Consider the following 286,904-nt stretch of genomic DNA (forward strand, 5'->3'; position numbering starts at 1 on the left):
GGCCCTCACTGGAAAAAAGAGATTCAAACAGCAGAAACAATCTCCTGCTGGCCTTAAAGAAGAGGACATTCATAGTGTGACTAGCCTATAGAGAGAGTTGGCTTCTAGGAGCTGACTGCCTCAGTCCCACAACCACAAGGAATTGAGCAGAGAACCTCTTCACAGTCTCCATGACAAAGCCCTACAGACTTCCCTACTGTTAGTAAAGAATCCTCCTGCAATGCAGGAGACCCTGGTTCTATTCTTGGGTAAGGAAGATCCCCTGGAAGAAGGGAAAGGCTATCCACTTCAGTATTCTGGCCTAGAGAATTCCATGGACTGTATAATTCATGCAGTGGCAGAGTCAGCTTTCACTTTCACAGACTTCCCAGGACAGTTTCCCTACATCCTAGACTCTAGACCCCCCTGGGCTAGTAATTACCTACTCCTATTACCCTATTCCAGCTTCATCCTTTTCTTTCTGCCCAGACTTCTGACCTACACAACTGTAAGCAAATAAATGCATGTTGTTTAGAACTGCTAAGTTTGTGGTATTTGATTACACAGCAATATATCACTGATCTAAGGGATCTTGAGTCAGCAATGTAGCATCAAAGAAATGTGTGCAGGGTGAGCTTCTATAGAGTCTTTTTCATAAAGAAGACTCCACAGAGAAGAATAACTACAGCTCTCCTAGTTCAAAACATCCCCAAGGGCAGAGACCACGTCTCCTGCCACCCGTGGATCCTTTCTGCGAACCCCACTGCCTTACCTCCAGGGCCCTACATTTCTCAGGTATTACAAAACTGTCAATTGGTGGAGGTTTTCAAGGCTCTCCTCTCAAGAGAACAGGCACTGGAAACAACCCAAGGGTCTCTCTTTAGAGGATTTGTTAAATAAATTATGTTATATCCACATAAGGAAGTACTATGAAGCTATTAAAGTGGGGTGGGGGAGGAAGCTATCTTTAGAGCTATGGGGAAGATCTTCTGGCTATATTGTTAGGTGAAAAAAGAGAGGGGTAGAACAGTAAACACCAGTGTCTAAGAAAAAGTGAGAGTCGCTCAGTCATGTCCGACTCTTTGAGACCCCATGGACTATATAGTCCATGGAATTCTCCAGGCCAGAATACTGGAGTGGGTAGCCTATCCCTTCTCCAGGGGATCTTCCCAACGGAGGGATCAAACCCAGGTCTCCCACATTACAGGCGGGTTCTTTACCAGCTGAGCCACAAGGGAAGCTGTCTAAGAAAAGAAGACTGTAAACGCATGCATTTGTATGGGCTTGTGAAGGCACTGGAAAGCAAACTAATCCAGTTCCCTATAAGAGATGGAATGGGGGGCGGGGTGGAGAGCAGGGATGATGAAGATGGTAAAAATGAGACTCCTCTATACATTCCTTTGTGTTTCATTCTTTAAACCTTTGAATCTATTTAAAATAAATTATTTAAAGGTACTGAGGAAGGAAAAAATATTTTTTTCTACTTCCTTAATGCTGTATCTATATGAGACGATGGATGTTCACTGGAACTCTTGTGGTAACCATTTCGCCATGTACATAAGTCAAATCATTATGCTGTACACCTTAAACTTATACAGCTCTGTACGTCAATTATATCTCAACAAAACTGTGAAACAAATGAATAAATAAAGGTACTGAATCATTTTGAGGGGAAGAGATTCCTAGAGGACCAAACAAACTGAAGAGCTGTGATTCTGTGACAGGTGCCTCCAAACTGAACAGAAAGACTAGCCAGATATGATTTTGCAACCAGGAAGGTGATATTCCTGTGTGCTAGGTTATATTAACTAGGATCTGTGTGACCAGGTACTTCTGTGAGGTCCTGAATGTGTCAGAGTAAAGTGAGGGAGGTGTTAGGATGTGTTTGTGGGGCTGTGTGTGGGAATGTTACAGGGTCCAGTCTAGGGCAACCTAGATAACCCTAATTTGGCAAGATTTGGTGGTAGACTGGGCTGGACAAGGAGGGTGGTAAGAGCTAGATTGTGTTCTCCAAAATCCATGTTTGAGGGTCCTCAGAATGTGACTATATATGGAAATTAGGTCTTTGAAGAAGCAAATAGGACTGCCCTGGTTATCCAGTGGTTAAGAGTCCACTTGCCAGTGCAGGAGACACAGGTTCAATCCCTAGTCCAGGAAGAGTCCACGTGCTTCAGGGCAGCTACTTAAGCCTGCCCCTAGTGCCCAAGCTATGCAGCAAGAGAAGCCTCTGCAATGAGAAGCCAGAGCCCTGCGACTGCACAGTAGTCCTGGATGTAACCACAGAGAGCCAGGAAGACCCCGTGTAGCCAAAAATATATTCTAGTAAATATGTAATTAAATTTAAACAAGATCTTTATGTGAAAGTGAAGTTGCTCAGTCGTGTCCAACTCTTTGCTTCTCTGGTGGCTCAGAGGTTAAAGCATCTGCCTCCAATGCGGGAGACCCGGGTGTGATCCCTGGGTCAGGAAGATCCCCTGGAGAAGGAAATGGCAACCCACTCCAGTATTCTCGCCTGGAGAATCCCATGGACTGAGGAGCCTGGTGGGCTGCAGTCCACGGGGTCACAAAGAGTCGGACACGACTGCGTGACTTTACTTACTTACCATCTGAGCCACCAGGGAAGATCCTTATGGTTGGCCCTAATCCAACACGGCCGGTGTCCTTATTTGAAGAGATTAGAACACACACAAGCACTAAGGAAAACCCTAGGATGGCCCCGGGAACAAAAAGGAGAGCTGCCTCAGAAGAAACCAGTCTTGCTGACACACTGATTTGGGACTTCTAGCCTCCAGAGCTAGGAAGAAATGTTTACACCACCCGGTCTGTGGCAGCCACTGCAAACTGGTACAGAAGGGAACTGGCCTGCGGGCAGGGAGGACAGCTTTGCTAAGGGGTGAGCTCAGAAGAGAAGCAGGGGCAAGGGGGTGAGGGGGGATGGTGCTGAGGGCGTCACAACTCTGGGGGGTCCTGGGAGAGGGGGTCCTGGGAGAGAAGCAAGAGGGGCAGAGCACTGAGGAGAGGAAGGAGAAGCCCTGCGATTCTGTGTGTGTTTGCGGGGTGGTGGGCAGTGAGCGGAAGGCACAGTCTCTCATTTCTCTCTCTTAAAATCCCATTTTCCCCGGAGCCAGCCCTTCCCCAGGGCCACACTCTCAATGTCCCTCTGTTCTGCTCGGGGAGCAGAAGGTTTGGCTCCGAGGAGGGCCCAGTGCAGAGCCGCCCGCCCCTCCCCGCCATCTGACTGCCCATTGTGCCCACGCAGCTTGAAGGAGTGACTCTGAGGGGCACCTTCCCCCGGCCCGGGAAGGTCTCTGGCTCCCAGGGCTCCCCCGGTGCCGTTGGGAGCAGAGGGGACCGGCTGGCGGGATGGGGCGGGGACGGCGGGCGGGGGCTGGGCAGCCAGGGATTGATTGCAGCCTCAGCTGGCGCGGTCCCCTCCCGCCACCTCCGCCCCTCGCCCCGCGGCAGCTGGGCGCGCGCCCTCTCCTTTCTCCAGGTCTTTGTGGCTCCAGTTTATTTTCCAGTTAATGAAGTGGGGAGGAGGCTGCGTGCTGGCTGCTGCCCCTGGAGACGCCGGAGTTCTGAAGGCATCTCTTCCCCGCGGCTGCAGCCTGCGCCCCCACCCCCTCCGCGCCCGCCCCCGCCCCAGGCGGCCTGCGGGTCCCACCTGCCGAGCGTCCGCCGCCCGCGGCCTCACCCCGCCCACCCGGGGCCAAGGCCATGGCCAAGGCCGGTGTCGCGGGCTGTCGGAGCGTAGGGAGAAGCATGCGGCCAAAGCCGATCTCTCCTGCCTTCGGTCGGCTGTGTGTCTTCCAGCTTTATACTCAGCCGCTCTGAGTGTAAGGCGAGCGGTGGAGTCTGGGAACTTAATTCTCCACTCTGGGGCCAGGAGAGGTGAGGGAACCAGAGCTCAGATCAGCGAATACAGGAAATAAGTTTCTGTGTTGGACCCAGGCTTTGCAGCCTCCCAACTGAGCAACTTGGGGCAGGTTGCTTTACAGCTCTGGGACTTTAGTTCCTTCATCTGTAAAATGGAGAAAACAAGTAGTTTCCAATGGGGGAAACAAGTTGTTACTGAGAGGAGTAAATGAGATAATTTCACAGTAAAGCACTTAGAATAATTCGGGCACATAATAAACTTTAGGAAAAGTGTCGCCATTCAGCATTGTCTTAATAAAATAACAATGCTGTAGAAATAGATGGATCCTATTTTATGGGGTCCGGAGGTTGATGCTGTTTTGCTTTCTTTGGGGGGTGGGGGCTTCATTAATAAAGGAGAAGAATACAAAATTATAAATGCAAAAGTAGGTAAGAAGTGAACATTTGCTTTAAAAATGAATAAAGGATTCATAACGTTACAACTTTTAAAAAGTTGGCAAATCAAAATCATTAAAATCCAGAAAAAAACATAATCATTTTTATTCATTAACTGCCTGACACACCCATTAATAGTTTTTGCTACTTTTTTGGCTGCATACCCTTTGATTGATTCCCCATAATGATTCTGTAATGTTTTTATAGAGAGAGCAGAAGGATAATTCGGTTTTCTTCTGGCATGGTTGATCAAAATTTATCTTTTTTTTATCAATAGTCTTTAAAAACGTCTTTCAACTTTAAAATTGCTGTATTAATGTATGCATGCATGCTAAGTTGCTTCAGTCATGTCCAACTCTTTTCCACTTCATGAACTGTACCTACTAGCCTCCTCTGTCCATAGGATTCTCCAGACAGGAATACTGGAGTGGGTTTCCATGCCCTCCTCCAGAAGATCTTCCCCACCCAGGGACTAAACCCACATCTCTTAAGTCTCCTACACTGGCAGGTGGGTTCTTTACCACTAGCAGCCCCTGGGAAGACCATTATATTGATAATACCATTTATAATTTTAGAATTGTTATTTTTGGAAGACAAAAAATCTGTACACTTTTTAAAAAAATAATTGAGCTGTAAGATATAAGGACAGTTTGAGTTTTTTAATGTTGTTGTTCAGTGGACTATCTCCTGTCCAGTGCTTTGCAACCCATGGACTGCAGCACGCCAGGCTTTTCTGTCCTTCACTATCTCCGGGAGTTTGCTGAAACACATGACCATTGAGTCAGCAATGCCATCCAACCATCTCATGTCTCACCCTTCTCCTCTTGCCCTCAATCTTTCCTAGCATCAGGATCTTTTCCAGTAAGTCAGCTCTTCACATCAAGTCGCCAAAGTATTATAACTAATCTTAAGTATTTGTTATAAAGTACACCAGTCATTATTAACCAGCTTGTCCTCACTGTAGTGATCTGTTATGTTATCTTTATCAAATCACCAAGAAATTGAAAACTTTCTCCACTGTAGTCGTATGTGTTACCCTCTTTATTAATTGGGATATTGAAGAATCCCAGAGCCTTTAGAAAACTATTCTCTTCCTCTTAGTGCAATATCTCTTTGGGGATAAACTGAGTTTTGTGTTACAATTCTCTTCCTAATGTCAGAATAATTTCTATCTGATCATTTCGTATAAAATACACAGGAAACAGTTTTGTATGGCACATTTATAATTTATACGCTACATCGTTAGGCATATTCCTGACAGGAAAGAACTTCCATTTTGACAGAGCGTCAGTGAGAACCGAACCCCTCATTTGCCACGTTACGTGTGAGGTGATTAGAAAAATTTTCCGTGGACTAGCTTCTGCTTTCTGCGCCTCCAGGTCTGGGTACTAGAGAACACGTTCTCGCCACCACGACCCTCTTGTTCTGCAGCTACACGTCCCAATGCTGCCTGAGTCAGCTTGGTGACCGAAGGAGCATTCCTAGAATCCCCCCTTATAACAGAGAGGGGGATAACCATACATGCAAGTGATTATGAGCTGTATTGTGTAAACACTTTCATCCAACCCAAATGGACTTCCTACTCAATCTCCCCTTAGCCAGGCCCACAGAATGTCCATGACTCCTCCACCTCCTGACCTGAGGGAAAGTGGAGTGGAGGAAAAGTGAAAGTGTAGTCGCTCAGTCGTGTCCGTCTCTCTGCGACCCCATAGACTGTAGCCCACCAGGCTCCTCCATCCATGGGATTCTCCAGGCAAGAATACTGGAGTGGGTTGCCATTTCCTTCTCCAGGGGATCTTCCCAACCCAGGGATCGAACCCAGGTCTCCCGTGTTGTAGGCAGACGCTTTACTGTCTGAGCCACCAGGGGATGGAAAGGGTGGAGGAAAGTAATGAAAAGAAAACAGCAGACTTAATCAACTGTGATTACAGTATCTTACTCTTCCATTTTTTATGCAGAACCACATGAAAGCACTGGAGCATAGACAGGATGCCACCCAGGGCCTTGGAAGGTCCTGAGCTTCATTAACTTCACGGGAATTTTCCCTCTGCTTGTAGACTATTGAGTAAGTTGTCATTTCATGGGCTCTAGAAGGTTTCTCTGTAGTACCCCCCAAATGCGTCTTTACCAAGTATACACTGTCAGACATACCTTTTCTTGGTTAAAACATTGCCCCAGGAACTGCCCTGGTGGTCCAGTGGTTACAATTTATATATATTATATAATATCTGGGGTATCAGGGGGAGGATATGGAGTCCTTCACATTTTAGCATAAGCTCATTCACCAGGGAAAGTTTAGAGCAGAAAGAGAACTCTCAAGATTGTGAAATAATGCTTCAAGAAAGATACTGGATCATCAAAGACAAACTTCTTTCACTTCACACTTTGTGTGAGGAATGAATGTGCTGGATTCTGCAGCCAAATATGGGATTGCAAATAGCCTATGTGAGAAGGTGGAGCTGGGGGAAACACTTATAGGAACTCAGCATCATTTGTAATCACTTTTCAATTCTGAGCAATGATAGAAGGATAAGAATTATTTGTAATATTAATAGAAATTTTTTAGCAAAATCACTTTGCTTGGTAAATATTTTTTATTTTGTTCAGTGCCTTAAGCCATATGCTGGTGACCTAGCTGAGCATGAGTTGGGAAGACACATACTTTTTCTGATCTGCTCTGGCTTGCTTCCCCCACGATCACCTGCCCACACTTCCTGGTCTCTGCTTGCCTGAGGTCATGACTCAGATCCCAGCCTATCTGAACTACACCGCCAACACCCTACTCCCCACCTACCTTGCGTAACTTCTAGTTCCTACTTTCCCTGAGGTAAACATTTGATGGTTTGTTTGGGAGAAAGAGAATCTCAGTTCACCATTGCTTTTCTTTCCTTTATTTATTTATTTATTTATTTATTTTGGCCCTTCTGCTCAGAATGCGGGATCTTAATTCCCACCCTGAGATCAAGCCCATGACCCCTGCATTGGAAGCATAGTCTTAACCTCTGGACCCCCAGGAATGTCCCTCTTTCCATTTAGACTCTGAATAGAGGTGGTGGTAAAATCATCCAAGAAGATCCAGAAGCAGAGGAGGGGAGATGCAGAGGAAAGCCAGGGTCCTGGGCAGTGGGTGGTTTGGCTGCCAGGTGACTGCTTATCTCACAGTCTCTCCCTGACTCTTAGTTTTCCTTCCCCCACGTAAATGAGGTAGGGGAGGGGTAGGTCCCCAGGACACAAAAAGGCCCTGGGGCTTCTTCTTTCAAAGCAGTGATTTCCTGGCAAGCCCCCTCAAAAGAACACTTCATTTGGTGGTCCAGTAGTTAAGAATCTGCCTCCCAACGCAGGGGACACAGCTTCGATCCCTGCTATAGGAACTAAGATCCCACATGCCAAGAGGCAACTAAGCCCCAGTGCAGCAACTAGAGAGGCCATAAGCAACAAGTCTCAACTAGAGAAAGCCTGTGTGTGGAAATGAAGACTCAATGCAGCCCCCCAAAACACAAACTTCATTCTGATGACTCCAGCACTTGAGTAAGCGATCCTGTAACCAGTTGTGAAGATGCAGGTTATTAGCTGGCTGTGTGCAGTGCTTTTAAGAAGAGAATGCATATCCTGGAATAGTAGATAGAAACCAGACTATAGACCAGACAGCCCAAGGTCTCCAGGAATAGGAAAAACATGGTAGATTTTGACATACTGATTGAGAATCCTATGGTCACGCTTACTTGCTGTATACCTTGGGTAAGCTACTTTACCTCTCTCTGCCTCAACCATCTTACACAGAAGAGGGGATGCTAACACCTTCCTAGTCATGTGAGGATTGAAAATTGTGCCAGTAGAGCTTCTAACTGGACATGGCTGTAGATGTTCAAGGGGGACTAGGTTCACAGAAGGAATAGATACTTGATAGAACAAACATTCTCTGTTTCTGCCATGTGGCAGGACCTGGAGCAGACCTTGAGAAAGGAACTAAGATGTGTGGGGCGGGGATTCACCATTGGAGTTGGAAACAAGACGTGTCAGGGTGCACGTTTATCATGGTGAACAGGTGACCTCAAGGAGCAGAGGATGCAGAGTGAGCGGTGTTGGGAGGAGAGAACCGAATGGAAAGAATCTTGCACTGGGCATCTCAGTGAAAATGGTGCATCTACGTTGGGCCTAATAAAGGCACAGTTTTGACTGGAGATTTATAGTAGAAAAACAACACATGGAGGGGAAAGCATGAGCAAATATATGGAGAGATGAACACCTAGGAGCTATTTGGGGAAACTCAATGAAGACTGGGGACCACATGGCAAATGTGAATAAAGCTGTGCTGTGCTCAGTCGCGTTCAACTCTTTGTGACCCCATGGACTATAGTCCGCCAGGCTTCTCTGTCCATGGGATTCTCCAGGCAAGAATACTAGAGTGGGTTGCCATGCCCTCCTCCATGGGTTTTTCCCCACCCAGGGCCATATATGGATCCCAAAGATAAGCAAAGGCCAAGGCAGCTTTGCATGTCTTAAGTGTCCACAGTTCATCAGTAAATGGGGAACTGCAGCAGATTTTTGAATGCATGGTTTTAGAGAGAACTCTCCATGCCTCAGTGCCTCCAGGACCCCCAAAGCAGGGGCCTGGCCCAGCCATCCTGTTTCATGAGAAAAACAGAACTTTGGCCACCATTGAACAGGAGGACGAGGGAGGGCAGGCAGGCAGGGAGAAGTACTAGTGAGTTACACCGTTATAAATACACTTTAGGGCCGTGTGACTTGCCCATAAATCGCCGCACTGTGCTCAGGTGATGTCACTCGACGCTCGGCTGTATTTATAGCTTTGTTCACTGCTCCCTGGGTTGTTTTTTTTTTTTTGCACATCCGAGGTAATATGTGTCTACCACACACACACTCACTCTGAACAAGAGAAGATAAACTAACATGCCATTTTTGCTCTTCTTCTGGTACCTTGCATGGATGATTTCCTGGAACTTGCTAAATGCCTACTTAGTGGGGAAGTTCCTCCTGGAGTCTAACTGCTAGCCCTCTGGCTCTACTTTGTTATGTGGACACTAGCCTCCTCTCTACTCCAAAAAATCCTTTCCAGTATTCAAAATAGGGAACATATCTCTTTCTCAGTCCTAACAGCCTACTATGTGCCAGACACTATGGTGGCAGCAGTGAACGGTCCTGGCAGGCTCCACCTGTACAGGGCTTAGGATCCAACAGGGGAAACAGACTCTGAATACCTAATTACAAGTGTGATTAATGCTGCCAGTGAAAATAGAGGGTGCTTGAGGGCAATAATGAGCTGATCTAACCTGTTTGGAGGAATTAGAGAGGCTTCCATGGAGAAGTGACATTCAGTGTGAGGCCTGAGAGACGAGCAGGACTTAGTCTAGGGGATGAGGTAGGGGCAAGGGCCAGGGTGGACAAAACATTGCAGGCAAGGGAACAGGGCGTTTGGAGGCCCTGATGATGACCCGTATGTGGCCAGTTTCCAAAACTCGGAGAAGCCTGTCAGTATAAGGGGTAAGAGGGAGTGTCAGAAGCAGTGAGGGTGGGAGGCAAGGCAGAGCCATCCTAGGCAGGATCTGGTAGCTGATGAGAAGATTCTGGGTCTGATCCATGGTGCTGTAGAGTCACCAGTGAGTTTTAAGCAGGAGAATGAGGTGATCCAGTTTAAGCTTGAGTAAGACCACTGGGGCTGCAGACATATAGAACTGCAGAGAATAGAACTGAGCAGACACCGAGAGGCTGTTGCTAGTGGTCCAGGCAGGAGAGGACCAAGGCAGTGACAGTGGAGGTGGAAGGAACTGGGTATAACTTATAGCAGCCCGCGGGAACTGGAGACTGAGCGGGGGTGGATGGGGAGAAAGAAGAAACAGTCAAGTGCAGCAGGTCTTTGGTTTAAACAACAGGATGAAAAAAAAAAAACAAAAAACGGATGGAAGCTGGTGCCCGTCCTTTTCCTTTTTTAATCACATTATTGAAGGATGATTAACATACCAAAAGCTACACACATTTAATGCATACAACTTATTGAGTTTGCAAATAAGTATACACCCAGGAAACCATCACTGTATCTGCACCATAAACATATCCATCACCTCCAAAATTTCCTTCTGCCTCTGTCTTTTAAAAAACATTAACTAATTTGACTATGCCAGGTCTTAGCTGTGGTCCGGGGATCTTCAGTCTTCATAGCGACATTCAGGATCTTTAGTCACGGCATGTGAACCCTCAGTTGTTCTGCGGGATCTAGTTCCCTGACTGTGGTATGAACCCAGGCTGCCTGCATTGGGAGTGCAGACTCTCAGCCACTGGACCACCGGGGAAGTTCCCTTCTGCCTCTTTTTATGTATTATTATTGTTTTGAGATAAGAACACTTAACATAAGATTTACTCTCCTAGCAAATGCTTGAGTACAGTGTTAGCATTGTTAACTCTAGGTACTAAGCTGTACAGCAGCTCTTTAGGATCACCTCCTCTTGTATCTGAAGCTTTGTACCTTTTGACTAATGCCTCTCCTTTCCCCATCCTCATCCCCTGAAAACAGCATCCTGCTCTCAGGTGGTACCTCTTGAAGCATCACTAACGGAAGAGCCAGGTTTCTGTTGCTTTGTTCTTTTTCATCGGTGGCAAACTTTTCACGGGGATTTGCTTTCCCCTAGACCGTGGGGCTTCCCGGGTGGGTCAGTGGTGAAGAATCTGCCTGCAATGCGGGAGACTCAGGTTTGATCCTTAGGTCGGGAACATCCCCTGGAGGTGGAAATAGCAACCCACTCCAATATCCTTGCCTGGGAAATCCCATGGACAGAGGAGCCTTGCAGGCTACAGTGCAAAGGATCATAAAAGAGTCAGCCACAATTTAGCAACTCAACAGCAACAACAAAAGACCTATTCCCAGAGCCTGGACTCAGGCTCTGTGTTGAGAGGACTTGGGGATGGGGCTGGAGGAAGCTGGAGGCCCAGGGATGAAGGCTGTTGGAGGAGGGGCACTGCCATGCCTGCCAGAGGAGGACTAGGTGCCAAGGCCTTATTGCTGGCTGTGTCTGGGAAGCGGGAATAGAGGCACTGGAGGGACATTAAATCAACATTCTCCATCTGTCCGTTTAGGAAATACCACCAAAACCAGCAGCCAGACGCTGCCTGGCAGTCACTGCTAGGCCTGTTCATTGGCATAGAAGCTGGGAAGCTAGTGGGATCAGGGAGGAATACTTTGGCCTGGAGCATGGCTGTCTCACCTAGGAAGGCACACTGTGCTGTATGCAGGGAGTTAGGAGATGGGTCCCTGACCCTGGATCTCAGGAGGAATAGAAGCAGTTCTCAAACAGGGAGCATTTCTAGAACAACTTTATAGATATCCCGATGGAACCTCTGAGCAGGCACCTCTAGGGAACAGCCTTTGCCTCCTTAGTATAAACAAACATTTAACTGTACTGCAGGGCTCTCAGAGCTACAGAACATGAGGCCCAGAGAGGGGATCTATCTTATTTAAGGCCCTGTTTCAGACTTTGAAGATCCTAATTCTCAACTCTAGGAAACTTTACTTGACATCTCCAAGCTAACTTCAATAATTCATGCTTTGCACTCTTAAGGAAATGGGCATATTTCTATCTCTGCATCTCCCAACTCAGTTGTAGTTATCTGTTGGTCTTTCTCACTAGACTGTGGCTCCAACAAGGGGTGCATTTTACTCATCTTTGTGTCCTAAGTGTTTAGCCTAGTACCTGGGCATAGAGTAAGCTTTTAATACATGTTTGTGAGATGAAGAGATGGATGAATGGGTGAACAAACTAATTACTAAATAATTAATCTTAACCCAAACCCTTTGCAAGCCTCTACTGGGGTTATGAGGAGGGCTGGAGTGACTTTTTTTTTTTTTAGTGTTTTAAAATTTGTATTAGTTAAGATTAAATTGTTTAGTGCTATTAATTTTCCCTTTACGCACAGCTTTGGCTACATCCTGTAAGGTTGTTTGTTTTTTTTTTTTTTGGCTGTGTTTGGTCTTTGTTGCTTTGCTCAGGTTTTCTCTAGTTGCAGCAAGTGGGTCCTCATTGTGGTGAGCGGGCTTGTCAGTGTGGTGGTTTCTCTTGTTATGGAACACAGGTTCCAGGGCACTTGGGCTTCAGAGGTTGTGGCACACAGGCTCATCATTTTCAGCTCTTGGGTTCTAGAGCTCGGGCTCAGTAGTTGTAGTGTATGGACTTAGTTGCTCCAAGGCATGTGGAATCTTCCCTGACCAGGGATGTCCCCTACATTACCAGATGGCTTCTTACCCACTATGCTACCAGGAAAGTCCAACTTTGTTTTCTTTTTTAATTGAAGTATAGTTTATACACAATGTTGTGTCAATTTCTGCTATACAGCAAAGTGATTCAGTTATACATATTTTATATATATATATACACACACACTCTTTTTCATATTCTTTTCCATTCTGCTTTATTACAGGGTATTGAATACAGTTCCCTGTGCCACACAGTAGGATCTTGTTGTTTATCCATTCTATATGTAATAGTTTGAGTCAGCTAATCTCCAACTCCTAATCCTTCCTTCCTAGAGTGACATAGTTAAGGGTTGTGCTTAAAAGTAATAACTCCTCTTGTAATAAAGGTAGGGCTTTCCTGATAGCTCAGTTGGTAAAGACTCTGCCTGCAATGCTGGGTTCGATCCCTGGGTTGGGAAGATCCCCTGGAGAAGGGAACAGCTACCCATTCCAGTATTCTGGCCTGAAGAATTCCATGGACTGTATAGCCCTGGGGTTGCAAATAGTCAGACATGACTGAGTGACATTCACACACACATAATAAGGGCCAGGGCTTCCCTGTGACTCAGATGGTAAAGAATCCACCTACAATGCGGGAGACCTGGGTTAGATTCCTGCAGGCTACCGTCCATGGCGTCACAAAGAGTTGGATATGACTGAGTGACTAAGCACATAATGAGAGTTAAGTAAGCCTAACTGTATATTTCCACTCGTGTGAACCTTATTCAACTTCACTCTTAAACCTACTATATTGTTCAGTGACCTTAATATAACTTCTGACCATAATCTTAGCTGCCAGCTTGATCTCATTGTCTAGCTTGAATGTAAACATAAACCATAATTCTCACAGCCAGGCTTGATACTAAATAGATCTAATGATGAGAAGTTTTAGGTCTTTGAAGAAGCACCAAGGAATGCTAAAAATCTGGAGACTGTGAACTAGGGGACAGGATCCAAGGAACTAAAAGCAAGGGCCAAAGGTAGATGAGAGAGACACTTCCTTTCTCCTTCATAACTCCCTCTTCTGCTTAGTTGAGTCCCTAATTTTCAGATACCTACAGGAGACCAGAGCTACGGAGCTATGATCAGAGCTCTTTGGAGTTATGGGTTGACTTTGCTGATAAAAGCACTTGCAATGGGTCTGGAGTGCAGGGATGGGGAGCTGAAGTTAACAAGATATGCACGCAAGTGAATCCTGGCCTGAAAGGCAAGAGGCTTGGGTTCTGATCCGTCTTACCTTACTCTACTATAATTTGCTTTGTCATTTCACCATTTCAAGGGAGAAGGGGCCTCATGTGTTTTGAGGCTTCATATAGTTCTGGAGCTTGACATCTGAGTCATTAGTTGACATTTCTTTCCATTTTTTCCTAATTAAATCTATTCCCCACTCTCCCCTCCTCAAACCCACACCCCCACCTCTGTGCTCCTGCCCAGGGCCCCTGAGCCATGGCTCTCTCCTCTTTCTCTGAGCTGATCTCCTCAACTGGGCTGCTCATTTGAAGCAGGAATCTTCCAATCCCTGTGAGCTGAGGCAATGAAATCCTCATTAAACCTAATAAGAGATAACTGGTCCATTTAGCACAAATTGTCTCCCCATGTTGGAGCTGGGAATGTGATGCAGTGAGAAAGAGGGGGCTGAAATGGGTGGGAAGGAACGGATCACAGTTGCTCACAGGCAAGGCTGGTGCGTGGTAAACACACCCTGGGAGCCTGTCTTTGCCAAGGTCATTCTTTCTATGTCCCTGCCTGAGAGCAGCTTCAGCCTATCCAAATCTCTCCTTAAATATTTTGGACACTCCTCAGTAGGTGGTCCTTTCTGAAGGCTAGTCTTTAGCCCTTTGCTTCCATAGCAGCAGTGCCCCCTCCGATAACCTCTGACACCCATGCCTCATCCAAGGAGCCCGATTCCTTGGTGCACCCTCCCCCAAGGGACCGCTAAGGGTTGGTCAGAGCACTTCAGCTGCTGTTGCTCTTCCTCACACCCCCCGGCCCCCTCCCCCATCCCTCACAGTGCAGATCTGAATCTCTCCCCATCACCATTAAGCCTGTCCTCTATCTCTGCTCCAATTTTCAAACATCTCAAAGCCGGGTGACTGCAGCCATGAAATTAAAAGACGCTTGCTCCTTGGAAGAAAAGCTATGACCAATCTAGACAGTATTTTAAAAAGCAGAGACATTACTTTGCAGACAAAGGTCCATCTAGCCAAAGCTATGGTTTCTCCAGTAGTCATGGATGGATGTGAGAGTTGGACCATAAAGAAAGCTGAGCACCGAAAAATTGATGCTTTTGAACTCTCGTGTTGGAGAAGACTCTTGAGAGTCCCTTGGATTTCAAGGAGAAACAACCAGTCCATCCTAAAGGAAATAAGTTCTGAATATTCATTGGAAGGCCTGATGCTGAAGCTGAAGCTCTAATACTTTGGCCACCTTATGCAAAGAGCCAACTCATTGGAAAAGACCCCGATGCTGGGAAAGACTGAAGGCAGGAGCAGAAGGGGACAACAGAACATGAGATGATTGGATGGCATCATCGACTCGATAGACGTGAGTTTGAGCAAGCTCTGGGAGATGGTGATGGACAGGGAAGCCTGGCATGCTGCAGTCCATGGAGTTGCAGAGTTGGACACGACTGAGAGACTGAACTGAACAAGGCTGGGCGTCTTAAGGAAAAGGAGAACAAGAGAAAGACTGGTATAGCAGCAGGAAAGCCCAAGGCCTGACATCTGGAAGAACTTACACTATTACCTGGGTTCTAAGACACAGAACTGGAGCAGGAATGAAAGCGAGCCCCTTTGCTGGAGGTGCTTTGGCAGAAGGGGTGCTCCTCTCACTCTTCTGGGCTGCAGTCGCTATAGCAGTGGGAGAGACACGGTGACCTCCAGCAGCTCCTCACTCTCGGGGACTCAGGGTTTCCTTTATGGTCAGGATTATTTTCCAGGCTGAAAATCAGAATCTTGGCCTTTCCCTTTTGAGTTTCTGGTGAGCAGCAGGAACACAATCCTCCACCCACTCTGGGGGGAAAGAACACAATTTATAGAATTGTTCTGCTGTTCTTAGCCCTCATTGAGACAAAGAATTCATTTCCGTCTCTCAGGGTGGCTTCTGCTGCTGATGGTCATAATTTGCCTTCCTCTCACTCCCTGACCTCTTGATCTCTTTGCTTTTGCGCTCAAAAAATTATTAACATTTCACTTAACACCATATACAACCTCTGGCTGCTTCTCTCCTTTTTTTTCAGGGTGAAGGAGCATCCTTAGGGATTACTTCCTCTACCTCCACACCAGCACACTTCTCTGTGGGCAGGGCCCTGGGCATGGGGATCAAGACTAATCCAGCAGGAGAAAGACTGGAAAGGTCCCTGCTTTGGGGACCTCCCAAACTGAAATTAATCACAGCTAGCATGCTGCGATTCATGGGGTCGCAAAGAGTCGGACATGACTGAGCGACTGAACGGAACTGAACTGAGCACTTACTTCTCACTGGGTGCTCTGTACTGTTGTAAGAGCTATGTGGATATTGACCCATTTAATCCTCCTAACCACTCCATAAAGTAAGTACTATTATTATCTCTGCTTTCAGATGAAGAAATCAAGGATTAGAAAGGGGAGGTAAATAAGCTACCCAAGGTAGCTTAGCGGAAAGTAAGGGGCAGAACCTGGATTAGGATCACGTTGGGTGGTTTCTATGCTCATGTGTCTTGCTTTCAAATATTCTGCTGCATCTGCTGTGGAGAGGGGTTCCCAGCCTCTTCCTTGCCCCCAGGGAGCTCCAGACTGAGAGGACATGCTTAGGTCTTGCCCCAAAGGCCCCAAGTTTGATGAGGAGGCAGATATCCTGACCTGGGGAGGTTATGTCTAGTCTGATGGAAAAGACACAGGCTTTGCTTCCAGGACCATCCATCAGATACTGGCAGCCCCATGATGTCCCCAGCTTGACAAAAGTTATGTGATTAAATTCCAGTAGACTCAGTTAATCCAATTAGAATTGTGAACATTACCATGTGAGACCGTGAGAGAGATTCAGTTCAGTTCAGTTCAGTCGCTCAGTCGTGTCTGACTCTTTGCGATTCTATGAATTGCAGCACGCCAGGCCTCCCTGTCTATCACCAACTCCTGGAGTTCACTCAGACTCATGTCCATCAAGTCAGTGATGCCATCCAGTCATCTCATCCTCTGTCATCCCCCTTTCCTCCTGTCATCAATCCCTCCCACATCAGAGTCTTTTCCAATGCGTCAACTCTTCACATGAGGTGGCCAAAGTACTGGAGTTTCAGCTTTAGCATCATTCCTTCCAAAGAACACCCAGGGCTGATCTCCTTTAGAATAGACTGGTTGGATCTCCTCGCAGTCCAAAGGGCTCTCAAGAGTCTTCTCCAACACCACAGTTGAATGGAGGAAAGTTGTGAGAGCTTGACTGGGGTCCTCCCTACAAGGAGGGGAGGAAGAAGCAGGATTAGCAGGAAGCAGAACTGCTGGTGGAGGGAAGAGGGCACAGCACCCCATGGTGTGTGGTCTTGCTGAGGTCAACGCCTGGAAAGCAGGGGTTTGCTTCCTGGTTCTCAACCCTGGCTGCCCATCAGAATTACCTAGGGAGGTTAAATCCCGATGCTTGGGGATTCACTATAGAACAATTAATTTTGGGGAGTGAGGCCAAAGCACTGGTGTTTTTTAAAGGCCCCTCAGGAGATCTAATACACAGTTGGTGTTGAGGACCCCTGGCTGGAGATAGGGTCTTAAACTCTGGCATCTGGAATGTTGACTGGCTTTTGTAGAGGGGAGTCTGGAGAATTGTGTTTGCTGTGAACAGAGCTGGTAAGAATCGGAGATTAAAGGGAGCAGGCAGGGTGGGAAGTTAAGGGACCAGGAGAGGGGAGTAAGATCACTACTTTGGCTGTTAAGAATCTAGAGAAATTTGGCTTCTCTGTTGCTGGGGTTTCGAGGTGAGATATAAGGCCAAGGGAAAGGGAAAGCTCTGATAACCCAGTCCCTCGTCACATTGAGAATCACCATCAAACTTGAATAGCAGAAGGTAGACAGGAAGCACTCACTAAGCTAAGAATATTCTCTTCCTTGAGCCTGGATTTTTTTCTTCAAAATTTTTCCTAAATCGTATCACCACGGGCCTCCTTTCCATGCAGAATAAAAAGGAGAAAAGGCCATCTCACCGATATTCCAAGAACATCCTTTCCTCAGGGCCCTTCTATTAACTTGCTGTTTCTACCTACCTGCTACAGTCTCCCCTTAGACCTTACCTGTGTCTCTCAATTTCTTCAGGTATCTGCTTAAATGTTATTTTAGCAGAGCAACTTTCCCTCACTCTGGAAAGAGTAGCAATTTCTCCTTTCCTTCCACTCCCTAGTCATTGTATCCTGTATCATAGCATTTACTACAACCTTGTGTTCTCTATTATTTTTCTACTGCCTCTTCCTGCTCTCCAGTATAGAATACTCTGAAGGAGGGACTTTGTTAAGAAAAAAAAAATTTTTTTTTGTTTGTTTTTTCATTGTTATGGCTCCAGGGCCTAAAATTATGACTGGAACATAAGCAAACATTGAAGAATGCAAGATGGAAGAATATCTGCAAAATGCAAGATTAATGAGTAAATTAAAAGCCCTTATGTGTCTGCATGGTGGTGTGTGGCTGTTTGTATGTATTTGTGATTATATTTATTCCTATTTCTCTGGGTTAGGTATACTCTTTATTTTTAAACTGTGTGTTTGGCCGTACACATGTGTTTTAGAACATATGAAGGACCCTCTGGTCTGGGCATAGAATGCTTCTGAATGTGAGTTGGTGTTTCTGTGTCCTCCTATGTGGATGTGCCTGGACCATTCAGCCTAGTGTCAGTTATCTGTGGAAGAAAGAGGCATCATAACTGCCTCAAACCAGCAGAGGGCACCAAAGAGCCATGAACCTTGACTCCGGGGGCTGAAATCGGGAATCTTGGCGGGTAATGAGGGACCCAGGAGACTTAAAATCTGGGAGGAAAGAAGTGGAGACCTTTCTAGACCAATTTTGTTAAGTTGTGCAATTCATGTGCGATTTCTGTTATGTATCCTCAACTCATTGCCTAGGACCCAGAGGTTCAGGCACCCCCAGTCCTGTGAGCAGAAGCATCTAGGTAGGGGTTGGGAGAGAGGCTGGTTGTTAAGAAAGAGTAGACCCCCATTGAATGCCTTCATCAGTCTCACCAGGAATTCCTTCTCCCCAGCACCCAGAACCCTCAACCCCAAAGGATCTCAAACTCTGTGCTTGGTGATCCTCCTGTGGCTGCCCTCCTCTTCGCTATTTGAAGCCCTCCAGTTGAGTACTTCTCTTTCCGGAGGGGAAGAGAAGATGAACAAAGGAAGGAGTTATTTACTCCTGTCCTCCACCAGCTGAGGACTCCAACACAGCCTGGCCCCACTGTGTGCTGGGTGAGGCCCCCTGGCGGGGGCCTCAGGCCAGTACAGGAAACAGCTGGAATTCTCCAGCTTTGCCTTTAGTAGGTGGGAAGTGGAGTGATTCCTTCCCCACCTCCAGCATTCATTAGTCAGTTGAGAATTCCCAATTTGAGAATCCAGAGGTTAGATTCTGGGTGTGGAATTAACAAGAGAGAGAGGGGGGAAAAAAGAAAAGAAAAAAGGATTTTAAGCTTTTTGATTCCATGAACCACCGCCTGCCCACCCCCTCCTCTCCCAAACACGCTTACACACACCCAAACACAGACAAACACTCACACACCCTTCCCCACCACAGTCATCCCCTGGGCTAAAGCTGGTCCTCAGCCCATGCCCCGCCTCCCCAATCCACTGCCTAGTTCGGTAGCCTGGGACCAGCGCTGTGTATATAGATGGGAGGGAGGTGCGGGTGGGCCGGGGTCCCGCCGTCTCTGCCCCAGCGCCTGCGACTCTCACGCTGTTACCCGCTTTGCCCTCCACCGCTTTCTCTCTTGGCGCTCTGTCCATCTCAGTTGCAGCGAGGGGTGTGAGTGTGAGTGCGCGCGCACTGGGGGGGCAAGGGGAGGGCTGTGGAGGGAGGCGCCGTCGGAGGGAGAATAGACGTCAGGAGGAGGGACGGAGGGAGAGAGGGAAGGAAGACAAGGGGGGAGAAAGGGAGAGCAGAGAGCGAAAGAGACCCGGAGAGATAAAGCTCGAGGCGAGAAATAATAAAAGGGCGAGGGGGAAGAAAGGGGGGCGAGGGAGAGAGAGAGAGAGAGAGAGAGAGAGAGAGAGAGAGAGACGGGACCGCGAGGAAGGAGAGATAAAAGAGAAGCGGAGGGAAGGGAAGTGAGTTTGTGCGCGCGAGTGAGTGTGCGTGTGAGTGTGCAGGGGCGGGCGCGGGCGGGCGCGGGCGGGCGGGGGGCGGGCTCCCGGGCTCCCCTCCTCCCCAGCCCGCTCCTCTCGCTCCCTCGCCAACTCCGGGCCCCAGCCGCGGGCGGGCGCACGGCGGAAGGACAGCATGCTGAGCCTCCTCGTCTGGATCCTCACTCTCTCCGACACTTTCTCCCAAGGTAAGCTCCCCAGCCCCCTGCTCCGCCCGCTCCTGCCCTTGCTCCCCCTCGCGCTTCCCCCCCGGGGGCCGGAGTGTGCGCCCCGACCCGGGGAACGCCGAGGGGCTCGGCCGCCGGCGGCGGGTCCCCGGGGGTCGGGACGCCACGAGGTGGGGGCTGGGTCCCCGCGCGGAGTAACGGGGGCTGGCGAGGAGGAGTTTTCCGTTGATTTGCCCAAGTTGTTTCCTCTGGCTGCGCGGGAGAACGGAGAATTGGGGCCGCAAGGGCCGGGGGTCGGGGTGAAAAAGGGATCCGACCGCTCAAAGTCTCTTCCGGAGCCTCTGGCAGCTCTACTCACCTCCACCCTCCGAGACCCGGAGTCCGGACGCCTGGGTCCCGGCGGGGGGAAGGCTGGGAAGAGGGTGGGATCTCAGATTCGGGGGGCCGAGGTGCGCGGAAAGCGGGGGACCCAGGCTCCCGAAGATGTAGCTGAGGGAATCCCGGCCCTCCTTCAGCCCAGCCCCTGGCGTGGCTGAGTCTGAGCCGCGGCTCCAGACTGCCTGGGGCTGCCCCCTCCAGAGGAAGGGAGGGGTGCCTCGGGGCCTCTGGTGGGGATTTGAACCCTTGCCCGCGGAGGCTCCCAGTCGGGAGTGGAGTTCCAAAGGCAGCTTCGGGCCCGCTGGGTATGGAAGTGGCCATTCGCGGGGGCGGCGGGACTGGGGGCGGCTAACACCCTTGGGTCAGAAAAGTACCGATGTCGGGGTTTATTTGGGACTGGCTGGGAAGAGCCTGGGAGATGGAGGAGAGGTTGAGAGATGCGGGAGAGGTTGAAAGAGATGAGGATGTTAGTGTTTCCAAGGCTGGGCTGGGGGGCGGCAGGGGAACTGAAGAAACCGAGGGTCCAGACTTCAGCCCCTACTGGGGTCTGTTTCTTGTCTCTTGGATCTGACTCTAAGGAAGACTTAACCCTGCTGAACTAGCCGCCCCCCCCCAACTCCACCCCCACCCCCACCCCCAAGATGGAGCTGACACACAGAGATTGACATACAAACACCAAAAACCAGCCCTAGACACTGAGACAGACTATTCACCTACTGAGACAGACATACCCGCGAGCATTCCCCACACGGAGACAGACACATATACACAAAGACACTGACACATCCGAGGAAGACAGATTCCTCCCCCGTATCGGCGTATTCATGCACCCAAACACACCACAACTCACAGACACAGTACATGTATGCAGTCGGGCATTTGCGAGGACACGACATATACCCACACACAGAAACCCTTCTGTGAATCCCAACCCTCCAGGAAACAAAGAAACTTGAACAGGCATTCCTATAGGCAGATACCTATGGAGATGTTCAGGCAACAAAATGGAGGAGGTGGTCTCCTCTTGGGTGGTTTTGGGAGGGTGGATCTGGGAAGAGGAAAGTTATGGGCACAGAGCACCCTCAGGCGCGGCCCTGCTATCGGTTCCCTTCCTGGCCTGGTGGGTGTGTGTTAAGGGGTGGGATGTTGTATTGGACCCCTCCCCTCTCACCCTGGCGGGCCCTCCCTGGCTCTGAAGGCTGATCCTGGCTGAGTTGGTGGGGGCGGGCCTCCAATCATGTCCCCTAAGGCTCCCACCTCCCTGCGTCACACACATGCATACTTAGCATTTGGGTAGGGCCCACGTTCATAGTGTGAGTAGGGTGGAAGTGGTGCTGGGGGAAAAGGAGGCCTGGTCCTGGGGTTGGCAGGCCAAGCCAGCCACTTGGCAGAAAGTTGGGAGGATGACTTAAGTTCTGACTTTGTTCAGCCAGGCTGCTAGTGGAGGGGGAGGGGAGGAGGGCCCACCGCGGTGGGGGAGGGGTCAGCTGGGTCAGTACTGGTATGTGCTGGGGGCCAGCGTCTGTCTGCCCCTTTCCTGCAGCCTTAATGTGTCAGCAACATGGATACGAACAAGCTTCAAGGAACAAAAGCTGCAGTTCGCAAACAGGAGAGTCATGTGGACTGAGGCAGGATGGAAGGGTCTGAGAGAAGAGTGTTGGTTGCCTTTCTGTCTTGGCGGGGGAGGGGTCAGAGGTTAGCTGAGCTTCCATCACCCATCCTCCTGCAGGGGTGAAAGCAAGACCTGATGAAAGTGTACAAAAGTAGTTGGGGGTAGGAGGGGGGATACCAAAGGGAGCGAAAGGGAGAGGATAGAGCAGAGGGGAGAGGAAGTCACTCCTGAGTGTTCCTGGGAGACTGAGCAGAGACTGGAGGGGAGGCAAGGTTGGAAGGAGTAGGGACCTGGGGAGACAGGGATGCTCACGGGACAGGGCGGGAGAGGAGGGAGGTGGTGACAGGACCTCTCTCCTCAGCCTTCATCCTTAGAAAGAAGGAGTTGTAGGCAGGGACTGGGGCTGTGAGGGGAGAAACTGAGGGGGGTCACCAGACATTTGGGGGAGGGTGATGGGCAAGTGTTGAGAAGGTGGGAGGAGAAGGCAGTTGAATTGAGGGGAGCGGAGAGGAGAGAGGAAAGGAACGTTCGGCCTAGGCAGAGAAATAAAAATCGCGTTTTAAAGAATTTCAATGGGCTTCATCAATCTTCATTTTTCACTAAATAATTTTCTGTATCTTATCTAAATGAAAACCATTATCCTTCCCCCCGTTTCCATCATGCGCTGGCTCCTCAGACTGATTGCGCTGAAAATTGAAATATTTATTCATTTTCTGGGAGATTTTCTCGCTCCCCAGTCTCAGGGAGGAGAAATTGAAAAAGAAAGATTATAGCTAATCAGAGCAATGTGGGATGACAGGCCGGCTCGGGGTGGGAGCTGCCTCCAGGGGAGGGTGGAGGTGGGGGTAGGGGGAAAATGTGTCCCTCCAGCTCCTAGATGTCCCCTGGGCATCCCTGCCACCACTTGGCAAGGTGGTGAGGAGTAAAGGGAAGAGGCCCCAGGGCCTCCTAAATTCCCAGTAATCAACTGCCTGAGTACAGCTACACCCAGACAGAGAACAAGAGTCTGGAAAGAAGAGTAGCTGGGAATGGACTCCCTTCTCACCGTGCCCCTTCCTCCCCACCGCCCTGCCCCCCCCCCTCCCCCCCACACCACACACACACTTCAGATGGCCCACATTTCTAACCCAAAGCAGGATCTTGAGGCTGGGAAAGAGCAGGGGGAGACATGGCAGAAATCAGGATACCTGGTCCCTCTCCTTGACCTTGGTTGGACTTCTGCTCAGACCCCAGAAGGGTGTAAACCCAGTTTTCAGGGCCTAGCATTACCTCCAGCTATTGCTCTGGACCCCAGAAGATCCTGGATCAGGAAGAGGAGGAGAACGTGTCTCGGCCTCCCACCTTCTGCTGGCTCCCATGGTTTCATGGTTGGTTGTCTCCTCTGCCCTTGGCTCTCTGGTGGGTAGGAATGAAGCAGCCCAGCTTTGTCCCTGGCTCTCGCCCCATCTTGACCTGAGAACCAAGTGCTCTGATGGAAGCTCCTGTAGAGCTTTATATCCTTGGGAACTAAGTCTTCATTTCTCTTTTATCCTTTCACTTTCTGACACAATGCTAAGTGTGCAATAAGTGCCCTTAAATATCTGATCAATTGATTGACTCGGTGAGAGCGCTACGATGTTGGAAGGTGGCAGTATTAAACGGTGGTTAAATCACAGACTCCTGTCCAGCTCCCTGGCTAAACCCCTTTCCTCCCAGGCCACTGGATAGTTGTGTCAGTGTGAACAAGCTGTGTGCTTTCTCTGTGACTCAGTTTGCTCGTCTATACAGTCAGGATAGAAATAACATTTCATAGGGTGGCAATGGCGTGTTAATCCACATAAGGGGCTTGGAGCAGGGTCTAGAAAGACATGCCCTGCCAGTGCTTCTGTTAGGACTTTGTGGCTGGACACGGGCAGCCCAGTTGCTTGCTGCCTTTCCAGCTCCTCCTCCTCTTTTTGTTTTCTCTCTCCAGCTGCCCAGATTCTTGGTCCTGGGCTCCAGCATCTCTGCTTTGTATCTCTTGTGGAGAGAACTGGGTTGTGGAGGACCCAGAAGGGGAGGCTAACCAGCATTGCTTGGTTGGCAACCTCAGGAAGGGTTTGGGGAAGAAGAGGACCAAATGGAAGAGGTTGGCATTCTAGTGAGAAGGAGCCAAAGCTCTTATGAGAAATGAGGAACACTAGCCCCGAGGTGGCAGCATTTCAGAGTCTGGAAATCATACGGATCATTTATGGAGCCCTTGTGCTAACTACTTTATTTGCATTATCTAATTTAATCTGTACAACAGGCCCCTGAGATCGGCTCTGTAATTATCCCCATTTCATGGCTGAGAAATCGAGGTTTAGACAGGTTGGGTATCTTGACGGTATTAATGGTTGGGGTACCAGCTCCCCTCAAGTACTGCCCCCACCTTTCTTTGACTGGGATCCCACATGCCAGCAGGGACAGATGCTGAGCCAGGACAGGGTCCTTCCTGATCCAGAGCTGAAGGAGAACTCAGAGGGAAAAGGAGAGAGTGCTCATAAATGGAAATTCATTCAAATTCCTAAAACCATCCTCTGTTCTGAGATTCTGTCCTACATTTTTGGGTGTTGAACAGGTTTTTCTTTGGTAATATAACAGTGCCCATAAATGTCTTTTAATTTTTTGTTTGCTTATATTTTTGTATTTATTTGATTGCTGCAGGGTCTTAGTTGCAACAAGTAGGGTCTAGTTCCTTGATCTGGGATTGAACTTGGGTCCCTTTCATTGGGAGCATGAAGCCTTAGTCACTGGACCGCCAGGGAAGTCCCGTATAAAGGGCTTTACTTGGCCAATGGAAAGGTTTGCAGTTGCGAATTACATACAGCCTTTACAGGTCCATGAGCTGCAAACTTGGGAACTACCCCTGCAACATGCAAGATTGACTTGTGGACAGTCATGCAGGGGGTGGGGTGCTGAGTAGGGGCCTGGGGAGAAAACCAAGACAGTCAGCTTCTAACTCAGCTCAGTCCCTAGCAGACACAGAGGCTGGGGTCTGGTGTTCTCATCTGCTTTGGCAGGCCCTGCCTGCCCTAGGGTAGGGAAAAGTGACTGTAGGAGAGGTGGTCTCCCAACCAAAGCCTCAAAGTGACTTCTTGTCGAATCCCTACTGTGCGCTCTTCACACTCGTTGTTGTTTATTCCTTATAACAACACCCTTGTGAAGGAAATGTTACCCCCATTTTAAGGATGAGGAAGCCAAAGCCAATTTTAATTAACTTGCTCAGGGCCATCCCTGGAGTATTAGATCTCAGATTCAAACTCTTTGTTTTACTACAAAGCCCATGGTCCCCTGGGCACCCTCCACGGCAGAGGCACCTGTGCAGTGGCCTCCCTTCAGTTGAGGTGGCTCTGGAGGAGAAAAGAGGGCGTCTTCCTGCTCTTCTTCCCCACGGTGACCCCGTGCTCCTCCTGGTGCCTGGCTCAGCCTGCTCCCCCAGGGCTCAGCCGGGACACCTGGCCCACCTGCATCTTGTTGTCTTGCTTGGATGACCATCTGTCTTATTTAGTGGGGAAGGGAACTCCTTGTCTGTCAGGAGCAGGAGGTTTACAAGGCCGCAGATCTCTTCTTCCCACTTGTAGAGTCTTTTTAACTTTGTATTGTTTAGTCACTGGGTTGCATTGGATACTTTTGTGACTCCATGGACTGTGAGCTGCCAGGCTCCTCTGTCCATGGGATTTCCCAAGCAAGAATCCTGGAGTGGGCAGCCATTTCCTTCTCCAGGGGATCTTCCCCACCCAGGGTTCAAAGCTGCATCTACTGCGTTGGCAGGCAGATTTTTTTTTTTTTTTTTTTTTTTTTTAGCCACTGAGCCACCAGGGAAGTCCTGTATTTATATAGTGCGTTCCAATTTTAGCAACTTTTTCACATGTGCAATCTCATTTGGTAGATATATTACAACTGTCCTATGATATGGGCAGTGTAGTTATTATTTCCCCCATTTAATACATAATAAAACAGTCTTAGAGAGTTGAAATGACTTGCTAAGGGGAGGTTGGGCTGGAGGGAGGGGATAGGGGGCAAATGCCTCCATCATCCCAATTTTGGGGATGGTTTCCAACCAAGGATAGGGACATTCCTGTCCATGCATCCAGAACTGGGAAGGCTATGTCCCCTCCCCACCTACCAGCTCCTGCCTGGTTTCTTCTCAAGGCCTCCAGGCCACTTTACTTGGCCCTGTCCTGGAAGATGCTTTGACCTGGAAAGGGCTGGGATTGGGGGCAGGGGAGCAGCAGGCAGTGGTCAGCAGGAAAGAAGAAAGAGGCTGCCATGTCCTCAATTCTGAAATGTAATGTCAAAGAGAAGCTGTCTCAGGAGTCAGGAAAGAAAATTAGTCCATTCTAAGTGAGAGAGAAGGTGGTTCTCTTCTGTGGAGAGCCTGCTTTGTATTTTGCTTGCATTAGTAACTCGTTTAATACCAACAGTAAGGACTTGCCAGGCAGTCTAGGGGTTAAGACACTGTGCTCCCAATACAGGGGGCATGAGTTCAATCCCTGATCGGGGAACTGGGATCCCACATGCCTCCCAGCCAAAAATAAAAAATAATTTTAAAAATTTCTTTCAAGTACCAACAGTAACCTGTTAGGAGTAGGAGTTATCCCCATTTTGTGAGTGGACGAAGGAAAACAAAGAAAGAAGTTAAGCAGATTGGCCAACGTGATCTATTTAAGTAGTGACAGAGCCAGGACCAGATCCCAAGCAGGGAAGTTGGAGTGGGAGGCAGGAATGATTCCAGAGAGAAGCCCCTGAAGACCGATGGGCACACCCACCCGTTCCACACTGCCGCCGCACGCAGCTCTCACTCTGCAGTGTGTGTGTCCACATGCACACGTGTAGATTCCCTCGTGGTCTCCTGTACACTTGCATACACAGCCGCTTCTCACCCCCACACACCTATGAACAGGTCTCTCTCCCTTTCCCCCGGCCCATCCATTCACCAGAGAATACAGCCGTGTTCTGTGTCCCATTCCCTTGCCAGCCATGGCAGCCATCCTTTGAAGAGTCTTTGAAGGCACCAGCTTGTGTCTTGTCTTGCTCTGAAGATGCACACACTACAAGGTTAAGAAAGTTAGAAACCTCAGGTTCCCCATTGTGTGATTCTGGTTTCTCTCTATCCTGCAGCCCCAGCTCTTACACCTTCCCACCCACTGATTCACAGACAGTGCAACCTGACCGAGTTCTTTGAGCTCCCGGGATGAAAGCTGACTTTCTTTTTTGCTGAAGATCGCATTTTTCTTTTTCTATCCTGCTCTCCCCCACCCTGTATCAACTCTCTCCAAGCTCCCAATTTCTCCCCCTCCACATTTAATTTCTCCAGCAACTTTTATTAACCTCTGTAGTCTCAGGGAGCTGAAGCCTCATTCCTCTCTGCCCTCCTTGAGTCCATTTAACAAAATTGGGATCATATTGAAATAAATGGGCCTTGTAGCCAGCCAGCTTCTTCAGGATTCAGGGTCTTAAATCCAGGGTGGAACTCTGTAGTACTCCCTAGCAAATCCCATTAGTTTCCCAGGAGATGCTGCTGCTGCTTCATTCCTCCAGGGGCCTGACTCTGGGAAGGTGATGGAAGAATCTCCCAGAAGGCCATGGGGAGTGGGTTTGAGGCAGCAAGGGACAGCAGGTATCAGTGCTCTGTGCTGGCAGGGCTGTTCCCGTAGCCTGCCCCGCTCCAGGCCAGATTAGGAGTCACACATCCCTCTTCCCAACTGGCCATGTGATGCTTTTCTTCTCTGCCTCTTCTTTCCTTCTGAAGCAGTTGCAGAAGTCTATCCTCACTGTGTGGGAAGAGAGTCTGGACTTGGTTCCTTTATCCCACAGAAATGTGTTTTGTGCTTATACTGTGTTCCAGGCACTAGTGTTGCCAAAAGAATAAAATACTACCTTTGCCTTTAAGGGTCTCACTTTGTGATTTAGATGCAAATTACTTAGCTTCCGGAGGTGTCAGTTTACTCTTCCATAAAATGGGGAGAATTAGTTTTTTTCCAAGTCAGCAAATGTATATTACTATATACGAAACCTACATTATGTAGGCATTATGGGGAATTTAAAAAAAAAAACCCACAATATCATATGGTCCCTTCCCTTTAAGAAACTAAGATGTACAAATATATGCAAAGGTTCCAGGTAATGCTAAGTGAAGTCGCTCAGTCGTGTCTAACTCTTTGCGACCCCATGGACTGTAGCCTACTAGGCTCCTCTGTCCATGGGATTTTCCAGGCAAGAGTACTGGAGTGGTTTGCCATTTTCTTCTACAGGGGATCTTCCCAAGGTAATGCTAGGCTGGGTGCATTTGGTGCCAGGAGAGCAATGTGCGCAGTCAGAGCTGGGGAGCTTGCTGTGGGCTGAAGAGGCCAGGAAAGGCTTCATGGAGGAAGCCGGTCTAAGGATGGACAGGATGTGGATGTGGCAGGAAGAGGGAGAGCATTACCAGGCCGCTGAACTTCCCGAATCAAGGTGTGGCTGCCGGAATGCGCAAGGTCCATGGAGGCTGGTGGCAGCTGAGGATTTGGGTTAGGGAGAAATAATGAAGGTGATCCAGAACAGTAGTCTGGGGCCTGACCAAAAAAAGCCTGGAAATGCCAGGCCTGAGACCCTCCTGTAAGAAGGAAGAGACAGGGATTTCTGTTTTTAAAGCAAAGAGAAAGAGAAGTTGCTCAATCGTGTCCAACTCTTTGCAACCCCATGGACTGTTGCCCACCAGGCTCCTTGGTCCATGGGATTTTCCAGGCATGAATACTGGAGTGGGTTACCATTTCCTTCTCCAGGGGAACTTCCTGACCCAGGGATTGAACCCAGGTCTCCGGAATTGCAGGCAGACGCTTTACCATCTGAGCCACCAGGGAAGCCCTTTTAAAGCAAAGGAAGTGTTAAAAACTTTGTGATCCCTACTTCATTCTTCACCCAACCCTCCTCTCCTCTTAAACTCCTCATCTGTTGGAGCCACTATAGAGGTTTGTGTGCCTGTATGCTCAGTCCCTCAGTGATGTCCAACTCTTTGTGACCCCCATGGACTGTAGCCCGCCAGGCTCCTCTGTCCATGGAATTCTCCAGGCAAGAATACTGGAGTGAGTTGCCATGCCCTCCTTCAGGGGCTCTTCCCGATCCAGGGCTCAAACACCCATCACTTGCGTCTCCTGCAAGGGCAGGCGGATTCTTTACCACTAGTGCCACCTGGGAAGACCACTGTTGAGATTTACAGCCCCTTAAGTTGGCAAAAAAAATGAAATGGGCAGATGGTCGGGTTTGACTGGGTAGAAATGAGCAGAAAAACTTAAAATCAGTTCGCCTTGGGAAGTCTCAGATCTGTGACCAGAGTTGGGGAGGCTTGAAATGATGAGATCTTTTTTCTCTTTGAATCCTCAGGTCTAATAAGATAAAGAGGCAGAGTTCAGTGGTGAGCGCTGCAGCTTGGTGGATACCTAGGTTCTTTGTCCTATGTTCTTTGGGAGCCTGGGCTGGGTCTGCACTGCCCAGAGTCTAGGGGAACCAGCTGGTTTCATCAGAGGGCCAATCTGGATTTATTTAGTCCCTGCAGGGTCAATCCTGGGCCATTTCCTCTGGTCAGTGGCCAGAGATGTGTGTGCATTTGGGGGCTGAGCCTAGGAGATTCTTCAAACCTCTTCAAGGAAGCCGGCTCTGGCTTTTCAAATGGAAACCTTTGAAGATTCCCACCATGGGAGTGAGCTATAGGGGTGAGTGCCAGTGTCCCACTAAGCTGGTGTGTTTTTAATGGCTGGGCTGGGCTGGGTATGCATGTAGGCACCAGAAATCCAAGGTAAGTGAGATTTGGTCCTTGTCCTTGAGCTACTCTGGGGCGGGTGTGGGAGATGGATGTATAAACACATATTGACAATACTATAAGATAAACGCTGGAAGAGAGGTATGTGAAAAATGCTGAAGTCTAGCTATCGGAGAGTGGGGAGTGGAAGAGGCCGCCTGGCAGGGGGAGGGCACAGCCACAGATGTGAGGCCGGGGCTGCGGCTGGAGCCTCTGGAATGCAGCGCTGTTCAAGATATCCCGGCTCGGACAATCCCTGATTGTGCCCCCTGCTCCGGATGGAAGGAGCTGAGGAATCCGAAGGAGTGAGCGAGGTCCCTCCCGAGGATTATGATTTCCAGGAACAAAGGCAGTTTATATAAAGCGTGCTTTCCCCAGATCTCCCAACCTCTTGTGTCCAGTTCCCTCTTCCCTATCCCTACTCCCACCCTACTGAGCTGATTTCTAAATTAACTTTGTCCTTGGTTGAGTCCCCCCCGCCCCCCTTTCCTGAATTCTCCCAGGAACAGCCTGGGGCCCTGCTCGCTCCATTACCCAGCATTGTCAAGCCATGAGGTGCTTTTAACTGCTTCTTCCCATTCGATTCACTTAACTGGGAGGTTATTAAAAGGAAAGAAGCTGAGATGGGCAGATGGGGGCAGAGAGAGAGAGAGACAAGGGAGCGGGAGCAAGCAGACTGGTTAGGTGAAGCCCCAGAGAGAAGTTGGGGTTTTCTTCATTGTGATTCCCTAGTCGTCCAGTGGACTCCTGGGTTTTAATCCCAGACCCTGAGCAATTGACCTCAAACCCTGTGTGCTGCTCTGAGCCTCAGCCCCTACCTCCTTGGAAATCTATCTGCTTGACCGCACTGTGGGGATGGTTTGAGGGGACTCCCAGAAGCCCCTGAAGCCCGCTCCATCTTTGTCCACCACCTCTCCCATAATCCTGTTGCCAGCGCTGCCGGCTCTCCAGCCTCCATCCCCAGTCGGCTACTGCCTGGATGATGTTTGATTCTACACTGATGTGCCTATCACCCTGCACACATCTGGGACTTCTTCCCTTACCAGGCCGTTGGTGAAGTGAGAATACAAATTCATTTTAATGTCAGTTTGAGCCAAATATAATTAGAAGGGAAAATATGACTTGGCAAAAAAAAAAAAAAAAAAATTTAATGCATTGCAAAGCAAGTTGAAATGACTTCTGGATTATCTGCACTGCTGCTGCTCTCCATTTGTGCAGAAAATTGAGAGAGGAGCCCATAGAGCCTGTAAAGCCCGTATCTAAGGGATTTGGTTTGTGCATGTTGCATTTGGTTTCATACCAGGGTCGTGTCCTAAGCCTGGTCTCTTTCAACACACCCTTGGAATTGGATAACGCCTCAAGTGCCCTGGGACCTCCTGACCAGAGGGCCTATGGGAAAGGCAGAGAGGCTGCCACCCGCGTGAGCAGGACCAAGTCATTTCACTAGAGCCTTAGTTTTCTCATCTATAAAATGGAGACATAAGACCTACCTTAGAAGGTTGCTGTGAGGACTGAATGAAGGAATCGATGTTAAGGAACAGTATTTGGAACACAGTCAGTTTTCAGTAAATCATATTGCACAGTGCCTGTTTTTTTATAGCTCATAGTCCAAGGCAGATCGGTAGGATGAGTGAAGAACAAATAATGGTGCAAATACAGATAAGTCAGCGTGAACCAAGCCAGTGATGTTGGTAATCCCTGAATTTATGGTCTCTGGAGTGCCATGCAGTGGGAGCTTTGAGATGGCAGCAAACAGAAAACACCTTGCTTTAGAATTAGGTCTGATCCTGGCTCTGAAATTTCAGTGGGCTCTTCATTTTTGTGCGCCTTAGTTTCCTCATCTGTTAAATGGAGTGATAGCAACCATTTACCTCTACTTTAAGCCCTGGGAAAGCACTCCTTGGGCAATGTACAGTAAGCAGGACCAGAAGGTTTAGGTTTAAATCCCTATCTCTCCACAAGGTTTCAACTCAGTATGTTAGAACAGTGATTCTCAAACTTGAACATGCTTGTGAAGCACCTGGGGAATCTGGTTAAAAAGTGCAGATTCTGATTCGAAAGATCTGGGGTCAGGCGGGATTTCTGTGTTGGCACCAGGCTCCCAGGTGATGCCAATGCTGCTGGTCCTTGGACCACACTCTGAAGTGTTAAGAGGATGTGTTTCCTCTAGGGAAATAGAGCTTCAGCTTTCTAATGGGAAGCAAGGAAAAATAGAACTCATTTACCTGAATTCACTTTTGGTTGTATAACGGAGCCTGGATGGGTCATTGATTCAGGACCATCGATATGTTTGTTTTAGAGAGGCAAGCTGTGCGACAGGAGAAGGGGCAGTGCGTGCTGGCCTGCCCATCTTCAGCCCCAAGCCTAACCTACCCAGCCTTATTCCCACTACCTCCCACACTCCCAGCTACCTCTGTTTCACCCCTCCAAGTGTTCACCAGCTGCTGGCTGCAAAGTTGAAAAGCAACTAGCCAGTATGTTGGTGGAGACATGCCTCCTCCATGCCCGAGCCAGTCAGTCCTCAGTCAGCCTTCTCCCTTCTTTTTTTAAATGAGAAGAGTGACTCCTCAATAACCCAGCTCTCATTTGGTGCGGTTTTAGGGGGAAAAACATTTTGACTGAGCTGCTAGCCAGGGCCCAGGCTTTGTTGGCTTTGGCTTGAAGGTTTGATCATGAGCAAAGTGAGATCTGGGAAAGAAGGTGGATTGTAGACCTACTTGGGGTCATGGTTTTCAGGGAGGAATGGAGGACCACCCCTGGGCAGGTCATTTTCTCACACTCATGTAGGCCTAATGGTTGTTCAGGCAACATGATGAGCTGACTCCCTCCCTCCCTTGGTGATCTGGGTGCAGAGCCTCAGGCTGTCGAGACAGGTCCACGGGCCAGAGAAGAGCGCCTCTGCCCTCAGAGTTTTCTGATATAATGGGACAAGTTTGCTCCGTATATCTAGGGAATCCTGCCCACTAGGGGAAAGAAGAACCTCCAGAAAACTGACTATACTTTCAGCCACCTCCAAGTGCAAACTACACACATCCATCCTGAGGAGTTTCAGAGTAAACAAAGAAGGAGGTAGGGTCAGTCAGACCAGGCTTCCTAGAACATAGATCCTAGGGTCAGGAGTGAAGGTGGAGGGATGATTCTGCAAGAATCTGAACACCTCTGGACTCTCAAGATCTCTCTCTTTAGGCAGGACCAATCTGAATCAACCTGGATGCATCCGTGTTTGTCCTTTTTCTGAAGAGAAGGGAATTTCGTTTGCTCTCTCTGCCTGCTCACCTTCATATCAATTAATCCCTGGCAAGCAGAAAGTTCTTTGTGTCTAACCCCAACCCTTCCTGCTCTTCCATGGAAAAAAAAAAGCTGTCTTATTTGAGACTATAATTGAGTAAGAGTCCAGTATTCTTTATGCCTGGAAAAATAACATTTCCCCTTTTTCTCTCAGTGCAAGCCTAGAGAGGCCAGAGGTGACACTGTCTTTGAGGCCTCAGTTGAGGTTGAGCAGCTTGTCTCTAGGGAGCAGGTCTACTTCCCAAAAAACCGCCAAGGCTCTCTATCTTGCCAGTGTCCCCAGTCAGGGCCAGAGCAGTAGTGTTCCCAGGAACCCGGCTGAGCCACCATGCCATTCCTTGTCCAGTTTCCCATTCTCGGTGGCTCAGAGCAGCTGGAGGCTGTTGTCCTTTACTGAGCCACTGTCTCTGGTGGATGGCTTGAGGGACCTTCCTCCCCTCTCCTCGGGGGCCAGGCTGAGAGAAGCTCTGGCATCTGGGGCAGCACCGGGTACCTGGAGGAGACTGGGGCCAGCAGGGGAGATGGCAGAGGTGAGCCTAGGCCACAGTCAGGACCTGATCTAGCTTCAGAGCAGGAATATCTTCCTTTTGGAATCCCATATTGTGTGTGTGTGTGCATGCTAAGTTGCTTCAGTCGTGTCCGACTCTTTACGACACTATGGACTGTAACCATGAGGCTCCCCTGTCCATGGGATTCTCCAGGAAAGAACACTGGAATGGGTTGCCATGCCCTCCTCCAGGGCATTTCCTGACTCGGGGATCGAACTCGTGTCTCCTGCATTGCAGGCAGATTCTTTACCACTGAGCTGCCAGGAAAGCCACACAGGGATGTCCTCAACCAAGCCATCCATGCCTGGGTGGACAGGGTGGATCCCAAGTGGCATCAGTGTGGGCAGAGAAAGAAAGGGATAGGGTGTCTGCCTTTGGAGATCTACTAATCTGATGGAGTGTGGACTAGGATACCAGACTGTATTGCTGCTGCTGCTGCTAAGTCGCTTCAGTCGTGTCCGACTCTTTGCGACCCCATGGACTGCAGCCCTCCAGGCACCTCCATCCATGGGACTTTCCAGGCAAGAGTACTGGAGTGGGGTGCCATTGCCTTCTCCGACCAGACTGTATTAGATCAGTGCAAACTCTTAGCCCTAAGCTTGAACTTGAGGGCGGAGGCTTGGTTTCTGCTGTCAGATAGTTAGTTGTCATAGAGGAGACAGGTTGCCATCTTCCTCAGGGTCTAAACACACACAGATCATCTAAATTAGGGGGGCATTTTGAACCCTGTTGTACATTTGCACAGGAGAAGATGGAAAGAGATACTGGAGCTGTAGGATTGGTCAGGGAAGGTTTCCTGGAGGGGACAAGAAAGGAAAACGGACCCCAGTGGGAAGGACTGGTAGGGCAGGACCCAGTGGGAAAGAAGAGACTGTTCTTACCGGAGGGTTGGGTGGGAGAAGAGTGGGAGCCGGGTCGGGGAGCGCTATGAAGCTAGGGCCCTGTGGGCTGCTGGCTCCGGGAGCCACGAGCTGCGGTGTCGCCTTGTCAAGTCGTGGCCCCTGCAGCATTCGCACCGGCCGCGTGACATACTCCCACATGCCAAGGCTGGGAGAGGAATGGGGTTACAGCAGCTCCTGGTCCCTTGAGGACAGGGGAGAATGTGAGTCCTCGAAGAGGAGGAGCTGACACGTCTGTGGGGAGACAGACGTGACCCTCTGGTCCTTCTGGAGGAGACAGTGGGGGTGTTCCGAGTTGGCTCTGCTGTGGAGCCTGCCTGGGGGGCAGCCTGTCTTTGTCAGGGGTTGCTACCCTGTTTCAAGGGTAGCCACAGCCCGAGGGCCTGGAAGTGCTGCCCGGTGGCCTGGCACGGGACAATCTGTCCACCAGCACAGACGCGCGCTCCACTGCGCCGGGTCTCTCCCTGCCCCCAGCTGGATGCTCCCTGGACCCCTTCCTCCCGCTGTCCTTCCCTGTCTGTCGGTCTGTCACTCGGCAGGAGTGAAATGTGCCCTACTCCTAGAGCATTTGGTGCTTGATAATTTGTGGATTATAGCTAACTCTCGATAAAGATTCCCCTAATTGCTTGGCTCACCTCAGGTTCTATCATCAAAGCAAAGCCGTGAGGCCCCCCTCTCGCCCTCCTTTTCTTTTTATTATCTCTTAATTAATCACTCTGGCTTTCACACTTAGCAGATAATTACAGTCTCCTGGGCACGCAGCTCATTTTCATAACCTCCTGCTCCAAGCCCGAAGCAGAGGGGGGAGGGGAGGAAGCGGGAGAGAAGGGGAGAGTGGGAACAGAGATGCTGGAGGGAGGTGGGGGCAGCTGGCTGCGGGTGCTGAGACCAAGGGAGGGGAAGAAAGGGACGTCAGGCAGCAGCACTGAGCGGGCGCGTGGATTGCTGAGCGGAGCACCGGCCCAGAACCCCTGGTCAGCCCAGCAGGCTGGTGGAGGCTCTGCTGCTGGTGGTCAGGGATATGGTCAGGCTCCCTGGGGGAGGCTCCACCTGGTCCATCAGAGCTGCTGCAGCCAGAGCTGCACGTCGCTGGCTGCCTTGGCCTCCCTGGTTGTGTGGGGGGATGAGGTAGGGTGGGATACAGCAGGAGGTGGTGTAGGCTGGTGACCAGAACACTCGATGAGGAGCAAGAGATGGTCCCAGTGAAGTTCATCGACCCTATGCGGGGAAGTGAAGTCTGCAGCGGTGAGAAAGGATGACAGGGAAAGACAGGGCAGGGCCACCACCCAGTTAGGACCCACGACTTGGCCTGGGAACATTTTCTGGGGAGAGCAGGACACACATTCTGGGGCTGAATCCCAGGGCCATGTGCGCTAAGTTGCTTCAGTTGTGTCCAGCTCTTTGCAGCCCTATGGGCCATAGCCCGTGAGGCTCATCTGTCCATGGGATTCTCCAGGCGAGAGTACTGGAGTGGGTTGCTATGCCCTCCCCCAGGGGATCTTCCCCACCCAGGGATCGAACCTGCCTCCCTTAAGTCTCCCGGGCTAGCACGTGGGTTCTTTACCAATAGCGCCACCTGGGAAGCCCACTCAGGGAATAACCACTCCATAATGGTGATTGGATGAAGAAAGGGAAGGCCTAGCTCTTAGACTCACACCTTGCAGGTGCTGTGCCAGGAGCTGACAACATGCTCCATCTCACAGATGAGGAAAACTGTGACCCAGGAAGAAGAGGTAAGGGAGGGAGAGAGCACTGTTCCTGCTGGGCCCTCAGCCCTGGCATAACCACAAACCTTGGGGCTTTCCTTGGGCTTCCAACCTGAAGATAAACAGCAAGGAGGATGTCCAGATGATGCATTTGAGAAGACTGAGAGATAGTCGAGTTTACTCAGAGGGTTAGACGCAGAGCGGGACTGGAACCCAAAGTTCTGGCAACTCACCACTGTTCCCCACTGCTGTTCATCTCGTCTCTGAGGGCAGGGCTCCTGGTCTGCAGGACGTGGTGGAGAATGGGGGGTGTCCACTCTTTCGCTCTCCGTATGGAATTTTCTTTCTTCACCCTAGCACAATGCTTGGTCTTGAGAAAGAAAAGAATTGGGTCCTATCAACCTTTTTGCCATTAACTAGCCATGAGACCTTGGAATTGTCATATATCTGAGTCTCAGGTTCTCCGTTGGTCAATGGGAACCTTGGAAAGACTGCAGACGGTATATGTAAACAGAGTTCCTGGCATGTGACAGGTGCTTAACAAATGGGAGCTGTGACTGCTATTGCTATTCCTATTGTTATCACCACATGGAAGCACCTAGCCCATGACCTTAGAAACCACATCAAACAAGTTAATTTTTTAGAAAGCTGATGAAGGAGAGAGAGTGCTTTGTTCACCTTCCTCAGTAAGGGAGGGCACAAAATTTCTACACTGTGCCACTTCTGGGATGTACTGTTAAGCAGTGACAACCCAGGTCACTCTGTCCCAGTGCAATTTTTCTTTTCACAAAGAAGTTGTCTGTTTCGACCAGGGCTACTTCCAGCTCACAGCTTATTGGCATCCAGCTCCAGGTAGGGTTGACATCCTCCCTTTGCTGACCTCTACACCTCAGACTGCCCACTGGACCTGCAGCAGCTGTGCCAGAGGGTTAAATGTGTCCAGTCTCACTCAGACGGTTTGTAGCGTCTGTCTTGGCTCCTGGTTTCCCAGGCTCTACCGTAGGAAAGTCTCATTCAGGAGGCAATATGGAAGGAGCACTGGGTTGCGAGTCTAGCGGTGAATTTTAGCTCCATTTGTGGTTGTCGGGACGTGTGCCTTATGCAGTGACCTGAGCCTGTTTTCTTATCATAAAATGAGAAGGGTAATAATCTCCAAGATTCTGGCTGCACCGTTTTCTGACTGTTTGCCATCCGGGGGGAGTTCACATAAAGGACTGCTTCTTCCTGAATGAGGCCCTGGATCTCTCTGATTTGGTTTTTGAGCCAAAACCAGAGGGATTGATTTCAGAGAGCCAGCGTTGGGGTGCCCCTGGAGAAGCATGGTTTGTTTAGGAACCAGGGTGGAAGCAAAGTTTTTATACATTTTTCAGATCTGATCTGGACTCTGGGTAAGGACAGCAGAAGTACCCTTCTCCCTGCAAACACACACACACAGGCACACACACACACACACAGAGTCTGCTGTCCTGGGAATGGAGATGATCCAGCCTGCTCTGGGAAGGTTGGGGACCCTGAATCAAGGATGTGGGTGCTCGTGTATGCCTGTTGATAAGAGTTTGTTTCTTAAGAAACGTGCTCTGATCTCACCCTCAACTTTAGCTTTGGTCTGTGAAAAGGTTTCGCAGAGTCTTGTGGGAACATAAACATTTGGCAGATTTCTTTCCCTGAAAGCTATTTCTTCTTTCTTTTTCTGGGAACTTTCGCCAGCAAGATCAAGGCCCCTCCACCCTCCCCTCCTCCCTCCCTTCTGCCTGAGACACCCTACCCCCTCTCTCCTCCTCCCCGCAATGAAAACAAAGTCATCTGGTGGGTACTGGGGATCATCGCAGAGCAAACTCAGCCAGAAGAAAAGAGTGAGGCAAACAGATAGCTCTCCCAAGAGAAGAAATTATAAGAAGGGAGGGGAGAGAGAGAAAATAAGCAAATGGCATCAGTGGTGAAAAGTGAATTCCAGGCATTTAAAATTCTTTTGGTTTTAATCATCTCAGAGGCCGACCAGAGCTGAGCTGTTGGGGGGAAGGGAAAAAATGAAAACCAGGGCCCTCTCCTAGGAGCAAGAGCCCAGGAATTTCAGTCTGTAAAGACCTAAGGCCTGCGCTATGTAAGCTTCTCCATCCTCACCCTCCACCTCCCGCATCTGATTCTCAAAAGGGTTACCTCCTCCAAGGGCCTTTTCTGACTAACCTTCCCTTTATCTCATTTCACAGGCTTAGTTTATACTCAGTTTTAAAGCACTGACCTTTCAGTTTTCTACCAGATTGCAAGTTCCCCAAGGCCCTGGATTCTGTTTTGTTCAAAACAAACAAAAATAACAAACAAACCCCAGCCTCTTTCATAAGTCATGCCCGGGCCTTCTCAGTGAGGGTCAGGGCCCCCAGAGAAGCTTCTGGGCCTGTTTTCCTCATTTGTAAAATGGATTTGAAGAGAGGAGCTGAGCCTGGAAGAATCTCTAGGTGGAATTGGGAAGCTGGGAGGGAGCCTGGCAGGTCCCGGCACCTCCTGTGTGCTGAGTTCTGTGTTGGCTGCTTCGGTCTCAAGGCCTGTCCTTTCTTCTTGCCCCCCTCCCTTAAGGCTGGGGCTGGTTGTTAGGAAAAGCGGCAAGTGAAGCCCCTGGACACTGGGGTTGGGGATTTGGGGGGTGGGTCACAGATTCTAAGTTCTTCTCGTTCCCTGGCCAGAGGGACAGGGTTGTTTAAAAGGTCTGGATATCTTGACAGCCTAGTCAGCTGATAGGTGGCGAGGCATGGAGAGGAGCCCACCCGAGGTTTCAGAAAAGTGTTAGTTGCTCAGTAGTGTTTGACTCTTTGCGACCCCATGGATCGTAGCCTGCCAGGTTTCCCTGGCCATAGGATTTTCCAAGCAAGAATACTGGAGTGGGTACCCATTCCCTTCTCCAGGGAGTCTTCCTGACCCAGGGATTGAACCCAGGTCTCCTGCACTGTAGGCAGATTCTTCACCCTCTGAGCCGCCACGGCCTCCTTCTCTCCTAGCCTGGCCCCTCCCTGTGTGCTCAGCATCTTGCTTCTTTCTGAGCGCCCTCCCTCTCCTCCCCCTCCTCCGCTATCTCCTTCACCATCTGGAGGCGGCTCTTTCCTTTCTCCTGACCACTAGGTGTTTCTCCCACTTTTCCATGTCCTCTTTCCCTTTCCCTTTCCGACTTTGTTTCTTATAATGCACCTCCCACTGTCTTCCCCCAACAGGACTATAGACATTGAGAGCTCGAGGGTATATTTGAGCTGATCTTAGATTGAGTGACCTGGATTTTCATCCTGACTCTTCTTGGGCAAGTGATATGCTATTTTGGAGCCTTGGTTTTTTCATCTATAAAACAAGGAGTCACTAGCTTCCCAGGTGGTACTAGTGGTAAAGAACCCGCCTGTCAATGCAGGAGACATAAGAGACACGGGTTCAATCCCTGGGTCAGGAAGATCCCCTGGAGGAGGGCATGGCAACCCACTCCAGTATTCTTGCCTGGAGAATCCCTATGGACAGAGGAGCCTGGCAGGTTACAGCCCATAGTGTTGCAAAGAGAGTTGGACATGACTGAAGTGACTTGGCACTCACAGATGATGCCCTGGAAGTATGCTTGAGCTTCTGAGCAAAAGGGCAGGATCTGGAGTTAGCTTGGGTTCAGATCCAGAACCTGCTGCCATCATGACCCTGTGCAGGTCCCTCTACTTTGGTATAGAAGAATAACAGCATCTGCTTCGTAGAGTGGTGATAAAGATTGAATTAAATAATCCGTGTAGAATGCTTCGAAGAGGTATCTGAGGTACTTTAAGTGGTTTGTGATAGCTCCTATTGCTGAATTGAATCCTAATATTTTGTGGTATGGAGTGATGAGAAGAGCCCTTGGATTTGTAGTCTGAAGACCTGGGTTCAGATTCCAGCTTCCTTCCCGATTTTCTGTGTGACCTTGTGCAATTTCATTTCGAGTTGTGAAGATAAGTTAATGAAAAGTCTCTGGGGACAAGGGGACCTTCTCTCTTGATCTTGCACCTGCTCCACCCTCTGTGCCTAGAAAGATGCCTGACATGGGCACTCAGGAAATGTGTGTGACCTAAATCATTGAGTATAAGATACTAATCTATGAACGAGGACATTGAGGCTCTGAATGGGGAAATGAATTGATTGAGATAGATACAGCTAATGTTTGGTGTGTTTGCATGTGTGAGTGCATGCAGGGAGAGGGGGTGCTGTTGTGTACTGTGGGATGTCTAGCAGCGTCCCTGGCTTCTACTCACTAGAGCCAGTAGCAACACTCTCCATTCACTGGTGTGACAATAAAAGATGTCTCTTTACATTTCCAAGTGCCCCCGGGATAAAATCACCCTAGAAAAAGTGAAAGCGAAAGCTGCTCAGTCATGTCCGACTCTTTGTGTCCCCATGGATTGTAGCCTTCCAGGCTCCTCTGTCCATGAAATTCTCCAGGCCAGAAGATGAATGGGTAGCCGTTCCCTTCTCCAGGGGTTCTTCCCAACCCATGGATTGAACCCATGTCTCCTGAATTGCAGGCAGATTCTTTAGCATCTCAGCCACTGGGGAAACCCAAGAATACTGGAGTGGGTAGCCTATCCCTTCTCCAAGGGATCTTCCTAACTCAGAAATTGAACCGGGGTCTCCTGCATTGCAGGTAGATTCTTTGCCAGCTGAGCTACCAGGGAAGCCCTGGAAATCAAGTCTTCTGACCCCCAAGCCATAGCTTTCTCTAAAATGGCAGATTGTTGTTTATTTCTCCCTTTACGCAAGTATTTAACCTTGACCTGTATCATACAATTAAGAGAGAATGGTTTATGTTGTTGAGGAGTAAGTAGAATATTTCAATCTCTAGACCATTTTAGGAATGATTAAGTCTCCACTTAGACCATAACTTACCAACAGAGGGGCCAGGGAATGACCGGGTAGCTGGCAAAGACAGCCACTTGGACAGTCCGTTCATGGGGAGTGAGTGGAGGCCCTGACTTTCTTTAGAAACATGTGATGAGGATTTCTGGGAGGTCTACCCCACCTCTGCCTTGAGCAGATAAAAGCAGACCCCTGTGGTGCCAGACCGTAGGACTAGCTCTTTTGGGTCTCAGGCACCTGATTGACCTCCCACTTCCCTCAAATACCCCCCTCCTCAACCTGGCCCCTACCCCCAACAGCTATAGCTGCTGAGACTTCTCTGATGTCCTCGGGCACCTTAAAGTACAGAAAAATCAAAGATTTAATCCAGCCCTTGAAAGTTGCCAATGAAAACCAAGACTCAGGAGTATAGGTGACTCACTGCCCCAGAGCAGATACTAGAAGTTCCGCCTTCACCCTGCCCTGCCCCCCATGCACAACACACACACACACACACACACACACACACACACACACACACACAGGCCACCCAGCAGTTTGGAAAACTACTGCTTTACCTCCACAGACCTCCCTGTCTTCCTCCCCCACCATTCCCAATTGCACAGATTAAGAAGTCCTTTCTTGGTGCCTGGGGGGTGAGGGGATGGGGAATAGATAAGGAATCTATTGCCCATTAATTGCTAGAAGAGTTGAGGCCCATAGAGGAAGGTGGTGGTCCCCAGAGAATCTTGGGTAACACTGGTCCTGGGATTACCAACAGATCACCTCCCCGCCACCCGCCGCCACCACCTCCCCCCCCCCCCCACCACCAACTTCCCTTATCCTTCGACCTCTGCCCCTGTCTCTCCTAAAGGGCCTTGTCTTGCTGTCATGGCAACCAGGGGATTAGGGCCATCTAGGAAGCCCAGTGACAGGGGAGAGGGCTTAGAGGAGAGGCAGGTGAAAGGAGGAAAGGAGAGAATGAGGTGATGATAAGGAAACTGAGTCGGGTGGGGGGAGAGCAGGGCAGAGAGGAAGGTGAAAGGAAGGGAGGGGATGAGAGAAACCTCATCCATCCTAAGAGAGAGAAGGAGGGAGGGGCGGGGAGGGAAGAGAGAGAGAGAAACCTCAACTTTTATTTAAAATCAGAGAGCAGTTGTACGCCTGGAGTCGTTGCCATGGCAACGGCAAAGAAAAGGAGATAGAGAGCTTGTGAAGCCGTGAAAACCCAATAGGGGTAAATGTTTAAAGCCAGGAACAAAAACCATTCAGAGATAATTAAGTAACAGGCTGCAGGTTCCAGACTCCTGCCCATTGTCAGGGGACTTGGCCTGAGATGCCAGCTTGCTCTACCTCTCCTTCTCCCCTGCCTTTATCCTTGTCCTCACTCACCAAGAGGATTTCCAAGCAGCAGCTAGGGAGCCCCAACCCTCCTTCCAACCTTATTCCCTTTAACTGGGGACTGCCCCTCTCACTCCAGTGCCAGCTCCCTGGACCAAGGCTGGACAAGCTTTCTGTCCTCCACTATTAGGAAAAATACAGTCTTTGTAGGGAAAAAAACGCTTTGGTCAGATAGAAGAACTTGTGGATGCTAAATTGCTAGATGGACAGTTAAGTTGCGGACTTTCTTCCCTTGGAGGACTTCGAGGTTAAGGGGTGCAGATGTCGCAAGCAGGCTGACCTCTGTGCTGACTGTCACCCTCTGGGTCTCTGAAATGCTGGGACGCCTGGACTCTTCCTTCAGAGGTGGAAGTCTGGGAGCTTTGCTGGGGCTGTTTAACTGTGTTTAATTCTACCTCTAATTCCTCTTTGAATGCTCCTTAGGATTTTTTTTCCCAGCAGGCTTAATCTCCCCAAGCTTCAAGATGGCCAAAAGCTAAGCTGATATTTTGAGGGTTAGGTATACTCGGCAGAAATAAAAAAGAAAGAAAATGCCAAAGTACTTTTTTGTATTTTAAATGAGTCTCACTCAGTCACCTCACTCCCACCCTAGACATCACAACAACTGGCTGGACCCTTGCCCTGTCTCCTCAGGGAAATAATCTTTTGAGTTCTGCCTCCCCCTACCTTCAGATGCCTCCCAAGAAATCCTGGATATCAGAGAAGGCTGTGATGTTCTTTCCTTCCTCTCATCTCGGGATGCAGTTCTGAACTGAAGGCCAAAATAGCTAAGTTGCAAGAGTCCTGTTTTATATCTATAGCCTTCCCCCACCCTGCCACCCACTGTTATCACCCACCTCCAGTCCATTCCTCCAGATACTCTCAATTTTATCCTTAGACTAAGCCAGCTGGTCAGAGAGTGGCAAACCGAGAATGAATGGTTTGGGCCCCTCGAAGAATTGCTTTTACTGAGCTGAGCCTTTGGCACTGTGCCATCAGCCTGCACTGAGGAATGTTCTAAGGGGCAGCCCTGTGCAATTCCTTATTTTATTTATGGTAGGGACGTTACGTTACCCAGGACATGGTTCTACACAACACAGTGAACCTTGTATGGGGATCCACAGAAGAAAGTTCTGTAGTGGTACTTTTCCTAAGGTACCGGTTAGTGTTTATTTTACGGGTACTGTAAATTGCATCACTAATTCTGAATTTTTTCCTCTGCACATGCTGCTTGGAAGCTAAAGGCTAATCTTGCAGTCCTCTCTGATGAGGACTGAGGATCTTGTGGCAAATATTTAGTATATAACTTTACCTGTCCCTCAGTTTATTTCTCCAGTGCTTACTCTCTTTCCCTATTTGCCTAAGCATCACCATCTGCGCAGTGTCTCATGTCATCTCTTCATTTTACTGTTTTTTTAAAAGAAATATTTACTTATTATTTGGCTGCACCGGATCTTAGTTGCAGTTGGGGGCACTTGGAAATGTAAAGAGACATCAGTGGGAACTCTTAGTTGCGGCATGTGGGATCTAGTTCCCTGACCAGGGATCGAACCTGGGGCCCCTGCATTGGGAATGCTGAGTGTTAGCCACTGGACCACCGGGGAAGTCCCAATTTATTGTTTACATAATTGACCCTGTGTGTGCTGCCTCGAGTCTTTTTTGTAATGAATAAATGAAATGAGTTAAAATATATAAAACGTATAGCATAGTGCCTGGCACACAATAAGCTAGCAGCTACTGAAATGTCAGCTACTATTTTAAGTAACAAATAATATAAGTTGTCTGTAATCTTCCTTTTAGAGGTGCTATAAAGATGGAGCAGAGGCTGTGGAGAGCTGAGTCCCCCAGATTAAAGTCCGTCTGTAAATACAGTTAACTCCCAATTGACCCAGTAGCGGGAGAGCCTTGACAGAGATAACACTCAGCCACTGTTTCTTTTTAAGCTTTTTTTATTTTTTTAACTTTGGGATGCATCATGGTGGTGCTCATGATGATAATAATCAGATTTACTTTGCTTATTAGAGTTGACTTGGATGGCTATTTAAATGGGTTTCTAATTCCCTGCTCACACCAAGACTGACAACCGAGACATTCTGGGTGGCAAAAGGAATCAACCTGCCTGGGATTAAGATTTTTCCATGGATAATTCCCAGAGTGCGAAGCCTATATGTGAGTAATGGAGAGCTGATAGCGTTTCGTTGGATGCGTGACGCCCAGCCAGAAGAGGTGAGAACTAAGCCCAGGGAAGGTAGTAGGGTGAGACAAGGAGAGGTTGACAAAACGTGACCTCTGCTTCCGAGCTTGGCGCGACCTGATCTCTATCATGTGAGGCTGGCCCTTTTTTTCCCAGTCAACCTTTCATTGAGTCCTGGAGGAAGAAGAAAGCACAGACGCAAGCAACAAAAAACAGTCACCCATAACCAGCTTGTTTTGTTCAGCCCTGCATTTACTGAGCATTTACTATATGCTGGGCATTGCAAAGTACGCGGTATGCCAGGAGAGGAGAGTTCTCTTTATGGCCTCAGGGTGGGCTTCTGGTCTTTCTGTTGGAGAAACTGTCCAGTGAGTTCACAGTCCTGAAATGAGCACCTCCAGTCACTCGTCATATTCCTCCTTTCCCCCTTCTGCGTGTGCATTGCTTAAGTCCCTTTTAAGCTCTTCTTTCTCAGGTTCCTCTCCAGCCCTCCCTCCTTTTCTATTACCGTTCCAGGGTCCTTTTCTCTTCAAAGTTCTTTTCACACTTTTCAAGATCTTTCTCTTTTGTTTCTATTAAAATAATTATTTTAAGAAAGAAAATAGCTTTGTATTGTTTTCTTCCTCTACCTTCTCTTCTTTAAAAAAAAAACAAAAACCTCTTTCCCAATTACTTACAAGAGGAAAAAACAAAAACAAAAAAAAAACCCCAGCAGCCCTCCCAGTCTCTCAGTTCTTTTGCTCAAAAGACAAAAGATCCTTCAGAATTAGAAAGGGGGGAAAGAAAAAAAAAAAAAGGATTCCAGTTAAAAATCTTCGTCAGGGTCAAAAACCTGACAGAAAAGCTTTGTTTGAAGGGAATGTGAAGGGGGGGAGGAGGGAACTGGCAACTAGCAACTCTCAACCTCAAAAGGCAAATATCTTGAGGGTTGAAGGGAATCTGGAGATAGTGAGCATTCCCACTGAAGTATTGGAATAGCTTTGATTTCCTTTTTAACCAGAGAGTCTTCTCTTTCTGAGGCTACTAGAATATGCTGAGAAGAACTCAGCATATTGGGAAGGAAAGAGAAGATGGAAACTACCGTTTTAATGTCATCTGGTTGAGAATTGTCAAGAGTCAGAGTTGGGATGAATGGAAAGAAAATCCAGGCCTTGAAATCTCAGGCTCCAAAGGGCTACACTGCTGTTCCTGGATTAATACTTTCTGAGAGCGAGAACAGGGAGGGAGTAAGCAGGGTATAGGCGCTGGGGGGGACCAGGGGAACTTACACCGTGAAACCCTAGGAGAGATCTGTGGGCAGGGGGGCGGCCACAGGGCAGGGTTGTTCTGCAGCTAGGATGGAGAGAGACGGCTGCCCACCTGGGAATGAAACCTGAGAGGGTGTGTGCTATATGGAAAGAGATGGAGGTGGGGAAACAAAGTTCCAACTGATCATAGCTTCTCCAGGACTTACAGGCATTAAAGATTCAGAAATGTCCTTTGGACTGAGGAACAGTGAAAGCAAGGTGACATGGGGCATTACTGAAGGAGTGTCACGAATGAGAAGACTAGAATGAGGAAGAAACCATAAAGCTGGACACCTAGACAAAAACGAAGTGCAGAAAGAGGACAGGATCCCATATAAATGCCTACCTTCCCAGGAGGCCATGCTGATGCTGGTAGATGGGGCAGCTTGAGAACTATTTGTAGCCAGTGTTTAAATCCCAGGCTGCTTTTGCCCCAGCACCTGGTATCCAGCCATCGATTGATGTGTGACAAGGGAATATAAACCCATTTTAATGTTAGCCTGAACAAAACATGATTAGGAAGAGAAATTTGCTTCAGCAGTTCTGGCTGCTGCAGCAAAGAAGTTACATAAGGTTTACATAAATGACTTGAGACCATCTTCCCCATCCCATTCCCAGGTCTCTGACTTGAACAAAGAAGTAGAGGCCCAAGAGCCTCCACCCTTGCCTTCTGAAAGTTCCAGAGACAGACACGCTGCCTGGGAGCAGAGCTAAGACCTTCAGCCTATAAAAGGACATTGAACAAGGGCACAGATCAAATAATTCAGTACATAATGACATACACGCAAAGGGGAAAAGGGGGAGAGGAGGGCAGGGAGGGGCAGATTGGAAGGGGAAGGAAAAATTGCTGAGGCAAAGTGTGGCTCCTGACTCCTCTCCTGTGATGGGGGAAAGCAAAAAAAAAAAAAAAAAAAAAGGAGCAGAGTTACCCTGGGACAGTTGCCGAAGAATAGGATGGATTTAGGAAGGAATTAACTCTATGTGTCCTGTGTTATTATGGCTACAATTTAAGGTGGGCCAAGGAAAGGAGGCGGAACATCTTGGCAGGGACTCTTTAGGTGATTGGGAAGGACTGAGGGAGTCGGTGGCAATGGGGGTGACTCTCGGGATGACGTTCCTGTGGTACGGAGATGTCCCAGACTGAGCTCCACGTGGCCCCCTTAGAGCAAGCTCTTCAATCAGGGTACTTCATCTGGGTGGAGGAAGGCAGGAGTGGAAACTCCAGGCCTAATTGCTAGGTCTCTCTCAGCTCTTCCAGGGAGCACAGGGCAGGAAATTCCTCAAATTCCAGGCTTGTAGGATCATTGCTGAGCGTAACCGCAGAGCGAGGGAAAGAGGCAGAGAGGCAGAGAGGGCGTCCTCTCCATCTTTTTTCCTCCCCAGTTTTAAAGCAGCAGCAAATTAGAAGGATTTAGCGGGGCTGATAGCTAACAGAGAGGTCCCAAACATAACAGTCTCCTGTAAGCAAAGTTCCAGGTCTGGGAGTCCCAGAGAAGCTAGACCTGGATTGAGTAAGTCTGAGGTTGAAAATAGATTGCTGTGGACTGGGAGAGGAATTTTTCCCAGGGTGATTTTTTTTTTTTAATTTTCTTTTTAAAGCTCTAAGGAGTAACTAGTGGAAAGGAACTTGCTTTAGTAGGGCATGAGCAAGAACTATCTTGTTGAAATAAATGATGGTGGAGCAGGGAGAACATTGAAAGAGATCTTGGGGGTTTGCAGAATTTTGTTCTGCTCAAAGGAGGAGATCAGTCAGGTCTCCCACAGCACTGGGTGGGGAGGGGAGAACCAGTGCTGTTCCTCACGCTGTTCCCTGCACTGCTCATACATCTCCTCAGCCTCCATGCTCATTCAGACCAGTGACCCCTCTTCCCACCCCAGGCCCTCTGAAATCTGGATTTGCCTCCAAGATGTACTTTTAGTGCCTCTCTCTTAAGTAGTCTTCTCTGCTCCCTCCAAAAATCTGTTCTTTCCTGGGAGCTTCTAAAGCAAATTGCTTGAATTTCTTGATTTGGCAGTTATATTCTGCCTTAATCATAGTGAGTTGTTTACCTCTGCCTGTCTCACCAGACTGGAGGATAGAATGTGTCTTGTTCCTATTTGTAATTTCCCTCTTCTCCCCAGCACCAGAGTGCCTCCTGCACAAGTCCACACACACACATACACACGCACACACACACACACACACAGCTGTTGAATGAATATTCTGGTCATTGGCAGGTCCCCATAATGAAATTTTAATTCAAAATCTGGTTCCTCTTCCAGCTAACCACTTCTGTTCCTCCCTATCACTTAATATGTGCTCAGAGAATGCAAACACTTTTTTAATATTATCTTCAGTAGAACATAATTAGGTGCCACTAAAAATTCATTATCATGCTTTCCAAAGCCAAAAAGAAATGACTTTTCATTATCCACACCACCGGTCTTCCTCAGTGGTACCAATAACTGAGATGCGAGTGTTTATACCAGCACTGATGGTGGGACCCCAGCGGAGGGCAGTGGCGCTCACTGGGGTGGAGGGGGCAGGGGCATGACCCTCGGCCTCTGTATGCCTTGCTTCTCAGTGGCTGTGCATTCTGGGATCTGTCCAGGGCAATTAGTGTTGGTACTCTTCCCTCAGCAGCAACCTAAAAATGGCCAGAGTGGGCTGGCATCAAGGAAGTAGCTCCACCAAAACCTCAAAAATTCAGTCCAAAGTGTTGTACCCTGGGTTTCATTCTAGGGCTGCTGCAGTCTTTCTTGGGACAGAAATAAGGAGCCTTTTTGGTTCTTCAGACCCACACGTCCCCTTTTGTTATCAGATCTCTTTCCTGGGCAGCAAGTGCAGACTTTTCACTGCTCTTGAGTGTGGGTTCTCCACCAAACAGTTCAGCTGGCTGCATGGTGTCAAAATGACCCCTTGGTTTGGATACTTCGTTCAGCTGGCGAAAGGATCGCAGTGCACAAGACATTGTCTTGGTCTCCTTCCTGATTACTGAATGAGCTGTGTGACTTTGAACAAGTTGCTTAACCTCCCTGGGTCTCAGTCTCCCCTAGTGAGGAAGCTGGGCTAGGTGAAAGCAGAGGCTCTTTTTAGCTGTTGCTTTCATGTCTATATATAAAGTTATTATGTTTTTAACTTTCTTCCCTTACCTGTGGGAAGACTGAGAGAGGGGTCTTTATGAAGGGAGTTTTCTTTAGTCCTTTCTGTGCCGTTGTCAGGCTTCAGGGGTAAATTATACCTCTACTCACCAGGAGATATATATATATATATAAGAAACTACAGATAAATATAACGTAACCTGAGGCGTTAAATACTGAAGGGACTGCACGTAATGCTGGCTGTGGTTATAGACGGTGTGGTTTGGCCAACCTTCCTTAAAAAGGTAAGTCTGGAGCAGGGCGCAGAAGGAAGAGACACGGCTCGGATTGCAAGGCAAGAAAGAAATCCAGTCCAGGTGTGTGGGCGGGGGCGTTGGGGGTGGGTCTTGGTGGGCAGCTATTAAGGCCTTGTGCACCTGGATTCTCATAGGCAGCTATTGTGGGTTCTTGAGAAGTGGGTCAAGATAATGAAGTTTGAGAAGCTGCAGTCAGATCTCTGGGCGAATGGAAGTGGGGAAAGTCAGAAGCAGGGAGGATGCTGAAGGGGCCATTATCATCCAAATGAGATCAGTGGGATGCCAGCAGTGTGGAAACCTTTGTAAGGATCTGGAGGAAGGGAGTCTCAGAATTATGTCGGTTCAGTCATTTAGCTTGTGGTAAACACCTCCATGTGTTCTGGCATGTCAGTTCTGGAGGTGCCTAGTCCGTGGATGAGGATACTGAAGATCAGATAAGGGATGGGGCTAGTCCAGTGCCACGAAGCTGATTCTGCTGAAACCAGGGCTGGAAATCTCACATGCTGATTCCCATTCCAGTGCTCTTTCTATGACAGCTAAGTACCACCCAAATTCCTTGAACTCAGTTTCCCTGTTAACTTTGAGATAGCTTCTGAGGAGTTCCTCTGAATTTAGACTATGTGACCTTAACACACCCAGGGAGCTCTGCAAACGATGGGCTGTCCCCAACAGTCAAAAGTCAGGACTTGCCCCAGATGCTTTGCCAGCTGCCAGAATCCCAGGCTCTGAGATTTAAACTCCCCACACAGCTTCCAGCACCGATTGCCCAATAACTTGATCGGAAGGGAGGAAGGGGATCCAAGTGTTCAGGCAAGTACTGCTCCGCCGGGCTCCTCTCCTGCCTGTCCACATCTGTACCCTTTGAAGAAAGTGAGAGCATCCGCGAGCCTTCTGCTGAAGTGCCGCGGGCCCTGTTTCCAGGCTGCTGCTTCCTTCTGTGGATTCTAATCCGGGTGTGCCCAGTGCGGGTGCAAGTGAGGGGAGACCTAGGACTTGGTCCAGGAGGATCCAGCAGTGACCGCCCTAGATGATGCTAGGGTCCACAGGTGTCTTCTGGAGTTCTTTTTTGGAGCCCTGTGTGGCTCCCACAATTTCCTCTCCACAGCTTTGGCCTGCAGCCATGAAGTGGGCCGAGCAATTGCTAAGTTCCTGGCCTGGAAGTCCACGCCTTCCTCTTTTGGCCTCAGAAAACAGTAGAAGGTGCAAGTTGTACCCCTAAGTGATTGTTTTACATCCCCATTGTCTTTTGTGAGTGATAGGGAGTGACAGGAGGGGGCTGACCCCAAATGGACATGGCTGTGCTTTATCATCTTTGTCAACAAAAACCTCCATCATCTTACTGAGGGTGAGGGCTCCGCTGCTTCAGAGGGTCAATAGTGTGTTTTCATTTCAGTTAGTTTCAGTTCGTCAAGCAATTATTGAGTGCCAGGCACTGTTTGGTGCTGAGGAAACAGAGATAAATACAGTATGGTTGCTTGCCTTCAAGGCACACAGTTGAGTCAATTTTTATTTAAGACCAACAACACATCGGAGAAGGCAGTGGCACCCCACTCCAGTACTCTTGCCTGGAAAATCCCATGGACGGAGGAGCCTGGTAGGCTGCAGTCCATGGGGTCGCGAAGAGTCAGACACGGCTAAGCGACTTCACTTTCACTTTTAACTTTCATACATTGGAGAAGGAAATGGCAACCCCCTCCAGTGTTCTTGCCTGGAGAATGCCAGGGACGGCGGAGCCTGGTGGGCTGCCATCCATGGGGTCGCACAGAGTCGGACACGACTGAAGTGACTTAGCAGCTTAGCAGCAACAACACATATCTCAGACAGAGCAGAGACTGACTACAGGGAAAGGTATTTGGGGATAGAGAACAAGGGACAGTTATGGAAATCCCCTGCTAGCAGACCAGGCCAGCTATTCTGCCTTCTCTGAGGGGACGGCAGCTTCAGGACAGTGGAAGAGCACAAGAGGAGGAGTTGGGAAACGTGGGCGTCTTCTCCTTGCATTGCCATACTGTATGCACCAGGCAAATCATGTAACTGCTCTGGCACTGTGTCCTCATTCTAAATTGTGTGTGTGTATTAAGTCTCTTCAGTCATATCAGATTCTGTTCAACCCTATGGGCTGTAGCCCACCAGGCTCCTCTGTCCATTGGATTCTCCAGGCAAGAATACTGGGGTGGGTTGCCATTTCCTCCTCCAGGGGATCTTCCCAATCCAGGGATCAAACCCATGTCTTTTGTCTCCTGCATTGGCATGTGAGTTCTTTACCAATTCTAAACTGAAGGGCAATTAAATAATTTCTTAGATAGCTTCCATCTTTAAGAGTCAATCCAGGAAGACTTCCTGGAAGAAGTGCAATGTCTCTGTTTGAAAAATGGGGGAGGGGGGAGGAATATTAAGTTACTGTTCTGGAAAAGGTATCCATGCTGTGTAGTATCATCTGGAAAAAATAGATGGGAAAGGGTGGAGGGGGGGAGAGAATGGAGACAACAGATTTTTTTTTTTAATATATCTTTTTAAAATATTTATTTATTTGGCTGCACAAGAGACTTAGTTGTGGCATGCAAGATCTTCAGTTGAGGCATGTGGGATCTAGTTCCCTGGCCAGGGATTGAACCTGGTCCCCCTGCATTGGGAGTGCAGAATCTGAGCCACTGGACCATCGGGCAAGTCCTGAGACAACGTGTTTTGAAAAGATACTGTGAATAAGTAGCAAGGGAACTGGCAGATCTGGAGGATGGGTGTGGAAAGGCTTTTGGACCCAGTGCTTAGATCATACGGGTTTGTAGAGAGAAACTTGAAACAGACATAGCAGTTGCAATCCGGATGTTTTCCTTAAGCAAGTATCCCCTCCAAGGCTCTGCAGGGTCCGCCCTGACCCCAGAATAAAGGCAGCTCACCACCAGCTGTATTTTTAGGAGAGATGGCGGTGTGGCGAAAACTATGACAGTGATTCCTCAAAGGCTGGAATGGCTTGCCCTCAGCTGAGGAAACAAGACCAAGAAAAAGCGGTCCTCCCAGCAGCTGTGGGCAGCCCAGGTGTGGCTGGCCGATACCCTGTCACCAAGGCGGCCATGGCAACTGCTCCAGAAAGCCCCTTTGTATCTGCCTCCTCTGGGTGGAGAAGCCATCGTGGTTTCTTCTCCATGGTCCTGACTCCACAAGCTCTTTCCTGCCACTGTGTTTCATGTTGGGAACTCACTAGTGGGTTGTGAATGGAACAGAGCACTTAGGATGAGACAGGTCATGAGTGTCCTCCCCCAAGAATCCCCCCATTCTCTCCTGCCCACCAGAAAAAGGACAGAACGTATACAAATTCCTCAAAACGCACCTTTCTTTCAGTGTGGTGGATGCACTGAGTGGGAGAGAGTGAGAGCCAGAATGGAGGGGACACAGTAAGAAAAGGCGAAAGAGAGAAATAGGAGAAGTGGACCGAGAAAGAAAACATGGGTTTCCTTGGTGGTTCAATGGCTAAGACCCTGGACTCCCAAAGCAGGGGTTCCAGGTTTGGTCCCTAGTCAGGGAACTAGGTCCCTCATGCTGCAATGAAGATCAAAGATTCCGAGTACCCCAGCTAAGACCCGAGGCAGCCAGATAAAGAAAAGAAAAGAAAGCAGAAGAAAGAAATGGAGCAAAAGCACAAGTGAAGTGAAGTTAAAGTCGCTCAGTTGTGTCCAACTCTTTGTGACCCCCATGGACTACACAGTCCATAGAATTCTCCAGGCAGAATACTGGAGTGGGTTGCTATGCCCTCCCTCCTCTAGGGGATCTTCTCAACCCAGGGATCGAACCCAGGTCTCCCTCATTGTAGGAGAATTCTTTACCAGCTGAGCCACCAGGGAAGCCCCAAAGAACAAAAGAGGCAAGGAAATAAGGCTTCTGAGGTTGAGCCTGTAGCAGGAAGGGCAGGTGGCCCAGAGAAATTGGCTGAGACTGGAAGCTGGGAGGCCAGAATCAAGAGAAGATGGTCTTGGGGGATGGGAGGAAGGAAAGGTCCGGGGGCAAAATAGGCAAAGAAAGAAGAGAAACAGTGAGATGAGGAGGAAGAGGTACAGCCAAGAGTGGTGCAGAAGAGAAAAAGGAGCAAAAAGGTTAATGAAGAGGGGAGGCCAGAGGGGTGAGGGGACCGAAGAGGGAACCAGGAGCAGAGAGGAGAGGGCAGGGAGGGAGTGGAGTCACTGAAGAGGCACACCTGACTGGGTTAATGAGCCACTCTGCCTCTCCCACTCCCCAGGAGAAGTGCACTAATTATGCCTCCATCCTCCCAGATGGGAGGAGGTTGGAAATGCCCTCACCCAGCTGAATGGCTGGTGGAGTGAAGGGTGGGAGGAGGCCAGGCTGGGGTCAGGGGCAGGATGGCAGATGGCGCCCCTGCCCTGGATTAATCAGGCCTCCCCCGGGCTGGTGGTGGGCAGGCACATTGCCAGACGCGGGTGGTGCAGGAGGAGGAGGCACACCTATCTCAATTGGCCTTGTGGACTGCTGTCCTCTTGGGAGTGTGCTAAGAAAGCCAAAGAGCTCATGAGAAGCGGGGAGGAAGGAACTGTGGGCAGGGGTTTCTTCTCCCCGGCATGGGATATTTTCCCCTGCCCAGGATCACTGCTGGTACTGATGCTCTGCCTCAAATCTCAAAGGCACTAAAGTGAATCAGAGGCAGGTGAAACTCTAGCCTCAGGCTGCCCCAGTGTACCCCCTACACTGTTGTGCTGGATATCAGAGGAGCCGAGTTTCACATAATAACACCTGGACTCACTTATCTGCACTCGTGTATCATACACCCTCTAGGTGCCGTGGAGGATGAGGGGCAAATGGGGGCCTACCAATGTCCCATGAGTGGTTTATAACCTAAACCAGGGAGAGATGGGGACAGTATACTTAGGGAAATCCAAGGGAGTGAAGCACTCTATGGAATTCCAGCTGTGTAGCTTTTAAGGTCTTGAGCAAATTTCCGAGCATCCGTTCCCTTGTGCATGAACCATGTGCCAGGCACCTTTCTGAGCAACATTAGTACATTTATGCATTAACGATCTTTGGTTGTCCAGGTATTTTTCATCCCCATTGGACTGAAGAGGATTCTGAGGCACAGAGAAGTTAAGTGACTTGTCCAAAGTCTCACAGCTAAGACATGACAGAGCAGCTGCGATTGCAGTCTGTCTGGCCTGAAGGTCCTGCTGCCAACTACCTGCCCTGCTCTAAGGCCTTTCTCTGAGATGGAGATAATGAACTGAGTGCAGGGCTGCGGGGAGGAGTGGATCAGTTGGAAGCATCTAGCACATACTAGGTTTTTGATACCTTTGTGTCCTATTGGAGCAGGGCAGTAGATGCTATATTGCCCTGTGAGTAGCAGAGCCAGAAAGCTCAGACCAAGGACAGCTGACTTCGTTTTAGGGTGCTCTGGGAAAGCTTGACCATCAAAGAGAATTAATAGCTCAATTGTAGGGGCAGGGCAGGGGTAGCCCCCAGGGAAGAAATGATAATCCAGAGACCACTTCAAAAAGGGCCAATACTCCTGCCTTCTCACTCCACCCCCTTGCTGGTTTTACTAATTCAATTTCTTCCGACTCCCCTACACAACCCCACCCCCAACCATTGCCAAGTCCGTAACAGAAGGCCGGCTCACTCTTGTCTCTAGGCTTGGAACAACCCACCGTTATCACTACCTGGAATGCCCTCCCTCACTCTACTGCCTACCCTTGACCTTCACTGCGTGCAAAACCAGCCCCAGCACTCCAGGAAGAACTGTGACTTAATTTGTCTGCTGATCGGAGTCTCTCCCGCCTGGGCCCCTCAGAGTGTCTGCACTAGTCGGTTTATTGTATTGTATTGTATTTATTTATTTATTTGGCTGTGTCAGCTCTTCATTGTGTCGTGTGAGACCCTTCATGTGGTGAACAGATTGTTTAGTTGGGGTGCGTGGGCTCAGTTGCTCTGAGGCATGTGGGATCTTAGTTCCCCGACCAGGGATTGAACCAGCATCCCCTGCATTGCAAGGTGGGTTCCCAGCCACTGGACCACCAGCAAAGTCCGCTAGTTGGTCTATTGCTTGAACAATCCCTCCCTAACACTGGGGAATGTGTAGATAACCGTGTGTATGTATGTCCCATCCAGAATGAGTAGAAATGGGTTGTTGTTGGTAGTTTAGTCTCTAAGTCATGTCCGGCTTTTGCGACCCACCCCATGGACTGTAGCCCAATGCAGCTTAAATGAATTGAGGGTTAATTTGGGCTATTTCTTTTAGCTGTTGCAAAGGTGGGTAAAAGTCCAACTTATCATTCTAGCAACTAGCTATCGCAAAGATCTCTGGTGTATTCCATTTGCCAGTAATGTGCCAGGCCTTCAGCCAGCACAGGGAAGCCAGTGAACAAGAGGGTTTCCATCGCTGGGGGGCAGAAAGCACGGGAGGCGTTTTCCCCTGAGAAACCTCAGGGTCAGCTCAGATGACATGTTTTTCATTAATTTTTCTCTCTTTCTTCCTAAATAGCAGATACATAACACCTTTTGGTTTACTGTTTGACAAACCCTTCTTTCCGTTTTCATTACAGACCCATGAAGTAGGTATCATCTCCATTTTATAGGTGGACAAACTGTTACCAAGAGAGGATATTTACCTTCTCCGGAGCCAGGTAGAGCCAGGATGCAGACGGTGCTCTCTTTCCAGGTACTAGCACATGTTCCCCTGCACAGCACCGTGTCATAAAAATTACCCTACCTGGAGGCTTCATTTCTCCTTAAGTTAGAATAAATAACCTTTATCTCTGTGGTCATCTGCTCAAACCTTTATGAAGCACATAATTGTGTCTGGCTCGGAGTGGATGCAGTACAAAGGGATACGTATGGCCCAGCCTCTGCCCTGTGGGGCCTGCAGTCTCAGCCAAGGCACTGACATGGATAAGCCTGTACAGGGCATGTAGGCAGCAGAATAAAAACAATAACCTAACATGAATCGACAGCAAAGTATTTAAAGACTGTGCGAGGCAAGGGTGAGTACGTTTTAGGGGTGGGACAGGATGAACAACTCTTGCCAAGCTGCCTGGGCAGTACTCCACAGTGCCAGACCATGGGAGTGCCTTTTCAATCCCCATCCTAATTCTCTCTCCTCTTGCTATAACAAAGTGTGTGTGTGTGTGTGTGTGTGTGTGTGTGTGTGTGTGTGTCTGCACATGTATAATTCTTCAGGCTGCCAGTGCACAATTTGGGTTGGTTGTAAGGCAAGTAGTTATGGGAGTCCTATATTTAGATAATGATGGGGAAACTTTTAGCCCTCCTGTAGCAGTATAGTAAAATTTACTCTCCTTCAATATACATCAAGTTTATCTCTTAACACGGGCGCTTTTATGAGATGGAGTGAGCACCTGTAATGTAGGGAACAGAGAGAGAGAGAGAGAGAGGGAGGGAAGGAGGGAAACTGAAATCAGAAAGATATGAATTTTAATCCTCAACCTGCTAATATTTAGTCACATTCATGACACTGGGCAATTTATCTGAGCTGGCTGAGCCTCAGTTGCCTTGTGTGCAATTGGGAAAATTATCTCTGCCTCGCAGGGCTGTGGAAAGAAATAAGTGACATTGTGTGTATAAAGCACTCTATAACCTGAAGGCCAAAAGTATTTTTGTTAAATTTTTTAATATGTTTTTAGCAGATAATGCACATGGCACAACATTTTTTTCGTGTGAGAAGGTAAACTGAAAATCTCTTTCCCATTGCTGCCTTCTAGCCACCATTTCCCTTTTCCTTGTGTAGTTTGATCCTCAAAATTTCTGTATAGTTGGCAGGACAGGGTTTTTTATCCCTATTTTTTAGGAATGGAAACTGAAGCCCAGAGAGGTTAAACAGTTTGAAAACGGTGGAATTAGAACCCAGGTCCTCCTGTTAATAACCCAGCTTGTTGTTCTCTGTATGTCACACCAGAAGGCTTGGTCAGAGATGCCCCTGCAAGGTCTTGACCCTTGTGATTTTGGCTCAGAGACTTTCAAGAATCTTATGAAAGTTGTTGACTTCCCCTGCAATGCCATTCAGATTCTCCCATATAATTTTATGTGATTTCTGTAGAAGCCCTCCCCATAATGCCTTCCTTATATCCTCAACAAGGTGTTAGCTTCATGGGACTTCTCTGGAGAGCGATGGCACATGCCCAGTAACCTGCAAGCAGAGACTGCTCCCCATGAAGCCCAGGGTTCTGGTCTTGGAAGATCTGGGTTCAACTCCTGGCCATGTATGCCTTAATGATCTTAGACAAGTTTGTTAATTTCTCTGAGCCTCACTCTCCTCAACTATTAAATGAGGTTGGTATTCTCTGCTCCCAGTGAGTTGGTTACTAACACTTATAAAGTCATTTTGAAAACTGTGAAATTATACACAAATGTAAGTATTATTTCTCCTCGCAAAGCCTGGAGGAACTGCCACAACCAAAAAGTAGAGTCATACTTGGAACTTCACCCACTGGCTTGGAAAGTGCCCGTTCTGCTTGGTGGAGGGCTATACTGCCCTCTCTGGAGTTGGCACTCAGAATCGAGGTCCTCAGAACTAGGTGTGAGTGCTGACTCATGTAGCTCTGAGCATCCCATTATCAAATTTCAGCTCCATCTGCTTGTCCTGGTCCAGAATGAGTGATAATCCCACTGTTGAGATATCTGTAAGATGGAGCCGCAAACAGCCTGGTAGACACAAGGCTGCTGCCTAGGAAAGCTTCCCCTCCCCTCCCCCATTCATTAATGATTACGGGAGGTTTTATTCCCCCCAACAAAAGTGTTAATTAGATATCATTCTGAACAGGGATATTACACAAATGAATTAAACTCAAACCAATCAACAAGCCAGTTCTGTGCTTCAGGTCTCCTGAATGCAAAGGGAATTGAAGGCAGTAATGGGAAACAAACAGTAGGATATCTCCCGTAATATAATATGTAGGAAGGTTCCCTTTGCTTCCAGCGCCACACCTTTGACAGCAGAAACTTTTCCTCCTGCTTCTTTTGCCTTCATATTCCTTCCTCTTTATTCCTTTCTTTCTCCTCCACTCGATGTGCGCGCACACACACACACACACACACACCGTCCTGGACTGCCCAGTGGACCGTGGTACTTCCCAGGTAGCCTAGTCTTTAGGCTTGGGGCCAGGGTGGGGATGAGGAGAGACTCTACCTGACCCCAATCCTAATCCTTTCTGTCACTCAGCATGTTTCAATGTGGATTAGTTGATAAATCTTTTAGAGCCATTAGTTTTCTTATTAGAAGATAGAGTACAGAATATTTGAGTCCCATGGGTATGCAGTAGGTACTCAATAAATAGTCTGTTGAGTCGAAAGGACTCAACGCCTGGAAGCATTTTGTGGCCCTGCAGTGGTTACTGGTTATTGGTTACTCCCTGTGGGCAGAGAGGAAAGAACTGGAGGGGAGAGTCCCATTTTGAGGGCTCCCGTTTGATTGGGCCTCCCTGGTATCTCAGATGGTAAAGAATCTGCCTGAAATGCTGGAGACCTGGGTTCGAGCCCTCGGCTGGGAAGATCCCCTGGAGAAGGGAATGGCAACCCACTCCAGTATTCTTGCATGGAGAATTCCATGGACAGAGGAGCCTGGCAGGCTACAGTCCACGGAGTCACAAACAGTCGAATATGACTGAATGACTTAACACTGTTTGATTGGAAGAATGATTAGAGAAGCCTGAAAAGTCTTAAGAACATGCAAATGAGAACAAGACAGGGTAAAAGTGAGTATTAAATACTTGGCTTGGAGTGGCAGCTGGGGAACTAGGGTAGGAAGGAGAAGTCAGGGGAGGGGGCAGGTTTTTTTCGCCATGGGAAGAAAGCCCATTACACAAGCCTGGAGAGGATGGGGTGGAGGCTGGGTCTGTGTGGCTGAAGAAGGAAGTGGGGACCAGGAACAGCGAGATGAGGTTGGTATAGCCAGGGGGCTGGTTGTGTAATGGAGGCTCTCTGAGGGCACCATTGACTTTCCCCTAGCACCCCAGTGCCTGATGAATAGTAGGTACTCGAATGAGTGTATGAAGTTGGATTTGGTGTGATGAACTGTTAGGGGATTAGGACTCCACCCATTATTCTCTGGGATCAGTAGGAATCAGAAGGGTACTGAAGACAGAATTTTTAAATTGCTTTCCTTAGGAATGGGATGCAAAGGATGGAGTGTGGAAAAGGAAGTCCATTCAGAGCCTTCCCATCATGTCTGAGGAGAGATGAACTCTGGCTGTCCCTTTCTCTTTTTTCCCTCCAATATTTATTTATTTATTTGGCTCCTCTGGGTATTAGTGTGGGATCTGTAGTTGCAGCATAAAATAAGAAAGTGAAAGTGTTCGTTGCTTAGCCCTGTCCGACTCTTTGCAACTCATGGCCTATAGGCCCCCAGGCTCCTCTGTCCATGAAATTCTCCAGGCAAGAATACTGGAGTGGGTTGCCATTCCCTTCTTGGGGGATCTTTCCGACCCAGGGATTGAACCCAGGTTTCCTGTATTGCAGGTGTCTGAGCCACCAGGGAAGTCCAGCATGCAAATTCTTAATTGTGGCAATGAGATCTAGTTCCCTGACCAGAGGTTGAACCCAGGCCCCCTGCATTGGGAGCACAGTCTTAGCCACTGGACCACCAGGGAAGTCCCTGGATATCCCTTTAACTCCAGATCCATCTGCTCTACCAAGTGCAAGGGCCCCCCAGCCCCGACCAAGCACCCTTTCACTGGTTGTCCACAATCTCTTTACAAATCATCCCAGGCAAGGATAGGAGGTTGGGGGAGGGGGGTTCTCTGCTCCCTTTTTGGAGTGCCCCATCCCTGTTCCTATAACTCCGCTTTACAGGAAGCATCATGGTTCTTTCTGAGTGGTCACCGGCCTTCTTCTCTCACATCACCCCCCGGTTCCAGGTCAGATGGTGAGCTTTTTGGTCTCATTATTCCACCGTACCTTCTCTTTCTTGCTTTGCAGCTCACTTTATTGCTGATCCCTACCACCACCCCAATCAGCAAGTTGTTTGATCGTTGTCTCAAAGCCTGCTGTTGCAGAAAGAATCCATTTTCTCTTGTTTGGCCCTTGAAAAATGGTCACTAGGACTGTGGAGCTGATGCTCCAGGGACAGAATATAAAGTTTTTCTTCATCCTTCTCTTCTCTGTTTCTTGGAGCCTCAGATTCCCATAGGTTTTTCCTCTCCCAATTTCCATTCTATTTCATAGCCAAGTGGTTGGCATTCTTCATGTCCGTGAACCCCCGGGGCTCTAATAGGATCCTGAGCAATGCCTCAAATAGAAGAGTTGTTGTCAGATCTCTGTTACCTAGCTACTTGGATGTTTTGCATTGTGGTACACGTGTGTAAGCATGTAAGTGTTATGAGTGCATAACTTGGGAGTCAGGATATGTGGGTTCAAATTCATAGTCTCCTCTTACTAACTGTAAGACCTCGGGGCATCACCTTGAGCCTCAGCTTCCCAGGGCTGAGTTTTTGTGATTCAAAAGTAAAAAGAAAGTGATTTATGAATTATAAAGCTGTTCATCAAATGGAATGGATTTTTATTTCTTGGTAACTTTATGTTAGTCCCATTGCCCCTTATCCAGTCCATAGGGGTCAAGAGACTAGAGGCCTTTATGGATCATCCATAAGTTGGGTAGTTAAAGAGTAGACATGTTTTAGATAATGTGGGGCTGCTTAGTTATTACTGCAGATCACCCATTTGTTTCTCATGCTACCAGATATAAATGAGTCTAATTTTTCATTGAAGAAATTGAGGCATGTTAGGGTAAGTCAACATTAGATTCTGTGTTTTCTACCTAGCGAACATTTATATTGAACTGTGTGTGTTTTGTATTTAATTTTGCCTTTGTGTTGTTTTTCTTGCATCCTTTCCTTCTATCCCTTCTTAGAATCTATGAACTGTGGCCATCACCCCTGCCTCTTGGCTAGGTAGCTATTCAGGCGCCCTCCCTACCTCTTGTAAGGGATCAATTACTTACTATCCAGCAGTTTCTTTTTTTTTATGGAAGGAAATCTGTTTAGAGCAGCCCCCTTGAGCCAGGAGCCCCGGGCAGTGTGTGTCACAGAGAAGGGAGGTCTGTGTGGCCGATGTCCCATTTGTGACTTCACCCACACATGCTTAACTGCAGGGGGTTTGGCCCCCACCTCTGACATCCCTCTTCCATCAGTGGAGGGCCAAGGATATCAGGAGGGAGACCAGAAGACCCTGACCTTCACCCTAGGTGGGTAGATACAGAGGAAGCAAGGGAATCAGAAAGAGAGAATGAATACATAATGAGTACCTACTCTGCACTAGACAATCTGCTAAATATTCTGCTTACCCATTTCATTTAATTCTCATGGAACCCTGTTAAGTAACTTTGTTTTCTGGGTGAGGTGGTAAGGCCCAGTTAGGTGAGAGTGGAGCTGGAATTCAAACCCAGACCTATCTGAGCCCAGGGTTCCTAGTTCTTTTGAACTGGTCCATCCTCTCTCAGGGCTTCTCTGATGAAGGAGACAGGTCCTGTCCCTGCTAGATGGAGACTGGCTGATAACTGGGATGGGGGTATTTGGATGCTTTAGCCACAATCTGTATCCTGAAGCAATAGTGCTAATAATTTGGTAAGAACACACTTCTAGCCCTCAAAAAGACATTTTACTACCCCAGTGTCCCAGGAATCTACAGAGCCCTACAGAACCACACACCGCCAAGGAGATCTGGTTTCCAGGGATAGATTTATGCTTTGACAGAGTGTACACATGCAGAAACACACACTGCCAGCCTGCACAAAAATTTCAGAGACCCAAGGTGTCAGGAGGTACTTCCCTGAAAGTGCTAGTTGCTCAGTCATGTCTGTAACAGCTAACAGGACTATAACCCCCCCAGGCTCCTCTGTCCATGGAATGGCCAAGAATACTGGAGTGGGTAGGCATTCCTCTTTTCTAAGGGAACTTTCTGACCCAGGGATCAAACCCAGATCTCCTACATTTCAGGTGGATTCTTTACCTTCGGAGCCAACAGGGAAGCCCCTTCTCTGTATAACCAAGTATAACCAAGGGATACTGGGATAATCCAAAAATGTTGTGGTTGGTTTGTTTGTTTTTATTGAAGTATACAGATGATTTATAGTGTATTAGTTTCAGGATTATAGCAAAGTAATTCAGATATATTTATATATTCTTTTTCAGATTCGAAGTTTGTTGGGTTTTTTTGTTTGATAGAGAAGAAATCTTGGGCCTTGACACTGCAAGACAAGGGGCACCAATAACATAGACTGCAATGCAAAGGGCTCCCCCTGGAGCACAGAATTGGAGTGCAGAATGTCAAAATATGTGTTCATTCACTCATGAATCATTGTTCCAGACTTCTTTTCTGGTTTGACTCACTGAGGCGGATGCAGTGTTGAACTTGTAGTGCTGAGTGTACATATCAGCTGGGGGTGTTGAGAGGCAGTGGCAGATAGTTTAGGCGGTTTAAGGAGTCGCGTTAGGATGGAAAACGCACAGCTCCCTTGCAGACCTGGGCATGATGAAACATGCTTCATGCTTAGGTAACAAGGTCATCTGTTGGGTAACCCGTACTTAAAAATGGTGAAGGGGTATAATAGTGTGCTAGAGATGCCGTAATAAAATACCTCCGACTGGGTGGCTTTCACAAGAGAAATTCATTTTCTCACAGTCGTGGAGGCTGGGAGTCCAAGGTCAAGGTGTCAGCAGGGTGGGTTTCTCTGCCTGGCTTGCCGAAGGCTGCCTCCTTGCTATGTCCTCACATGGTCCTTCCTTGTGAGCACATCCCTGGCATAGCTTTTGCATATCCAAATTCCCTCTTCTCATGGGGACACCACTCAGATTGGATCAAAGCCCACCTTCATGGTCTCATTTTAACTTCATTACCCTTTTAAAGGCCCTGTCTTCAGCAGCAGTCACATGCTGAGGTCCTATTAGGGCTTCAACAGGAAATGTTGCTGTTGTTCAGTCGCTCAGTCATGTCTGAGTCTTTGCAACCCCATGGACTGCAGCACGCCAGGCTTCCCTGTTCTTCACCATCTGCCGGGCTTTGCTCAAACTCATGTCCATTGAGCCAGTGGTGCTATCCAACCATCTCACCTGTCGCCTCCTTCCCTTCTTGCCCTCAATCTTTTCCAGCATCAGGGTCTTTTCCAATGAGTCGGCTCTTCCCATCAGGTGGGGAAATTCGGGGGATATAATTCAGCCGATAACAGGGGCACAGAGAATGGAAACTTGCAAGAAAGAAAGGGGGTGCATGGAGCAGCAAATGGTAAGTTCTCCCACGGGAAGTGCAGCTTGTGTGAAGGAGATGAGTTCCTGGAGCCTGGTGTAAACTTGGTCGGCCTGCAAGGGCAGATGTCCTCCAGGTCCAGTGAGGGCTTTGTCTCATGATGCCAAGGACTCCTTCCTGATGGCTTACATGTGCCCTGGTCTAAGGCTGAAAGGGGAAGAGAGAGGGCAATTTGAGGTGGAGAGCAGGCTGACTGGACGAGAAAGACTGGAAGAGCAGACCCATGAAGGAGTCAAACAAGCGCAAGGACGCCGGGAGTGAGAGTGGTGAAGGCCCCCAGGCTAGATGGTGTGGCTTTGATCTGTCTTGCGTCTGAGGAGCCTTGGCAGGTCTGCAGGGGACCTCTGTGAGCACTGGACATTAATGGGTCCTGGGGAGGTACAGTCTCAGTTCTGCCCTTGAGAGTTGGCTTTCCTATGATAGAAAAGTCCCAAAAGATGCTGCAGGGCCACTGAAGCATAAGAGACCCCCTGGGGCCGTGAAGCCTACTAATGACTTGGGCCCTTCTGGTGACGTGAGGTCTTCTGATGACAAGAAGCAATGAATTCACATTTGAAGTCCCTGACACCTGGGTTCAAATTCTGGTTGGCCCTTAGCCAAGTTACTTCATCTCTCTAAGCTCTGTTTCTCCACTTGCGAAAGGAGTTAATCGTATCTCCTTCTCAGGGTGGTGTGAGCCCTAAGTGAATCGGTGCCTATAAAGTGGTTAGCAGAGTGCCCGGCATACGTCAGTGTTAAATTGGACATTAGCTTAAACTGTTAGCTGTCAAGCCCCTTTGCTCCTTCCTCGTTTGCAGTACTCCTCCTCCAGGAAGGGCTCTCTGACTAGGTGCACAGGACTCATGTGCTCTTGCAGGCTGAACCTGGGAACTTTGGCTTCCCAGGTAGCTGTTGGCTTGTTGTCCTAAGTGTCCTAGAAACATGGTCTCCAGAGCAAGGGCCTAGCTCCTCTTCTCCCCACCCCTCTCTTCGAGGCCCAGAGCAGATTCCTGCCTGCGGGATGCAGGGCTGAGCCTGGGGGTGCCTGACTGATTGGCCCCCTGTGACTCACTCCCATTTCCTCTCCAGGAAATCATCCCAAGCTCTGTGTCAGCTAGACGCCAGGTCGGACCATCAAGCCAGCCGCTGGCAGCTCTGCTTGAATTGGGGGCTGACTCTGTGGCTGCAGACCTTCCTGGGAGGCTCTCCTGGGGCTGGCCTCTCCTCTGCCTGGCTGACTGGATGGGAGGCCGCTGTTTCTTCCTCAGGAAGGTGATGCTGCCTGAGGGGGTAGAGATCTGGGCATGAGTCTCTGCTGAGTGCCTGGTGCTATTCTGGGCCTTGGTGATCAGCAGTGATGAGGTGAGTGAGGCTCCGCCCTGGTGTGTCTGGAATGAGCTGGTTCATGGCTTGAGAGTGAGTCCAATAAGTAAATTAACAAGAACATATCAACTAATAATAAACATCATGATGAAGAAAATTAATAGGGTGACATGAAAAAGGCTGACATCTTCTAGTCCTTTTCTGACATTCCTCATTCAAGGAGTGCTTCTTGTGTAATAGGAGAAACTGTTCTCTTTCTTTTTTTTTTTTTTTTTGGCTGTAAGTGGCCTGTAGGATCTTAGTTCCCTGACCAGGGATCGAACCACATGCCCTTTGGTGGAAGCATGGAGGCCTAACTGCTAGACTCCCAAGGAATTCCCAGGAGAAATTGCTCTTAGCTCTCAGAGAACTCACAAACTGAAAATTGAACACAAATAGGGTTCCACAGGGTCTGAGGAGAAGGGAAAAATCCTGTGTCACGTGGAGCAAACAGTTCACTGGCTCACTTGATTTAAATACTCCAAGGAACTTTGTTTCCTTCGTTGCTTTAGCGTCACAGTCTAGAGACGTAGGATGCAAGGGGTTCTCAGGAAACACTGTCTGCCCTTCAGGGGGCTGAGCCGGGATTTATGGAAGCGGACATTACAGGGAGGAAGAGCTTCATGTTCAGTTGCAATGTCATGTCTGACTCTGCGACCCCGTAAGCTGCAGCCAGGCTTCACTTTACTGTCTCCCAGAGTTTGCTCAAACTCACATCCATTGAGTCAGTGATGCCCATCTCGTCCTCTGTCATCCCCTTGTCCTCCTGCCCTCAATCTTCCCCAGCATCAGGGGCTTTTCCAATGAGTCAGCTCTTTGCATCAGGTGGCCAAACAGTTGGAGCTTCAGCATCAGTCCTTCCAATGAATATTCAGGGTTGACTTCCTTTAGGATTGACTGGCTTGATCTTGCTGTCCAAAGAACTCTCAAGAGTCTTCTCTAGCACCACAGTTAGAAAGAGCTTCATAGGCTGTTTTTTTAAAAAAGAGTTTATGGCCAGAGCTGTCCAGCAAACAAAAAAAGGGCTGCTTCAGGAGGCAGAGAGCCCCACAGCCCAGGAGGGTTCAGGATGAGCCAGGCTGACCACACGCTGGGCACACCAGACTGGGAACTTTGGACTGAGAAGAGGGGGGTGGGGGGGGTGGGGGGGGGGCAGAGCGACCTCCACTGTCCCAGCACCGAGACTCTGCCATGCTGTCACCACCTCTCTCCAGGCCCAGCCTGCCCTGTCGTGCATCGTAAATGTTTGGACTGTGGTGACAATGCCTGTGCCTTGCTTGCAGTGGATTTGCCCACAAAGAGGAGCCCTGCCTGCTCCACATGACGAGGGAAAATCTCCTGAAAATAGACTTCCCTTCCCTGACCCTGCGGCTCGGTCCCTGTTTTATTTTTTCTGCATCAAACTGCCAGCAGTAAAATTGCTGGACGCACGGCATGTGCTGTTTGCTTCCTTTATGGCTTCTCATTGCCACCAGTTGGCCAGTGGAGAAAACAATTAGCGGCGTTGGCCCGAGACACTGGCTGCAGGACAGGAGAGCAGCCAGTGCTGAGCGGGCTGCGGGAGCCAGCCAGGCTGGGGAGGTGAGGGTGGGACGAGCGTGCACTCACGTCGCCATATGCCTACAACCGTCCATCCTGTGCCCACACCAAGTCATCAAGCTGCTTTTCCTCCAACCACTCCGATTGTTCCTGAGCCCGCTGTCTTTGTGCTTGTGCCTGAGCGCCGTGCTCCCCTGCCTCCCCGCTCCTTCACGTCTCCTAATGGGCCAGTGATGTAAATACAGTCTGGCTATGTATGATTTTCTATTTCTAGGCCTCCTTTCCAAATGGCCTAGATGTTGCTACCTGTGTTGGTGTGTTGGTCTCAGAGGGAGGTCCCAGAAGGCAATGGATGTGTCTGTCTTTATCCTTTATAGGGAGCCGTGCTTGTCACCTCTGGGTGTTGTTGTTATGTTTTTTGGTTTGTTTTGATGTGTTTGGCGCTTTGTTTTTTGGCAACCATGCCATCTCCTTGAGAGCTGATGAGTCGCTCATAGAGCAGAACTCCGAAGAGAGGAGGCAGGTGATGCACAAGGGGCTCTCCTGCTCAGAGCATGAGAATGGGTGTCCCTCGTGTTGCTCGTACCCTGGACAGTTCCTCCATGGCTACTCCTGCCTGGGGGAGTGATGTAATCCTCAGCTCATTCATTCATTCACTTACTTACTTCTTCAGTTAGCCATGTTAATGAAGATCTAGGAAACCACTCCTGGGCTGGCAGAGAGTGAATGTAAATGTAAGACCCCACCTCTAACTGGATGTCTAGAGGGAGAGACAGAATTGTAGGCAGAGTATGCTATAAAGCATAGGACGGAGACCCCGCAGCAGAAGTCAGAGGTGGTGGTATGGAGAGGACCAGAGACGGGGAATCAGACCTTGGCTCCAGCGTTTGCTGGTTTTCTGACCTTCTTGAGCCCATGTTCAGTGAAGTGATAGTGTCTACTCTCTAAGATTGTTGTGAGGGAGAATTAAGCTGGATAAAGAATCTGCCTGCCAATGCAGGAGACATGGGTTCGAACTTCTGGAGAAGGAAGGGAAGATCTCCTAAAACGGCAACCCACGCCAGTATTCCTGCCTGGAGAAGCCCATGGACGGAGGAGCCCAGCAGACTACAATCCATGGAGGAGCAAAAGAGCTGGGCATGGCTGAGTAACTAAACAACAAACAAACAAATATGTAGTCAGCACCCTGTCTTTAGGGACCCCTCTTTTCCATGTCTGGGGAGAATATAAAAGGAGTGTCTCGCTTTGCCTGGGAAGTTAGGAGAGCTTCACAGAGGACGTGGTTATTGAGCTTGATCTTACAGCACAGAGAGCAGTTGCCCAGGTGGAGATGGAGGGGAAGAACATTCTAGAAGTGGGAACTGCCATTTCCTTAACTAAAGGAAAAGGCCTGGGGAATTCCCTGGCCATCCAGTGGTTAGGATTCTGCGCTTTTAGTGCCAAGGGCCCACGTTCAGGCCCTGGTCTGAGAGCTAAGATCCCACGAGCTGTGTGGCATACCCCCTTCTCCCCCTGCCCCCCAAACAAATAAAGGCCTGGCCTCTTCAAAGATGGAGGGCCAGAGTGTGCTGTGGGATCATGGCAGAGATAAGATGGGGAGGAGAAGAGGGATCTGGTTTTGGATGGCCCTGGGTGTCCAGCAAAAGATTTTGGATTATATTGCAAAGAGCAGGGACATGATGGAGGTATTTAAGCAATACATGAATCAATTTCGTGTCTAGGGTAATAAACTTTAGAGGGCAGTATGGAAGTGGGGTGAGTGTGGGCCTGGGAGAGAATACAGAATATATTAATAGTCATTCAACGAACATTTCCTGAGCAGCTGTTATGTGCCAGGCATTCTATGAGCACTGGGATACAAAGGTAGAGAGATTCCTGAAGGTGACAAGTAGATGGTAACACACATTGTGTTGTGTGGTGTGGTGTGGTGTTGTAAGTTGTGGTGAGGGTTTTGCTGGAGAGCAGCCCTGGCCCTGTGGAGGCCTGAAGGAGGGACAGCTAATCCGAAAGGCTGTGGACAAGGCCCCTCATTCACCCGCACGGATGTGGCACAGTGCCCAGGGGTGTCATGTGCACAGACAACCACACCAGGGGTCCTGGTATTGAGCTTGTCCACGAGAGTGAGAATATGAGTTAGAACCAAGGGAGTAACAGCTCAGGAAAGGAGGCCTTTACCTCCAAAACAGTGTTCTGAAGTTGGAATTGACCATCAAATTGAGGTAAGGATTGAGGGACAGGGAGGAACCCAGCCTCTCTAGCCTCTCTCGAGGCTCCAATCTAAGGGGCAGGAAGGGTGGTAGAGCCCCTGGTGGGAGTGACTAGAGGAGACTCCCCTTGGGCAGGAGCTGCAGTGTCGGGGCTGACCCTGGGGAATGGAGGCTGACTGCTCTCTACCTCCCTCTCCTTCCTCTTCAGATTCCTCATGTTAATCCTCTCCCAGAAGAACCAGATTGCCTAACCATGTGCAGGACAGCCAACAAGTCAACCTCCTACTGTGCTTTTTGTACATTATGAAGCCCTAGGCTGGTGTTAGGATTTTAGCCATCATCCTTGTGGGCAGCAGACTGAATGGATGGTTGGAGGGATTGGGTTTGGAGAGCTGGAGATGGGATGGTTTAGGCAGTCAGTTTCAGAGCTTCTTTCAGGGGAAGGAAAGTGAGAACAAAGTTCAAGGGCCTTCACAGAAGCTCAGAGAATTTGCTGTGCTACCCAGCACTCCCAGAGCTCCGGCTGCCAGCAGGGTGGCGTGGGATGAGGACCAGGAAGAGGAAGAAAGCTCTTCAGAAACCAGAGACCAGAGGCAAGCCCAGGGCTGCGAGCGGATGTGTGATGGTGTGGCCCTTCCCTAACGGACAAGTGTGTGTGTGTGTGTGTGTGTGTGTGTGTGAACATGAAAAAATAAAAATAGTGAGTAGGGAGGGATAAATTGGGAGATCGAGATTGACATATACCCACTATATAAAACTGGTAACTGATAAGGACCTACTGAATAGCACAGGGAACTCTACTCAGTACTCTGTAATGGACTGTATGAGAAAAGAATCTTAAAGAAGAGCAGATATATGTATAAGTGACTCATTTTGCGGTACACCTGAAACTAACAACATTGTAAGTCAATTACACTATACTCCAAAAGGATTTCTAAATAAATCAATTAAATGGGGACACAACTGCAAGGTGTCCTAGTAATCAACTGGCATCTCATCTACCCTCTCGTAGCAGGAGGAAGAGGAATACTGTCTCCAGGCCAGCACTCCCCCACTCCATGCTCCTGTTTACCTCCACCCTTTGCTTGGCCCCTTCTGCACTCCTCCCTTCCCCCAACCTGTGGCCTCCACCCCAGCCGGGATCAGATATGGCCTTTGTCTTTCTGCCTGGCTGCTCCCTTTCAGGGCATAAAGGCCTCTGTGTCTGCGATCTGGGAACACCGATAGTTCAGGGGAGCCCGATGGGGCAGCTTTGGGAAGTCAGACGGGGCTCCCCAAATACACGCCTCCTCTCTCCACCCACTGCCCCATCTCCTCATGCTCTTTGCCTGGCCTGGATACCCCATGGCTGTGCTGTTCCCAAAGCTGTGGAGGAGGCTTCCGCTTTCCTGGGTCCCTGCTTAGGGAGGGGGGAGAGGGGGAAACAGAGCAGAAAATGTGTCTTCTGGAGAGCACTGAGGAGCTGGGGCTGGGAGCCACAGTACGGAGCGGAGGCGTCTCCCCCTGCACCCCCCCCCCCCCCCCGCCCATACTTCTGCCAGTACCAGCTCTGGGGGCACCTAGGGGGCTGGGGCTTCTGGCAGCCCATGCTTGTTGGCCAGTGGGGGCTTCCTGTGAGGACACCTTGTAGTCACTCCCAGGTAAGGGAAGGTGCCCATGACTAACTAGCTTAAGGTGAATGGAGAGCCATGGTGTGGATGACAAAAGGGCTAAGGCAACTTCACATCACTGTAGAGTCCTAATTGTTACTCATAGCTACCATCTACATAGCAGTTGTATGGTTAAGCTCTTTACATATTTTCAGTTCCTCTAATCTTTGCAGTCGTATTTTGCAGATAAAAGAAACTGAGATTCAGAGGGTGGCTTCACTTGTTTACAGTTACACAATCACTGAGGCAGTATAGCACTGAGGTTGGGCTCCTTGCCCTTTGATGCCAAAAAGAGCCAGTGTTTAAGTTTATTTTTCCATTCTAGCACTGCAGATTCCTAGACAAGTTAGGAATTAGACAAGTTACTCAAGTTCTCTTAGACTCCACATTTCTGTCTGTAAAATGGGGTTAATAATATGTTTCATAATGGTGACCGTTGAGGATTCAGTGAGACAATCCCCGCAAAATAACACGCTCGATGTCTTGAATATTCATTCGTTCATTTAGCAGATGTGAACTGGGTGCCAGTCTGATGCCAGGGATGTGCTACATGCTCGACTTATAAAAGTGAGCACAGTGGCCATGGACCCTGGCTTTTTGGAAACAAGCAAAGTCTGCAAGGCCTGATAAGTGCCGTATAGAGGAAGCATGATGTAAAAGGCAGGTATAAAAAAAAGTGGCAGAATAGGAGGTAAACCCACTTCTGCCTGCCTTGAAAGGCAGGGAGGTAATACCCCAGCCTACTGCTTCAGGGCTTACTGTCACATCTTCCGTGGAGGAGGGGACAGTCCTCTGCATGCACTGGGAAGTCCATGCCAGAAGAGCTTCCATCCTTTCTGGACACCCACTTAGTAGGAAGTGGACATACTGGGCTTCCCTAAGGGACAGTGGTAAAGCTAGAAGTCATAACAGATTCATTTATCCATTCAGTGTTTTTTAAAGTACCAAGCACTTTTTCTAAAGGGTGAGGATACAGCAATGAACACAGCAGAGGCAAAAATTCCTGTCTTCAGGGCTTTTATAAGGTTCATGTAGGAAGAAAGACAATAAATAAGTTAGTAGGTAAAATACATTGTAAGTTAGATATTGATATGTGCTATGGGGATAATAAAGCAAGAGAAAGGGAATCCAGAATGTGCTGGGCTAGTGGTGCAAATTTAAGTAGAATTTTAACGGAAGAACTTACTCAGAAGGTGATAATTGAGACAGATCTAAAAGAAGTGATAGAACGCCCATACTTTTGACCAACTGGCTATAAATTCAGGGGTCCCCACAGCTCCTTCAGTTTCAATAATTTGATAGAGCTCACAGAATTCAAGAAAGTGCCATACTTAGTTAGAGTTTGGGGTTTTGTTTATTGGCCACAGCAGGTAGGTGCTTAGTTCCCAGACAAGGGATCAAACCTGCAGCCCCTGCAGTGGACCTGTGGAGTCTTAACTACTGGACCACCAGGGAAGTCCCCAGTTTTATTTTTAAAGGATACAAATCAGGGCCAACCAAAGGAAGAGACACACTGGGCAAGGCCTGAGAGGGTCCCAGGTGCAGACCTGTGTCTTCCAGCTGTGGAATGAGGCCATCAACCTCCTGGCAGAAGATAGGACACCCTCCCATCAAGGTATTCCCCAACCAGGAAGCTCCCCAGTGCCCAGAGTTGTTTGTTTGTTTGTTTGTTTACTATTGCTCCAGTCTCCAGCCTCACCCTCTCCTTGGAGGTGAGCAGGTCAGGTTTGGCTGATATCAGTGGCCCAAAGCCCCAGCCCAAAGCCCCACATGGTTGGTCTTTCCAGCAAGACCAGCCCCATCCAGAATCAGTCACTTCATCAGCATAAAGCCAGGTAGGGTCCAAATGCCCACTATGAATAACAAAGACTCTCCTATCATTTGGGGAAATCCCAAGAATTTAGAATCCCTGTCCCAGGAACCCAAGACAAAGACCAGACAGGTTATTACAGGACAAAAACCTTGAAGGAATCCCAAGGATTTGGGTTCTTACTTTGAATAAGATGGAAAGTCAGTGGCAGGTTTTGGGCTGAAGTGACATGATATAATTTCTGTTTCAACAGGGTCACTATGTGAGGAGTGGAGAAGGAAATGGCAATCCACTCCAGTATATTGCCTGGAAAATCCCATGGACAGAGGAGCCTGGAAGGCTACAGTCTGCGGGGTCGCAAAGAGTCGGACACGACTGAGCGACTTCACTTCTTCACTATGTGAGGAAAGGGTGGAGGCAGGAGACCCTTCAGGAGGCTATCGCAGTAATCCAGACACAAGATGATGGCTTGGGCAACTGTGGTACCAGCGGAGGCCTCGTGGAGTGGCCCTTCTCTGGAATTAGCAGGATTCGTGGCTGGATTGGGTGCAGGGGGAGAGAGAAGGAGCAGAGTTCAGGGTGACTCTGAAGTTTGTCTTGAGAACCCAGAGGAATGAAGTTGTCATTTACTGAGAGGATCGGGTTTGGGAGTGGAAGATCAGGAGCTCAGTCTTGGACATGTGAAGTCTGAGATGCCAATTACACATCCAGCTGGAGATGTTAAATAAGCAGATTTGACAGGTGTGGCTGGAGTGTGAAGGAGAGATCAGAGCTGGGCAGAACTGCTAGAATACCAGTGTAGAGATGGTATTTTAAATTATATAACTGGATTAATTCACTGAGGGAGGTGAATGGAGCAGGAAGACAGCCAAGGACACACCCGTGGGACCTTTGGTGACTCCCAGTGAGAGATGAGGAGTTACTAGCCAAGGAGGCTATGGATGGGGCCAGGGAACAGGAAGGGAACCAGGAGAGTGTGGGGTTCTGCAAGCTAAGGGCAGGATTGCTGACTGTAATAATTGCTGCTGATCCATCAAGCAAGATAAGGGCTAAGAGGAAGATAAATGTTGGATGTAGCAACTTGGAGGTTGCTGGTGACCTTGACCAGAACAGTTCTGATGTGAGTTTGTGACAGAGTGGGAAAAGTGTGCATTACAGGTACCCTAAAGGAGAGCAGAAAAAGAGAGCTGGGTGTGGGATCCAAAGAGTTTTAAAAGGGCAGAAAATGTAGCCCATTTGTATGCTGATGCCCGTGGAGAGGAAACAGCAGTTTAAGAAACTGGGGATGTTTGGTCCTGAGAAGAGGAGACTCTGGAGCATGTCATAACTCTTCACGTGCTTAAAGGACTGTCATATGGAAGAGAATCAGATTCGTTTTATGTGACTCCAGAGAGAAGAGCTGAGGGTTAGAAGCTGCAGAGAGGATTGTAGCATAGCCTCAATAAGAATTCTGTGTCCCCATTTATTTACTCATTCAAGAAATCAATGTTGAGCCTATAAGGGAAGTAAATTCAAAAAAGAGAGGATATACGTATATCTGATATAGGTATAGCTGATTTACTTTGCTGTACAGCAAAGTAAACATTTTACTTTGTAACATTGTAAAGCAACTATACTCCAATAAAAATTTTAAAAATTAAAAAATCTGAAAAAAGAAAATCAGGGTTGAATGCTTGCTTTGTGACAGGCCCTGGCGTAGGCACCAGGGAGGGTATGAGGAAGACTCAGCTCCTTTGGCCTGTGGATGAGAACAACACAGGCTGACAGCTGTAATAATATGTGCAGAAAGTGCTGACAAGGGCCCCTGTACCTGACTGGGGAGGGGTCTGGGGAAGGGAATGGGGGTTCAGGGAAAGGTCAGGCTGGGCAGAGGAGTCGTAAATGTTCGCCGAGGATCTTCTGTCTCCTGATAACTGAGAACCTATTTGGCCTAAATAAATGAGGCTTAAAAAGGTACTTGAGCCTCAGTTATCAGGTACATTTTCTGGATGACTAGGCCATGTAGATACAGCCTTAATAAAAATGATGGCTGATAGGTGGGTGGTGCTTTATCATTTACAGAGCACATTTAATCCTCAAAACAGCTCTGCCAACATCGTTCTGTTATCCCTGTTTTATCGTCAGGCTGACTGAGGCTCAGAGATGTGAGCCTTGCCTCAGGTTGCATAATTATTCTAAGAATGGAGTTGGGGCCAGAACCAAGTTCACAAGTCCCCTGTCCAGTGTGCACACCCTTCCCAGGGCTGCCAAAGGCTCAGCCATGCTGATTATAACCTGCTCTGACCCACGCAGGGAAGGGCTCTGGTGCCAGAGTTTGGGTCTCTTGTGAAATGTCTCATAATCCATGTCTCCTCCCCTTATTTCTTGGCGCTTTCCACAGCCTGTTTCCCACAGAAAATAATCTGCTCTGGTTACGCCAGTGTCCTGGCCTGTGCCCAGGACTTTCTCTCCTGCTGCTCCCCTCTGGCCCTGACCCGTCCCCTTTTCATCATTCTCTTACTTCCAGGAGATCTCTGGAACTCAAGAGTTTGGCTTAAAGCAAGGTTCTTTTGACTTCCTGGATCAGCAGTCCTTGGGTTCCTCTGGTGTTGATGAGACCTATAGCATCCAACTCAATGGACTTGAACTTGGGCAAATTCCAGGAGGTAGTAAGGGACTGTTGTGCTGCAGTCCATGGGGTCACAAAGAGCTGGACACGACTTAGCAAATGAACAACACTAACAATAGCATCCAAACAATTAAAGAGGGTGAGATATCCAAAAAAATGTTGGGATGGAAGGAAGAAGGATAGGGTAAGGATAATAGAAATAACGGTGATGATGATGATAATAACAACAGCTTACCTTGGGCTTACTACCTATGAGGAAGTACTAATATTATCTCTGTTTTACAAGTGGGGAAACTGAGGCACAGAGAAGGCAAGCCAGCTGCCCAGGTTAAGCAGCAGAGTCCATTACTGAGCCAACATGTTGAGCAAATGTGCCATACTGCCTCCCTTAACAGGAAAAAGGAGGAGAAAAACAAAGACCCAAGGATGCTTTCATTCAGCAGGATTTTTTTGAGCCTTCATGGTGCTGAAGCTATGGGGGAAGAAATAGATCTAGTTCCTGCCTTCAGTGAACTCACAGCTCCAGCATCACAGAGCTTCAAAGTGGGGAGGATCTCAGAGATGCTGTCCAAACTGGGACACGGGGAGGTGAAGTAAAACACCTCCGAAGGAAAAGGGAACATGCACCTTTGCCCACATACAAAAATAACATAAAACATACAAGTTGGCAGTTCAACACAGGCCCTTGACAACTGCAGCCAAGTACCTGTTGTCGGAAATTTGTGGCCAGGTGCTGCCACAGGCAGGGCTCAGTGTCCTTGCCACCCTCAGCTGGAGGGGAGTTGCAAGGCTAAGAAATAGTATGATGTTGGCCAAGAGCGTGTAAAGTGTTAAACTGTGAGGAAGAACAAGCAGTCCAGCTTGGAAGGGGTAGAGCTTACTTTTAAGGGAGAAGTAGAAGGTAAGGGAAAGATGTTAAAGGGTGTGGCCCAAGCTGAGTTCCGAGATACCAAGAGAAGCAAAGCAGTCAGGTGGGACTCCTCCAGAAAGGCTTCCTAGAGGAGGGGACCTTCGGGTTGCACTTGAGAGGAAGAAACACTTGGATTAGCAAGGGATGGGGAAGAATGAATAAAATATTTGTAGGACAGGGTGGTGTGGGGAGTGGAAAGGGAGAAGAAACTTACCTTTTGAATTTAACAGCTGTTAGTTGAGCATCTGAGAGCCAGACTTCCATGATCATAGTTAGGATGAACTAAAAAACACAGCATCCTTGGACTTCCCTGGTGGTTAAGTGGTTAAGAATCTACTGGCTGATGCAGGGGATATGGGTTCGATCCCTGGTCCGGGAAGATCTCACATGCTGCGGAGCAAGCCCACAGGCTCTAGGGCTCTGCTCTGTAACAAGAGAAGCCATCCCAATGAGAAGCCCATGCACCACAATTAGAGAGTAGCCCCCACTCTCCAAAGCTAGAAAAAAGCCCACACACAGCAACGAAGACTCAGCACAGTCAAAAATAAAGTAAATAAATAAATACAGCAGAGAAGATCTGAAAGATAACATCAACCACCCCAAAGAAACTGACAATTATAAAACAGTACACCTAATAACTGAAGAATAAAAGTTCATTAAAATAAATAAAAATACAGTATCCTCAAGGAGCTTATACTTCAGTGCTTCATGGAGTCATATGATGCACAAGCAATATGGGAGCTCGGGGTGGGGTCTAGGCCCAGGCTGAGGAGTTAGAGTAAGTTCCTGGGGGCATGAAGCCTGAACTGCCTCCTGAAGGTTGCCGAAGAGTGAGGCAAGTGGTGTAGGGGAGGGAGTGTGCAAAGGTGGAGGGCTGGAGTGGGAGGCAGCTCAATGTGCAGAAACCTCTGACATCTGAGATTTCTAGAAAGTAAAGTGCACATTGGAGAGAGCAGGAGATGAGGCTAAAGTAAATAGCAGCTAGGTCAGGCAGGACCTAACCTAATTTGAACTTCATCTGAAGTCACTGGGGAGTCACTGAAGGGGTTTACACAGGGTGATGATACCAGATTTGTCTTCTGGAAAGATCATTCTAGCAACTGTGTGGAGAACGGATTTAAGGGGAGCAAGCTGGAAGCAGAGGAGCCAATTAGGAGGTTATTGCAATAGTCCTGGGGAGCAAAGACAAAGACTTCAACCAAGGGAGCTGGCATGGAGAGGGAGGGATCGGATTGAGACCTAAGCAGGTGGAGTGTTCACGGTACCTGTTATGAGCTAAGAGAGAAGAAAATGCCTGGGATGAGTGCCTGGGGAAATTGCAGGGTCGGTGAGCAGAAGGCCTAAGGAGATGAGGCTGATGATGCCGAGATCACAGCATTCACTGCTCGCTCGTGACCCAGGGTCGGAGTTCACGGCTTATGTGGACTGAACCGGTCTCAAGTGCCGGTGAATAATTCCTAGAAATCCCTGGATGAAGACCAAGGGCTTGGCGGTTTTTCAGGTTTAAAGCCACAAATCAGTGTCTGGAGGTGGATATTGGGTGGGGGGACTGTCTGTGTGTGTGAATGGTTGGAGAGTGTTTCTAGAACATTCGACCAGGGATTCCTGAGTTTTAAGGACTTCTGCACCGCTCATGTGTTTCTGCACCTCAGGCTGTAGCACTGCCCTCCAAGGCACTGGCAGCCTCCTGGTGAGAACGGAGGGTCAGTCCCAGCTCCCTCCATCCCAGGCTTTTGCCAGAGGTCAGAAATACCAGATAGAGGACTTGGAGGCCCACAGAAATACAGAAGAATATTGCTTATGAAAGCAAGGACTCACTTAAATCTTGAGAGGCCACTCAGCACTGCAGTACAGAGTGTTCAGTGCTCAAGGAATCTTTATGGTGGCAGGGAACTGGGGAGGGTAGAGGTGGAGACGGCACCTGATTAGGAGTCTAGAGAGACCGGAATTTATGTCCTGGCTTTGCTGTTGACTTTGGAGGATTCACTTCACTTCTTCGGGTCTTAGGTTTTTCATCTGTGAAATAAGAGGATTGGATTAGATCAGCTCATATGGGTTTTTTTCCAGCTCTAAAATTCTGTGATTCTGAAGAATGCAGTCAGATAACTGCGCCCATTTGATCCCTCCCCAGTCTCACTAGCTACACTTTTTCCAAAATCTTGCCTTTTCTTGATTCTTGAAAACTCAAGAGCAGGAAGCCCTTCGTCATGTCTGCCCTCCGTTTCTCCTGCTTCAGCATAAACCTTGTTGGGGAGAATGAACATCTTCTCGCTGTTGCTCAGAACAAAGGCTCCCTCCTCTCAGCCTTCAGTGTTGGCTGAAGAGTGTCCTCATCTATTCTGCTGATGGAAGGCTCTGGTGAGTGGAGAGCAAGGAGCACGTGGGTAGCCCCTGGCAGCTGTAAAGTTCGCTCACACACTAAGTGCTTTCTCGATCCTTCCACCCCGTGCCTGTGCTTATTCTGTTTTCTCCCCTTCCCGCGGCCTTTCCTGAAGCCAGGGGAGATGTGAGAACCTGGCTTTCAGCTCCTGTTTTCAGCTCTGGTCATCTACGGTCACAGACGATGAGCTTCTACTATTATTCGTTCATGGCCACTCAACAAATATCCATGGATGACAGAGCTGATGTTAACGGAATAACAACGACTAATATTTTAAAGTATTTACTGTGTGTATACTTCATACAGGGGCTTCCCTGGTGGATCAGCAGTAAAGAATCTGCCTGCAGTGCAGAAGACACAGGTTTGATCTGGGTCAGGAAGGTCCTCTAGAGGAGGGCATGGCAACCTGCTCCAGTATTCTTGCCTAGAGAATCCCAAGGACAGAAAAGCTTGGGGGGCTATAGTCCAAAGGGTCATAAAGAGTCAGACATGACTGAAGCGACTGAGCACGCATGCATACCTCGTATAATCCTCACAACTATTGACACTACCAATAAACAAATCGTAGCCGCAATAATGCCAACAACTAGGGTGACTGTCGCTCCACGTGACTTCTGCTCATCTCCTCTTTGAAGGGACATAGAGTAGAGGCTGACTCTCTTCTCCATCCCTTCTCCTAACTCAATCTCCTCTCTTGCTTACTTTTCCCCTGGAGTGGATACAGGAGTCACTTCCCTAAAATCTACCCTTCAGTGGCTCCCCATCATCAACAGGGTCAGATTCATTCTCCTTAGAATGACCTTGGAGGGCTGCCAGGCTATCCCCACCACCACCACCAGGATTCCCATAATTGCCCTCACTTGCTGTCTGGTTCCCCAAGCTGACCATGGTTTCCCTTCCCCTTCCTTAGTTACCACATTTTCCCAACCATTAAGTCCTGTTGATGCTAGCTCCTCCCTGTATTCCATGTACTTCCAATCTATTCCATTTCTCTTTATCCACTGTCTTGGTTTTACATCCTTATAATTTCTCTCCAGGAACAGGGCTGCAGCTCCCTGCTGTGCCACCCTCCCCTATGACTGGCAGAGTATTTTATCTAATTCTTCATTTGCTCCTCTCAACCACTGTGTTAAAATCCAAAGTCTTGGTCCCCCAGGTAAATCTCTTTATGATCTGGCCCCAGCCTGCCTCCCTTGCCCCATTTCTCTTTCTCTCTTTGTCTCCCTTCCTCATCAGAACCACTTGCAGAGGGACTTCCCTAGTGGTCCAGTGGTTAAGAGTCCATGTTTCCACTGCAGGGGGGCATGGGTTCAATCCCTGGTCAGGGAACTAAGATCCTTCAGTCATGCAGTGTGGTCAAAAAGAAAAAAAGGACCACTTGCAGATCAGAGTTCACCAAAAATCCTTGCCTCTGAGCCCTTGCTCACCTTTACATTCTGCCTGGAGGAATTCCTCCACCCTCACCCTAGTGCCCCTCTTATCTACTTTTCAGGGAAAGTCACTTAGTTGTGTCCGACTCTTTGTGACCCCGTGCACTATACAGTCCATGAAATTCTCCAGGCCCAGAATACTGGAGTGAGTAGCCTTTCCCTTCTCCAAGGAGTCTTCCCAACCCATGGATCGAACCCGGGTCTCCCACACTGCAGGTGGGTTCTTTACCAGCTGAGCCACAAGAGAACCCGTGAATACTGGAGTGGGCAGCCTATCCCTTCTCCAGCGGATCTTTCGGATCTGCTTGTAAACACCTCCCATTTTCAAATCTAAGTGATATCTAAGTAATCTCACCTCTGATAGTATTCCTGATCACCAACCTTGTAAACATGTCCCATTTTTCAAATCTTGTAAACACCTTCCATTTTTCAAATCTAAGTGATATCTATCTAAGTGATATCGCCTCTGATAGTATTCCTGATCACCAACCTCCACCCCTCATCCAGTCATGTCCAGCTCTTTGTGACCCCATGGACTGTCAAAGTGTTGGGAATGGATTGGAGCTGAGCGTGAGTGAGGGTGAAACCAGGGGCAGACAGCTTCAAGTTGACAGAAATTCTTCCACGGAAGTTATCAGCAGGATTTCTCACCAACAAGTTGCCCGTGGATGCCTTTGGAAACATCATTATTGCTATTATATAATTTTTGCTTATTCCAAACTGCATGCTGAGTGCTGAGCAATGTGCCAATGGCCAACCCAGGCCCATGCCAGGAGCTCCTCGTGACATTTCCTTAAGGTGGCTCTCGAGCCCACTCCCCATCCTCCTACCATCTCAGGGTTGGAGGTCTTTTCACGGATCTTCTGTCCAACACCTGCTCTTTGTAGATGAGGATTTGGGGGCCTGGACAGGAGTGCTGGCTCCACCACCATCTCCCTGGTTGTAAACGGCAGAGCTGGAGTTCAAGCCAGTTCTTCTGATTTCCAGCTGATGCACTTTTTGCTACTCCCTCTTCTAAAACCTGCTCCCACCAAACTGCTATGAGAGTTCCTCATTCATCTATCTTCCTCCATTCTGTTCAATTCAACAAATATTTATTTTATTGAATTTCCACTCCTGCAGAGCAGACCGTGCCAGGGAATATTGAAACGAGAGAGAGAGAGAGAGCGATGGGGAAGATGAAGTTCCTCGTGCTGACAAGTTTACTGCCTAAACGGTGGGTGGAGGTGGGGTGTGAGGGAGGCGGATATACAGAGGGAGCTTCCTGCTGCCCCCTTTCCTGGTCCATCCACTATCCCTGTTTGACCACTGATGAAACAGGGGCTCTGAGCTGGCACTTGGTGCAACCAAAGCCCCAAGGACTTGCCACCGTGCCGTCTGCCTTTCCCTCTGATGAATGAGAAGGAGGGAGGGGGAAGAGGCTGGGAGTCTCTTGCTGGCCCACCTGAAGAAGCAGGGAGCTGAGGAACGGACCACACTCAGGGAGGGAGGGAACCGTTCCTGAACTGTGAGAGCCTGACATTTGCTGTCATCCCCAGCAGCTGTTCACAGCACTGCAGCGCCTCTCGCCTCACCCCCTCAGGCACTGTCCACTTCCTTCTGGAAGAAACACAACTTAAATCCTTTACGTTTGCGGGCCTAACAGAGCTGGGGGCGGGGGGGGGAGGGGTGGCGGTCCAAGAGAGAGAAACTGGCCAGTCTGGGGGACCTGAAGAGTGGTCAACTTTGACGAAGGACCGAGGAGGGGGTCTGTGTCAGCAACTTCAGCTCCTCCAACCTCCTTGGCAGGAGCGGCAGCCCCTCCCGGTGCCCTGGCCGTCCAAGCACTGTCTTGGGAATGCCAACATGCCATTAATTTGTGTGCCCTGCAAAGACTTTATTGGCATATCATGGTGTTGAAAGTCATGTAATTATGAGCAGAATTTATATGTCGCCAGGGCTGCCTGGGCACCCTCCCTTTGTCTCCTTCCAGGCACTGCAAATATTGAAGGCTGCCTTAGAAAAGAATCAACCCCACCTGCCTTTATATCTTTGCACCCCGTAGATAAGGTTTTAATTGAAAATCGGTTTGTCTGTTCCCCGTGCCTAATGACGAGGCTCATGCATGGCTAATGGAGCACACGGGCAGGAGCCCAGCACCCTCAAGGAAGACCGGGGTGGGTCCTGGGATGGGGGAATGGCAGTCACTCTGACATCTTCTCCCCTCCCACACTCACTTTGGGAGGTCCTCTGGTTTCTTACTGATGAGGAGGTGCTGGTCTTTGCAGTCAGGATTCCCCTCCTCCCCCTCCTCCCTCCCCATGTCATGGCCCGTGATTCTCCAATAAGGACAGGATGCAGCTCCCTGCCTGCTTCCTCCCTTCTGCCCAGGACACACTCCTCCCACCCCTCATCCTGCCCACTCCTTTCCTTCCAGCCCAACTGGGCGAAACACCTCCCTGTTTGTCATCACGGCTCTCTTTTTCACCTCTGGGACTGCCGGGAGGCCTCTCACCCCACCCAGGACACTCGTCCTAAACTCCTCCTCGCACTCCTTCCCCCACCTGCCCTGAGCCCTCTTGTTCCATGAAGCCCCTGCAGTGGTGACTTAGGGCCCGTCATCCTTCTAGATCTGCCCCTGTGTGTCCATCCTGAGTACTTGCCTCATCATCGGACTGGAGCATCCTCCACCCTCTGTAACCCCTCCTGCACCTGAGGAGGTGCTCAGCATGTCCTGGGGTGAGGGGCTGGGTCACAGGCTCTGCCTTCTGCCAGGGACTCCTGGCAGAGTGGTTGATCTGAAAGGTTGATCAAGTGGGAGAGGGAAGGGTCAGCTTGATTGCCTTGCCTGGGGTAGAGTGTTTAGTTTGAGGCTCCAGGTGGAAGAAGAGCCCCCAGGACCTGCTGGGCATGGGCGCCCATGGCCTCGACCCCCCACTGCCCTCTCTTGGCCCCTAGTCACATGTCACTGCTGTCACATTTGACTCCAAAGATCATTCCCCTGCCAGAGACCAGGAAGAAGAATTCATTTCCCAGCTTCAGCCAGGCGACTGTGAAATATGATTTCTAAAGTGTTAATAATGCATCACGTTTAGATAGCACTTTACATCTTGCAGAACGGCTGGCTGGGCAGGGGGGCTGGCAGCCTGGGCTTGGGGCTGTGGGGCTGGCTGCTGGCTTTCATTTCAGGACTTCTCATCTGGAACGCATGTCTACTCCTTGGGTGCCTTAGTTTCTCTTTCTAAAAGAGTCTTGGCCTTCTTCAAGGGTGTGGAGGTGCCCTCGCCTTGCCACACCCCACCCCCTGCTTCCAGACCTTTGTCTATCTTCTCATCAAAAGCCCCCAGCACTTCTTTCTTCGTCCATCAAACCCTGGTTAAATGACTGTTGTGTGCCCTGTCTGGGGATGAAGAGATGTTGCAGTCCCCAGGGCTCTTGGGATTGGATGGGATAGACGTGTGAGTCCCCCAACCCCAGCACTGTGGCCTACAGTGAAGGCAACCGAGGGTTTGACACCCACCCACCCTTCTGCTGGATTTTAGGGTTGAGGGAAGTGTGGGGTGCTCTCTACAGACAGCCAGGGCTTCCAGCTTCCAGGGGAGCCCAGCTAGCTCACCACTATGGACTTGGAGGGGAAACCCTGCCTTGTCTTTGGTGGTCTGCTCAGAGCCAATAAACTTCCAGGGTCCTTGACCTCCTAAGGGCTGGAACCGTTCTGAGCTCTCACACGTCAGCCCCTGTGCCTTTCACATGTGTCTAAGTACGCTCATCTTTTCATTCCTTTCCAAGGCATTGTATAGACCTCGAATATTCCCCTCTATCTATGTCACTAAACCCTTTTGTACCTATCACTGCAAGGGTTTGAGAAATCTCCAATTCCCAGCCCACACCCATAGCCACTGCTTCCAGGAAGACTTCCTAGAATGATCTGAGGAGAAGAGAGGCATATAATCGTTATGATGGGTTGCCCCAAGTTCCCCCATGGCTCCCATCTCAAAAGCCTTTCCCTTGACACACTGGAGTCCCAGGGTGCTGCCCTCTCTGTAGCAGTTGGCCTTGGGAAAGTATACGGAGATTCTATTTTTATAGAATCATATTTATTTTTTGGAGACTCGGATCTCTCATTTCAAGGAGTCCTGCCCAGCCACCAACTGTCTCTGCAACCTCTTTGGACCTCCGTGTCCTCATCTGAAAAATGAGGGGAAGAGGGTCACCAGGGCTTTCACCAGCAGTGTCTTTGATGGCAGTCCTACTTCAAACAATTCCTTAGTGAATTATTAGGTAAAGAGAAGGAGCCCTTTGATAAGTGTGTAATTGCCTTCCAGCTGATTGGCTTCAGAAATTAAGCTGGGGGCTGTGTTTTCCTGGAGGGTGGCTTGCCTGCCCTCTGCAGTGACATCATAGACTGCTCCTGTCCTCAGCCCTGGCTGTGATCCATGGGTCTGGCCCAGGGTGGAAGCTCCCTGAGGGCCAGGCCTGGGGCTTTGTGACTGTTTGCCCTTCACCCTGTACCACTGCACTGGCTGGATGCTAACTCAAAGCTCTGTACGGCCGGGGATGAGGAGGATGCTTCTCGCCCTCAGCCCTTGTGACTCCTCCACTTCCCAGGAACACAATTCCTCACAAAGTTTTCCCAACGGGTTGTGCTGCCACTGCTGTTGAGCTGACACCATAGCTGACGAGTTATTAAAAATCCTTCATTATTATTCTGTACCATCGCTCTCCCTCCTCCCTGCCTGCCCTGCCCCAGGCTTCCAAGGCCCATGGCTGTCACTGAGAAATGCCTGGAGGCCCCAGCCGTGCAGAGCCAGGCTTTTCCACTCCCTCCCTCAAAGTGGCCCCCGCAGAGGCGGCAGCTGGCCGGAGGCACTGAGTCTCACCCAGGGCCGGGGATTCTCGCACCGGAGTTCCCCACCTGGCTTTCGGCAGAGCCCAGGGAGCTGGGGCAGGTGTCTCAGTCAGAGGTCTTTCTGTCAAGAAGTGGTTGGAGACCGATCTCCCAGGAATCTTGGTTAGGGAGACATCTCAGAGGTGTGCACGTCCCAGACGCCATCAGGGACTGATGCTTCATCCCCTGGGGAGAATGACAGGCTAACTGCATCCTCCCACTCCCTGAGCTGGAGGGTCCAAACCCAGCTCATCCATCACACTTCCCCATAATCAGGTTTGGCTGCAACAAGAGCAGAGTACTCAGCTCCTCTCCCAGGCACTGCGATCACGGGTCCTGAGAGATGGAGGAAGCCTTGCTCCTTGGAGGAAGGATAGACCAGAGGGACCTGTTCCCTGTTCCAGAGTCAGGGGGCCAATAGGCAAAGTCTCTGGAGCATCCTGGCACCCTCCCAGCACCTTCCCTGCTGTGAGGCTTCCCATAGACACCCCATGAAGGCTTCCTGTGCCCTGTGTCCTGGCAAGTGACCCCAGGGTCGGAGCTGTGAGCAGGAAATAGATGTAGGGTCTCTGCTTCCTAACCTGGAGCCCATTCACTTATTCTCTGTCATATTTGTCTCTGCTCACGCTGCCTCTTCAGATCTGACTCACTCTTCCTGGGGTCTCAAGCATTAGGCTCCTTTGGCTAGAACCTCACAGTTGTGTTCCATCCCACTTTGTAGGACCCTGGGGCAGAAAGTTCCAAGCAGAGAAGAAAACATCCACGATTAACCTGAGAATTCAGGGCTACCTTCCCGCCTTGTTTTGGCCTCCAGGTGGAGTTGTTGTCTTTTATTTGTCTCTACCCTTGATTCCCCAGATGAATTTGAACCACCTACCCAGAGGTGGAGGGAGATAAAAAAAGAAAGCAGATTATAGTTAATGAATGAAGTGAAATTGTAGGTAAGAACATGGCCTTTAGGATTGTGGTAGGAAGAGAGTGAGAGCTGGGGCCTGGAGTAGACCAGTGCACAGCAGGGCACTGGGGTAGGCAGGAGGGGTCAGGCTTGAAACAGGGGCGACTGTTAAGGGCGAGGGTAAAGATTTGGTTTCTGTGTTCCTATATTCAATAAACATCTGTTGATCACTTCTGCTGACCAGACCCTGAGGGAATCTGAGATGCGTTACCTTCTAAAAGCTCATGTTCTAGTTCAGATATGGGGTTAGAATGATTGTTAGGACAGGTTCAGATTGGTATGAATGTTCGGGTTGATGCTGGGTAGGGGTTCCTGCTTGAGGTTAGTGTGGAAGGAGGACTCAGGAGGGTTGATGTGGGTAGATGTGTAATCGGTACAAGTCGGTGTGGGGCTTCCTCCAAGGCTCTGCTCCTTGATTCCCCCCTCCCACTGCTTACCCGAGCCTGTCTCTGCTGTCTAAGGCATCCTGGACTTACTGGAATCCGTTTAATGACAGCAACCATCTGCTCTCCCTCCTGGCGATCAGCCCCTTCCTCCTTCCTCTTCGGCACCTCCTTCCGCCTCTCCTGGCAGGTGTCCTGCATCCTGCCTGATACTCCTGTCCCCTCGCAGCTCATGTCCTGGGCATCTTTGTCCTTTGCCCTGCCTTCTCCATCTCCCCGCCACATGCGCCCACCCCACTCCTTTCCCCTGCACACGGCCCACCTAGCTCAGGCTCCCTCACTTCTGTGGGCATGTGTTTGGGGCCTTCTGTCTCCAGCAGGGTTCTCCTGGTTCTCTGGCCTCCCCTCGTTCCCCCTCTTACCCTGAAGCAATATTTCCTCATGACTCCCCTCCCCGCTTCTCTTTTGATCCATTTTCTGGGGTCCTGTCAGAAGTCCCCTGCGGCTCTGATTTCAGCCTGCCCGTCCTTCTCCGTAGATTCCTTTCAGAGAATCTCCCACCCCATCCTTCCAACTCACTGCCTCTTGGGCTGGAGAAATTTCTTTTCATCTCCCCTCATCAGTCATGTGGGGCAGATCTCAGCCGGGAGCAAATTATTTTGTTCAGGAAAGTCATTTCCATGGGACACAAGGGGTTGAGGAATGCTGGAGTGGGGGGCCTGGGGTCCAGAAGTGATTCTTCGTCCCTTGTTTCATTCCAAGGTGAAATAGAGTGACTCCAGGGCATCCTTTTCCTCCTTCCATTAGCCCCACACCAAGATCTAGAGGGTGGCTGGATGAAATGCCAGGGTCTCAGGCGTGGCTTAGGAAGAAAGTTCCAGAATCATCTGAGTCAAGGTCACACCACTCCCATCCCCATCTCAGAGAAGCTGCACATAAGCTGCTGAGAGCCAGGTTTCCAGAGGCTTCTATTTATTCCCCATCATCCTCGTTGTCTTTTTCTTGCTCTTGGAGCTCTCCTGTGCTCCCATGGGAACCTTCTCCCACCCCACCCTTCCATCCTTCTTTCCAGAGCTGTGAGCTTGATTGACTCTGATACCCGGGCAAGGCATAAGCTACTCGTTGGAATGCACGGCACCCTGTCCCCCTCACAGGGAGATAATCGAGGAGGAATATTGGCTCGTCCAGGAAACGAGGTGCTAAATTTGTTGTGAGATTGGTGTCACAAGCAATCAAAGGGCGCCTCTCCCCATCGAGGGCTAGGCAGCTAAATGAGAAATCATTAGGTTATTGCAGAGACCGGGGACAACAGAGGTGGAGGAAGGAGAGGACTCCCCCCGCTTCCAACTCTCCATTTCCCTGGGGGGCAACACAGGGAGATCAAAAAGGGAAAGAAAGAATCAGAGATGCAGAGAGAAAGCATGAAGGGAGAGGCAGGCTGCTTTCTCCAGGGTTTCTCCTGTATCTGAATGGAGGTCTGTGCATCCGTCAGGCATGTTCCTGGCTTCTCCTCTGGCATCTGGGCTGTCCTGAGGCCAACACAGAACGCAGGACAGAGAGACAAGTGAGCAGGGCTGGGTGTCTCCAGGTCAGTGAAATTCTTGTAGAAATTTTGTAGCAGAAAAGTTGAAAAGGGCACGAGCACATGGGAGAAGCTGATGAGGGCACAGGCCAGAGGGGCTGGTTTGGAAAGGATGAGAGCGGAAGATCAATACTTTCTTCATAACCCCTCTGGGAAGACTGCCTGGAGAATAGGAATTTGAAAGATTTGTAGCAGACACTGAATGGGAGCAGGTGTTGACCTGCTAGATGTTGGGGTGGCTGCACATGTAGGGTGCTCTCCCCTTTCTGCTAAATTCCTGCCTCCTTCATGGGAATAAGACCAAAGAGCTGCTCTGGCTTCCACATGCTTTGGGGAGCAGTCCCCGGTGATCATGGCCTAGAAGAGAAGATCTCTCCATGGAGTCTTGCCTCGGTCGTCAGCACCAGGTCTTCCCATCAACATTCTGTAAACTTCCAACAGTTGTTGGATGAATGATTTGGTTTTCCTGGGTTTCTCTGTTCTTGGGGCATTTGTGTTTCCTTTGGCAGGCAAACTGAGTCAGGCAGAACAAGAAAGATCAGGAGCAGACAGAGAGACCAGTGTTCATCAGCACTGAAGACCTACCTGCGGGTGCTCCCTCCCCTGTGCTGGCTGCTGCAATTGGATGCCACCATATTGAGACCTGCTCCTCCAGCTGTTAATTACAGAGCCTCCACTGCTGGGCTCCCTCAGCTCCCCGCAGCAAATTAACATTCTGTGCCCCTTGCACGTGTAGAATGAACCAAGTTAGATAGATCGATTGAGCTGCCGGTTGGAGCTGCTTTTACTTTATGCAGGATTGATTCAGATGACCCCAACTTGGGGCCTCTAGAAGCGCCTTTGCGGGAAATCTTTTTAATGGAGATTAATTGGAAAAGCCCCGAATGTCCTAGTTATAGGCAGAAAGTGCCCCATTCTCCGTTTGGGTGGCTACGTACCAACACTTGTATGTAGATGTGCACTAACACACACAAGCTCACTAGACACGTGAATGCAATCAAGGACACACCGAGCACACAGTCTCACACACACCATCCACCTTCAAATAGCCACCTTGGTCCTTTGGATCCTTCTAAGCCCATCCCCAAATCTTACCAGGTAGACACAGGGTGAGTCTGTGCAGCCTGGATCAGCCCCAACTTCCACTTCTGTCTTCCTGAATCTAGACCTCTTTCTATGTCATGCCCCTAGTCTTTCTCAACAGCCTAGAAGTTTCTGGAGGGCAGAGACAGGAATGCCCAGAAGGAGAAACTGTTTAATTTTTAAAGAGATATGACCTTGGTTCTAATTTCTTTATCTGCTTAAATTCCCGCCACTTCCAACTGCTTGCTGGTCTTTTATGTCTCCATGACTTGGCTCATGCTGTTCCTTTTGTCTGGAATGCCCTTCCCCCAGCTCTCTGGCTGTTGAAATCCATCTTGTCCTCAAGACTTAAGGCAGTTCTAATCAGTAAATGAGTGTTTACTGGATACTTACCGTGTGCCAAGCAAGGTCTACAATGTTTAACCAATACGATGCAGAAAGGACTGAGAACTAACAAAGGGCAACAAGACAGGGGTCTCAGCCCAAGGGCAGACCGGGGTGGAAGTCAGACATGGGGAGCATTCACTGATGTAGTGCTCTTTCCTTGACGTCCCTCCATCAGGGCCCTCATCGTGCCATCTTGCCCGGATATTCGAGTAGAAGCTAGGCGGTGGCAGGAACAGGCCTGTCGTCTTGTTCCCTTTGCATCCCAGAGCCCAGGGCCGGTTGGTAGTAGACACTCCTAAAATGCTTGCTACATGAATGAATGAATGTCGAGTTGAGTTGACGTCCTCTGGGTGCAGGTGCTTTATCCATTACTTCAGGTAATCATATGGTAAACATTTATTGAGCACCTATTGTTTGCAAAGCACATTCTGGGACAAACACAACCAACATCATATGTGTCACTTTAAGGAGTTTGCAATCTCTTCATGTGAAAAAGGAGCGAGTAAAATACAATATAGTTAGTTACAGAATAAACTGCAGGTCTCAAGCTACACGAAACATTGAAGTTTCATGGTTATTTGCCATGGGACCAAAGTCTTGCTTAATCCTTGACTGCCAGCCTAGATGGTTTTTTTGAACTTTTTTTTTTTTTTTTTTATCCCCCTGCAAATGGCTCTGTTTAGAATTCCTTCTTTTAAACTTCAGTTCTGCGAATCATTTAAGTCCACCTTGATTGAACTGTTACAAATTGAGTATTTGATAGGTGTGTGTCCAAGGTAAGATATGAGGTGTGTGAATAGAATCATAAAGAACCAGAATTGAAAGGGATCTTAAATATTATCCAGAGTCCTCTGGAACATTGCTGTCTGGTAGTCATCCACCCTTATCTTGAATACTTCTAGTGACAAGGAGCTCATTGCCAAGTGCTACTAGAAAGTTCTTATGTGAATTAAAAAAATCTGCTCCCCTGGGAGCCACAGTCATTAATGTCCATTCTAGGGGTTTGTAAGGAAAGTTCAGTGATGGAGCCTGGGGGTGCGCCTTTGTTATGGGTGTAATGCATGTCTGCCAAGGCAGCCTTTCTCAGAGGCACTAGTACAGAGCCAGAGCCAAGGTCAAGGCCACTCATCAGAGCCCCATGCTCTCCCAGGTTAGTTGCTCACCTGGCTCTCAGAGTCAGGTAGTCCGTCTGGAAGTGCTGGAGAATCTGCAGAGTCCCCTGTGCTGAAGGGTTCCTGATTAAGGTCTAACACCTGGATCTGACCTGCTGCTGTTTCTTTCTTTTTCATTCTTTAATTTTGAGGTGGGTGGAGTATGAGTTGATGCAAAAATATAACAAAGGTCGTTAAACTTAGCAGTGGAGAAGTGTCTGCAAGAGGTCCTGTCTGGTGTCTGTGCTGTGCTTAGTCACTCAGTCTTTGCGACCCCCTGTAGCCCGCCAGGCTCCTCTGTACGTAGGGTTTCTCCAGGCAAGAATACTGGAGTGGGTTGCCATGCCTTCCTTCCTCCAGGGGATCTTCCCTACCCAGGGATCAAACCCAGGTCTCCCACATTGCAGGCGGATTCTTTACCATCCGAGCCACAAGGGAACCCATCAATACTGGAGTGGGTAGCCTATCCCTTCTCCAGGAGATCTTTCCAACCCAGGAATTGAACTGGGTCTCAGAAGACCCATATTTCCTTCTGGCTCTTTTGGTTTCCAGTTAAAGAGGAGAATGCCCTCCTTTCTGCTGCCCCAGCCCTCACGTTTCTGGATTTCTCAGAGTTAGGGCTATTTATTCTGGCAACTTGTTGGCTCAGATGGTAAAGAATCTGCCTGCAATGCAGGAGACCTGGGTTTGATCCCTTGGTCAGGAAGATCCCCTAAAGAACGGCATGGCAGCTCATTCTAGTATTCTTGTCTGGAGAATCCCATGGAACCTGGGATGCTACAGTCCATGGTGGTCACAGTCCATGGTGGTCGCAACGAGTCGGACGCAACTGAGTGACTAACACTTTCACTTCCATTCTGGCGACTGTTCCTACAAGTGCCGGGAGACTTCTATGGAGTCTGTCTGGGGGCTAGCCTGCATTTCTTCCTGGGCTTCAAGCTGGCCAGGGGGCCTCAGGGGCACAATCCTCGCTACTCTCAGATTGTATTCTGAAGCCGTATTCATAACATGGTAACTAAAAATGTTAAAGCAAGCCAGGGCGCTTTCAGAGTGGAACTTGTAGGGGCCCCTGTGCCTCCCTGCCTGAGAGGGGAGCCAGAGGGAAGTGGTTCATGGTGGGAGGAGGGAATGGGGTCAGACCCCAGGATGGACTTCTTGTTTCCCCGGGGTTGGTAGGTGGCTGACAGGAGACACGCTGACTTCCCTCCTGGTGGGCACACTGCTGCCCAGGACAAGTATGCACTAGCCCCCTGGGGGCTCCTATGGGTGGGGGAGCACTGACTCGGGCCCCCTTTGGTTTGTGGGTAGACACCAGGGCCTTCTGTGAGCTGCCTTAGGAATTACCTCAGATCCAGCCCACCTCATCCTCTCCTCCTCCCCGACCTTGGCTAATCCTTTCCAAAATCCCTTCCATTTCTCAAGGATTTCACTCCTTTACTTTGACCTAAATGCTCAAGACCTTCAGTTGAGGCCAGAGGGTGGTAATCCGCCCCAGATCTCCCCGCCCATCTGCCTGCATAGCCCCCAGGGGCCTCTGCTGCCCCCGCCCCTTCTCCGATTTCCTATCTCCATCCCCGACTTCCTCTCCCAGAGGGTCCATTCCACCTTTCCTGACTCTCACTCCCCGCTTACAAATGGTGTTTTCCCAGCTTCTCCAGTTTCTCCCCTGCTGCTTCCCCAACTTCCTTTAGGGAAGGCAGGGTGCCCAGGTAAAGATTCCTGACCACCCCCTTCCCCCCCCCCCGCCATCTTGCCCCCATCATCATCGCAGGATGAGGAGATTTGGGGCTGCACCCTGACCCTGGGGAGAGGAGCCCTCTGTAACTTGGAGGCTGCCACCAAAAGTTTGGGGGGCATGCTTCCCCCAGATACCTTTTTCCTTTTACCAACCCCAAGCTTCTTCAAACTAAAGGTTCTGAACTGGTGATTAAGGTCCTTTCCAGCACCAGCCTTCAGATTCTCTTTCTAATTTAACATTCTCTTTCTCTGTTCTGTCTCTTTGTCTTGTCCTCTGTCCCTTCTCTGACTTTGTGACTGTCCTCTTCGGCTCTCTCTTCTGCTTCCCTCTCTCTCCCTGCCTTTTGCTGTCTTTCTCCATCTTGCCCTCCGTCTTCTCTCTGAGCGAAGTCCTTGTCGGCCACCTGCCTCCTCTCTCCTGCACTGCCCTTCCCTCGCCCACTGAAGCCAGATTGAAATTCAGTTTTTCAGTAGACCATCCACCACCCTGCCACCCTCCCCACTTGCTCCTCCCGCCTGTCATACCTGCTCCAGCCAACCCCACTTGGGCTTGCAACGCTGTTGTCCTTCCCATAGAACATTCTCAGGGTCTCCTGCCAGGGCGTATTTGCATAAAGTTGTCAGATCAGGTCTGGCCCAGGTGCCTCAGGCTGGCAGGGCAGAGGGGGCTGGTCAGCCAAATACAGCAGGGTTGGGGGAGTGTTCCCCGCCGCACCTGCCCGTCTTTTTTAGTTCAGGAGCTCAACATCCTTGTGAGTGGGTCTGGGCTGGCAGGTCACTTTGGAGACCCAGGATTGCCTGCCCTCTTATCCTTTCTTTTTCTTTTCCCACCATGAACCTGCTGGCAGGGAAGGGAACCAAAGACTGGCCTTTCTCAGCTGCTGTCTTGATGTCATAAACTTGCAGCCTTCCTTCCACATGCCTGCTGGACGGAAAGGCCAGGATGGCCCCAGGTGTGCCGACTCTCACAGTCCGGAGCACTGGGCTGAGTCCTTAGAAATGTCAGCAAGGTCCACCTGAGGCCCCAGAAGAGCAGGGGATGCAGTAGAATCTTAGAACCTCAGAGCAAGAGAGGTCCTTCAGAGCCTAGTACTTTACCCCCTGCTCGTTACAAAGAGCTGAGACCCAGAGAAGGGAAGTGACCCCTCCTCCCCACCCCGCAAAGTCCTGCTGCTGGGTGGGGTGGAGTCAAGCCCGGAAAGCCCCTGCCTCCTGACTTGTGGCCCATTGTACGCTGTCCCTCCCGGCAGGCAGCGCTGGGCCAGTTCCCCTGGCCTCTTTCAAGGTTCTATTCTTGCCTCTTGCAGTGACTAACATGCTGGCCCAGACCAATAAACTCCTGTGTCCTGTCGCCATGAATACCAGCCCTGCGGCCAGTCTCTCTGGTCTGTTCAATGCAAGGAAACCAGGCCAGATTGCGGCCACTTGTAAAAGCCCATCTGGTCCCTGGAAAGATTCCCCTTCAGCTGTCCCTACCAAATCCCAGCCTTGGAGATAGACATCAGGGTGGCTTGGCCAAGCTGGTTGAAGGGAGGGAAGGGAAACTGGTTCTTCTGCCTCTGGCTTTGACCTTGTGGGGTGAGAAAGGACCAAACATGGGAAGAGGGTGAAGTTGGAGTTGAGGCGTCTGTTCCTCAGGCCTGTGCTGCCCACTGGGTCTTTTCCACTCCAAACCGTGAAGTGCAGGCAAAGTACTTTGGTATGGTAAATGCTGGTGGGCAGCAGGGTCAGGGCGATGATAGTCTTTGAATGCTTAGTAACTTGTCATGGGGCATCCTTCTGATATCTATATCACCAGACCTCTACTCACAGCCAAGCCCGAGATTATCTGCTGGAAGCAAGTCAGTGCAGCTTTCTGACCCCTGACCCCTGACTTATCCAAGAAGGGGCTTATAGTCACTGGGTCACATCACATTTGGACACTTGGATTCTAGGCTGGGCCCTGTATAAGGCAGAGTCTACAGACCCACACCCCTCATGCCAGTCAGCTAGATGGCGTGGTACTTCCCTCCTGGCAACTTCTCTTCCAAGGGTCCTGAACCTGCTTCTCTCTCTGCCTCTACGTCTCCACTGTGGGGCAGCCAGGATCTCTGTCTTTTCTGCTAGGTTCCATGTCTTTGCCCCGCCAGCGCTTGCTCTTGCTTGCATTTTCTCTCTCCGCAACCCCCCTTCCTCCCTTCTCCCCCCTGCCTTCTCGCCTCTATCAAAAGTGCAAATCTCTCTTTCTTCTCTCCTCTCCCTTTTGCTGGCCTAGCCCAGAGAATCGCAATCCTCTTTTCTCCATGAGAGAATCCAACCAAGGGGAGGGGCCCTCTCTGGCTGTTGTATTTTTCATAGAGAGGGAGAGGGGATGGCTGGGGAGGGGGAGAGAACCTGAGGGAGGAGGGGAGAGCAAAGATGTGAGGGCAGAGGGAGGGTGGCCGGAGGAAGAGTGGAGTGTGGAGAGATTTAGTTCCATCTGAAAGCTGTCGGTGCGAATCAAAGGCTTCCCTTTGAACCAGCAGCGATCTGGAGTGGTGAGCATGGGGACTGCTCCGGCCCAGGGGGTTCATTACTGCTCGTTTGATAAATCCGGGGAGACAGGGCTTGGCCTCCGCCACCCCCATCTCCTGCAGCCCGGCTTCCTTGGAGGCTCCTGTGCTTGGCCCCAACTCCCTCTCTGGTTCCCAGCTGGCCTGGCGGGCAAGGCTCCAGGAGCATGACCACCAAGGTCCATGTGCCAAGACATGAGTGCAGAAAGGCACCCGTGCAGTGTACTTGAATGCAGAGGTGCAAGAAGGTGTGTGTGTGTGTGTGTGTGTGTGTGAGCACCAGTGAACATATGTACCTGTTTGTACATGTGTGCACAAGAAGTACACAACTGTGTCTGAGAATCTGTCAGCATTTCCAGCCTCTCTGCAGTAGATGTAGAGGTCACTTCCTAGTTTGCAGTCAAAAATGGGATTCAGGGACTTTCCTGGTGATCCAGTGGCTAAGACCCCGAGCTCCCAGTGCAGGGGGCCTGGGCTCGACCCCTGGTCAGGGAACTAGATCTCACCAGTGCAGACAAACAAATATAGATATTTTTAAAATGGGATTCAAGGACTTCTCCAGTGGTTCAGACTCCTCGCTCCCAAGGCAGGGGGCACAGAGTTAGATCCTTGGCCAGGCAACCGAGATCTCACATGCCACATGGGGTGGCCAAAAAGAAAATTTTTTTTAAAGGGATAGAAATCTCACTGTCTTCTCCAGGCCTTTGTGGAAGCCTGGTCCCCAGTCCTGGGAACACACCCAGTGGGAGCAAATGTGTTCACACGCAGAGGTAGGGACACGTGGCCTCTTCTGTGCTGTGCGGAGGAGGGAGGTGGAGAGCCAGCTGGGCTGGACAGCAGTGTCGCCCCAGGATGCTCAGGGTGGGGATGGAGGGGTGGCGTGGTGCTGAGAGACAGGAGAGGGTGTCCTAGTGAGGGGACCCTGCCAAGGGGAGACGGAGAGGCCCCAGTCTGCACAGTGGCCAGAGTCTGAGCTGAGAGGCCCAGGGGATAGTGAGAGACCAGGGTGGAAAGACGGCATTCTAAGGGAGCCGGGTGTCCTGGCCCCTCACTGTGCTTGCTGGCCCAGACTCTTCCCAGCTGTGTGCCTGGAAGGAAGTTGCTTATCTCTTTGAAGCTTGTGCCCTTGTTAGGCTAATAATGGTTCCTACCACATGAAGTTGTCAGGGGCATTGAGTAAACTAGTCTCAGAGTGGTGCCTGGTACAGTGACTGGCACGCCATAAGCAGGGTCTGTATGAGCCCCACGACTCCTACTGCAGGGTGTTGGCGGCTTAATGGATGGAGTTTTGTGATCGACTGAAACCTCTAGGTGCTGGTAATGGGCCTGCCAGGCTTTGGACCCACTCTCTGTTCACGTAGGAACACTTACACCAAGCCTTCTCTGATGGATGGTGGCTGCAAGTGGGGCAAAGCCTGAGTGGTTACAGAGTACAGGCCAGATCTGAGGAGGGGGCATTGCCCTTCCGGGAGGTAAACACAGTTAAGATGCAGGTCTGAGTGTAGAGTGGAGATCAGAATAGTACATGAGTGTAGAGGTCGGGGGCACCAGAATTTCTCTGGGGTGGTTGTGGTGGGTGGGTGGGGGGGGTGGCATGAGTCCCATACATTCAGGAAATGCTTCTTGGATATTTTTGTGGCACAGCATGGTACCAAGAGCAGGGTGTATGTGTGTTAGTCATTCAGTCTTGTCCGACTCTTTGCAATCCCATGGACTGTAGCCCACCAGGCTCCTCTGTCCATGGAATTCTCCAGGCAAGAGTACTGGAGTAGGTTGCCATTCTCTTCTCCAGGGGATCTTCCTGACCCTGGGATTGAACCAGGGTCTGCACATTGCAGGCAGATCCTTTACCATCTGAACCACCAGGGAAGCCCCAGGGAGTATACTGCCTAAAAGTCCTGAGTTCATCCTCATCTCTGCCGCTTCCTTATTTCCCTTTACTCTAACATGGAGACCATAACCTTCATTGTGCTGGGAACAGTGTCTCTGAGGCATGTGCAGCGGCGCCCAGTACATAGAGTCTTCTAATCGGGAGTTGGCATTACTAAGGAACGTTGCTAGCTCTGAAGGCACAAGAAAGGAAAATTCAAGCATCTCTGTTCTCCAGGGGCTCCCAGGAGAGTGGCAGAGGCAGAAACGCACACACATGAGTAACTTTTAATCCAAAGCAGGCTGTGATAAGTGCTAAAACGAGAAGCTCAAACAATGGGGAGGAAGAAGAGGGGAGGAATCATCCCAAGATGAAGGCCAGGGGTGCTTTGAGCTGTGGGGTAGGGTGGTGAGGCCCAGGGTTAACTCAGAAGGAAGGAGGGCTGGGGGGACATCAGGGAGGAGCCCAGCGGCCTCTGCCCTATGGCACCCCTCTTTTGCTCTTCTCATTTCTCCCCAAGGTCCCTCTGTGCTCCCCTTGCCCTCCCCATACTGTTCAGCTCTTCACCTGCCTGCAATCCCTGCCTGAGCCTCCTTGGAATCTCCTGTCCTAGTGACAATGCTGGGGCAGGGGCACCTGGAGTCTGAGATGCCCCAGCCTCGTGGGAACATGTTTAAAGGATGGAACCAGTCTGGAGATGAGGCCCTGGCCCCCTGTGACCACACTCACCATCGCCTCCCTGCCCTGCTGTCCTTGTCTTTCCCTGCGTCCCCATCTGCCTGACATCCTCAGCCTGCCTGCTCTCCTGCCTTGGGTTTCTGTGGCTCCCTGGGTCTTTGTATCACTAGATCTTTGCTGGTGCTTGTCTCTCTGCGACTCTGCCCTGGACGCGTGTCTTCTTTTTTCCTGGGCTTTTTCCAACCAAGATCTCTTCTTCTTCTCTTCCTGCTTCTCCTCCATTCTCCTTTCTCTCTCCCTCCACCGGGCGGGTGTCTGTCTTTGTCTCTGCTTCCCAGCGTCACCGGTGCCCCTGCCAGGCGCCCCGTTGGTCTGTGAGTGTGCGCGCTCCCGTGCATCCGTGTGCAGCACACTTCTTCTCTGCCTGCCTTCACAACGGCTGCTTGAGAGCTCACCAACATCTGCCAGGGTCTGAAGACAGGGACGCAGCAGACTGAAAGCAGAAGGGAATTCACTTGGACACACACAAGGGGCTTTGCAGTTGCCCCAGACTGGAGCTGCCAGGCAGGAGAGGCTGCTTATTCGAGGGCACTGCTTTTGCTTCCAAGGCTAGGCTGTCGTCAGCATTCTGTCGTCAGCATTCTGTTTGTGTTCAGGCCCTTCTTGATTCCCCCTCCCACCTGGCTCCCATCCCACATGAGACCATTCCCCTGCATTTTTAGTATTTCCTGGAAGTAGTGTGTAGATGCGGCAATGGGGCTGGCATTTCACCCCCACGCCCACTCCCAGTCCCAATGCAGACTCCGTTCTGTGTCACATGTCACAGCCGGTGGAAGACCCAGGCCACCAGGACTTCGAAGGCATGTGTGTGTTCTCTGATTTGTGTGTATGCTTGTGAGGCCGCTGGTACCAGTTCCTGGTGCCTTCTTGACATATACCCAAGTACCTCCTTTTCGGTTGTAAAGCGACCTCTCCCCTTCCTATTGTGCCTGTTGATGCCTTTATCTCTCTGCTCACTTTCTAGGCTTTTTTCTCAGCAGTCCCATATCCCCTCTTCACTCACCCCCATCATTGCACCAGAACCTTCCAGAGTTCTGTTCCCCTTCCCTTCCCAGCTCTGCCCCACATTCCCTGCTTCAGGGAGCCCCCCAGGCCTGCCCCCTGCACTGTTACTTCTCTGCCTGCAGGGAGAACCCTGTCCTGCCCTCCCACTCTCCTGCCCTGTCTGCCTTTGCCGCAGTCTATGAGCCTGACCAGGAGAATGGGTTATCTGCCTCCTTCCCTGATGGGGTTGCATGGGCAGGACTGTTTATTCAGGCATTTGCTCATTCTCACTCCATCAATCAACAGACTTATTCACAACACCTTTGTGTGCCTGGCAGTCAGGCCCTGTGCTGGGTGATGGGGCAGATGCTCTGAGTGACACAGTCCAGACGCAAGGAGTTCTCCCTGGGCAGGGCAGGCGTGGGTAGTGCAGCATGGACTCGCCCACTAGCAGAGGTGGGGAGTGGGTACAGAGGGCTCTGAGGCCATTTGGGCAAGCAGGGAGGACTTCACAGGGGAGGTGATTATTCGAATTCCAAGGGAAGGGGAGGGAGCAGTGTTCTGCCCAGGAAAGGCCTGTATAAGGATGTGGAGACAAGGACAGAAGCCTGGGGTGTGCAAAGAAGAGTGAGTGGGCCTTGGCCATGGCACAGCAGGCTTAGGGCTTTCTCCTAATCGTGATCCAGGTCAGGACAACCCACGGGCATCTGGACTGTGGCTTAGATACTGTCTTGGCTGCAGAGGCTGTGTGGGGGTCAGCCAACACTGCCTGTCACTTTTGCAGGCTCAGGATCCACAGGACCTTTCCACTGAATTAAACTCCTGAGACCCTTTGTTTCTCTTCCTCTCGACTCTCTTGGGAGTCATTACTTCCATCCCCCTGCCTCCAGACTAAATTGCTTCAACCAAGCCTGTGCCAAGAGGGAACTGTATTTCAAAACCCCAGAATGACAGATGTCGTCTTTGTCATGTCACAGCTCAGGTTTCCATCCGTCCCTCTGATTATCTAACTGCCCAGGATAAATAAGCTCATAGCTACCATTCAGAGAGCACACGCCAGGGAAGGTACCAGGCAAATCATCCACCTCTTCCCATTTAACTCTCCAGCAGTCCGAGGTAGGTGTCATTGTTCCCCAGTACACCAGTAAAGAGAATGAGGCTCAGAATAACTTGGCCACAGTCACACTGGTAGGAAGTGCGTGGCAGAGGTGCTACACAAACCTAAGTGTTTCCGACACCTCTACTCTTCAAAGGGACTTTGCAGTCCTTGGTCCAGACTTGTCACTGTATAGGTGAGCACACGGAGGAGGCCGGGAAGGGGCAGTGACAAGGCCAAGGTCACACCACTCCCTCTGGCGAGACACCCACCCATCTCTCACACTCCCAGGGCCTCCCGCCTCCATCTTGCTGCCTCCTTGACCTACCAGTGGACAAGGAACCAGCTTCTCACTGTCCCCAGGGGAGTTCAACAGGAGACTAGGGTGTCCAGGCCCCATGCAGGAAAGCTGTGAATATAAAGCCCATCTCTAAGCCAGGGTGCACAGGCGAGCCCTTGACTTGGGCTCCAGGGGCCATGGGAAGGAGAAACGTGAGTGTGGAGAATTTGCAGCCTGTAGCTGCACTAGAGAAATGCGCAATGATATGAATAAATTTGAATAATAATGAGGGCAATGCCTGAATTAATAATATGGGCTGCTCACCTGACCCACCTCTCCCCCAGGATATCAGCACCTGCCACCCTAATCCCAGGAGATATGGTTGAGCCTTTTCCTTTCCCCTTAGAAGATATACATGGGATGTCAGATCAAGAGAGTTGGGGAGCTGCTGTTTCTAACTTCCTGACACCCTGCAGACCCAGAAAACTGGATTTACACACTTAACCAAGAGAGGCTGCCCGGTCATAATAAATCATATGCTGGCCATCAGTCCACTCCTAGCTCTGCCCCTTTCTCACTTGGTCTCCTTGATATGCAACAACCGATGTGGATGCCAAATGTCCAGGGAGATTCAGAGAGAAGAGACAGTGTGGGCCTCGGCCTTGCGGAGAGGTTCCCATTCTAATGGAACAGGTAGGAGGGCAAAGACTGCCACCCACAGCCGCTCTCTACCCACAAACAAAAGCATGGCCTTAGACTCTGATAGCTTGGGAGAGAAAATTCCATGGCTAGAGCTGTGACAGCAGGGCTGAAAGGTGGGACAAGCTGTGTTTGCCCAGGGAACTGAAAGATCAATCTAGGAGGACTTCCTGGAAGAAGCAGGAAGGTGAGGCAGTTTTGGAAAGGTGAGAAATGGAGCTGGAGGAGCAAACAGGAGAAGGGAGGGATGAGAAGATGAGAGTCCTGTTCCTGGTGAATAACAGGGAGGTCTTGGAATGGGCGTGGGACCATTCTTTTGCATACTCAGTAGGAGTGATGGAGGATCAGAGAGATTTTGGAAAGCTGGGTTAGGAAAGAGTTGAATCTGAAGACTGTGGTCTCTAAAAGACTTGGAAGCTGGGGAGGGAAAGAGGGGGAGGAGTCCCCAGAGTTCCGGGGGAACACTGATTTGGGTCACCGAGTGTGACAGATCGGGGACGTGTGTGGGAAGCCCCAGACCTCTCGCTGGGCTGTCCCGCAGCCCTTCCATCTCCTGGGGCCCAGCGCGGGAAGCTGACAGTCACAGTGCAGTGCCCAGGACTGCCGACCAGCGGTGGCTGGAGTGGGTGGGTGGGAGCAGTGGGGGGGGGGGGGGCGGGCAGAGGGGAGAAGAAACCCGAAATCCAATTCCCTGCTCCATTTAGGCTCCGCAATTAAAGGCAATTACTCTGCAGTTCTCTAATCAAATGCTCCCGGCCGAGCTGCCAGCCGGGCAGCCATGTGTAGCTCCGGCAGCCAGAGGGAGAGTGGAACGAAGTCACGTGGCCCTGTCAGCTCCCACGGGGCGGGAGGCTGGGCGTGTGCTGGTGTGTCCATCGTGTGTATGCACTCATGCCTCCAGAGCTCGGGGGTAAGGGGTGAACACAGGGGACCGGACAAGCGTACAGGAAGTGGGTTCAGAGCTCCTTTGTCTGGGATCTGCCACCAGCCACCCAGGAAGCTTATTTATACACATACAGGTGGATGTGACTATCCCACAGGATGTGCTGTGTGTACTCGCTGGGTGCGTCCAAGGGGGAATTGCGGTTGGCGTAGTTGCACACGCGTGTCCCCTTACATTGGCTCATGTACACAGATCCAAGCGGGGATATGGTAGGATATTCATCTCAGGGATTGCGGGCAACCATGGTATCAGCAGCGGCGTGTGCTCTGGATTCGTCACCCAGTGATGTGGGTGTGGGGACGGGGGAGCCCTGGTCGAGGTGGTTGAGGAGGAGCCCAGGCTTAGGCTCAGGTTTGCGTCCTGCTCTGTCCTTACCTCGCTGAGTGCCCTTGGGAAAGTGACTCTCCTCCCTCCTCAGTGTCCTCGTCTGAACAAGGAGAGGCTTGGACTAGCCTGGTCTCTGAGGCCTTTACATAACACTGCACCACTTTCTATGCTTGCTGAGCGCCTCAGCTTCTGAAACCCAGTCCCATCGGCCGTGGAGAGAAGGAAGAATCTAGGGTCGGCACATGGCTTCTTGGAGGGAAGGGTTTGGGGCTGACATGGGGTGGGGACCAGAGGGTCCAGCTTCCTGGCCTGCGGCTCTCTCTCGGGCCACTGCAGGGTGGGAGCGGAAGCCTGGGAGGCACGGCTTCTTGTGCAGCCCTCTCCTCACTCACCTCCTGACCCTGTGCCAACTTTGGCTTTGACAGGGACCCAGACCCGCTTCAGCCAGGAGCCAGCCGACCAGACCGTGGTGGCCGGACAGCGGGCCGTGCTCCCCTGCGTGCTGCTCAACTACTCGGGGATCGTGCAGTGGACCAAGGATGGGCTGGCACTGGGCATGGGGCAGGGCCTCAAAGGTGAGTGGGGCAGCCCAGCGCCTAGCCTACTCCATCTTGGCCTCCCTCCCCTCACCAACAAAGAGTACTGGACTCAACATCCTTTCGTTCCCCACCACGTTCCTTCTCTGGGCTCTCCTGCCCTCTCCCACGTCTGTGTGAGTCGGTCTCTCTGCCTGCCCTGAGCTCGCTCTCTACTGCTGTCCAAGCTCCACAGCTCTGCCTTTCCTCCTGGGTTGCAGACTGGCTCACAACGGGCCAACGGGAAGCCCAAGGAATCAATGGAAACCAAAAGACATTTACGTAGGACAGCTTTAGACAGACAGATACCACGAGAGGAGCTGCAGGCAGCCAGGCCAAGCAGGAGGGGCTGGGAGGCTCCAGAGCCCCCTGCAAGAGCCAACAGAGGACATAGCAGTTTCTAGGCCCTGCAAGTGTTTCCTGCCAGCTTGGCTTTGCTCCAGCGTCTCTCTTGCCCCCTGCCCAGGCAGTGTCTGTTCTGTGGCCACAGATTCATTTTAATTTCAGCCTAAGTGCTTATTTATTCATTTAACAAGCACTATGGAGCCACTTCGGAAACAAACATAATGTGTCAAGGTGGGGACAGGGGGAACCCTCCTTTATTCCAAAGCAAGTAGAGATACTTCTGGAAAGGCCACCTGGCAGAGTGGATGGGGAGTCAGAACGCGCCTCTGCTGCCTTCCAGCTAGGTAACCTCAGGAAAGCCACTTCACCTCTCTGGGCCTTAGTTTACCACTGTGTAAAATAGGCATAGTAGCTGCAGGTCTGCCAGCTTTATAAAAGAGTTTGTGAGTTTTGAACCAAATGAGAGAATATGTGAAAACGCACTGCTCGCTGTCAAGCAGTGTAATGGTAAAAGCATGGGGAGGGATTACGCATTTTTTTATTCTTATTGTTATCCAGGGCTTGAGACTATTTGCTGCAGGTTCTGTGCATTAGAGCAGGTAAGAGAAATTTGTCTGTATGGAGCAATCTCAATGAAGGAAGGAGAGGGGCTGGCGGATCTATTGATGATGGAAAGAGAAAGAAACTGGGAGAGAGAGATCAATAGATATGGAGTGAGAAGAATCGATAGCCTCTGAACAGAGGGAGGCAGTGGGAGGGAGCTGAGGGTAGGGACCACGAGAGCCGACAGAATGTGAGGGGTGGACAAGAGCCTGGAGGCAGGAGGGAGAAGAAGGCTGGACTGGAGAAGCACAGAGGTGCGCCTGCCACAGCCGGGCGAGGCTCCTGCAGGTGAGGGGCTCCTTGGGGCGCAGGCAGGACCCTGCTTCTTGCATCCCTCCCTTGGTGAGTGAGGGTGAGACCTTCGCCCGCCTTGGGCTTCCCTCTGGCCCCAGTGAGCTCATGTCTGAGCTGCAATGGCCTATATTTCCTAGCTCCCACACACCCTCCCCTCTTCCTCTCCTTTTCTCCCTGCTGTCTGCCTTTTTTTTTTTTTTTTTCGCCTTTTCTTTCCTATTATTATGAGAGACATTTGTCTGCAAACAGCTTCGGAGATTTCATCTGCTCCTGCAAAGCTCCCCCTTCTGCTCTCCCCCATCTCGTCCTGCTTTGTGACTCCCCGCCTCAGCGGAGGAGGCTGTGACATCGCAGTGTCTGCACGGGGACCTCATGCCCGTCAAGGGCCCCCTGGGCCCCAGGAGAGGGTGGAGGGAGGGATGCTGGCTCCCAGTGGGATCCCTGGGCCCTGATGTGGGGAGAGGATGCACCCTTTGGGGCAGGGCGATCCAGGCGAGCCCCAGGCTTGGGCTGGGCTCACCTAGGCTAGCCCTTTCTCTTCCTGCAGCCTGGCCACGGTACCGCGTCGTGGGCTCTGCAGAGGCCGGGCAGTACAACCTGGAGATCACAGACGCCGAGCTCTCTGATGATGCCTCTTACGAGTGCCAGGCCACGGAGGCCGCCCTGCGCTCCCGGCGAGCAAAACTCACCGTGCTCAGTAATAACCCCAAACATCCTGCATGCACCACCGCCCCCACCCGCCACTGCCCTGCCACCTCCTCCTGTCTCTTTTTGTTGGTGTCCTGGCTGTCCCCCAGTTCCCCAACCTCCTCTTGCATTTCCCAGCTTCTCTGTCTCTGATCCTGGCCTCATGTACTGTCCTGACTATCTCCCTTGCTTTCCCTCCCTCAATCCTTTAAACTCCTTCCAAAGCCAAGTTCAGATAGAAGAAAAAAAAGTGGGCACGTGGGCACCCATTCTGGACACGTGGGCTATGTGAGCTCTGGTATCCTCTCTGCCCCCGCCTGTGCCCAGGCCTCCCGGGGACTGGGCTCCGCCTTCAGGACATAAACTGCCCCTGCCAGAGTGGGGGCATGGCGGGGCAATGGAGACCAGGCCTCTCCTGGCAGATGGGCTTGTTGGAAGCTTCTCCCTTCCTCTCCCTCGCAGCTGCCCCAGAAACTGCTCCCTTCGCTCCTTTCCCTCCACTCAGCCCCTCTTCCCTTCTCGGCCTCTGTTCCTGCCCTCAGCACTCACCCAACCTTCTCCACTTCACCTCCAGGCCTCCTCAGGGGGCTGGGGAGCAGAACTGGAAGGATCAGGCCTTGAGGGCTGAGAAACGGGGAGGGGGTGGGGCAGGGGTCCTGGCTGAGTCTGCAGGAGCCGCTGGAGCGTGGCTTGTCTCTGAAGCCTGCTGGCTGCCGCCCACAGGGCACAGAGCAGATGTCCCTCTGTGGGAACACCCGGGGCAATTTGCATAATGAGGGGATCCTCTCCTGCACGCACGCAGGACCCAGTAGGGAATGAGGCCAGCTCCGACAGGCCCTCACCCCCCACCCCCCACCCCGCTTCCCCTTCCTGGCGGCACCCCCAGCTCCATCCATCTCTCTGTCTCCCTCAAGCTCTGGTGCTCTGCCTGGGCCTCTGACTCTGCTCCTCTGGTCTCCGGCTTGGCTCTGTCTGCCTGTGACCCTCTTCCTTCCCTTTTGTCATCTGCTCCATCCCTTTCTCTTTTCTGTTCCCATCTGATCTGTCCTGCCCTCTCTCTTTTCTCTCCCCAACCCCAAAATCGTTGAAGTGGGGGATCCCCCCAGGAGGGATGGGAGGAAGGAGCGGGGAGCTGAGCTAAGTGAGTCTGGACACAAGGAAGATTCTTAGCTGGGGGAGAAGGGTGGGGACGCAACAAGTCATCCGAGCATGGTGGGAAGAGGCCTGGGCTGGGAGTCAGGAGACCTGGGCCATTCTGGCACCGTGACCCTGAAGAGGTCATGACCTCTGGTCATCTGTTTTCTCATCAGTAACATGGCATAATGATGCCGGCCTTTTCTTAGCAACTGCTGCTTTGCTGCTCCCTGAGTGGGGAGTTGTAAACTGTGAAGGTCTGGGCAGATGTGAGGTGTCAGAATAAGTGAGCACCAGAGGGACCCGGCAGTCTGTTTCTCTGGATGTAAAGGCCCTGAAGGACCAGGACTCCAGGCTGGTAGATGACTCACTTTTCCTCTCTAGTGAAGACACATGGGGAGAAGTAGCATCGAGCAGGATGGAGGTTAGGGGGCAGGAGTTAGCTGACCACCAGGGGTAGGCGTGGAGTGCTAAGGCATTAACTTCCCCTCCTCACTGGAGAGGGTATGAGCCTCCATGCTGGACCAGGCATTCCAAGGGAACACGAGATACTTACGAGGCCTCATCTCTTCTGTTTTCCTCCCTAACTGCCTCTGCTTAAGTCCTGGAAGGTGCTACTTCCAGACTGGAGACTGCCATTTGAATGAGGGGGTCCTGATACTGTTCCTTCCCTCTCCTGCCCCAGCACAGAGAGGGAGAAATAGAGAAAGATGGGTAAAGGCCAGCCAAGACCCTAGATATATAACAGGAACTTAGTAATGACATCCTGCAACTTGGTTCATTCAAGGAAGGCTTCCTGGCAGAGGAGAATATCAATGGGAACCCTTGGTGGAGAAGTGTCTTGTCTAAAATGCTTTCAAGTCAATGAGGGAGGTAGGTGTACACGAGCAGGGAGCTGACTGGCTTATCTGGAGGGTGTTGACGATGTGGATCTCTGTAGCCTATCTGGGTGTTTCAGGTGGCTGAGGCCCCAAGAGTGAAAGAGATGGAAGATGCACCCGTATACTCCTTTCCCCTCACTCTGTCCCCTCCTCGTCTCTCTGGAACTCTCACACCCCCTCCCTCCTGCAGCCACGTGGAGGCAGTGAGAAGGCAGGACAGTTTGTGCACCTTCCTCTGCTCACCTGCCTGTGCACAGCTTTTGTTCATTCAGGGCTCAGAGACTGGGCAGGACCGAGTGGAGAGCATGCTGTGTTCGGTGTGTGGAATTGGCCTCCCTGCACATGGCCAGCCTTGTCACCTCCCCTCTCCTGCAGCTATACCTCTTGGTGGTCAACCCCCCACCCCAGACCAGCCCAGGCCACAGAATGGCCTTGCAGAACCCTGAGCAGCTGCCTCCCACTCCCTGGCAGACAGACACAGACATAATATAGACCCACGGCTCCCTCATTATTCACAGCAATAACCTCGAGTGCAGTGGTGATGAGCACAGCTCTGGGTTGGCAGTCCTAGTCCTCGTCCCAGCCCTGCCGCTGAGCTCTGAGCACACTGGCCTGACCTGTCTGGACCTCAGCGCCTTGTCTGTAAACGGGGGGTAGGAGGCAGTCAATGGTATTTACCATGAAAGGATTAATGAAATATACTCTGTGGTGAGGATGCAATGAAATCCTATGCACAAGGCGCTTGAGCTGACACCTGGTGAGCAGTCAGTGAGTGGTGGAGATGTTGTCGATCATGTTACAATTTACAGTCAGTTTCACACCCTTGATCTCTCCTTTCATTCTCCCAGTAGGAACTCTGGGGAACAGATGTCAAAGCTTTTTGAAAATTTACAAACAAGGAAACTGAGGCCTCAGTCACGTAACAGATGTCAATGCTTTTTGAAATTTTACAAACAGGGAAACTGAGGCCTCAGCCACGTAAATATTGATATACAAATTTAAGTTTCAAATCCTAAAAATGTGCTCACAAACACACTCATGGGGACTTCCCTGGTGGTTCAGTGGCTAAGACTCCAAACTCCCAGTGCAGGGGGCCCTGGGTCCTATCCCTGGTCAGGGAACTAGATCCTGCCTGCCACAACTAAGGCCTCACTCACTGGAAAGACTGAAGGCCAAAGGAGAAGGGGGTGGCAGAGGATCAGATAGGTGAATGGCATCACCCAGTCAATGGACATGAGCCGGAGCAAACTCCAGGAGATAGTGAAGGACAGGGGAGCCTGGTGTGCTGCAGTCCATGGGGTCACAAAGAGTCAGACATGACATACAGACTGAAAAACAACAGCCAAATTAAAGAAAAAAGAAAGAACCACCTGGACACATGCCGTCTAACTAAGCTTAGTAGACACCTCAATGGCCATATTTTCTCCTCCCCAGATACTAAGGTGGGCTAGTGATGAAGGTGGCAGGTGGGCGGTCTTTCCCTAAATAAAGGGTGAGGACCAGTGTTACAAGGGAAGGGAAAGCTGATGGGAGAAGAAGCTTTCCCCTCTTCTGCCCAACTAGGACTGTCCTCCTGGGATATGATAGCACTGTGTGACCTCAGAGGGCCCCCACACAGACCAAGAGAGCCTGAGTGGCAGCTCCCTTTCTCTCCTTCCCACCCCATTTGCCAATCTGCGTCCCTCTGCCATTGGAACCATGTACACTAGCGAGCAAAGAGGAAGAGCCCGGGATGCAGCAAGCAGATCACTGGCCAGCCAGGAGCTGGAGGCGCTGCTGGCTCTTGTCCGAGCACTAACATGGACACGTTGCACATGTCACACGTGACGGCCCCTCTACCGCCCTGGCCCAGCCTGCACGAGGACCCTGGGCATGGGCATCGTATGTCCCTGTTGAATAAACTGACCTGGCAGCCTCACCCGAGGTCACTTGACAGACGAATAAAGGCGCCAGGACTGGAAACCAGGGCAGCCTGCTTCTAGATCCTGGGCTGGCCCCACCCTCCCACTCCGCGTGCGCCAGTTGAGCAAAGTGCTGGGATGGGCTGCAAGAGGTTCCTCTCCCTGGAAACCCCCAAAATGGAGACCATCATCTCATAAACTCCAGGACAGCCCTGCCTACGACTGGCCTTCATGGGCACCCCAGGGTCTCCTCTCAAGGGCTCCCTTCGAAAGCACCTTCTGCATTTCTCTGGTCTTCCTGGCAAAAAAGCAAATGAAACCCTTTCACATTGCTGGCTGATGAACATGAGGTAGACCAAATATCAAAATTATAATCAAAACACTTCCGTCTTTATCCCATCAACTACTTATTCCGCTAGTAGCCCTAAGGATGCGTTATCAACCAGCCTCTGCACTAGATCTTAGGGCTTTAAGAGAAAAAAGGAGCAGCCCCTGCTCCCAGGGAACTTGCAGTCTGGTTCACCTGAGTGTTTCAAAGCCTGTGGGTATAGGCAGAGAACTATTTCCTGTTAATATTTCAGACATCTGACTGATTTGATTCCTTAGGCATTTAGCCAGAGCCTGCTTTGGTCATGTTCTAAGCACCGGAGACTATAGATATTAATGTGATGGAGTTCCTGCTTTTCCAGGGATAATGGTTTTGTTGGAGAGGGGACATGGATAACCCTCATAAGTAACCCAAAGACAAGCTGTTGATAGATGGTGCTTGGAGCTTCGAGTGACTGGCTGGGAAGCACAAGAGGTGGTGGTTGAGGAGGGCAATGTGGCATGGAAGGCCCTGTGCAGCAGCTGGGATGTGAACAGGATGGACACAGAGAAGCTGTGAGGGAAAGAAGCAGAAACAAGAAGAGGAGGTGGGGAAGTGCAGGACCTGACCTGGGGAACACTGGTTGCAGGTCGAGAGGCTTGCAACTCATGCCCGTGGCAGCTGGTAGACATGGAAGGTGGTTGAACAGGGAAGTGGTACAGACTTGGCTGGTCTGTAGAAAAAATAACCTGCCAGCCATGATGGATGGGTTGAGGCCAGCAGGGGCTGGAGGCAGGGAGTCCGTTTGGGAGGTGGCTGTGATAGAGCCACTCACCCAGCTGCGCCAGCGTGGAGGAGCAGACAGGAGGGAATGGATCTAAGCAGCTACGCTGGAGGTAGCCAGCTTTCTGTGCCAGGTCCCCCAGGCCACAGGAGCAGCAGGTTCAGTGATGGTGAGTTAGGGCGTAAGGATGGCACTGCCCCACCAAGGGCTGGATGTGCGGTAGGAGAGATGACTCCAGGGCTGGGCTTTCGGTCATCAGGGCACTGTTGGCCACATCCTGCACTGACTCTGCTCTGCTCTTCCCCACAGTCCCCCCAGAGGACATCAGGATTGATGGCGGTCCTGTGATCCTGCTGCAGGCGGGCACCCCCCACAACCTCACATGCCGCGCCTTCAACGCCAAGCCTGCCGCCACCATCATCTGGTTCCGGGACGGGACGCAGCAGGAGGGTGCTGTAGCCAGCACGGTGAGACCCTGCCTGCTCCCCCAGCTCCTCGAAGGCCACCCTCTAGGTCACCTTTCCTTTCCCACATGAATCTGACCACAGTCTAGGGGGGACAGTCTAGGGATGTGGAAAGGGGCCTTAGAAGTCATGTGGTCCAATCCTCTTATTAAATAGCTGGGCAAATTGAGGTCTAGACAAGAGAATTCTCAGGGCCATTCAGTAGTTAGCAGAGACTAAGAATAATAATGGGAATAGCTACATTAATTAAGCACCTATAGTGTAGCAGGCACTGTGCATGCTAAGGTCTATGGACAGTCTCTCTTAATCCTCACAGGAGTTTCATAAATTAGCTGTTAACTTCCAACTCAGAAAGAGTGAACTGATGTTTAGAGAGGTTGGGTGACTTGCCCAGGGTCTGGATTGGAATGTAGTCTTTTGCTAATGAGCCTCTCAGACTCTCTTCCCCCAGCCTCTAGTTGGTGCATGTTTCCAGTCGGCACAACTAAGAGCTTGGGGAAGCAGAGATTATGTAGACGTTTTATAGATGAGTAACCTGTTGCCGAGAAGGACATCAAATGACTTGCCCAGGATCACACGGCGAAGTTGAGGTGCAGCTGGAGTTAGAACCCAGATCTCCTCTTCGGAGCTCCTCTTGCCAGCTGGGGACAGGCATAGGTGTACCCAGCCGCTTGCTAGATGCTGCAGGAGACACTTCTCATTGAGGGAAGAGACCTTCCACCTGTGTGGCCCCAGGGACTGCCTGGATTTGCTCTGCCCTCGACACTCTGTGTCACCTCGGACAATTCACGTCTCTCTGGCCTTCAGTTCACCATTTGACAAGCAGTTTGGCTCCAGTGGTGCTTAACTTTCTTACCACCAAGAACCCTGTCATTTTTCCCCTCTATGGTTACATGTTTTGAAATATTTCGGCAACCAAACAAGCCGATTGGTCAATGGCCATTTGTCATCTACTGCCCCTTCCTTTTTTTACATTTATTGAAGATGGAGCTTTGAAGCAGCCCGGGGAAGCCAGTGTTGCTGCCCTGGACTGGTGCTGCCCCAGTACCGCATCAGGCCTAGTGAGATGCTTGTACTGCTGTCAAACTGTGGCCTGCCACTTTGCCTAATATTATGGTTTCCCCTAGGCAGTGTGCAAACAGCCTTGGAAAACAGCCCAAGGGTCCTATGATCTTGTCTGGGGACTTCAGGTTGGGTATCATGGAACCATTATGAGACTTTGAACCTGTGAGTCCCGTCCCTGCCCTCAAGGAATTTATGGTCTAGCAGGAGAGAGCCATGCACAGCACAGTGCCTAAGAGGTTAGGCGGATGTGACCAGAGCAGTGTGGCGGACAGGTTGCCTGTGAGAGCCACACGTTCGGTCTTGGAGAGAGTCCTGAGAGCTGGGATTAGCAAAGGAAGACTTTCCAGGAAAGGACGGGCTTGGGTTGGACTCAGGGAATTCCAGGAACGAGACTTAAAACGATGGAGAAAACTATACAACACACAGAGTGAACTCTAATGTAAACTGTGGCCTCGGTTAGGAATAGGGTATCAACGTCGGGTCATTACTTGTATTATGTATCAGATGTAACATGTATCACACTAGTGCATCATGCTAATAATAGAGGAAACTGGGGTTGGGGAGGAGGTAGGGGCTGGGGGAAGGGCAGAGCTTCAGGTTAAATGCCCCTCCAGCAAACCTAGCTCTGTGTGGGTCACTCCAAGAGCAGAGGAAGGGGCTTTTAGCTTGACCGTGTCTCCCACCCTTATTCCCCACCTCATCCTCCCGCCCCAGGAACTGCTGAAGGATGGGAAGAGAGAGACCACCGTTAGCCAGCTGCTCATCAACCCTACAGACCTGGACATTGGGCGTGTCTTCACCTGCCGCAGCGTCAACGAGGCCATCCCCAGTGGCAAGGAGACGTCCATTGAGCTCAACGTGCACCGTGAGTAGGGCCCCCGGGGGAGGCGGGTGGGGCCGGGCGGGTCAACGAGCACCCTGGGGGGTGGCACCCTTTGGGAAGCACAGAAGAATCCCCCAGGGGCCCCGGGACAGATGCTCCGTTCCTTTGACCTCTTCGAGTTCCTGCTTTGAACTGTAGGCTTTGAGAGCTGGCACAAGAGGCATCAGCTGTGAGCCAGGCAGTTCCCGGGTTTAGACCGTGTGACTTTGGGCAATGACGTAATCTCTCTGAGCCGTAGTTTCTAATTCTGAATATGTGCAAAAAATAAAACGCAGGCCTACAGCTCCTTATCGGAAATTCCAAACCAAAAGTGATTGGGTGGCAAAACCTGAACGGAAGCTCTTTGTAGTCTTTTATTTAATAACTCAATAGGAATAGCCATACATTTCACTATTAATGTGTGTTTCTATGGGATGTTGCCCAGATTCTGCTGGGGGTCTTACACAGTAAATGGTCTGTGGTCATCATAACCTTTCTAGCATTTGAAAATTTCCAAATTCTGAAACACATCTCATTCCAGGGGTTTCAGATAAGGGATTGTGATGACCTATACCTGCTTCTCAGGGTTGTGAGCGTTAAGTGAGATATAGTGTAAGAGCATCTCACATGGAGTATGCTACTGGGTAAGTGCTCAATAAATTCCCACTGCCCAAGAGTGGAAGTGTGGGCAGCAACTGGAGAGACGCCCCACCCCCATCCTGGCTAGTGAGCCTAGCGAACCCACACTGACGCCTAGTGGTCACAGTTGGTCACTACACCATCTGACTAATTTGTCCCTTTGGTATCATCCTTGGTCCTCACCCTAGCCGGCCCCTAGAGGCTCCTGGAATAAAGGTGAGGAAAGCTTATTTACTGGAGCTGGTACACTGCAAACTCAAATTCCCAGATCACCACACGGGTGAGGTCTCAGTGTATGTGCTAGAGAGAGAGAAGAAATTTGAGGGACAGAAAAGATCCTGACCTGCCGTCCTCTGCTTTGCAGACCCCCCTACGGTGACTCTGTCTATTGAGCCCCAGACGGTGCAGGAGGGCGAGCGTGTCATCTTTACGTGTCAGGCCACGGCCAACCCGGAGATCCTGGGCTACAGGTAGGAGGGGAGGGGCGGGGCGGGGGCATACCCTGGGGAGGGATACTGGGAGGCCCTTGAGGTCCAGAGTGGGGGACTGGGGAAGACAGGCCGCTGGATGTCGGGGAGAGGGCTCCAAGAGGGCTCCAAGGCCTGACCCTGCTGTGTTGCCTCCTCCAGGTGGGCCAAGGGGGGCTTCCTGATTGAAGATGCCCATGAGAGTCGCTATGAAACCAATGTTGATTATTCCTTCTTCACGGAGCCCGTGTCCTGTGAGGTTCACAACAAAGTGGGGAGCACCAATGTCAGCACTCTAGTCAATGTCCACTGTGAGTAGCTGCAGGGGCAAGGGCTTTAAGGGACCTGGGTTGGGGTGGGGGAGGCTCTGTGGGGCTGAGAGACAAGGCAGGAGGATTGGAATTGCACCCCCCCCCCCCACCTACCCGATGAGCTCAGGACCCTGATGATCTGTTTCTCCCTTTCTACCTCAGTTGCCCCTCGGATTGTAGTTGACCCTAAACCCACGACCACAGATATTGGCTCTGATGTGACCCTCACCTGTGTCTGGGTTGGGAATCCCCCCCTCACCCTCACCTGGACCAAAAAGGACTCAAACATGGTAAGAAGCTCTCCGCCTCTCCTGAACCCTGGGCGGTAGAAGCCTGGCCACAGGTTGGGAAGAGAGGGGCTCAGGGGGCACAGCATTCTTTTTCAAGTTGAACCTGGGATATTTCCAAGTTCTCTGGATTTGGAAGAGAAGGACGGTGCTTGCAGTCAACCCCACCCTTCATTGGCAGACAGCTGGCTGCTTCAGTGGCAGTGAGAGGGACAGTGACCTGTGGGTGGGATGGGGAAAGGGGGCCGGACTGGAGCTGCTGCTTTGGCAAGATACCTGGTCAGTGAATGCTGCATAGGAGGGTGGAGTGGCCAGGGTGATGCGCTAGAGAAGGCTGAATTCTACAGCTCTGCAGAGACCTACTGGAGAAGGCTCTGGCACCCCACTCCAGTACTCTTGCCGGGAAAATCCCCATGGACGGAGGAGCCTGGTAGGCTACAGTCCACGAGGTCGCAAAGAGTGGGACACGACTGAGTAACTTAGCAGCAGCAGCAGAGGCCTATATGGGACAGTTTGGGCCAGAGTTGCAGAAGGAGGGATTTTAGAGGGAAACTTCCTCATTTGGCAAGAGAAACACTAAGAGAGGCCACCAGCAGTGGCTGCATCCTCTTTTAAAAATCACGGCAGCTTCACCTGCCCTCATGCACCTCCACCCAGGTCTGCCCGCTCTTACAGAGATGCTGTGTCTAAATGCTAACCTCTTTAGAGTCAAGGGATGGACCAGATAAGATTCGGGACTCTGCTTCCCTTCTGGGAATTCACTTGTGGCCCTTCCTGCTTTCTTTCCAATGCCTCCAATGTGGGGGCCCACACGGATCTAGGGGCCCAGGCCTCCTGGCTCCCCACCCGAGGCTGCTCTCTCTGCCCAGGTCCTGAGTAACAGCAACCAGCTGCTGCTGAAGTCGGTGACCCAGGCCGATGCCGGCACCTATACCTGCCGGGCCATTGTGCCTCGGATCGGAGTGGCCGAGCGGGAGGTGCCACTTTACGTGAATGGTGAGGGGCCTGAGGAAGGCGGGGGGTGGGGGGGTGCCCAGGGGCGGGCTGCTGGAGGTTCCATCTGGGCCCTGACCCTGTCCTCTTGCTTGCAGGGCCCCCCATCATCTCCAGCGAGGCCGTGCAGTACGCCGTCAGGGGCGACGGCGGCAAGGTGGAGTGTTTCATCGGGAGTACGCCACCACCAGACCGCATTGTGAGTGGGCCAGGCCTCGGGCCAGCTGCTTATTTCCCTACCTGCCTCAGCCTCCCCTCCGGCTTTCCCAGGCTCTTCCTATGCCCTGCGCTTCTCATCCCCTGACTCTGTCCCTCTCCCTGCTCACACACCACCTCCTCTCTTCCTTGTTGTGTGACCCTGAGCCAGTTACTTGGTCTTTGGAACCTCAGTTTCCTCATCCATAAAATGGGGGCAGTGATCCCCCCATTAAGGGTTGCTGTTGCCTTAGTGTGAAAGGCCTGGTGAAGTCTCCTTGGATGCGCTGCTCATTCCCCTGGGCTTTCACTCCTGCTCGCTCCTCTCCCTCATCTCCTCCTCCTTCCTCAGCCTTCCCATCTCTTCCTTGCCCCCTCCCCTGCCCTCCGCCCCAGCCCTGCCCCATCAGTTCCATCCCACCCAGCTGCCTACTCCCCTCGCTTCTCCCGCCTTCCTCCTCCTACCAGCACCCCGCCCGCCGCTCTCCACCCCCTCCCTCTCCCCCACACCACGAGCCATTAATTCCTTCCGTGACCATTAACCGTCAAACCCCTCATCACATTTAATGACCATTTGGCTAACTCCAGGGCTGCCCAGGGACACTTCATTACCACGGCCGCCTGGGCAGCGGGCGGCTCGGCTCCCGGGGGGCCTCGCTTTCAGAGCTAGGAGGACTGATCCCTGGAAAAGAGCCAGTTCTCGGAGGCTCCCTCTCCCTGGGGCTCTACTCTGAGGGAAGGGACACAATGGAGGGGGCATGCCCCAGCCTGGAGTACGAGGGATGGAGGAGCCCGGGAGAGACCCCGCCCAGTGATAGTTCCTGCTCATTTATACGGGTCTGTGGATGGGTCTCCAGAGCTGGTGGGTGGGTTCATGCGGGGCTGGCTGTGGGGTGGTTAAAGGCGAGGCCGAAGATATGTTTAGTTAAGAGCCTCAGACTATCAGAGCTGGAGGGAAGCTGGAGCACTATCTACTCTATCTAGCCTGGTCCTCTCCTTTTATAGGTGAAGGAAACTGAGGCCCAGAGATGGGAGGGGGAGGCTGCCAGGGCTCAAAGGGAGGATCAGGCCAAGAGCCCAGAGTTCTTGGCTGTCCGTCCAGGACTTGTTCCCACATGTCAGTTCATTGGATCAGCTGGGGTTGTTACGAAAATAGAGATTCCCAATAAGAGAAGCCTGAATTCTAACTTGGGAATGATGTGTCTTTGGGACACTGGTCTACCATCTTCCAGGTCTGCTGGCTTCCTGAATCAAATTGCTCTCCCTTGCCTCAACAACAACCACCACTAAATAAGAGATATTCCTGGGCCTGTACCCTAGAGAGTCATATTTAGGAGCTAAGCCCCAGGAATCCTCACGTTAAAGCGTGTCCCTACGCTTATCTGAATGGTCATAGCATGTGTCTCGAGCATGTTTGGAAGCTGCTGCTCCTCTTAGATGGGAGGTTTGATGCCAGGGTTGGAGGCAGCAAGTGTGGCTTGGGCTTGTTGTCGGGTGAGTGTGGGTCTGGGCTGAAGGGCACATGGGGTGAGGATATGGCTATGCCTTGTGGTGGGTCAGGTGTTTCCACCACTTGCCTCTTCCTCATCCCATCCTGCCCTTCCCACCCCAGGCCTGGGCATGGAAGGAGAACTTCCTGGAGGTGGGGACCCTGGAACGCTACACGGTGGAGAGGACCAACTCGGGCAGTGGGGTCCTGTCCACGCTCACCATCAACAACGTCATGGAGGCCGACTTTCAGACCCACTACAACTGCACTGCCTGGAACAGCTTCGGCCCGGGAACAGCCATCATCCAGCTGGAAGAGCGAGGTAAACACAGCGCTGGCTGTGTCTCCAGGGCACAGGGCAGCCTGGGGACTCCGCTCCCTCTTCTCCAGGGGCATGGCTCAGAGACACTGCTCTCTTTTGGGCCCACCACAGCCTGGTCTTGTGCTCAGCTGGGAAACCGACTCACTTTTTTAAACATTCATTGAGCATCTGCTATGTGCCAGGCCCCGCACTAGGAGCCGCAGGGACAGATGTAAATGAACACAGTCCTTGCCATCCGGGAACTTTCAGTTTAGTGGAGGACCTAGAGGGTGGCAGGAAATGACTTCAGATGCAGAAAAATGAAATGATCTGTAAAGGCAGTAACACTCCATACTTCACTAGGTTGATATGAAGATTAAATGAGATGATATTCGTGGAGTACTTGGCATAGAATAGGAAGCTTTGGTTCCCCAACCTCTTCCCCAGGAGGTGCTAGTGGTAAAAAAATCTGCCTGCCAATGCAGGAGACACAGGTTTGATCCTTGCATTGGGCAGATCCCCTGGAGAAGGAAATGGCAACCCACTCCAGTATTCTTGCCTGGAAAATTCCCCAGACAGAAGAACCTGGCAGGCTACAGCCATGGGGTTGCAAGAGTTGGACATGACTGAATGCACGCACACACACACACACACACACACACACACACACACACATGCACGCACCTTTTCATAAATCCTTAGTCTGATAGGAGACACATATTCTCTCCCTTAAGGCATTTCTAGCCTGATAAAAGAGACATAATGCTTTTGAGTTTCTTGGAAGCTCCCAACTCTGATGAGGAAAAGAGTTTTTTTAGTAAGAACTAGCTATTTGATGTGGGAGATGGGGAGAAGTAACCGTGGTGGGGGCAGTGGAGGGGGGGCAGAGGAGGAGGTCTTTCTTAGCTAAGGGCACCAGCAAGAGCAAGGAGTTGGTGGGAAAGAAGAGAGTAGACGAGTAAGGACCACTCTGCAGGAAACACTTCTGAAAGGGAAGAGCCCTACATGGATCTGATCCATCCAGGACAGACAGGAAGGGAGAGAAAACTAGAGGCAGGATTTCTGGGTCCTTCTCATCTCTAAGGAGCAGGGGGATCCAGCCAGAACTGCCTGAGCCCTGGGAGGATAGGTGCAGATGGTGCAGTCACAATGGTGTGGATGAGGAAGGCAGTGAAAGAGGTAGAAACACAGGTGCCGATGGGGAAGTCTGGGGACAGCCAACCTCAGACAAGACCCAGCCCAGGAAGGAGAGAGAAGTCTCCCAGGCAGGTGGGCTGCAAGAGAGGGACAGACAGACCACCACGGCCAGGGTCAGGTCGACCCCAACTCTGATGAAGTTGAAGTGAAGGTCTAAATCCAAACACAATGCAGACTTCCTCTCAAATCCCACCTTGACTTTAACTGAACTCAGCTGAAACGTAACCCCGTGCAAAGTCCAGGGGGCCTGGAGCTCGGCTGTTGTGAGCTTCAGCCATCGCTGAGCTCATATCCCCCGTGTGACCTCATCCTCACCCTCCTCCCTTCTTTCCCACATCTGAAGAGGTGTTACCCGTGGGCATCATCGCCGGGGCCACCATCGGTGCAGGCATCCTGCTCATCTTCTTCTTCATCGCCTTGGTGTTCTTTCTCTACCGGCGCCGCAAAGGCAGTGAGTATGGGCCCTGCTGGGGCCACAGCCCTCCTGAGGGTCTCTGACAGGCAGGGCTTGGGAGGGGCGAGGAGGGATTGGCAGCTGCACTCTCCAGGCCAGGTGGGTCCAGGTTGCGGCCCTTGTCCCCAGGTCGCAAAGACGTGACCCTGAGGAAGCTGGACATCAAAGTGGAGACCGTGAACCGGGAGCCACTCACGATGCATTCTGACCGGGAGGACGATACTGCCAGCGTCTCCACGGCGACCCGTGTCATGAAGGCCATCTACTCGGTGAGTGTCCGCTCCTGCCTGGCCTACCCTCTTCTTCACACTTTTGGGACCAGCCCCATCCCTTGTCACTGAAACTGCCACTCTCTGCTCCCTCAGTTGACCTACTTTGGTGCCGTCCCCTCCCTGCCACACACTCTCATACATACAGACACGTAAACATGCACACGCTCCCCAGGCTAATTTTCTCCCAGCAGAGGACAGGCAGGTGGGACCTACACAGGCTTCCTTCACCCCATTCTCCCTGCAACAGCGTGTCAAGAGTTTTTTGACCCAACTGGAAGTTCTCTGGCCCAACTGCCTCAGTGCTTGGATGAAGAACAGCCCCAGAGAGAGGCAGGGACATACTCAAGCACCGCACATTATCACAGAATTGGTGCTAGAACCCATATCTGTGGCCACTACACTCCAGAGTCTCTGCGGGGAGAGGACGCAGGGTTCAAGTCTGCCCCTGCCCCAGACCCTTCCTCTTAACAGGCGGCCTCTGGGTGTGGGGATGGGGTGGCAAGGCGGGCGAGAGCAGGTGTCCATCTCCTGACGCCCAGCTCCTGCTCCTCTGCAGTCCTTCAAGGATGACGTGGACCTAAAGCAGGATCTGCGCTGTGACACCATCGACACCCGGGAGGAGTATGAGATGAAGGTGCGGACTGGGGGAGGGCCCGCACGCAAGGGTTCCCTGGAAGGGGGTGGGACATGGATCGCGGGCCCCAGGGGTGGCCAGAGCGGAGGTGAGGGCAGGTGTGCGGAGGAAGGGTCAGGAGATTACTGAGGGAACGGAGGAGATGAAGAGTTTATTGGCTGAGAACCTGGGCAGAGCCAGAGGAGGCCCAGAAGGCCTCGATGAGACTCCACACCCCTCCCCAAGAGGGACCCGCCTTCTCATCCTCTTCTCTCATTGCCACCAGGACCCCACCAATGGCTACTACAATGTGCGTGCCCACGAAGACCGCCCGTCTTCCAGGGCAGTGCTCTATGCTGACTACCGTGCCCCCGGCCCTGCCCGCTTCGACGGCCGCCCCTCCTCCCGCCTCTCCCACTCCAGCGGCTACGCCCAGCTCAACACGTACAGCCGGGCCCCGGCCCCCGACTACGGCCCTGAGCCCACGCCCCCTGGTCCTGCTGCCCCCGCTGGCAACGACACTGCCAGCCAGCTGTCCTACGAGAACTATGAGAAGTTCAATTCCCATCCCTTCCCCGGGGCAGCAGGGTACCCCACCTACCGGCTGGGCTACCCCCAGGCCCCACCGTCCGGCCTGGAGAGGACCCCATACGAGGCATACGACCCCATCGGCAAGTACGCCACCGCCACGCGGTTCTCCTACACCTCCCAGCACTCGGACTACGGCCAGAGATTCCAGCAGCGCATGCAGACGCACGTGTAGGGCGGCGCCTGGCCGGGGCATCTCTGCGGGGCAGAGGAGAAGGCTCTCACAGCTGTTCCCTGATATTCAGGGGCATTGCCCGTTGTTGCTCCCGTCCTGGACCCGCCTTCCTCCTCCCACCGCGGCAGGCAGGGAGCAGGTCTCCCGGAAACACCCCGTCCCGAGGATGGTGCTCTGCGCATGCCCCAGCCTCCTGGGCCTGCCCTTCCCTCTTCTTCGGGAGGATGTGTCTCTTCTGACCTGCACTCTTGCCTGGCCCTAGTCTGGGGACTGGGAAAGTGAAGGTTGCGGAGAGCAGAGGGGCCACTTTTTAGCATTCCCTTTCTATGCCGCCCCTCTGGTCTCACGTAAGCGGACAGGGGGCGTCCTGTGGAGAGGAGCAAGCTTTGGCCCAGGGGACACGGAGTGTCAGGGTGGGTGGCTCTGGTACAGATAGATTGCCTGGCCCGTCCCATCTGTTGTCCGCGTCACACCTTGGGTGCGTCTCTCCCTCCTTGGGACTGCAGAAGGGACCTTGGATTTGTTTTTTTTATCCCTGGCACCGAGTTCAGATCCAGCCCTCATTCAGCTGGGATTAAAATGCCAAGTCATCTTGGCTGCCCACTGTGGACCCCTGTCCCTCTGCCTGCAGAGGGATCCAGGTATCTCCCCTAACACTGCCCTGTCCTCCTTCTCCTCTGTGCTGGGCCAGCCGGATAGGTCAGGGGGGTCGTGATGGAGAAGGATAGGTCAGGAACCACGTCCTGAGTCACCAGCAAGACAGCAGCGTGCTACATAGCAGTTTCCAGAACCCACGCTAGAGGGAGCCCATCCAAGCCCCCTCTCCTCCCCAGCAGGCCCCACTTCCTGCTTTAATGAGCCTGCCTGGGGAGTGGTGGTGAAAGTGGGCATGCTATAGGCTATTTTTCAAAGACAACAAAACACAGTTAAAAAAAAAAAACAAACAAACCCTCACTTGGGGTAAAAAAATAAAAAGAAGCTGTAGGGAGCTCCCCACCCAAATACAAGTCCTAGTGGAAAGGAAAGGGGGAACCTGTTCTCTATCAGATTTCCAGTACCTTCCATTACTCTTTCAATCTCGAAGCACTTTGAATCCATTTTTAAACATTCAGGTGGTGAGACCTGTCACCCGATGGGCTCTATAGGACCAGAAGAGGGCCTGGCTGTCAGGCTCTGCTGTCCTTCCCCAGAGCTGACCAGCTGGTTAGAGAGGCTGCCTTCTGGGGGACGTCTGTGGGAGATGTTCTCTTTAGACGGGTTTTCGTTTGTTACGTATCTTCCCCCCTCACCCAGCCCACCCTGGACCAATCCGATTATTTCCTCCACTTTCAGTGCCTTGAGTGTCCGGCTTTGGTTGACCGGCCCTGTGTGGGTGGCTGCACAGGGATCCGGTACGGTCAGCGCAAACTCACTGCCAAGTGTTGCAGAGTTTAGGGGACAGACGGGCGAGGGGACCTAGTAAGAGAAAGGGCTGACCCGGTAAGGTCACGCGGAAAGGCACTGCAGGCAGCCGCGGCCCACGAGGCCTCCCAAGCCCACCCTCACCTCCATATACACACCGCACCACGCCCACATACGCATTCCACATTCCCAGCCGCCACCTCCTGACCAAAGAGAACGGGCGCTCCAAAGAGAACTCACTCCTCTGCCCCGGCCTTCCCTTCCCAAGAAGCGTGGTCTGCTCTTCCCTTAGCTCAGCCCTAACGGGAGGGTCCTCTTACAATTCCCAGAATGCGTTTTGCCCTATCTCGTGGTCGCCATTCATTAGTCATGTTCGCTTTAATGAGTTACATGCTCATCAGCCACGGGCCATCGCCACCTTTGCAGATGGGTCTGTGGGGTGACATTCCTCGCTATCCCCTGGCAGTAAGGACAGCGCATACCCTGTAGCTCCAGTTCTGGCCTCTCAGGCTGCGTCTGCATCCTCCTCCACTTCAGCACGGGCAAGTCCCACGGACCGGCCCTTTCAGAGGCCTCATAGGTTCACAGCGTTATTCCATCCTTATCCCTGGAAGCTGACTCCTTCCCGCACAGTCCTTTTCTGTGAGTTTGGTGACATGGTCCCATAAGGATGCAGGTCCCTGTGCAAATTCCGGCATATTTTGATGATTTTCACAGAAGCCGCGGGGTAATCTAAACAGTTAAAATCTAAAGATGGTGGCTTTTAAAACAGAAGCATTCCAAATGATTTCTGTTTGGGGTTTGGCCATGTTCTCTTGTTTGCTCCTTTTTGGTTACAGTACTGGGTCCATTCTGTTGGTGGAGAGGAGGAGGCCCTGAGGTCACAGTAACTCAGCTGATACTGCAGGGACCATGGGTGTTGGAAGCCAGATGGAGTTACTTCCCTGTTCCCTTACTTCCCTGTGAACACTGTGCAAGGCACAGGGAAATGTCAGCGTTCAGGACTGCCTCTACCCCGTGCAGTGTTTACTCTGGGCTGATCAGAGTGGGGACCGACCTGTTAAGCCAATGGAATTGCCTTCCTGGGGCGTGGCAGATGCCCTTGAGCTTGGGCGGTTTTTACCCAAGGCTGGAATCCTCCAGCATGGGGCCTCGGCCCTTGATGTGGTCACTTCGGTGATCCTGACTGCCTTAGACATTCTAGTGTTGGTGGGAAGAGCAAGGCATCCGGAGACGTGCGACTCGGTTCTGAAGCTGCCATTTACTGAGTGACCTTGGCTTAACCTCTAGGTTCATTGCCCACTATTTTCTAGTCTTCAAGATGAAGAGGGAGAATTGTACAAACCTCAGATTGTCTGACTCTTGCGTATTTTCATTTGGTGAGGTGGAAGGGCCTGCCGTTCCTGACAAGGATTTGATAACAGCAGGTGGATGGGTTGGGGGGAAGTTGAAAGGTTCTCCTCTTGAAAGCAGCTTTCACTGTGGACTTCATCCTCTTGTCAGAAGTGTTGTGAATGAGTTTCCAGTAAAAACCCCTTGATCTCAAACAGCAGCAAAAAGAATATCCTAAACCTCGGTGAAATTGATGTGGGAGTATCCTTTGGACATTGTGCTGTTCCCCACTCAGAAGCCTGATGGGTTTGCAAAGGTGTCTCCGGCCAAGGCAGGGCATTGTGAGTTTCCTTCACTGTGCCCCCAGGTTCCAGGTAACCTCTGTGGGGAAAAATGGAAGCAGCCACACTCTGCCCGCATCCTCTGGAGCACTCGCATGGCCCAGAAAGCTGGTCTCACTGAGCAAGGGGAAGCCTGCCGGGTAAGGTGTCTTGAACTAGAGGGCAAGGTGTGAGAACAGCTGACCTGTCTGTTCAGGAGCAGTTCAGAAGGGAGGTGGTAGTGAGGAGAGAGTCCAGCAGTTACTGACTTCAGTTCTGTGTCTTGAAGAGGTTCTTGTAATTCTGGATGACCCACAGTCTCCTTGTGGAGGGTCCAGCTTGCATCCTAAATCCAGAATCCCCCACCAAAGTCTAGCCACAATATTTGCATGGAGCAAAGTCCAATGTAAGTCAGAAAGGAAAGCAGCGCTATGCTGGCACAGATACCTTGCCTGCTTGGGATGAAAGCGGTTAGTTTGATCTCACCCCAACCCTTCTCCTCTCCAAGCACTGCACGTCCTCCTTGTCCAGGTACTGCTTTTCCGGTAATTTTGAGGGCAGCCTCTTCTGCTTGACAAGATGGAGCACGCTGCCCTGGAGTCTCTTTTGCCCTAGTACCCTCTCATTAAATGGGTGGCTGGCTGTCAGGAGCCGCAGGTCCTGGGCTTTCTCAGATGGAATCATATGGCGTCTTAGTGTATTTGGCTCATGTGCACTGCCATTGTACACAGGCCACTTGGGTTTGGAGAAAGCCGTGTTGAAGCCGAGACCTCCCCCAGGTGTGCTGAACTGGCTCAGTGGCATCACTTCCTCAGTCTTTGCTAAGAGAGTGATTCTGTCCCCACTGTATGCCAAGCGCCCAAGCCTCAGAAACCCTGGCTTCTCTGCCAGTTTGGTGCTGCATGTCATGAGCCAGGTCACCCGCTCTGTGCCTCTCCAGGCCCTTCTGCATGGCGGGCAATCACTTGAAAGGCATTAGTGAAGCGTCTGACTCTGGTGGGGCCAGTGAGGAGGTGATAACAGACCACTGAAGTGCGCAGACCAAGGGATGTAATTGGAAAGGCATTTATTTTTGTGAAGATGCTATAAAATTAGCATTTAAATATCCCATCCCCTTCTCCTGGCCTTCCCCTTACCACTGCGGCTTCCTTCCTGGAGGCCAGCCTCTTTCTGAAAGGTACTGGCCTCACTTATCAGCTGGGTCCTGACACTCCACCTCTGGGCTTCTGGAGAGGATGGAAGGATGTGTAGCTCAGGATGTTTCAGAATTAAGGTGATGGGGTGGGGAGGGACGATCACATTTTCTTGCATCACTGTGAGGGAGCTCCAGGCCCTGTCCCTGGAGGAATAATTGCTGCGCAGAAGTCACAGGCCATACTGGGCGATTCTGGTACAAGCTTGCCCTTAAAAATAATAACAGTAATGATAACTCCGTTTGCATAGAGCTGTCTGTCACTCATTCCTACCAATCTCCTGTCCCCTAATCCTGGCTTTTTGCTGTCCCCAACCACTGGCCTTTGCAAGTGTTGGTGGGCCAGTGGGGGCCTTCTTCATCTGGAGATTTTTAGATGCTGTCTCCTGGGAGTACCCCTGACTCTGGGGAAGAGAGCAGCCAAGTTGCCAATACAATCAAACTCTGACACAGTCTTGCTAGCAATAGTGACCCAGGAGATTTGGCTGCCTCCAATCACACCAGAAAGAGGTCCAGGGCTCCCTATGGTCACATTTTCTAACCCCACTCTTCTTGGGATTACAACCTCCATTTCTGGCTCCAGTGAAATTTTCTCCACCCAAGCCCCGATAATAAATGGATCCATGATGATAATTAAGAGAAAAAAATATTATTTTTGTTAGGACAAACCATCGTAGATTTTTAGCAATGTGTATTTCTGTCCCTCACACCTTTTCCTATTCTGCCTTTTTTTCATTTTCCTTTTTTTTAAATATTATGTACTATATTTTTAGTCTCAAACACACTATATATTATATATATTTAATTTTTTTATATATATAAATATAAATGTTTTAAAAAGTACCATGTTTTGTGGTGTTTAATGTACAAGCAGCTCTAGTTACTTAAAAGCTTGGCTGATTTGGGGTGAAATGATCTGAATTGGAGGAGAAGATTGATTTGGGGATTGAGATGGCAGAGACTGTCTATTTGTGTCACCTCCAGGCCGCAGGGCAAACACGTTTTATTCACCAGTTTGTGAGTGTCGCAAAAGCCTAAGGCCAATTGTGGCAGTTCAGGGACAAACAGCCAGAGGCTCCCTGCTTTTGGAACACAGCATCCAAATATTCAGTGCCAAATTTGATTATGGGGATAGGAAGGGGAGACTGAATCTGGGATCCAAATCCCAAAGGATTTGGGAGTGTGAGGGTGAACAGGACTGATTTCATTTATTTTAAAATGCAGTGGTTTGAGTAAAAATTCAAAATTGCCGGGTCACCAGCCCTTTGAACTTGAAGTGAGACAGAATGGAAAAGCAGATGGCGCAGCAGTACACACACACAGGCCATCCTGCTGAGAAATTCTGGATTCCCCAAGTTTAGTAGAATTTGCAGAGATTTTACTTTGCTCTTTTCACAGCAGTGTTAGAGGATAACTGGCAAAAAAAGAAAAAAAAAAAGCTGCTTTCAGATAATGTTTTTGAAAACTATAAATCACAAAAGAAATACAAGGGTTTATTTCCTTCATCCAGGCTTCCCTGGTGGCTCAGACAGTAGAGACTCTGCCTGCAATGCGAGAGACCTGGGTTCGATCCCTGGGTCGTGAAGATGCCCTGGAGGAGGACATGGGAACCCACTCCAATCTTCTTGCCTAGAGAATCCCATGGACAGAGGAGTCTGGTGGGTTGCAGTCCATAGGGTCTCAAAGAGTCGAATATGACTGAGCAGCTAACACATACACATTTCCCTCATCTGGTTAAGAGTTCAGCAAACCAAAGATGATCCACAGCAGCCTATTTGTACACAAGGGACACGAGACAGTCATAGACAGATAGGGACATAGGAGCTGAAAAAAATACTTGAGAGAGAATGCAGCCCATTTCCAAGAAGACTGTAGAGCACGACCAAGAGCTACTGTGGAGGGAGGGGCAGGATGCCGTGGGGACTGCAGTGTAAGTGTGTCCTGGACCATGAGCCTGTAGGTAGTCCATGGGGCGTTCAGTGATGAACGCCTGGATGAGGATGAGAGTCCCATGCAGTGTGAATCTTGAGTCTGCAGCCAGGTAAGTTGAACTGGCACAGGTGAAATATGGCATGATAGTTGAGATTCAGAAGTAAACAGAAGAACTGAAAAAAAAAAAAACAGAAGCAAGTTTATGCAATCGTGAAGGCCCAAGTGCATTCTGTGAGGCCAAGTAGTGTTAGGCAGGGTATCTCCTGTGCTGTGTATGTGCTTGGGATATACTTTATTTGTCTCTGCATCCCCAGGGTCAGCAGGCGCATGGGGACAAGTCTGTGAGCTGTATAGGGCGCCACATGCTGCTTGTCACACCAAAGTTCATGTGCTCTAGGTCCAAACTGAAACACTGGAGTTTGGAGCAGAGAAAGAAGACACCAACCAAGAAGATGGGAGACGTAGGTTTGTCTCAGGTTCATCTTACTAGCCGGCTGAGGCGTAAGATTTGGGGGGAATGAGGGTGGTAGGGGACATGACCTTCTCTTTGGTTGGTGGTAGATCACAGTGTGGTGTTTCAGGAATCTTAATCATCAGCCTCCTGGTTCCATCCAGTCTGGGGTCTGTGGATTTGTGGTCAGCATGTAGCCATCCTCCTCCACCTGGGTGGGGAGTCTTAGTTCCCACAGAACAACTCAAAGAAGTGTGTCCGATTAGCTATGTCCCTCAAGAGGAACTAGGACTCCTGTTTCATCACTAAACTATTGTTTCTTGACTGCTTTCCCCGTGTTTGTACATCCCCTCACTTCCCTCATTAGTAACTGCTGGAGTCTGCCCTTTGGAACTCAGAGAAGGCCTAGGACAAATAAGAAATGGGGAACACAGGCCCCTAGGAGGGTCCTGCAGGGTCCTCTTCAGTTTCAAGTCCCCCTTTTCTTTGATATTCCTCAATCCTTAAGGGAACAGGGGTGGGTGGGTGGGACAAGAAATGAAATAAGGTTTTAGATGGTGAGATTAATGATAAGCTTGGCAGGGGGACTCAGTTTTAGAGAGAATCCATTCATATCTAGGCCACAGGAGCCTGCCTCCTGTATTAGACCTATTCCTGTGCAGGGGCCCAGGCCCTTCTTCAAGTCACTCCTAGCCTGAGGGCAAGTAGTAATGTCACCAACAGCTGTTTTACCACCACTGTCTGCAGAGTTTAACAAGCTACTCTCTCCTTGAGAGTTCTCCTGCCTCACAACAGGAGCTCTTGTCCTTGGTACAAACCTGCTCCTGTCTGTACTTTCACACCGAAAGTGTGAACTTCAAAGTCCTCCAAGATCACCTTAGATCACTCAGCCCTCCCTTTCACTCACCCAACATTTCAACACAGTCTAACGGAATCATGCCTTGTTTGGAGTAACCCCTGCACTTTGCTGCCTCTATGCTTTTGTCCAGGCTCCTTTTTTGCCTGGAATGCCCATGTCCTTTGACTTTCTTATTGCAAATTTTACCCATATTTATGGCCCAGCTCAAAGGCCATCTCTCCCAGGAAGCCCTGCCTGATTTATCACATACTCACCTTCTCTCCCTCCTGGGAAGTCAGGACAGGTGGCTACAACTCACCGATTTCATTTGTGACTGATTGCTTTGATCACAGGGTTTTGTGTATAACACATCAGTGTTTTCCTCTTAAAATAAGGGCATTTGAAGGCAGGGATCCTATATCTTTTTGTTTGTTTGTTTAGTATGCTCATCACCCAACAGAGTCCCTGGCATATAGTTGCTCAATATGTGCTAAAGGAATACAGGGATGGAGAGAAGGGAATCAAGCCCACCAACATAATGCATAAAGGAAACTTACCCTGGAGGAGTCTATCCTTGATGAAGTGGGATAGCATGGTGATTAAAACATGGGCTCTCAAGTCAGTCTGCCAGGCTGACAGACATTACCAGTACTCACTAATATTGAGTCCTCTATTTGAGTCCCCTGGCTATTGGGCAAGGCCAGCCTGACTAGTTTTGGCCAGTGTTCTGTAAACAGAAGTGACATGTCACTTCCAGACCAAAGCATTTAATTGCTAGTGAGACCCTCCAGCTCTTTCTTTGCCTGCCATAGCAACGGGAGCTCATTTATTCCAGATGGTATAACTTCAGTGGAAGTCCCTCTCAGCCTGGGTCCCTGAGTGGTAATGTGAAACAGAACCCTTTTGCCAACCCACGATGAACATGCAGTTTGAAGGAGAAGTGAATCTTTGTTTTGTTAAGATACTGACGTTTTGGAGCTGTTTGTTACTGTGACGTTGTTGTGCCCTATCCTGATTGATACACAGCTTCACTGTTTGCTCCTGCTTCATCTTGGATAATGTTGGGGATGAAGAAGTTTTCTTCTACCCTTCTAGGTTCTTCAAACTTGTTTAAGAATTAAATTGACATGAGGCAGGTTAATAACAGCAAATCACCCAGAAATTAGTAGCACGTATACAGGGTAAAGATCCAGGAAAACTGAGTAGCTGACTTGACCAAAGCCCTTTCCTTAAATACCATCCTCAGCTAAAGACAAAAGAGGAGGTTGATGGGGGGGGAGAGTCAGTTATGGAAAGTTAGAGTCACCCAGCAAACCAGGGTGATTATGATACAGGTTTAAGTTTTTGTCTTCTTCCTTGGCAAGAACTTCTAGAGATTTGGTCATCCCACTCTTCCCAGTACAGGGAGGGAGACTCTCTGGCAAGTGGAGGTTTCCCTTATAGGTGTAAATGTTCCTTGTTGTTCAGTTGCCCAATCATGTCCGACTCTTTGCGACCCCATGGACTGTTTCTTACAACAGGGCAATTCCTACTTCCTTTAGAGCCCGTCCCAAGTCTACTGTTTCACAGAAAATACCCAGATTAAAACAATAGGCCAAAAACATATTTTAGGGTTGCAAATTCTGTTCCCCTGCAGTAAGTTACTTATCTCTCTGCATCTCACTCTCCTCCCTGTGAAATGGACTAGTAGTTCCTTTTCCCATATAAAGTACTTAGCAGAGTTCCCAGCAAGTGAGTATTCAGTAAATGTTAGCTTGTATTAGCCTGGAGAAAGGGGAGCAGGGAGCATATACCCCTTTCTCCTCTGCCCCTTTTCCTTGAGACATCACAAAAGATGTCAACAATTGCCAAAGGGTAAATGACCATGGCTTCTGGAATGAGAAGATTTAGGTTAACATCCCAGCAGTGTCTCTTGATGGAGAAGGAAATGGCAACCCACTCCAGTGTTCTTGCCTGGAGAATCCCAGGGATGGGAGAGCCGGGTGGGCTGCTGTCTACGCAGTCGCAGAGTTGGACATGACTGAAGCGACTTAGCAGCAGCAGCAGCAGCAGTGTCTCCTGAAACTCTGATTCAGGGCAAGCCAGCACATCTTTCTGAACTGCCTTTTTTTATCTGTACCATGTTGTGAACACTCAATGAGATGAGGTACACAAAAACCCTTTGTAAATTGCTAAAAGCTATTCAAATGTGAGTTGATTACTTGGGTCTATTAACAGTCTGGCGTTCCACTCCCACCCATCACCACTCTCTGCAGCATGCATGCCACACACCTTGCTCCTACAACCACACCCCAACCCCTACCCTTGTACCCAAGATCCTGGCAGCTCGAACAGCGGCCTGGTATTGATACAATGTTCCCATCCGGCTGGGATGACAGAGACCGACTTTATGGTCCCCAAGGTTCTAAAACCAAAAGACCCACTCTGCAAAGCAGAAACCTGGGGGAGGAGCGAGATCACTTCATGGCACTCACTTTCCCATTTCCTTTACTCATTGTAATTAACTACACAGAGGCGACCTCCTGGGGAGAGCAGCGCCATCAGCTCCCAGAACTGAACCAAGAGCTTTGTCTTTTTGTTCCTCTCCACATAATACTGCTCTCTTGGTGGTCTCTATGCATACACATCCTGCATTCATTTGCAAACTGGGGAATATTTCATATTTTGAGACTCAGATAAATGCTCCATCTCCCCAGAAGAGACACCGGTTGGGACTTCTTTGCAAATAGTCTCATGTCAATCCTCCTAGTCTGGCTGCTCAGTGATATTGTAGCCTGAGGGATGACCAAAACCTTGCTCTTCTCAGAGCCCTCACAAAAATACATGCTTACCTGTGGAGAAGAGAATCTCAAAAATTGAAGACATCTCTGGAGCCAACTACTGACCCAAAGGAGGAGGCACTATTCTGCCTCAGAGACAAGCAGGCTTTGCGTCAAGGCCGTCAGGAGACTCGAAAACAGGGTGGTTTTTTATGGAGTCTGGGCTTTGGAATCTGAATGTTTGGGCTTCCCTCCAGCTTTCCCAGGCACCAGCTCAATGCCTTTGGGAAAATCATTTGACCTCTTTAGGCCTCGGTTTTCTTGCTGATAAAAACTATTCCTTCATTCATGCAAAAAATATTTATCGAACATTCCCCATATGTCTGGCGTTATTTCAAACCCTGGGGGCTACAGCATGGAACATTGCAAAGTCCCTGCTCTTGTGGCACTTATGTTATAATGATGTGAGAGGGACAATAAACAGATAAGTGTGTGTCAGATAATGGTAAGTACTTGGGAGAGACACAGAGCTGAGTACAGGGGATCATGAGGGATGGATTGTGTTGGGTGGTCAGAGAAAGCCTCTGTAAGAGGACAGGTAAACTTGGAAAAAGAATATTCCAGGCAGAGGGAACAGCAGCTGTGAAGATCCTGAGGCAAGAAATGACTTTAAATGATTTAAGGCTCAGTAAGGAATCTGTCCAGGGAAAGTAGAAAGAGGTGGTAGGAGCTCCTATTAGAGAGAAAGATGGAGGCAAACAGATCCATGAGAATTTGTAGACCATTGAAAGGACTTTGGAAATTATTCTGAGATGGGAAAATGAAGTAAATCAAGCCATATATGATTGCTGTTTTCACAGATCAGAAATGGTCGAACATCAGCAATTTTATATGGTTCAACCTAATAGATGTAAACATTGCTGTTGCCGTTTAGTTGCTAAGCCATGTCCAGCTCTTTTCAACCCCATGAACTGTAGCCTGCCAGGCTCCTCATGCAGTATTGTTAATTTATTATTACTACTTTTTTAAGAAACCAAGTTTTTCTATTATTTCAGCAGGATTAATTAAAAGACATTTCTTCCTTCCACTGAGCACAAATCTGCCTCCTTGCAGTTTTCTCCCAAAGCTGTAATTCTGCCTTCAGGGCACTGCTGTCCAAAGTCACCACCCCCTTTTCCCAAACAACTCTTTTGATATTGAAATGCAGTTGTCAAGATGTCATGCTTCTTCTGAGATACCTCTTTCCTGAGTTAAATATTTCTGATTCTTCATTTTCTCTTATGATATGGTTTTCTGACTCTTCCACATCTGCCCTTTTGAGTGAGTTTTGAACAACTGCTAGAAAACAACCTTACCCATTTCACCCCACTAGTCTGAAGGACCATTCCCAACCTCAACACAGTAAGGTTCTCTATGTTCCTTCACTTTCTTACAGTCAATAAGTACAGACAGTATCTTCTGACTCTTCCCCAAAAGAAGGTGGAGGCCCCTTAACCTTCTAGTAACCCTGAGTACTACCCCTTCCACTGCAGTGAGAATACCAGATTCTCAGACAATAATCCCTAGAAGATGGAATAAGAGGGGTTCCCAGGTCTGGCACCTCAACCTAGATTCTCCAGGGTCCTCCAAGACTTGGAATGCTCTGTGTGGAATGGCCTACTTGGAATTTTTTAGTGGCTAGCATCACAGTGTTTCAGACTTGGCTTCTAGGATTTAAGATCTGTTAGCTGTCTGGTTTTGAAACCGTGCAACTCAGATTGGGGCTTGAATCCATGGCCTCTTAACTGAGATCACACACCTGGTCTCAGGAATTAATGAAGCACAGATTCTTGATGTCTCCTTACAGAAAGAATTCAGAGGCAAAGTGAAAGGTAAGAAGTGGGTTTATTTAGAAACACTCCACAGACAGCGTGTGGGCCAGACCAGAAGGTGAGAGCAGCGCCAGGGCATGGGGTTGTGTTTTCATAGGGATGGGTAATTTCATAAGCTAATGAGTGGGAGGAGCGTTCTAGCTATTTGGGGGAAGGGGTGCAGGCAGATTCTTCATTGTCTCAGCCACCAGCACAGGGAAGAAGCTAACATTTAAGTAAATGTGCCAAGCACTTTCATAAATGTGATTACATGCAACATTCAAAAGAATGGGCCTTGGAAGCCAAGCCTTACCGGGAATTCCCCATTCTCCATCCCAGGTCCCACGGGGCCAGCTCAGAAAAGCTCAGCAAATAAACCCAAGAAACTTCCAGCTTCAGAGCCCCCAGGCCTCCAGCTCTCTCCTTCTAATAACCTAAAGTACTATTAACAATCTCTTCACTTATTAAAGCAATATTTTTTTTTTTTTTGGATGCCTGTCCCTTTGGTCTGACCACATGTCACAGAATGAAGCTGGAATGCCAGATCATCCTTTAAAAGGGCAGCCCCTACCTAGGGTAGGAAAAGAGAGACAGACCTCATTGTTCAAAACTGCCCCTTTCTTTCTCTTAAAAAAAAAATTCATTTATTTGGCGGTACCAGGTCTCAGCTGCAGTGTGAGGGATCTTTGATCTTCACTGTTGCTTACTGAATTTTTAGTTGAAGCAATGGAACTCCTAGTTGCAATGTGTGGGGTATCATTCCCTGACCAGGGAGCAAACCTGCGCCCCTGCATTGGGAACACAGAGTCGTGGCCACTGGAACACCAGGAAAGTCCCAAGAATTGTCCCTTTCTGATGGGAGGGCATAGCCCCCCAGTGCTGGGCACAGGTTCGCCTTGGATTAGAAACTCCATGGGGAGGAGGAGAATTCCCTGGTGGTCCAGCGGTTAGGACTCTTCACTGTCACTGCCAAGAGCCCAGGGTTCAATCCCTGGTCAGGAAACTAAGATCCCACAAGCCATGTGGCCAAAAAAAAAAAAAAAAAGAGAGAGAGAGAGAGAGAAAGAGAAAGAAAAAAGAAAATTCCATGGAGGTAGAAAAACCTTAGGGCCAATGTAGATACTTTGGGAATTCTGGTAGTTTGAGGACAAAAAGTCTAATATTTGAGTTCAACCATGTGGGCTGGTTGTGCTCTGAATCAGGGAACTGGGATCTGTCAATGATGATGAACTCCCTGAGGACAGGGAAACATCTTCACACTTTTTATCTGTCAAAAATCAGGGAGAATTTGGACCACTGAATTGTGAGTTTGCTTCTAAGCACTAACAACTAGGATTCTATGATTCTGATATCTTCTAGGGATACCAACCTAGTGGCAATGAAGCAACATGGATTTTCGGGACAGTACATTTCCAAATGCTCCTCGCCAATTTTTCATTCAGAACACTTGGCTTCTGTGTAATATTTATGGCAAACCGGTAGCAAGAGGAAGAATGGAAATTTTTTGACCCTAAGTCTTTCCCACCAGAACTTGTTTCCTTCATGCTTGGCATGGACTTAGTGCAACATCTCTGACTCCTGGGCCTCCATAATTACAGGAAAGAAAAAGGAAAAACAAAAAGTCAACTCACTTCTATTTAAAGACTCAAATCAGGAGTTATCTCTTCTGGGAAGACCTCCACTCCTATGACAGATAAGTGATAACTTGCTCGTCATCCCGAAGCATCCCCCTAATACACTCCCCTCCATTTGTGCCTCTGTCATTGTTATTATACCCAGCACAGCTTACCAAAGTATTGACACTTTGAAAAGGAATTGTGGTGCCAGCTGTAAAATTTAAAAAAAAAAAAAAAACAAAACCTTCTTCCTTTCCATAACATGGTGCCCTCCAGCTAATAGCCAAACTTTCCTTCCATTCCTAGCTAAGTTCCTGGAAATCCAAGGCCTGTACTTTCCTGCTTTTATCACTTCACCCTCTGGACACACTACAGTCTATCTTCTGATCCTGCCAAACCTTCCAAATGGATCTTGCTCTAGTCATCAGATCCAGTGGTCACTTTTCAGTTCTTCTCTTCTGTTACAGTGTCACTTTAAAAGTTTTATTTATTTGGGAGCCCTGGGTCTTATCTGCAGCATTTGGGATCTAGTTCTCTGACTAGGGATCAAACCCCAGCACATTGCATTGAGAATGCAAAGTCTTAGCAATTGGGCCATCAGGGCAGTCCCTAGGATCATTTTTTTTCAACGTGGCTGCCTTGGATCCTAGTTGCAGCTCCTGAGTTCTTCCTTGTGTCATGTGGGAGTTTTTCATGCCACTGTCCAGTTGTGGCTTACAGACTCAGTGGTCGCAGCACTTGGGCTCAGTTGCTTCAAGGCATGTGGGATCTTAGTTCCCCAACCAGGGACTGGATCCACTCCTGCATAGCAAGGGGGATCCTTAACTACTGGACTAGCAGGGCCATCCCACTAGAATCATTTTTTTAAAACAAAAATTAATCATGATTTTCATACAAATACAAAATAAATGTGTCAAAAACTGTATTTAATCATTCATGAGAGAGATACAGTTAGATGTTTCAACTGGTTTAAAGGAAAATTCAAAATATCACACTTAGATAGGTCATCCAGGACTTCTGAAATGAATCTTTGTCCACGAGGCACTAATCAGTTGCACTCTACTATACACAACTTGTTTGCTTTTCTATGGACAAGAATCATTTGCATTATTAGTTTTCCACAACTTAGAGGGTATAAAACAGCAAATAGACAGTGAAGAACAGAGAAAACCTTGATGGGGAAGTTAGGCAAGACATCCATCCATCTTTTTTTCTCCCTTTTAAAGCCTTTCCCAGTACCTCCTTGACCTGTCTACTAACGACCATGCCTAAAACCCTCCCTTTTGCTCTGCAGTGTCACCTCAGATTCTCCTATACCTGCCTACTCCTTCTCAGCAGAAGTAGGCTCTCCCTCAATCTGTCCGTTAAATGCAGGTAGTATCCAGTGTATTGTCTTGGACCCTCTTCTCCCTCTACTCGGGCTTTTGAAGTTAATCTCATCTATTCTTTTGTCTTCAAGTCACTAGAGTTACACTGATGACTCTCAACTTTCTATCTCCAGCATAGCTTCCTTCAGAGTCACAGGCCCTACATTTTTTAAATACTTTCCCAGAACCTCAAATACAACATGCTTTACCTACAAATCCACCTTTTCTTCCTTGGGTAAAGTCACCTTTTATCCACTTACTTAATCTAAAACCTTGGGAAGCAAGCTTATCTTTTCCCCCTTCCTTCTGCCTCATATCCAGTCAGTCACCAAGACCTGCAGATCCTGCTTCCTTGCTGGTACTGAGTCTTGCTCCCCATTCCCATTATGCTTGCCTTGGTTCAGGCTTTCTTCACTTGTCTAGATTAATACGGGAGACTTCCATCTGATCTTTCTGTCTCCAGCCTGATTCCGTCTAATCCATATTTGACTTGGTTGCTAAACAATCGTCTAAAATGCAAATCTGATGTGATACTCTTGTCCCTGAAGTCATCCCATGCATGTCCCCCTGTCAAGGTCAGAACAAAATTAAGCCTGTTAACAAGTCAGTCGAGGGCTCCATGAACTGGCCCTGTCTGTCAAGCCTCATGTCTGGTTCAGTCCATTTCTAGGATTTTAGGAGAACACTTGTGAGTCTACTTACAGTTCCCCATCATGTGGGGCGTGCCATTTCCTGCCTCCTTTGAATGGGTTCTCTCCTTGAAAGAGAGAGAGAACTCTCTTGTTCATCCCCCTTCACCTTTTCTAAGCTAACCCCTGGGCTTTGCCTCCTGCCTGGAGATTTTCTCACCTCCTGCACTGTCTTGATATGGGTTCCTCATGGGTGCTCTTTTCCTGTGCCCCTATCTCTGGACGCAGAGTCACAGACAGGTTTGTGATTGTTGGCCTATCTCAGGAAAACTCTGGCTCCCCTGCTTTTTTTCTTTCTATGCACTCGGCACACTGGCTTGTCACTGTTTACTTGAGTGGCTTCCTCATGAGACTGGGAGCTCCTTGCAGGCAAGGACTAGGCTCCATATGTACCCCCTTTCCCCACTCATGCCTTCTTCCTACACAGTTTCTGAGGATGGCTAATCTCCCCTGAGGAGGTTTTGAAATCATGTAACTCAGACTGGGACTTGAATCCACAGTCTTTTAGCTGAGATCACACACCTCATCTCAGGACCTATTGAAACTAGGTTATTGATGTCTCATCCCAGAAAGAGTTCAGTGAGAGACAAGTGATAGGTAAGAAGTCAATCTGTTTAGAGAGAGTCATTTCAAAAGGTGAGAAGCTCCCAAATACAGGGTGGTTAGTTTTTATGAGCTGGGTAATTTCATAGGCTGGGCTTTCCAGGTGGCACTAGTGGTAAGAACCTGCCTGCTAATGCAGGAGACGTAAGAGCTACAGGTTCGATCCCCGTGTTGAAAAGATTCCTGGAGGAGGACATGACAACTCAGTCCAATATTCTTGCCTGGAGAATCCCATGGACAGAAGAGCCTGGTGGGCTACAGTCCATAGGGTTGCAAAGAGTCAGACATGACTGAAACGACTTAGCATGCACATAATTTCATAGGCTAATAATAGGTGGGAGGATTATTCCAACTATTTCGAGGAAGGGGCAGAGATTTCCAGGAGTTGGGCCACTGCTCATGTTTTGATCTTTGATGGTCCTCCTGGTAATTGTCATGGTGCTGGTGGGTGTATCACTTAGCATGCTAATGTATTACAATGAGCATGTGATGAGGCTCAAGGTCCACTGGAAGTCAGATCTTCTACCATCTTGGACCTAGTTGGTTCCAACCAGTTTTTATCATGTTCTGTGGCTATGTCATTCTCCCAAAGATTGTGCCCTGCCGCCTTCCCTCCTGTCTCAGGTTCACCCAATATGTAACATCTATGTATAGTTCCTCTGCCCTATATAGAATCTCAAGGTAGAACAGGAATTGCAGGAAGCCAATAGTAAGTGGAAGAAAAGAACCTGTGATGAATTGATTCGGATCTCTAGCTTCATTTTTTACACCCATTCATTTTTTCATTCAGTGCCTCAGTGCTAAGTCTCTGGGGTATACAGATAAGTAGGTAAAGCTTTCAGCCCTTCAGAAATGTGCAGTCAAACAGCAGAGACCTGTATGCACGTAAATGTAATATGTGATGTAACTGCTAGATACCAGGAATCTGAACACAGTGCCACCTTAGCAAAAAGAAGAAAGCCATTGCTTGTAACTGTTGGGGGTTCAGAGTAAGAACTGCTGCCCTCCGACAGGGACTGAAAGTATGAGAAAGCCTGCTTTTTCGAAAGCAGAAAGGCATTCCAGGCAGAAGCAAGTGACTCAACAAAGACAGAGGCTCTTGGTGTCGTTTTTCCTGGGATCAGCCAACAGTCAAAAACTTGTCTGTGGACTGGATGCAGATCGGCATACGGGTGCAAACCGGTGTTTAGAGTTTGGAGATTCTCCCAGACCTATCCGCATGCGCCCTTGACCACCCGGGCACCCGGTGCAGCCACCCACGCCGGGATAGGGACTCTAGGCTCCGGGAGCGGTGCGGGCGGGCGGCGCTGCGGACCCGGCGGGCACCGCGGGGCTGCCTCTGCCCGCCGGCAACCGGGGCCTCTCGGTGCGCCTCTCCACGCCTGGTTTATTATGCACGAGGCAGGCAATTTGCCTTTCGCCCCGGGGACCCATCTCGGAGACAAGAAGGTAGTTTGTTCTCTGTAATGGCTTCTGCTGGAGTGTGGCGGGGCCGAGGCGCGAGGCGGGAGCAGGAAGTTCGAGCGGGCGGGCGGGGAGCCGGGAGCAGGGAGCAGGGAGCAGGGAGAGGAGAGCGGGGAGCGCAGGGCGCCTCCCAGCGGCCGCTCGGAGCCCGAAGCCAGAGCGGAGGAAGCCAACTCGTTTTCTCTACTCTTCTTTCTGCTGCCTTTTTTGCTTCTTATGCGGTTTCCTTTTTCTCCCGTTTTCCTCTGTCTTTCGGCTTCATATTCTTTGAGCCTCACTTAGTGTTTCCTTCCCTCTCCCTGGATTCCTCCCTATCACTCTCTTCTGTGTGCTGGGACCGGAGATGAGAGGGGTAAGAGGGATACAGGGATGATTAAAACAGTCATCTCTCCCCGCGTTGAATTCAGCCTCGCCCGGTGAATTTGGCTCCCTTCTTTCCTGGTCTCGGCCACCTCTGCCGCGCTTTTCCCCTTTGGCATATTCCTTTTCAGTTTGGTAGTCAGTTCTAATCTCTGTCCCTATGCCCACAGGAAGACACCCTCAGTACCCTGCCTATCATTTACAGGGGGTGAAAAATCAAGATTGATCCCAAGGAACTTCCCTGGTGTTCCAGTGGCTAAGACTGGGGCCCCCAATGCAGGAGGTCCCAGGTTCAATCCCTGGTCAGAGAACTAGATCCCACGTGGTGCAACTAAATGTGTGCGGTGCAACTAAAGATTCCGAATGCCAGAGCAAAGATCCGGAGTGCCCAAACTAAGACCCCATGCAGCAACCCCCTCCTCAGAAAAAAAGGACTGATTCCAAGAATGAGCATTTCCTCCTCATTCACCTGAAGTGTTTCCTTCCTGAAGCCAAAAGTCTTCTAGGACAGAAAGAAAGAGAGTAAAGAGAGACTGAAATCCAGAGACTGCCACGCTGGCATCTCTTGGGATTATCTTCTCGCAGTGAGGGTTGACTAAATCAGCCACTTGACCATCTTCTCAACTGTAAGTTTCATTCACAAGTCTCAGAAAGAAGGTGGAAGTTGCCTGTCTCTTTCAGAATTATTCCCCGAGATTTCATCACCACCGACCTGTTTACTGCGCCATCAATACCACCAGTTCAGGCAGTGGAACTTGTGTCTATGCGGGCATCTGCATAGCAGGATATGAGCGCTTAGTGAGCGGTGAGTGCTTGCTGTTTACATTCAGGTGGATGAGCTGTGTCCTCCTGATCCTCTCCTCCTCTCTGAACCTCAGTTCTCTCATCTGTAAAAAATAAAAAGGTTGCATTGGATGGGCTTGGCAATCCACAAACTGTGCTAATCCATGACTCTCTGTTAGAGGTAGAGACTGTCCCTAATATCCCAGGTAGGAGACTGTCCTCTATGGTCATAGATTCAGGAAGGTTCTCTGTACAAGGGGAGCCTGTGAATGGAAGGGAGTGTCAGGGTAGGAGGGGCAGGGAAGAAGGAGCAGGAGTCATTTGGGGCAGATGTGTCTGAAAGAAGCAGGGGATGAGGAGCTGGGCTGGGATGCAAGGGTAGCCTCAGGAAGAGAGTGTGGGGACTGGGAAGGTTGGAAAGTAAAGGGGTGGGGGTTGAAGCCCAGAGCTTGAGGACACCTTAGGTGATGTCTTCAGTGTGGAGGAAGTTGAAGGGCTCTCAGGGAGCGAGGAGGGAGTGGCAGGAGGAGCCAGAAGGGCCCCAGCAGGCCTGGAGGAAGAGAACAAGAGACACCCTGGACCAGGGGTTGAGCAGGGACAGTGGTCTATGAGCCTCAAGGACATGTGATTTGGAGAGTCAGGAGGAGCTGTGTTGTGGAGGACCTGAACCTTCCTGCTGAATCCCTTCCAAGCCTGCTGTCATCTGAGGACCCTGTGCCCTGAGGTTTACTGGACTTTCTTATTCCAAAGAACTTGTGGTTTATGCCCAAGGGGTCTCCTCCTCCTTCTCAGGAAAGGATAAGTGGTTTCTTGTGGAAAGGCAGGAAGACCCTGGGTGTGTGTGTTTGTGTGGGGGCCGGTGTATGTACAGCAAGGTCTGTGTAGGGAATGGGGGATGCACGTATGGACTGGGGTGTGCCTGGATCAGGGCGTGGATGTGTGTGTGTGCACGTGCGCCCACAGGAATGGGGATGCTGCTGGGGCTACTTGGGGCTTAAAAGCACCTGCCAGAGCCCAGCCGCAGCTCTGGGAAAAGAGGGAGGAGCCAAGGGAAAGTTGAGAACCGGAGAGGAGTGATATAAACCCAGCAGGCCCAGGCTGCATGGCGGAAGGAGAATGAATGGGCCTGACAAAGAGGAGGAACCTTTCCTCAGGCACAGCACAGAGGGAGAGAGGACCCAAATGGAGGAGGAGGACGGGGGAGAGAGGGCAGGAGGAGAAGGGCAGAGCTTGTCGGAGACTGATCCGAGAAGGCGAGGCTCATTCAGCTCAGTAATACTCGTGTACCTGCCCTGGGCACTGTGAGGCTGGGGAGGGAAAAGGCGGTTCCAGCCTTTCCAGTGGTGGAAGATGCAACCACAGGTAAGTCCACTATGAGATGGGGAGGGGGATGCTGCTAACCTCACCTGGGATTTCAGAGGAGGTTCTAGGGAAGAACGAGCAGCATATTGAGATACATGATATAGATACAGCAAGAGGAAGAGTGCGGCAGGCTCTGTGCTAAAGAACGTGGTCCAAGAGAGAACTATCGATCACAGAAGCCTCCTCATTGGAGCTCTCCCTGCCCCTCGATAGAAGACATCAATCACTCAGTCTTGGTGGGCTGCCCAATATGGTGCACATATTCTGCTCTGCTCTTTGGTGATACAGACCCAGTCTATGTCACACTCGGTGCCAGACCTTCCACTGATGCTCAATAGATGCCCCACGAATAAATGACCGAACAAGGACAATAGTTTGTTTTTAGTTTTATTGATGAGGGAGTCAAAGATGTCCCTCAGCTTTGGAAGAACTGAAAACTAAATTCTTTGTAGATTCTCTGGGTTTAAACAGTCCGTTTTTCTCTTTCTTAAAAAAAGAAAAAAAAAGTATGTTCATAGGTTTGATTTATTTTTATTAGCTTTCATGCTGGTCAACATAAAATAATTATAAGAATACAGTGAAAATCACCACCATTTAATTAATTTATTTAAAGTTTAAAAAGTTTGTAGGCTATATACATTATCTTCCTCGTTTTCTCCTGGGAACATTAAAAAATAAAATCCTGTCATGCAACAGAAAAAGTTTAAATCGAAAGAAGAAGAAAAAAGGGGAAGATAGCGGAAGGAAAAGGGCGAAGATAGTGGGTGTGGGGAGAATGCAGGCAGGAGTCTGGGAGATGGAGAGACCCTCCCCCTATCGGTGAGAAACTGCAATTTCCACTAGCTCCCAGAGCAGAACGAGGGGCGCCTGCTGGGACCCCTCCAGGCTCTGGGCAGCTTCTCCTCTAGAGGGCGCAGCAGAGCACCTTGTGTCGTGTCCGCACGGTCCCTGGGGGTCTGGCATGTGGCCTCCCATAGAGGAACTAGCTTTGGACGAGGCGCGGGGAGCGCACTGACTGTCCCTGCGTCTGTCATCGCCTAAGAGAGCCACGACACAGTCCAGAGAAGCCTTTGCGCTTCAGCCAGGGTCCACCCCAGTCCCTCCCGGCTCCACTGTCCGCCCAGCTGTGGATGAGTAATGGGTCAGCCGCGCTCAGCATCGCGCCCTCCCGCTCTTCCACGCCCCCTGCCCCCGCCTCCCCCGCCCCCCCTCCACCACACGCAGCGTCTGGAGGTTGCCATACTCGGAGAAGGGTAAGGCCGAGCACAATTTGTCTCTGTGTAATTATCTGTCAGGTACAGCTTGTGAAGCCTCGGCCACCTCCCCCCAACCCTGCAAGAAAATAAATTACACACATGCACTTGGAGACATGGATGGCACGACGTTGCCCTGCACCCCGCAGCGGGCTCATCTCTGGGAGGAACGCGCTGCTCAGGCGAGCCCACGACTGCTGATACCTGCACTGCGGCTGGACACCCATCCTCCCTCCTCCCGGCCCTGACACGTTTGCTTTCATCTTTTTCAGCCCGAGTGCCTCGCCTGGAGAGACGGGGAAGAGCCATTTGGCCGCTAAGAAGTCATGGATGCTGAGAGGGAAGGAAAACAAATTCTTAGCCCTTTCTGATAAGAGGAGTTGGAGATGGGAGAATGGCCTGAAAGTTGCCTGTAATTTCTAAAACAGACTGTAAGGCATCTACAATGCAATGACTGACTCTCTTCTCTGTGACTGTGATGGCGGCCAGTGTACAGTCAGCGGATCTGGGGCCCATGCTGAGCTCTTTACACACGTTGTTTCATGGAGCTCCGCCAGGAAGCCCTGTGGGATGGGTGTTTTTTTGTCCCCCCTGCGGAGATGAGGACTCGGAGACTCAGAGAAGTTGAGTGACCTGCCCTCAGTCACACAGCTGGTTGTGCCTGACTTGAGGCCAAGCTCTTCACTATTATGGGGTGGGGCTCCGCGGAGCTTTAGCCCTTGAAGGCAGAGGGCAGGAGATGGGCTGTTGCGCATTTCTTGTGTGAGCTTCTGTTTCTTCCTCTTTAAAATATGCACAATACGGTCATCTTCTCTGAATTCTTGTAACAGTTAAACAAGATAGCAAGTCAGTGTAGGAGAAAGGAGATACCGCACCCTTCTGCCCTCTCTCCACTGTCTCTCTCTATGCAGGGAGCTTGGCGCTATGAGCCTGGTTGGACACAGACACCCCTGAGGACTCAGAGGAGCATTTGGGGTCAGGGGGCCTGATTCTTTCTGTGTGCAGGACTCCACTGGCAGTCTGGTGAAGCCGATGTTCCCAAATGCATACACTGAAACACCCAAGATTACGAGGGAAGCCAATTGTACTGAAATACTGTTACTGAAAGAGTTAAAACACACACACACACACACACCCCAAATTTCTGACAGAGTAATCTACCACTGTCTTTAGCAAGGCATTCAATAACCAGATCTAGCAGCAGATCTAATAACTACCATAATTTCCAAGTTGTGATGAGTGCAAATAATATTTCAAGAGACCTGCAGCAACTGAGAGAATGTGAAAGCATCTTGATTTCAGTTAGTGACAGGAGCACAGTGCTAATCCAACTGGGGCTCACAGTGGAGAAATACTAAATTCACTTAGAGGTTAGTGAGATGTATCACCCTCTCCAGTTTGTTCCCAGAACCCATTGCCCCCTAAAATCTATCCATGGATCCAGGTTAAGAGTAGAAATGACGGGCTGAAATACATGTTAGTGTGAATTACAAAGTACAAGTTAAGAGTAGACAACTGGGGAGACCGGCCTTCCCTGGTGGCTCAGATGGTAAAGAATCTGCCTGTAAAGTGGGAGACCTGGGTTCAGCCCTTGGGTTGGGAAGATCCCCTGGAGAAGGGAATGGCTACCCACTCCAGTATTCTGGCCTGGACAATTCCATGGACAGAGGAACTTGGCAGGTTACAGTCCTTGAGGCCTCAAAGAGTTGGACATGACTGAGCAACTTTCACTTTACAATGGGGGAGATCAAATGAAGCCTTCCTTGAGACAGAGAGGTCTGGCAGCACTTGGGCCTTCCTTTGCCTTGTGTTTATACACAGAATAAAGGTATATTTGGGAATATACAAGGCGTATCTATGAATGAAGCAACCAAGGAGTAGGGTGGTTCAGGGATCTGATTGAGAGCCCTGAGGAATAAATGGAAGTTAGCTCAAAGTCTTCAGTGCCCCAGATTCTGGTCCTAGGTGGTCTCCACCTCACTGTGGCCCCTTTTCCCTCCGCCTTCTGTTGGGCTCTGCTCCCCCCTCACCTCCATACTGCCCTGTGCCCTCAGCTGCCACGTGGCTGGTGTGGCTCCACACGGCTCAGTGCTGCACAGCTGTGGGCTGTGAGGAAACTGCCTGGGAGGATTTGGGCTGGGTGCTAGGAGGGAATCGAGCTCAGAACAGTGGTGGCAGGTCCTTAAAACTGAAGAGTAAGGCCATTTTGCATTTCAAGAAAAAGCCACCTGTATTTACTAGAGGTCGAGGAAGTGGGGGCCAGGAGCCCTCAGGCTGGATAAAGTCGGCCTTGCAAAGTGGTTGGTGATGGAGCTGCCGACATGCCATGTCTGAGATGTGAGATGCAGGTGGTGATTCCTTCACCACCCCAGCCTTCTGAGGCTGCACAGTGGAGAGAATGCAAACCTTGGACTCAGAGGGTCTGGCTGTACCCCTGACTTGCTTTGAGATCTTGAGCAAGTGACTTCACTTCTTTGGGCCTGTTTTCTAACTATGAAAGAAGATGAATGAGAATGTCTTCCTCTCTGTTCTCAGGAGTTGGGGGAATGTGAGCAAAACCACTTTGTAAGCTATAAAGTGTCACATAGGTATTAATTCTTATTAACGGGAAAGTGCGGTTCTTCTCAGGTCACATTTGTATGGTTGTCTTCTAAAGCCATTAAATCAAGAGATCCAGAAAACTCTAAGGAACTTGATCTTGCTCAGTCACTGGGCCTTTCTCATCCAAGTTAAGCATATATATATATATATTTTGGCACACATTCAAAAAGACTTACATATCTATATACATATCTATCTATCTATCTATCTATCTATCTATATCATGCATGTGTGTTAAGTCACTTCAGTTGTGTTTGACTCTTTACAACCCCATGGACTACAGCCTGTCAAGCTTCTCTGTCCATGGGATTCTCCAGGAAAGAATACTGGAGTGGGTTGCCATGCCTTTCTCCAGGGGATATTCCCAACCCAGGGATGGAACCTGTGCCTCTTATGTCACCTGCATTGGCAGGAGGGTTATTTACAACTAGCATCACCTGGATTTACCTATTTGGCTTTTATTAAGGTACAAAATTATTAAAAAGCTTATATAGCACCTCAGACTTCACAAAGATTCTTTACATCATTCTCCTTCGAACCTCATAATCCTATGAGATGGTTATGCTTTTTTCTTCTTTACTGATGAGGAAACTGGGGCTCACTTATACAGGGAATTAGTGGCCAAGTGGGTCCAGCAACCCATTTTAGGACTCCTAGCATTTGCTTTCATTGACATTAAGACAGGCTTATGGAGCCAGCACTGACAAGTTGGGGACTTTGGGAAGGTCATGTACACATTGCTGTATTTAAAATCTATAACCAACAAAGAGCTACTGTATAGAACATGGAACTCTGCTCAATGTTATGTGCCAGCCTGGATGGGAGGGGAACTTGGGGGAGAATGGATACATGCATATGTGTGGCTGAGTCCCTTCCCTGTTCACTTGAAACTGTCTCAACATTGTTAATCGGGTATACCCGAACAAAATGTTTTGGGTGTTAAATAAATAAAACACTAAACAAACAAACAAACAAATAACGAGGGTGGGGACTGGGGAGGTTATATGACTTTTGAAATCTTTACTTGAAAACAGATCACTGGGACTCTTCAGGGTTGTTTCAAATTTCATCCACAGGGTTTATCATCCCTGTTGCCAGGTTGGCTGCCCTTACTGGTTGTTGGAGAATGTGACAGAGGTTTCAGGGGCTTCCCTTGTGGCTCAGCTGGTGAAAAATCCACATGCAGTGTGGGAGACCTGGGTTCGACCCCTGAGTTGGGAAGATCCCCTGGAGAAGGGAAAGGCTACCCACTCCAGTATTCTGACTTGGAGAATTCCATGCATGGACTGTATAGTCCATGGGGTCCCAGAGCTGGGCATGACTGAGCAACTATGATTTTTCTGGCAGGTCAGCTCCCCTTACTAGTTGCTGGAGGAATGTCACAGAGGTTTTAGGGAGACACTCTCTGAAAGGAGGCATTCTCTGAAGTAACTTTTTCTGTTCTGAAAGCGCCAAGCTTTTTTTTCGTCCTGAGTGGGCTCTGCTGTTCTACTTGTGGGGGCATGCTGCCCTCAGGTGGTGACCGGGGTAAACTACAGATGCACAAAGGTTTCTGGGCCCTCTCTGTGGCGCAAGGCAGTCTGGTAGAATTGTCACTCTTTGTTTGCTGACCTTGGTAAGGGGATCTGCCTCAGGCACGCAAGAGGACTTTGTGCCTGCAGACACTGGCTTCCAGTAGCATAGCATCTTCATACTCCACTATGCTCCATCCCCCAGACTCTTGGGTCTCTGAAGTGAAAGTGTGAAAGTGTTAGTCATGTCCAACTCTTTGAGACCTCCTGGAGCCCACCAGGCTCCACTGTCCATGGAATTCTCCTAGGAAGAATACTGAGTGGGTAGCCATTTCCTTCTCCAGGGGATCTTCCTGACCCAGGGATCGAATGTGGGTCTCTCACATTGCAGGCAGATTCTTTACCTTCCCAGAGAAATCCAAGAACAGATCTGAGGTGAGGTTGGAGAGGCCATTGTTCAAGAAACACAGTACCAGGAGACCTTGAACAAATGTTTTGCATTTTATCTGGAGTACCTTTTCTTTTAGTCTCAAACTATCTTGTGAGATAATATGCCCATTTTGTAGATAAGGAAATGAAGACCTAGAGAGTTTCTACTTCTCAAACTTTTTAGTTTCATTATCCTCTTACACTTTTAAGAAGTATGGAGAACCCCAAGGAAATTTTCTTTATGTAGGTTATATTTACCTATGTTTGCAATATTAGAAATTAACACTGAACTTTAACAAGAACTTATTGATTCACATAAAATAACAACAAACTTATGTGTTAATATAGATAAATTTTAGAAAAGAGGAAGAAGAGTATTGTTTCACAGTTTTGCAAATCTCTCTAACTCTTGACTTACTAGAAGACATGTCATGTACCATCTCAAAAACTCATGAGGGAATGAGAATGAAAAAGGAAAATAAGAATTTACTGTTTCTATGAAAATAGTTTCAATCTTTCGATTTCCTGAAAGGGTCTTGGGGGAGCCCCAGGGATCCCAGGATCATACTTTGAGAGCCACTGGCTTAAATAATTTGGCTGTGGATGCATAGCTAGTGTGAAGTGGTGGAGCTAAGATTTCACCCTATGCTTGTCTGATCTGACCTGCTCTGGTCTCTCTTCCACACTTACTGTTTCCCTCACTTCCCCTCTGGGCATCAGGGGCCTCTTCTGTAAAATGAGAGTGGGGTTCTGGATGGCCTAAGGCCCTTCTGACGCTGACACTTCATGGTGCAGTCCAGACGGTGGCAGCTGATTCCCAGGCTGTAGCTTGTTTAGGGAATCCGCAGTGTTTGAGCTTCAGTCGGCTGAAACAGTTAGCGCACCTAACGGACTGGAGAAAGAGCAGTGCGGGGGGTGGGGGTGGGGGGGGGCGGGGCGGCGGGGGGGGGCGGGTTCTACTCCGACCTGCACATCCTCCTGGAAAGACAGCTCCCAGAGTTTAAACTTTTCCAAGGAAACAGCTAGTAGCATCATCTGTTTTAGCCCCTGACACATCTCTACTGCCTGCTTTTAGACCAAGTCCTAGGATGTACCTCTCTGGGTTCCACTCTCCCTTAAAAGCTATTGAGCAGAGAAAGGTTTACAAAAGGACATTTCAAGTGGAAGGAATAGAATGAGCAAAGTCACAAAAACAGGAAAGTACCAGAAATTTCATAAAGTTTTGTTACTCAGCTGGCATTTTTACTGGTCTTCCCATTCAGTCTCTCCTCTCATTTGCCTGACGCATTGACTATGTCAGAGTAATCTTGTTTAATGTTTATTTCACTTGCCACTTCCCTTGTCAAAAATCTTCACTGGGTCCCCCTTAGTTGAAATCCAGCACTCTCATCTGGCATTCAAGTCCCTTTCCCACTGACTGGTACTCTATTCTAGACCTGATTTCCCATTGCTTCTCTTCATGCATTGTTTGGTTGACACATTGTCCCTTATGTCTATCACATGCTCCTTCCCAATCCTAAATCCAAGCCATATATTTTCTTAACAATTCCCCTGCTTCAGGGAGCCCCTCACCTCTGATTGATTTAGCCCACAGGGGTTCCCCAGGCTTCAGAATGCTTAAAGCTTTCCATTAGTACCACATCCCTGGCCTTTCTCAGAACCCGCCTGGCACTGTGACTGAGAAAGCCCTCAGTCCTAACTGGCTCAGAAACTCCCTGCAGAAGGGAGCAATGTCTTATCTTTTTCCACTACCTTTCCCCTCTGGTTCCTATTACCCACCAGGAAAGATTGAGGGCAGGAGGAGAAGGGGGTGACAGAGAACTGAGATGGGTGGATGGCATCATTGACAATAGACGTGAGTTTGAGCAAATTCTGGGAGACAGTGAATGATAGGGAAACCTGGCATGCTGCAGTCCATGGGGTTGTCAAGAGTTGGACATGACTGAGCTACAGAACACCACCACCTCCTACGCTATGGTGTATGCACTATGGTGCACTATGGTGGTTGGTATTTGCTGACTTCATCGCTACAAGGGCAGGACCTGGAGTTGCAGACGGACCTCTCTGAAGGTGCTGGGGAGAAGCCAGAGGAGGTGACGACAGAGGAAGATGCAGGGCACGATATCAACTCATGCTAGTGGCAATGTGGAGCAGAGAGACTTCTGATAGGGAAAAGAAGAGATGCCTCTGAGCAGGAGATGTCTTAATCCTCAATGAATGCAGGAGGCAGCAGGGAGAGGAAAGATAATCTGGCCCTGCTGTGAGACATTGGATAGAGAATTAGCCTGTTTAGGAGTTGAGCCTTACTCAACTTCCCACCTGTGGGTGTAATGTCCTTTTCATAGTGTAGTTAAGCAGAAGAGAGATACTGCTAAGAGCCAGCACATAATTGATGCTAAAAAATTATGAAATTTCTAGCCCAGAAGATCTGGATAAGAGGTTCCCATTATCGTAAATAACCTGATTATCGTCTCTTAGGGACTAACTTTCCAGCTCTCATAGGGTGAAGGAGAGAGGCTCCCCCAGCTTAGGAGGGGGTTGCCACAGGGGCCAGGTTTGCTGACTCTCTGCTGCCATCAGGTGGCCATAAGCTCACAATGCAGTCCGATTGATTTGTCTGCACGCATTCAAATTCGGGGAGAAGGCAGTGGCACCCCACTCCAGAACTCTCGCCTGGAAAATCCCATGGACGGAGCCTGGAAGGCTGCAGTCCATGGGGTCGCTGAGGTCGGACACGACTGAGCGACATAAAGAGGAAGAGATTTGGGTGAGTGAGAAGTTTGGGGAGAAGATCCTGGAGGGCAGAAGAAAATGGGAGGAGGGTGACTTCGAGTCCCCGGGGAGCATGGAGTGACCTGGCCCAGGAGTCTCGTAATCAGGCACAGCGCTGTTAATTCAAGGAACTTGAGGGGACTGAGCCATCCCCCTCACCATCATCCTGACTAGTTTTGCCCACAAGGGTGTGGTGAGATCCTGTCCCACAAACTTCTCCAGCTCCATAAGGTTCCGTGTCCGTGCTCCAGAATCACCGTCTTTCTGGCCCGTTCTTACAACAGGCCTGCTGATACAGGCTTTTACACGCGCTGACCTCTGTCTAGAAGGCCGTGCCCCTCCGCCCACACCCGTCAGAGTCTAACTTCCGCTCGCTCCTCAGGTCTTAGCTCAGCTGGGAGTGACTTCCTCAGGTAAACGTTCCTCCAGGCAACGACAATTTCCTTTGATACACGCTCTCACAAAGCCACATTCTCTTCCGAGCAGAGCACTGTTCTCAGTTGATAATGAAGCGTTCATCCCTGTGAGTCGTTGGTTAACATCCATCCGGCACTGCTGTGGAGGCTCTCCTATCCTGAGCTCCCAGGTCTGGAGCCGGATACACATCAAGAGCTTAGTAACCCTCTGCTGGATGGATAAAGGCATTGTGGGATAGGAAAAAGATCTGGAGGCAGTGAGGAGTGGTGAGGCTCTTTCTGCCAACTCTGAGGCATGACTGACCTTTCGCGGACCGTCCCTTCCCCAAAAAGAGGTGCGTAAGAACCCCATGCACCTCATTTCCCACTCCACTCCATCCTACCTCAGCCCCCGCCCCCAACCTACTTCCCAAGCAGGCAAGGTGGACTGAGAAAAAGTGTGACAGTCGTCTTGAAGGGAAGGTTAGCCGCCTCTATATAGGGTCCGCTCTACCAGAGGGGAGAGGGATAGGGCTTCCTTGGCCATGAGGCCTTGAGTCCTCTTGCGCGCCACCTGTAATCAGACTCTGCTGAAGCTGGTCAGCCCTCAAAACACGCACCACCACTGCCAGGCACTGGAGGAAGCAAGGTGTGAGGGAGGCGCATGTGGGCTCCTCTTGGGTCTGATAGCATAGGGGCCTCTCCCCAGCAACGAGTGAGCAAGCTTCTTCATTTCTATGGGTTAAAGTGAAAGGGAATGAATGACCATGGGTTGAGACCCAAAGTACACAACCCAGATAGCGGGCATTGTGTACTCAAGCCTAATTTTCTGAGGGTATGGATTTTCAAAACATTGTGGCTTTAATTTAGATTTCATTTGAAAAGAAAGTTAATGTGTTCCAAATTCAGAAAAGATTCTTAAAAATCAAACAAAATTATGGTTTTAGAATATGCTATTTTAAAAATTTGCCAGCCCACAAAGTTGGAGGATGGGGAAGAAAAGAGAAAAAGTACTTGGTACTTCAAATTGTTTTCTGAGAGGAAATACTGTTTATTCCCAGAATTACGTGAGGAGGAGGGGAGTTTTACCTAGAATTCAGAGTAGGTGACCCTTTCAAGGATCTTCTGGAACTGAGCTTCCACTATGGTTTTATTGTAGAGTTTGAGATGCTATGAGTTTCCAATAATTTCAATATCCCAGAGTCAACATATATCCAGTTTTAAAAATTTGTGCTTTGTAAGTGATTTTTTATCCTCCATGTGTTTTTCCCTTTCATTTGTTAATACAAAGATCAAAAGCCATTTATAATTTCAGTCTGGAAAGATCCACGGAGAGAAGACATTTAAATTCAGGAGCTGGAGAAGACAAAGAGCAGCAGAATGCATGTGAATTATAGCGGAAGTGGTCATAGAGGAGGAGGCCAAGGGGAGCATCTGGCAGGGGGGATGGAGTGCCCGAAGCAGTTCTTTCCCATGCTCTACCATTAAGACAGCTCCTAAGTGGTCCACCTCTTGGTCTCCAGGTCTTCACCTCAATGGAGTCTCCACCAAGAATCATAGGTCTTCACGCCAGCAGTGTCACCTCCTTTCTTTGGTCTGGTTCTCTGCTCTTGTTGCCTTTGTCTTTAGTTACCTTCCAGACTAGGATAAGTAGAGTGACCAGAGTCATCAAGAGTGCAAAGAAGAAGAGGACTTTGACCAGGGAAGCAGGATCAGATATGGTAGTGGTCAGTGTATGCTTGTCCCATAAGAAGGCTGGAAGCTGTGGGGAAGACATAGGTTTCTCAAAGACAGCTGAGATATGTGGTAGAAGCAGACTGCCCACACAACCAAGAAAACACGAGGAGAATTGGTCTTGCCCTCTGTAAGAGCTTAGGAACGAGTGTCAAATGGTTGAACTTGTTGCTCACATGGGACCATTTTCCTTCCAATGTAACTGAACAGGCAGATCAGTTTGCTCAGCTAGGTTGAACAACTGCTTCCAAAGCAAACACAGGCCTGATGTGTAGTTCCACTGGCAAGACTTCTGAGTGGTAGGTGGGGCTTCTGAGGCTTTGTGATGTCACCTGAGGATAAGGTGAGGGTCTGACTGAAGGTTCCTGTCCAGAACACTCCGTCCTCTGGGCACCACCTCCCTTCATATCTGGCCTCCAGAGTGGAATGGGATCTCCCTAAGTGCCTGTGAAGTTTCCCCTTCAATCCTCTTTCATTTCAAAATTTTTCATTTTGAAATTATTTTAGATATATAGGGATTTACAAAGATAATACAGAGAGGTTCCATGTATATTTCACCCAGTGTTCCCCAGGGTCCCCCAGTGGCTAATCTTGTGTAACTATAGTACAAAATCAAAACCAGTAAATGGACTTAGAAACAAATGTGTGCATATAGTATATGTGTGCATATAGTATATGAATAGGCATTTTATCATGCAAGTAGTTTCAACCCCAAAATCAAGGTATGGAATGATTCCATCGTCATGGAGATCCATTGGTGTTCGCATTGTCAGTTGGAGATAAGTGTAGAAAACTCACCTCCCTTTAAGTCCCTTTACCACCTCCATTTACAATATAATTTTATTAAATATTTCTTCTACATTCTTTGAAATTAACATTTAGATAGTAACGAAGATCATGGCATCTGATCCCATCACTTCATGGGAAATAGATGGGGAAACAGTGGAAACAGTGTCAGGCTTTATTTTTTTGGGCTCCAAAATCACTGCGGATGGTGACTGCAGCCAAGAAATTAAAAGATGTTTACTCCTTGGAAGAAAAGTTATGACCAACCTAGATAGCATACTGAAAAGCAGAGACATTACTTTTCCAACAAAGGTCCATCTAGTCAAGGCGATGGTTTTTCCAGCAGTCATGTATGGATGTGAGAGTTGGACTGTGAAGAAGGCTGAGCGCTGAAGAATTTATGCTTTTGAACTGTGGTATTGGAGAAGACTCCTGAGAGTCCCTTGGACTGCAAGGAGATCCAACCAGTCCATTCTAAAGGAGATCAGCCCTGGGTGTTCTTTGGAAGGAATGATGCTAAAGCTGAAACTCCAGTACTTTGGCCACCTCATGCGAAGAGTTGACTCATTGGAAAAGACTCTGATGCTGGGAGGGATTGGGGGCAGGAGGAAAAGGGGACGACTGAGGATGACATGGCTGGATGGCATCACCGACTCGATGGATGTGAGTTTGAGTGAGCTCTGGGAGTTGCTAATGGACAGGGAGGCATGGCGTGCTGCAATTCATGGCGTTGCAAAAAATCGGACACGGCTGAGCGACTGAACTTAACTGAACTGATACTTTTCACTTTAATTTTCAAACGTAATTTAGAAAACACAAGAGGAGAAGGAAAGTATTATTTTCACCCAAATTACTCCTTTTGGATAATTGACTCAACTTAGGTCATTTATATTGTTCGATCTTCAAGTTCATTGTTCATGGATTCTTTTCCTCCTTCCCTTCCATTCTGTTGTTGAGCTTATCCATTGAGTTTTTAATTTGGTAATTATATTTTCTAGTTCTAAAATCTCCATTTGGTTCTTCTTTATATCTTCAGTTATTTCACTGAGATTTTCTATTTTAAAATTGTTTGTTGAGACATTTTTGTGATTCTTCAAAATCCTTGTCGGATTATTTCAGTATCATCTTGGTTTGGGCTTCTGCCAATTGTCTTTTAAAATTTAAGATGAGATTTTCTTGGTTCTTGGTGTGATTTATGATCTCGATTGCCTGCTCGACATTTTCGGTGTAATGAGACTCCGATTTGTGTTTAAATCTTCTGTTTTAGCAGGGTTCCTCTGACATCATGCTAGTTGTGGGTAAGGGTCATCACTTCACAAACACCGGGCAGGAATGAATGTCCACGTTCTCCACTCAGGCCCGTTTGTTCACCCAGGGGAGAGGGGAGAGGTCACTCCTTATTGCAGGGTGGATGTGGGATTTCACACTTGCCAGGCGGCTTCCTCTGACACTCTGGCATAGAAGGTGAAGGGTGTCTTATTACCTCCGGAGGGGGAGCTCACTACCTCTGGGCAGGAATGAAAGCTCAGGCTCCCCACTCTCCTCTTAAACTGCTCTGATGATGGATGGGGTGTGGGGAACGGTACCTCATTATGGCTGGAGCCTAGGGTCTCCACGTCCCTATAGGGTTGGAGGTGGGACCATGATTTTTTTCCATGGTGTTTGGCTGGAGTAAGGCAGTGATTGTCCAAAGGTTTTCTGTCTTGCTGAATTGCATTTTTTCTTGTCCTTTGGCAAGCAGGCTTTGCTTCGGACTTCATTTTGACTGTGCCTGTTGACATTTCCAGGTTTTCTAGCATCCAGTCCAGGATATATACGAGGCAAGAAAACCCAGAAGCTCTTGTTATGTCAGTCTTTGGGTTCCAAGAGCCCTCGCCAGTCTGCCTTCTTCCCACCTTTCAGATATTCCTATGTTGATTTTATATGAAGTGTCCAGGATTTCCAGCTGTGCTTAGCAGGAAGAATAGGGAGAACTGAATTTACTCCAAGTGCATCTACCCTATCCTGGTCTAGAACCTTTTGATGCTATACCAAGATTCAGGCAAGTGATGGTAGAATGGGAACCAAAGGATGTGGAGGGCAAAGACAAAGGCCGGAGTCCAACCCTAGCACCTTCCAGCGTGGGTGACCTTGGTTAGATCACTTAATTTTTCTCACCCTCCATTTTCTCATTGGAAATGAAATTATAGTGATAATAACAAATCTACAGGTTTTTATGAGATTGCAATGAGCTGACAAATGCATAATAACTTTTCAAACCATAAAATTCCATGCAGATGGAAGTTATTTTAAATACAAACTAGGAAGGAAGGGAAGTGAGGAAAGAGGTGTTTAGAGAATGTAAAGCAGTTCAAATTTTCTCAAGTTCGTTCTCTCAACTCTCCTATAAACTTGCAAAGATCTATATATGAATTACCTCCCTTCCAAGATATCTATGTCAATCACTTGGAACACGTGAATGCTACTGTATATGGCAAAAGATCTGATTTAATTAAGGATATTGAGAGGAGTTTATACTGGATTATCCAAGTGGAAAGACAGAGCAGAGAAAGATGCAGACACAAGCCTAGGAACCAACCCAGAAAAGACAAGGAATGTGATCTCACCTAGGGCCTTTGGAGGGAGCATGGTATTGACAATACCTTGATTTCAGCCTTATAGCCTCCAGAACTGTAAGAGAATAACTTTCTGTTGTTTTAAGTTTGTGGTCATTTGTTACAACTCCAGGAAACTAAGACAGGAACCTTACAGGTCATCTACTCCAATGCTTTCATCTAACAGGTGAGGAAAATGAGGCAGGAGAAAAGAAAGTGACCAAAGTCACACAGAATCTGCCTGCAAATGTAGGAGATGCAAGACAGCGGGTTGGATCCTTGGGTCAGAAAGATATCCTGGAGTAGAAAACAACACCCACTCCAGTGTTCTTGCCTGGAAAATTCCATGGGCAGAGGAGCCTGGAGGCCAGACAGTTTGAACTCCTTTCAGTAGCTCCAGAGGAAATAGTCTATGGGGCTGCAAAGAGTTGGACAGGACTGGGCAATTGAGCAACTATAAACAAGGTCACACAGTTATTGGCACAATAAGTAAAGGACTGGAATTCTGGTCTCTCTTCTCCTGGTCCAATACAGCTAGTGGTCTGTGTCTTTTTAAAAAGAAATTAATCGTCTTTATTGATGTATAATTCACATACCATACAATTTACCCATTTAAAGTATATAGTTCAGGGGTGTTCCCTGGTGGCCTAGTGGTTAGGATTCTGGGATTTCACTGCTGTGGCCCAGGTTCAATCCCTGGTTGGGGAACTGAGATCCCATAAGTCGTGTGGCACAGCCAAAAAAAATAAACATACAGTTCAATTTTATATTTTTGTAGATTCATGGGATTCTTTAAACATTATCACAATTTAATTTGAGACTATTGTCATCCCTCCTGAAAGAAATTCTATATCCATTAGCATTCTTGCCTATGTCTGTTATCCTTCCTTGATTCAGGTATATTGGTCTTATCTCCCCAATCAGACTAGATTTCTCCGTCTCTTATCTTTTATGCCCTTTGCTCCTTCTCTAGGCTGATGCTTTATTGGGGTTGTGGTTTGATTGCTGACACTAACTCACTTTAAATGAGGAGCTGAGGAGTCTTTGGCGAAGCTCTGGACTTGGCAGTTTCTTTTATGTTCCCCAGTTATGTTGCTGACTTGTAGGAAATGACCGATCAATTCATCATTCTCTGAACCGACAGCCAAAGATAAGCAGGTTGAATTGTCCTTCATGTATTTCTGGAGAGGTAGGGCCCGGAAATGAGTCACAAAGGCCAGCCAGTTTGAGCTCCTTCCAGGATCTCCATGGGAAATTCCATTGTGTCACCCACTATAGTGTTGAGGAAGACTGGCCTGGCCACCATCTGATGACGTGAATGGTGATGTGTGGAAGCCTAAGGAGAAAAAAGAAGCAGAGTATGGTATTAGGGGAATGTTTTCTCCACATTCCTGATGTTTTCTCTCCTAGGAAAGAAGCCTTTTACTGACACTCCTGGCATCTCTCTACTCAGCTTTCACTCCCTTTCTCGCAGGTGCAGGGAACAGCCACCTGGATCTGCTTCTTTCCATAATTTTAGAGAGGCACACCCCCACAAGTCAGAAATCTATAGTTTTCCATGGATAATTATGATGGGGTGGTGAGTCATCTAATTTTTTAATAAAGGGAGTTTCCTGGAGGCCTGATGGTTAGAACTCCGTGTTTTCAATGATGTTGCCCAGGGAACTGAGATCCGAAAAACCATGCAGCGCAAATAAAAAAAACCAACTTCATGTTAGGAAGCCCACGGTGGCTGCACACCTAAGCCATATCTTCCAGCATGGTCTTTATCTATTTTAAAGGTGAGCGTTGCCATCTGCCTCATTTTTCTATCTCCACTGGTACAGAACTTGGGTGGAGAAGAGAGGCCTGCTATGTACACAGGTGGGGAAAAGGGAAGCATTATGCATTGACCACTTAGATCCTAACACATGTGTCTTCCATGAATGCTGGAGGTCCTGAGCTGTGATGGTGAATTTTCTGTGTCAGCTTGACTAGGCTAAGGGATGCCTGTATGTGTGTGTGCATGCTCAGTGGCTCAGGCATGTTTAACTCTTGGCGACCCCGTGGACTGTAGCTCACCAGGCCTCTGTCCATGGAATTTTTCAGACAAGAATACTGGAACAAGTTGCCATTATCTATTCCAAGGGATCTTCCCAACCCAGGGATCAAACTGTGTCCCCTGCAGCACTTGCAGTTGGCTGGAGGATTCTTTAGGATGCCTGAAACTGGAAGTCACACAGTTGTGTCCGACTCTTTGTGACCCCATGGACTGGAATTTTCCAGGCTAGAATACTGGAGTGGGTAGCCTTTCCCTTCTCCAGGTGATCTTCCCAACTCAGGGATCAAATCCAGGTCTCTCGAATTGTGGGCGGATTTTTTATCAGCTGAGCCATCCTGGAAGCCCATGAATACTGGAGTGGGTAACCTATCCCTTCTCCAGGGAATCTTCCCGACCCAGGAATCAAACCAGGGTTTCCTGCATTGCAGGCAGATTCTTTACCAACTGAGCTATCAGGGAAGCCTCTTAGGATGCCTAGATAAAAATAAACAATTTTTTCTGAGGAAGTCTGTGAGGGTGTTTCCAGAAAAGATTAAGATTTGAACTGGGTAGACTAAATAAAGAAGATTGCCTTCACCAGTGCAGATGGACGCATCCAATCCACTGAGGGTCTGGAAAGAACAAAAGGGTGAAGGAAGAGAGAATTTACTCAGTTTAAGTTGGGGCATCAATCTTCACCTGTCTGTGGACATCAGTGCTTCTAGTTCTCGGGTCTTTGGACTTGCGCTGGATGAAACAGGCAGCTTCCCTGGATGAAACCCGTCCAGCTTGCAGATGGAAGATCATCAGACTTCTTGGCTTCGGTCATCTAGCGATCCAATTCCTATAGCACACGCACTCACTCTCTCTCTCTCTCTCTCTCTCTCACACACACACACACACACACACACACACACACACACACACACTCCTGTTGGTTCTGTTTCTCTGGACACCCCTGACTACTATAGGGATCTTCTCACCTAGATGATGGTAACAGAATCTCAAGAGCTTCCCAGCTTCCAGAGCCTCTCCTGCCCTGTTAACAGAGAGCATTTAGTTTAAATTTTTATGCAGAGCATTTGGTTTAAACTTCTAATATGAAAGAGAGGAAATTAAAGTTCACTGAGCCTCCGTTAAGACACTATCCTTGGTGCTTTGATGTGTTATTTTATTTAAAACAATAACTCTAAGAGACAGTAATAGCAATAATTTATTGTATTATTTCTTTACGTAGCTTCTGGGCTAAGTGCTTTACCTGTATCAGCTGGCTTCATTCTCTCAAGCAACTGAAGCGCAAAGAGATTGTGTAATTTGCTCAAGGTCATGCAGAAATTAATTCTAGAACCAGGCATTTAAACTAAAAAAACAAAAACAAAGCAAAACCCCAACATAGTGTTTCTTTTTTTAAAATTCCAAGTCTCTTTCTATTGTAGTGCTGTTATTACATCTTTTAGAATCCTAGGGCAAGTCTTAGTTTATCTTGTATCGGTGCTAACTCATTCTTGGGGCTTGTAATATCCTCTCCTGATTATCTGCTCAATCAGCTCAGCCAGTATTTAAGGAGGGAAACTTGATCCCAACATGTCACCTTGCACTCCCATATTCTTTTCTACCTCTGAAGAATCCTTTCCACCTGCAACACCTCCTATTCTATTCTTTTCTTTTTTTTTAAGGTTTTTTTTTTGTGTGTGTTTATTCTGATTTATTTGGCTGCACTGGGTCTTAGTTGTGGCATGTGGGATTCCTCCCTTTCTGTTCTTTAAGCTCACTCCTTTCAGGCCTTTGTGCAGAAGTCTTCATTGTTGGGAGTTGTGAAGCCTTATCAACCATCTTGATCACCCTAAATATTCTCCCATCCTTTAAATTTGTTAATTTCTTTTTTCATTAGTTCATTTATTTTCTCATTCCCAAATATTTATTGAGCATCCATTTTGCAAAAGAGGCTAAGCCAGGAGCTCTGGGAGAAACAGTGATCAGTCAGAAGTGAAATTTTGGGGAGCTTACGTGACCGCATGTGGCGGGGGGCTTGTCAGGCTGAAGCAGTGACAAAACAATGGTCCTTCACTGGTGTAGGCACACTTAAAGGAATAAAGGAGAAAAACAAATATGAATTGAATGATATATTAAAATTTTTTGTCATTATTCACTTAATGTCCAGGACCCACAACGTTTCTTCCTCTATCTGTGTTCTGGATACAACCTTTTAAGACTAGGGGTTCTTGCTTTCTCTCTCTCCCTCTCTGAGTCTCTCTCCCTCTCTCTGAGTCTCTCTCCCTCTCCTATCTTTGTAATGTCTTTCTGATGGCTCTATCTCTTCAGTGTATACATTTAAATATTATTATCAGTAATAATACTTTGAGCTTACTCCTTGGAAGAAAAGTTATGACCAACCTAGATAGCATATTCAAAAGCAGAGACATTACTTTGCCAACAAAGGTCCAGCTAGTCAAGGCTATGGTTTTTCCAGTAGTCATGTATGGATGTGAGAGTTGGACTGTGAAGAAAGCTGAGCACCAAAGAATTGATGGTTTTGAACTGTGGTGTTGGAGAAGACTCTTGAGAGTCCCTTGAATTGCAAGGAGATCCAACCAGTCCATTCTGAAGGAGATCAGCCCTGGGATTTCTTTGGAGGGAATGATGCTGAAGCTGAAACTCCAGTACTTTGGCCACCTCATGCGAAGAGTTGACTCACTGGAAAAGACTCTGATGCTGGGAGGGATTGGGGGCAGGAGGAAAAGGGGACGACAGAGGAGGAGATGGCTGGATGGTATCACTGACTTGATGGACGTGAGTCTGAGTGAACTCTGGGAGTTGGTGATGGACAGGGAGGCCTGGCGTGCTGTGACTCATGGGGTTGCAAAGAGTCGGACACGACTGAGCAACTGAACTGACCTGAACCACATTGCAGGCAAATTTGTTACCATCTGAGCCTCCATGGAAGCCCCAGTTTGGGTAGATGCCTACACAGTCTTCCTCCTACTTTGGCTCCTCCTTAGTCTCTTTGCATCCAATTACCTTTGTGTATGCTTGGTATTTCCTCAGGGTTCACCCTCAGCTTTGTTATCTTCTGAAATCCTCTTTGAGTGTTCTCATCTATTCTCATAGTTTCAGTGACAACCTGTATGCCAGGGTTCTCCAATTTGTGTCTTTACTCAGATCTCATTCCTTGCTTCACACTCCTAAATGTAACTGCTCATTGTCTTGCTTAGTTGACTGTTCAACGGTAACACAAACATCTCAAACTCTCATATCCAAATTCATTTTAAATAATTTTTCTTTCAAGCCTGCTTCTCCTCTATACTTTGTCTCTGAAATAAAATAAGAAATCTGGGGATAATGAGAGAATGCTCTTTCTCCCTGACTTTCTGCACTTATTATCAATATACTGTCAGTTCCACTTCAGAATCACATTCACTCCTCTTTATAGTCATTGCTACTACCTTAGTTCAAACTTTTATTTCCTAGTCCTTATTCATTCTTTCCTGCATCACTGCAAGAGCTTCTTCTTTTTTAAAGTGAAGCATAGTTGATTTACAATGTTCTCACTTCTAGTACTCTTATTCCCTTATAACTTATCCTACTCCATGTTAACAGAGTAATAAATATAAATAAGTCAGACCACTTTACTCCTCGAAACCCATCATTTGGATCCCTGTTACCTTTAAGATAAAGTCTTCAGTGTGGTATATAAACTCTTCATTCATGTTGTCTTTTCCTGCCTGTGTAGGTGTGTGTGCTCAGTCATGTCAAACTCTTTGCAACTTTATGGACTGTAGCCCACCAGGCTCCTCTGTCCATAGGATTTCCCAGGCAAGAATATTGGAGTGGGTTGCCATTTCCTTCTCCAGGGAATCTTCCTAACCCAGGGATTGAACCCAGGTCTCCTGCATCTCCTGCATTTACAGGCAGATTTTTTTTTTTTTTTTACCACTAGAGCCACCTGAGAAGTCCCTTCCCTGCCTATCTACCTAGTTTATTTTTCAAGTATGCTTTGCCATGAATCTGATACCCATTTATGAAAGACAACTCGTCAAACCCAAGTACCAGGTAAGAAGGTGGTGGAGGGTAGCAGTTCTGGACTCAAACTTCCTGGTTTGTGTCTTGCCTTCATCACTTATTGGCTTCCCAGATGACACAATGGTAAAGAATCTGCCCACCAATGCAGGAGGTGCAAGAGATGTAGGTTCAAGCCCTGGGTCGGGAAGATCCTCTGGAGGAGGAAATGGCAACCCACTCCAGTATTCTTGCCTGGAAAGGGCAAGAGGAACCTGGCAGGCTGTCATCCATGAGGTTACATCACTTATTAAGTAAACTGTGATCTTGTTCAATATATTTACTTCACCTTTCCATGCCTCATCTGTAGCTTATACTTTAACTCCTTCATCTATCAAGTGGGCCTACTATCTATTTCAAAGAGTTGTTGTGACAATCTAATGAGGTAATACTTGTTGAACTCTTAGGGTGGTGTCCAACAGTGCTTAGCACAGGTTTTCTTATGTTATTTCTCGGCCTCTGTACTTGGTGTGTATCCTGCATCTCTTCCCTCCCTTTTCCTGTTTGGTTAATTTCTACTTTAAGGCTAAACCAGTGTTATTTCTATTGGGCAGCTTTCCCTTACTTCCACCACCTCCAGGTCATAGATGCAAAACTCTATCATAGTTCTTAGTGCTGAAATTGGTTTTCTCCTCACTAGATTGTAACTTGAAAGTAGGAATTGTGTCTTTACTGTAGTATACCCAGAAACAAGCATATACATACTGCTCCACATATATTTGTTGGATAAAGGGGTGAATGTGATATTCTGGATAAATTCATGTCTTAGTTAATCCACGAACTTGGTGCTTCAGGCAAAATGCTGCCCGCATTTTAAAAGAGAGAGTAGGCAATTCAGGGCGTGGGACAGTAAGAGGATCTTTTGTCTGGAACTGACTTCCTAAAAAACGAGATCATATTTCAGGTCAGGGTTCTGAAAGCCAAGGGGCATTTTCTCATAGGCTTGTGGCACAACTTTTCCTTTCTGCTCCATTGCAGGGGCATGGACAGGAAGGGAAAGGGGAGAGGGAAGGAATGGCTCAGCCTCTTGAGAACTCTAGGGTCCTAGCATAGGTATATGCTTATTTTGAGAATTTGTTTATCCTTCATCCTGTTGCCAGTAGTCTGAAGGGCCCTAGTAGGACACACCTTAAAGCTCCCTCAGCTCTTCTAGGTCAGTTAAAAATGTTTTGTATGAAGGAATGTTGCATCCAGAGACTATAGTGTAGTCATAGGAGAAGCCATCGTTTCTTTCCACCACAGATAAATAGTGGGAAGGGAGCGCCTACTGGGCAGACTCAAACTTCTAAACAACTGCGAAGGGAATTCTGGGCATGTAAGGAATGGAGTCAAAAGTGTAGGTTAACACTCCACCCTTGACTACTTCACAATTTCCTCTTTTACAAACTTTGCTGATGCTTATATAGCTGGTCGATCGAATAAAACTAATTTATGAAAGTGCAGATTTTAATACAGCACTTTAGGTGTTTCAGAGATGTTCCAGCAACACAACTTGATATACAAAGTAGGCGTAGAGCACAGCAGCTTTCAGGGAGGTAGAAGCAGCAGGGACAGAGGCATTGTAGCGGGACCTGGGCTCTTTCTTTTATATTTTTAAAACTTGTTATTTTGGCTGCACTGGATCTTCATTGTGGTATGTGGGCTTCTCATTGTGGTGGCTTCTCTTGTTGTGTAGCTTGAGTTCCAGAGAGTGTGGGCTCAATGAGGGCTTAGTTGCTTTCTGGCATGTGGGATCCTAGTTCCCTGACCAGGGATAGAATCGCATCCCCCACATTGGAAGGTGGCTTCTTAACCATGGGGCATGGAGAGGGAAATGGCATCCCACTCCAGTATTCTTGCCTGGAAAATTCCTTGGACAGAAGGCCTGGTGGGCTACAGTCCATGGGGTCCCAAAGGGTAGGACACGACTGAGCACACATTTTTTTTTTTAATCACTGGACCACCAGGAAAGTCCCACAACCCTAGGCTCTTTCAAACCACACAGACTCTTCCCCAAAGCCTGGGAATCCTTTGTTTATGTATTTAGTGCTTTCTGTGTGTGAGTGACGATGACACGAAGATGAACAAAACTGACACTGTCCCAGCCGTTGTGGTGCCTGGGCTCATGGGGAAGATGTACTGTTGAGAGTCATTTAGAACGTAATGTAAATGTTATGATGAGGGAGGCAAGAGGACCTTTGGAGGTGATAGATCAGTGTGCTGCTTTAGGCTTGGCAATGTTAGGATTTCTTCTTGTGATGATAGTTACATTGATACATTGATAGTAAAAGATGAGAAGGAGCTAATCACAGATAAAGGGGGAAAAAAAAGAGAAGGTGTTGAAGTATGTGGCAAGTATTCTGGGCAAAGGAGACAGTTTTTGTTTTGTTTCAGGATGTTAAGCAAGACTCATTCAATACCCTGGAATTGTCAGTTTTGCCACAAAAGTAAAAGGTACCATCAAGCGGTGGCAAGTCAGTTCTGCCATATCCCCAGTACCCCATCCTCTACCTCCCCAGGAAATAAATGGAAGATGGTGTGGAGGTGGAAGGGGAAAGGGATTGATGGAGTCACGTGTCCATCACCAGTCAGAGGATCAAGTGCTGTGCATTTTGTCCTCACCTCCTTAGAGTGAGGGGTCTCTTAGAAATTGGTGGCTTGGCAAGGAGAGACTGCATCTCAGTCCCTGGTTGGATATCTGCTGATGGGCTTGCTGATCTGTTCTCTGTGATCACTGGAGTAAAGAATGAGGGTGGACTGGAAAAGAGCTGTCACTTGTACAATGTGGTTTAGCAGGATGTATGAATTTCCTGTAAGTCCAAAGAACAGTGTGAAAAGTCAATGGAGCTTGAGCCATCTTGCTGGTCCTCCTCCCAAGAAGACTAGTAGCAGGGGAGCTTAATTATACAGCCAAAGGCAGGACCTGAGGCCTTGTGGGAGGCAGTTGGACTGGAGCAGATTTCCCATCAGGGGCTGTGCAATGGGGAGCGCTCCCAGGAAACTAATTCATGTGCCCATAAGCATTAGCATTTGGGCATCTTCTAAATGGAAGTTATCTACAGTCAGCTTTAGCCTGAGAGTCAAACAACAAACAGATGATTACCATGACTTTCCCAGTTAGGGAAAATGACATTTTGCCCTTCCTCCTAGGCCCTCCCCAGTCCTTCCTCCAGGTTGCAACACATCAAATAGCTTTAGTTAGCAAAAGAGAGAGTTCTATTAAAGGACAGGATGTACCAATTCCCCAAATGGTGTTCCATGCTGAAGGTTGGCTGGGGCTGAGGGTAAGAAAGCTATGTAAACTTGATGTGAGACTGAAGCTTTAAAGTGGACTCATTACACTAGGCTGGACTTCTAATAACTAAACAAACAGAATGCTACAGAATCTTTCAGAGAGGAAAAGGGAGAGTTGACAGAGAATGGTGGAAGGCACTGCTTGAAACCAAGCCAGGACTGTGTACAGCAGAGTTCAGAATGTTTATTACATTGTTTCCACACATAAAAAGGCCATGTGGTAAGAAGCAGCCTTCTGTGTTAAAAGTATTTGAAGGTGATTCGAACAAAGAGTGAGAGAAGACTGGTGGAGAAGGAAGAGACCAGACAATAAGAGCCTTCTTAAACCCTGGGTTGGAAGAAGCACAAGCTGAAATCAAGATTGCTGGGAGAAATATCAATAACCTCAGATATGCAGATGACACCACCCTTATGGCAGAAAGTGAAGAGGAACTAAAAAGCCTCTTGATGAAAGTGAAAGTGGAGAGTGAAAAAGTTGACTTAAAGCTCAACATTCAGAAAACTAAGATCATGGCATCTGGTCCCATCACTTCATGGGAAATAGATGGGGAAACAGTGGAAACAGTGTCAGACTTTATTTTTTTGGACTTCAAAATCACTGCAGATGGTGATTGCAGCCATAAAATTTAAAGACACTTACTCCTTGGAAGGAAAGTTATGACCAACCTAGATAGCATATTCAAAAGCAGAGACATTACTTTGCCAACAAAGGTCCATCTAGTCAAGGCTATGGTTTTCCAGTAGTCATGTAAGGATGTGAAAGTTGGACTGTGAAGAAAGCTGGGCACCAAAGAATTGATGGTTTTGAACTGTGGTGTTGGAGAAGACTCTTGAGAGTCCCTTGGACTACAAGGAGATCCAACAAGTCCATCCTAAAGGAGATCAGTCCTGGGTGTTCTTTGGAAGGAATGATGCTAAAGCTGAAACTCCAATACTTTGGCCACCTCATGCGAAGAGTTGACTCATTGGAAAAGACTCTGATGCTAGGAGGGATTGGGAGCAGGAGGAGAAGGGGACGACTGAGGATGAGATGGCTGGATGGCATCACCGACTCGATGCATGTGAGTTTGAGTGAACTCTGGGAGTTGGTGATGGACAGGGACGTCTGGCCTGCTGCAATTCATGGGGCTGCAAAGAGTCGGACACGACTGAGCGACTGAACTGAACTGTGTTGGCACTTAATTTTAGGGGCAAAGAGAAGTCATGACACATTTTAATAATCATGTTTGCAGTTTAGAATTGTTCAACAGGGGTTGGGGTGGGGACTGGAGACAGAATTTAAGCAAGAGATGATCTTGATCTGTGAATGACAGTAGGGATGGAGAAAAGTCAGATGGGATGATACTTAAATAGAGAATTATCAGCAACTGCTGGTAGAGGGGAAAACCCAACAAAACTTTTCTTTCCCCATTTCTCCTTCCAGCTGGCCCCCCAAATGCCGTCCCATTTCCAGTCCTTTCTTTCAGTGCATTCGACGATGCTCCACCAATGCTCAGCTCGGTCATTTCGTTTTCTGGTGCACTGCTCTTATAAGTTTACAGTGGCCCGGAAACTACAGTCCTACGGGACCTGGGAGGGCTGTGGGCACCAGTAGTTTGCATACAGCCCTGCCAGCCGCGCAAATAAATGACCTGCCCAACACCCCAAAGCTGGTGCATTACAAAGTGCTTATTTCAAATCCAGCTTTAGGGATTTTTCAATAACACTTCATTGCTGCTTCCCGATGTTAAACAAGAGAAAGTTAAAACAACAACAAAAAAACAGCATTACCCAAATACAATGTCCTGAGCATAGCAACGGAAACAACCAGAGACACCAGACAGCCTGTCAGGTGTTTGTCTAGGGGTACTAGTGTTGCAAGTCCGAGGCCAGTCCCAGAGAATGTAAAGTGCGCATGTGCTGAAGGGCCTAGGCTCGCCCCATCGCAGGGGCGGAGGAAGGACAGTGCGCATGTGTTGAAGGTCTGAGGTCCGCCCGGAAGAGGTGGGGAAGGGGCCTAAAAGCAGAGGTTTGGTGCTATCCGTTAGCCTAAACAGCCCATGTTCTGTTAGCGGAACCCATGCCATGGACGATCCCGTCATTACACCTACGACCACTGCCTTACGGCTTCTCCGTAAGCATTACATCTTTGGATTCCCCGAGGGCCAAAGAGAACACGGGACCGGAAGCGCTGACTCCCCTTGGTATTTCCAGGGGCGGAGGAAGATGGCGAAACCCATTGGCTAGTGGGATCAGAAGAGGGCGGTTCACTCTGCCTGTGCCTGGGGCACTATGGGTATTGTAGTTCAGGGCTCCGCGGTCCAGCTTGCGGCGAGGAATCTTGGAAGCTAGTGAGTCCAAGCTGGTCAGCGAAGCGCCTTGCACTGGGGCATCAGGTGTGGAGTAGCTGCAGGGGTGTGTCTTCGTTCTGCTATTTCTCTTTCGGGTGAGGCCTCACTCTGTCTCGCCTTCAGGGGCCTTCACTTCATCCCATACTTGAGGCTACTTTATAAGCCCCAGTCACCTACAAATTATCCCTTACAATTCCAAGCTGGTCTTGAGTTCCTCTTCTCGTCTATCTCCCGCACATCCAGGTCCTGGAATTCTTCTCTGTCCTTCTTTCTCCCGTGAGTACCTTTTCTTGTTTCTGTCGTAGACAGAACCTCTCTTAACACTCTGCCCTTAACCCATGAGGCATGTCAACGGCTCCAATAAAAGGCTGTCACAGCAAATGTTTGTAAGCACGAAAAGATCTGAGCCTTCGCCTTCAGCAGCCTTGCAGCTCACTTTTGTGTTTCTCTTATGATCATTGCAATTGCCTTTTTTCTGATGCCATTTCTGTGTAGTCTCTGCCTAAGTCTGGCGGGCAGCCTTGGTCATAGACGGTTCCCCTTTGGTCCTATCAGTTGGGCTCTGGCTGCCACATTTTGATAATAGGACAGAGGGCGCCCACGTGGGTTGACTTACAGGACAGAGAGGGAAATGGAAAAAAAAAAAAACAACAACACACACACACACACCTGAATGAAACGAAAGAATAAATAGCAGAACTAGGTTTTATAGAAGTCAGGAAGATATGTGGTGAAAGAGGGGGAAGAGAGAGCAATCCTTTCATTCTCATACCTCCACAAACAATTTAGTGCTGAGTGTGAGCAGGGCTCAGTGGGGTCCATGATGGGAACGCACCGCCAGAAACCACCTAGATCCTGGGGGATCCAATCCAGGAGGGCAGAGACACACAAATAAACAACAGTGCAGAATGATATTAGTGTGTGTCCTACCTTCCTGTGTGTTTCTTTTTTCATTCTCCTCCCTCCATCAGTTCATTCCAAAGTACTTTCTCTTTTCACATCTCCTTCTGTTCCAGGCTCTTTCCATTCTCAAACTCCCTTCTCCCCTTGTTCTGACCCAAGCTGTTTCTTTTGTATTTTGCTGTTTTGCCACTTTGACAGCAAAAAGTGTTGCAGGGAAAGTCATGCTCATAGGGGATTTAGTAACACAGAATGCCTGACCTTCATCTTTGTGTGAGAAATATCTATTAATTGCCATCTCATTCCAGGGCAATCTCAGCATTTATACACACTGCTTGTAGTAGAATCAATTGCAGATCTTTTATACCCCTTGTGCCAGAATCATGGAATGTAATTCACAATTGATGTAATTCTTATGCTACCTGTTGAGTGATTGGAGGAATCTGAGGTTTGGAAGGTTAATCTCATGGAAACAGTAGTCAGGAATGACCCTTGATGTGTGATGAGAAGTAGAACCCTGCATGACTGGAGAAGATAAGCCTTGGTCTTTTTTAAAGAAAGCATACCTTAGTGAATTGACTAGGATAGAACAGGAATATTACCTTGGCTAGAACAGGAATATTACCTTTTTGGAAGATATATTTGAACCATTATTTCAGAAATCTACCCCCCCCCACCCCCAAGTCTATTCTAAATGGTCTTATTGGAGGCAATAAGATTCTTAGTATAGGGTGGTAGTGGATAGATTTCCAAGTAATAAATAATCTAATAATCATGCTTACTTAGTTTAAGAATGTTTTGCAGTGCCCTTGAGCAGTAGATTTACCTCTAAGATTTTCTACAACTAATCCTACTTCTTTTGTGTTTCTTGAGAATGGGACTCACTATGAAGAAGTGAAATTTCATCTTTGATTATACCTAAAGAAATTCATATCCAAGTCCCTACATGATTTGATCCCCAGTCACCTCTCTAATCTCATCACCTTACCCTTGTCCTTATGGTCCTTCTGCTGTAGCTACCCTGGCTTTCTTGCTGTTTCATAAACACCCTGTACACTCTCCTGCCTGGAATACTTTGTTTCAGGTACTTTTGTTATGGGCTTTACTCAAATATTCATCTCATCAGAGAGACCTTCTCTTATCACCTTATCTAAACTAGAGCCTTTATAAGAAAAATAAGACCCTTTATCACTCTATCCCTATGTTAAGTAGTATCACTTCTTGAAAATATGTATTTGTTTACTGTCTATTTCTCAAACTAGAAGGTAAGCTCCATGAGAGTATGGTTCTAATCTGTTTCCTTAGTCCCTAAAACACGGTGTATAGAAAGTGCTCATTTGTTAGCCATCTGTATGTCTTAAATGAAGGGATTTTTAAAAAAGTATGAACAGAGCACTTATGTGTAAGTCACTGTGTGTACAGTGAATAATGAGGAATCTGCAGATACAAATAAGATATAGTCCTTAATGTTGAACAATCTGCAGTGTAGAAAGACTATAGAATAATCTAAGGATCTTTCATTAAATTGTAGCCGAGCAAAAAAGTCTTAAGTCTAAAGAGCCAGGGTCAGCTGTGGTGTATTTGGTATGTAGAAGCATTTGTCCTTTATATCATAGTTTTGAACTGGCCTCTGTGCTGCTCTATTATTTCTGTGACAGATTCCCACTGTGTCCTTGTGTAGGATGAACTTGACCAATCAGGGATCACACAAAAGGAGCTATTGCTTTACTTCTATCTGACCTCCTAGCTGGCAGTCTCACTTCTTTTCCAGGGCATCCAGTTCATTTCCACCAGTGTGCCTGTCATCAACTACATATCTCACAATGTCACCCACTTAAAACCCTTCAATTGGCAATTCCTCAGTTGGCATTCCAGACATCCCCTTCTCCCTTCTTCCTACTCTGACTCCTTTTTACCTCAGCATCATTTTTTTCTTTTAAATTGTTTATTTATTTGGCTGCATCAGGTCTTAGTCGTAGCATGCAGGACCTTTAGCTATGAAATATGGGATCTAGTTCCTTGATGAGGAATTGAAGCTGGGCTCCCTGCATTGGGAGCACAGAATCTTAACCACTGGACCACCAGGGAAGTACCCTACCTCAATATCTTTTATCTTCCTCAGTACTCTTCCTGAACGTATGACTCAGAAATGTGAAATTTGCAGTTCCCTATTTGATTTTTCTTTGTGTTGTTCTCTTTGCCCAGAATGCCCTTTCCCTTAATTCTTACCTTACTATAGTTACTGGTCTTCCACAACTTAGAGGAACCAGCCATCTTCCAAGAAGCTTTAGCAACTCTTCTCTCCTATCCAGGATAGGTGAGTTTCCTCCTCTCCACCCGACTCCTTTCCTCAAAACAAAACACATTTCAGTATTGATCAATCTTTTTTACCTACTAGATTGTCCTTTGAAGGTGGTCATTTGAAGGGCTGTCTGCTTTTAAGAGTCCAGGCATTTGAATTCCAGCTCTGCCTCTTGTTGGCCAACTGTCTTTGGGCCAGTCATATGACTCATTGAGCCCATTTCCTTTTCAGTAAAATCTAATTGTACTTGCCTTTATATCCCCAGCCTCTGATACCATGCTCAGTGCACTCAACTTGGTTCTCACTCTGTATATTTCTTTACATTCTCTGCCCATCTCTTGTTTCTACAGGTTTGAGGTGCTGACTCTTGGCTATAAGGACAGTAGACCTGAGCTGAGTGAGTGATGAATGATTGTATCTCTGTGTATCTGAGAGAGAGAAGGAGAGACAAAGAAGGAGAATATTAATGTGTGATATCCCACTCAGTCTTGCTCTATTAAAGAGTTTAAAGTGGATAGTGTATATCTACTTAAGGTTAGGTGGTGACAGTAGGAAAGAAGAATAGATTTGTTAAGCAAAACAACACTGAAAACAATTAACTTTTAAATGACTTATACTTGCGTTTTATGCATTTCCAGTTTAAAACCCACAAAACAAACTAACTTTGAGAATGGTTAATTAAATTAACCTCTTAAACTTTAAGGTGGTTTTTATTTTGATTCATAGTATGGAAACCTGACCTGCCTCCTGAGAAATCTGTATGCAGGTCAAGAAGTAACAGTTACAACTGGACATGGAACAACAGACTGGTTCCAAATCGGTAAAGGAGTATGTCAAGGCTGCATATTGTCACCCTGTTTATTTAACTTATATCCTGAGTACATCATGAGAAATGCTGAGCTGGATAAAGCACAAGTTGGAATCAAGATTGCTGGGAGAAATATCAATAACCTCAAATATGCAGATGATACCACGCTTATGGCAGAAAGCAGTGAAGAACTAAAGAGCCTCTTGATGAATGTGAAAGAGGAGAGTGAAAAAGTTGGCTTAAAACTCAACATTCAGAAAACTAAGATCATGACATCTAGTCCCATCACTTCCTGGCAAATAGGTGGGGAAACAATGGAAACAGTGATGGACTATTTCTTTGGGCTCCAAAATGACTGCAGATGGTGACTGCAGCCATGAAATTAAAAGATGCTTACTCCTTGGAAGAAAAGTTATGACCAACCTAGACAGTATATCAAAAAGCAGAGACATTACTTTCCCAACAAATGTCCATCAAGTCAAAGCTATGGTTTTTTCCAGTAGTCATGTATGGATGTGAGAGTTGGACTGTGAAGAAAACTGAGCACCAAAGAATTGATGCTTTTGAACTGTGGTGTTGGAGAAGACTCTTGCGAGTCCCTTGGACAGCAAAGAGATCCAACCAGTCCATCCTAAAGGAAATCAGTCCTGCTTATTCATTGAAAGGACTGATGCTGAAGCTGAAACTCCAATACTTTGGCCACCTGATTTGAAGAACTCATTGGAAAAGACCCTGATGCTGGAAAGATTGAAGGCGGGAGGAGAAGGGGACGACAGAGGATGAGATGGTTGGATGGCATCATTGACTCGATGGGCATGAGTTTGAGTAAGCTCTGGGGGTTGGTGATGGACAGGGAGACCTGGAGTGCTGCAGTCCATGGGGTTGCAAAGAGTCTGCTATGACTGAGTAACTGAACTGAACTGAACTGAAGGAAACTTTTAGAGAAGGAAATGGCAACCCACTCCAGTATTCTTGCCTGCGAAACTCCGTGGACAAACGAGCCTGATGGGCTACAATCCATGCGGCCCCAGAGTCAGACACGACTGAGTGACTGAGCATGGCAACTTTAACTTAGTCATTTACTTTGTCACTTACTTGTTTCCAAAAACCATGAGAGAGGCAATCTTCTTGGAGAATCGCCACAATTTCCTGCTTCAATAGTGCTTGGACAGAGCTTGGTGGTCGTCCCTTGCCTTGGCCAGCTGCTCAGAGTCAGCCCTCACCACTACCCACCAGAGCTCTCTACCCACCCTAGGCCCCCACCTCCACCTCTCAGCCACTTGCCAGGATGACTGCATCCTCTTGCAGATGCTGCCTGGACTACTGCCAGGACTCGGAGGATGCCATCAACTACCCCACTGGAGCTGTTTGCCTGCTATGTCTATGTCATACTATTTTGACTGTGATGATATGGCTTTGAAGAACTCTTTGAAGTACTTTCTTCACCAATCTTGTGATGAGAGGGAACATGCTGAGAAACGAATGAAGCTGAAGAACCAGTAAAGTGGCCGAATCTTCCCTTAGGATATTAAAGAACTAGACCTTGATGACTGGGAGGATGGGCAGAATGCAATGAAATGTGTGCTACATTTGGAAAAAAGTGTGAATCAGTCACTACTGGAACTGCACAAACTGGCCACTGACAGAAATGACCCCCATTTGTGTGACTTCATTGGGACTCATTACCTGAATGAGCAGGTGAAATCCAACAAAGAACTGAGTGACCATGCAACCAACCTGTGCAAGACGGGGGTCCCCTGAGTCTGGCATGGCAGAGTATCTTTGACAAGCACATACTGGGAAACCGTGATAATGAGAGCTTAGCCTTATGCTGACTTCCCGTAGTCACAGGGATGACTTCCCTGGTCATCAAGGCAGTGCATCTGTGTTTGGGTTATACCTACTTAATTTCTTTCCTTAGTACCATTCCTTCAAATAAAGTAATTTCGTATGCCACCCTCCCCTCACACCCCAAAAGGAAAAAAAAATGTGAGAAAAAGATTTGAGAAGTCTGTGTGCCGAATCACTTCAGTCATGTCTGACCCTTGGTGATCCTATGGACCATAGGCTGCCAGGCTCCTCTGCCACTCTCCTCAAGAGTACTGGGGTGGGTTGCCATACCCTCTCCAGGGGATCTTCCTGACCCAGGGATTGAATCTACATCTCTTATGTCTCCTGCATTCGCAAGTGGATTATTTACCACTAGCACCACCTGGGAAGCCCTTCAGAAGTCTGTGCTTAATCACTCAGTGGTGTCCAGCTCTTTGTGACTATAGCCTGCCAGGCTCCTCTGTCCATGGGATTGTCCAGGCAGGAATACTGGAGTCGGTTGACATGCCCTTCTCCAGGGGTTCAATCCAACCCAGGGGTTGAACCCAGGTCTCCTGCATTGCAGATGGATTCTTTACCATCTGAGCCACCAGAGAAGCCCTCAAAAGTCCAAAATGTGTCATTTGATGGATGACCTGGTAGATCTGCTTTAGAGAATGAGTTAATAATATCTCATATTAAAGTCTGACTTCAACCAAGCTTTTAAAAACTTGTGGTTGTAGAACTTCTAGAATCTGCTTACTATGTCCTTCAAAGCATGATGTGTGCTTTTTCTCTTAAAAAGAAATGGTTAACGGAAGCTGAAGTTTAACAGTTAAAAGTAGACAGTGATAATGGATAATTGAAAGTTGTCCATGGAGCAGGAAATGGCAACTCACTCTAGTGTTCTTACCTAGGAAATCCCATGGATGGAGGAGTCTGGCAGGCTACAGTCCATAGCGTTGCAGAAGAGTCAGACACAACTTAGTGATTAAACAACAACAGATGTGTATGCCATGGATATTAGCACAGCACCACTTTCAGCAATGTCATAAAATCTAACATCCTTTGCAGGATATTGAGTTTCATGCTGCCTTTTGTTTGCATTGAATTTTTATTTTGAACAACAGACAACAAATGACTCAGCAGTGATATTGATTCAAAGGCCATGAATCAGTTCAATGATTTGCTGGTAAATCCTGAACAACCACTTGTCAGAAAAACAAAGAGATCTGGTTTATAGTGTTTCCCAGTTGCTTCATATAGATTCTCCACTGTGGTCTATTCCAAGTGACCAAATGTGATGTCACTGAATGTGGAGTTGGAAAGGCACATGTCCACCATTTCTGAGAGCCTGTATGAGCCAGCTCCGGGAGCAAACTCCCAGAGATAGTGAAAGACAGGGAAGCCCGGAGTGTTGCAGTCCATGGGTGGCAAAGAGTTGGACATGACTTGATGACTGAACAACAATAATTAAATAGAAAGTGAGCCTTGAGTGTTTACTAATGCTTCAACTGGTTAGTTTTTAGTGAGTATTTCCATGTTGTAATGACTTGTCTTCCTAGTAAACCTTGTATAATCTATAGGATTCAATAATTAAGATTCTCATGTATATCATATAAAGTTCCCTTGAGCTACCCTAAGAAAGTAAATAAAAATCTTGGCAATATTTCATATTATCTCTAGAGCAGACCCTGATTTACTCTCAGGGGATTCCCTGGTAACTCAGCTGGTAAAGAATCCTCCTGCAATGCAGGAGACCCCAGTTCGATTCCTGAGTTGGGAAGATCCACTAGAGAAAGGGTAGGCTATCTACTCCAGTATTCTTGGGCTTCCCTGGTGACTCAGCTGGTAAAGAATCTGCCTATAATGCAGGGGACCCTGGTTCGATCTTTGGGTTGGGAAGATCCCCTGCAGAAGGGAACAGTTACCCACTCCAGTATTCTGGCCTGGAGAATTCCATGGACTGTATAGTCCATGGGGTCTCAAAGTGTCAGACATGACTGAGTGAATTTCACTTTCCCTGTATCTTGGTGAGTTCTCCTTTTCTCCAAAACAATACTCCTAAACCCACCACCACTCCTACATTCAGGGATTAAATAGCAGATCCTTCACATCTTTTTAGCAATATTCTCCAGAAATACAATGAGACTTGAAATGAGGTCTAAATTCATCTGTATTTCTTTTACCTCCCCCAAAGCACAGGAACTGAATTTTTGTACCCCTCCCCCAACCCATCCAATTCATATGTGGGACTTTGTTTTGAGAAAGGGCTTTTAAAAAGGTAATTTTGGTTAAGTGAGTTTGTTAAGTGTTGGGTCTTAATCGAATATAACTGATGTTCTCTTTAGAAGAGGAAGTGACACAGAGAGGCACACACACAGAGAAAAGGCTACTCAAGGACACAGCAAGAAGGCAGCCATCTGCAAGCCAGGATGAGAGGTCTCTCTAGAAACCCATCCTGTCAGCACCTTGATCTTGCTTGACTTCTAGACTCCAGAATAGTAAGAAAATAAATGTCATTTGCTTAAGCCACCCAATATGTGGTATTTTGTTATTGCAGCCCTAGCAGTCTAATACAAAAATGAATCATTAGAATGACCTTGAACATCATGTAGTTCTTCCTGGTAAATGCATTTGACCCTGGGATATGTGCAAACATGTTTGTAAGCATAAATTTATGTATTACTCTTTTTAATTTGGTACACAGTTTACTGTCATTTAAAGATGGTTGAGAAGGTTGATCTTGGACATTCTGTAGATAATTGCAACTATATCTACCAGATGACATGTAACTATTTGATTCCAAAAAATTCACTCACTTGGGGAATTACTGTAATTAAAATAAAACCTTCTTGCATATATATATATATATATATATATATATAAAGGAAAGTTGACCAGATATCATTTTGGTTTTCTTTCTTTATTCTGAATTCTTCAGAAGAGAAATATTACATTCTCCTAATAACCAATATTTGAGGCATGTTATTTTTAATTTTTTTTCAGACATGTAGTTGTAGAATATTTCCAGGGTATCCAAGTGTACTGAAACAGTATGAGAAAAGACAATAAATGAGCACAGCATCCAAACTGGAAAAAAATTAAGCAACAGGAGGATAGTGAACGATAAGTCTTCTCACCAACAAAAATGTGTCAGTAATTTCCCCTAATTTATTTTTGTCCTGAAGAAACTTTCTCAGGGGAACAGGTGTGAATATGCAGGGAATTTGGGATTCCCAAGGCTTCCCTGGTGGCTCAGATGGTAAAGAATCCAACTGCAATTTGGAAGACCTGAATTCAATCCCTGGATTGAGGAGATTCCTTGGAGGAGGGCCTGACAACCTACTCTAGTATTCTGGCCTGGAGAATTCTATGGACAGAGGAGCCTGGTGGGCTACAGTCCATGGGGTCACAAAGAGCTGGGCATGACTGAGTGATTTTCACTCACTTCACTTGGGGTCTAGTGGTAAAGAACCCTCCTGCCAAAGCAGGGATGTAAGAGATGTGAGTTTGATCCCTGGGTCAGGAAGATCCCCTGGAGGAAGGCATGGCAATCCCTCCAGTATTCTTGCCTGGAGAATCCCATGGACAGAGGAGCCTGACAAGCTACAGTCCATAGGGTCACAACTGAAGTGACTTAGCATGCATGCACGCATGTGGTGAGTTTGAGAAGAGCTTCAGTTGGCATGCTGTCCTTAGAGAATGTACTCGAGGAGAAATCCCATATATATGTATGTGTGTGTGGGTGTATGTGCACGCAATGTGGCAGTGCTTCCTTCAGAGCTTTCATTTCATCCAGCACTAGAGTTCTCACTAGTGAAAAAGTCTATAAATGTACTGAGTTTGAGAAAATGTTTCAGTACATCACACCCTCAGTGAGTACTGCAGAGACTTGCCTGTACTGTAAAAACAGAGACAGTTTTCATTTGAGTCTCAGATCTCATTGTCTATCAGAGAACACCTTTTTTTTTTTTTTTTTTCCCTGCCATCTTTCAGGGAGAAGACAACCTGGCAGAAATACTGAAAAAAGTACTGAAGAGAGAAAAATACTTTCTTAGGCCACTGAGAAGGATAATTGCAAACTGTCTGCTGATGTCAGTTAGTCTACGGAAAAAATGGGGTGGGGTCAGTTTGAACTAGGACTTTAGGTTCTATTTGAGTTGAAGAAATTGGTCAGCCATGGAGATCCTTCAGTATCTCCTGTCCACATACCCTGGCCACTGTTACCACTGTTCCATTACTTGGCCCAACATCAGGCCTATCACTTTTTCAGAGTTACACTTTCCTCTGTTTCTTTTGGCAATGTCCATAGCATGTGGGACGAGGGATTGATCCCCTGCAGTGGAAGCATGGAGTCTTAACCACACTGGACCACCAGGAAAATCCCATGCTCTCCTTTCTGTGTTCTCATATCTGTGTGGACTATATTTGTGATTGCAGTACCATGACCGCCACTTGCTTCAGCCTCTAGTCCTTCTACCCATCTCTTTATGCTCCAGTAGTCTTGGGCTTCCTTTGTGGCTCAGCTGGTAAAGAATCTGCCTGCAATGTGGGAGACCTGGGTTTGATCCCTGGGTTGGGAAGAACCCCTGGGAAAGGGAAAGGATACCCGCTCCGGTATTCTGGCCTGGATAATTCCACGGACTGTATAGTCCATGAGGTTGCAAAGAGTCGGACACGACTGAGCGACTTTCACTTTTGATCAGCTGGGCTTCCCTGGTGAGTCAGATGGTAAAGAATCCATCTGCAGTGCAGGAGACCTGGATTCCATCCCTGGGTAGGGAGGATCCCTTGGAGAAGGGACTGGCTACCTGCTCCAGTATTCTTGCCTGGAGAATTCCATGGACAGAGGAGCCTGGTGGACTACAGTCCTGCTATCACAAAGAGTTGGACACAATTTAGTGACTAACACTTTTGATCAGCTTCTTTATTCTCTTGTCTTGGATTCAGGAGCTGGAATTTAGATTCTTTATCACTATGTATAATGTTCCTCTCTATGCGTTTCATTTTCACTTGAAAGTGAAAGGGTTGGATTAGTTAAAGTTGAAGTCACCTCTCACTGTTTTGTAACTGGGGTTAAGCCTTACTGACTCCCTTCTACTGGGAAATCCCTGAGGTTACACACTATCTTCCCAGGTGACTGATAAATCTAATTGAAGAAAGGGTTCCTGGGAAAAGACACTCTACAGTAGAAGGGAAAGCAAGAACAATTATACAAATGGGAGATGGTGCTTCTTGATTGCTGTTCAGTCTCTCAGTTATGTCTGACTCTTTGGGACCCCATGGACTGCAATATGGCAGGCCTCCCTGTCCTTCACCATCTCCCAGAGCTTGCTCAAACTTATGTCCATTAAGTCGGTGATGCCATTCTCCTGCCCTCGATCTTTCCTGGGATCAGGGTCTTTTTCCAGTGATTCAGCTCTTCAAGTGGCCGAAGTATTGGCGCTTCAGCTTCAGGATCAGTCCTTCCAATGATTATTCAGGGTTGATTTCCTTTAGGATTGACTGGTTTGATCTCCTTGCTGTCCAAGGGACTCTCAAGACTCTTCTCCAACACCACAGGTCAAAAGCATCAATTCTTTGGCACTCAGCCTTCTTTATGGTCCAACTCTCATATCCATACATGACTACTGGAAAAACCATAACCTTGACTAGATGGACCTTTGTTGGCAAACCACTGTCTCTACTTTTTAATATGCTGCTTAGGTTTGTCATAGATTTTCTTCCAAGGAGCAAGCATCTTTTAATTTCATGGCTGCAGTCACCATCTGCAGTGATTTTGGAGCCCTCAAAGTCTGTCACTGTTTCTATTGTTTCCCCATCTAGTTTTGATGAAGTGATGGGACTGGATGCCATGATCTTAGTTTTCTGAATGTTGAGTTTTAAGCCAGCTTTTTCACTCTCCTCTGGCACCTTCATCAAGAGGCTCTCTAGTTCCTCTTTGCTTTCTGCCATCTGTATAGTTGATATATCTGAGGTTATTGATATTTCTTCTGGCAATCTTGATTCCAGCTTGTGCTTCATCATTTTGCATGATGTACTCTACCTATAAGTTAAATAATCACTAACCTTAAAATAATGAGGTTATCTTGGATTATCCAGGTGGGCCCAGTGTAATCACAAGAATGCTTAAAAGGAAGAGGAAGGCAGGAAACAGACAGGCGGCAGCACAAGGACACAGCCACCACTGCAGGCTCCAGGGCTGGAAGGAGTGGCTGTGAGCCAAGGCATGGAGATGGCCTCTAGATGCTGAAAAGGGAACCCGCCCTCTAGAAAGAACACGACCCTGCTGACAGCTTCCTGCAGTCTACCCAGTGAGACTCGTTTCAGACTTCTGACCTCTCAATCTACACGTTGATACAATGTGGTATTTTGAGCCACTCAGTCTGTGCCTACCTTCAACATGGGCTCATATTGTCTATTCCTATAACTTATAGCCCCTTTAAAGTCATGCACCCAACTCAAGCCTCATAGTTTGATAGTGCATTAAAATAGACCTTCAACACCTTCACCTTTGTTTTTCAGTCGCTCAGTTGTGTCCAGCTCTTTGCAACCTCATGGACTGCAACATGCCAGACTTCCCTGTCCTTCACCATCTCCTGGAGTTTGCTCAAACTCATGTCCATTGAGTTGGTGATACCATCCAACCATCTCATCCTCTGTCATCCCTTTCTACTCCTGCCTTCAATCTTTCCCAGCATCAGGGTCTTTTCTAATTAGTCAGCTATTCACATCAGGTGGCCAAAGTATCAAAGCTTCAGCTTCAGCATCAGTCCTTCCAATGAATATTCAGGGTTGATTTCTTTTAGGATTGACTGGTTTGATCTCCATGCTGTCCAAGGGACTCTCAAGAGTCTTCTCCAACACTACAGTTCGAAGGCATCAATTCTATGGCCCACAGCCTTTTTTATTGTCCCTCTCTCCTTGGGGACCGCCAGACTTCTTATCAACCTGCCTAGGAATTGACTCTCTCAATACCAACTGAAACTGGTAGAACAGGGTTGCCTGAATTGTGAGACCGTACTACGAGTAAACAAATCTGAGTAAGCTGAGAACAATGGCCTTGAAGCAGTATTCTTGCCTATGGTTAGGTTTTCTGTGCCCATCATTGCATGGTTAATGGGAGGGCCAACCAAGCCAAAAATCAGGCCCATAATAGACAACAAAGAAATGCATTATTATATCAGGTCTGAGGGGAAGTGAGGATTCACACAGTGTGATTAATTGCAAATTTACACGTTAGAATGGGTCCAGAACAGCACTGTCTAATGAAAATGAAGAGGAAGCCACACATGGAATTGAAGTTTCTAATAGTCATATTTGAAAGGTAAAAAGAACCAGGTACAATTAATTTTAGTATATTTAACTCAATGTATCCAAAATATGAAAATTTCAGTGTGCAATCAATATTTTAAAAATTGGAGGGAGATTTTTATCTTATTTTGTATATTTACGTTTTTGAAGTCTCATATTTATTTTATACTTACAACACATCTCAGTTCAGCTGGTCATATTTCACATCCCAGTAGTCACCTGGAGATAATCCACCATATTGAATAGTGCAGATCTAGAGAAAGTTGGAGTTTTGCAGTGGGAAAAGGGGCAGTGTAAGTGGTTCAGGACGTTGCCTGCAAAGGTCCATATAGTCAAAGTGAGGTTTTTTTCAATAGTCATGTACGGATGTGAGAGCTGGACAATAAAAAAGGCTGAGGGCTGTAGAATTGATGCCTTTGAACTGTGGTATTGGAGAAGACTCTTGAGAGTCCCTTGGACAGCATGGAGATCAAACCAGTCAATCCTAAAGGAAATCAACCCTGCATATTCACTGGAAGGACTGATGCTGAAGCTCAAGCTTCAATACATTGGCCACCTGATATGAATAGCCGACTAATTAGAAAAGACCCTGATGCTGGGAAAGATTGAAGGCAGGAGGAGAAGGAGATGACAGAGGATAAGATGGTTGGATGGCATCACTGACTCAATGGACATGAGTTTGAGCAAGCTATGGGAGTTGGTGATAGACGGGGAAGCCTGGGGTGCTGCAGTCCATGGGGTCACAAAGAGAAAGTGTAGCCGCATTCCACCTTGGTAAGTAGGAGAGACCTGTACTGTAAAAACGGAGACAGTTTTCGTCTGAATCTCAGATCTCATTGTGTATCAGAGAACAAGTGTTTTTTTTGGCAATCTTTCAGGGAGAAGGCAACCTGGCAGAAACACTAAAAAAAGGTACTGAAGAGAGAAAACAGTTTCTTAGGCCATTGAGAGGATAATTGCAAATTCTCTGCTGATGTCAGCTAGTTTACAAAAAAAAAAAAAAAAAAAAGGAGTGGGGGGCAGTTTGACCCAGGACTCTAGGTGTTGGTTCTGTTTGAGCTAAAGAAATTGGTCAACCATGGAAATCCTTCTGTCAGTATCTCCTCCCCACACACCCTTACCACTGTTACTCACTCAGCTTCCACTACTTGGCCAAAACATCAGCCTTGTCACTTTTTCACATTTACACCCTCCTTTTCTTCTTTTCTTTCTTTTGGCCATGTCCATAGCTTGTGGGACCAGGGATCGATCCTCTACAGTGGAAGCATGGAGTCTTAACCACTGGACCACCAGTCCATGGGGTCGCTAAGAGTCAGACATGACTGAGTGACTTCACTTTCACTCTTTGCTTTCATGCATTGGGGAAGGAAATGGCAACCCACTCCAGTATACTTGCCTGGAGAATCCCAGGGACAGAGGAGTCTGGTGGGCTGCCGTCTGTGGGGTGGCACAGAGTTGGACATGACTGAAGTGACTTAGCAGCAGCAGCAGCATGACTTTAAAGGGCTATAAGTTACAGGAATAGACAATATAAGCCCTTGTTGAAGGTAGGCACAGACTGAGTGGCTCAAAATACCACATTGTATCAACGTGTAGATTGAGAGGTCAGAAGTCTGAAACGAGTCTCACTGGGTAGACTGCAGGAAGCTGTCAGCAGGGTCGTGTTCTTTCTAGAGGGCGGGTTCCCTTTTCAGCATCTAGAGGCCATCTCCGTGCCTTGGCTCACGGCCACTCCTTCCAGCCCCGGAGCCCGCAGTGGTGGCTATGTCCTTGTGCTGCCGCCTGTCTGTTTCCTGCCTTCCTCTTCCTTTTAAGCATCCTTGTGATTACACTGGGCCCACCTGGATAATCCAGGATAACCTCATTATTTTAAGGTTAGTGATTATTTAAAAGGACAAAGGTATTTTTTTTTTTTCCCCTCTGCATGCCTTTGTCTCAGTCAATTACACAACTCAGTTTAAATTCTGTACTAGGGATTATACAACAACAATGTATCTGGCTGGAGGACAGTTTCTCCTTCCTGCAAACCTTCTGACTAATCCTGATATCTTAGAATGTATATTATGGGAGTGAGTCTGGAGGATTTATCTATTGTTAAATTCTAATCTTGTTATCCTAAAATGTAAATTGTGGGAGTAGGTTTGATAAAATTTTCAGAATTGAGACATTCTTTTGATTCATTGTAATAACTAATTCAAAGGTGTATAACTCCATTGCTAACACTAGCAGGGGGGTACTCTTTCTGCCCCCTTCTGATGTCTACGTCAGAAGCTTTCTCTGTCCCTTTTATACTTTAACAAAACTCTATTGCACAAAAGCTCTGAATGATCAAGCCTCGTCTCTGGCCCCGGATTGAATTCTTCTCTTCTGGAGGCCAAGAATCCTAATGTCTTTTTGTGGGCCAGCAACAACCTTTCAAAAGCACAGTGATCAAACCAGTCAATCCTAAAGGAAGTCAACCCTGAATATTCATTGGAAGGACTGATGCTGAAGCTGAAGCTCCGATACTTTGGCCACTTGATGTGAAGAGCTGACTCACTGGAAAAAGACCCTGATGCTGGGAAAGACTGAAGGTAAGAGAAGAAAGGAGCAGCAGAGGATGAGATGATTGGATAGCATTGTTAACTCAATGGATATGAGTTTCAGCAAGCTTTGGGAGATGGTGAAGGACAGGGAGGCCTGCCATATTTGAGTCCATGGGGTCCCAAAGAGTCAGACATGACTGAGAGACTGAACAACAACAATTCAAGAAGCAGCATCTCCCATTTGTAGTAAAGTTGTTCTTGCTTTCCCTTCTACTGCAGAGTGTCTTTTCCCAGGAACCCTTTCTTCAATTAGATTTATCAGTTACCTGGGAAGATAGTGTGTAACCTCAGAGAATTCCCAGTAGGAGGGAGTCAGCAAGGCTTTAACCCCAGTTACAAAACAGTGAGAGGTGACTTCAACTTTAACTAATCCAATCCTTTCACTTTCAAGTGAAAATGAAATGCACAGAGAGGAACATTATACATAGTGATAAAGAATCTGAATTCTATCTCCTGAATCCAAGACAAGAGAACAAAGGAGCTGATCAAACATGTTAGTCACTCAGTTGTGTCCAATTGTCACCCCATGGACTGTAGTCCACCAGGCTCCTCTGTTCATGGAATTCTCCAGGCAAGAATTCTGGAGTGGGTTGTCATGCCTTCCTCAACACCAAGATACACCATTGTTAACAGCTAACTTGAAAGAAGAGCATCACAAGTTCAATTATGCGCCAATAAACTTCCCACCTGTAAGTATATGATGTTTTTCCATCTTTCTGGTGATGAATAACACTTTCATGAAAAGTAAAATCTACTAACAGCAAAGCAAATGTCAAACTACTGCAATGCTCACGTTTTCAACAGCTCAATAATTGGCACATTTCTTCTAAGCAAGACAACTACTGTCATGCACAACATAACTTCTGTTAAAATTTAAAGAATTATTAGTCTAGTGGTGAAAAGCATAGTAAATGGTATCAAATGGCTCACTATTCATCTTTTTCTCATTTTTATGTACAAAAGAAAGCAAGACATGAATGTAACGTTTGCAGCTGCCTTCCAGCTACTTAACATTTCAGTTGAGCTAACTTCATAATCTCTGAAAACTAACTTTCAGTTCAGTTCAGTTCAGTTCGGTCGCTCGGTCATGTCCGACTCTTTGTGACCCTGGGGACTGCAGCACGCCGGGCCTCCCTGTCCATCACCAACTCCTGGAGTTTACCCAGACTCATGTCCATTGAATCAGTGATGCCATCCAGCCATTTCGTCCTCTGTCGTCCCCTTCTCCTCCTGTCCTCAATCTTTCCCAGCGTCGGGGTCTTTTCAAATGAGTTAGCTCTTCGCATCAGGTGGCCAAAGTTTTGGCGTTTCAGTTACTTTATCTTAAAAAGTTGAAGATGAACACAAAAACGCTATCATTTTCTAATACTTTCTGCCACCTCTGATTCCACAACATTAGCACATAGTAGCAAGGCAAATATTGTAAATAGCAATCTTTACTTATGAAAATGTGCATTATACCTAGGGTTTGCAGTCAAGTTTCAATAATTATTGCTTGTTGGTAAAAAGTCAAGTTGTTTAACAAACCATCCACAATAAAGGAAAGAAATCGAAAAAAAAAAAAAAAAACTGGAGTGGATAGCCATTCCCTTCTCCAAGGGATCCTCCCTACCCAGGGATGGAATCCAGGTCTCCTGCATTGCAGATAGATTCTTTACCATCTGATTCACCAGGGAAGCCCAGCTGATCAAAAGAGTTTGGTGAAAGAACTGGAGGTTGAAGCAAGTGGCGGTCATGGTACTGCAATCACAAATATAGTCCACGCAGATATGAGAACATGTAATGGAGAGTGTGGGACTTTCCTGGTGGTCTGGTGGTTAAGACTCCATGCTTCCACTGTAGAGGATCGATCCCTGGTCCCACAAGCTATGGGCATGGCCAAAAGAAAGAAAAGAAAAAAAGGAGAGTGTAACTCTGAAAACGTTACAAGGCTAATGTTTTGGCCAAGTAGTGGAAGCTGAGTGAGTAACAGTGGTAAGGGTGTGTGAGGGAGGAGATACTGACAGAAGGATTTCCATGGTTGACCAATTTCTTTAGCTCAAACAGAACCAACACCTAGAGTCCTGGGTCAAACTGCCCCCCGCTCCTTTTTTTTGGCAAACTAGCTGACATCAGCAGAGAATTTGCAATTATCCTTCTCAGTGGCCTAAGAAAGTGTTTTCTCTCTTCAGTACCTTTTTTTAGTGTTTCTGCCAGGTTGCCTTCTCCCTGAAAGAAAAGAAAAAAAAAACAACAACCCACAAAAACCTTGTTCTCTGATACACAATGAGATCTGAGATTCAGATGAAAACTGTCTGTTTTTACAGTACAGGTCTCTCCTACTTACCAAGGTGGAATGCGGCTACACTTTTTCTCAAACTCAGTACATTTATAGGCTTTTTCACTAATGAGAACTCTAGTGCTGGAAGAAATGAAAGCTCTGAAGGAAGCACTGCCATACTGGGTGCGTGCTTGCACACACACACACACACACACACACACACACACACACACACACACACATGGGATTTCTCTTCCAGTACATTCTATAAGGATAGCATGTCAAATAAGGTTCTTCCCAAGCTCACCTCATGTATGAGTGCAGCCTGCATTGCTTTAATTGTGTCCGACTCTTTGTGACCCCGGGGACTGTAGCCTGTCAGGTTGCTCCGTCCATGGAATTCTCCAGGCAAGAATATTGGAGTGGGTTGCCATGCCCTCCTCCAGCGAGTCCAGCTTTGGCAGGAGAGCTCTTTACCACTAGCGCCACCTGGGATGCCCAAACTCACTGCATATTCACACCTATTCCTCTGAGAATGTTTCTTCTGGACAAGAAACATCTTAGGGGAAATTACTGACACTTTTTTCTTGTTGAGAAGCCTTCTTTCAGTTCAGTTCAGTTCAGTCACTCAGTTGTGTCCGACTCTGCGACCCCATGAATCGCAGCACACCAGACCTCCCTGTTCATCACCAACTCCCAGAGTTCACTCAGACTCATGTCCATCGAGTCCGTGATGCCATCCAGCCATCTCATCCTCCGTCGTCCCTTTCTCCTACTGCCCCCAATCCCTCCCAGCATCAAAGTCTTTTCCAGTGAGTCAATTCTTCGCATGAGGTGGCCAAAGTACTGGAGTTTCAGCTTCAGCATCATTCCTTCCAAAGAAATCCCAGGGCTGATCTCCTTCAGAATGGACTGGTTGGATCTCCTTGCAGTCCAAGGGACTCTCGAGTCTTCTCCAACACCACAGTTCAAAAGCATCAATTCTTTGGCGCTCAGCCTTCTTCACAGTCCAACTCTCACATCCATACATGACCACTGGAAAACCATAGCCTTGACTACATGGACCTTAGTCAACAAAGTAATGTCTCTGCTTTTGAATATGCTATCTAGGTTGGTCATAACTTTTCTTCCAAGGAGTAAGCGTCTTTTAATTTCATGGCTGCAATCACCATCTGCAGTGATTTTGGAGCCCCCAAAAATAAAGTCTGACACTGTTTCCACTGTTTCCCCATCTATTTCTCATGAAGTGATGGGACTAGATGCCATGATCTTTGTTTTCTGAATGTTGAGCTTTAAGCCAACTTTTTCACTCTCCTCTTTCACTTTCATTATTGTTCACTATCTTCCTGTTGCTGAATTTTTACAGTTTGGATGCTGTGCAGCATTTATTGATCTTTGTCATACTGTTTCAGTATGCTTTGAAACTAGACCTGAGAAAAAAATTAAAGAATAACATGTCTCAAATATTGCTTATTAGGAAAATCCAGCATTTCTCTTCTGAAGCATTCAGAACAAAGGAAGAAAACTAAAATGATGTCTGGTTAACTTTCAATTATCCTGTTCACGTTCAAGTGTTTATCTTCAGGTCTCATTAACCATTTTGGGCTTCCCTGGTAGCTCAGAGGTTAAAGCCTCTGCCTGCAATGTGGGAGACCCGGGTTTGATCCCTGGGTTAGGAAGATCCACTGGAGAAGGAAATCGCAACCCACTCCAGTATTCTTACCTGGAGAAGCCCATGGAGAGAGGAGCCTGGTAGGCTACAGTCCACAGGGTTGCAAAGAGTTGGACACGACTGAGCAACTTCACTTTCTTTTTAAGAGAAGTATCATAAAGCACGCATCATGCTTTGAAGGACATAATAAGCAAATTTAGATGTTCTACAACCATAAGTTTTCTAAAGGCTTGGCTGAAGTGAGGCTTTAATATGAGATATTATTAACTCATTCTCTAAAGTAGATCTACCACAGCATCCATCAGATGACACCTTTTAGACTTCTGAGGGTTTCCCAGGTGGTGTTAGTGGTAAAGAATCCACTTGCCAATGCAGGAGACATAAGAGGCTTTAGGTTAGATCCCTGGGTTGGGAAGATCCCCTGGAGAGGGTATGGCAACCCACTCCAGTACTCTTGCCTGGACAGAGGAGCCCAAACTGAACTAAACTGATTAGCAACTTTAATTTTATCTGCAACTTTAATTCCTCTTTGCCATGTAACCTAACATAATCACACATTCTTGGGATTAGGACATAGATATCTTCCAAGAACCACTGGCTAGGTCTGGAAACTATACCTAAATCCCTCAGATTTATGTACCCTCATGACCATGCATTTCTTGCATTCAATAATACATTCTATTACAATGCATGTGTGTGGTTTTTCTCTCATATTGATCAAATACATGATGTCTTTCCAACATCTCCAGCTCTGTTACCAGCAAGGTGGCCCATAATTCAGTTCAGTTCTGATACTAATTACCTGGAGTTAGAGGCAATCGCAGGTGGCTCAGTGGTAAAGAATCTACTTGCCAATGCAAGAAATGTGGATTCAATCCCTGGGTCGGGAATATCCCTTGGTGAAGGAAATGGCAATCCACTCCAATATTCTTACCTGGAAATCCCGTGGACAGAGGAGCCTGGCAGGCTACAGTTCATGGGGCTGCAAACAGCTGGACACAACTATGTGTGCACGCATGTGAATGAGTAGACTGCCAGATATTTCTCAGGTGAAATGGGTTTATTTGGGATCAGCAGAGAATTGCAGTTTGGAGTCTGTAGCCCATGAGCAGACAGGAAAAGAGAATGCTTTTATAGAGGGAACAGAAAGTTGGGAGAGCCAAAGTAAACAAAGTGTCAATGGCTTTTCATTGGCTGAGTCCTTGCCAGGAAAAAGAGGGATCTTTCCTCTTTGTGTTGGATTCTTGTTATCCTTGCGGGGCTTGAGAGCTTCCCCTTCTGGTTTCCTGACTCTATTTAACTGAAGCATCTGTTTGTTAATTTTTCACACTTAATTAAAGTTGTGAACCTAAATAAAGATGGGGGCAATAATCAAGCAGAGAACATTTATTTGGGAACAAAGAATTGCAATTCAGAACACATAGACTCAGATAGCAACCCAAACAGTGTCCTGCTGAGGAATAAAAGCCAGAGGTTTTTGAAGGCAGAGAAGGAAAGTTTGCCTTACAAGAGTTGGAGGCAAAAGTTAGTCTTGTCTAAACTTGATTGATTGCCAAGATTATCACTATAGGGAGGTAAAATTTCATTTGTGTGACAAGTTGCAGGTGTTCTTGCAGAATCCTCGGAATATTTGTGGTTTGGCTCAGTTCAATGGTTTATAGTTCCTCCTACCTGCTGAGAATGTGCATAACATTCACCACCTTAATGACCTCCTGGCTACATTTTAAAAACCCTTCACATAAGTGGCTCTATCTTATTTCACATTTCACAAAGTGAAAGGCTTTATTTTCAACCTTCAACTATTATTTATGACTGATCAAGGGAAAAAAATCTAACATTTCATTCAATAAGTTTATTCAACAAATATTTTATTGACTGCTTGAGACATGCTTTGTAATGTTCTGCATGCTAGGTGAACGAGAGTGAACTTAGGACATTTCATGAGCTCAGGTTGCTTGCTTACATTCTTTTGCCGAGTGGCAGACAATGAACAGCTGAGTAAGTAAATCTATAACATGGCATCAGGTAATTATACATATTATGAAGAAAAATAAAGCAGTGTAGGGAGAAAAACCTACAGGGAGGAGGAGCGGCAGGAAGGAGATGGCGCTTCATGTAATATGATGTTAATAATGCTGATATCTGGCATGTTAAAGAAACAGCAGACCTCAAATGAAGTCCTTGGTTCTCATGATAGCAAACCAAGACTTAATTGCAGCTTCAACCTCTACCAGGAATGCTACCTTTAAATACAACCTGAAATTTCCTGATCAGTACTAGTGAGTATGAACAAAGAATAGCAAAGAATGTTGCTCACCACCAATTCTATAAGGATTTAGTTGTAACCCTGTTAAGTCACTGACCAACAGTGCAGTGACTTAATTTCCTCTTTCCTTTGAAAGGAAATGAAGACAATAACAGGATGAGGTCCTCTGTGCTTTGGACAAGCAACCTCCTTCAGCTCAGTTCAGTTCAGTTCAGTCGCTCAGTCGTGTCCGACTCTTTGCAACCCCATGAATCACAGCATGCCAGGCCTCCCTGTTCATCACCATCTCCCAGAGTTCACTCAGACTCACGTCCATCGAGTCCATGATGCCATCCAGCCATCTCATCCTTGGTCGTCCCCTTCTCTTCCTGCCCCCAATCCCTCCCAGCATCAGAGTCTTTTCCAGTGAGTCAACTCTTCTCATGAGGTGGCCAAAGTACTGGAGTTTCAGCTCCAGCATCATTCCTATTGCTTTTGCTTTGGCTCCATCCCTTCATTCTTTCTGGAGTTATTTCTCCACTGATCTCCAGTAGCATATTGGGCACCTAATGACCTGGGGAGTTCCTCTTTTGGTATCCTATCATTTTGCCTTTTCATACTGTTCATGGGGTTCTCAAGGCAAGAATACTGAAGTGGCTTGCCATTCCCTTCTCCAGTGGACCAGGCTCTGTCAGACCTCTCCACCATGACCCACCTGTCTTGGGTTGCCCCGCAGGCATGGCTTGGTTTCATTGAGTTAGACAAGGCTGTGGTCCTAGTGTGATTAGATGACTAGTTTTCTGTGAGTATGGTTTCAGTGTGTCTGCCCTCTGATGCCTTCTTGTAACACCTACCATCTTACTTGGGTTTCTCTTACCTTGGGCATGGGGTATCTCTTCACGGCTGCTCCAGCAAAGCATAGCCGCTGCTCCTTACCCCCGCCATTCCTGACCTTCAACATGGGATAGCTCCTCTAGGCCCTCCTGCGCCTGCGCAGCCACTGCTCTTCGGGATGCTCCTCCCCGCCGCTGGCCCTGGCCTCAGGCGTGGGTGGTTCCTCCCAGCTGCTGCCCCTGGCCTCGGGCTCCGGGTAGTTCCTCAGGGTCACTGAGGTTCCTCAGGGTGTGACGTGGCTTCTCCTGGCCGCCCCTGACCTCGGACGCGGGGTGTCTCCTCCCAGCGATTGCCCCTGACCTTGGACGCAGGGTAGCTTCTCTCAACGGTTCCTGCACCGTCACAGCCTGGCACTTAATGAACCGATATTCTTGCATTTTCCAGTATGATGAAATAAAATCTGTGTTTTAAGACAGAGCAAGAAAATTCAAACATAAAATTCTCTCCTTGTGTGTTTGTGTCTTCTGCCTTCCTCTCTAAAGTGCACTGAGCATCTGCCTTACACATTAACCAGACCCCTTCCAAGATGAGAGTGCCTGCTCAACAGCAAAGATCATTTTTTCCCTCTATGATGCTAGCGATGTAAGCACTTAAAAGAATAACATTATTTCCCAACTCTGTAGGGGGTTGAAGCGACTTACTGCTTGCTCTGTATGCACTTACCTGGACTGTATATATTATGTAAAATATCTGAGTGTCATTTTGGTGCACAAAAATGTATATGACCATGCCTTTGACTTCTAATGGGTGAAACAGTTCCTCAGAACTTCTGAGCATCTGTCTTCCACGCTATGATCCTCAGTTTGGCTTGAATAAGATTCCCTCTTTTCTTCTTAACCTGATAATTGAATTTTTATTGACACATATATAGAAAAATTATTAGAATTATTAACTTTGGATAGCTTGTCTTTGTGCCTAGATTTTGTCTGTTACCAAGATGCTTGACTGACTACACATATTCTCTAGTCAAAAACCGTGTGTGTGTGTGTGTGTGTGTGTGTGTGTGTGTGTGTGTATGTGCACTAAGTTGTGTCCCACTTTTTTGTAACCCTATGGACTGTAGCCCATCAGACTCCTCTGTCCATGGGATTTCCCAGGCAAGAATACTGGAGTGAGTTGCTATGTACACTTCCAGGGTCTTCCTAACCCAGAAATCTAACTCATGTCTCCTTCATTGGCCAGCAGATTCTTTACCACTTGAGGGACCTGGGAAGCCCAGTCAAAAATCATATATACATGTATATACTGTCTCCTCTCCTACCTTTTTTCTGGGCTCCAAAATCACTGCAGATGGTGACTGCAGCCATGAAATTAAAAGACGCTTACTCCTTGGAAGAAAAGTTATGACCAACCTAGATAGCAAATTCAAAAGCAGAGACATTTCTTTGCCGACTAAGGTCTATCTAGTCAAGGCTATGGTTTTTCCTGTGGTCATGCATGGATGTGAGAGTTGGACTGTGAAGAAGGCTGAGCGCCGAAGAATTGATGCTTTTGAACTGTGGTGTTTGAGAAGACTCTTGAGAGTCCCTTGGACTGCAAGGAGATCCAACCAGTCCATTCCAAAGGAGATCAGCCCTGGGATTTCTTTGGAAGGAATGATGCTAAAGTGGAAACTTCAGTACTTTGGCCACCTCATGTGAAGAGTTGACTCATTGGAAAAGACTCTGATGCTGGGAGGGATTGGGGGGCAGGAGGAGAAGGGGATGACAGAAGATGAGATGGCTGGATGGCATCACTGACTTGATGGACATGAGTTTGGGTAGACTCCGGGAGTTGGTGATGGACAGGGAGGCCTGGTGTGCTGTGATTCATGGGGTCGCAAAGAGTCGGACACGGCTGAGCAACTGAACTGAACTGAACTCCTACCTTTTGGGAGCAATTTCTTCAGAGCCACTGAGATACTGTCTCCCTAGCTTTTGGTTATCATCCTTAGTAAGATCTTGAATAAAACTGAAACTCACAATTCTCATGTGCATTTTTCTGTAAGTCAACATGAAGTAATCTGCATAAAAAACTCCTGACTTTCCCTCCCCGCAAAAGAGGATGACCTGACCTGGAGCAGTTTTTTCTTTTGCCAATAATTTCATTATCCTCGCTTTTTTTCTGTCTGTAGAAACCTTCCATTTTGTACAACTCCTTGGAGTACCTTTCTGCTTTTTAGATGGGATGCTGCATGATTCATGAACCATTGAATAAAGTCAATTAAATTTCATTTTTACTCCAGTGCATTCGGTGTTCTAACAGGGGGATGAGCATTCCAGGCAGTGAGAAACACAGTGCAAAACGTCCTGAAGTGAGAATTTGGTGGTTTTGTGGAACAACAAAGAGGCCCAAGTGTGACTATTGCCAAGTGAGTGAGGAGAAAAGAGGCAGGAAGTTGAGCAAGGGTGGTCCAATGGCTGAGACTTTGTGCTTCCAATGTAGGGAGCCCAGGTTTGATCCCTAGTCAGGGAATTGATCTCACATGCTACAACTAGGACCTGATGCAGCCAAATAAGCAAAAAAAAAAAAAAATTTTTTTTAAACCCAATGCATAAACTAAGGGGGGGAAAAAAAAAAAGAAAAGAAATTGAGTGAGAGAAATATGGCAGGGGGCTAGATCCTTCAGGCCCTAGTAGGGTTCAGGCTCTGGATTCTACTCTGAGTAAAAACAGAGCCATTGGATAGTTCTGAGCAGATAAGCACTGTGATTTGACATTCTTTAAAAGCTTCTTTCTGGCTAAATTAAGAAGTATAGGTTGCAAAATTGAGGCAGAGAGAGACCAATGAAGAGACTACTGCAACAGTCTCAGTGTAAAAAAGAACCAGAGTAGTTGTGGTGATGAGAAGTGGTAGGATGTTGGATATATATTTAAAGGTTAAATTGATGGATTTCCTGATGGGCTGGAAAAAAGAAGGATGTCAAATGGTGATTCCAAAGTTTGTTTTTTTTTAATATAAGAACCAAAGTGACATTGATTAAGATGAGAAAACTGGCATAGGATGGGTCTGGGGAGGTGCAAGAAGCAGAAACTTGGCTGTGGGCATGTTATGTACTTTTGTCTAGCTGATGATAATGAGCCAAATACATGCAACATTATGGTCAAACCAAAGAAACATCACAACTTTGTGAGGAGATATTAATTGTCCTCACTTTTTAGATGAGGAAATTGGGATTCAAGGAAGTGAAGAGCCTTGTCCTAGTTGACACAGCCAGAACAAATTAGACTTGGTGTTGAGATTGTAACCGAGCAGGACCCTATGGGGCCTTCCCAGGACAGGCCTTCCCTCACAGCCTGTGCTTTAGCTCTTCTCTGAAGTACCTAGATAACTTTATTTGATGCACATTTCTTGAATTGTTTTACAGATGTGACTCCCATACCCCAACAAATGGAAGATGTTAGCTACTTGATGACCACGAACACACAGGCCCAGGCCTCCTAGTACTTCTGACTGATAATGTTAGCCCCTGTGACATCATCCTGTTACCTCACCTTCAGCCAGTCAAAGAATTGTGTTTGAGCTGATCACATACCCTGCAACTTCCCTCCCTCACCTGGGTTTTAAATATGCTTTACCAAAACGGTTAGGGGAGCTTGCGGCTTTTTAGAGGATGAGCCACCCATCTCCTTGCACAGCCCTGAAATAAACCTTTCTCTTCTCTAAACTCCAAAGTTTAGGTTTTTTTGGACTCACTGTACATTGGACACATGAACTTGTACTAATAAGACAAGGGTTTCCAGTGTGGTCTTCTAGGTTCTCTTAAGCATCATGGTTGTCTCATCTCCTCACAGTTTGTAGCGCAATAAAGCTAAACAACCAGACAACAGACACACTGCTAATGTCCTCCTGTGGCTCATGACCTGAATTAGACAATAATTTTTTTTTTTTTTTACCTTGTCATAGCTTCTTATAGACTGTGTTATGAATCTACTGCAGCTTTTTTGTTGGTAACCAGAAATTTTAAAACACAGGCTTAATGCTCTTTTTAATATGGAATATGTGCCTCCATTTTTACAATTTACATGTATAATGCAAATCTGGTTTTTAATATTTATATGTAGCTTTGAAAAAAGCAAAAAAGATGATTTTTTCTACGTATTTTGCCCATATATCTAATTTGCAAATGTGCTTTGAATGGGAGTGTTGACTTCCTTTGTTATGATCATTTTAACTTCTCATAAGTTTAACCAGACATTAGAAAGCTTAAAATATCAGGTTGTTACCAAACAATTAAATTAGGTGATAATTCTCCACTTTTCCTATAGTGAATAAACCACTAAGTTCTTTTACACATTTTATTCTCTAAATATGAATGTTTGCTTCGAGACCATTAGCAGCTTGGTAGAGAAACTATAAAGCAGCATAATCTAAAGCAAAAGTGAAACCTTGCAACTCAAGATCAATCTGAAATTCATAATAGCAACACGAGACAGTGTGAAACTAACATTCGATATTCTTTAACTCATTTTTTACTAAATTTTCCGGGGATATACATTTTGGTCAATGAGGTGCACTTGTTTTTAAATACCAACTAGTAATTCCATTCAATTAATTTTCTTGTTTGGCCACGCCATGTGGGATGTGGGATCTTAGTTCCCTAACTAAGTTTTATAACCCATGCCCTCTACAGAGTAAGCACAGAGTTATAACCGCTGGACCACTAGGGAAGTCCTTCATCTAATTTTTCAAATCAAAATTCCAGATGCTGTTTTGAATGTTGGGATATAGAGCAGTGGAAAAAAAAAAACAGATTAAAAAAATAACACCTTCATGGAGCTTAATTTCTAATGAGGAGAGAGGTGTTCAGTGAAAACAATTATAGGGTCAAGAGTAGGCAAGGCTATCTAGGTTAGATGAGGGCTTGTCTGACTGTTGTTGGGGATTCTATGGTGGAGAGCTTAAAAGAAATGGTGAGGAACAGGAGGGAGTTAAAATGAGAGCTCTGAGGGTGAGTTAGGATGTCAAGGTGGAGGGGAGTCAGTATATTTGTCAGTGGACAAATATAAAAGTGGTAAAATTTGTCAGTGGACAAACTTGTCAGTATATTTGTCAGTGGACAAATATAAAATTGGTAAAATTAGGAAAAAATAGTGCAAACTATTGCTAATACCAGACATCCCAAAAATGATATTTGAAGTTCTACTAATAAAAATTGAAGAACAGAAAACTCTACATTAAAAAAATTCTCCCAAAGCTAATTACACACAGACAAGATTATAGCCATAATCTATACAATCATAAAATTTTTGAGTTGGAGGAATGCAGAGGTTCACTGGTTATCATATTTAAAATGACCAGCCACATAAAAGGGAAATGAACAGATTTCAGATTCATTATAGCTGACTTTCTGAAAATGCTTGGTTTTATGCTGCTGCAGCTGAAACAGTACCAAGAATCATAAGGAATACCACAACTTGAAAGCCAAATAATAAACATAGTTCTAGTCTTGGGCAAACCCTGCTTAAACAGATCAGGGAATGGCAGAGCCAGGGAGAGAAGGGAAGCGGGATTTGCATGTAAGATTATAACTTTTCAGTCTCTGAAGAGGGATACTAAGAAATATTGGGACGCAAGTGATTAAAGTTTAAGACCAAGAAGAATCCCAGCCAAGCTTCAGATATTTTTTAAAAAAGGTTTTTATTTTGTTTTAGGGTATGTTTGCTCAGTTGCTCAGTTGTGTCTGACTCTGCAGCCCCATGGACTGTAGCCCACAAGCTCCTCTGCTCATGGAATTTTCTAGGCAAGGATACTGGAATGGGGTGTCATTTCCTACTCCAGTATTGGGATATAGCCGATTAACAATGTTGTGATAATTTCAGGTGAACTGGGAAGGGGCTCAGCCGTACATGTACTTGTATCCATTCTCCTCCAAACTCTGCTACTATCCAGGTTGCCACAACAGTGAGCAGAGTAAGGCTGAGGTATTTTTCAAGTAATTTGAGAAAGGAAAAGGACACTGAAGGAGGCAGTGTTACTTTAAATAGAAATGAGTCATTATATGAGTCAATATAGAGAGTCACAAGAGACTTTCTAGAATCCTCAGAGTTTTTTCTCAGGATGGGGAACAGGCTGATGTATTCCTTCCTTTAATAGCCCCTTGGTGCAGCCATCCAGCCTACTTTTCTTGCGCTGAGGAGTTGTCTCTGATTAGTATTAGATATATACCATATATACTAGTATATCCCATGGCCATTTTCCCCAGGAAGTCCGGCTACCCAAATGGGTAAGATTAATGCAATTTCTCCTTTTCTTTCTACTCCAAAAGAGAAGAACAGTGAGCCTTCTAGTTTTTTATTTTCATGAGTTTATTCTTGTTCACTACAAGAACCTATGGGAAAGTTAACAAAGAATCCAGAATCTTACAAAGGTCTTACAGTCATGACTTCTATGCTTTTTAATTTTATTCTTTTATAACAAAGTATAGGTATGTGGCAAACTGGTAGCAATGGGACAATTAAGCAAAAGGGACAAAGCCCAATTTATAGGACTGTTGTAAGGATCCATATGAAAAAACTTAATATAAAGAACTTAGTATAATCCTGGCATGTAGAAACTGCCCCCAAATACTAACAATTGTAGTTTATATATAATAAGATCTATCCATGGGATTTCTCAGGCAAGAGTACTAGTGTGGGTTGCCATTTCCTTCTCTAGGGGATCTTCCCAACCTAGGGATCAAACCCACACCACCTGCATAGGCAAGCAGATTCTTTACCACTGACCCACCAGGAAAGCTCCATTACTCCATTATGGTCCCTTCTCTTGACACCTAGGCTTTTCTGCAGATGACTTTCAAACTTTTGCCTGGGATTCTCACTAAAAAAAAAAAGTTTTCCATCTTGTCCTAGTCCATACAATTATTTCATAAGATAAGATTTGCTTTTGCTATTTTTGATTCACTCTGATAGTTTCTGTTATATATATATATATATATACACCCCAGTCTAGTCTATTTCACTAAAACAGAAATACTTGTAGTGACTCAATTAATTTCACAGGATTTAATGAACTTTTCATTCTGGCTTGCAAAACACTGTTTTAGAGGAAATCTGGGAAGAGCAAACAAATATTTGCCTTCTGAATTCTTGCAGACTGGGTGAGAAGCATGTGATAGCAATGGACTCATCCGAGCAACTCCTTTCATATTACCACTGAAAACAAAATATGTCTACATACCCAATAGAATGGCCAAAATCTGGAACACTGATAATACCAGGTGCTGGCAAGTGTAGGGAACAGTAGATATCCTCGTTCATTGCTGGTGGGAATGCAAAATGGTATAGCCACTTTGGAGGACAGTTTGGCAGTTCCTTCCAAAATTAGACATACTCTTACCTTATGATTCAGCAGCTGTGCTCCTTGGAATTTACCCAAAGGAGTTAAAAACATATGCCCACACAAAACCCTGCACACAGATCATTATAGCAGCTTTATTTGTAATTGCCACAGCTTGAAAACAATAAAGATGTCCTTCAGTAGGTGAATGGATATGTAAACTGTGGTATATCCTAATGGCAGAATATTATATACCGCTAAAAAGAAATGGATTATCAAGCTATGAAAAGACTTGGCTTAAATGCACATTACTAAGTGAAGGAAGCCAATTTGAAAAGGTTACATGCTGTGTGATTCCAACCATGTGACATTCTAGAAAAGGCAAAACTAAGCAGGCAGTAAAAAGATCAGTGATTACTAGAGGTTGGAAGTGGGGGGAGGGAGGAATAGGCAGAAGCACAGAAGAGTTTTAGAAAATACTCTGTACAATAACATAATGATGTATTTATGTTCCTATATGTTTGTACAAGTCCATAGAATGTGTAACAACAGGAATAACCCCCAAGGTAAACTATGGACTTTGAGTGATAATCATGTGTCGATGTAGTTTCATCAGTTGTAAGAAATGGATCACTCTTATGGGGGATGTTGATAATGGCTATGCATATATGCGGGGTAGTAGGTTATGGGAAATCGCTGTACCTTTCTCTCAGTTTTGCTTTAAACCTAAAACCTAAATACTTTATTCTAAAACAAAAAGAAAAATGTGTTAAGTTCACACTTGGCAGTTTTGAAAGAGAAGACTTGAATTCACAAGACTAGTTTGGGAGCCTGCTAGGTAGACAGTGTTTGTGTGATGAGAGCCATAAAAAGGGCACACCCACAAGGGTCTACAGGAAAAGCAACTGCCAGTTAACTGAGATTGAGGGGATGAGAGGTGGTGGTGAGAGGCATTTCTGAATTAAACATTAGAATTGGTGGTTGATTTGGAAATACCTGGAATGGGTCTGCCCATGTTGAGGAAGGGAGTTTGTTACTAGAAGAAATTGGATTAAGATTCAACTAAAATATACCAAGTATCTACTATGTGCCAGAAATGTAGACACTTTATCTAATCTCCAACATCAACTCACATAAAATATTCACTTCATAAACGAGGAACCTGAGATTTAGAGATGTTAAATGACTTTCCCATAAAATGGAGAAGTTGGATTTTAACTCTTCTTTTTAGACTTTCTTAGTTCTCTGTGTTTCTGTTTTTAAAAGTGATATGTGCTGTGCTTAGTGGCTCAGTGGTGTCCGACTCTTTGCCACCCTGCTAGACTGTAGCCTGCCAGGCTCCTCTGTCAATGAGGATTCTCCAGGCAAGAATAATGGAGTGAGTTACCATGCCCTCCTCCAGGGAATCTTCCAAACCCAGGGATCGAACACAGGTCTCCTGCATTGCAGGTGAATTCTTTATGAGTTGAGCTTCCAGGGAAGCCCAAAGGTGATATCAGTTCAGTTCAGTTCAGGCGCTCAGTCGTGTCTGACTCTTTGTGACCCCATGAATCAGCACGCCAGGCCTCCCTGTCCATCACCAACTCCCGGAGTTCACTCAGACTCATGTCCATCATGTCAGTGATGCCATCCAGCCATCTCCTCCTCTGTCATCCCCTTCTCCTCCTGCCCCCAATCCCTCCCAGCATCAGAGTCTTTTCCAATGAGTCAACTCTTCACATGAGGTGGCCAAAGTACTGGAGTTTCAGCTTTAGTATCATTCCTTCCAAAGAAATCCCAGGGCTGATCTCCTTCAGAATGGACTGGTTGGATCTCCTTGCAGTCCAAGGGACTCTCGAGTCTTCTCCAACACCACAGTTCAAAAGCATTAAATCTTCAGCGCTCAGCCTTCTTCACAGTCCAATTCTCACATCCATACATGACCACAGGAAAAACCATAGCCTTGACTAGATGGACCTTAGTCAGCAAAGTAATGTCTCTGCTTTTGAATATGCTATCTAGGTTGGTCATAACTTTCTTCCAAGGAGTAAGCGTCTTTTAATTTCATGTCTGCAATCACCATCTGCAGTGATTTTGGAGCCCCCCAAAATAAAGTCTGACACTGTTTCCACTGTTTCCCCATCTATTTCCCATGAAGTGATGGGACAGGATGCCATGATCTTTGTTTTTTGAATGTTGAGCTTTAAGCCAACTTTTTCATTCTCCTCTTTCACTTTCATCAAGAGGTTTTTAGTTCCTCTTCACTTTCTGCCATAAGGTGATATAGGGAAAACTAATCAGATCTTGCTGCCTAATTTCTCTTAGTGTCATTACACAAAGTGGGCTGAAAAGCACATTATTGAATGCAGGGATATCTGGCCTTACTTTGAATATACCAAACCACTTCAAGCATAGCAGTGGATAAGACAAAGGAGTAAGACCCTTTGCCACTTCCCCCATCTCTGGTCAAGATTGAATTCTTGAGTAGTTAAGAACTACTGGGCTCAAATCCCATCTATGCCATCTCAAACTGCATAACTTTTAGCAAGTTACTCTGCACTTCTACCTGTACAAGGTGATTAAAAAGAGTAACTAATATATCAGGCTGTTGTGAGATTCAAAAGAGAAAAAAAAAAACAAACATAAAATGTTTACTGTAGTGATGGTGTGTAGAAACTGCTCAAGAAATATTTGCAATTAAAGCATTAGGAAGAGGATACTTCACTTCCCTAAATTAGTTTCACTCATTGCCTTGAACTTTGGTTGACTTGTCACCTTCCCTTAAGCCTACACTGTGAATAAAAAAGAAACTGATCAAAGTGGGTATGGCCAGAGCAGTAGTGGGAAAAGCACAAAAAGCATTTTAAAAAATGCTCCTGGGTAGTGCTCTGAATCCCTAGAACATTACAGGCATATTTGCATTTGCAATGTGGGAGGATAATTGTCTCAGGAGCTGAAGTACAAGGAGGGTGGGGGGAGGAAATGATGGATAGGAAAGAGGAAGGGAGAAGAAGTAGGATAGGAAGGAGGAAGGAGATGATTCTGCTGTGTGTGGGTGAAGCTGTACAGCAGCCAGGAAGAGAGAAGAGGGGGAAAGATGGGAGAGGGAGAGAGATGGGGTAGGCGAGAAGGAAATGAGAATAATGAAAGATTCAAGAGATATTGGCAACATATGTTAAAAGAAATAACACGTGTCACTTGTAGCTATGTGTCTGTTACATCATGCTTACTTTTCAAAGGCATCTGCTTTGTGAATTGTGAGTCACCAAGGGATCATGGCATCTGGTCCCATCACTTCATGGGAAATAGATGGGGAAACAGTGGAAACACTTCAGACTTTATTTTTTTGGGCTCCAAAATCACTGCTTATGGTGACTGCAGCCATGAAATTAAAAGATGCTTACTCCTTGGAAGAAAAGTTATGACCAAGCTAGATAGCATATTTAAAAGCAAAAACATTACTTTGCCAACAAAGGTCCATCTAGTCAAGGCTATGGTTTTTCCAGTAGTCATGTATGGATGTGAGAATTGGACTGTGAAGAAAGCTGAGCGCTAAATAATTGATGCTTTTGAACTGTGGTGTTGGAGAAGACTCTTGAGAGTGCCTTGGACTGCAAGGAGGTTCAACCAGTTCATCCTAAAGGAGGTCAGTCCTAGGTGTTCATTGTAAGGAATGATGCTGAAGCTGAAACTCCAATACTTTGGCCACCTCTTGTGAAGAGTTGACTCATTGGAAAAGACCCTGATGCTGCGAGGGATTGGGGGCAGGAGGAGAAGGGGATGACAGAGGATGAGATGGCTGGATGGCATCACCGACTTGATGGACATGAGTTTGGGTAGACTCCGGGAATTGGTGATGGACAGGGAGGCCTGGTGTGCTGCAGTCGATGGGGTGGCAAAGAGTCGGACACGATTGAGTACCTGAACTGAACTGAACCGAGGGACCATTAGAAAAGAGTAGGTGCTCCTTTGAAGTCAAAGTCGAGAACTGTGAGAAAGCAGCCATTAACTCATTATTGACCAGTGGATTGTTGCAGAAACTAGTGTCTGGAATTTATGGATATTTACATTGTCCAGCCAAAAATTAATTCTGTTATTTCACTTCCCTAAATTCGTTTCCCTCATTGCTTTGAACCTTGGTTGACATGTCACTTTCCCTAAAGCACTTTGCAGGTTATTACATTCAATAGTTTCACCTGACATATCTGTAAAGTCATCTAATTTTTGTGAAATGTTTTCTTCAATCCACTCTTCTATAGAAGCAAGCAGCATTGTCCAGCAGCATTTCATTTTCACTTTCTGCATCAGAATTTATCACTAAGGTTTTTCTTTTTTTGTCTTTTTGTTGGTCTAATATTAATTTGTCTGAATCAGAACTATATTCTGAAAAACTATCACCTTCTGAGACACTAGTATATATGTCTCTCAAATGATCAAAAAAAGTATCTGAATAATATTCCCTGAAAAATTCTTCTTCACTCAAAATTTCACGATGCATCATTTTTAAAAATTTTGTGTTTATAATATGCACAAGATTGAAACAAAAGCTTAATGGAACAAAATGTGAGTGATAAGGACAACCATAAATTTCTTAATGAACCCGCAATCAATTTTAAGCTCTAACAACTTCTCATGGTGATGTTAATTGCATCACTCTCTAAAAACGTATTTGTATGTCTCCAGTCAATAACGTTTGGGTAACAAAAGACATATTAATAGCTCTCTGGTCAATAGCATGTTTTAGGATATCTTCTGGTACTTTATGAGCCTTGTTCAATTTTACTGGTGGTTAATGACTTCTTAATATGTCTAAGCTATAAGGTTAGATATCCAGGCTAATTGAATCACAGACAATGAAAATTGAGGTCACAGGATTAGAATTTTGTCACAAAACCAAAGGACCTTATAATTACAAGACTCCATGCTCACAAAAGTGTTCCCCAGTGGCTCAGACAGTAAAGAATCTGTCAGCAATGCCAGAGATTCAGGTTCAATCCCTAGGTCGGGAAGATCTCCTGGAGAAGGAAATGATTACCCACTTCAGTATTTTTGCCTGGAGAATCCCATGAATGCTTCTTCTTCATTGACTATGCTAAGTCCTTTGACTGTGTGGATCAAAAAAAACTGGAAAATTCTTAAAGAGATGGGAATACCAGACCATCTTACCTGCCTCCTGAGAAACCTGTATGCAGGTTAAAAAGCAACAGATAGAATGGGGCATGGAACAATGGACTGATTCCAAATTGGGAAAGGAATACTTTAAGGCTGTCTGCATATTGTCACCTTACTTATTTAACTTCCATTCAGAGTACATCATGTGAAATGCTGGGCTGGATGAAGCACAAATTGGAATCAAGATTGCCAGGAGAAATATCAATAATCTCAGATATGCAGATGACACTATCTTTATGGCAGAAATAGAAGAGGAACTAAAGAGCCTCTCGATGAAGGTGCCAGAGGAGAGTGAAAAAGCTGGCTTAAAACTCAACATTCAAAAAACGAAGATCATAGCATCCAGTCCCATCACTTCATGGCAAATAGATGGGGAAACAATGGAAATGGCAACAGACTTTATTTTGAGGGGCTCCAAAATCACTGCAGGTGGTGACTGCAGCCATGAAATTAAAAGCTCCTTGGAAGAAAAGCTATGAGCAACCTAGACAGCTTATTAAAAAGAAGAGACATTACTTTGCTGACTAAGGTCCGCCTAGTCAAAGCTATGTTTTTTTCCAGTAGTCACGTATGGATGTGAGTGAAAGTTGCTCAGTCGTGTTTGACTCTTTGTGACCCCATGGACTGTACAGTCCGTGGAATTCTCCAGGCCAGAATACTGGAGTGGGTAGATTTTCTCTACCCATCTCTAGTGGGGATCTTCCTAACCCAGGGACTGAACCCAGGTCTCCCTCATTGCAGGCAGATTCTTTACCAGCTGAGCCACAAGGGAAGCCTAATGGATGTGAGAGTTGGACCATAAAGAAGGCTGAGTGCCAAAAGAATTGATGCTTTTGAACTGTGGTGTTGGAGAAGACTCTTGAGAGTCCCTTGGACTGCAAGGAGATCCAACCAGTCAATTCTAAAGGAACCCTGAGTAGTCATGGGAAGGATGAGTGCTGAAGTTGAAGTTCCAATACTTTGGCCACTTGATGTGAAGAACTGACTCACTGGAAAAGATCCTGATGCTGGGAAAGATTGAAAGCAAGAGAAGGAGGTGACAGAGGGCAAGATGGTTGGATAGTATCACTGACTCAATGGACATGAGTTTGAGCAACCTCTGGGAGATGGTGAAAGACAGGGAAGCCTGGTGTGCTGCAGCCCATGGGGTCACAAAGAGTTGGACATGCCTGAGAGACTGAAAAACAAAATGCTCAAAATATCTTCAACATATTCAGTGTATTTGGCAGATGGCCAGGAAAGTCCAGTATTAACATCTTTATTGGCAGAGTTTATTAAAACAAAACAAACAAAACAAAAAACTCAGACTATTCTTAATATATTAATATACAGTTTTCAGTCCTCCAACAAAAATGAAATACAGACTGTAAATTATGGCAAAAGCAAGTTCAAAATCAGACTATCCTTATTGGATAATTTTAACAGCTATGAACTTTGTTCATTCTTGCATTGATCTAAATTTTTTCTTCTGGTAACTTTCACACACTGGACCTAATGCCACCCCCAAAGCCACTGAGAACTGAGTGAATTTCCGTGTTCTTATGACAGAGCTTTAAACATTGGCTGGAGACCCACAGTCCCCTAGATTGTTTTTCATTTTGATTATTTCAGACCCTTCCCATTTTGAATGACCTCTTCTGGACAAGATGCAATTGTAAAAACTCCTCTCCTGTCAGGGTGCTCAGAGGAATATCAAACATCATAGTGGGCCATTTCTGGTAACAAGGCAGAGTAAGGTAATAGAGACTGCTCACTCATCTCAATACATACGTCAAAAACTTTAAATGCTGAGTGAAATGTAACCTAAAGATTATAGACTATGCAGTCAAGCTTAAGCCTGGCTGTAACAAAGAGAAATGCTAAGTCCATAATAGAAGAGTGAAGTGACAGAGTGGCAGCTCATTTATGTCCTGATCATGGCAAATAGATGGGGAAACAGTGGAAACAGTGTCAGACTTTATTTCTTTGGGCTCCAAAATCACTGCAGATGGTGACTGAAGCCATGAAATTAAAAGATGCTTACTCCTTGGAAGGAAAGTTATGACCAACTTAGATAGCATATTCAAAAGCAGAGACATTACTTTGCCAAAAAAGGTCCATCTAGTCAAGGCTATGGTTTTTCCAGTGGTCATGTATGGATGTGAGAGTTGGACTATAAATAAAGCTGAGTGCCAAAGAATTGATGCTTTTGAACTGTGGTGTTGGAGAAGACTCTTGAGAGTCCCTTGGACTGCAAGGAGGTCCAACCAGTCCATCCTAAAGGAGATCAGTCCTGGTTGTTAATTGGAAGGACTGATGCTAAAGCTGAAACTCCAATACTGTGGCCACCTGATTTGGAGAGCTGACTCATTTGAAAAGACCCTGATACTGGGAAAGATTGAGGGCAGGAGGAGAAGGGGACGACAGAGGGTGAGATGGTTGGATGGCATTACCGAGTCAATGGACATGAGTTTGGGTGGGCTCCCGGAATTGGTGTTGGATAGGGAGGCCTGGTGTGCTGCAGCTCATGGGGTCGCAAAGAGTCGGACACGACTGAGCCACTGAACTGAACTGTTATTCCTAGGTGCTGGGGGCTGCATTTCTCTTGTTCATATGGGGATCAAACACTTTGCTTTTGGACCAGTGGGAGGTGGGGCTCTACAAAAGAGGTCCCCTGAATAAAGCTCTATCCTTTAACAGATGAAAAGCTTATGACTAATGGGCAAGAAAACCCTGCCCACTGGTCCTGAGAAGTGATGAAAAAACTTACTAGGTCTGTGGGTATAATAAAAAAAAATCCTGGAGTAATTAAAACCCCAAGCTTGTGATACGCACTGGTTTGAGGCCTTGATATTTTCTTGTCTGCATGGAGTGTGAAGTACGTGCTAAGAATTAACACAAGAACTGATCTGGGACCATTAACATTCCTGGGACCTTGACAGAGCAAATACAAAATAGTTCTATATGGATTTTTCCCCTAATCTAGGTCAGATGGGACTTCTGTGGAGAAAAACATATAAAACATTAATTAAAAAAAAAAAAACCTCCATGGCAATGAAGACACAATAAATACAAATCGCATTAATAAAAGAATCAGTAGACATAAAAGAAAACTTACATCCCAGTAATTAAAGATAATAAAATAATGTGAAAGATAATAAAATAAGTCTGATCAAAATGTTTAATAAGCTAAAAGAAGGAACAGAAACTATAATAAAAATAGGACAGCACAATAAAAAGAACAGGATTAAAATAAATAAAGTAATCTCTGAGAACTGAGAAATTAGTCTCCACTATTAATAATTCAATGTACAAATTAAATAGCAGAACAGAGATGATTGAAAGTAAACTTAGTGAAATAGAAGGTAGCTCTAAAGAAATTACCCAAAATGCACTAAGAGAAATTAAAAAGGAGGAAAGTATAAAAATGAGCCATAGAGATGACAGAGGTGAGAATAAGAAACTCCAACACGTAGCCAATTGTAAGTCTAGAAGAAAACAGCAAAGATAATGGAGAAGGATCCATCAAAAAGATTATTCCAAAATAAAGAAAAGTCTAAAGGTTCCATCTAAAGAAGTACAACCACTCTGCGTTATTAACACATTTTCAGTTTGGGGTCATTACAAAGGGCTTCCCAGGTGGTGCAGTGGTAAAGAATCCGCCTGCCAAACAGGAGACCCAGGTTCGATTCCATGGTTGGGAAGATCCCTTCGAGAAGGAAATGGCAACCGACTCCAGTATTCTTACCTGGAGAATCTCATGGACAGAGGAGCCTGGCGGGCTATGGTCTATGTAAAGGAGTATAAATGCACTTGAGTTGTTAAACAAACACATTTTCAGTTTGGGATCATTACAAATAACACTGCTATGATCATGTCTCGTGGTATACCCAGGTGAGGCAGGAGGTAGATGAGCTCCAGTCTTGGCATTCACATCTAGTCTCCTATTTACATTTCTTGAGTAAGGAGGCAAATGGTCTCTAGGCTAGATATTTACAATCAACCTCCTGTTCCCACTTTGGGATGAAAATAACAACAGGAACTGGGCATTGTCTTCTGTGGACACTTAAAGATAACAAACAGCATGGCAGAGATAGAGAGGGGCTAAACCCTGTTGAGTAAAAGATCGATAAGTGACTTATTTCCCATCCTTGACACAAGGGAGACACTGCATACCCTTTCTCACCAGCTGTGTGTCTCTGCCTTGGCTTCTGTCTTAAATTGCTTCTCTGTGTGCTCTTCCACTTGTTGTACTGTGCCTCTAATAATAAACTACGAACCTGTTTTTACAGTTTTTGTCTTCTTGAGAAATTCATTTTTTCAGTGAATTGAATGGGCAAGAACCAGGGGAACTCTGCTTCTAGCCTCCATCCCTGGTAGACTAGCAGTTAGAAGTTCTGATTTTCACCCAGGCTGCTCAGGTCTAATTCCTGGGCAGAGGACTAAGATCTTGTTTCAAGTCAGTGCTCACTGCTGCCTTTCTGAGATCACAGGCATTCATTTATATAGGCACTCAGAGAGGAACTGCTAGGTCAGACCTAGCTCTGAATTGCTGTCTGATATACATAATGCTTATTTCCATTTACTGTGCAAGTAGGATACTGTGCACAGTATCCATGCACTGTCGATTTACACACCTGGTATGGAAATCTTTGAATCTAATTTTTAGAGTCTTTGACTCTGCTACATGACCAGAGCATATAGTGCACAATTCTTCTCTGCTGAAAATAGAGTATATTCAGTGTCTGAAACTCCCAAGGCTTCTGCCTTCTCTAGTGATGCTTGCTGGATACACTGCTGCTATGTTAGCTTGAATATTATGTAATGGATGATGCAGTTTCATTCTCATATTCCATTCCATCCTCCCTCACAATATTCTCTATCCCTGCATCTCTGTCTTTCAGCTACACATAGTGCACAATCACCCTCAACTGCAACAAAAAAATGTTGTCTGCTTTTCCAATAAACAATAATATTGCTGCCATTAAGCCATGGATTATTGCAGACCACCCCCCCCCCCATCCCCCAGTGGTGCACCCTCAGGGGAATTCAGGATGAAAGAAAACAATACTGGCCCTACATAGTTAAGATGCATAGCTAATGAATAATTTCAGTGTGTCTAGATTCTTGCATTTTCCCACACATGGGAAAGCACTAAAATCACTGACTAGATGTCTGTTTTTTTGTGATTAGCAGTTATCTTTGATGTTTGATTAATTATTTTTGAGCAGAATTCATATATATCCTGACTTCTTACCTCTTCCAAGCAGTTCCTCAGAGCTATTTGAGAGACTGTCTCCTGAGCTATAGTTCTCAGTAAAGTCCATAAAACATGTAACTGTTAGGTTGTGCATTTTTCTTCAATCAGCAATACTCTATCTACATATACTTTATGTTGATTCTGTCTTGAGAGCAGGTTTTCCAAGCATCTTTAGTCCTGAAGCTCCTGGCTCTCCCTCACTCTAAATTACTTTTTCCACCTTAACCACTCTCCCACCCCCAACATACTCAGATGATCCCTGGGGGTAATGTGAGGAACATGACAGTACCCTGGGGGTAGTATGAGTGCAAGGAACATGACATTTGGGAAGACACTTAAGTTAGACTCCTACAGTCAATATTTACAAGCTGATGAGAAGTTCTTTGAAATCTCTGTGCTTCATTTTTCCCACAGAAATAAAATGTGGATTAATACTACTTACCTTCATTTTTTTTTTGGAAAAATACTTGAGTGCTTAAAAACTGTCCCAGGGACTATTCTAGGTGAATGAAACCAGTAAGATATCTTGTGGATACCAGGATTAAGTAAGACAATGACTGTAAAGTACTTAGAATAGCTGCAGACCTAGAAAATGTGCTTGACATTTTTTTTTTTTTAACAACAAATATTTATTGAGTATCTACAGTGTTCTAGTCTGTGGTGTACCCAGTGGGGATACAGTACTGAGAAAGACAGGGGAAACAGTTCCTGAAAATAAATAAGCAAAATAAATGAGCTAGTTTCAGGTTGTAATATGTGCATATGATTCAGATAAATCAGTAAGAGTAAATGAAAGTACTATTAAGATCAGTGGGGAAATTTTATTCAGAAACTTGAACCACGCCAGCCTACTGAACAGTAATGCTAAGAGTAAAAAGAGAATCAAAAAGTACTTCCAGGGGTAAAAAGAGAACTAAGGAAATCAACATGTGCTGATCAGAACCAATCAGGATACATCAGAGAGAGAGAGGTGACCTTGAAGCAAACAGTGTGGTAAAATCAAGAGCAAACAGAAAGTTTCCATTATATATCTCACTGGGAAGAGAGTTGGGGTGGGGAGGTGAAAGAGGGATCTCACAGAGCCTTCATGATACTTTGGCTTCTGATTACTTAGTCCATAACCCATTATATTTGTGACTATTTTCAGTCAAATCATCTTTAATTTTTGAATTCTAGGCCAACCTCACTTCCATCCAAGAAATCCCTATTCCATTCTCTAGCTGTGATGACCTCGGATCACAGACTCTCAAGGTTAGCAGAAACCATATCCATCATATCACTTAACCACATCCTTAGAGTAGGACACGCAACCTCAGAAAGCAAAGAAACAGGACTTAGAGGACTGAGTTCTAGGGCAGATTCTGAATCATTGTTGTGGATCGCATGATTCCCTCTTTGACCTGGTTTCTTCATTTACAAAATAAGAATAATGATCCCTATTTCTCACAGTTATTATCCGGATGAAACAAAATGGTATACATAAAAGCTCTTTCAGTTCAGTTCAGTTCAGTTCAGTTCAGTTCAGTTCAGTTGCTTAGTCGTGTCCGACTCTTTGCGACCCCATGAATTGCAGCACACCAGGCCTCCCTGTCCATCACCAACTCCTGGAGTTCATCCAAACTCATGTCTATTGAGTCAGTGATGCCATCCAGCCATCTCATCCCCTGTCGTCCCCTTCTCCTCCTGTCCCCAATCCCTCCCAGCATCAGAGTCTTTTCCAATGAGTCAACTCTTCACATGAGGTGGCCAAAGTACTGGAGTTTCAGCTTTAGCATCATTCCCTCCAAAGAAATCCCAGGCCTGATCTCCTTCAGAATGGACTGGTTGGATCTCCTTGTAGTCCAAGGGACTCTCAAGAGTCTTCTCCAACACCACAGTTCAAAAGCATCAATTCTTCATCGCTCAGCTTTCTTCACAGTCCAACTCTCACATCCATACATGACCACTGGAAAAACCATAGCTTCTACTAGACAGATATTTGTTGGCAAAGTAATGTCTCTGCTTTTGAATATGCTATCTAGTTGGTCATAACTTTCCTTCCAAGGAGTAAGTGTCTTTTAATTTCATGGCTGCAATCACCATCTGCAGTGATTTTGGAGCCCCGCAAAATAAAGTCTCTCATTGCTTCCACTGTTTCCCCATCTATTTCCCATGAAGTGATGGGACTGGATGCCACAATTTTAGTTTTCTGAATGTTGAGCTTTAAGCCAACTTTTTTCACTCTCCTCTTTCACTTTCGTCAAGAGGCTTTTTAGTTCCTCTTCACTTTTTTTGCCATAAGGGTGGTGTCAGCTGCATATCTGAGGTTATTGATAGAAATATCAATATATATATCATATAAATATCCTGGCAATCTTGATTCCAGCTTGTGCTCTTCCTGCCCAGCGTTTCTCATGATGTACTCTGCATGTAAATTAAATAAGCAAGGTGACAATATACAGCCTTGACATACTCCTTTTCCTATTTGGAACAAGTCTGTTGTTCCATGTCCAGTTCTAACTGTTGCTTCCTGACCTGCATATAGGTTTCTCAAGAGGCAGGTCAAGTGGTCTGGTATTCCCATCTCTTTCAGAATTTTCCACAGTTTATTGTGATCCACACAGTCAAAGACTTTGGCATAGTCAATAAAGCAGAAACAGATATTTTTTCTGGAACTCTCTTGCTTTTTCCATGATCCAGCGGATGTTGGCAAGCTGATCTCTGGTTCCTTTTCTAAAACCAGCTTGAACATCTGGAAGTTCACGGTTCATGCATTGCTGAAGCCTGGCTGGGAGGATTTTGAGCATAGCTTTACTAGTGTGTGAGATGAGTGCAATTGTGCCATAGTTTGAGCATTCTTTGGCATTGCCTTTCTTTGGGATTGGAATGAAAACTGACCTTTTCCAGTCCTGGGGCCACTGCTGAGTTTTCCACATTTGCTGGCATATTGAGTGCAGCACTGTCACAGCATCATCTTTCAGGATTTGAAATAGCTCTACTGGAATCCCATCACCTCCTCTAGCTTTGTTCATGTGATCCTTTCTAAGGCCCACTTGACTTCAGATTCCAGGATGTCTGGCTCTAGGTGAGTGATCACACCATTGTGATTATCTGGGTCGTGAAGATCTTTTTTGTACAGTTCTTCTGTTCTTGCCACCTCTTCTTAATATCTTCTGCTTCTGTTAGGTTGATACCATTTCTGTTGTTCAAGTGTATTATCGAATATAGAAAGCTCTTGGGAGCCAGAAACACTCTAGAAATCAGAGAGATGACTAATCTAGGTGCGTGGATTGCAGCCAGTTCCTGGGCAACATGAAAGTTACTATGGCTGACTTCTCCCTACCATGGACTGATTTTGAAGACCTGAGTAAATCACCACCTCGCTATGTTGTGGTTTTCTGATCTCTAGTATGTGAGCATAAATCTTGCCCCCAAAAGGTTCTTCCATGATTCCATGAGTCTCTTCCCAGAGGAAAGCCATGAAACCTGGAATAGCTAAAATCTATCTGACTCAACTGACTTTTGAAAAAATATATTTATTTCCAACCCTAAGTACTTAATGCCATGCTGCTTTTCTTTTGTTGTTGTTGATAAAAACAGCTCTTGTATTTATTTCTGAATGGATGATAGCACTTGCAAATTTTAAGATACAAATAAACTAAATAGAACTGTGACAATTCTAAAAGGGAGATTGGAAATTTCAAGAATGCAAAGTTGGATATTGTTCCATGATTCGTATATAACCATTTTTCCTTTTACTTCCAGCTTCATAGCTTCCCTCCCCTCTAGGCTTCTATCCACTATTTAGACAATTTTGTATTCCAGTTTAATCACTTGTCCTCTTACTTCAAATAACAGAAATAAATTTCCCACTTTATTGAAAACAGTTTTTTTGGCAACATTAAGCATCATAAGATAGGCTGGGAAAGGCTAGCTCCAAGATGCCAGCAGAAGCAGGAGCAGAAGTCTGTTCTCTCTAGGGCTCTTACTATGGCAGAGTGAGGGAAGATGGAAACGTTAATGTTGGCAGAATGGGAATGTTGCTGCTGCTGCTGTTAGGTAGTTAGAATAGGAAACAGGAGTCAAAAATGGCGGTGGCTAAAAGACAAGGAAGGGAAAAGCCCATGAAAATAGAACAAAGGAAGGTCAAAGGAAGGTCCGAGGACCGGATTGAGGACCTCAGGTAGAACAAACAGCACTGCTGGCTAAGCCCAATTTGCATAGGGGAGGCCTAGGGGGAGGAAAAAACATTTAAAGGAGGAGCCAAAGTACTTTCTCTCTCTCTGTCCCCTGCGTGCCTGTGCTCTTTCTCTTTCTCTCTCCCACATGCTGGCATGCTCCTCCACTCTCTTCTTTTCATGTCTTTGGGTTGGCATGGAGGTACCCCGCATCCGAGGTCAGGGGCAGTGGCCGAGAGGAGCCACCCCGCATCCCAGGCCAGGGGCTGTGCCGGAGGCCAGGGCGACGACCGGGAGGAGCAACCCCACGTACAAGGAGTGATGGCTGTGCAGGCGCAGGAGGGCCTGGAGGAGCCATCCCAAGCTGAAGGTCAGGAAGGGCGGCGGGAGGAGATACCCCTCATCCAAGGTAAGGAGAAGCGGCTGTGCTTTGCTGGAGCAGCTGTGAAGAGATACCATACGCCCAAGGTAAGAGAAACCCAAGGAAGATGGTAGGTGTTGTAAGAGGGCATCAGAGGGCAGACTCACTGAAACCATACAGAAAACTAGTCAATCTAATCACACTAGGACCACAGCCTTGTCTAACTCAATGAAACTAAGCCATGGTGGCTGGGCAACCCAAGATGGGCGGGTCATGGTGGAGAGGTCTGACAGAATGCAGTCCACTGGAGAAGGGAGTGGCAAACCACTTCAGTATTTTTGCCTTGAGAACCCCATGAACAGTATGAAAAGGCAAAATGATAGGATACTGAAAGAGGTACTTTGCAGGTCAGTAGGTGCCCAATATGCTACTGGAGATCAGTGGAGAAATAACTCCAGAAAGAATGAAGGGATGGAGCCAAAGCAAAAACAATACCCAGCTGTGGATGTGACTGGTGATCGAAGCAAGGTCCAATGCTGTAAAGAGCAATATTGCATAGGAACTTGGAATGTCAGGTCCATGAATCAAGGCAAATTGAAGTGGTCAAACAAGAGGTGGCAAGAGTGAACATTGACATTCTAGGAATCAGCGAACTGAAATGGACTGGAATGGGTGAATTTAACTCAGATGACCATTATATTTACTACTGCGGGCAGGAATCCCTCAGAAGAAATGGAGTAGCCATCATGGGCAACAGAAGAGTCCGAAATGCAGTACTTGGCTGTAATCTCAAAAATGACAGAATGATCTCTGTTCATTTCCAAGGGAAACCATTCAATATAACGGTAATCCAAGTCTATGCCCCAACCAGTAACGCTGAAGAAGCTGAAGTTGAACAGTTTTATGAAGACCTACAAGACCTTTTAGAACGAACACCCAAAAAAGATGTCCTTTTCATTATAGGGGACTGGAATGCAAAAGTAGGAAGTCAAGAAACACTTGGAGTAACAGGCAAATTTGGCCTGGGAATGCGAAATGAAGCAGGGCAAAGACTAATAGAGTTTTGCCAAGAAAATGCACTGGTCATAGCAAACACCCTCTTCCAATGACACAAGAGAAGACTCTACACATGGACATCACCAGATGGTCAACACCGAAATCAGATTGATTATATTCTCTGCAGCCAAAGATGGAGAAGCTCTATACAGTCAGCGAAAACAAGACCAGGAGCTGACTGTGGCTCAGATCATGAACTCCTTATTGCCAAATTCAGACTGAAATTGAAGAAAGCAGGGAAAACTCCTAGACCATTCAGATATGACCTAAATCAAATCCCTTATTATTATACAGTGGAAGTGAGAAATAGATTGAAGGGCCTAGATCTGATAGATAGAGTGCCTGATGAACTATGGAATGAGGATCATGATATTGTATAGGAGACAGGGATCAAGACCATCCCCATGGAAAAGAAATGCAAAAAAGCAAAATGGCTGTCTGGGGAAGCCTTACAAATAGCTGTGAAAAGAAGAGAGGTGAAAAGCCAAGGAGGAAAGGAAAGATATAAGCATCTGAATGCAGAGTTCCAAAGAATAGCAAGAAGAGATAAGAAAGCCTTCTTCAGCGATCAATGCAAAGAAATAGAGGAAAACAACAGAATGGGAAATACTCGAGATCTCTTCAAGAAAATTAGTGATACCAAGGGAAAATTTCATGCAAAGATGGGTTCGATAAAGGACAGAAATGGTATGGACCTAACAGAAGCAAAAGATATTATGAAGAGATGGCAAGAATACACAGAAGAACTGTACAAAAAAGATCTTCAAGACCCAGATAATCACAATGGTGTGATCACTCACCTAGAGCCAGACATCCTGGAATCTGAAGTCAAGTGGGCCTTAGAAAGCATCACTATGAACAAAGCTAGTGGAGGTGATGGAATTCCAGTAGAGCTATTTCAAATCCTGAAAGATGATGCTGTGACAGTGCTGCACTCAATATGCCAGCAAATGTGGAAAACTCAGCAGTGGCCCCAGGACTGGAAAAGGTCAGTTTTCATTCCAATTCCAAAGAAAGGCAATGCAAAAGAATGCTCAAACTACGGCACAATTACACTCATCTCACACGCTAGCAAAGTAATGCTCAAAATTCTCCCAGCGAAGCTTCAGCAATGCGTGAACCGTGAACTTCCAGATGTTCAAGCTGGTTTTAGAAAAGGCAGAGGAACCAGAGATCAAATTGCCAACATCCACTGGATCATGGAAAAAGCAAGAGAGTTCCAGAAAAACATTTATTTCTGCTTTAATGACTATGCCAAAGCCTTTGACTGTGTGGATCACAATAAACTGTGGAAAATTCTGAAAGAGATGGGAATACCAGACCACCTGACCTGCTTCTTGAGAAATCTGTATGCAGGTCAGGAAGCAACAGTTAGAACTGGACATGGAACAACAGACTGGTTCCAAATAGGAAAAGGAGTATGTCAACGCTGTATATTGTCACCCTGCTTATTTAACTTATATGCAGAGTACATCATGAGAAACACTGGACTGGAAGAAACACAAGCTGGAATCAAGATTGCTGGGAGAAATATCAATAACCTCAGATATGTGGATGACACCACTCTTATGGCAGAAAGTGAAGAGGAATTAAAAAGCCTCTTGACAAAAGTGAAAGAGGAGAGTGAAAAAGTTGGCTTAAAGCTCAACATTCAGAAAACTAAGATTATGCATCTGGTCCCATCACTTCCTGGGAAATAGATGAGGAAACAGTGGAAACAGTGTCAGACTTTATTTTTTTGGGCTCCAAAATCACTGCAGATGGTGACTGCAGCCATGAAATTAGAAGACGCTTACTCCTTGGAAGAAATGTTATGGCAACTAGATAGCATATTCAAAAGCAGAGACATTACTTTGCCAACAAAGGTCCGTCTAGTTAAGGCTATGGTTTTTCGAGTAGTCATGTATGGATGTGAGAGTTGGACTGTGAAGAATGCTGAGAGCTGAAGAATTGATGCTTTTGAACTGTGGTGTTGGAGAAGACTCTTGAGAGTCCCTTGTACTGCAAGGAGATCCAACCAGACCATTCTGAAGGAGATCAGGCCTGGGATTTCTTTGGAAGGAATGATGCTAAAGCTGAAACTCCAGCACTTTGGCCACCTCATGTGAAGTGTTGACTCATTGGAAAAGACTTTGATGCTGGGAGGGATTGGGGACAGGAGGAGAAGGGGACGACAGGGGATGAGATGGCTGGATGGCATCACTGACTCGATGGACACGAGTCTGAGTGAACTCTGGGAGCTGGTGATGGACAGGGAGGCCTGGTGTGCTGCAATTCATGGGGTTTCAAAGAGTCGGACACGACTGAGCGACTGAACTGAACTGCCGTCATGCTTCGAGGATGGATTCTCCTGTTATCTTCTAAATAGAGTTGTAACATTGATTTGTCTAAATGCTATAACACGGTTTGTCCAAGACCCAAGAGCTGTGACGCGCCAAGGTCTTTAATGTCCATCACTTCAAATCTTTGTTGTGATGAGATAGAACTGAAGAGCATACACACGACTGACATCTACGGTGCCATGACTCGGATTTAACCTGGCTGAAACAACTTCGGCATGGCCCCGCAAGGAGGCCAAGCACAGCAGGAATCCAACTCAGCGAAAGCTCCCACGGTAGAAGCAGAACGCAAAGAAAACCCAGCACAAGGGAAGTGATGAGGCCTATAGTGCTGGAAACCAGGACAGTGAAAAACAAACTCAGAATAAAGCTCATGCAGCTCAGCCTCCGATTGCAGAAGACCTCCGGTTAAGGTAGGAGGTCCTCACTCCCATGGCTGGAGGGACATGCCTAACAAAATCTTAATTCCTTTACAATCTCTCGTTTCTTGTTTCCTTGAACCCGCCATGAACAGGCGGGTGGCAGTGGGTTCAACTGAGGGACCCTGGAAAGGCTACTCTTTGGTATGTCCCAAAGGCACTGTCTGCTGGGCCCCAGTAGCTGTTACCCAAGCTGGTGGGGGTTCTTCTGTCCTTACTCTTCTCTGTGCCAAGGATCATGCCAATGAAAACTGTGAGCACAGGTCAGGAATTTAGCAGGTTTTCCAGCAGGCTATGAAGGGGATTCCTTGGCACGTTTTCCCCACTGCTTTTTCCTCCTGTCCTTCAGCTTTCTCCCAGGACTTGAGCCTGGCCAAAACCCAGGATGCCTGGCTTCAGGACCTAATGAAGCTCGGGGCCTGATGTCTCATTGCAAAAATTCATTGAGAGACAAAGTGGTAAGAGGTAGATTTGTTAGGATTCAGAGAGAAGCCACTCTTTAGGGTGTGGGCTCTGGCCATGGAATGTGGCCTGGCTAGGTTTTTGCCAGTGGGGTGAATTAATATGCTAATGAGTGGGTGGATCATCCAAGCCATTGGGAAACCACCCACTCCTCTGTCTTTTGACAGTGCCTTAGAGCTGTTTTGCCACCTCTGGGTGTGTCTGTTGGCTTATAGATTGGGGATTAAGGTTTGCTTGAATTTGACTTGTCATGTTGGACCCAATTGATTTTAATTGTTTATGTTATGCCCTTGTGCTATGTCATTCTTTCAAAGGTTGTGCTCTGCCTCCTTCCCTACCATTTCATGCTCATTTCCTCAGCTCCATCCGGGCCCACAATGTTGCCTCTACAATCTTCTGGAGGGACAACCAGAAAATAGCAGGCCTTGGGAGGGAAATATCCAATCCCTTAATCCTACCCAGCACTGGTCACACTGGAGATCTTGGGGACACTCAACTCCAGTCCGGGGTTCCCAGGAGGTCAACCTGCCTTGACATGCCTAGGGATCTGGTCCTTGAAAAGTTGTCATGCCTCATCCTGCTTGGGGATCCGCCAGTCCCAGGGGTCCCAGGAGGCCATCATGCCTCGACCTGCCTGGGGATCCGATCTCTAGGAGGCTGTAATGCCTCAGCCTGCCTGGGGATCTGCACCCTGACCTAGGTATGCCTGGCTCTCAGGTTGCAACAGTACTGGGTAGGATAAGCTTCAGAAAGACTCACCCCTACGGAAGTCCACCCATGGAAACAGAAGGAAGCCTATTACTTGTGTAACTGTCCCCAGTCTCAACAGTAACTCAGGAGCCCAGTGAAAACCCCATTGCCTTTCTGGAAAGGCTAAAAGAGGCCCTCCAAAAGTTTATCAATCTGGACTTAGACTCTTACAAGGGGCAGGTGATTTTAAAGGACAAATTCCTGTCCCAGTGTGCATCAGATATCAGAATTAAGTTACAACAGCTACAGCAGCAGGACCCTGCTGCCTCTTTAGATGAGATGATCCAGACAGCCATCAGTACCTTTTATAACAGAGAACGGAAGAAGGAGGCCAAGGCCCAGGAGAGGGAGAGAAGGAAAGAGACAAGGCACGCCCAGATGCTGACTGCCCTCCAGGGAAGCCCTATGGCACACCCCGATTCCTTGAAGGACAAGGCACGAGGCAAATGCTTACTGTAGACAGGCGAGGCTTTGGGCCACAGAGTGTGCAAACCATGACACATCTCCTAAAACGGTTTGCTACAAATGCCATCAACTGGGACACTGGGTGGCACTCTGCTCTTGGGACCCAAGAGCCTCAAGGTCAAGTGCCAAGCCTTCCTTCATAATGGTTCAAGAGAACTGAGGCAGTCCACTCCAGCCAGCCCGCCTGTCACAGATAATCATCATGGGGCTGGAGCCAAGGGTGCAACTGGATGTGGCATGTAGGGTCTGAGAATTTCTTGGTTGACTACCTACTCTGTCTTGATCTCCTACTCTGGAACCTTCTCCTCCCAAACCTGTACTGTTTTGGGTGTTACAGGAAAAACAACTATTAAAAGATTCACCCAGGCACTTCTTTGTTGCTGGGATGGACAAATATTTTCCCACCAGTTTCTGGTGGTCCCTAAGTGTCCTACTCTCTTAATGGGAAGAGACATACTCACTAAACTGGGGACCGCCCTAGTGATGGGAAGCTTTTCAGCCCCTAGAGCCCTACAGCTCCTGGTTACTACTGAAGAACCCATTACACCTTCTCCAATAGAGAGAAACCCAAAACTATGGGAGGACAAAATTAACCCCCCAGGTGTGGGACCAGGGAATTCCTGGACAAGCCCACCAAGCTGAACCAGTCATTATTGTCCTCTGAGATCCCACTTGGTTTCCCAACCGGAAACAATATCACCTCAAAAGAGAGGCTCAGGAGGGACTATAGCCTTTAATAAATAAATTCCTTGCTTGTGGGCTATTGGTCCCCACTAATTTGCCAAGTAACATCCCAATCCTCTCAGTAAAGAAAAAGGACAGAACCTGGCAAATGGTTCAAGATCTCCAGATCATAAATGAAGCTGTAGTCCCCCTCCATTCTACAGTACCCAATCCCTATGTATTCTTGGGAGAAATCCCACCCAGTGCCAAGTTTACAGTCCTGGATCTCCAAGATGCATTCTTTTGCATACCACTGGTAAAGAATCCCAATATCTTTTTGCTTTTGAGTGGGAGGCCCCAAGAGAAAAACACTAACAGATGACTTGGACAGTATTACCTCAGGGGTTCAGAGATAGCCCCCACCGTTTGGACAGGCCCTTAGTCGGAATCTCCTATATCTGGACCTGGGACCTAATGGGAAAATATTACAATACATAGATGACCTATTAATCTGCTCTCCAGATGAGGAAAATGCCAAACAACATGCAATTCAGGTTCTAAACTTTTTGGCAGAAAGGGAATATAAAGTCTCCCATGCTAAGGCACAGATGGTTGAGACAAAGGTCACTTACCTGGGAGTTCAGATTACACACTGGTCCAGGAGGCTGTCCTCTGATCGTGTACAAGGAATCCTCCAGCTGCCCTCCCCCATGACTCGAAAACAATTGCAAGCTTTCCTGGGGCTAACTGGGTATTGTAGAATCTGGATACTCAACTCTGGTCTAATTGCCCAGCCCTTAGATGAAAGCTTAAAGGGACAGGATGATTCAATCCCACTGATGTGGGGAACTCCTCAAAAGAAGGCAGAGCCTACACTAAAACAGGCCTTAACTCAGGCACCTGCCTTGAGGTTGCCAGACCCAGAAAAAGCATTCCAACTTTGTGTCCATGAAAGAGAGGGAATAGCATTGGGAGTGTTAACTCAAAGGTTGGGATCTGAGCCCCAGCCTGTAGCTTACTTATCCAAGAGGCTCGATCCAACTACCCAAGGCTGCCCCCACCCCCTCGCCTTTGAAATCTTGCAGCTATTGCAGTCATGATAGAAGATCAGCTTTAAAACTCTCTTTCAGGGGCAAACTAACTATTTTTACCAGGCACCAAGTAAAACAACTCCTAAATGGAAAAGGCCATTTATGGATGTCTCAGATATCAAGTAATGCTGATGGAAAATCCAGGCCTCACTCTATCCCCCTGTGAGGTTCTTAACCCAGCCACCCTCCTGCCTATCCCCGAGGGCTCTCTCCCCTTTCATTCTTGTCTAGAAACATTGGACCACTGGACAAAACCTGAGAGAGATTGTCGGAAGATCCTCTGACCAATCCTGGGGAAATCTGGTACACCGATGGAAGCAACTTTGTCTTAGATGGAAAAAGAAGAGTCGGGTATGCAGTAGTCTCCAATTTTGAGACCATAGAGGTTAAGCCTCTGCCACCAAGTACTTCAGCCCAATTAGCTGAGCTCATAGCCCTGACTCGAGCTCCAAGTATGCCTGTCTGGTGCTACATGGATATGGAGCTGTTTGGAAAGAAAGGGGCCACTTGACCACCCAAGGATTCCCAATCAAATATGGTGATCAAATTCTTAGACTCTTGGAGGCAGTCCATCTACCCACTGAGGTTTCAGTCTCCCACTGTAAAGGACACCAAAAAGGGAGCACAGAAGTGGCACGAGGGAACTAAGCAGCTGATCAGACAGCTAAGAGAGCAGCATTACAGAACAACGACCTAATAGGGGTTGCCACCCTAGTTCCAGACTAATTTGCCAGAAACTCCATATACTGAAGGTGAGACTCTTAAAGCGAAGAGTGAGGGCTTTCAAGAAGATCATATGGAGTGGTTGCAAAAGGAGGAACTCCATTCTCTGCCTGGGAACCTCAAATGGAAGTTGGTTAACTCCTTACATGCCACCATTCATTTAGGAGAAAAGGCCCTTGAAAGATTACTAGAAAGGTCCTTCAGAGGAACAGGCCTCCAAACAACCATAAGGCAAGTGGTCTCCTTTTGTCCCACTTGCCAGTTAAACAACCCACAAGGAGCTCAAAGACCCCAGCTGGCCCAGCCCATCCAATGACGCAGGACCTACCCAGGAGAGGACTGGCAAATGGACTTCACCCAGATGCCAGTTTCTCAAGGGTATAAATACCTATTAGTCATGATAGAAATTTTCACAGGATGGATTGAAGGCTTTCCCACACGGACTGAGAAGGCTGAGGAGATGGTAAAAAAAACAAACAAACAAAAAAACTGCTCCATAAAATCAGTCCAAGATTTGGTCTGCCCAGGTCATTACAAAGTGACAATGGGACATCATTTACTTTTAAGGTCACCCAAGGGTCTCTAAAGCATTGGGCATTACTTATTATCTCCATTGTGCCCGGAGGCCTCAGTCTTCAGGAAAAGTAGAAAGAGCCAATCAATTCTTAAAATCAGCGATAAAAAGATAACCCAGGAGACCTCCCTGGGATGAAAGGAGGCTTTACCAATAGCTCTCCCCCACACCCATATTGCCCCTAAGGAACAGGTTGGTCTTAGTCCTTATGAGATGCTATATGGGAGACCTTTTGTTTATGTCAATGACCTCTTCCTAGATCCAGAGGTTCAGACCCTCCAGTCTTATACCATGGCCACTGGGCAATTCCAACAGGATACACCGCTGTGGGGTATGAACCAGGACCCAAAAGTTTCTAAGGAGTCACCACCATATGCTCCAGGGACTCAAGTCCTAATTAAAGTCTAGAAATATGGGTCCCTGAAGGCTCAATTCCAGCCCACAGGGAAGGGCCCCTACCCTGTAATACTATCTACCCCTACAGCAGTCAAGGTACCAGGACATGATTCCTCGATTCACTACTCATGAGTCAAGCCATGGAAGAAAACAGAAAAGGACACTCAATATACCTGTGAGCCCCTGGGAGATCTCATATACCTATTCAGAACTACAAATGAGTGCCATTCTAATGAACACCCCCAGATCTGGTTTCTGGAGACAAGATTTCTCAGGATAGCTCTAAAGAGCCAACACAGCTTGGTGGAGACTGTACTCTAAAACAGGCAGGAGATAAATCTTCTGAGCCCTGAATAAGGAGTGACTTGAGCCATCCTAGCGATGGGAATTTAGTATTGGCTAATGCACCTACTAGTCCTTGTTATGCCATATTGATGCTGTTTATGATTGTTCCATGTATTATCAATTGTCTAACCTGTTTTGTCTCTGCTCAGGTCAACAAGCTAAAACATGCAGTGCCAGTTCAACAAAGATACAAAACTACAGCTGACCATGGAAAATATCACTCACCCTTAGATGGTCACACTATAAGGACTCCGAGGCTTGAGACTAGTAAGAGGGGGAGGCCCAATACCCCTCACCATCCCAACTCAGCAGGAAATAGCCAGAAAGACCTCAATGCCCCTATTGCCAAGGAATTGGGCCTTCCATCTCTTGAGGGGGGAATGTTAGGTAGTTAGAATAGGAAACAGGAGTCCAAAATGGCGGTGGCTAAAAGACACGGACAGGAAAAGCCCATGAAAATAGAACAAAGGAAGGTCAAAGCAAGGTCCGAGGACCAGAGTGAAGACCTCAGGTAAAACAAACAGCACTCCTGGCTAAGCCCAATTTGAATAGGGCACGCCCAGGGGGAGGAAAAAACATTTAAAAGGAGGAGCCAAAGCGCTTTCTCTCTCTTTCTCTCCCGTGCATGCCTGTGCTATTTCTCTTTCTCTCTCTGCTGCACACTGGTGCAATTCTCCATTCTCTTCTCTTCGCATCTTTGGGTTGGCATGCCCTCACGCTTCAAGGATGGATTCTCCTGTTATCTTCTAAATAAAATAGAGCTGTAACACTGATTTGTCTAAGAGCTATAACACGGTTTGTCCAAGACCCGACAGCTGTGATGCATCGGGGGCTTTAATGTCCATCACTTCAAATCTTTGTTGTGACGAGACAGAGCCGAGGAGCATACACACTCCTGACAGGAAGAAAACATGATCTTTGAATTCTGGCCATTCTCTAGTGGATTAAGGAAAAGATAGAGAGACAGATGTGTGAACACTTCTATAATTACAAGCTCTGGTATGTACTGGGAGGAAAGGTTTACAAAGCTAGCTGATGTACAAGGAGTGGAGGTGGGGCTGACCTAGTTCTGCCTTTGTTCACACAGCATGGGAGGCCTGGAGAACTCCTCTGAGAAAAGAAGTTTCGAGCTGAGATGTGAGGAGGAAGGAAAAAACTAGGCGTTGTAAGCGGCTGTGGGGAAGAGGGGGCCAAAAGATTTGGCCAAGCAGAGAGAACTATTTGTGCAAAGACCTTGGGCAGGAAGTGGCTTTGCATATTAGAGGAACTGAAAGCATGTCCTCTGGGCTAAGGTCAAAATTAGTGAGATTTGAGTGAGAGACAATGCTGAAAGGCAGACCAAGGTCAGACTGCACACAATCTTGTATCCTGAGAAAGCTGTTTCAGAAGATGAGGCAAAAGAATGGATGGTGGTAGAGGTGGAAATGTAGACAAGTGGGCACATGCAAGAGATATTTCAAAAGAGGTAAAATAGAGGAGAGTTGTGATGGACTGGATAAAAGAAGGTGGCAGGAGGTGCCAGGTGCTGCCCTGGTTCTGACTCACCAAAGAGGGGAATTTCTTTCTCACTGTGATCTGAAGTTCTGAACCACTAGGCTTCATTGCTCTTATTTTCAACGTGATAACTGGAGAGCTGGCTGCTCAGGAACACATCATATTCTTGTCTCTGTTCTTTAAAACAGAAGCTCATATTTGGAGAGTGAAGAGGCAGAGGAGAAAATGAGCAGGCAGAGGCCTGGTGGGAGATGGAATGGGAGGAAGAGAGTCTCCCAGAAGGAGGGAGTGAAGACAGAGAGATTGGAGGAGTGGATTCAGGGACGATGGCAGGAGGAAAGAGAGATTGGGGATGGGGACAGTGAGATGGAAGGATCTTGGGATATTAAAGCTTGAAAATATTTAGCCAACCCAGTCCAATCCTGTCAATGTAGAGCTGAGAAAATCAGGGCTTATGTTAATATTTTATTTATTTATTTGGCCATGTGCATCGGGTCCTACTTGCAGCACACTGGGTCTTTGCTGTGATGTGGGATCTTTCATTGCAGTGCAAGGATTCTCTAGTTGTATCTTGTGGGCTCCAGAGCTCGTGTGATTCATTCAGCAGTTGCGGCATGAGGGCTTGTCCCCCTGAGGTAGGGGGTACATGACCTCTCCCTGCCTGCCAGGGTAAAGCGATTAGAGATTCATTCCTTGTGAACTGAAACTCCAAGACAAGAATAGCAGGTGTTTTGCCAAAAATTTTCACTTTCGTCTCAGGTTCAAAGAATTTGTTAACAAAATCATCCACTCTTTATATACAAATAAGTAATACAAATATTTATCAGAGAATTATCTAGCTTACTTTCAATATACTAAAATTAAGAGAAAAGAGAAATAGAAACAGTAGAGGATACATCACCAAACTGGATTTTGACGAACATCCAGACTCAAATAGCGCTGGGAAGTCCCATGACACAGCACATCTGAAGTCCCATCTGGGAAAAGGTCCCAGGCAAAGAGTCCCCTCCATGGGTAAGACTTCAAAGATTGCAGTTCGGGGTCCCTGCTTATAATCCCAGGATGCAAACTGATATCATCATCAATCTATAGCTCTGGTTTCATGTTAATGCTGTTTGTTTTGTCATGTAAAACTTGGAATTGTTGTTAAGCTGGGGGCTTGATTGGCCAGGCCCCCTCTGGGGGCTCAACAATCTCAAGATTACTCCCCCATCTTATCTACAGTGCTGTAAGACTTGCACTCACAGGAGACAGTCACTTCCAGTCACTTCCAGACACACCTAGTTAGGGCAGTGTCCAGGCAGGTTAGAAGCAAGGTCAGAGGCCTGCGCTGCTTTGTCTCTGAAGCCTCTCAGTTCAGTTCAGTTCAGTTCAGTTCAGCTGCTCAGTCATGTCTGACTCTTTGCAACCTCATGGACTGTGTCATGCCAGGCCTCCCTGTCCATCACCAGCTCCCAGAGTTTACTCAAACTCATGTCCATTGAGTCGGTGATGCCATCCAACCATCTCATCCTCTGTCGTCTCCTTCTCCTCCTGCCCTCAATCTTTCCCACCATCAGGGTCTTTTCCAATGAATCAGTTCTTCACATCAGGTGACCAAAGTATTGGAGTTTCAGCTTCAGCATCAGTCCCTCCAATGAATATTCAGGACTGATTTCCTTTAGGGTGGACTGGTTGGATCTCCCTGCAGTCCAAGGGACTCTCAAGAGTCTTCTCCAACACCACAGAGCAAAAGCATCAATTCTTCGGTGCTCAGTTTTCTTTATAGTCCAACTCTCACATCCATACATGACTACAGGAAAAACCATAGTTTTGACTAGACAGACCTTTGTTGGCAAAGTAATGTCTCTGCTTTTTAATATGCTGTCTAGGTTGGTCATAGCTTTTCTTCCAAGGAAAAATTAATTTCATGGCTGCAGTCACCATCTTCAATGATTTTGGAGCCCCCCAAAATAAAGTCTGTCACTGTTTCCATTGTTTCCCCATCTATTTCCCATGAAGTGATGGGACCAGATGCCATGGTCTTAGTTTTCTGAATGTTGAAGCCAGCTTTTCACTCTCCTCTTTCACTTTCATCAAGAGGCTCAATTTTTCTTCACTTTCTGTCATAAGTGTGGTGTCATCTGCAAATCTGAGGTTGTTCGTACTTCTCCCGGCAATCTTGATTCCAGCTTGTGCTCCATCCAGTCCAGCATTTCTCATGATGTACTCTGCATATGAGTTAAATAACCCAGGTGACAATATACTGCCTAACTAAGACTATTTAATTTCCCTCTCCTTAGAGGCCAAAGGAGAGTTATGTTAAGGGATGTTCTACCCAGATGCTTTTTCAGTAAAATCCATCTTGGCTAAGAGATGTGTGTGCACATATGGGAGGATCTTGAAGTATACCAAATATGGACTGTGAAACAGGCAAATTAAAATGATTGGCCAAAGGAAAACTGGAAGAAATGCCCTATAAAAGTAATTGAAATTGCCAGGAGGCTGCAACTCAGTGACTTTCTCTCCTTGAGTCGTATTCTCCCTATTGTACTGTGCTTTTTTCCTCTCAGTAAATACGGTACTTGCTTCACTACTTTCTTCCTTTGCGGGAAATTTTTTCTGCAAAGCTGAAGGCCGGGGCCCTTGTCACTGACCACTAGTCTACTGGCTAGGCTCTGGTGTTCTCACCGCTGGAATCCAACCTCAATCTCTAGTTGGGAATCCAAGCCCTTTTGGGAGCTGTTGCAGGCTGAGATCACTCTAGATCACCCTGATCGGGGATCCAACCAACACCCCCTGCATTGCAAGGTGTATTCTTAACCACTGGACCACCAGAGAAGTCTCTTATTATTTTATCATTAACATGATGTTTGCACTCCTAGACATTTTGGAAAACAACAAATGTAAAACAGATTAAAAATCTTCCATAATCTCTTTGCCTAGAGACATCCATTGCTTGCCTCCCACTCAAAACTTTGTTTTGAAAAACATGGTAGACGTTATACCATAGATACAGCTTTATGTGCTGTTTTTAAAACTTAAATAGTAGTTGTAAAGTGTTTTTCCACATACTATCTGTACTCTACGTTGGAAAAAGAGATTTAGACAAGCCGGTTGTGAGAAACATAGTACTTGAGTGGCTGGGACCACAGCTCTTTGCAGCTCAGATACCTAACAAGAGGGACCGCCTGGCAGATGAAAAAGTGATCCCTGGACTGAAGGGTTTGGAAGCAAGTCCAGGGATAGCCAGAATGGGAGTCCTGCCTGCCTCTAGGCTTAAGAATAGACCTGCAACAGGCTCAAGCTCAGGCTTTTGGCAGTCCGGGAAACCCGGGTGTGTGGGCGGGCGTTGGGGGAGGACGGAGGGCGGGCGTTGGGGGCGGGGGCGGAGATTCGTCCGAGAGCAGAGCTAGGACGTGGGGTGCTTGCTGTTTCTGTTCTTCTGGAGGCTTCCAAAGATTTGCGGGAGTTTTGAGAATGAGTGGAACCGGGCGGAGGGCGGAGAGAGGGAGCCGAGCAGGGAAACGGGCCGACGATCGCGGCGGGCGGGCGGAGACTGATGCACCTCGAGAAGTCGGGAGCTTGATCCACCAGCCCGGGAACCTGTTACTCCCTGCCTCCAGCTGCTTGGCCCCTGGAGACCGAGATCGATTCAGAGCCAGCAGACATCACCCTTTCTTCCCAAACCTAACTGTTTCTTTCTTTCTTTTTTTCTTGCTTCTCCCTTCTGTGCTCTCCCTCCCGTTTCCCCGGCTCCTCCGATCTGTATTCTCTCCAGCCCCGCAAACGTCTTTCCCCTTCCGCTTCCTCCAGATCTCCTCCTTCGCCAACAGCAGCTGGACGCGCACGGACGGCCTCATGTGGCTGGGGGACCTGCAGCCCTATACTTGGCGCAATGAGTCGAGCACCATCCGCTTCCTGAAGCATTGGTCTCAGGGCACATTCAGCGACCAGCAGTGGGAGCAGCTGCAGCATACATTTCAGGTTTATCGCAGCAGCTTCACCAGGGACATCCGGGAATTCGTGAAAATGCTGCCTGGAGACTGTGAGCTGAGGGATGGGATCGTGGACAGCTGCCCAGGGGGAGACAGTGGATGGTGAAGCCCAACCGGGAGGTTCTGGCCCTGCGTGATTGTCTCCTCTCTTCCTTTTGAGTCCCACTTCTGCCTGAGAGGTCCCAGCTTGAGTCCTCAAAATACCGCTTGTTCATTCCGCTGCAGGTCACCCATTCTCATTTACATCAACTTTGGGGTCCCCTGCATAACCCTCACACCAATTTCTTCAACTCCTTTCAGTCTTCTAAGCTCTTCATAGATCTCTTTCCATTCCTCTCCTCAGATCCTTTTGAGATCCAGATATCTGGAGGATGTGAGTTACTCCCAAGGAACATCTCAGAAAGCTTCTTACGTGCAGCACTTCAAGAAAAGGATGTCCTGAGTTTCCAAGGAATGTCTTGGGTGTCAGCCCCAGATGCACCCCCTTGGAGCCAGGTGGTCTGCAAGGTGCTCAATGAGGACCAAGGGACCAAGGAAACGGTGCACTGGCTCCTCCATGACATCTGCCCCGAGTTGGTCAAAGGCCTCATGCAGACCGGGAAGTCCGAGCTGGAGAAGCAAGGTCAGCCTGCCTTTGTCACCCCCTGCCCTCCATTCCACTCTGGGGCTCCATCTTGGGTTTCATTCCAGGGTTCACATCCCTTTAAGCATCACGGGAAGAGGAGGGGATGGATAAGCTGTGAGGGTATTTTTGCATTCCACAAACATTAATTAGGTACCTTTTGGGTTCCATGAATTGAATTAGATAAACCCTGGGGGTCAGTCAGGATCTGTACTTGAGGAGGGAGAGGAGAAGGCAGATGAATAGTTAAAGCAGTGTCCTGGTGGCTCAGATGGTAAAGAGTCTGCCCACAACACAGGAGACCCGGGTTTGACCTCTGGGTTGTGAAGATGCCCTGGAGAAGGAAATAGCAACCCCCTCCAGTATTCTTGCCTGAAAAATTCCGTGGACAAAGGAGCCCGGTGGGATATAGTCCATGGGGTTGCAAAGAGTCAGACATGACTGAGTGACTAACACTTAGAAACATGCTACGTATGTTACAGCTGAACACAGGGTGCTCTGGGAGTACAGAGTAGGGGCATTTACTGGAGACTGGATCAGGGAAGGGAATGGGGATCGGGGAAGACTTTCCCTGAGAAGCTAATACAAACAGATTGAAATGGTGGGAGTTCATCTCCAGAGGTAGACATGTAGGACTGATGAGCCTGCTGCGAAGTCCAGAGCCTCTGATGCGGAGTCTTCACTTTAAGATGTCTCCTTCTCCTGTCGAATACAGTGAAGCCAGAGGCTTGGCTTTCCAGTGGCCCCAGTCCTGGGCCTGACCGTCTGCTGCTGGTGTGCCACGTCTCAGGATTCTACCCAAAACCTGTGTGGGTGATGTGGATGAGGGGCGAGCAGGAGGAGCCTGGCACTCAACAAGGAGACGTCATGCCCAATGCCGACTCGACTTGGTATCTGCGAGTAACCCTGGAGGTGGCGGCTGGGGAGGCGGCTGGCTTGAGTTGCCGAGTGAAGCACAGCAGTCTAGGAGACCAGGACATCATCCTGTACTGGGGTGAGAAGGAACTGGGACCCAGCTCTGGATGGGAGGTGATAGTCCTCAAGCACAGAGGGAGGGCCTAGGGAAGGGGAGGGAAATGACACACCTAGGATGGAGGAAATGAAGCCCCAGCCAAGAGTGATAGAAGGAAGGGATTCTCAAAGGGGAGGAATAAAGATCTGTACTCAAAAAGGATTGAGACAAGGTGTTCCATATACAAGAAAGAACAGACTAAAATCCCCACAGATCCAGAAATAGGTGGCAAGTACAGAATCCCAGGAAGATTTGCTCCCCGAAAGAGGGAACTGGGGACTTTGAAAGGCAGGGTGACAAAGATAGCTGTGGTTTATTGAGTGCTTTCTTGGTGTGAGCTGAACACTCTGCATACAGCAGAGTATGTATGAACAATCATCCCAACTCTCCTTTGAGCAGATACTGTTGTTTTCATGTTACAGATGAGAAATTGAGGCTAAGCTAGGTCAAATTGCCCTGAGTCTCATCATTAGAAAGTGGAAGAACTGGATTTAGACTCAGGTTTGGACTAGCTGTGAAACTAGTGCCTTCCTCCATATGAGTACTAGCATATGCTGAAGTGAACCGAATTATAGATGCCCAGACCCCCAAAAAAGATGGGGCATCTGAAAACTTCAGAGGAATACAAGTGGGCACATTAAACAGGACAAGAAATAAGCATCTGGCATGCTCACATGTACTTATAGTAGGGGACCTGATACAGATTCCCGGGCTGAGACATATCCTGCATTCCCCCACACAGACGGGAAACGTGTCTCCAGGGGCTTGATTGTCGTCCTGGTAATACTGGTGTTCGTCCTTCTGTTTGTTGGAGGCTTAGTCTTCTGGTTTAGGAAGCACCGGTAAGTCTCTCCTTTCCATCTCCTCCCTGCCTCAACCCTTCTGCCTACGTTTTCTCCTCTTCCCTTTTCCTTAATAGTCTCTCTTTTCTCTCACAGCCACTATCAAGATATCTCGTGACTCTCCTGCCCACACCTATCTGTCTGGACTTCAGGATCTCAGGCCTTTAGCCCTCAGAATTTGAGGGTGAAAGAGAGCTACGTTGAAGAAGCAGAGAAGAGGGAGCTCTTCTCACACACTTTGAACATTTTAGCTAAGAGGATTTAAGTTTATTTTTTTCTTTTAGTATACTACAAGTGTATATGTCCAAGCAGTTCTGTAAAAAAAAGTAGTGCAAACTCAGATACGTCTCAGGGACAAGCAGATAAAGGTTGCAGTGTAACTATGTGTGGTCATTATTTGAATGATGGAATATGCAGTCAACTGGAAGATACTTTTCCTGTTCCAAGGAAGCAAGTGCAACTGTTCCTTGTGAAGTATAAAGTAAGACCCTGGCTTGGCTGTAACCCACCTTTTTTCAAGAAAAACAGAGGTCTAGCATTATATGTGAACAAGCCTATATTAGTGTGTTGACAGAAACCTTTACAATATGTGGGGTGTTGTTCAGTTGCTCAGTCGTGTCTGACTCTTTGCGACCCTATCAGTTCAGTTGTTTTCGACCCTATCAGTACAATATGTGGGGTGTTGTTCAGTTGCTCAGCATACCAGGCTTCCCTGTCCTTCGCCATCTTCTGGAGCTTACTCAAACTCATGTCCATTGAGTCAGTGATGCCATCCAACCATATCATCCTCTATTGTCTCTTTCTCCTCCTGCCTTCAATCTTTCCTAGCATCAGGGTTTTTATCTAACGAGTCAGCCAAAATATTGGAGCTTCAGTTTCAGCATCAGTCCTTCTAATGAATATTTCGGGTTGATTTCCTTTAGGATTGACTGGCTTGATCTCTTTGCAGTCCAAGGGACTCTCAAGAGTCTTTTCCAACACCACAGTTCAAAAACATCAATTCTTTGGCACTTACCCTTCTTTATGGTCCAACTCTCACATCCATACATGACTACTGGTAAAATCATAGCTTTGACTAGACAGACCTCTGTTGGCAAAGTAATGTCTTTACTTTTTAATACATTGTCTAGGTTTGTCATAGCTTTTCTTCCAAAGAGCATGCATCTTTTGATTTCATGGTTGCAGTCACTATCTGCAGTGATTCTGTGTGGGAAACATGTTTTACTGACTTCTCAGAAATATCTCCTGGAATTTAGTACTCATTCCCTCTTCCTTGCTTGCTGTTCCCCCACCCTTAATTCAGACATTCGGACTGACATGTCAGCATTAGCTAGATGCTGTTCTGTACACAGAACAAACCCCCTTATCTTCAAAGACCTTTCCTTACGACTCTTATATGATTACCTCCAGACCTCTAAGAGGAAGCCTCCTTGATCCCTGAATTCTAGTCTCTGTCTTGCTTTCCTGCACTTAAAGATTACAAGATAAGTTACCAATAAAATATGTGCTCAGCAAGTTCTTGGGGAGCTGCTTCTCTGAATGCCATCCCTGTGCTGTCTGTCATAATACTGTGTGTTTGAATATTATTCAGTGTGAAACCACCACAGTTTGGAGCCCGAGAAAATAAAGTCTGTTGCTGTTTCCACTGTTTCCTCATCTATTTGCCATGAAATAATGGGACCAGATGCCATGATCTTAGTTTTTTGAATGTTGAGTTTTAAGTCAGCTTTTTCTGGGATGTGGGATACTCCAAATACACCTCTGCTGGATGACACTAGGCCTCCCAGTTTGTGTCTGTGATATAAAAAGTTTGTCCTGAATGATACATTGAGAATTTCAGAACCTTCTCTGGTAGTTCAGATGGTAAGGAGTCTTCCTACAATGCAGGAGATCTGGGTTTGATCCCTGGGTCAGGAAGATCCCCTGAAGGGGATGGCAACCCACTCCAGTATTCTTGCCTGGAGAATCCCTTGGACGGAGGAGACAGTCCATGGAATCACATAGAGTTGGTCATGACTGAGCGACTAATACTATCACTTTCACTTTCAGAACCTACCTTCTATTTTGAACCTGAATTTACAAAGAAAGACATTTTCAAAAAAAGTTAGGTTGTAGGAAACAGAGGTGTCTCAAGTTTTTACTTCATGTAACTTGATTAAAAGAGGAGATCATAGTGTGGGTATATAATGTAGAAAAAGCTACTTTTGGTAGTGATATTTCTCTCACGTGGCCAGTTGTTCTTTTCAGAGTGGGAGGAGACAGATTCTCCCACTTATAGCTATTAAATGAGACTATACATGAGCTGGGCTGAACCGATTTGGACAGGCATGAGCACTAGTGGTTGGCCCAGCTGTCTGCTCTATTCTTAGCCTAGACAAAAGAAGCAGGAAACATAGAGGAACAGCAGCCTTTCCCGATGCGAAGAAATTTGAAGGTCAAGATAAAATCATCTGTAGCTACCAGGGAAGTAGTCGCTTGGCACTCAAGTCCCTTGAACATCCAGAAAAAAGACTAAGCTTGTGAAGTCTTTGCTTGAGAAAATTAAGATTTGACATCTTCTGTGTTGGATTTGCAGATAAAACCTAGGATATGTGTGGAAATGCAGCTAGTTTCTAAATCCATGGTTTTCAAACTGGTTTCCTAACCTGTAGCCTCATCACCTGGAAAGTTGCAAATTATGTTGGGCCACCCCCTGCCAATGAGCTCTACTAAATGAGAAATCATAGGAGTGGGGCCCAGTCATCCGTGTTTTATAAAGCCCTCAGGTGATTCTGGGGGCTTCACAGGTGGTCAGTGGTAAAGAATCTGCCTGCCAATGCAGGAGGTGCAAGAGACGTGGGTTCGATCCCTGGGTTGGGAAGATCCCCTGGAATAGGAAATGGCAACCTGCTCCAGTATGCTTGCCTAGAAAATTCACTGGACAGAAGATCCTGGTGGGCTACAGTCCATGGGGTCACAAGCAGTCATACGTGACGGAAAGAATTGGCATGCGCATGCGCATGCACACACACACACACACACACACATGAGTTAATTCTGATGTTCAGGTAAAGCTAGAGAATCACTGTTTGTAAGTACTGTACATTGCTATGCAACAGATTCCTCAGAATGCTAAATGAAATGTTGGCTTGAGGTTAGTTAGGGAAAGCCCCCTAGAGAGAGGGGAAATTGAAGCAGGAAGTAGAGATCCACTGAGGCGAACCAACAAGTGCACTGGATCAGGAGACAAGGATCTCCTCTTTATTCACTCACTTTATTCCTGTGCCAAAAGGAGATACTAATGTCTGTTTTGATCATGCTACAGATTGAATGTCTATGTCCTGTGTCCTCTGCTGAAAACTGAATACCCAAGGTGATGGTTTTAGACGGTGAGTTCTTTGGGAGGAGATTAAACCATGAGGTCTGAGCTCTCATGAATGGGATTAGTGACCTTATAAAAAGGGTCCTTATCTATATATAGCACATATATATAGTTCCCTATATATATAGGGAAGTCTACTCAATATACTGTTGTAATCTATATGGGAAAGATCTCAAAAAGAATAATATGTATATGTATAACTAAATCATTTTGCTGTACACCTGAAACTAATGCAACATTGTAAATCAGCTATAAATGTGAAGTCGCTCAGTCGTGTCCGACTCTTTGCGACCCCAAGGGCTACAGCCTCCCAGACTCCTCTGTCCATGGGATTTTACAGGCAGGAGTACTGGAGGGGTTGCCATTTCCTTCTCCAGGGGATCTTCCTGACTCGGGGATTGAACCTGGGTCTCCCACATTGCAGGCGGACGCTTTACCCTCTAAGCCACCAGGAAAGCCCAAATCAGCTATACTCCAGTATAAATAATTAAAAAGGTCTTTGTCTCCTTTGTCACCACTTGAGAAGCAAGACACAGCCAAGAATATGCGGTCTATGAACCAGGAAGTGGACTCAGTTGATTGGTAGTTCTCAGCCTCCAGAATTGTGAGAAAAACATTTCTATTGTTTTTAAGCCACCCAGTTTATGGTATTTTGTTATGGTAGCCAAGTGGACAAAGATAGATATTCTTATAAATGCTGTGAGAAGCAATGTGTACAAATGTGTGGCAATCCACAATGCTTTTAAAAATGTAGCACCTGTTCACAGTTTTTGGTATCATGCTGACCTCAGGGGACGCTCTTCAGCTTAGCTTCCTCTAGCAGTGTCTAGCTTCTGAACAGTCCCATTGGTCTTCTACAGTTTTCACGCATGTGTTTAATGTCCTCTCTGAAATCTTTTTCGGAATGCTTCAGCATGAGTTTACCATAGCTTTGGTTCATTTCTAAGCAGCTTTGGTTTGTTTTGGAAGTAAATGTTTATTCTCCAGGAAATTTTGTCTCCTTCCTTTAAATACTCAGCTCAAAATATCTCAGAAAATCCTTCGAATTCATTTCAGAATATTTATTCTCTTTATGGATATTGTGTTCCTTATTGAGTGCTGTGCTGAAAGTCAGTTTATTGACCCTTAAGTCATGCTTCATTTTATACTCTGATAATCGGTGAAATTCCTCTAATCATTTCTTCTTCAGAGTTAGCACATGTTAAACACTTTTTCAGTAGAGCACTCTGGAGAGGTGGTGTTGGAGGGAGCTGGTCTCCTGTAGATTCCAACTTCTGCAGGTCAAGTCAGCGGAGTGGGTGAGAAGGCACCCTGTGGGCTGCTGCCCCAGCCATGTGCCCAGAGCTCATGGACACTCGGTAACCTTGCAGCTTCAGCCTAGGAATTACCTTCCCATGGAAACCCGCACTCTGAAGGCTTCCTGCCCCTCCCAGTGCCCCATCCTCTCTTCGGATACTCACATGGCCTATGCTGTTAGGTTCATCTTATGACTAGAGCTTTCTGCTGAGTCTAACTCTCTCTGCCTGCCTTCACCTGTGGTCTGGAGAAAGGCTTTCAGCTTGTTCGGTGACTGCAGACCAGCTATGCCCTGAACAAACCTGTGAGCTCTTTTGTTACCCAAGGGGCTAAACTGCATCTTCTCTGTCAGCATTATATTAAGGTAATAAAATCAACAAACAGTTGAATAGAGGAGTAGAATAGGAAGGTAAGAAATAGATCTCAGTTTATATGGGAATATATGAGCTATTATTTTATATCACTGGAAAAAATAATGAGCAGGCTGGCTTCTCATCTACAAAAAATAATATTGGAACTCTCTCTCATAAAATAAATATAAATAAATTCCAGATGTAGTAAAGACTGAGGTTTTGAAGATTTTTTAAAACCAAAATATGAATTCAGAAACTATAAAATATACACATGTTAAAAAATAAAAAGTTTGTATGGCAGTAGATGACATGAATCAATTTTGGTTGGGGGAATATCTAAACTGCAAAATACAAGTAACATTAGCTAACATAAATACTGAGAAAAGTACAAGTTTATGAGAAAATGTTTAACACTCAAACAATAAATTGGCAAAGACTGAATAGATAAATCATAAAGAACAAATCTAAAATGGCTAATAAACATAAGAAAAGATAATCATCTTTATTAATAGTCACAGAAAAGTAAATTAAACTAAAAATGAAATATCCATTCTATCATAGCAGACTGACAACAATGAGGGAGAGTACCACATATATGCTTTTAAAAGCAGCCTTTTGGGAAGCTATTTGATAAAATCTCTTCACATAAAAAATTTGCAGACTTTTCAATTCAGAAATTCTACTCTTGAGACTGTATTTTATTAAAATAAGAGCATCTGAATGTGAGGCTGTATGTTTAATAATGATCGTTGCAGCTCTTTCATAGGCATGTAGGCGTATACACATTTTGTTTCAGCAAAAAAACAGAAGCAAACGTTAATTAGAATTAGGTGTACTTGGTTAAAGCATAAACAACTCAAATAAAGGGAGCTGAAACAAAGTAAACGTTTATACCTCTTTATATGTATTTTGTTGTGGTAAAAACCTGAAGCAAGCATGAATTAGGATTTGGATTTCCCTGGCGGCTCAGATGTTAAAGCATTTGCCTACAGTGTGGGCGACCCAGGTTCATTCCCTGGGTTGGGAATATCTCCTGGAGAAGAAAATGGCAACCCACTCCAGTATTCTTGCCTGGAAAATCCCATGGATGGAGGAGCCTGTAGGGTACAGTCGTCCATGGGGTTGCAAAGAGTTGGACACGACTGAGCGATTTCACTTCACTTCACAGTTGCTTAAAGCATAAACAGCTCAAATACTGGGGACTGAAACAAAGGAAAAGTTTATTTCTCTTTCACATAATAGAAGTCCAGAAGTAGGCACTCAAGGTTAACATGAAGTTAACAGAAACTCAGGCTTCTTCCACCTCATTGCTCTACTTACTGTCAGGCTTCAATGTGAAACGCTACTGTTTTATCATGATACATTTCTGGGTAGCCTCCTGGAGGAAGGGGAAGACCTCTTCCCTTCTCCCCATTTTAAGGTGAATTCTCAGAAGTAAGAAACATCCACTACCTTTTTGCTGCTTCTTAGTAAGTAGCCACAGAAACACACCAACCAAATGTACAAGCAAAGCTGGGGCATGTATTTAGTTTGGTGATAATGTGCTTAGCTAAATATCCGATTTTGTTATTAATGAATTTAGGGAGGCACCTAGAAGCCTTTGTTAAGGGCAAACCATAGAACAACATACGGCTTCCCTGATAGCTCAGCTGGTAAAGAATCTGCCTGTAAAGCAAGAGACCCTGGTTGGGAAGATCTGCTGTAGAAGGGATAGTCTACCCACTCCAGTGTAGCATTTCCTGTTGAAGCTGACAGTAAGTAACAGAGCAATGAGGTGGAAGAAACCTGAGTCTCTGTTAAGTTCATGTAGCTATATAGGCTACTGTATAGTCCACAGGGTTGAAAAGAGTCAGACACGACTGAGCGACTTTTACTTTCACAGAACAACAAGGAGTTAATGAATAAAATAAATCAGATATTTGCGACCCCATGGACACCAGGCTCCTCTGTTCATGGGATTTTCTAGGCAAGAATACTGGAGTGGGTGGCCATTTCCTTCTCTAGGGAATCTTCCCGACATAGGGATCGAACCCAGGTCTCCAGCATTGTAGACAGACACTTTACCGTTTGAGCCACCAGGGAAGTCCATTAAAGGTGACTAGGAAGAGCTAAAACAACTTTATTAAAGCTTTAAGAATCCTTTATCTTAATTTTTTTTGTTTATTGACAAGAATAAATAATATCTATGTGTAGAGAGATTTAAAAGAAATAAAAAATAGAAGTTAGAATATGAAATGATAAAAATACTGTGTTCATTTGGCAGTGTTTTTCCTTTCCTAGTGGTACCTAAAATAATGGTGTACTTAAATTGATGACATCTTTTGTAACATAGTATGATGAACTATGATAACAATAACAAGTTAATATGAAATAGTATTATATAGAATAAGGCAACAGAATATAAATCTGATAATGCTGCTGCTGCTGCTAAGTCTCTTCAGTCGTGTCCGACTCTGTGTGACCCCACAGACGGCAGCCCACAATGCTCCTTCGTCCCTGGGATTCTCCAGGCAAGAACCCTGGAGTGGGCTGCCATTTCCTTCTCCAGTGCATGAAAGTGAAAAGTGAAAGTGAAGTCACTCAGTCGTGTCCAACTCTTAGCGACCCCATGGACTGCAGCCTACCAGGCTCCTCCGTCCATGGGATTTTCCAGGCTAGAGTACTGGAGTGGGGTGCCATTGCCTTTTCCGAAATCTGATAATAACTGCACCCAAAATTTTGCATAGTTTTCCTCTTGGTCATTATCCTAAACAACTTAAATCTTAATACATGGCTGTCCCTTGCTATCACAGCACATCTTTCTTACTCCTGGTATCTAACTCTCTGGACTATTTGGGCAGCTCCATTTCTCAGCCTCCTGGAACCCACTGACCCATCGTTAGCTTTCCTGGTGTGTGTGTGTGTGTGTTGGCTTCCTTGCTCCAAAATCTAATGATCAATTGCAGTTCACTCTAAAGTTTTTCAAAGTGTGAAAGTGAAAGATGCTCATTCATGTCTGACTCTTTGTGACTCCTTGGGCTGTAGCCTGTTCATGGAATTCTTCAGGAAGGAATACTGGAGTGAGTAGCCATTCCTTTATCCAGGATAACTTCCAGACCCAGGGATTGAACCCAGGTCTCCTGCACTGTAATCAGACGCTTTATCACTTGAGCCAGCAGGGAAGTGTTAGAAAAATACATATATATTTGGGGGAGGGGTATAAATGTTATTTTTTCTTTTGTTTTCCCTATCATTGGAATCCAGCGAAAAAAAAACCCCACTTTATCCAAAATGCAGAGTGGCTTGCTAAATTTTTCTTTGATACCATCTTATATGGCAAAGTCTAGAAAGGCAAAAACTACATTTCTTAATTTTTTTTGCAGCTAGACTTTGCAAATTCAGTTCAGTTCAGTTGCTCAGTTGTGTCTGACTCTTTGCAACCCCATGAATTGCAGCATGCCAGGCCTCCCTGTCCATCACCAACTGCCGGAGTTCACTCAGACTCACATCCATCGAATCAGTGATGCCATCCAGCCATCTCATCCTCTGTTGCCCCTTCTCCTCCTGCCCCCAATCCCTCCCAGCATCAGAGTCTTTTCCAATGAGTCAACTCTTTGCATGAGGTGGCCAAAGTATTGGAGTTTCAGCTTTAGCATCAGTCCTTCCAAAGAACACCCAGGACTGATCTCCTTTAGGATGGACTGGTTGGATCTCCTTGCAGTCCAAGGGACTCTCAGGAGTCTTCTCCAATACCACAGTTCAAAAGCATCAATTCTTCGGTGCTCAGCCTTCTTCACAGTCCAACTCTCACATCCATACATGATCACTGGAAAAACCATAGCCTTGACTAGATGGACCTTGGTTGGCAAAGTAATGTCTCTGCTTTTGAATATGCTATCTAGGTTGGTCATAACTTTTCTTCCAAGGAATAAGCGTCTTTTAATTTCATGTCTGCAATCACCATCTGCAATGATTTTGGAGCCCCAAAATATAAAGTCTGACACTGCTTCCACTGTTTCCCCATCTATTTCCCATGAAGTGATGGGACCAGATGCCATGATCTTCGTTTTCTGAATGTTGAGCTTTAAGCCAACTTTTTCACTCTCCTCTTTCACTTTCGTCAAGAGGCTTTTGAGTTTCTCTTCACTTTCTGCCATAAGGGTGGTGTCATCTGTATATCTGAGGTTATTGATATTTCTCCCAGCAATCTTAATTCCAGCTTGTGCTTCTTCCAGCCCAGGGTTTCTCATGACGTACTCTGCATTGACGTTAAATAAGCAGAGTGACTATATACGGCCTTGATGTACTCCTTTTCCTATTTGGAACCAGTCTGTTGTTCCATGTCCAGTTCTAACTGTTGCTTCCTGACCTGCATATAGATTTCTCAAGAGGAAGGTCAGGTGATCTGGTATTCTCATCTTTTGAAGAGTTTTCCACAGTTTATTGTGATCCAAACTGTCAAAGGCTTTGGCATAGTCAATAAAGCAGAAATAGATATATTTCTGGAACTCTCTTGCTTTTTTCATGATCCAGCGGATGTTGGCAATTTGCTCTCTGGTTCCTCTGCCTTTTCTAAAACCAGCTTGAACATCTGGAAGTTCATGGTTCACGTATTGCTGAAGCCTGGCTGGGAGAATTTTGAGCATTAATTTACTAGCGTGTGAGATGAGTGCAACTGTGCAGTAGTTTGAGCATTCTTTGGCATTGCCTTTGTTTGGGACTGGAATGAAAATTGACCTTTTCCAGTCCTGGGCCCACTGCTGAGTTTTCCAAATTTGCTGGCATATTGAGTGCAGCACTTTCACAGCATCATCTTTTAGGATTTGAAAGAGCTCAACTGGAATTCCATCAGCTCCTCTAGCTTTGTTTGTAGTGATGCTTTCTAAGGCCCACTTGACTTCACATTCTAAGATGTCTGGCTGTAGGTGAGTTTGTAAATTAGGTTTCACCAATTAGATGTACTCATGTGACACTTATGGGAAGGTTTTTTTTAACCTATATTTGTAGCTAAACTTTCTTTGATAGAAATAAACTTATTCAGCTGATCTCTTTCATTTTAAGTGAATTTTGGTGGTCTATGTTTTTCAAGGAATCGATTCATTTCTTCAGAGTTGTTAAACTTTATGACATAAAGTAATTTGTAACATTCCATTATTGATCTTTTAACATCTATAAGGTCTGTAGTTATGTCATCTTTTTCCTTTCTGTTATTATTAATTTGTTTCTTTCCTCTTTTTTTTTCTTTTTTTTACTGACTAGTCAGGCTAGAGTTTTATCAGTTTTATTGATCTATTCATTAATGTCCTTTTCCTATTGACTTCATTTGAACTTTGTTTTGGGTTAAAACTAAGTTACTTGGAAATTTTTCTGATCCGTTAGAGGTTTGATTTTAAGTCTTGTTAGGTACAATCAGTGCAAACTTTGGGGTTAATTTTGACTCACTGCTTTAAATAATACCGTCTTAACACTTTACCAAAGTACTGTTGTTCATTTGCTAAGTTGTGTCCAACTCTTTGCAACCCCATGGATGATAACCTGCCAAGGTTCTTCTGTCCTTGTAATTTTCTAAGCAAGAATACTGGAGTGGGTTGCCATTTCCTTCTGCAGAAGTACTGAAGTACTAGAGAGGTTCCAAATCTGTGGACTTCTCTGTGCAGCTTTTTCCTATCTGCAACTCTGCCCTGTGAAATATGACCACCTTGTTGCAACCACATGGACTATAGAGTCCACGGAGTTCTTTAGGCCAGAATACTGGAGTGGGTACCTTTTCCTTCTCCAGGGGATCTTCCCAACCCAGGGATCAAACCCAGGTCTCCTGCATTGCGGGCAGTTTCGTCACCAGCTGAAGCACAAGGGGAGCCCTTGGCCTTTCTGAATTCCTAACTCTGCATCCTCAACTCAGGGAGATTGCCAGGCTCTACATGTAACCCTTTCCCTGGATGCAGCTTAAAAGCTCTCTTCAAGAAATGAACTGGGAGTAATTGACTCATCTTTCTTATTCCTCTCTCTCAGAGATCGCTGCCCTGTGCTGCTTGATGGTCAATGTCCAAACGTTGTTTCATATAGATTTCCTACTTTTTTTATATTTTGTTTTTAATTGTATGATTATCACTTTACAATATTATGATTGGGGGAGCCTGGTGGGCTGTTGTCTCTGGGGTCTCACAGAGTCGGACACGACTGAAGCGACTTAGCAGCAGCAGCAACATGAAACAACCATAGGTATACATATGTCCTCTTCCTCTTATACCCTCCTTCCACCTCCCTCCCCTGTCCACTTTTTTAGCTGTGTCAGGCCAGAATAAATATGGTTCTTGTTTTTCCATCTTGTTGGAAGAGGAGTTCCACTTATGTGACCTTTGGAAGTCAAATAAATAAAGAGGTTTTCCTACTTCATTTCTGTTCACTGGCAAATAGAGTTGTGGAGAAGTAAGGTTTTTCTGTATTCCAGTTTCAAACCTTTGTGTTCATAGTAGCTGTGGTTAGCAGTGATAGAAGAATCTCTCTCACTCCAGCTTCCCTGGATTACAACCACTGTATGGAACTTGGATTTGAATTCAGTAGATTAAAGATCCCTCCTTCCCTTAATCACCACCATGACTCAGTTGTAAAGTGTCCTGTGTGCTAATCATGTTTAAAAAATTTTCTATATTTTATAATGCTTTGGCATCTTGAGGTCCTTACCTGCCAAGGAGAGACTGCCCCTTCCAGGGATAACTAATTCCATGAGATAGTAAACTCTCCTTTAAGCAAACCTTTCATATGCAGATTCAGTTCAGTTCAGTTCAGTCGCTCAGTTGTGTCTGACTCTGCGACCCCATGAATCACAGCACGCCAGGCCTCCCTGTGCATCACCAACTCCCGGAGTTCACTCAGACTCACGTCCATTGAGTCAGTGATGCCACCCAACAAATCCAAATCGCATATTCCAACCACCTCCATTACTAACTCTCACATACCAAGTCAATATTTCCCTACCCTTAATCACCCCAAGACCAGGTACCAAACAACTAGCTGTTGTTCAGTCATTAAGTTGTGTCCAGCTCTTTGGAACCCCATGGAATGCAGCGTGCCAGGCTTCCCTGTCCTTCACTGTCTCCCAGACTTTGCTTAAATTCATGTCCATTGAGTCGGCGATGCTATCTGACCATCTCATCCTCTGCTGCCCCCTTCTCCTTTTGCCTTCAATCTTTCTCAGTATCAGGGTCTTTTCCAACCAGTCAGCCCTTTGCAACAGGTGACCAAAATATTGGAGCTTCAGCTTCAATCCTTCCAATGAATATTTAGGGTTGAGTTCCTTTAGGATTGACTGGTTTGATCTTCTTGCTCTCCAAGGGGCTCTCCAGAGACTTCTCTAGCACCATAATTTGAAAGCATCAATTATTTGGCTCTCACCTTTCTTTATGATCCAACTCTCACCAAATAACTGAAGACTGCCCTTATAACTCATTTTGTTTTTGTTGTTGTTAGTAGCTAAGTCATATCTGATTTTTTTGTGACCCCCACAGACTATAGCCTGCCAAGACCCTCTGTCCATGGGACTTCCCAGGCAAGAATACTGGAGGAGGTTGCCTTTTCCTTCTGCAGGGGATCTTCACAACCCAGTGATCGAACCTGTGTCTCTTGCATTGGCAAGAGAGTTTGTTACCACTGAGCCACCAGGGAAGCCCATTTATAACTCATAACTCGCTGAAATTATTCAATAACCCAATTATAAACTATTTACTTTGTGCTGCCTTGCCTTTCCTGTGGAAATCACAATAGAGTCTTATGCCCATGCTGTCCCCTTATTTCTTCTCTCTCATGACTGCTCTTGATTTTATCGATGTGGACTTGAATGATGTGGTATGCCCCCTTCTCTTGAGAATTGTAAGTAATAATTTCTTCCAGCAGAGGCAATTGTCTCTGTGTCTGTCACATTATTATACTTGATTAAATGAAATCTTGGTCCAAGTTAAAACATCCTGGGAGTCATTTCTGCAATTCTCAGCCTGGACTGTTCTCTCCACCTTCCAACAGTTTTGTAACACTCCATTGCTTGTAATGAAATCTCTTATTGCCTAAAACACTTATTCATCTCATTCATCACTGACTTCATCATGCAGCCACATGAAGGAGATGCTATAAGAAAAATATTCTTGCTATTAAAAGCTATATCCCATGGTAATATTAAAAGTCACATGCTTAAGACTAAATGAGTGGTGACCTCCCTGGTGGTCCAGTGGTTAATAATCTGCCTTGCAATGATGCAGAGAATAAGGGTTCAGGTCCTGGTTGGGGAACTGAGATCTCACATGCTGATGGGCAACTAAGCTGCAATTACTGAGCCTGCAATCTGGAGCCTGTGTGCCACAACTGGAGAAGCCCATTCACCTCCAGAAAGCCAAATAAATAAATATTTTTTAAAAAGACTAATTAACCTCCAATTAAAATAAATAAATTTATATTTAAAAAAAGACTAAATAAGTGAAGGGGATGGTAGAATGGAGAGCATGAAAGGGCATAAAATAGCTCATTGGTAGAAAGCATCAACTACAAATTGGCCCTTTCCCTCTGCCTTTACAAGTATAGCACAAGCTGCTGAGCTTTAACACACTCTGAAAGGAGTTCAGGGATCAGGAAAGAAGCACTCGGTGTCCTGGGAAAAACTGGCATAGTAGGCCTTCAGATAGATATTTTCAGGAGAAGATTTCATGAGCCCAATTCTTACATCTCCTCATAGCTAGAAAAGTACTAAAATCTTTCATGGTGATACTGCTACTCGTGGCTAGCAGCAACTTTCTGCTAAAACATGTGCTTGATTGCATGCATTCACCCTTCACCAAAATCACGTGTATAATAATTCTTCCGTACTCCTTGACTCTTTGAAGCAGTCAAAGCTATCTGAAATGCTGCCTCTTGGGCTATAGGCCTCATTTTGCCACAAATAAAACTTAACTCACAATGCACTCTCACACTCTGCATTTTTTTCAGTCAACAAAGCTTACGTCGTCTCAGAATATTAAGAACAGTGCTGACATGACGTGAGCTCACGTCCAAGGGCTTCAGCTAAGATCATGCTTCATTTTCCAGGATTAGCCAAGAGACCACTAATTCTCTCTGAAGTCTTTTAAAGTGCTTTCTGGAATAATAGAGCTTTCTAGTGTTTAGCAAGACAGGGGACTGGGCCAGTGAAGTGTGTAAAATTGTTGAATCTCAAAAGTTTTTGATATTATAGAATCTACCATATGGATATTCAGACAGATTCATCACTTCTATATGGTATTCAAAAATTCTAGAAATATAGATACTGCTGTAATATTATGTGAAGATTGAAGAGATTGTTAACATAATACCATTAGTAGCCAAAATGGCCCTGGCCCATCTTTGGACTCAGGATGTGTGTGAGAAGGGTGGACTAGAGTCTTGACTGTCTTGAGTCAAAAATTTAAAAAAAAAAAAAAAAAGCATTTCCAATAATGAGTACAGTGTGTCCTGGACAGCTGTTCCCTCCAGTGGCTGCACAACCTTTTAGCTGACATCACTATGAAGGTCCTTATCAGCAAGGGCTTCCATCTTGGAGGTGGCTTGTGACCACGGATATTAGTTTGCTCCTACTCTAAACAAGGTCATATAATTCTAGGAAGGGCTGCAGCATAAGCAGAGTTCCTTGCAAGGCTAGGAGTGATTGAGATTATAGAATAGGCCAGAGACTGTCAATTTTTTTTTTTTTTTTTTTCTGTAGGGGGCCAGATAGTAAAAGTTTCAGGCTTTGTGGGCTGTATTGTCTCAGTTGTAATAACTCAGTCCTGCTTCTGTGGCACAAAAGCAGCCATAGGAAAGAAATGAATGAGTTCATCTGTGTCCTAATAAAACTTTATTTATAATATTAAATATGCATTTTGTATACTTTTATGAATCATGAAATATTATTCTTTTCCCCCCAATCATCTAAAAGTGTAAAAATTATTTTCTTTAACACACTGGATGTGTAATGGAAGCAGATAATTATTGTTTTAGGTGTGGTTGTGTTATTGTGATACACTTCAAAATGCCTATAGATAAAAGAATAAGATGCCTGGATTTGGTTCAGAACATGAGTGAGTGTGTAGAGGAGCAGGCCAAGCCCAAGGGAGGAGAGGGGTGGGTCATGCCATTCTGTCTTTTTTGTATATGCTCAGTTCTCCATAAGAACGCTTAAAAAATGGGGGAGCAGCAATATTCTGCCAAGTGACTTCAACTTTTTCAAGCTGTCATCTCCCAGGAGTATCATTTAACCCAAGAAAGGTTGGAAAGCTGTGGACTCAAGACCGTGGAGTGCCCTGCAGGCAAGTCATGGTCCCACCCTACTCTGGCCTGGATACCATTGTCTTTCATCTTGGGCTGGCCGAGGAGCATAAAATAGACTATCTGGGTGACACTGCTGGCCAAGAGGCCATAAAACCATTCTTAGTCTATGGGCCATTCAAAAAGAGGTGACAGGCTGGAATAAGACCATGGGCTATAATTTGCTGACCCCTGGAATAAGGTAACTTTTGTTAATTGTAGCTCTCCAGTGCACAGATGATCCAAAGTATGAAGAGAATAAAGAACATTCCTTATTATATCTGTTTTTGGTAAAAATTATTCATCGTTTACAATTAATTTGGGCTATAAGTGATTGAATGGTAGTCTTAGGTGGTGATATAGATGGACTTGTGAACCTTTCTTACCTATTCTGATGGTAAATTTATGATATAATCAGAATTCATATTTGTCTTATTTTTACCAAGAAAGAAAACTCAACCAAATTAGCAGATTTAGAAAATTTTCAGAATAGCATTGAAAAGATAAATCACACTTTATAGAAGAATATAATTGAAAAAATAAAACCATTTATTTAGGACACAGCTGCTAGTGTTATTACAGTGAAGTCTATTTTTAAAAATTTAATTAAGCTAGTTGAGTTGAAAGTCCTTAAATCTAATTTTAATGTTTCTCTGTTCATACCTCTTTGAAGTATGAAACTATGAATCTGCACTCAGCTTGCACTTCCTTCACGGTTCCACATATTTATTGCATACCACAGATAGCATAGAAATTCTAGATCCTGTATACATAGCAATTCTCATTCATGGTTTCTGTGACACCTTGCAAATATTTTATTATGGATTTGTATTTGTCTGTTGGACTTCAGTTACAGATGGTCGAGTTAGTTATATTCCTTAGTCGATGGCATATTAGCATGCTTAGTCTGGGAAAGAATTTTTTTTGTTTAACTGATTTATTGCCTTTAATCTCATTAGCCAACTCCATTCCCAGTTTCATTCATGGGTAACTATTTTCAAGTGTTTCATAGGTAACTTTTTATTTATGTCCTTAATTGTTCTGTGTGCATGTGTTTTAGAGACGGCGAGGGTGGGATGATTTGAGAGAATAGCATTGAAATATGTATATTGCCATATGTGAAATAAATCAGCAGTCCAAGTGCAGTGCATGAAACAGGGCACTCAAAGCCGGTGCACTGGGACAACCCTGAGGGATGCGATGGGGAGGGAGCTGGGAGGGGGACTCAGGATGGGGGACACATGTATGTCAATGTATGGCACAAAACCTACTACAATATTGTAATGTAATTAGCCTCCAATTAAAATAAATAAATAAAAATAAAAAATTTCACAAATGGTGTTTGATATGTCTGTCATTTCTATTTATCTATCTCTTACCTTTCTTACCTTTTTTTCCCCCTAAACATTGTTTTAATATTTGTCTCTACTGCTACTCCTAAGTCACTTCAGTCATGTCCAACTCTGTGCGACCCCACAGACAGCAGCCCACCAGGCTCTGCCATCCCTGGGATTCTCCAGGCAAGAACACTGGAGTGGGTTGCCATTTCCTTCTCCGATGCATGAAAGTGAAAAGTGAAAGTGAAGTCACTCAGTAAGTGTCTGACTCTTCATGACCCCATGGACTGCAGCCTACCAGGCTCCCCCGTTCATGGGATTTTCCAGGCAAGAGTACTGGAGTGGGTTGCCATTACCTTCTCCGTCTACTGCTACATGCATATCTAATTTGTTGTTTCTAATTGCTGCCTAGTAAGATGTACGTCCACGACATAGCACTTATCAGGACAGATGTGTTTTTTATCTAGGTTTTCGTGTGGGCAGGTGTGTTTTCCTAAACCCTCTAAAGCAAATTCTTCAATGCTGCTATCATTTGGGCCCTATTTTTTCCCCCAAGGACACTACATATTATCTTCATTTGGGCCAGATGTTCACATAGGTGTATCTGATCATCCCACTAAGAACACAACAATCATTTAATTGTCCTTCCAGAAGAGCAATTGCTGATGTGTAGCGAATGACAGACAACTGATGCCCTTCTGCAGAACCACTAGCATCCCAGGAAACAAGGATACAAAAGAGGGGGTTACCCTCATTCAATCCATAGATGACAGACCTTTATTTTAAACCCTAAATCAATAGTTTAAATAGATGTAGATTTCATGTGACAGGAGAGAGAGCAAGATTTGAGGCTTTACATTTTTCAGATGTGCACTTTTGCTGTGCTGACTGTTAAAAAGTCATGTGTAAATTCAAGAAGAAAGGCATTAGGAGTTTCTTAGCAGAGAGTAATCCCAGTTTGCTAGAGATTTAATGAGATGTGGCTCACAGAAATTACTGGCTCCATCTGCTGTTAATTGAAAAGTCAGTAACACTCTTGTTGTGCTTCAGTGTGAATTTCCTGAATGTGAACCTAGTCATGTTAAATATGAGCCTCACAGCTGTTGTCTTATCACTATCATGGTATTTATCAGACACGGAAATAGCTTCTTTTATATTGTCCTGGATGACATTCTATGCATTCATTACACGGGAACAAGGCAACACACAGTATAGCCTTTCATATCAGCCAAATGTTTGTTTGTGATGACATTGAGCTCATAATGGCACATGTAAAGACATTTGGTTCCCAGATTACTCTCCAAGGTAGCAGGTCATTGCTATTGTATCTAATCCCTACTATCTTGTTTTCTGCCTTTGGGATTCAGGCTCTGACTTGGGAATTCGGATCTTTGCTTTTCCGTGCTGACAATAAGAAGGCCATTGTCATCCAAAATTCAGACCATTACATATAGTCATTCCTTTTTTTCAGGAAATTTCACTCAAGCTGGGTTCTCATGGCTGACCCCCGGTCAACCTGCTGTCCAGGATCTGCAAACCTGCAAGTTCCTGTTACCACAACCAAAGCATGCTCAGGCAATTGGCAATGTCTTAAACAGGTCATCTAGCTCACAAAATTTCAGTGTTTCCTTGTTCCAATACAAACGTTTTAAAGTCTACAGATTTCTCTTGAAATACCACTTTAGTCAAAAATTGATGGACTTTCAAGGGAGGTTTCAATACATCTCTCACAATTATTAGTAAGTACAGTAGCCAAAAAAATCAGCATAGATATAAAAGATTTGAGCAACAAACAAAAATATTAATCTAATTTACATAGAATCTACCTTCAGAAACCAGACAGTAAAACTGTACATCTCACAAGTTTTGATGTGCAATATTTTTATTGTTCTTTGGTCTTAAGTTTTTAAAAAATTTTCAGCATATTTTCTCTTTTGACTAATAAATTCCCCAGAAGTAGGTTTGTAAACCAAGTATATGGAAATTTAAGCACTTACTTTTTTGTTATTAACTTTAGGTTAGTGATGCTATGGTCAGAGAATGTGGACAGAATTTATAAGCTACCTGTTCATTGAAAAGTATTGCAACTTTATGACTTAGAACATAGCCATTTATATATTTGATTCTTTTTTAATATAAATTTATTTATTTTAATTGGAGGTTAATTACTTTACAATATTCTATTGGTTTTGCCATATATCAACATGAATCCACCACAGGTATACACGTGTTCCCCATCCTGAACCCCCTCCCTCCTCCCGTCCCGTTGTATGCTTGAGGAGCTCACGTACCTCCTAATTTTTAGATGTAGAATTTTATACAGACCCAAATAACTTTTTTCAGGTTCATTGAGCTTTGCTTGACAAAATTATAATATATTTAAAGTGCAAAACATGATGATTTGATGTACATACATATTGTGAAAGTCTTCCCACAACTGAGTTGATTAACATGCATATCACATTTTGATCTTTTTATGTAAGAGAGCCAAGTTCTACTGTCTTAGTGAATTTCAATTATACAATACAGTATTATCAACTCTAGTCATCATACACTGCCTTAGATCCTTAGAATTTATTTATCTTATAATTCAAAGGTTGTACCCTTTTACCAACTTCTCATTCCCCCATCCCATAGTTACTGGTAACCACCATTTTATACTCTGTTGCTAATAACTTTTACTATGAACTTGACTTAAAAAAAATATTCCACATATGAATGATACCATTCAGTACTTGTCTTGTTTTTGTCTGGCTGGTTTAGCATAATGCTCTCTGTGCTTACCTATGCTGTCACAAATGGAAGGATTTCTTTCTTTTTAAAGGCTGAATATGTTCCATTATATATATTTTGTTATTTTTTTTTTTTTAAGGTTGCCCTTGTTAAGTGGAGCATAAGGTGAGCTGATGTTCAACAACAGACCAGGAGAGGAATTGAAATAGAGGTTTACTACTCACAGGTCCTGGAGGTATTTGGCAAGCCTGGAGGGAACACAGAGAAGGTAATGGCAACCCACTCCAGTATTCTTGCCTGGAAAATCCTATGGATGGAGGAGCCTGGTAGGCTGCAGTTCTCGGGGTCGAAGAGTCGGACACGACTGAGTGACTTCCCTTTCAATTTTCACTTTCCACTTTCATGCATCAGAGAAGGAAGTGGCAATCCACTCCAGTGTTCTTGCCTGGAGAATCCCAGGGATGGGGGAGCCTGGTGGGCTGCCATCTATGGGGTTGCACAGAGTCAGACAGGACTGAAGCGACTTAGCAGCAGCAGCAGCAGCAGCAGCAGCAGCAGCAGCAGCAGCAGCAGCAGCAGCAGCAGCAGAGGGACCACATCAGGAGGTCAAGGTAGGGTGCATACAGAGAGCCAGATGTGGGGTACGTGCCTTCATTAGGGTCTTTGGGTGGCATGCTTTGGGGTTCCCAGGTTAAGGCTGACTGGTCAATTAGAACCAAAAAAGCGGGAGTCTGGAAAGCCCCTCCAGGGTCATATAGAGGGGAAAACTAGAGGAAGGTTTTTCCAGTAGTCATGTACGGATGTGAAAGCTGGGTGATAAAAAAGGCTGAATGCCGAAGAATTGATACTTTTGAACTGTGATGTTGGAGAAGACTCTTGAGAGTCTCTTGGATTGCAAAGAGATCAAACCAGTCAATCTTAAAGGAAATAAACCTTGAATATTCATTGGAAGGACTGATGCTGAAGTTGAATCTCAAATATTTTGGTCACCTGAAGCAAAGAGCTGACTCACTGGAAACGACCCTGATGCTGGGAAAGATTGAAGGCAGTAGGAGAAGCAGGTGACAGAGGATGAGATGGTTGAATGGCATCACCGACTCAATGGACAGGAGCTTGAGCAAATTCCAGGAGATAGTGAAGGACAGGGAAGCCTGGCGTACTGTAGTCCACCGGGTGACAAAGAGTCGGACATGACTGAGTGACTGAACAACAACAAAGAGGAAGGCACTGGGAAGCAAGCAAAGAGAACTGCTGATCCCAGGCATTGCTGGAGAAGTCATATCAGGAATTTACATGTGACTCTATGGGCTGCAAATCAGGACATGTTCTTTCATGGGTTAAAGGTTATCGCAAGTCCTGTGGTTAAACAAAATTTAGATTTTCATTTTCTTGATGATAATTCAAGTTGAGGAACTTTTAAAATACCTGTTTTCTTTGGAAAAATGTATATTCAGGTTCTTTGCCTATTTTAAATTGATTATTATTTTTGCTTATGAGTTGTATGAGTTCTTTGTATATTTTGGATAATAACTTCTTACTAAATATATCCTTTGCAAATATTTTCTCCCATTCCATAGGCTGTATGTTCATTTAGTTGATGGCTTCATTTGCTACTTAGCAGCTTTTTAGTTGGTGTAGTCCCAGTTGTTTATTTTTGCTTTTGTTGCCTTTGCTTTTGGTACCATTGGTGTTGTTAAGTGACTAGGCTGTGTCCAACTCTTTGCAACCCCATGAGCTGCAGCATACCAGGTTTCCCTGTCCTTCACTATCTCTCAGAGTTTGCTCAGCTCATGTCCACTGAGTTGGTGATGCTATCTCATCCTCTGCCGCCCTCTTCTTTTGTTTTCAATCTTTCCCAGCATCAGATTTTTTTTCAGTGAGTTAGCTCTTCACATTAGGTGGCCAAAGTATTGGAGGTTTAACTTCAGCATCAGTCCTTCCAATGAATATACCAGATGAATTTCCTTTATAATTGACTGGTTTGATCTTCTTGGTGTCCAAGTGACTCTCAAGAGTCTTCTCTACCACAATTCACAGACATCAATTCTTCAGTGCTCAGCCTTCTTTAATGGTCCAACTCTCACATGCATACATGACTACTGGAAAAACCATAGCTTTGACAATATGGGCCTTTGTTGGCAAAGTGATCTCTCTGCTTTTTAATACACTGTCTAGATTTGCCATAGTATTCCTTTCAAGGAGAAAGAGTCTTTTAAATTCATGGCTGTAGTCACTGTCCTCATTGATTTGGAGCCCAAGAAAATAAAATCTGTCACTGTTTCCACTTTTTCCCCAATCTATCTGACTTGAAGTGATGGCACCAGATGGCATGATCTTTGTTTTTAAAATGTTGAGTTTTTAGCCATTTTTTTCACTCTCTTTTTTCATTCTCATCAAGAGATTCTTTATTTCCTCCTCGCTTTCTACCATTAGAGTGATATCATCCACATATCTGAAGTTATTGATACTTTTATCAGCAATAATATATTAAAATAAATTATTGCCAATACCAATGTTAAGGTGCTTCCCTGTTTTATTCTGTGGTTTTAACAGTTTTAGGTCTTACATCCAAATCTTTAATCAATTTTGAGTTGATTTTTATGGGCAGTGTAATATAAAAATCTAGTTTCACTCTTTTGCATGTAGATATCCCAGCACCATTTATTGAAGAGACTATCCTTTCCCCATTGTATATTATTGGTGCCTTCATCAAAAGTTAATTAACCATATATGCATGAGATTACTACTGGGATTTCTATTCTATTCCACTGATCCATGTGTCTATTTTTATGCCAGTGCCACACTGTTTTGATTACTAAAACTTTGTAATGTAATTTGAAATCAGGAAGTGTGATGACTCCAGCTTTGTTCTTTCTCAAGTTTGCTTTAACTACTCAAAGTGTTTTGTGGCTTTATATAAATTTTAGGATTGTTTGTTGTATTCCTATGAAAATTCTAATGAAATTTTGATAGCGATTTTACAAGATCTAATACCAGATGACCTAACCTGCCTCTTGAGAAACCTGTATGCAGGTCAGGAAGTAACAGTTAGAACAGGACAGGGAACAACAGACTGGTTCCAAATAGGAAAAGGAGTATGTCAAGGCTGTATATTGTCATCCTGCTTATTTAACTTATATGCAGAGTACATCATGAGAAATGCTGGACTGGAAGAAGCACAGGCTAGAATCAAGATTGCTGGGAGAAATATCAATAACCTGAGATATGCAGATGACACCACCCTTATGGCAGAAAGTGAAGAGGAACTCAAAAGCCTCTTGACGAAAGTCAAAGGAGAGTGAAAAAGTTGGCTTAAAGCTCAACATTCAGAAAATGAAGATCATGGCATTCGGTCCCATCACTCCATGGGAAATAGATGGAGAAACAGTGGAAACAGTGTCAGACTTTATTTTGGGGGGCTCCAAAATCACTGCAGATGGTGATTGCAGCCATGAAATTAAAAGACGCTTACTCCTTGGAAGAAAAGTTATGACCAACCTAGATAGCATATTCCAAAGCAGAGACATTACTTTGCCGACTAAGGTCCGTCTAGTCAAGGCTATGGTTTTTCCTGTGGTCATGTATGGATGTGAGAGTTGGACTGTGAAGAAGGCTGAGTGCTGAAGAATTGATGCTTTTGAACTGTGGTGTTGGAGAAGACTCTTGAGAGTCCCTTGGACTGCAAGGAGATCCAACCAGACCATTCTGAAGGAGATCAGGCCTGGGATTTCTTTGGAAAGAATGATGCTGAAGCTGAAACTCCAATACTTTGGCCACCTCATGTGAAGAGTTGACTCATTGGAAAAGACTTTGATGCTGGGAGGGATTGAGGGCAGGAGGAGAAGGGGATGACTGAGGATGAGATGGCCGGATGGCATCACTGACTCGATGGACGTGAGTCTGAGTGAACTCGGGAGTTGGTGATGGACAGAGAGGCCTGGTGTGCTGCGATTCATGGGATAAGAGTCGGACACGACTGAGAGACTGAACTGAACTGAACTGAATGATTATTTTGGGTAGCATGGATATTTTAACATTATTAATTCTTCCAACCTATGAATATGGATTATCATCCCATTTATTTTTGTCTTCAATTCCTTTTACCAATGTCTTAAAATTTTTTTTACAATTTCACAATTGAGATTTTTAAATGTAAATATTATAAAAGTGATTCATACTGTAAAAGTACAGACTCATAATAGGTAACATAAGATGGAAAGTAAAACTCCTCCTTCTCATTCCTTTAATCTTCTAGTGTCACAACTATAAACATAACAGTTTCTTTAAAATATTGGAATTTATATATCCTAACAAGTCACAATGCTTTGTTTCTTCTGTATTGGTTTGTTTTATGTAGTGTTGAGATACATTTGAAATATTAAGCATCATTACTGTTAGAATAGTAATGAAACAATTTTATAATAAATTATAGTTAACGTTGGGTTTCAAAAGTCCTATTTTCTTCACATTTTACGTTTTCTCTTCCTCATTAAAATAATATTGTTCAAAACATATCCTACCCCTATTGATCATCAAGATTTTATAGTCTTGTCTTGCAAATGCTGTACCTATATAATTAAACAGTTGATAAACATACAGAGGTTGAGCGCAAATAAAGCCCACAATGTACTTCTGTGTAATGTATGTACTAACAGGCTGATTTTGTCTTTGTTACATTTGACAGCAAGAAAAAATTAATTTGTTCTGTTCACTGCTGTGATTAAACAAAGAGTGGGTTTTCTTTCAGCTTCAGAGAGTAGATATTCTGAATGCTTTTTATTTGTAGCATGTGATGGAATAAATTTTCAAGAACATGGTAATACTGTACCCTTAATTAGAAATTTGGCAAAACTCAAAATTATATCACCCAGTATTAAACTACTAAGGAGGATCAGGTAAGAAGCAATTACCCAAATATAAAAGGCTAAGCTGTCCATTCTTTAAGATGCTACTTCTACATTTACCTGAACTTCTACATTTACCATGCTACTTCTTCATATCATAAGTGATATGAAGAGGCCAATAGATGTCAGCAGATTATATGTTACTTTTATCCTGTCTTTGATAAATGATTTCTTTTTTTAAGTTCATATGACCCTGTTTGAACACTAGCCATGAGTACTATGATATACCACAAGGTAGAGGTTATTTTTTCACTGTTGGTATTTAGTAAACCAACCCCTGTGCCATACAAAATTAATCTTTTCAATGGGTAAAATCAAGGCTAGTTGGTATAATACAATAATGCTGATGGCCACAATCAAGGGTTTATTTAGGGGAAAAGTAATCAAAACCTGTGATGCTATCAATTTCACAACTATTAAGGTAAAGGAAATGTTCCATTGAACTCGATACTCAGTTAAATGTTTCTGAGATCCTACAGGTCTTATAATAATTAATCATACCATCCCTAGGAAGACTAATGGCCAGAGTACAGTGACTTTGTAAAATAAAATCTGGACCCTTTGTATATTTTCTTCTAATCTTTGGAGAAATCATTGCAGTCCTCAAAAGAAATCCTCCTATTTCAAAATCCATTGCTCCTATCCCATACAGCCCGATTTTAGGAAGTCTTCTAGGAAAACAGAGAAGGAGATGGCACCCCATTCCAGTACTCTTGCCTGGAAAATCCCATGGACAGAGGAGCCTGGTAGGCTGCAGTTCATGGGGTCGCTAGAAGTTGGACACGACTGAGCGACTTCACTTTCACTTTTCACTTTCAAGCATTGGAGAAGGAAATGGCAACCCACTCCAGTGTTCTTGCCTGGAGAATCCTAGGGACAGGGGAGCTTGGTGGGCTGCCATCTCTGGGGTCGCACAGAGTCGGACATGACTCACGTGACTAATTAGCAGCAGCTAGGAAAACATGGGAAGTTTATAGCCAAAATGGCAACAGCAGTAAATGCACTGTCAATTACATGAAAACAAGAGATGCCTGGAATGTATTCTGAATCCAGACTGACTTTCAAGAATTTTCCAGGCAAGCATTCTGACATATCAAGTTTTCTTGCAGCATATTTTATAGAACAGCCCGGCCCCGAAGATAATTACAAGATGCTCAAGGAGAACAAATGTAGAGAAAATGGTCAAAATTGTTACCAGGGGAACTATTAAGAAAGCAAAGTCAATGAAGAATCATGTTCTCCAAGTGTGTGAAGAAAAAGATAAGTGCTGTGAGAAAATGATCCCAAGCCCTCTGCACAGGATGAGAAGTGTAGGCAAGCCCAAGCCCTCAGTGATTTCCAGAATGCTTGTTCCATTGTGGTCACTGACAAAAGTTTCCTTCATCTGCTGTTGAGAATTTTTCTTCTTATCCAGGGTTTCAAAATATTTTGTCCACCAGAGAGCCCCCAATTCTGGATTCTCATGTCCCTGATGAGTCAGGGATGCCCTGCGCTGAATGTGTGCTCTGCCCCAGGGGAGGAGCTGTGGGTTCTGGCCACTTATCCAGAGTGTCAGTTCATGGCTCAAGTGTCTCATGGACCTGAATATACTGACCTTTTACCTCCTTGGTTAACTTTATTTGCAAGAATTTTATTCTTTTTAATTTTATTGTAAAGGGGATTGTTTTCTTAATTTCTTTTTCCAGGAGTTCATTGTTAATATTTGGAAATGCAACTGATATTTTGTATATTGATTTTTGCACCTTTCAATTTTACTAAATTTGTTTATTAGTTTCAGTTTTTTGGTTGAGTTTTTAGGGTTTTCTATATAAAAGATTGTCATCTGCAAATAGAAACAATTTTACTTTTTTTCTAATTTAGATGCCTTAAAATTTTTCCTTATCTAAGTGCTCTGGCCAGAAAACTTCAGGTACTATGTTGACTTAAAATGGCTAGAGTGTGTATCTTTGTTTTGTACCTAATCAAAGAGGAAAAGCTTTCAGGTTTTCAACACTGAGCATGATTTTAGCTGTTGATTTGTAATATACTGCCTTTACTATGTTGAGGTATATTCCATCTGTATCTAATTTATTGAGAGTTATTTTCCTTATCATGAAAGGTTGCTGAATTTTGTCAAAGGCCTTTTCTGAATCTATTAAGATAATCATACAATTTTCAATTTTTATTTTGTTAATGTTGTGTATCACATTTATTGATTTGTGTATGTTGAACCATCTTTGCGTTCCAGGAGTAAATCCCACTTGATCATGATGCAATATTCCTTTTTAAAAAATAATTTTATTTATGTATTTTTGGCTGTGTTGGGTCTTTGATGCTGTTTGGGCTTTTCTCTAGTAGTGGCTAGTGAGGGTCACTCTTCATTTTGCTGCCCCAGCCTTTTATTGCAATGCCTTCTCTTGTTGTGGGGCATGGGCTCCAGAGTGTGAGGGTTTCAGTAGTTGCAGCACATGAGCGCAGTAGTTGCAGCTTGCTGGTCTTAAAACACAGGCTCAATAGTTGTGGTGCACGGGCCTACATGTGGGATCTTCTGGGACCAGGGATCAAGCCCATGTCTCCTGCACTGGCAGGCAGATTCTTTGCCATTGAGTCACCAGGGAAGCCCTGTGTAGTACTATTTTAACACAGTATTGAATTTTGTTTGTTCTTATTTTGTTGAGGAATTTTGTATTCATGTTCATAAGAGATATTGGCCTGTGGTTTTCTTTTCTTGTAGTGTCCTTGTCTGCCTTTTGTGTCAGAGTAATGTTGTCTTCATAAGATGAGCTTGGAAGTGGTCCCTCTTCAATTATTGAGAAGAGTTGGAGAAAGTTAGTGTTAATTATTTTATAAATTTTTGGTAGAATTTATCAGAGGTTTCTTTTTATTTTTGTGGAGGTTCTTGATTGCTGATTCAGTCTCAGTTGTTATTGGTCTGTTCAGATTTAGTATTTTTTTTTTTTTATGATTCAGTCTTGGTTGGTTGGATGTTTCTAGAAATTTATTTGCTACTTTCTAGTATCTCAGAGAAGACAATGGCAACCCATTCCAGTACTCTTGACTGAAAAATCCCATGGATGGAGGAGTCTGGTTGGCTGCCGTCTATGGGGTCACACAAAGTCGGACATGACTGAAGCGACCTAGCAGCAGTAGTTCAGTTCAGTTCAGTCGCTCAGTATTGTCTGATTCTTTGTGACCCCATGAATCGCAGCATGTCAGGCCTCCCTGTCCATCACCAACTCCCAGAGTTCACTCAGACTCGCATCTATCGAGTTGGTGATGTCATCCAGCCATCTCATCCTCTGTCATCCCCTTCTCCTCCTGCCCCCAATCCCTCCCAGCATCAGAGTCTTTTCCAATGAGTCAACTCTTCACATGAGGTGGCCAAAGTATTGGAGTTTCAGCTTTAGCATCAGTCCTTCCAAAGAACACCCAGGACTTATAGGATGGCCTTGTTGGATCTCCTTGCAGTCCAAGGGACTCCCAAGAGTCCGCAACACCGCAGTTCAAAGCATCAATTCTTTGGCACTCAGCTTTCTTCACAGTCCAACTCACATCCATACATGACTACTGGAAAAACCATAGCCTTGACTAGACGGAACTTTGTTGGTAAAGTAATGTCTCTGCTTTTGAATATGCTATCTAGGTTGGTCATAACTTTCCTCCCAAGGAGTAAGTGTATTAATTTCATGGCTGCAATCACCATCTGCAGTGATTTTGGAGTCCCCCAAAATAAAGTCTGACACTGTCTCCACTGTTTCCCCATCTATTTCCCATGAAGTGATGGGACCAGATGCCATGATCTTCGTTTTCTGAATGTTGAGCTTTAAGCCAACTTTTTCACTCTCCTCTTTCACTTTCATCAAGAGGCTTTTGAGTTCCTCTTCACTTTCTGCCATAAGGGTGGTGTCATCTGCATATCTGAGGTTATTGATATTTCTCCCAGCAATCTTGATTCCAGCTTGTGCTTCTTCCAGTCCAGTGTTTCTCATGATGTACTCTGCATATAAGTTAAATAAGCAAGGTGACAATATACAGCGTTGACATACTCCTTTTCCTATTTGGAACCAGTCTGTTCCATGTCCAGTTCTAACTGTTGCTTCCTGACCTCCGTATAGGTTACTCAAGAGGCAGGTCAGGTGGTCTGGTATTCCCATCTCTCTCAGAATTTTCCACAGTTTCTTGTGATCCACACAGTTCAAGGCTTTGGCATAGTCAATAAAGCAGAAATAGACGTTTTTCTGGAACTCTCTTGTTTTTTCCGTGATCCAGAGGATGTTGGCAATTTGATCTCTGGTTCCTCTGCCTTTTCTAAAACCAGCTTGAACGTCAGGGAGTTCACGGTTCATGTATTGCTGAAGCCTGGCTTAGAGAATTTTGAGCATTACTTTAATAGCGTGTGAGATGAGTGTAATTGTGCCGTAGTTTGAGCATTCTTTTGCATTGCCTTTCTTTGGGATTGTAATGAAGACTGACCTTTTCCAGTCCTGTGGCCACTGCTGAGTTTTCCAAATTTGCTGGCGTATTGAGTGCAGCACTTTCACAGCATCATCTTTCAGGATTTGAAAATGTTCAACTGGAATTCCATCACCTCCGCTAGCTTTGTTCATAGTGATGCTTTCTAAGGCCCACTTGACTTCACATTCCAGTTGTCTGGCTCTAGATGAGTGATTATACCATTGTGATTATCCAGGTCGTGAAGATCTTTTTTGTACAGTTCTTCTGTGTATTCTTGCCACATCTTCTTAATATCTTCTGCTTCTGTTAAGTCCAGACCATTTCTGTCCTTTATCGAGCCCATCTTTGCATGAAATGTTCCCTTGGTATCTCTAATTTTCTTGAAGAGATCTCTAGTCTTTCCCATTCTGTTCTTTTCCTTTATTTCTTTGCATTGATTGCTGAAGAAGGCTTTCTTATCTATTCTTGCTATTCTTTGGAACTCTGCATTCAGATGCTTATATCTTTCCTTTTCTCCTTTGCTTTTTGCTTCTCTTCTTTTCACAGCTATTTGTAAGCCCTCCCCAGACAGCCATTTTGCTTTTTTGCATTTCTTTTCCATGGGGATGGTCTTGATCCCTGTCTCCTGTACAATGTCACGAACCTCATTCCATAGTTCATCAGGCACTCTAATCTATCAGATCTAGGCCCTTCAATCTATTTCTCACTTCCACTGTATAATCATAAAAGATTTGATTTAAGTCGTACCTGAATGGTCTAGCAGTTTTCCTTACTTTCTTCAATTTCAGTCTGAATTTGGCAATAAGGAGTTCATGATCTGAGCCACAGTCGGTTCCTGGTCTTGTTTTTGTTGACTGTATAGAGCTTCTCCATCTTTGGCTGCAGAGAATATAATCAAACTGGTTTCGGTGTTGACCATCTGGGCATGTCCATGTGTAGAGTTTTCTCTTGTGTTGTTGGAAGAGGGTGTTTGCTATGACCAGTGCATTTTCTTGGCAAAACTCTATTAGTCTTTGCCCTGCTTCATTCCACATTCCAAGGCTAAATTTGCCTGTTACTCCAGGTGTTTCTTAACTTCCTACTTTTGCATTCCAGTCCCCTATAGTGAAAAGAACATCTTTTTTGGGTGTTAGTTCTGAAAGGTCTTATAGGTCTTAATAGAACTGTTCAACTTCAGCTTCTTCAGCGTTATTGGTTGAGGCATAGACTTGGATTACCGTTATATTGAATGGTTTGCCTTGGAAACGAACAGAGATCATTCTATCATTTTCGATATTGCATCCAAGTACTGGATTTCGGACTCTTTTGTTGACTATGATGGCTACTCCATTTCTTCTGAAGAGATTCCTGCCCGCAGTAGTAGATATAATGGTCATCTGAGTTAAATTCACCCATTCCAGTCCATTTTCGTTCACTGATTCCTAGAATGTCGACGTTCACTTTTGCCATCTCTTGTTTGACCACTTCAATTTGCCTTGATTCATGGACCTGACATTCCAAGTTCCTATGCAATATTGCTCTTTACAGCATCGGACCTTGCTTCGATCACCAGTCACATCCACAGCTGGGTATTGTTTTTGCTTTGGCTCCATCCTTTCATTCTTTCTGGAGTTATTTCTCCACTGATCTCCAGTAGCATATTGGGCACCTAATGACCTGGGGAGTTCCTCTTTCAGTATCCTATCATTTTGCCTTTTCATACTGTTCATGGGGTTCTCAAGGCAACAAAACTGAAGTGGTTTGTCATTCCCTTCTCCAGTGGGCCACATTCTGTCAGACCTCTCCACCATGACCCGCCCGTCTTGGATTGCCCCAGGGGCGTGGCTTAGTTCATTGAGTTAGACAAGGCTGTGGTCCTAGTGTGATTAGATTGACTAGTTTTCTGTGAGTATGGTTTCAGTGTCTCTGCCTTCTGATGCCCTCTTGCAACACCTACCATCTTCCTTGGGTTTCTCTTACCTTGGATGTGGGGTATCTTTTCATGGCTGCTCCAGCAAAGCACAGCTGCTGCTCCTTACCTTGGATGAGGGGTATCTCCACACCACCGCCCTTCCTGACCTTTAATTTTCCATACTACTATTGTATTACTGTCTATTTTCCCTTCAGCCCTGTTAATATTTGTTTTGAAAATTTTGGTGGTCGTTTGCTTTTTTTTTTTTTTAAATTTTCTACACATTTTGTTTTTTTCCATTTGAAGGAGAGCAGTTAGACATATTTTAACTTTTGTGAATCATAGACCCAAAGGATATATCCCATCTGGTTTATATTTTTATCATAAGCTCTCTTAGGCTCATGGCAGAAAAAAGAAATTTTTGATTCCACACTAAGTTTTAAGAGAACTACATTCTTTTCTTCTTTCTTTTCCTTTTACCAAGGAGGAGATAATTATGGAAAGAACCAGACAAGTTATAGATAAAGAAACTATAATTTCCTTCACTATTTGGCTACAATTTAAATACAATAAACAATTTTCTGACTAGGATATGAGAGGATGTAGAAGATCTTTGTCCACACGGTAACACCAAAAAATTAGATATTATAGAACTTGTACTTATTTATGAAACTATTGAAAAGAGGTGGGTGTATTAAAACCCCAGGTGGACTGGTTTTTAGAGAGAAGAGCTCTTTATACATGACTATCAAGAAATGGCAGTTTCTGGAGGCAGCATTGGAGAAGAAAGCCTGCCAAGACCGAGACAGATGAAAGATTAACAATAGTGGGAACATGTTGGAGAGACTGCAGTCTTGAAGATTGTCAAATGTAGTGATAATTCACTTGGACTAACAGTCCTCCCTGGTTTACCCTTCCTGTTTTGCTGGGTAAAGGACAGTGATTGTGGACCTAGTCTAGAGAATACATGAGGCTAGAGGATATACTAGGTGCCTAGAAAAAAGGGCTGTCTACCATGGATTCAAAATGATGAAACTGAAATCTGACTTCCACCAGGCTCCAGGACTCCAGAGCATGAGGGCTTCAGTAGTTGTAACATGTGAGTTCAGTATTGGTGTATTGATAAGATCAAAGAGATTAGACTTGGACAGGAACAGCTCTGGCACTGGGAGGAAGGCTAATCAGAGATGAAGTCAATATTAAAAATTGCTTCCTTAGGCTAAAATTAACTTGCTACATAGTGATATATGAACATGATTCACATAGTGATTATATGAATAATCACCTCTTCAATAGTCATATGTTGGAAAGAGATTTCACATTCCTGGAAATAAATATAAAGCAGAGTTGTGTAATTATATCTCCACTGCTATTTATAAACAATGTCTAGTATATCACAAAGCATTGTGAGATATGTGATAAAAATGGGACACAAAAACAAACCAAATAAACATATTCATAGAAATGCAGATATTGTAATTAACAGAGAAGCTTAAAACTAATATTATAAGTATATTTGACTTGTGGTCCTAGCTGGGGCTGGCTCTGTTCCTCAAATAAAGATCATTGCTCCTCTCAAATTGGCCAACTCTGTATGATTTTTTCTCATATCTGGCTCTAGTAACTATCCCTTCGGTAGAAATAATGGCTACAAAAGAAGAAAATCTGATAAAAGCAATACTTTTACAGGTAATATTTAACATTTGACTACAATTTTTTACATGACTTTACAGTTTTTACCATGTGTAATTTTTTCATATGAAAAATTGATCCCAATGAATATGCTTCTAATAAATATATAAATAAAATCAGAAAACTATTTAACTGTGATTTTAGAATAATGGAATTAAATTGGATTAAAGGAATTTACTTGGTATACTTTCTCATAGATATTTTAATTTGAAGGTTTAACTAGAGTGACTCCCAAAAGCTGGAGAAATTAGGATTTTTTAGATCACAAATGCAATGTAGAGATCACATTTAAGGCTGATTGCAACCATGGGAAAAATATGGGGGAATTAGCCCAAAGTCAGATAAAAGTCTCCACTTACAGCCAAGTCTTATTATAAAGCTCCCCACATTAATGTACTGATAGTTACTTACACGGTACTAAAGTGAGTTTGCCTGCTCTTCTTGAAGTGGTGGGTTAAAATAAGTGTCTCAACAGATGAATAGCTGTCACTGCATGTGCCTGTATACATCAGGTACTGAGCTTTTGATTCAGAATGGAGTGAAACTAGGCTACATAGAATTTACTGAGGAATTTCTTTTTAGACACCCTTAAAACTGTAAACTGAATCTTGTGAATGTTCATATTTCACCACTAGATGTCACTGGGAGATAAACAGTTACTGACCAGATTGGTGTATTGTAAGTTTTCCTATGAAAAAAAGTGATTGATCTTGTGAATATATTTTTTGTTTGCTCGGAAAAATCAGATAGTGTCAGACACTTCTTATGCTTCACATCTTCTCAGCCCAGTATTTTCCCCCCAGCCATTGCTAAGATGACAACTGGTTAGAGAACCTAACATCATCTGCACTATCTATCTTCTGCATTTTTACACTAAGGCTTTTCTTATGATGTGGTTGGGACATCTGTGAGCAGCTGCTTATCATGTTTGGATGCTCAAAACTGCAAGTGTGGGGGAATGAAAACTCCTTGGTGCACAGGGGAACATGGCTCTTCGGGGACATGAGCCAGGTCATGGATATGTGCTACCCTTGTAGCCCTCAGGCTTACAGCACTGAGCCACAGTCTATGGAATTCCTCAGAGGCTTCCAGTGGGATCAGATCCTAGTTTTCCAGAGTGGTGACCACTCTGATAATACACCATTGTTTGGACTTTCTCTCCTGTTGTACTTGCCAAGTCACCCACTCCTAATACCTGGTATCATGTCCCTAAGTAAAGTCTTACCTATAAAACTTCCTTTGTCATTGCAGTGTCCTTTGACTTTCTCACCTTTCCTATTTTAGATCTGCTTTCTGGAAGGAACTTAAACACAACCCTTAGCCCTGATAAAGAATATTTTCAGCCCCTCATGGCTCCACTTGCAGTCAACATGTTTTCAAAATAACAAATATTCTGATCTCTATGTCCAGAGTTTAATTTTGATTCTGTTTTTGAACTTCATGTTACTAGAATCGTACAGTAAGACCTATTTGTGTCTGCCTTCTATCATTCAACAATTTTTTTTGTGAGGTTTATTCATGATGTGACATTCAGCAGTAATACTATTTTTTATTGCTATATATTATACTGTTTTAAAGTCTATTTTATCTGATATGAGTATTGCTAGTCCTGCTTTCTTTTGCTCTCTATTTGCGTGGGATATCTTTTTCCAGCCCTTCACTTTCAGTCTGTATGTGCCCCTTGTTTTGAGGTGGGTGTCTTGTAGACAACATATATAGGGGTCTTGGTTTTGTATCCATTCAGCCAGTCTTTGTCTTTTGGTTGGGGCATTCAGCCCATTTACATTTAAGGTGATTACTGATAAGTATGATCCCGTTGCCATTTACCTTACTGTTTTGGGTTCGAGTTTATACACCCTTTTTGTATTTCCTGTCTAGAGAAGATCCTTTAGCATTTGTTGGAGAGCTGGTTTGGTGGTGCTGAATTCTCTCAGCTTTTGCCTGTCTGTAAAGCTTTTGATTTCTCCTTCATATTTGAATGAGATCCTTGCTGGGTACAGTAACCTGGGCTGTATGTTATTTTCTTTCATCACTTTAAGTATGTCCTACCATTCCTTCCTGGCGTGAAGAGTTTCTATTGGAAGATCAGCTGTTATCCTTATGGGAATCCCGTTGTGTGTTATTTGTTGTTGTTGCTGCTTTTAATATTTGTTCTTTGCATTTGATCTTTGTTAATTTGATTAATATGTGTTTTGGGCCCAATGCAGAGTTCCAAAGAATAGCAAGGAGAGATAAGAAAGCCTTCCTCAGAGATCAGTGCAAAGAAATAGAGGAAAATAACAGAATGGGAAAGACTAGAGATTTCTTCAAGAAAATTAGCGATACCAAGGGAATATTTCACTCAAAGATGGGCCCGATAAAGGACAGAAATGGTATGGACCTAACAGAAGCAGAAGATATTAAGAAGAGGTGGCAAGAATACACAGAAGAACTGTACAAAAAAAGATCTTCACGACCAAGATAATCACGATGGCGTGATTACACACCTAGAGCCAGACAACTGGAATGTGAAGTCAAGTGGGCCTTAGAAAGCATCACTACGAGCAAAGCTAGTGGAGGTGATGGAATCCCAGTAGAGCTATTTCAAATCGTGGAAGATGATGTTGTGAAAATGCTGCACTCAATATGCCAGCAAATTTGGAAAACTCAGCAGTGGCCACAGGACTGGAAAAGGTCAGTTTTCATTCCAATCTCAAAGAAAGGCCATGCCAAAGAATGCTCAAACTACCACACAATTGCACTCATCCCACACACTAGTAAAGTAATGCTCAAAATTCTCCAAGCCAGGCTTCAGCAATACGTGAACCGTGAACTTCCTGATGATCAAGCTGGTTTTAGAAAAGGCAGAGGAGCCAGAGATCAAATTGCCAACATCCTCTGGATCATGGAAAAAGCAAGAGAGTTCCAGAAAAACGTCTATTTCTGCTTTATTGACTATGCCAAAGCCTTTAACTGTGTGGATCACAAGAAACTGTGGAAAATTCTGAGAGAGATGGGAATACCAGACCACCTGACCTGCCTCTTGAGAAACCTGTATGCAGGTCAGGAAGCAACAGTTAGAACTGGACATGGAACAACAGACTGGTTCCAAATAGAAAAAGGAGCACATCAAGGCTGTATATTGTCACCCTGCTTATTTAACTTATATGCAGAGTACATCATGAGAAACACTGGGCTGGAAGAAGCACAAGCTGGAATCAAGATTGCCAGGAGAAATATCAATAACCTCAGATATGCAGATGACACCACCCTTATGGCAGAAAGTGAAGAGGAGCTAAAAAGCCTCTTGATGAAAGTGAAAGAGGAGAGTGAAAAAGTTGGCTTAAAGCTCAACATTCAGAAAACGAAGATCATGGCATCTGGTCCCATCACTTCATGGGAAATATTCTTTTTGGGCTCCACAATCACTGCAGATGGTGATTGTAGCCATGAAATTAAAAGACACTTACTCCTTGGAAGGGAAGTTATGACCAACCTAGACAGCATATTGAAAAGCAGAGACATTACTTTGCCAACAAAGGTCCGTCTAGTCAAGGCTATGGTTTTTCCATTGATCATGTATGGATGTGAGAGTTGGACTGTGAAGAAAGCTGAGCGCTGAAGAATTGATGCTTTGAACTGTGGTGTTGGAGAAGACTCTTGAGAGTCCCTTGGACTGCAAGGAGATCCATTCTAAATGAGATAAGTCCTGGGTGTTCTTTGGAAGGACTGATGCTAAAGCTGAAACTCCAATACTTTGGCCACCTCATGCGAAGAGTTGACTCATTGGAAAAGACTCTGATGCTGGGAGGGATTGGGGGCAGGAGGAGTAGGGGACGACAGAGGATGAGATGGCTGGATGGCATCACTGACTCGATGGACATGAGTTTGGGTGAACTCTGGGTGTTGGTGATGGACAGGGAGGCCTGGCGTGCTGCAATTCATGAGGTCGCAAAGAGTCGGACACGACTGAGTGACTGAACTAAACTGAACTGTGGTGTTTCACCTTGGGTTTGTCCTGTTTGGGACTCTCTGGGTTTCTTGGACTTGGGTGATTATTTCCTTCCCCATTTAGGGTAGTGTTCAACTATTATCTCCTCAAATATTTTCTCATGGTCTTTCTTTTTGTCTTCTTCTTCTGGGACTCCCATGATTTGAATGTTGGGGCGATTAACATTGTTCCAGATAGTGTCCTCATTTCTTTTAATTCGTTTTTTTTTTCCCTCTCTGCTTCCTTTATTTCTACCGTTCTATCTTCTACCTCACTAATCCTATCTTCTGCCTCTGTTATTCTACTATTTGTTCCCTCCAGAGTGTTTTTGATCTCATTTATTGCATTATTCATTGTATATTGACTCTTTTTTATTTCTTCTAGGTCCTTGTTAAACCTTTCTTGCATCTTCTCAATCCTTGTCTTCAGGCTATTTATCAGTGATTCCATTTTGTTTTCAAGATTTTGGATCATTTTCACTATCATTATTTGGAATTCTTTATCAGGTAGATTCCCTATATCTTCCTCTTTTGTTTGGTTTGGTGGGCATTTATCCTGTTCTTTTACCTGCTGGGTATTCCTCTGTCTCTTCATCTTGTTGTTATTACTGTGTTTGGGGTGTCCTTTCTGTATCCTGGCAGTTTGTGGAGTTCTCTTTATTGTGGAGTTTCCTCACTGTGGATGGGGTTGTACAGGTGGCTTGTCAAGGTTTCCTGGTTAGGGAAGCTTGTGTCGGTGTTCTGGCGGGTGGAGCTGGATTTCTTCTCTCTGGAGTGCAATGAAGAGTCCAGTAATGAGTTATGAGATGTCAGTGGGTTTGGAGTGACTTTGGGCAGCCTGTAAATTGAAGCTCAGGGCTGTGTTCCTGTGTTGCGGCAGAATTTGCATGGTATGTCTTGTCTGGAACTTGTTGGCCGTTGGGTGGTGCTTAGTTTCAGTGTAGCTATTGAGGCGTTTGATGACCTCCTGTCGATTAATGTTCCCTGGAGTCAGGAGTTCTCTGGTTTTCTCAGGATTTGGGCTTAAGCCTTCTTCTTCTCAGTTTCAGTCTTATTTATACAGTAGCCTCAAGACTTCTCCATCTATACAGCGCCATTGATAAAACATCTAGGTTAAAGATGAAAAGTTTCTCCACAGTGAGGGACACCCAGAGAGGTTCAAGAGTTACATGGAGAAGAGAAAAGGGAGGAGGGAGATGGAGGTGACCAGGATGAGATGAGGTGGGATCAAAAGAGTAGAGAGCAAGCTAGCCAGTAATCACTTCCTTATGTGTATTCCACAGTCTGAACCATTCAGAGATGTTCATGGAGTTACACAGAGATGAGAAGAGTGAGGAAGGAGACAGAGGTGGCCAGGAGGATAAAGGGGGGAATCAATAGGAGAAAGACAGATCCAGCCAGTAATCAGTTCCCTAAGTGTTCTCCACTGTTAGGAACACACAAAGAGATTCACAGAGTTGGGTAGAGAAGAGAAGGGGGAGGGAGGAGATAGAGGTGACCTGGTGGAGAAAAAGGAGAGTCCAAAGGGGGAGAGAGCAGTCAAGCCAGTAATGTCCCTCCCAAGTAAAAATGGGTACTGAAGATTGGGTTCTTAAAGGTACAAAATTGATAACAAACACCAAAAAGTAAAGATTAAAAATCTAGAGTAGAGGTTGGATTTTTTTTGAAACTAAACACATTTTAATAGAAAACAAAATACAAAATAACACTTTTCAGAAAACAGAAATATTTAATCCTTTTCCCACAAATTAGAAGTCGCTTCATCCTCAGAGCATAGCTTTCGATGTGTGTGTTCATACTTAAGATTTGTTTCACAGACTGTTCATTAAACTGCTATTGCAAAGCAGGTGGGAGGGATGATCTCAGGAGGAAAAGATGCTGGAAAAGCCACACCTCGGAATCATTGGGAAATTCAACGTTTTTTAATTCTTTCTTTTGACTTTTCACTTGTAATTATTTTCATTTCTTTACCACAATCCGTCCTTTCAGGGAAGAAAATTGTTAACAGAAGTGCAGCCACAAAAAGACTCTTTCTTTCCCACCATTGCTGTAAGAGCCCAAGACTTTCTCAGTCAAATCTGCCCACCCACTTCTAGAAGCATGACAGCTGGAGTGATCCAACTGTCACCCAGGAATTTTCCCTATCTCCCAATACACTGTGCGACCAAGTTCTCTGAATTTCCTGAACCTCAAAATTCCAAGTATCACAGCCAGTGCCAGGAGTAAAACCTGAAAGATGAGAGCAGATAAGGCCCCCTCTGCCAGTGCTAGGTTTCCTCTTCTCAATAATAATTATAATAACAATAATAAAAAAATCCTGGTTCTCTGTAATCACAGAAAAGGAAAGACGTTTGCAGAATGATCCTGCCCCCTTTCCTAATTCTCACTCCCACTTTCCTACCTGTATAGAGTCCCTCCCACCCAGTGACCCTGTGGCACTGCTCCCGGGGAGGGTGCCTGGCAAACATCCTCAGGTCAAGTGCAGCCCCAGCGAGGCAAGGTCACCTTGACACCAGAGATAGGGAGAGGCCACACGAGGACACAGTGGGATCTCTGTGATTCCTATTTCATGTTTGCTCCCCATCACCACCCTTCCTGCCCCTATCCTTCCACACTTCAGGGCTAAGTGGAGAGTGGTGGTTTCAGGACATCTGCAGGGCAAGGGGGAGCATGGGGAATCTTTCACAGTCAGTCAGTGATTCCGTCTGTCCTAAGACTTGCCATATGGAGCCCTTCGCACGCCCCAGTCTGTTATATCAAAGATCCAAATCAATGTTCCTCATTTTCCTGTGTGATTCCAGTCACCAGCAGGAGGTTGCAGGCCATGAACTGCACACTCAGCACATTACTCATCTCGCTGGTGTAGACGCCCACGGGCTTGCTTGAGGAGCCGTCGGTGGGTGTGCTACAGTGCACGCTTCGGATGTCCCAGACAAGCACCGAGTTGTCCATGGATGCGAACAGACTGCTGTCTGGGCTGAAGGTGAAGCTGGTGATGCTGTCCGTGTGGCCCCTCAGCTCTTTGTAGAGGGTCCCGGGTGCCAAGTCCCACAACTTCAGCCTCTGGTCCTCACCCGCTGATGCCAGGTACTTGCCGTTGGGGGGAAAAGCCAGGGAGAGCACAGGGCCGCGGTGGCTCGTGAAGAGTCTCACTGAGTTCCCCTGCTGAGTGCTCCACAGCCGCACTGTCTTGTCGGTTGAGCCCATGGCTAAGTAGTTTGAATTGGGGTGGAACTTGACGCAGTCCACCTCTGCCAGGTGCCCGGCGTAGATTCGCAGTGGGTATGTCCGATCAAATGACCACAGCCAGGCCGTGCGGTCGTGGGACCCGCTGGCGAAGTACAGGCTCTGCGGGCTGATGTCCAGGTCCCACACGGGGTAGGCGTGGCCCTGGTACAGCACGGTGTTGGTGAAGCTGCCCAGGTCCCAGTACCTGATGGACATGTCCTCAGAGCAGGAGAGTAGCCCCGAGCTGTCCGCGAGGAACCTGGTGCTGTACACTGGCCTGCAGTGTCCCCGCAGGACCTTCATCTCCGTGCCTGCGTTGTCGTCCTCGTCATCCTCCTCCTCTAGGAAATCACAAGCCAAGTGGATGCGGGACACATTTACGTGATGGGGTTCGGACTTTAACTTCTTAGAACGCAAACTCCACAGTTTTATACAGGAGTTGTCAAAGCCTGCTGCGAGCAGCTTGCTATCCGGGGAGACCTCTACAGTGTTCAGCAGCTGCTCTGTGTTGTAGAAGGCGTAGAAGTAGATGGTGGTGAGGGAAGGGGGACCGTCCTTGACACGCTTGATGCTCTCCTGCAGGAGCTCCAGCGCAGCCTCATTCTGCAGGATGGGCGCTGGCATGTCGGCGGGCTCCAGGCCACCACCCTCGCCGCGGGAGGAGCCACCACTGGCATAGAGCTGGTAGTCCGTCCTCTTGGAGGGCTGCACATCCAGATGGATGTGCCAGGTGAGGATCCTGCACAGCGCGGCATTGTTGTCACTCTGGAGGTAGCGGAGAAGGTAGTTGTAGCTGTCTTCCTGCAGAGGAACCACGTACTTGTTGTCCAGGAAGGCTCGCAGCCGGAAGTTAGGATGTCCTGGATGGTCTGAGTGGTCTGGAGGTGCTCGATGACATCCTTCCGGCTGGCGTTCTGCAGAAACATTCCATGGAAGCGGCTGTAAAAGCTTTCCACTGTGCTCTTCGGACTATTCTGGATCAGGTTGAGGTGGAGGTAGACAAAGAGAGGGTAGAGCAGAGGCATCACTTCATGGCTGTGCTGGGAGTCAGAATCAGTGAGAAAATTCCGCAGCCGTCCGAACTGTACTTCATATTGCTGGGGCTCTGCCTGGCAAGGGGCTGCGGACACTATGTTGGTACAACCAGATTCGGATTGGACTGTGAGGCTGGCAGCCATCTCCTCGGTGCTCTGCGACAGCCGCAGGCCTTGCTTCAGCGGGCCGACCGCATCCCCGTACTGCCGGCGTTTGAGGTAGCAGGACACGGCCATCTGGATCTGCTCCGTGTGGACCCATTTCATGACCTATTAGAAAGTTTCTCAGGAATTCTGTTAATCTTATTTCTGGCTGTGCTGGTTCCCTGCGGTCTCGTGCAAACTTTCTCTAGTTGCGACGAGCGGGCTGCTCACTCTCTGGACCGCACAGGTCCTCATGGCAGTGGCCTCTCTCGTCCTGGAGCATCAGCTCTAGGGCACGTGGGCTTCAGTGGCTGTGGCTCTTGGGCTTAGGTGCCCCACGACACGTTGGCACTTCTTGGACTAGGGACTGAACCCACATTCCCTGCACTGGCATGTGGACTCTCAATGGACCACCAGGGACCACCAGTGAAATCCTCTCATGAATTCTTATAAGGGAGGAAATGCAGGGATAATATTCAAACTAATTTGAGGTGGCAATTCAAGCTAGTTTGAAAGTTCCCCTTCAAAAGGACTATCTTCCTTGACTGCTAAATTTATGGTCAAGAAGGACAGAAACTCATTGGACTTCCCTAGTGGTCCAGTGGTTAAGACTATGCGCTCCCAATGCAGGGTGCCCAGGTTTAATCCCTGGTCAGGGAACTAGGGGTTTCCCTGGTGGCTCAGATGGTATAGAGGTTGGATTTTTAAAAATACAATATTAAAGAAAAAAGTCACAAAAATGAATATTTTATATATATATATATGAAGTTTGGAGAAGGAAATGGCAACCCTTTCCAGTATTCTTGCCTGGAAAATCCCATGAACAGAGAAGCCTGGTAGGCTACAGTCCATGGGGTCGCAAAGAGTCGGTCATGACTGAGCGACTTCACTTTCACTTTTGCTTTAAAAAATAGGGTCTCTTTCTCTCTCTCGCCTTTTTTTTTTTTGCAAAGTAATAGTAGGTTATAAAAATGAAAATTAAAGGAGTAGTCAGTTCAGTTGCTCAGTCGTGTCCTACTCCTTGCGACCCCATGAATTGCAGCATGCCAGGCCTCCCTGTTCATCACCATCTCCCGGAGTTCACTCAGACTCACGTCCATCGAGTCAGTGATGCCATCCAGCCATCTCATCCCCTGTCGTCCCCTTCTCCTCCTGCCCTCAATCCTTCCCAGCAGCAGAGTTTTTTCCAATGAGTCAACTCTTCTCATGAGGTGGCCAAAGTACTGGAGTTTCAGCTTCAGCATCATTCCTTCCAAAGAAATCCCAGGCCTGATCTTCAGAATGGACTGGTTGGATCTCCTTGCAGTCCAAGGGACTCTCAAGAGTCTTCTCCAACACCACTGTTCAAAAGCATCAATTCTTTGGCGCTCAGCCTTTTCACAGTCCAACTCTCACATCCATACATGACTACTGGAAAAACCATAGCCTTGACTAGATGGACCTTAGTTGGCAAAGTAATGTCTCTGCTTTTGAATATGCTGTCTAGGTTGGTCATAACTTTTCTTCCAAGGAGTAAGGGTCTTTGAATTTCATGGCTGCAGTCACCATCTGCAGTGATTCTGGAGCCCAAAAAAATAAAGTCTGACACTGTTTCCACTGTTTCCCCATCTATTTCCCATGGAGTGATGGGACCGGATGCCATGATCTTCATTTTCTGAATGTTGAGCTTTAGGCCAACTTTTTTGGTCTCCTCTTTTACTTTCATCAAGAGGCTTTTAGCTCCTCTTCACTTTCTGCCATAAGAGTGGTGTCATCTGCATATCTGAGGTTATTGATATTTCTCCCAGCAATCTTGATTCCAGCTTGTGTTTCTTCCAGTCCAGCGTTTCTCATGATGTACTCTGCATATAAGTTAAATAAGCAGGGTGACAATATACAGCCTTGACGTACTCCTTTTCCTATTTGGAACCAGTCTGTTGTTCCATGTCCAGTTCTAACTGTTACTTCCTGACCTGCATACAGATTTCTCAAGAGGCAGGTCAGGTGGTCTGTATTCCCATCTCTTTCAGAATTTTCAACATTTTATTGTGATCCACATAGTCAAAGGCTTTGGCATAGTCAATAAAGCAGAAATAGTTTTTCTGGAACTCTCTTGCTTTTCCATGATCCAGCGGATGTTGGCAATTTGATCTCTGGTTCCTCTGCCTTTTCTAAAACCAGCTTGAACATCAGGGAGTTCACGGTTCATGTATTGCTGAAGCCTGGCTTGGAGAATTATAAGCATTACTTTACTAGCATGTGAGATGAATGCAATTGTGCGGTAGTTTGAGCATTCTTTGGCATTTCCTTTCTTTGGAATTGGAATGAAAACTGACCTTTTCCAGTCCTGTGGCCACTGCTGAGTTTTCCAAATTTGCCAGCATATTGAATGCAGCACTTTCACAGCATCATCTTTCAGGATTTGAAACAGCTCAATTGGAATTCCGTCACCTCCACTAGCTTTGCTCGTAGTGATGCTTTCTAAGGCCCACTTGACTTCACATTCCAAGATATCTGGTTCTAGATTAGTGGTCACATCATCATGACTATCTGGGTCTTAAAGATCATTTTTGTACAGTTCTTCTGTGTATTCTTGCCACCTCTTCTTAATATCTTCTGCTTCTGTTAGGTGTGTCACGCAAGTGTATCTTTCTCGGTTCTTTGTCTCATCACAACAAAGATTTGGAGTGATGGACATTAAAGCCCTCAGCGCGTCACAGCTCTCAGGTCTTGGACAAACTGTATTAAAGCTCTTAGGCAAATCAGTGTTACAGCTCGAGTGCTGTTTGTTCTACCTGAAGTCTTCACTCTGGTCCTCGGACCTTCTTTTATTAGATTTTCGCTGGTTTTCCCTTTCTTGTCTTTTAGCCACCGCCGTTTTGGACTCCTTTTCCCTTTTCTACCTACCTAACATTCCCCCCTCAAGAGATGGGAGGCCCAATTCTTTGGGAATAGGGGTGTTGAGGTCTTTCTGGATACTTCCTGCTGAACTGGGGTGGCGAGGGATATTGGGCCTCCCCCTCTTGCTAGTCTCAAGCCTCAGAGTCTTTATTGCGGTGTCCATCTAAGGATGTGATATTTTTCGTGGTCAGCTCTAGTTTTATATCTTTGTTGAATTGGCACTGCATGTTGTAGCTTGTTGACCTGGGCAGAGACAAAAAAGGTTAGACAATTGACAGTACATGGAATAATCATAAGCAACATCAAGGTAGCATAACAAGGACTAGTAGGGGCATTAGTCAATTTTAAATTCACATCACCAGGATGGCTCAAGTCCCTCCTTGTTCAGGGATCAGAAGATCTATCTCCTGTCTATTTTGGAGTACAATCTCTGTCAAGCTATGTTGGCTGTGTAGAGCTATCCTGAGAAATCTTATCCCCAGAAACCAGATTTTGGGGGTATTCATTAGAATGGCACTCATTGGTAGTCCTGAATAGGTATCTGAGATCTCCCAGGGGCTCACAGGTGTATTGAGTGTCCTCTTCTGTTTTCTTCCACGGCTTGACTCGTGAGTAGTGAATCCAGGAGTCATGTCCTGGTACCTTGACTGTTGGTGACAGAGGCTTAGCCTCTATGGTCTCAAAATTGGAGACTACTGCTTACCCAGCTCTTCTTTTTCCATCCAAGACAAAGCTGCTTCCATCAGTGTACCAGATTTCCCCAGGATTGGTCTGAGGATCTTCTGACAATCCCTCTAGGGGTTTTGTCCAGTGGTCCAAGGTTTCTAGACAAGAGTGAAAAGGGAGAGAGCCCTCGGGGATAGGCAGGAGGGTGGCTGGGTTAAGAACCTCACAAGGGGATATAGTGAGGCCTGGATTTTCCATTAGCATTACTTGATATCTGAGGATTCTTTGATCAGACATCCATAAATGGCCTCTCCCATTTAGGAGTTGTTTTACTTGGTGGCTGGTGAAAATAGTTAGTTTGCCTCCAAAGGAGAGTTTTAAAGCATCTTCTATCATGATTGCAATAGCTTTTAGATTTCAAAGGCAGGGAGGCCAGCCTCGGGTAGTTGGATTGAGCTTTTTGGATAAGTAAGCTACAGGCTGGGGCTCAGATCCCAACCTTTGAGTTAACACTCCCAAAGCTATTCCCTCTCTTTCATGGACACAAAGTTGGAATGCTTTTTCTGGGTCTGGCAACCTCAAGGCAGGTGCCTGAGTTAAGGCCTGTTTTAGTGTAGCCTCTGCCTTCTTTTGAGGAGTTCCCCACATCAGTGGGATTGAATCATCTCGTCCCTTTAAGCTTTCATCTAAGGGCTGGGCAATTTGACCAAAGTTGGGTATCCAGATTCTACAATATCCGGTTAGTCCCAGGAAAGCTTGCAATTGTTTTCAAGTCATGGGGGAGGGCAACTGGAGGATTCCTTGTACACGATCAGAGCACAGCCTCCTGGGCCCGTGCGTAATCTGAACTCCCAGGTAAGTGACCTTTGTCTCGACCATCTGTGCCTTAGCACGGGAGACTTTATAACCCCTTTCTGCCAAAAAGTTTAGAACCTGAATTGCATGTTGTTGGGCACTTTTCTCATCTGGAGAGCAGATTAGTAGGTCATCTACGTATTGTAATATTTTTTCAATAGGTCCCAGGTCCAGATCTAGGAGATCCTGGCTAAGGGCCTGTCCAAACAGGTGGGGGCTATCTCTGAACCCCTGAGGTAATACTGTCCAAGTCATCTGTTGGCATTTTTCTCCTGGGGCCTCCCACTCAAAGGCAAAAAGATATTGGGATTCTTTAGCCAGGGGTATGCAAAGAAAATGCATCTTTGAGATCCAAGACTGTAAACCGCTTGGCACTGGGTGGGATTTCTCACAAGATTACATAGGGATTGGGTACTGTGGGATGGAGGGGGACTACAGCTTCATTTATGATCCGGAGATCTTGAACCATTCGCCAGGTTCTGTCTTTTTTCTTTACTGAAAGGATTGGGATGTTACATGGTGAACTGGTGGGGACCAATAGCCTACAAGCAAGGAATTTATTTATTAAAGGCTATAGTCCCTCCCGAGCCTCTCTTTTGAGAGGGTATTGTTTCCAGTTAGGAAACGAGTGGGATCTTGGAGGACAATGATGACCAGTTTGGCTTGGTAGGCTCATCCAGGAATCCCCTGGTCCCACACCTGGGGGTTAATTTTGTCTTCCCATGGTTTTTGGTCCCTCTCTATTGAAGGCGTGGGTTGCTCAGTAGTAACCAGGAGCTGTAGAGCTCTAGGGCCTGAAAAACTTCCCATCACAAGGGTGGTCCCCAGTTTAGTGAGTATATCTCTTCCCAATATGGGAGTAGGACACTCAGGGACCACCAGAATCTGGTGGGAAAATATTTGTCCATCCCAGCAACAAAGAAGTGCTCAGGTGAATCTTTTAGTAGTTGCTTTTCCTGTAGCACCCAAAATGGTACAGGTTTGGGAGGAGAAGCATCCGGAGTAGGAGATCAAGACAGAGTAGGTAGCCCCCGTGTCAACCAAGAAATTTTCAGACCTACCTGCCACATCCAGTTGCACCCTTGGCTCCAGCCCCATGATGGTTATCTGTGACAGGCGGGCTGGCTGGAGTGGGCTGCTTCAGTCCTCTTGAACCATCATGAGGGTAGGCTTGGCACTTGACCTTGAGGCTCTTGGGTTCCGAGGGCAGAGTGCTGCCCAATGTCCCAGTTGGTGGCATTTGTGGTAAGCCATTCTAGGAGACTTGTCGTGGTTTGGACACTCTTTGGCCCAATGCCCCGCCTGTCTACAGATTAGGAATTTGTCTCATGCCTTGTCTTTCAAGGACTCAGGGTTTGCCATAGGGCTTCTCTGGAGGGCGGCCAGCATCTGGGCATGCCTTGTCTCTTTCTTTCTCTCCGTCTCCTGGGCCTTGGCCTCCTTCCCCTGTTCTCTGTTATAAAAGGTATTTGTGGCTGTCTGGACCATCTCATCTAAAGAGGCAGCAGGGTCCTGCTGTTGTAGTTGTTGTAACTTAATTCTGATATCTGATGCACACTGGGACAGGAATTTGTCCTTTAAAATCACCTGTCCCTCATAAGAGTCTAAGTCCAGATTGGTAAACATTTGGAGTGCCTCTTTTAGCCTTTCTAGAAAGGCGGTGGGGTTCTGATTGGGCTCCTGAGTTATTGCTGAGACTGGGCACAGTCCCACAGTAGGCTTCCTTGTTTCCATGGGTGGACTTCCTTAGGGGTGAGTCTTTCTGAAGCTTATCCTACCCAGAACTGTTGCAACCTGAGAGCCAGGCGTCCCTGGGTCAGGGTGCAGATCCCCAGGCAGGCTGAGGCGTGACAGCCTCCTAGAGATCGAATCCCCAGGCAGATCGAGGCGTGACGGCCTCCCGAGAATTGGGTCCCTGGGCAGGTCAAGGCGTGATGACCTCCTGGAACCCCCGGGACTAGCGGATCCCTGGGCAGGTTGAGGCGTGACAACTTTTCGAGGACCTGATCCCTAGGCAGGTCAAGGTGTGATGACCTCCTGGGACCCCTGGACTGGAGTTTGGGCATCTGCAAGGTCTCCAGTGTAACCAGTACTGGGCAGGATTAGGGGGTTGGATATTATACAGTATTTCCCTCCCAAGGCCAGCTATTTTCTGGTTGTCTCTCTAGAAGATTGTAGAGGCAACCTTGTGGGTCTGGATGGGGCTCAGGCAAAGAGCATGAAACAGGAGGGAAGGGGAAGAGCACAACCTTTGAAAGAATGACATAGCACAAGGGTATAATGTAAACCAATTAAAAACAACTGGGTCCAAGATGAAAAGTAAAATTAAAGTACTTAATCCCTAATCTATAAACCAACAGACATACCCAGTGGTGGCAGGACAGCTCCAAGGCATGGTCTAAAAAGGGAGGAGTGGGTGGTTCCCCAATGGTAGGGATGATCCTCCCACTCATTAGCATATGAACTCCATCCCTTCACAAAACCTAGCCAGGCCTAATCCCGTGGCCCCAGCCCTTGCCCTTGGCAATGGCTCACACCCTGAAGAGTGGCTTCTCTCTGGATCCTAACAAATCTACCTCTTATTGCTATGTTTCTCAATGAATTTTTGCAATGAGACATCAGGGCCTGAGTTTCATTAGTTTTGGCTGAGCTTGAGTCCCGGGAGAGAGCTGAAGGACAGGAGAAAAAAGCAAGGGAAAAACGTGCCAAGGAATCCCCTTCATAGCTCGCTGGAAAATTTGCTAAATATCTGACTGGTGCTCACAATTTCATTGGTCTGATCCTTGGCACAGAGAAGAGAAAGGACAGAAGAACCCCCCACCAGCTTGTGTAACAGCTTCTGGGGCTCAGCAGATAGCGCCTTTGGGACATGCTGAGGAGTAGCCTCTCCAGAGTCCCTCAATTGTGCCCCCTGCCACCCACCTGTTCGCAGGAGGTTTGAGGGAACAAGAAACAAGAGATTGTAAGGGAATTAAGATTTCCTTAGGCATGTCCCTCCAGCGAGGACCTCTTACCTTAACCAGAGGTCTTCTGGGATCTGAGACTGGGCCACGTGAGCTTTCTGCTGAGTTTGTTTTTCGCTGTCCCAGTTTCCAGCACGGTGGGTCTTCCCCTGTGCTGGATTTTCTTCATGTTCCGCCTCTACCACGGGAGCTTCACTGAGTTGGGCTCCTGCTGTGCCTGGCCTCTTCCGCGTGGAGGTTGTTTCAGCCAGGTTATATCCGAGTCATGGCACCAAAGATGTCACGCGAGTGTATGTTCCTCGGTTCTTTGTCTCGTCACAACAAAAATTTGGGGTGACGGACATTAAAGCCCTTGGCACGTCACAGCTCTCGGGTCTTGGACAAACTGCGTCATAGCTCTTAGGCAAATCAGTGTTACAGCTCTATTTTATTTAGAAGATAGCAGGAGAATACATCCTCGAAGCGTGAGGGCATGCCAACCCAAAGACTTGAAGAGAAGAGAGTGGAGGAGTGCGTGGGAGAGAGAGAGAGGAAGAGAGAGAGGGAGAGAGGGAGAGAGGGAGAGAGGGAGAGAGGGAGAGAGGGAGAGAGGGAGAGAGGGAGAAAGGGAGAGAGAGCACGCGCAAGGCTTTGGCTCCTCCTTTTATATGTTTTTCCTCCACCTGGGCCTGCCCTATGCAAATTGGGCTTAGCCAGGAGTGCTGTTTGTTCTACCTGAAGTCTTCACTCTGGTCCTTGGACCTTCTTTTGTTCTATTTTCACAGGCTTTTCCCTTCCTTGTCTTTTAGCCGCTGCCATTTTGGACTCCTTTTCCCTATTCTACCTACCTAACAGGTCCATACCATTTCTGTCCTTTATCGAGCCCATCTTTGCATGAAATGTTCCCTTGGTATCTCTAGTTTTCTTGAAGAGATCTCTAGTCTTTCCCATTCTGTTGTTTTCCTCTATTTCTTTGCATTGATTGCTGAAGAAAGCTTTCTTATCTCTTCTTGCCATTCTTTGGAACTCTGCATTCAGATGCTTATATGTTTCCTTTTCTCCTTTGCTTTCGCCTCTCTTCTCTTCACAGCTATTTGTAAGCCCTCCCCAGACAGCCATTTTGCTTTTTTGCATTTCTTTTCGATGGGGATGGTCTTGATCCCTGTCTCCTGCACAATGTCACGAACTTCATTCCATAGTTCATCAGGCACTCTATCTATCAGATCTAGGCCCTTCAATCTATTTCTCACTTCCACTGTATAATCATAAGGGATTTGATGTAGGTCGTACCTGAATGGTCTAGCAGTTTTCCCTACTTTCTTCAATTTAATTCTGAATTTGGCAATAAGGAGTTCATGATCTGAGCCACAGTCGGTTCCTGGTCTTGTTTTTGTTGACTGTATAGAGCTTCTCCATCTTTGGCTGCAAAGAATAGAATCAATCTGATTTCGGTGTTGACCATCTGGGCATGTCTATGTGTAGAGTCTTCTCTTGTGTTGTTGGAAGAGGGTGTTTGCTATGACCAGTGCATTTTCTTGGCAAAACTCTATTAGTCTTTGCCCTGCTTCATTCTGCATTCCAAGGCCAAATTTGCCTGTAACCCCAGGTGTTTCTTGACTTCCTACTTTTGCATTCCAGTCCCCTATAATGAAAAGGACATCTTTTTTGGGTGTTAGTTCTAAAAGGTCTTGCAGGTCTTCATTAAACCGTTCAACTTCAACTTCTTCAGCATTACTGGTTGGGACATAGACTTGGATAACTGTGATATTGAATGGTTTGCCTTGGAGATGAACAGAGATCATTCTGTCATTTTAGAGATTGCATCCAAGTACTGCATTTTGGACTCTTTTGTTGACTATGATGGCTACTCCATTTCTTCTGAGGGATTCCTGCCTGCAGTAGTAGATATAATGGTCATCTGAGTTAAATTCACCCATTCCAGTCCATTTTAGTTCGCTGATTCCTAGAATGTCGACGTTCACTCTTGCCATCTCTTGTTTGACCACTTCTAATTTGCCTTGATTCGTGGACCTGACCTTCCAGGTTCCTATGCAATATTGCTCTTTACAGCATTGGATCTTGCTTCTATCACCAGTCACATCCACAGCTGGGTATTGTTTTTGCTTTGGCTCCATCCCTTCATTCTTTCTGTAGTTATTTCTCCTCTGATGTCCAGTAGCATTTTGGGCACCTAATGACCTGGGGAGTTCCTCTTTTGGTGTTCTATCATTTTGCCTTTTCATACTGTTCATGGGGTTCTCAAGGCAAGAATACTGAAGTGGCTTGCCATTCCCTTCTCCAGTGGACCACGCTTTGTCAGACCTCTCCACCATGATCTGCCCATCTTGGGTTGTCCCGCAGGCATGGCTTGGTTTCATTGAGTTAGACAAGGCTGTGGTCCTAGTGTGATTAGATTGACTAGAGTTCTGTGAGTATGGTTTCATTGTGTCTCCCCTCTGATGCCCTCTTGCAATACCTACCATCTTACTTGGGTTTCTCTTACCTTGGACGTGGGAGTATCTCTTCACGGCTGCTCCAGCAAAGCACAGCCACTGCTCCTTACCTTGGATGAGGGGTATCTCCTTACCGCCACCGTTCCTGACCTTCAACGTGGGATAGCTCCTCTAGGCCCTCCTGTGCCTGCGCAGCCACCACTCCTCAGGTTGCTCTTCCCAGCTGCGGGCCCTGGCCTTGGGCACGTGGGTGGCTCCTTCTAGCTGCCATCCCTAGCCTCGGGCTCGGGATGGCTCCTCAGGGTCACTGCCCTAATAGAGGACTTAAAAATTAAAAAAAAAAAAAAATAAAGATGATAGTAAAAATAGTAAAACTATATCTAGGACTTTCTCTGGTGTTGTTGCGGGCAGTGTGGGGTCAGTTAATTTTCAGATAGTTCCTTGATCTGGCTTATATCTCTCAAGATCTATAGGCCCCTTCCTATGTAGTCAGTACTAACTACAGGGTTTTAATCTATTGCACCTGTCACTTCCAAGGAGGTTCCCTCTGGTTTAGCTTCTTCTGTTTGCTGGTCTCTTCAGTATCTAATTTCCGCCCTGACACAAGGGGGCGGTGGTGGACACCGTTTTAGACTCGCTTGTTCAGTCATGCTGTGGGGAGGGAGGGAAGCTGCAAACAACACTGGCATGTGCTCGCAGTGTCTCAGCCACACTGGGTTTGCCCCTACTCACGGTGTGTGTGCTTTCCCTGCTCTGCCGGTAACTGTCTGAGGCCGGCCCTGGGTTGTATGCACTTCCCAGGTCTAAGCCGCTCAGGTTCAGGTACTCGGGTAGTCCTCAGAGGTGCAGACTCGGTTGGGCCTGCGTTTTGTGCCCTTCCCAGGTCCAAGCAGCTAAGGTGACCAGGTGTTTGGCGAGTGCAATCGCTGCAACTTATCGCCTCCCTCATCCCTGCTGCTTGGTTTTCTGGGTGTACAACTGGCACACCTTCTCAGGTGGATGTTGACCATCCAGAATCCCAAGAAGTCTTAGTTAGCAATGAAGCCTGCTTGCAGTTTGGTAGATAATGTCTCTCTGGGGCTGCGATTGCCCCCTCCTGGCTCTGGCTGCCTATCACCGGAGGGGGATGATCTGCAGCCGGCTAGCTCTGCTCAGTCCTTTGTTCTGTGAGTGGACCTGGCAGTGTCTTAGGTTAAGGCTTTTCGCATGGTAGCTATCCCACAGTCTGGTTTGCTAGCCCAAGTTAGTTCCCTCAGATTGCCCTCGGGGCATTCAGGCCCAGTCTTTAAGCAATGCAGCCCACGCCTCCTGCCCAGCCCCCACTCACAAGTGGCGGATGCAGGTGTCTGTGCTGCTTCTCTGCTGGGGGAGTTACCGTTGGGCACATAATCTGTGGGTTTTAATTATTTATTTATTTTGCCTCCTGGTTATGTTGCCCTCTGTGGTTCCAAGGTTTGCCACAGACTTGGCAGTGAGAGTGTTTCTTGGTGTTTGGAAACTTCTCTTTTTCAAGACTCCATCCCTACCTCTTTTGTTTCTTTTTTTGTCTTTTATATTTTTTCCTACCTCCTTTCAAAGACAATGGGCTGCTTTTCTGGGTGTCTGATGTCCTCTGCCAGCATTCAGAAGTTGTTTTGTGGAATTTATTCAGCGTTCAAAAGTTCTTTTGATGAATTTGTGGGGGAGAAAGTGGTCTCCCGTCCTATTCCTCTGCCATCTTAGGACCACCTCCCTAACATTTTTGTGAGATTTATTCATGTTGTTACACGTAGCAGTAATTTATTGTTTTTCGTTGCTATGTAGTATTTCATTGTGTGAATATACCACAATCTACCTATTCTACTATAGATAAACATTTGAATTATGTCTAGATTTTAGCTATATTGAATAATGCTGCTCTGAACACTTTTTTGCACATCTTTTGTGAACATAAACATCTTGGGTATATACATATAAATAAAATTGCTGATTCACAGGTTATATACACTTTTTATATTTAATAAATACTGAGAAACAGATTTTCATAGTGTTTATACCAATCTACCTTCCATCTTATTAGCATCCTCAATCATACTGATATATTAACATTTTTAATTTTAACCTTCTGATGGATGTGTAGTGCATCCAATTGTTATTTTGTTTCATTTCTCCCTGTTGACTAATGGTGCTTAACATCTTTTCATATTCCTATTAACCATTTGGATACACTCTTTTGTGGAGTACCAGTTTAAGGTTTTAGCTATGTGTATGTGTGTGGTGAGGAAGAGACCACACCACCATTTTTTCCTACCATACTGAAAAACAATTCAATATTTAACTTACTGAATTGAAGTTCTTTATAAGTTTTTTATACTAATCTTTTGTTTGATATGGATTGTGAGCATATCTACCAGTCTCTGGATACTTTTCACTGTCTTCAAGTTGCATTTTGATGAAAATTATTCCTTATTAATGGATTGCAGTTCATTGATATCTTTATTTATGATTATTTTATTCTACTCTTGTAAATTATTTACCCAAACCTGGTGGTCATGGTGAAATAGTCTCAGTCTCTGGTTCTCAAACTTGAGTGGACATCAGAATCATCTAGAAGCACTTTTAAAGTGCATTTGTTGAGACAAACCTCCAGAGTTTTTAATTCTTCAGGTCAGGGAAAAAGTTTAAGAACTTAATTTCTCATGACTTCCAGATGATGCTGATTCCACTTATCTGGGAATCCCACCTTGCAAAGTACTTTACTATTTTATCTTTGAGAAGCTTAATTACTTTACCTTTTATATTTATATCTACACTATACCTGGGACTTCTCAGGTGGTGTTCAGTTCAGTTCAGTTGCTCAGTCATATCCGATTCTTTGCTGCCCCATGGACTGCAGCACACCTTGTTTTTCTCTTCATCACTAACTCCCGTAGATTGCTCAAACTCAGGTCCATCCAATCTGTGATGCCATCCAACCATCTCATCCTCTGTCATCCCCTTCTCCCCCTGCCTTCAATCTTTCCAGCGTTCGGGTCTTTCCCAATGAGTCAGTTCTTCACATCAGATGGCCAAAGTATTGGAATTCAGATTCAGCATCAGTCCTTCCAATGAATATTCAGTGCTGATATCCTTTACAATTGACTGGTTTGATCTCTTTGCAGTTCAAGAGACTCTTACGGGTCTCCTCCAACACCACAGTTCAAAAACATCAATTCTTCAGTGCTTAGCTTTTTTAATGGTCCAACTCTCACATTCATCTATGACTACTGGAAAAACCATAGCTTTGACTGGACAGACTAGTCAAAGCTAGTAGTAGTGCTAGAGGTGAAGAATCCGCCGGCCAATGCAGGAGACACAAGAGATGTGGGTTTGATCTCTGGGACGAGAAGATCCCCTGGAGTAGGAAATGGCACCCACTCTGGTATTCTTGCCTGGAAATTTGCATGGGTAGAGGAGCCTGGTGGGCTACAGCCCATGGGGCCACAGAGAGTTGGGCAAGACTGAGCACACAATATAATATACTTAGACTTGATTTTTGTGTGTGGTGTGACATGGAGGTAAAATTGCATTTTTCAGTCTTACTTATTGATTAGTAATACTGATATGAAGTAATAATTATGGTGTACTTTAAGTGTCCCTATGTATATATTGTTCTGTTGTAAAGTCATGTCTGACCCTTTGCAACCCCTTGGAACCCATCTGTATATACACAGGTCTGTCTTTGGACCCCTTATTCTGATCCTTTCTTCTATAAGTCTATCCTTATGTCAACGCAATGTAGTAATCTTAATTACTCTAGGTTTATTATAAACCTTGATCACCAATAGAGTAACTCTTTCTACTGTCTACATTTCAAAAAGAAAATGTATTGTTTTCCTTTATGTTTAATGAAGAAAAGTCAGAAAAAGAAAATTCAGAATTATCTCTACAATTTAGAAAGCAGATATGTCTATTTAAATGTAAATACTGGGGTAACAATTATTAATAAGAAACAATACAGAGTTATAGACATTTTGGAAGTTACAGGTTACTTTATTAAGCCATACCAACAGTCTTTGAAGTCTGGATATCTATAAGACATTTCTGTTAAAAATACACACATACACACATATATTTGAAAGTCAATAAGAAGTAAAGTGAAGAAGATTTTGAAAGTGAATGTATCCAGTGTTATGGGCTGAATCATGTCTTCCTAAAATTCATATATTTAAGCCCTAATGCCTAGTGTCTCATAATGCAGCTGTACTTGGAAAGAGGGCCTTTTATGAAGGAAACTAAATGAAGATGAGGCTATTAGTGAGGTCCCTAATCTAATTTGAATGGTATCTTTACAAGAAGAGAAGATTTGCACATACACAGTCAAAAGGGATGTGCATGCACAGAAAAAAGATGGTGTGAAGACACTGATGTGAGAAGATGGCCATCTATAAGCTGAAGAGAGAAACCTCAAGAGAAACCAAACCTTCTGACGACTTGACCTTGGAATTCTGGCTTCTAGATCAGTGAGAAAAAATTTTTTGTTGTTTGAGTTACCCAGTCTGTGGTAACTGTTATGGCAACACTAGCAAACTAATACATGCAGTGTTGGCAAACTTTTCTTCTAGATGATTAGTCATGAGGCAAAGCAGACAAGTAAACAAGCACATAAACTTTGTAGGATAATAGTTAAAAACTTAGAATTTTCAGAAAATATTAAAATCAACATTGTCTTAAAACAGTTTTTATAGAGGATGCTCTTAAGGAGAATTCTGAGTAAGCATAGAGCAAAAACATTTTCACCTACTATCCATCTGATCATGAAAGAGTTAGTCACTCAGTAGTGTCCGACTCTCTGTGACCCCATGGACAGTAACCCACCATGCTCTTCAGTCTATGGAATTTTCCAGGCAAGAATACTAGAGTGGGGTGCCATTCCATTCTCCAGGGGGTCTTCCCAACCGAGAGATTGAACCTGGGTCTCTTGCACTGCAGGCAAATTCTTTACTATCTGAGCCACCAGATAAGTCCCCTATTTGATTATAAGTGTCCTCAAAAATAAAATGGAAAAAAAGTATTTAATGCAGTTGGTATAAGAATAGGCACCTCATAAATGTGTTAACTATTATCCATATTACCTAGTGATTGCTGAAAGAAGTAAAATCCAGTAAACAAAATGGCCAAGAGAATGTTCTCTGACTGTCTAAGATTCTCATCAGTTTCCTGCAGAGAAGTTAGAAGTTGATATCTAACGCGCCAGGTGTTATACACAGTGCTCATTATGTAGGTTCAGTTTCAAATATCTTCATATCTTCATCAGTTTCCAAATTGAAAGCCACTTGAAATATTCTCATGGATGTACAATCTCACTGCTCCTGCTTGATTATTGTAGCCAGTATTTGGGTCTCTGAATGAACAAGACCATGTAAACAGCACAAATACAGATGAAATGACTTAATGAGGACTTAATGAGGCTCATTGCATCTCTATATTTTCTCTCACAAGGGAAATACTCTCTACATTTATGGTTGGTTTACCCGTTTCTTTCTCTAGAGCTTCTGTATTCTTCCATTTCTCATCTTAGTGTTTAGCATATTCCTTGGTGTTTATTAAATACTGATTGAATTAAGACATATGGAAATCTAAAGGAAAGAACTTTGGTTTAAATTGATTTATATTCTAAGCTGCCTACAATTCTGTGTTGCTTTCTTCACTATGAAAAATAAACATTGTTTTTCAAATTTATTAATGTGCTTTGGAGCTTTTGTCTTTCCTGAATCTAAAGATTTATGCCTTTCATTGATTCTGTAAAATTATCAGCCACAGTTTCTTAAAATATTTCCTTTGCTCCTTATTTGTTTTGTCTCCTAATGAATTTCCTATTAGACTTATCCTGGATTTCATGTTAGTGTTCATATCTCTTAACTTTTTTCTTTGTACTCAACAGCTATTTAGCTCTGTCTTGTGCTATAAAAAAATTCTTCATCTCTCTCAATTTAGAAATATTCAAAAATTGCTTTTTTTGTTTTTTGCTTAATCCATGAATCAAGTTTTAAATTATGGTATTTGGAATATTCATGTCTGGAAGCTTAATCTTCCTGGTGTTTTTTGATGTTGCTTTCTCTTCTGGTGTTGTTTCTTTTCACATCTTTAAGCTTTAAAAATACAATTTCTTCAGTGTGTGATTTCTTGAGGGATCTAGCCTTTATTTGTTTGTCTGTCTACTTTCTTCATGCTGAATTATTTCTCTCCGTATGCTGTAATTTTGGATTATGCACTCATATTAGGAAAGGCTTTATGTGTAGGAATTTTTTACAGACTGTGTTGAGTGTTCTCAAACTTTGCTTTAAATTTTACCTAGTGTTGGGAATTCCCTGGTAGTGCAGTGGTTAGGACTGGTGCTCTCACTGCCCATGGCCCGGGTTCAGTCCTGGGCCTGGGACCTAAGACCCCACAAGCAGGTGGGTCCCCCAGAATTTACATCCACTAAGTGTCGCAGAGATGTCACAAACTTGGAATCACCTTTCAATTTTTTGGTTTGTGTATTCTAAGATCACACAAGGAGAATATTTTTGAGCGCCAGTCTCAGACTTGTGATCAGTAATTCTCAGAATGAGAAGCAAGCAAACAAGCCAATATTCAGTGATTACCCAGCCAAGCACACTTCCTTCCCTGACAATTAGGTAGATATTAATCAATTTTGTCACTGAGACCAGTGTATAGCAGGAAACTTAGTTTCAAATTTCCCTTTATTTGAGGCAAAGTCTCAAGGCCTTTTCTCCTTTTTGATTTTTTGGCTATCTGTGCAGCATGTGAGATCTTAGTTCTCCAACCAGGGATCAAACTCATTCCCCATGCATGGGATCACAGAGTCTTAACCATTGGATTGCCAGGGAAGTCCCGAGGCCTTGCTTCCTGATCTAAGTAACCACAATAGCCAACCCCCTAAGGAATACACAGAATGTCTTGTATGCCCGAGCATCATTTCCCGTTTGTATCTCTGGGTTTCCGTTTTTTTTTTTTTTCTGTTTGATTCCCTTATTTCATCAAGAGCACAGCTATGTATTCAAAAAAGAATGAAAAGACATTTTTAATCTTGAATTTCTCAGTCTATGCAAGTTATACAATGTGCCATCTTGCCAGAAATAGAATCCATAACCGTGGACTTCCCTGGTGACACAATGTATGAGAATTTGCTTTCCAGTGCAGGGGACATGCCTTCAACCTCTGGTCATGGAAGATTTCATATGCCACGGAGCAACTAAGACCATGTGCCACAACTTCTGAAGGCTTCACACCTAGAGCCCATACTCCACAAGAAGAGAAACCACCACAATGAGTAGCCCCCACCCGCTGCAACTAGCGAAAGCCCATGCAAAGCAACCAAGACTTAGAGCAGTCAAATAAATAAATAAATAAAAATTTAAAAAATAGTACCGGGCATTTGTTGAAAAATATTTCTAACAAAAAGAAAAAAGAATTCAGAACTGTGTTTCATGTACTTATACACAGAAATCTAACAATCATGTGATAAAACAACACTTTAGATTTGAAAGTGAGTTAGAAAGGAATACTGTAATTGGATTCAATGGGTAGGGACAATAAGAAGATGGAGAAGAGGACTGGGGGCTGAGATAAAGGCTTAGTGGAGAATGACTAGGAAAATACAGAAGAGTGAGGAAGAAGGAAAGAGTAGAATGGCAAAGAGGAGAACACACAGGTGAGAAAGAGCAGGAGTCCAGTAAGGACCAAAAACTTTGGAGCCAAATTTCATATTAGAAAACGCTCAGCTTTTTCCACTCAGTCATTTTTACAGATAAGAAAACTGAACTCAGAATGCTGATATAATTTATCCAATACACTGTGTCCAGCAGGTATCCACTCAGGAGTTCGTCTTGACTCTCAGTCCAAAGCTCCTTTTGAGAAAATATTTTCTGTGGCGGGGGGTGGGGTGGGTGAGAAGCACACAGATCAAATGCTTGAAGAAAGAAACGGCAAGGGAAAACTTGATGCAGAGTGGGAGGGAAAATGAGGTCAGTAAAAGATAAACTGTTATGAGAGGCAGTGGATTTCTCTAGAAGGGAAGTTGGGGTTTCTTTGGGCAGGGAGAAGGATGTAAGATGAGCCTGTGAGACAGTGTGGGGAGAGAAGCTCACATCTGGGTCCTGAGGAAAAGGAACTCAAGAGCTGTGATGGTGTTTGGTGTTTGGAGGAACACTAAATAAGAGATGTTAGAAAGAACATGAGAATTATGATGGCCTAAGTGGCTCAGACGGTAAAGTGTCTGTCTACAATGCAGGAGACCCGGGTTCGAGCCCTGGATTGGGAAGATCCCCTGGAGAAAGAAATGGCAATCCACTACAGTACTATTGTCTGGAAAATCTCATGGACAGAGGCGCCTGGCACGCTGCAGTCTATGGGGTCGCAAAGAGTCGGACACGGCTAAGCGACTTCACTTCACTTCAAGCACCAGTGAATCAAGAGGGAGGAACCCAGGGAGGTCTGGTCACCCAGGGAAGAATACTTGACTCCCTTGTATCCTGTCAATTTGAATTCTAACTAGGGTTTATCTCACCTATTCTGTTTTTCTCTTCTGGGGTTTCTTGGTCCAGGGAGCACATAGTTATCAGTGACCTATATGACCACCTTATTTTCTCCCAATTCCGCCCCCCTCCCCAGGTCATGGTAACCTTCCCTCTGGCCCCACTTTAGCCCTTGAAGTTGACCTCTGGTTTTGCTTTTCTTCAGCTTCTTTAGTTCTCAGAATTCCTTAGGCCTCTCCTGAGAAGCCCCTGTCCTTTCTCCTCCTTCAGATCTGTCCTTCATCCACCATAGCTGAGTTTATGCTCAGGGGTGGAGTGGCTGGTGAAACTGCAGATCCATGGTGGGGCCACTACTCAATTACCAGCTGCTTCCTGCCCCCTGACTAGGATCAACTTTGCTATAGAAGTTGAGCTGAAGAATCAGGGGCTCTGCTCCACTTCTCTTTCCAGTCCTCTTCCCACTCTTCCCGTTCAGCTTCCTCTTCCTCCTCCTCCACTTTTAGCCTCTGCCTCCCTCCTCCTCCCTACATCCTCTTCCTGTTTTGAGCGTCCTCCTCTCCTCCTCCACCTGTTACGTCCCCTGGTGACTCTGCCCAGCTCCTCACCTTTTGGTCCCAGACTCCATTCCTCAGTTGATTAACTCTTGCTTCTCTTCCACCTATCCAAACTCAAACTGCCTCCTCCATGCTTTTCCCCAGTCCACAGTGAAGGATATAAGCACTGGTGGCTACACAGTTTTGGGGCCTAGTATTCTTGAGAGTCCCTTGGACTGCAAGGAGATCCAACCAGTCCATCCTAAAGGAAA

The 286,904-nt window shown here is 46.5% G+C and overlaps 4 protein-coding genes, 2 long non-coding RNA genes and 3 pseudogenes across 9 annotated transcripts; 4 read left to right on the forward strand and 5 right to left on the reverse strand.

Moving 5' to 3' along the window:
* Window positions 1-12,240: 12,240 nt before the first annotated feature.
* On the reverse strand, window positions 12,241-20,542 carry LOC132658247 (uncharacterized). Its single transcript, XR_009597577.1, has 2 exons — window positions 20,361-20,542; window positions 12,241-16,957 (listed from the first exon to the last, which is right to left on the reverse strand). It is a non-coding gene; the product is annotated as an uncharacterized LOC132658247 (long non-coding RNA).
* Window positions 19,924-123,973, forward strand: KIRREL1 (kirre like nephrin family adhesion molecule 1). 4 transcript variants are annotated; one of them, XM_027976754.3, is made up of 15 exons: window positions 19,924-20,023; window positions 101,428-101,577; window positions 103,367-103,516; window positions 108,823-108,980; window positions 110,757-110,907; window positions 111,908-112,013; window positions 112,173-112,321; window positions 112,484-112,611; window positions 113,430-113,604; window positions 113,700-113,800; window positions 115,409-115,607; window positions 117,127-117,234; window positions 117,367-117,506; window positions 118,066-118,143; window positions 118,409-123,973. In XM_027976754.3, exons 1-15 carry the CDS (start codon window positions 19,972-19,974, stop codon window positions 118,883-118,885), a joined length of 2,322 nt encoding a protein of 773 aa, XP_027832555.1. In that variant the 5' UTR covers window positions 19,924-19,971; the 3' UTR covers window positions 118,886-123,973. The 4 variants fall into 4 exon arrangements, with proteins under 4 accessions (XP_027832555.1, XP_027832558.1, XP_042112009.1 ...); XM_027976757.3 differs by having other exon boundaries at window positions 113,478-113,604; XM_060403241.1 differs by lacking the exon at window positions 19,924-20,023 and adding an exon at window positions 20,645-55,926.
* A 12,826-nt stretch (window positions 123,974-136,799) lies between these two features.
* On the forward strand, window positions 136,800-144,034 carry LOC114117579 (uncharacterized). Its single transcript, XR_003591208.3, has 2 exons — window positions 136,800-137,864; window positions 140,730-144,034. It is a non-coding gene; the product is annotated as an uncharacterized LOC114117579 (long non-coding RNA).
* Window positions 144,035-149,729: 5,695 nt separating this feature from the next.
* SMIM42 (small integral membrane protein 42) lies at window positions 149,730-150,006 on the reverse strand. Its single transcript, XM_060396964.1, has one exon. The coding sequence runs from the start codon at window positions 149,940-149,942 to the stop codon at window positions 149,730-149,732; it is 213 nt and encodes a 70-aa protein (XP_060252947.1). The 5' UTR covers window positions 149,943-150,006.
* Window positions 150,007-167,945: 17,939 nt separating this feature from the next.
* On the forward strand, window positions 167,946-173,627 carry LOC132658248 (ferritin heavy chain-like; annotated as a pseudogene).
* Window positions 173,628-224,091: 50,464 nt separating this feature from the next.
* On the forward strand, window positions 224,092-227,525 carry CD1D (CD1d molecule; the record flags this gene model as incomplete). Its single annotated transcript, NM_001123001.1, is given in 9 exon segments — window positions 224,092-224,108; window positions 224,111-224,122; window positions 224,125-224,129; window positions 224,132-224,150; window positions 224,452-224,719; window positions 225,013-225,291; window positions 226,007-226,285; window positions 227,046-227,145; window positions 227,242-227,525. Coding segments are annotated over 9 exon segments (1,001 nt in total), but the record flags the coding sequence as incomplete, so codon positions are not given.
* A 17,244-nt stretch (window positions 227,526-244,769) lies between these two features.
* Window positions 244,770-246,411, reverse strand: LOC101114159 (deoxycytidylate deaminase-like; annotated as a pseudogene).
* Window positions 246,412-251,041: 4,630 nt separating this feature from the next.
* LOC101114412 (phosphatidylinositol-glycan biosynthesis class W protein-like) lies at window positions 251,042-252,989 on the reverse strand (annotated as a pseudogene).
* Window positions 252,990-265,065: 12,076 nt separating this feature from the next.
* On the reverse strand, window positions 265,066-268,535 carry LOC114113230 (TAF5-like RNA polymerase II p300/CBP-associated factor-associated factor 65 kDa subunit 5L). The gene is given in 2 exon segments (XM_042256086.2): window positions 265,066-267,481; window positions 267,484-268,535. Coding segments are annotated over 2 exon segments (1,758 nt in total). The 5' UTR covers window positions 267,929-268,535; the 3' UTR covers window positions 265,066-266,168.
* Between the last annotated feature and the right edge of the window lie 18,369 nt (window positions 268,536-286,904).

The sequence above is a fragment of the Ovis aries genome, chromosome 1 (assembly GCF_016772045.2).
Source record: "Ovis aries strain OAR_USU_Benz2616 breed Rambouillet chromosome 1, ARS-UI_Ramb_v3.0, whole genome shotgun sequence".
Taxonomy (NCBI): Eukaryota; Metazoa; Chordata; class Mammalia; order Artiodactyla; family Bovidae; genus Ovis; species Ovis aries.

What these genes read in the sequence shown, in the direction of transcription:
- KIRREL1 (XM_027976754.3), top strand. Translation starts at nt 19,972, where the DNA reads ATGCTGAGCCTCCTCGTCTGGATCCTCACTCTCTCCGACACTTTCTCC. An exon ending in GGTGCCACTTTACGTGAATG is followed by an intron (nt 113,605 to 113,699) that starts GTGAGGGGCCTG and finishes TCTTGCTTGCAG; the next exon opens with GGCCCCCCATCATCTCCAGC. An exon ending in GGGAGGAGTATGAGATGAAG is followed by an intron (nt 118,144 to 118,408) that starts GTGCGGACTGGG and finishes CATTGCCACCAG; the next exon opens with GACCCCACCAATGGCTACTA.
- SMIM42 (XM_060396964.1), bottom strand. Translation starts at nt 149,942, where the DNA reads ATGTCTTCCCCACAGCTTCCAGCCTTCTTATGGGACAAGCATACACTG.